General features: G+C 45.0%; 2 protein-coding genes across 2 annotated transcripts in view; both read left to right on the plus strand.

Annotated features, from left to right (window-relative positions):
- Positions 1 to 7152: 7152 nt before the first annotated feature.
- Positions 7153 to 143179, plus strand: TBATA (thymus, brain and testes associated). The gene is made up of 10 exons (XM_029609296.1): positions 7153 to 7282; positions 24522 to 24590; positions 41219 to 41463; positions 45939 to 46109; positions 68318 to 68409; positions 102414 to 102578; positions 119295 to 119376; positions 130282 to 130447; positions 135453 to 135505; positions 142681 to 143179. Exons 2-10 carry the CDS (start codon positions 24532 to 24534, stop codon positions 142755 to 142757), a joined length of 1110 nt encoding a protein of 369 aa, XP_029465156.1. The 5' UTR covers positions 7153 to 7282; positions 24522 to 24531; the 3' UTR covers positions 142758 to 143179.
- Positions 143180 to 166314: 23135 nt separating this feature from the next.
- The window catches only part of LOC115095512 (microsomal triglyceride transfer protein-like), a 135330-nt gene continuing 13286 nt past the window's right edge, over positions 166315 to 288358 (plus strand). Inside the window, 16 exon segments of the mRNA XM_029609297.1 lie at positions 166315 to 166649; positions 176195 to 176382; positions 178315 to 178455; positions 187915 to 188022; positions 193049 to 193165; positions 203426 to 203565; positions 204249 to 204399; positions 238285 to 238436; positions 239732 to 239900; positions 243032 to 243139; positions 247821 to 248033; positions 249989 to 250169; positions 250172 to 250199; positions 253675 to 253772; positions 260177 to 260298; positions 262339 to 262563. Coding sequence (XP_029465157.1) covers positions 166580 to 166649; positions 176195 to 176382; positions 178315 to 178455; positions 187915 to 188022; positions 193049 to 193165; positions 203426 to 203565; positions 204249 to 204399; positions 238285 to 238436; positions 239732 to 239900; positions 243032 to 243139; positions 247821 to 248033; positions 249989 to 250169; positions 250172 to 250199; positions 253675 to 253772; positions 260177 to 260298; positions 262339 to 262563 — 2211 coding nt within the window. The 5' untranslated portion in view covers positions 166315 to 166579.

The following is a 288358-nucleotide window of genomic DNA, read 5'->3' on the forward strand; positions in this document are numbered from 1 at the left end:
TAGCTCCGCTAGCAGTGTACCTAGAGGTAGCATGTAAATGTTGAAAAGAGTAGCTGAGAGTGCAGAACCCCGGGGGACACCTGTATCGATTAGGAAGGTGTCAGATAGGTCTTTTCAAGTCAAACTGGGCAATCACATATCTGTTAGGAAGGAAGATAACCATTTGATAACACTTCAGTTTATTCCAATTTCTTAACTGATGGCATAGCAGGGAATGGTGTATGGCGTTGAAGGCAATATAAAACAATAGCCAATAAACTGAAACCTCAAGGGGGTGGAGACACAGAAGTGACATCACTAAGGATGGTTGTTCAGTCAGAGTAGTTTTATAGTGGCTAATCAGCAACTGAAACATCAAGAGGGGAACTCTAAAGGGAGAGGAGACACAAGTGACATCACTAAGGAGGGATATACATAGAAAAGGAACTTCAAGGAAGAGGAGACACAGTTCAACAGAGGAGGAGTTATGTAGATGAGTTTAAACTCAGAGATTGAATGGGCTTTATTTTTTTAAACTGCTAGGAGCTAAAGTTTGAAGCATATAGATCCATTTCTGTTCACGGTGGACTAATAGAATAGTTTATTTAAGCAGAAATGTAACTAGAACAATCCAATCTACTTTTCTTTTCATTCTCAAAAGATTCTTATTCTAAATCAAGTAAAAACTCAGGAGTGATTGACAGTACTTTATCATTTAAACCACAGGTCAAAAACATTGTTCAGAAATCATACTGGAGATTATGTATTAGAATTAACAGATATTCATACTGTTCTTCAAGCCCTTATAATCACATACAGTGATTACTGTAATTCAGTTTATTTAGGCCTCCCCCACTTTTTTGTCATAAAATCATTACAAATGAATGACAACTCAGCAGCTAGAATACTGACTAGAGCCAACAGATTTGAACACATTACACCAATTTAGTTTCACCGACTCTTGTTGCTCGTAAATCCCTTCGGATCCTTTACCAATGGCATTTGAATAACTGGTACTTCATGATAAATTAAGTTTGGAACGTACCCCATTTCGTCATTATCACAAACTCTCCAAAGCAGAACATCTTGCATTGAAATCCCTCTCCATGGATCGTTCAATCATTATCAAACCTGCAAATAAGGGAGAATTTGTGTTTCAAAGTGAATGTGTTCTGTTTCACTCCAATTTTGGGTGTCTAAGTGTGTCATGTATGCGGGTTTGTGGGAATTGTGATGGGATTCTGTTTGGGGAAAATGCAAGGGTGGATTTTTGTGGCTGGTGTGTGGTAGGGATATGTGCTTGTGTACATGGGCGAGTGGTGGAGGGCAGGGCCGGATTTAAGATTTTGGTGCTTATAGGCAGGACCAGAGGGAGAGAGCAGGGATCCTCCATCCAGGGCTCTGAGAACAAGGCCTAAACCCACAGAGAGTGGAAAGTAGGGAATGTGGATATGTTCCTCATTGTAGAGTCTTGAAACTTGCTTATCCTCCATGGAGTGGATTGAACAAGTGTCCCAAAGTGGCCAGGGTATTCTAGGTGTGGATGTCCTTGTTCCCCACAGTACCTGAGCACCATGAGTACTCTTGATCTCCACTATGTCAGTGCCCTTCCCAGGGTGGAAACTCTGTTGGGGGTATCCAGATATTCTTCTCTGCTCATTCTGAATTCTTCTTAAAAATGGTAAGCCTTACTGTGTTGGGGAAGAGTATAGCGAGAGGAATATACTATCATCCACCTGGCCAAAATGATGAGACAAACAATGAAATGCTAAGAGAAATTAGGGAAATTAACCAAATTGGCAGTGCAGTAATAAAGGGAGATTTCAATTACCCCAATATCGACTGGGTAAATGTAACATCAGGACATGCTAGAGAGATAAAGTTCCTGGATGGAATAAATGACAGTTTTTTATGGAGCAATTGGTTCAGGAACTGCTGATAGAGGGAGCAATTTTAGATTTAATTTTCAGTGGAGACTGGGATGTGGTGGTGGGGCCGCTTGGCAATAGTGATCATAATATGATCAAATTTGAATTACTGTCTCCCTTCCTGTCATGAAATAAATCCATGACTCCAGCACTAAACTTTCAGAAAGGAAACTTTAACAAAATGAGGAAAATAGTTAAAAAACAAAAAACCATCCTGAAAGGTTCAGCTACAAATGGATCTATCCATTTAATGTTTGGGTTCTTGCCAGCTACTTGTGACTTGGATTGGCCACTGTTGGACACAAGATACTGGGCTTGATGGACCCTGGGTCTGACCCAAAATGGCATATCTAATGTTCTTATGTTAAGGCCTTTACTGGAAAACAATTCTTATAAGTTCTCCAGTGCTGGGTAAGGAAGGGTGATAGAAAAATAACTTCTTCCCTCTCAGTGGCAAAACTAAAACTTGGGAAAGAAAACCTCTCTCTCTTCTCCTTAAATGGGCCCTGTAACCTCCTCTTGGTCTGGGCAAAGAAATACACATTCCCTTCTGACCTTCTAGGCAGGGGATACAGCCTGCCAGGAAGGCAGAAGTCAAAACTGCAAAAATCCTTCTGTCTCTCTCAAATCCCACCAGGCCCCATAAAGAAACTGGCAGGGCAGTGTCTCTGACTTCCTTGGCTAGGCAGAGGTCCTAACTTTGGAGAGCACCAAAAGTATCCACCCTCTAACTTAGGCTAGCCCCCACCCGTGCCTCAGAGGATCGCCATTCTAGCAGTCCTCTGGGGAGGTACTGTATCGAATGGTATGCCCCTTTGTAGCTGGGAGCTAGGACCATCTAGTGCAGACCCAAAGGGTCTCTACCTAGGAAACTGGAAAACTTGGAAAATATTGGTCAAAAGAGGACTTTGAGGCTTATTAACTTTTCTAAAGTGGATTCCTTGATTCCTGTAACAACTTTTCATCAATACACGAATGAGTGTTTGTTAATTCCTCTAGAATCTCTCCCAGCTATGTATAGGACATATTATCTATCACCACTTTGGAAGATTTACTCAATGCCTGAGGTTACTGGCCCATCTGGACTTTCTTTTCATAGGCTTAATATTTTAGCATTAGTTAAGTTAGATGCTTCAGTGGTATCATTATGCAACTTTTTTTTTTTTGAACAATTTTTATTGCATTTTTCACATAACAAGAACCAAACATTATGCAACTTTGACTGAATTTTGCTTTAGAGAATGTACGTTCCCTTTTTAAACCGCTCTGAACCTTGGAGGATGTGGTATATAAGAACTTTTAAATAAATAAATAAACTGATGTGTTTTACAGCTCAAAGATAAGGGCTTTTCCAGATATGTCTGAAGAGTCTCAAAAGTGAAGATGGGCTTTTTTTGTTGTAGACCCAAGGTATTGCAGATTGGAGCTTCATTTAATTTGAAATATCCTTGTAAATTTCTTATCAATTACCAAAGTGCAAGGTTTGCTTTTAGTGAAGCATCTCAGCTTTTTTTCCTTTGTGATAAAGTTCCTGTCACTAGCCCTAGTGCTACCTGCATCTTCACTACCTGTGTCATTTGTATGTGTATCTCTTTTTTACCTCTTAATTTTTCTCTTAGATCCCTCCCTTTAGAAAACTGTTAATGCCTTCGTTTTCTATAGGGAGGGATCAACATTTATAACTTTCTTTTTGATATATGTGCCTGTTGCTTCATAGATATGTGTAATTGTAAATGCATTTTTTCCAAGAAAGATTTTTTTCTTGTATGTTTATTAGAAATTTAAGAAATATAAAATAAGTGGTTGAGTGGGAGGAGACAAATGATAGTAGTAAATGGAGTTCACGCTGAGGACAGAGGCATTATTAGTGGTGCGCTGCAGTGATTAGTCCTTGATTTGGTTCTTTTCAACATTTTTGTAAGTGATGTGGCGGAAGACTGATTGGGAAATGTTTGTCTTTTTGCAAATGATACCAAAAGCTGTAACAGGGTAGACATGCAGAAAGGTGTGGAAACCATGAGGCGGGATCTAGTGATGCATGAGGAATGGTCTAAATTCTAGCAGTTAAGATTTACAATTTAAAAATGCAAGATCATGAATTCCCAAGTGTAGAATAGGGGGTGAAATTCTTCAAAGCACAAAACAAAAGTGGGATCTGGGGATGATCATATTTGATGATCTTAAAGTGGTCAACAGCTGGACTAAGGGTTGATAAAAGCCAGAAAGATGCTTGTGTACATAGAGCGAGGAATTGTCAGCAGATTAAAGGAGGTGATATTGCCCCCTATAAAACCCCCTGGTAAGACCTCAATACTGTGTACAGTTCTGGAGACCACATCTTCAAAAGGATATAAACAAGATGGAGTTAGTCCAGGGGGGTGGCTACAGTGATCATTTATTTACTGTTTGATTTACATTCTACTTTTCAGGCTCTTTAAAGTGGATTCGTCAGGTACTCTAGGTATTTCCATGTCCCCAGAGGGCGAAGAGTGTAAACTGAGACAACAGAAGACAGATACATTGAATGTAAATATAGCAAAAGGCTGTTCAAATACATGGCAAACATGAAAGTCACATCAGATGCACAGCAAATAAATACAACAAAAGGCAATTCAAATATATCGTAAACAAAGTCATAGCAGGTACACAATGATTAGAATAAAAGGTTCAACTGCATAGCAGCTGAACTGTCAGATTACATTAGCTGTTTACATAATGTCTGAGTTAAGAAAAAGTAAGCAAAAGATAGCATTCAGTACATTGCAGTTGAGGAAACAGATTTAATCTTTTGGGCAACAAGTACTAAGAAGCATTTACTTGTGCTAGATCTACGTACTAAACAAGTAGCATAGACATGCTACCAGCTCCAATGGTTTTCTGGGATGCTATAGCCTCCTGGTACCAATCCAGTTACCCTGTGGCCTGCAGTGTCTCTAAAACAAAAAAGGTCCTCACTCCCTTACCACCTTCTTATTCATGACATGCCTGGGAGCAAGCTCTGAAACCTTCCATGGGTAATGAGGAAGGTGAATGGGCTTATCTGGTCAGTCATTGATGAAGCTGCAACTCTCCTACTCCTGAATTTCCAGTGTTCGGGTCTCTTTTTCATTTGGTTTAAAAACAAATGCACACCCCTAGGGTTTATGAACAGCTGTGCCAATAGTTTTGAGGCCCCATCAGCTGGTTTTGAGTGCTTATCTCCAAACCCACAATGATGCACGCAGAAAGTCCACATATCTGTTTATGTCCCTATCTTCCTTCCTTTTACTATCAGAGCTCTAAGATTAAACCCCAAACCACCACTACAGCCAGAGCAGTGATCATTCTCTCTCATTGGCTAAGAGGAGTGTTTGCTACTAGGGCTACACTGCTGGGATACTCTGAGAAATCTCGATGATTTAATGCAAGGATTAGCAACCATACCTGGGAACTTTGAGTTGACCAGTCGTTTCATACTTTATGATCTGAACTTCAGATCTTCAGAAGAGGAATCCGTTTTTCTGGTACCCAGCCTGTCAGGTCCAAGAGATCCTTTCACCATCTGTGGTGGCACTCTTGAAAGCTGGCTTCCTAAAGCGTGATGTAGAGGCAACTATTAATCTCTGGCTCCCTGCTTTCTCCTCCTCCCCCCTCCCCCCTCCCCAACAGGCCAATGCAACAGTAGTGCACTCAGCTTAGTACATGTTTTGGACGTGCTAGATTAGCACCCGATGTAACAAGGAGATTAGTGTGTCCGAAATGTGCATGCCCAAACAAACGCATAGCCAATAGTGCTCATCACATGTAAATCCCATGAGATGAGACTATTAGCTATTACTCCCTGATGCAGGAAATCCCCCAGTGCCCAACACACACTTTTTAATGCAGCAAATTTAATTCCAGCCCTGGTGCTGGCGTTTAATCAATCTGTGAATTAAGGGCTCAGGAGAAATTTAAAAAATAGTGTCCTGTGTGGTTCCTACCTTTATTTGAAAAATGCTTACTGCTTGCAGTGTTTTAAGAATAAACGCCTAATGTATCAACTTGCTGAAAAAGAAATTCTGGACGCATCCTATACACACATAATAGACACGCTCCTTGCTATTATTGGGCGTCCACAAATCGACCTGAAGGATAAAATGGATGCTCGTATTGAACCCTGTTACAATTGTGGGCACACAGTTATGGCACCTGGGCACCCCCTCCAGTAGGGATGCATAATTCTTCCCTAGCGCATCCTTTTCAATGCAGCAGCTCATTAAAATATTGCTTTGGGCACCCAGGAAACGTGGCTGTGTGTGCATTAGGAAAATGGGCGCTCAATACTAGTGCCCGTTTTAATGCATGTCTTATTGCATCGGCCCGCAAGTGTGATGGCAGGCTGCAGCGGTGCATGAGAGAGCAATAACCTCTCTTCCACTCTCTAAAACTGGCTTTATTGAGGATAGTTGCAGCCAGAGGAAGCTCTCCTAACTACAGCTACAACTTTATGAAATTCAATTGTGCTGCGCAGGAAGGGACGACATGGAAAAGAGAGCGAAATGGGGGGGGGGCTGGGGGGGGAAGAATGAAAAGAGAATTGGCAAAAGAGAGAAAAAACAAATGAATACTGGGGGAGAGAGGATGAAGGAATACAGGGGAGAGTGACAGGAGACATGGAAAATGCGAATGAGGAATGAGCTAGCGAGAGAGGCAAGGGATGTGGAGGAAGGAATGAGAGGCTGCAAAGAAAGGGGACATGAGAGAACCTGGGAGATAGGATATGAAAGGATAGATGGGAATGAAGGGATAGAGTGGGGGAAGAAAAGTGTAAGCTATCATATGGAAGAGCAGGGCAGCCTAGGTGGGCCAGATTGCTGCTGATGTTAAAGGATAGGGTGAGGCAAGTGTCAGTGACATGTCTACTACACTTCAACTAGCATGACTTAGAAAAGACAGAGACGTTGCAGGCGCTTCCATTTTTTTATGTGGCCAGAAGTCTGCCCATGAATTATGAATTCTGCGTTTACTTTCTGAAGGCTAAAATCCCTCTTAGCCAGCTATGGTTGATTTAAGTGGGTTAAACTCTAGTTTTACCCCTGTAGAGAGCGCTTACCCCGAGCCGGGGAGGTGCACATTTTGTTACTGGGGACCCTGGGGGAGTTTAGCGTGGCTTTGGGTAGAGCCAGAGCTGGGGTTGCTGTCGGAGAGTGGGAAGGACCGAATGTGGGTGTCTCTGCCGGGGGATGCTGGGGCGGCTCCGGCTTCCGTTCCAGTGTTGTGGAGGGCGGCGTTTCCTAGCAACCGACATGCAGCCTCTCCGGACGGCGCGGAGCAAACACAAACCTTCCGAGGCTTTCTGGCGGAGGGGAAAGGCAATCGGTCACATGCTTCTCTGAGCGGAGCGCCACATAGGGGTAAGCTTCGTCGTCTTTCCCTTTTCAGCTGCGATCTAAGGCGCTCTCCTATTTATCGCTCAATTTACTGAGCAGGTCGCTGTAGACTGAGCACACGGCTGATCTCAGCAGGGGATTTCTTTCAGGCACGGGGAGAACTCGGATTTAGTCAATAACTTGCCTGCCATGGGATTTTTGGGCTTTTGCGTCACGGCTGATCGCGAAGCAGGGTGGGGGGTGTCATCAGTACATTAATGTAGGAGGTTACAACATCGGTTGGTATTTATCTATTTTTTTTCACTCCTGTTGTCCGGTGATCTCTGGATTCCCGATTAGTGTTCAGAGCTAGCAGCCCTCCCCCCCCCCCCCCCCTTCAGAGCGGGATCAGCCGCTCAGTGCTCGGAGCCCCAGTAGCCAAGGACAATCGTAAAAGATGTAGAAGGGACAACCTTGAAAGCAAATGCATTGCTGCTGCACTGGAGAGATGTGCGGCTTCACGATCAGCTCCGGCACCGGCAGCCGCCCGTCCCACGCCTCCGCTGGGACCTTCTCCTTTAAAGGAAGGAGCCACTTTGCTTCCTGGTCTGCTGGAGTAACCCAAAGAAATGAAAGTATAATGAAGGGGGCTTAAAACGAGGGTGACACTGCCGCGACAGGGCTAGGTTAGTAAATCCAAAGTGAGATTCAGAAACGGAAGAAATGATTTGTAGTTAGGCAATGACTGAGAGGCAAAGAAACTCCTTACAGCCCCACACGTTGAAAACGTGAATCCAATTGCTGGTTAAAGCAGACACAAGGATTAAGAGCCACTTTGTTTTGATTTTTATTCAGATCTTACGCAGTTGAAGCACCAACTGACATTCCTCGTTTTCATTCTTTAAATGGGCAATTTTCTCAGTGGAAGGGAGTGGGCAGTGGAGTGCCTCAGGGATCTGTATTGGGACCCTTACTGTTCAATATATTTATAAATGATCTGGAAAGAAATAGGACGAGTGAGAATCAAATTTGCAGATGACACAAAATTGTTCAGAGTAGTTAAATCACAAGCAGATTGTGATAAATTGCAGGAAGACCGTGTGAGACTGGAAAATTGGGCATCCAAATGGCAGATGAAATTTAATGTGGATAAGTGCAAGGTGATGCATATAGGGAAAAATAACCCCTGCTATAGTTACACAATGTTAGGTTCCATATTAGGTGCTACAACCCAAGAAAGATCTAGGCATCATTGTGGATAACACATTGAAATCGTCGGTGCAGTGTGCTGCGGCAGTCAAAGCAAACAGAATGTTAGGAATTATTAGAAAAGGAATGGTGAATAAAACGGAAAATGTCATAATGCCTCTGTATCGCTCCATGGTGAGACCACACCTCGAATACTGTGTACAATTCTGGTCGCCGCATCTCAAAAAAGATATAATTGCGATGGAGAAGGGCTACCAAAATGATAAGGGGAATGGAACAACTCCCCTATGAGGAAAGACTAAAGAGGTTAGGACTTTTCAGCTTGGAGAAGAGACGACTGAGGGGGGATATGATAGAGGTGTTTAAAATCATGAGAGGTCTAGAACGGGTAGATGTGAATCGGTTATTTACTCTTTCGGATAGTAGAAAGACTAGGGGGCACTCCATGAAGTTAGCATGGGGCACATTTAAAACTAATCGGAGAAAGTTCTTTTTTACTCAACGCACAATTAAACTCTGGAATTTGTTGCCAGAGAATGTGGTTAGTGCAGTTAGTATAGCTGTGTTTAAAAAAGGATTGGATAAGTTCTTGGAGGAGAAGTCCATTACCTGCTATTATGTTCACTTAGAGAATAGCCACTGCCATTAGCAATGGTTACATGGAATAGACTTAGTTTTTGGGTACTTGCCAGGTTCTTATGGCCTGGATTGGCCACTGTTGGAAACAGGATGCTGGGCTTGATGGACCCTTGGTCTGACCCAGTATGGCATTTTCTTATGTCTTATGTCTTTTAAACATTATTATTTAATTCCTGAGCTTAAATTAGCAGAGACCTTGAAAAGCTGCTTTGCTATAGGCATTTCCACTGCTATTAATCTGTTGTGCTGATCCTCAGAACCACATGCAGACATCATATTAACTACAAACCAAGCACAAGCCATCCAACAAAGACCTCAAAAATTGGAAATGTTATTCAAAACAAAACAAAACAAAAGACAACAGTGTGCGAATTTATAATATAGGCAGCCAGGACTTAACTCGCTCACGTCCGCCCTTTTACAATTCAAATAAAACACAGACAATACATTGGGTTTAACAGGGCCGCAGCTTTAATACAACAAATGGGATGCCCGTCGAATAACTGCCTGCCACCTCCCAGCAAGACGGTCAACACCAGCCGCCCAGCTAGCAGTTCCAAGCCTTGAACAGAGTTCCGACCCCACCACCTCCCAGCAAGGAGCCCGAACTAGACAATTGCACCCAGTCGTCTGCCAATCCAAATTGTAACAGGAATGAAGCTTACAGATAGAACATATGTACTGTGGTGGCTCGGGCCATCCGCCTCGATAATCACCCCCCTGCTGCGACAAAACAACCCCCTTTTACAACAGCAACAGAGAAGGGCGGGTGGGAGGGAAGCAACTGAGTCGGCTGCTGTGACGCCAGGCACTGCAGTGATCTGGCAGCGCGCAGCCAGACAACCCCCTACGCACCCATGACGTCACCGGTAGGGGCCAATGAGGAAAGGACAGCGCAATATGAATTTGCTGAAGCTGACGAATTGCAGGCTTTACAGACCGTGCTTCGCCAGCTCCAGCTCCTTCCTCCCTCCTCCCAACTTACTTACTATTACCCCTAAGGGGCCATGGTTTGACTGCCGGCTGACCTCCCCGCGGTTCCTCCCCTCCCTGCGTGGCACGGACCCCGGAGCTACTGCTCGCCGAGTGGCCTGGTGCCACATTACTTTGGCCGACCGGACATGGGGTCCAGTTGACCTCCCAATATAAGAGCAGTGACTCTTAAACCAGATTTATAACACCCCCAACTTGGTTACAGTGCATTAACTGCATTCTGTTCTGCAGCCTTCCTTGTTACCTCCATACTACTGCCCACCTACTGGATTTTTTTTTCAGAATTTCAATTTATTAAGTGCTGCTAGACTAATTACAGTAGCAGGTATCTTTGTTCATGTATACTGTATTTGATAGAATTACAGTGAATACCAGTTTCACTTTTAGATAAATTGTATTGCTGGTTTACAAAACCAGGTAGGTGGTTTCAGAGTATCTTGCAGAATTTCTGAAAAATATTAAGAACTAGTTTATTAAGATATTAAGAACTAGCTTATTAATTGCACGAAAGAATGTTTTCAGTATTGGGGGAACAGATTATGGAGGCATACCTGTTTTTTTGTTTTTTTCAGATTCTCTACATTAGTAAAGCGCCAGACGTCATGAGTCTATTTATACTGTACTGTTTATATGATTTGTTTGGTGCATTTTGACTTGCATGCTTGTTTTTCTAAATCATTCAGATTTTTAAATTAAACATGAAATACATTAATTGAACTGAATGAATTGATGTAGCTGTACTCAGTCCTGCCCTTTAGCACTTACTGCAGTATCTCTATCATGTCTGTCCCGACCCGAGCATACATGTAAACTTACCACTTAGGTTGTAATATGGACACATAGGGCCTCATTTACCAATATCGCATTGGTAACGCATTAAGGGGCGTGTCCCCAGGTAGAGTGTCCATCAAGCTAGGTTGAGAGAACATTGCCCAAATCTCTTCTTGGAGTGAGTTTCCTCACTCCGAAGGTCATCAAATCTTCACAAGAGACCACTGTTCTGTTCGTACGTCTCACGTTGAATGTGAACGTGGCCCCCAACCCCCTACGCTCATACCTAATCCCCACCTCGAGTTACTAGGTGGGCCTACCATGGGGGCTACAGTACTGTTGAATGCTATAGGCATTTGTAATACTGAGGACAGATAGATGCCAGACAGATGGGTGAACAAGAACTGGTAGACCTTTTTTTTTTCTTGTAAAAATAACTTTACTCTTTCTTGATTGAAAATAATTTTAGACTACTGAGAACCACTCACCAACACTTTTTTGGCCCTACTGCCCCATCTTAATAGCATGTATATCACACACAGACAGAATGCAGCATTATTGGCATGAAGGATACAGGGTGGCATATAGCACACCTTATTGCAGCATTTACTGGCATGCATTTGTTTGTCTGAAACCATGGCGTTTGCCATGCACCAAGACAATTAAGAAGGTGTTGGTAAATGGAGGGAGATGACAACAGCTGCATGTAGAATTAACTATGAGAGTTAGATAGTGCATGATGAGAAATGAGAATTGCTGATGGTGCTTGGGGATTGGAGGTGTGGGAGTTGGGGTGGAGGGATGGTTTAATAATGAGGAGAACTGAGGCAAGAATAAAGAATATAGGAAGCCAATGTAATTAGCTGAGTGTTAAAACTGTGCACTGAAACTCAGCACACAGTTTCTTAACAAACAGGCTAATTTTTTAAAACATCTGATGTAATAAGCTAATAGTGTGCTGATACACTGGAAGTCGTAAAATGCACGCAAAACAGAGAATGTGTACAAAGAAAAGGCTTGGTGCAAACAAAATCAGGATTTCTTCACAAAAAGCATGTTTTGTGAACAAATATGGGCAAAAACATACTTTTTATGCACAAAGCATGTTTTCGGTGCATAAAATACCAACTGCAGGTCCCAACAGGGTGGTTCTATAATGAGGCAGGGTTAGGCAGCCACTTCAGGCGGCAAAATTTGGAAGCAGCAAATTCTGCCCCCCCCCCCAATCTCCTCTAGCAGCCGCCTCACCCTGCCACCAAGACAACAAAGGTCCCGCAGGCTTCCGGATAGTCCTGGGGAAATTCTACGCTACTGTGGAGTGCAGAATTTGCACAGAATTCTCCCAAAAATGGCTCGCAGCGAAGAGGAAGGCCCCAGTGTGCCTTTTATGTCTAAGGTCCTAACGTATATTAAGATTTAAAAAAAAAAAAAAAAAAGAGAAAGAAAGGCAGGAGACCTCAGTATAAGCCTGCAGGTAATGGGTCTTTTCTCTTTTGTCAGAAGAGGCAGGAGCAACGGGACGAGCCCAGCTGATCGGCACTGCCTCTTTAAGACATTCCACGCCCCCTTTCCTTTCGGACGGTTCTTCAGCAATGCCAGTATATGTGCTAACCCCCTCCCCTTCCCATGCTCCTCCTTGGCTGGCTATGATTGGGCTAGTGCGCTGTCAGTCAGCACTGGTGGGGTGGGGGGGCATGCGAGCTGTGCTCGTGGTGAAGATGAAGGCCTTGGCATGCCGTGAGTGGAGCACGTCCTACTTGCGGTGAAGATGAAGGCTCCGGCATATCAAGAGTGGAGCTTGTCCCACCCACAGCAAAGATGAAGGCCCCAGTGAGAGTGAGTGTGTGTAGAGGGTGTGTGTGCATGTGCGTGTGTGAGAGATTGTGAGACTGGGGGTTGAGAGAGCATGTGTGATGGTGCTTGGGGGGTGTGTGAGAGAGAGCATATGTGAGGGTGCTGAGGGGGAGAGAGCATTTATGAGGGTGCTTGGGGGGGAGAGAGAGCATGTGTGAGATTGCTTGAGTGTGGGTGCCAGAGAGAGGGAACCTATGTGAGGAGATTGTGAAGGATTGTGTATGTACATGAGAAATTGGGAGGTGGTGTATGTGAAAAAGGGATTGTATGTATGTGAGTTTGCTTGTTTGTGAGAGAGGGAGCCTGTGTGAAGGGATTCTGTATGTGTGAGAGAGTGTGTGTGAGAGAGAGACATAGGTAGCCTGTGTGAGGGTGTATGCGTGAAAGAGAGAAAGGGAGTCTGTGTGGGTGTGTATGCAAGAGAGAGAGAGGTACCCTGTATGAGGGGATATGTGTGTGTGTGTGCAAGAGAGACCCTGTATGAGGGGATGTGTGTGCAAGAGAGACCCTGTATGAGGGGATGTATGTGCAAGAGAGTGAGGGATCCTGTATGAGGGTGTGTGTATGTGTATTAGAGAAAGGGAGCATGTGTGTGTGTGAGAGAGAAAAAGGGACAAAGAGAGCCTGTGTGAGGGGCAGAATTGAGAGAAGGGTCAAACTCTGGGAGTGGAGATAGTGGAAGGGGTTGAGGCTAGAGGTGGAGGGGAGAGATTCTGGCAGGTGAAAGAGGTGAGGCCTGAGAGGGCAAAGTGGCCAGGGGAGTAGGGAGAGAGAGTGGAAGGGACACTTTTATAGTGAACTTCTAGGGAAATTCAAAATATTTAAAATTCTGCATCTTTAAGTAATCTTTTTTGTGTGTTAATTTAAAATGTAATTACTTAAAAGACTCACATGTATATTGTGTTACTTTGACCAATATAAAGTATGCAGAATTTTGTGGGCCTGGGGAAAGAGGAGGTTCCTGTGGCTAATGAGAATTGAGGTGAGAAGAAACAATGAGAGTGCAAGTGTATATGGAAGAGGGAGAGAAGTGAGGTGACAGTTCAGTTCTCTGTAAACCGGTGCGATATGTATTCTATACAGGAACATCGGTATATAAAAATGAAAAATAAATAAATAAATGAGTGTGTATGCATGTATGGGTGTGTGTGTGGAAAAAGGAGAGGGGGTGGGGACAGAGGTGGGGGCACAATCTCATCCCTCTCCTCAGGCAGCAGATTGCCTTGAGCCACACCTGGGTCCCAGCACCGCAACTCCAGCTTCTGCCCATGGACTGACACCAGTGCTGCAAACATTTCTCCATCTCAGACCAGGAGTAGCTTAGAAAATATGAGTTAAGCCAGCACCCCTCTCTATATTGGGGGATAATAGCTAATGCCTTCATTTGCAAAGGATTTCCGTGTGAGGGCACTATCAGTGTGTGCAGGTGTACACACACATTCTTTTGTGTAGAAAACTAGTTGCGTCGAGAGTTTAGCGCACGAAAAATGTTCACATAAACAGAAGTAAAACCATACAAATTAGTGTGTCTCCTTGCAAATCCCATGTTAATCAAGGCATTAGCTCTGACTCCCCAATGCAGAGAGGTGCATAGGCTTAACTCATGTTTTCTTAGCACTGGAATTGTAACTCCTGAGTCAGAGATGGAGTAAAGTGAACTCTCCATTCTGGGGCTAGTGTTTTTCTCTGGGGATTGGGGTGTGTGTGTGTGTGTGTGTGTGTGTGTGTGAAATTTATGGACAGAAAGCATGTTAAGAAGATTTTTGTGTGCACATTTTGGGTTTGTGCACTTTTTTTAGCCTCCCGATGCAGTTGCATGCCATTAGCTTACTGCATCGGGAGTTAACTCTCTTTTTGTAGTGCATGAGTACAGAAAATGTGCACTAAAGTTCCGTGCAATTTTGTTACTTGCGCTTTATTACGTCAGGCTCAGAGTTTGAAAGTAAAATTATGTAGTCTTTGTGACATCGCATTGCTGTTCCAGCAGTACTTTTCATAAGCGTTTGATATTGAGTCTCACAAGATCATAACTTAAAATAATTTTCTTAATTTCAGCCCCAAAGTTTCCTCCTGGCCTCTAGGAGCTTCCATTTCTATCAGAGCTTAAGGCTGAGATTGAGCACCTTGAGCCTTCATTTACAACTATACAGGGATTTTTTGCTCTGCTTCAGGATCCTTTCCCAACTCACCCAGTCCAGCCATTGCAGCAACAGCCTTGGCCAGGGACTATGCAGACATCTGGTCACTAATTGTCACTGTTGTACTGTGAGCGGATCTCTCTCCCTGCTGTCTCCGCAGCATCCGTAGCCTTGGCTGGCCCAGGGAGCAGAATGCCTGACCTGGGGAATGAAACCCAGGTCCTCTGCATGCCAATGTGTAGCACTGCTGCCTAACCCAAGATTTGTTTGTTTTTGTTTGCTTGTTTTTTTTAACCATTCTAAAAATGATAAAACATTAAACATGAGATGATAACAGAGGGGGGATAAGGGAGGTGTATCATGAAGCTGTTGGTAGGAGCTACCCCAGCAGGCATGCAGAGCATGATGAGTGCGATCAATTTTGCTTTTTCTTAGCATTTAGACAGGTGGATCCAGATCAAGTGTGTGCACCTCTACCAGCAGATGGAGTTGGAGCAAAGCTGACATCACAGTATATACGCTCCTGCAGTGACATCAGCCTGCCAGTATTCTCCATCTCCAGCAGATGGTGGATGTGCATCTCCCTTTTGGGAGTTGCTTAAAGTTTTCAGAAGGAGAGAAAATTAATTCACCCCGCTCTCCTGTGATGATACCATATGGTCCCTCCCTCAGTTGAGAATTCCTGAGGTGATATATATTGAATTTTCCCTCAGATGAGTGCCTTGGTCCGGTAGCTGGCTTTCAGCTGTAAAAGACAGCTGAAAGGCAAGCAGGTGCAAGAAGCTGAGCGCGGCAATGATGGTATATGCCCTCTCACCCCGCAGCCGGAGACCAATTCTGTACTCAGCCAGGATGGGCTGGGCTGAGCTAAGGTAAAGTGAAAAAAAAGAACAGAGGAGGATTTTTTGTAAGGATTCCTTCTTCGCCTGGTCTCCGTGCTCTGTGCGCCGATCCGACGTTTGTTCCCACCTCTGAGGGAGTTTAGGGGACATGGACAGTCTGGTAAATTGAGCAGCCTTTTTGGGCTAGGCCCTGCTCTTAGGTTTATCACTGTGCACTGTGTGGTAGGCTGCAGTGGCGTTTTTGTGCATTTTCCTGTGCATTAGGCTGCCCTTTTCAGGACTGTCGTTTCATGCGAGTGTGTTCGGCTGTGTGTCCAGTTGTGTGCCTAGTTTTTGGACACTTGGGTGCCTGCTTGGACATCCAGTTGGTAGCGGCGTCTATTTGAGGCATGCGCTTACCAATACGCACAATCTGAGCAGCATTAAGGGTACTCAATGTTTGGGCGCTCGTCAAGGCATAGGGTTGTATGCTTAAATTTTGGATGCCTAGTTTTTTGCAGCATGAATACAGCTGGACGCACACTTTTCAGTCACCTGTTAAAGCGTACTGACAGACCGATGGCTCCTATAGCTAAGAAACCTAAGCACATTACCTAGTAGGGCCAATGGCACAATGGATAACACATCTGACTATGGCTCAGAAGATTTTTGGTTCGACTCCTGACTGGCTCACAGATTTTTATTGTAGTAATTTTCTGTGTGGCTTGTCATATTTGGGCATCTCAGCCTGGTGTTCCCTCTAACTTATGTCAGCGATGCTTGGAGGCTCAGTGGGAATTGCCTTTGTATGATTTTACTAAGTCTGGTTCTTCCCAGCCTGATGTGGGCCTGGGTAAAAACGTGTCAGAAGGGGGCGCCTGACTTTGAAACTCCCTTAACTGGTTCGTCAGCAGAGGAAGGTAGTTCAATGGGCATAGGACAGGTGCCTCCTGGTTTTGGCATGGATCCTTCTGTCTTTTCTTAGGTAGAATTTTTTTCAAGGATTGCTGTCCTTTTTTCAGGCACAGTCCTCTGCCCTGACCAATCTTGCCATGTCAGAGTTGCAGGCCTGCATGCCTGGGGCTGCGGTTAAGCATCGAAGTACACCTAGATTGGTGGCCAGTCTTCCCGATAGGGACCCAGATGGCAAGGATGATGAAGCCAATACTTACTCTCTGGAGGATGGGAAATTCCTCTGGGATTGGAACCTTATAGGACTATGTTGCGGTTCTTTCATAGAGATGAGTTACCGGCTCTGATTTCCCAGACATGAAAGATGCTGGGAGTGCCTGGGGCTGAATCCATGTCTGAGCCAAAGAAAGATCCCATTTTGATTTCTTTGTGTAAAGCTTCTTGTTTTTTCCCCTAGTATGGAGCCCATTCAAGAATTAATTGATCTTCAATGGGGCGCCCTGGAAGCTAATTTCAAAGGGGGATGAGTCTTGGAAGGACTGTACCTCCTGGATCCAGCTGCAAGAAAGCAAATATGCTTTGGCCATCCTTAAGCAAGCATTTGAAGCAGTGGAAATGACTTGGCAGGTAACTTCATGTTGTTCCCTGGTGGCTCTCTCCTGTTTACTTCTCTCTCATGAAGTTGATGTTGGTGTGAATTCCAGGGCAGTGATGGAGCCAGCAGCCACCTTTTTGATAGATGCAGGCTGCGATTTGGTCCGCATCTCAGCCAAAGGGGTGGCTTCAGTAAATAACGGCCAGGCATCAGTTATGGCTGAGAAATTGGTCGGCTGATGCAACCTCTAGTTACGAAGTTACCCTATAAAGGCTCATTCTTGTTTGGGAGCAAGTTGGAGAAAATGGCCAATAAGTGGGGCGAGTCCCCAGTTCCTTGCTTACCAGAGTATAAGAAGCAGATGCCATGATCCTTTATCATGAGAGGTCGTGCTAGGGGATTCAAATGTTTTCAACCTTACAGAGGAGTGGCCTTTCAGAGGACTGGACCTTTTGATAGGTCTCAGTCCTTTCATCACAGACAGCCCAGATGGGGTGCGGGCTCGGATAGTGGAACCCCCTGAGACTTCCAATGAAGATGTGCCGACACACCCCCATAAACAGGAGATAGGAGGTCGCCTCTCTCTCTTTTATCAGAGGTGGGTCTAAATCACGTCAGACCAGTGGGTCCTGGAAGTGATACGAGATGAATATGCACTGGGGTTTCGAAGTGTTCCTCGGGACATGTTCATGGTGTCTCCCTGCCACTCCACACTAAAGAGGCAGGCAGTGGAGTGTACATTGTCAAGGCTCCTCAGTCTGAGAGTTGAGGTTCCAGTGCTGTCTCAAGAAAATACGGGCTGATATTCCATTTATTTCATTGTTCCAAGAAGGAGGTATCTTTTCGTCCCATCCTGAATCTCAAAGGGGTCAACTGTTATTTGCAGGTGACTCATTTTTGCATAGAAACCTTGCGCTCAGTGATAATGGCTGTGTAGTTGGGGGAGTTTCTGGATCTGTCTGAGGTGTACCTGCATATTCCCATCCAGCTAGAGCATCAACGTTTTCTGTGGTTCACAGTTTTGGGGCATCATTATCAATTTCGAGCGCTGCCTTTTGGTCTGGTCACCGTACCCAGAACCTTTTCCAAAGTTATGGTGGTAGTGGCGGCAGAGTTGGACGACTGGCTGATTCAGGCCACAACTCTGGAAGAGAGCCTCCTGGTGTCACACAAAGTGATTTGCTTGTTGCAGGAGCTCGTTTGGGTAGTGAACCTGGCCAACAGCAATCCAGCCACTTCAATTGCTAGAGTATCTTGGTGTTCGGTTCGACATGAAGTAGGGTAGGGTGCTCCTGCCGGAGGGTTGTATTCAGAAGTTGATGGAGCAGGTGCATTTATTAATGAACACAATACACCCAACAGTGTGGTTCTATCTACAGGTGCTCAGACTGATGGCGGGGACCTTGGAAGTAGTGCTGTGGGTGAGAGTGCATATGCGTCCTCTTCAGTGCTCCCTGCTGTCTTGTTGGAGCCCACAGTTTCAGGATTATTCGATTTGGCTTCGCCTGCAGATGGAGGTATCTCTCACCTGCAGTGGTGGTTAAAGGCAGATTATCTGAGAAAGAGGGCTTCCCTAAGCTCCCCAGACTGGCTGGTACTCACAACAGATGCGAGCCTCCAGGGTTTGGGGAGGGGGGGGGATGACTGTCAGGAGCTGACAGAGCAAGGGCACTGGAGTCCAGAAGAGTCTCTCTGGAGTATCAATTGGCTGGTCCGGTTGCCAATCTTGCGGTTCGGCGACTGATTGCAGGGCCGAATGGTCCAAATAATGTCAGACAATGCAATGACAGTGGCTTACATCAATCAGCGGGGAGGAACCAAGAGCAGCAAGTATCACAGGAAATAGCCTAGCTTATGGAATGGGCAGAATAGCAGACAAAATTTGGATCCAGGAGAATGGGAATTGTCAAATGAGATCTTTCAGCTGATAGTGGGTCCCTGGAGCCTTCCGTTTCTGGACCTAGTAGTGACTTCTTGCACTGCAAAGGGTCCTCATTTCTTCAGTCACAGGAGAGATCCAAAGTCCTTTGGAATTGATGCTTTTGTGCAGGAGTGACTGGAAGGCGAGATGTATGCCATCTCCTGTGGCCCATGTTGGGCAGAGTGATCTGGAAGATCGAGGGTCACGGGGATGGTGCTTCTGGTGGCACCAGATTGGCCCAGTAGACCATGGTATGCAGATCTACGAAGGCTCCTGGTAGACTTCCCCTTCTGACTTCCGGAGCACAGTGTCTTCCGGAGCATAGGAATCTGCTGTGGCAGGGGCCTGTTCTTCACAAGGATCCGACTCAATTTTCTCTTACGGTATGGTTCTTGAGAGGGCTTTCTTGCTGAAGTGTCAATATTCTACTGCAGTGATTGCCACCTTGCTACAAGCACGAAAGTTCTCCACTTCCTTAGTCTAAGTGTGGGTTTGGCAAGCATTTGAGGTTTGGTGTTAAGATCAAGGGGTTGTTCCTCGTGCAGTTAAGATCCTTCTCATTCTGGAATTATTGCAGGATGGATTGAGTAAAGGGTTATTCCTTAATTCCTTAAGGGCACAGGAGGCGGTTCTTACCTGTTTTAGGGGTTAGGTGAATGGTGGACCCTTGTCGGCTCATTCAGATGTGGCCTGTTTCTTGAAAGGAGTGAAACATCTTTGTCCTCTTTTCGGTTACCAGTGCCCTTGTGGAATCTTAATCTGGTTTTGAATTTTTTGGCGGGCCCCACCTTTTGACTGATGCGTAACCTTTCCTTGCAGTTACTGACCTTGAAAATGGTGTTTGTTGTGGCAGTTTGTTTTGCGCATAGAGTATCCGAGCAGCAGGCCTTGTCTTGCTGGGAGCCGTTCCTTCGAGTGACTCCAAGGCAGCTGCATATTTGTTCCTTCCTTTTGGCCAAAAGTAGTTTTGGATTTTCACTTGAATCAGTCTATTTCCCTGCCATTTCTGGACAGGGAAAGAGATGCAGAGGAATATCATCTGTTGCGGCCCTTGCATGTCAAAAGACATATTGCGAGGTATCTGGAGGTTTCTAAGCCTTTCAGAAATACGGATCGCCTGTTTGTTCTCCATGGTGGAGGTAAACAGGGTGAGCCGGCCTTGTGGGCTACAATAGCACACTGGATTAAGGAGGTATTTATGGCCGTATATGTGGTTGCTGAGCAGCCATTGCTTAGTCAGGTTAGGGCTTATTCCACTAGGGTTCAGGCAGTGTCGTGGGCAGAGGTTAGATTGTTGTCTCCTGTTGGCATTTGCTGAGCTGCGACGTGGTCCTCCTTACACACCTTTTCCAGGCATTATTGGCTGGTTGTGCAAACATGGGAGGACACAGCTTTCACATGTGTGGTTTTGACTGGAGGCAGCCTCCCACCCTGTTCGGAAGTAGCTTCGGTACATCACACTTGTTCTGGATCCAGCTGTCTAAACACTAAGAAATGAGAAATTACTACTTACCTGATATTTTCGTTTTCTTTAGTATAGATAAGTGGATCCAAATTCCTGCCCTTGGCTGCTGGCAGGTTGAGCTATTATCCTCCTCTGTGGCTGTGTGTCCCAGAGGTTACTGGTATTAATCCAGTCCCTAGACTAGTGTTTATACATTCTTTGTCTGAGCTCAGTGTTTTGCTGTTGGCTGAGTGCTAAGTTTTTGCTTGTTTGTCCACAGTTGGCTTTTTTAGAGAATATTGGCGAGCTGATATCACTACAGGAGTATATATGCTGTGATGTCAGCTTTGCTCTGTCTTCATCTGCTGGTAGAGGTGCATAACCCACTTATTCTGGATCTACCTGTCTATACTAAAGAAAAGAATATTATCAGGTAAGTAGTAATTTTTCATTTATGATGATGTCTTATTTATTCATTTAAAATTATTTCTATACTGTCTCCCTAGTCCAAACTAGAACATATTGAGTGTACAACAAGAAAATACAATCAAAACAATCAGTAGAAAATAATAAGTTAATCAATAATACATATACCCTTCATGCCGATCTGAACTGTAATTTAAAATAAATAATAGTACCAACCACCGGTCAAATTAACCAATTGTACATTAATCCTTTTACAAAAATAAACTTCTATGAGCAAGCTGTTGCAAAGAGCCAATGGCCACTGAAAATGCCCTAGCACTACTAGGAGAAAATCTAATCTGTTTCAGTGTGTGCACTTTCAGGAGGTAGCCCTAACAGGAGCAAAGTTCTCTTGTGGGAACCTACCATGCTAATCTCATCATCAACGATGGTGCTTGCTTATTATGCAATGCCCTGAAAATCAGCATCAAGAGCTTAATTTTAGCTCTCTCTACCACCAGAAGTCAGCTTTACAGATGAGGCAAAGAGATGGTACTATCTTTTCTAGTGCTGCTGGTCACCACCCTAGCTACTTCACTTTGTAATATGTGTAAACACTGTGGCAAAGTTTAAAATGTAGACCTACATATAAAGCAGTGCAGTAGTGGAGAATTTGAAAAGAAGTTGGCTGTAGAGGCAAAAACTCACAGTAAAAACTTTTTAAAATATATCCGAAGAAGAAAGCGTGTGAGGGAGTCAGTTGGACCGTTAGATGATCGAGGGGTTAGATGATCGAGGGGTTAAAGGGGCACTTAGAGAAGATAAGGCCATCGTGGAAAGATTAAATGATTTCTTTGCTTCGGTGGATTGGATAAATTCTTGGAGGAGAAGTCCATTACCTGCTATTAAGTTCACCTAGAGAATAGTCACTGCCATTAGCAATGGTAACATGGAATAGACTTAGTTTTTGGGTACTTGCCAGGTTCTTGTGGCCTGGATTGGCCACTGTTGGAAGCAGGATGCTGGGCTTGATGGCCCCTTGGTCTGACCCAGTATGGCATTTTCTTATGTTCTTATGGAGAGAACTTGCTACTGGAGTATGTAATACCAACCTAAATGCACATTGCTCTAAATAAGGCCTCAATTGCCTAATTAGGTGTAGTTTATACTATGCTTTCTGAACAACAGTAGCTACATGCAATTCCAAAGTTAAGTTGGAATGAAACTTGACCCCCTAAATTCCTGAGTTCTGTTATCAGTTTCACACTAACTCCATCCCATTTTATCAAGGAGGTCACAACAGATGTATCCATCTTTCCCCACCCACATGATCTTGGCAGGGGATGTGGGTGGTGCATTAATAACCATTTTGGCATGCCCTGTCATTTCTCAGCAATCAACAACACTGCCAAAGTGGGAAGGCCACTCCTACCCATTGCTATGTCACTAACTCCCTATACTAATCCAGATCTTATTCTTTGGTACTAATTTCCAACTTACATTCATCTGAAGGTCTGTACCATATCTTCCCCTACAGTTTCTCTCTTCTAGGGTATACATATTCAAATCCTTCAGCTTCTCTTCACAAGTCTTCCAATATAGACCCCCCACACCATTTTAGACAGCTGTTCAGAGAAGGGTGGTGAGGTCTGTATCAGAAGACTTATGATGAGAGACTGAAGAATCTGAATATGTATACCCTGGAAGAGAGGAGATGCAGGGGAGATATGATATAGAATTTCAGATACCTGAAAGACTTTAATGATGCATTAAATTCAAACCTTTTCTATTTGAAAACAAGCAGTAGAACTAGGGGTTACAAAATGAAACTAAAGGAAGGGCGACTCAGAACCGACATCAGGAAATATTTCTTAATGAAGAAGGTGGTGGATGCCTGGAATGCCTTTCCAGAAGAGATGGTGAAGATGAAAACAGTAAACAAATTACAAAAGGCATGGGATAAACACTGGATCCCTAAAGGCTAGAAGTGGAAATGAAGAAAAGGATGCATGGGGGTAACCTGCATAGAGCGGCAGCTACTACCCCCAACAGACGGCATAGGGATTACTTTCTTTAAACAATTAGCTTTCATGATTTTCATGCAACTGCAATATTGCTCTCTGCTTCGATGGCAGGGGAAAAAGTCAGGGCCCTGATTTTTACGGTCCAGGCTACTGATACACAGACTTAGGGAAAAAGTGCAGGACTGCTTCTACGGCCAAGTTCAAAAGCATAGCATGTTCAAGCAGCATTGTTTGAATTATCAAGAAGGTTGCTCACCCAGTAAAAATGTTGATGACAGTAATTTTGATATGGGTTTGACAGTGCTTGGATTTGATTGTTAATATTACTACCCTTAATGTAAGGCTTGGGGGTAAGATGCATGAAGCGGCAGTTACTTCCATAAGAAACTTGCTGCACAGACTGGATGGACTATTTGGTCTTTTACAGCCATCAATACTATGTAACTCTGTTAGATGGCAAGTTCAGAGACAAAATGTTTACAAGGTAATAGGAATTACTGTAGTATAGAGAAACACATGATGCAAGTAAACTATAAATAACATATACCATATACCTGTATATATCTGATTCAAGATTTATTTGTAGCAAAAAATTGTTTTTTTTAAATTCTATTAGCATACATATCCCACATATATATACCATAATACATATATCATATTACATATTCACCAAATATCACTCATACCACACACTCATACACAATAACACAATACATTACAATATTGCACAAAAATTTCATATAAAATTATTCATTTAATACTACAACAATTCTATACAGGGAATGTTACAACCCATATATTCCTCCTTCTCTTCTATTCCTGAAAGAACCTTTAAATTCCTCTTCTACTTTTACCAAATTTTCCCAATATTCCCTTATATTCTTCCTCTTTTCCGAAATAGAATATTTTGGAAAAGAGGAAGAAGAAATGTTGTAGTAGTAACTGAATAATTTTATATTTTCATTTTTGTGCAATATTGTAATGTATTGTGTAATTGTGTATGAGTGTGTGGTATGAGTGATATTTGATGAATATGCAATGTGATATATGTATTATGGTATATATATGTGGGATATATGTATGCTAATAGAATTAAAAAAAACAATATTTTGCTACAAATAAATCTTGAATCAGATATATACAGGTATATGGTATATGTTATTTATAGATAATAATACCTGTGGTTGACCCTTATGTATATGTTTGTAAGTAAACTATAATAATTTCACATATAGGAAACATCTTTCATCCAATCAGAATTCTAGTATTACACCTTGACAGCTGGGTAAATTGAGGCACAGGGAGATTCAAAACCTATAGACAAGTGTAGGGATCTGTAGGAAGTCCATTAATTGTTGAGGCATGCTGCTGTTCCACTTTTAAGTGATCCACAAGGCAAAGTGCTTTTCCTAAGGACAGAATGAAAATCTGATTTGTTTCTTTTGATTCTACCCATGAGACTACGGCATTTCTTATTTTGTCATTATTCAGTTGTCATTCTACGTTACAATAAAATTTGACTGTAATAGAAATAATAATAAGGTTTTCTTTATTGCAGACATTTTAAAATGGCTACTAAGGCAGCAGTCAGCAGCAATCAACTTGCACTAAAAGAGCTGAAGCTGGAGTAAGTATAAGAATTAATGTCCTAGTGGGAGCAATATAGTGAGAATAGTCAGTTCTTATTGCATATGAGCAATAAACCACATAGAAATTACCTGAAAGTTTTAACCTTACAGGGTATATATTCAGCTAAGCTATCTTTAGGGACCTTTGTTTTCAGTTTTAATTTTTCCTGGATATTTATTAGTGTTTATTATAATAAATAAATCAGTTGAAAAAAAAAACTAATTTTTTCCACTGATTTTCTCCCATTTTTGTTCATTTATTTTTATATATTACCCACCTTTTGAGTTAATAAACTGATAAATTCCTGGGAAAAAAATAAAATAAAAACTGATAATGAAGATTTCTATCATAGTTATAGTACAAGTTTAAAACATTCAAGACTATGGGCCTCATTTTCTAAAGTATCGCAGGCCTGTGATACTTTAGAAAATTGCGCTAATGGGGGGCGGGGGGGTCGACCCAGGGGGGAAGATAAGGCCATTGTAGAAAGACTAGGTTTAGGTTTTAGGTTTATTTATTTTTATACCGCTATTTCAGTAAAACCATCATAACGGTGTACAATAAATTAAAGTAAGAAAATACAATGCATCATCGAATCATATAATTTCCCGTCGATAGCAGGGCTGAATTAGCCATGCTGTCATGGGAACTGCCAATCAGGGCCCGGGAGGTGGAGCTTAAGTAGCAGAGTGTAGATTTTTCAGTCTCTGCGGCTGCGTGTATGTTCCCGCACAGGAAAGTAACAGATTCTCTTCAGTCTGTTTTTTCCGCGCGCGGGAGCGCATGCGGAGCTTCATTCTCCTCACATATTGTTTTCTTTGTGGAAAATGTCAAAGAAGCCATCCGGCTTCAAGCCATGTCCCTGCGGTAAGATCATGTCCATCACCAATGGACATGATCGATGCTACCGCTGCTTGGGACCGGAACACAATCAGTCCGATTGTGATTTTTGTCGACGAATGTCTCCGAGAGCCCGGCGTCACTGGGCCTATAGGATGCTGGAGCTCAAACTCACCAACAGGCCGTCGACTATTCACTCTTCGCCGGGGCCGGTGGCGCGGACGCCACCTCAAAAAAGAAGATCTTCGTCATGGGACCAACAAATCTCCGGGACCGGAGGTAAGCCCAAGGCGCAGGAAAAGACCCAGGGATCTGGGTCACGCCACGACGAAACACGGGGCCAACGATCTTTTCATCAGATAAGAGAGCACCGTGATTCAAGGGCTCATCCCTGGTCGGAAACCAAGGCCCACTCGAGACATGTCGAATCGAAGCGACACCGCTCGACGGGCCTAAAAAGGCCGGAGCCGTCACTAAGAACTTCGACTCAGGTGCCGAGAACACGGCGCCCATGACATCGGAGCCGGCGCCGAGGAGAGCACACTCGGTGTCAATGAGACCGGAGCCGAAACGACCGGCGCCGTCGAGACCGGAGCCGGGGCCGAAACGATCAGCGCCGTCAGGGCCGGAGCCGGGGCCAAAACGACCGGTGCCGTCGGGGCCAGAGCCGGTGCCGGAAAGACCAGCGCTGTCGGGGCCGGAGCCGGCGCCGGAGACACTTGAACAGATGCCGTCGCCGTCTACATCGGAGCTGGCGCCTCACAAACGAACGCCGCTGCAACACTCTCCAGAACCGGTACCGAGCACATCACACCAGGCCTCTGATATACATCCTGGAATGGCAAAGGTATGGAAACGATTGAGGCATAAACAACAATCCTCAGCTGATAGAAGTCACACGTCGTCAAAACGCTCACGATCTGGGAAGGATTCTCCTACGGATAGTGAAAATTCGCACATACGGAAGAGGTCGAGGCATCATAAAAGTTCATCATCCTCCTCCAGACATGTTCATAGACATAGATGTCACTGGTCCTCAGATTATACGGCAGACAAATCACCGGTGTCATCTTATTTTATTTCAGCAGGAAGGTCAGCACCTTCGGAGAGGCGAACAATTCCAATTTCATCCTCTAATTCATCTCATTCCCTTTCTAAGTCTTCTGACAGGGAATCCTCTCGACGACAATCGAGAGATAGGGACAAAACATTCGGAGGGGATACTGGTCCAAAACCTCCTGCTCAGCAGCCGGTCCAACCACGGGCCGAGCTGCCACCATTGGGCACATCTCATACCCGCCCTGCCATGCCACCACAAACCACAAAGGCATTCTGGGATCTCTCACAGTCCCTGGCGGGATTCTTTGAAACCCTACAATCTTCATTTGTCTTACCACCAGAAGACATATCTAATCCAAGAGAACCGACGGAACAGCCACAGGTGCCACCAGTAAGTCCAACACCGGTTCCAGTGCAGCCACAGCCTTCATCTCCAGCTTGCTCTCAAGTCTCACAAGATGAATCGTTAGCGTCACAATCTTCGCCTTCCTCATCCACAGGCTACCCCTCAGATCTGCCAGAACAACCATCGGAGCCGTATTCTCCCCCGGAGGATTTTTCCTACCCCAAGTTTGTAGAAAAATGGGAGCCATTTTAAAATTGAAAGGGCAAAAATTGCCAGAGCCCAGGGCAGAAACATTAGGACTGTTAAAAATATTCGATACACCGGGGGAGCCTACATCGCTGCCACCACACAGTGTGTTGCATAGTGTGCTTCAAAAATCATGGGAGACACCTTTTACAGTCTCAGTGGTATCTAGGAAGACGGACTTGAAATTTAAGTTGCAAAAACCGTCTGCATATTCCACCCCACAATTACCGCATGACTCCATAGTTGTAGAGTCAGCGTTACAGAGGGCTAAGAAGTCAAAAACACATGCCTCAAACCCTCCTGGCAAGGATAACAAATGCTTGGATGATTTTTGCCAGGAGAATCTACCAAAATGCTATGCTAACATCTCGCATTTGCCATCATCAATTCTACATGGTCCAGTAAGCAACAAAGGGAATGTTTACCTCGACTGGAGATGACATCCCTTCTCCTATTTTAGACATGGAAGAATGTTCCTGTCATTTGCTGAGGACAGTCTATGAAGGGTTTGAAAACTCCTCTCGAGCATCAGCTACAGCAATAGCAGAATGCAGACTGGCTTGGTTAAAGGCCAGTGCTATCCGAGATGACTTACATGAGAAGTTGGCTAATCTTCCCTGTATGGGGGATAACTTGTTCGGTGACCGTTTCCATGATACAGTCAGTAAGTTGAAGGATCAAGCTCTAGCAGTTCAATCTTTAACAATACCAACATCTTCCAAGCGGTACTATCAGACGGCTCATAGACAATCCTTCTCTAGACGCCAGTATAGAAATTACCAACCCTTTAGAATACAGTCTTATCCTACATACCCAAGACAGCAGACTCATCCTACTCCTCAACACCAGCAGAGAAGGGGAAAACCACGATCGCAAAGACAGCAACCGCAGCAACAAACAGCGGCCCCAGTAAAGACCTCACAGTCTTTTTAATGATCAGGCCACCACCACCCTCATCAGCAGCACCCCCTGGAAAAATCACAGCTCGCTTCTCTGCCTGGGAATCCATAACATCGGATCAGTGGGTGTTAGAGATAGTTAAGAATGGATATCAACTTCAGTTTGTCACCAATCCCCGCATTCTACATCTAACACACCGAGGCTCAAAAACGCTACAGCCTCAACTCGCCCAGGAGATCACCCAACTCTACCAGCAGAGGGCGATCCGGTACGTTCCCCGAGCGGACTGGAACAAAGGGTTTTATTCCCCTTATTTCCTAATTCCAAAGAAATCGGGGGGCAACCGACCTATCCTAGACCTCAGGGAATTGAACAAATGGACAGTTCGGGAAAAATTCAAAATGGTTTCGCTGAAGTCCATCCTTCCATTATTACAACCCAGGGACTGGATGCGTTCAGTAGACCTGAAGGTTGCGTATACACATATTCCAATCCACCCATCCTCTTGGCAGTACCTCTGTTTTCAATATCACAATCAACATTACCAATACAAGGTCCTTCCCTTTGGTCTATCGGCAGCGCCGAGGGTTTTCACCAAGTGTATGGTAGTGGTGGTGGCCCACCTCCGACAGCAAGGTCTGACAGTATTTCCATATCTGGACGATTGGTTGCTAGTAGCGTTGGATCCGATTCTCTTAAAGAATCATCTCACGATAGCAATCAGCTGCCTCCACAGCTTGGGATTGCTCATCAACTACCCAAAATCCACGTTACAACCTACCCAAGTTCTACACTTCATAGGAGCTCGCCTGGACACCATTCACACACGAGCATTCCTTCCGGAGAACAGAAAGATAACAATACGGTATCTCCTTCGGTCACTAAAGGATACGTAACACCCAACTGCTAGAAACATTCTGAAGGCCTTGGGACATATGGCGGCAGCAAACTTCACGGTGCCGAACACGAAACTGCACATGAGACTACTGCAATGGGGTCTCAAGCGACAGTGGAAACAGCATGTACAACCATTACAAAAACGGGTAACACTGACATCTCAAATGAAGAAGGATATCGAGTGGTGGCTCCTAGAACACACGTTAACCAAGGGGGCCCTATTCAGTCCTCCGCCACACAATGCAGTCCTCACGACGGATGCATCTCGGAAAGGGTGGGGAGCACACCTGGACCTCTTAGAGACGCAAGGTCTATGGATACCGGCAGAACAGCATCTACAGATAAATCTACTGGAACTAAGGGCGATACGCAATGCCCTGCAAACCTTTCAACAACACCTGCAAGGTTGGCGCATCATGATTTATACCGACAACCAAGTGGCAATGTTTTATATAAACAAGCAAGGCGGGTCCGGTTCATGGTCCCTTTGCAGGGAAGCTCTACAGATCTTTCACCATGCACACAGACACTCAATCCATCTTCAAGCGACCTACCTGCCGGGTCTAGCAAACACCAGAGCAGACAGGTTAAGTCGCATTTTCCACCCGCACGAATGGTCATTCAACCCAGAAGTGACTCAGCAGCTCTTCCATCGCTGGGGCACCCAGCGATAGACCTCTTTGCAATGGAAGTGAACACAAAACTTCCACAATTTTGCTCGATTCGACCGAGCGCATCACGACTCGCCCAAGACGCCTTCCTTATAGCATGGACGGCAAATCTTCTATATGCCTTCCCATCGATTCCACTGATCACCAGGACACTTCAAAAATGCATTTGGGACAACAGCCAGATGATCCTCATTGCCCCAGCCTGGCCCAGACAACCGTGGTACAGTTATCTCTTACATCTGTCGATCGACGACCCAGTCCGTTTTCCAGACTGACCAGATCTTCTCCTTCAGTACGAAGGAATTCTCATTCATCCACTCGATTCCTCCCTCCATCTGACTGCATGGAGATTGAACGGACACTACTGACGGCACAGGGAGTTTCCACAGTGCCGCAATCAATTCTTCTAGAATCAAGAAAACCATCAACTAGACACAGTTATACATTCAAGTGGAAATGCTATTCCGACTGGTGTACAGAAAAGGGTATTTCACCCATCGACTGTTCCCCAACCCTCTTATTGGATTACCTACATACACTCTATCAGGCGGGGTTGGCAACGTCATCCATAAGAGTTCATCTCAGTGCCATTGCAGCATATCACCGCCCATTTGATAATCACTCTATTACTGAACACCCTTTGTTATTCAGGTTTATCAAAGGATTGCTACATCTTCGTCCACCGATAGCTAAGCCACCGGTTCCTTGGAACCCCAATATCCTTCTAGAGCAATTGATGCTACCACCATTTGAACCTATGGAGTCCGCACATCTTAAATATCTCACTTGGAAAGCGGTGCTCTTAGTAACAATAACATCGGCACGTAGAGTGAGTGAATTACAGGCACTCGTACATTATGAGCCATACCTACAATTCCATCACAATAAAGTCATCCTGCGGCCTCACCCAGCCTTCCTTCCAAAGGTGATTTCTGCCTTCCATCTCAATCAGTCGATAGAGTTACCCATCTTTTTCCCAAGACCTCATTCAAACGACAGAGAACGTTTGTTGCACACCTTGGACTGTAAAAGAGCACTGGCTTACTACAAAAGAAGAACTCACTCCACGGACCGGGTATCTCAACTATTCATTTCCTTCAACCCAAATGCCCTGAGATTGCTGGTGGCTAAGAACAATTTCAAGCTGGATAGTACAGTATATCCAGTTTTGTTACAACAGGACGAATTTATCACTTCCCTCGTTTCCACGAGCTCATCAAGTTCGTGCCATGGCCACTTCCATGGCACATCTCAGGAATGTACACCCAGTGGACATCTTCAAGGCGGCCACATGGTCCTCCCTACATACATTCACTTCTCATTACTGCATAGACAAGCAGTCAGCAGCAGATGCGAAACTGGGACAGGCGATTCTTCATACATTGCCTACTTAAGCCAATGACTACCATACTCACCCATCACGCGAAAGGTAATTGATTAGCGTGATAGCGAGCTTAGGACTCCCATGACAGCATGCCTAATTCAGCCCTGCTATCGACGGGAAAAAGCAAGTTTGCTTACCGTAAATGGTGTTTCCGTAGATAGCAGGATGAATTAGCCATGCGGACCCTCCCACCTCCCTGGTAATCGTACTTTCCACACCTACGCTTAAGCTTAAATACAGACTGAGGAGAATCTGTTACTTTCCTGCGCGGGAACATACGCGCAGCCGCAGAGACTGAAAAATCTACACTCTGCTACTTAAGCTCCGCCTCCCGGACCCTGATTGGCAGTTCCTATGACAGCATGGCTAATTCATCCTGCTATCTATGGAAACACCGTTTAAGGTAAGCAAACTTGCTTTTCTTTGCTTCTGTGTTTATTAATGAGGGTGTTGGGGAGATAACAATTCTGGAGATGGTTTTCAAGGGTGATGAGTCAGATGAACTGAACCAAATCACTGTGAACCTGGAAGATGTAGTAGGCCAGATTGATAAATTAAGGAGCAGCAAATCACCTGGACCAGATGGTATGCAACCTAGGGTTCTGAAGGAACACAAAAATGACATTTCAGATCTTTTTTCGTTAAAATTTGTAACTTATCATTAAAATCATCCATTATTCCTGAAGACTGGAGGGTGGCCAATGTAACCCCAATATTTAAAAATGACTCCAAGGGTGATCCGGGAAACTATTGACCAGTGAGCCTGACTTCAGTGCCAGGAAAAATAGTGGAAACTATTCTAAAGATCAAAATCACAAAGCATATAGAAAGACATGGTTTAATGGAACACAGTCAGTATGGATTTACCAAAGGGAAGTCTTGCCTTACAAATCTGCTTCATTTTTTTGAAGGGGTTAATAAACATGTGGATATAGATGAACTAGTAGATGTAGTGCATTTGGATTTTCAGAAGGCATTTGACAAAGTCCCTCATGAGAGGCTTCTAAGAAAAATAAAAAATTATAGGATAAGAGGCGATATCCTTTTGTGGATTACAAGCTGGTTAAAAGACAGGAAACAGAGCGTAGGATTAAATGGTCAATTTTCTCAGTTGATAAAGGTAAACAGTGGAGTGCTTCAGGGATCTGTACTTGGACTGATGCTTTTCAATATATTTAAAAATGATCTGGAAAGGAATACGACAAGTGAGGTTATCAGATTTGCAGATGGTACAAAATTATTTAGAGTAGTTAAATCACAAACGGATTGTGATAAATTGCAGGAGGACCTTGAGAGACTGGAAGATTGGGCATCCAAATGGCAGATGAAATTTAATGTGGACAAGTGAAAATTGATGCATATAGGAAAAATAACCCATGATGGAGCCTAACATTGTGTAACTACATATTAGCAGCTACCATCCAGGAAAAAGATCTAGGCATCATAGTAGATAATACATTGAAATTGTCAGCTCAGTATGCTGCAGCGGTTAACAAAGCAAACCGAATGTTAGGAATTATTAGGAAGGGAATGGTAAATAAAACGGAAAAAGTCCTAATGCCTCGGTATTCCTCCATGATGATACCGCTCCTTGAATACTGTGTACAATTCTGGTCACCGCATCTCAAAAAAGATATAATTGCGATGGAGAAGGTACAGAGAAGGGCAACCAAAATGATAAAGGGGATGGAACAGCTCCCCTATGAGGAAAGGCTAAAGAGGTTAGGACTGTTCATCTTGAAGAGACGGATGAGTAGGGATATGATAGAGGTCTTTAAAATCATGAGAGATCTAGAATGGGTAAATGTGAATTGGTTATTTACTCTTTCAGATAATAGAAGGACTAGGGGGTGCTTCATGAAGTTAGCATGTGGCACATTTAAAACTAATTGGAGAAATGTTTTTTTCACTCAACTCACAATTAAGCTCTGGAATTTGTTGCCAGAGGATGTGGTTAGTGCAGTTAGTGTAGCTGGGTTTAAAAAAGGTTTGGATAAGTTCTTGGAGGAGAGGTCCATTAATGGCTATTAATCAAGTTAACTTACGGGTAGATTTTAAAAGAAGCGCGTGCACGTCCATGTGGGGCGGATTGGCCTATCGGGGGATCGGGCTTCCCCCGGTGGGCCGGTCGCTCTCATCACGTGATTTTTTTTTTTTTACTTCTCGGCCAAAGACAAGAAGAGGGTCTGCTGGCGCTGCGGCCTGAAGAGAAACCTGCGGGGTCGCGGCAAAGCCATCCTGCCACAGCCGGAAGACAGCCATGCGGGGCCGGAAGAGAGGACTGCAAGGCCGCGGCAGAGCCCCCACCAGAGCCCAAGCAGAAGGGGTCATGAGCCGCCACCAGAGCCCAAGCCAGCAGCAGCTGAAGAAAGTGAAGAGAAACCCAAGTGTCACCGCAAGAACCTGGGAGAGTGACATCCGAGAGGAAAAAGGTCACAAGCTGCCACCGGAACCCAAGCCAGTGGAGGTCAAAGAAAAGGAAAGGAGGCCATGGGCCAACGCGAGAGCCCAGGTTGGCGGTGGTGGAAGAAAGGGATAAGGGCCGGCAGCAGTGTTAGTGGAGGCTGGCAACTGTGGCTGGGCCTTTTCTTCTTCCCGCACCTGCCCCCCTGGCCCGGAACTGGAAGTGATGTTCAGTGGGGTGCGCGGGATGAAGAAAGAGCCATGCCACATGAAAAAATAGCGGCGGCCCCGAGCAGCATGGGCCCGAACCAAAATTAGAAGCAGCCAGAAATCGGCACCGGAGACAGCAGAATTAGCCTCCTGTGGCCGATGGGATTCTTCTTTCTTGGCATGCGGGGGCTAGAGGAGGAGGCTGCTGCAGCTACCATTTGTGCTCGGGGGGCAGGAAATGAGAGAGAGAGAGAAAGCCAGCCAGCCTGTCTGTAAGTGAGAGCATGTATGTGTGATTGAGAGTGTGCATGTTTAACTGTGACTAAGAGACTGTGTGTAAGTGAGAGCATGTATGTGTGATTGAGAGTGTGCGTGTGTAACTGTGACTGAGAGCCTGTGTGTAAGTAAGAGCATTTGATTGAGATCATCTATGTAAAGTGTGTGAGAGAGAGCATGTTTGTGATTGAGAGAAACTGGTCAGAGAGTTGATGTGTTTATATAGGAGAGACAATGGAAGTGACTGGTCAGGGAGATGACTGGAGTGTGTGTGAGAGAGAAAGTCATTATGGGAATGAGAAGCCTGTGCATGTGGTGAGAACTAGCATAGGAGTAAGAAACCTGGGTGTGTGTGAGACACAGCATGGGAGTGAGAAGCCTGTATATGTAAGATAGAACATGGGAGTAGGAAACCTGTTGGGCGGATTTTAAAACCCCTGCGCGCCAGCGCTCCTATTTTGCATAGGCCGCTGGCGCGCGCAGAGCCCCGGGATGCGCGTAAGTCCCGGGGCTTCCTGTCGGTGGCAAGTTGGGGGCGTGGCGGGATGATGTGGCGTTTAGGGGGCGGGGTGCGGCGTTTCGGGGGCGGCGACGTGGGCGTGGTTTCGGCCCGTGGCGTGGCCGCGGCCTCCGGAACAGCCCCGGGACTGGACCATGGAGCGGGGCAGCCGGCCGACGCGCGCAAAGTTACGCCTGCTTTCAGCAGGCGTAACTTTGCCGACAAAGGTAAGGGGGGGTTTAGATAGGGCCGGGGGGGTGGGTTAGGGAGGGGAAGGTGGGGGGAGGGCGAAGGAAAGTTCCCTCCGAGGCTGCTCTGAAATCGGAGCGGCCTCGGAGGGAACAGGCAGCGCGCGCTGGGCTCGGCGCGCGCAGGTTGCACAAATGTGCACCCCCTTGCGCGCCAACCCCGGATTTTATAAAATATGCGCGACTACGCACGTATCTTATAAAATCCAGTGTACTTTTGTTTGCGCCTGCTGCGTGAACAAAAGTACGCGCTCGCGCAAGTATTTAAAATCTGCCCCGTGTGTGTGCATGAGAGAGAGAGATTGATCGGGAAGGTGACTGGTGTGTGTGTAAGAGAAAGAATGGTCATGAGATGATTGGTGTGTGAGAGACAGAAACTGGTATGTGAGGGTGATTGGTATGTGTGCATGAGAGAAAAAGAAAATGATTATGGGAATGAGAAATCTGTGCATGTGGCGAGAGCTAGCATAGGAGTAAGAAACCTGGGTGTGTGTGAGACACAGCATAGCAGTGAGAAGCCTGTATATGTAAGATAGAACATGGAAGTGGGAAGCCTGTGTGTGTATGTGTGTGTGTGTGTGTATGAGAGAGAGAGACTGATCGGGAAGGTGACTGGTGTGTATGTAAGAGAAAGACTGGTCGGGAGATGATTGGTGTGTGAAAGACAGAAATTGGTCATGGGGGTGTAACTGGTATATGTGTGTATATGTGTGAGAGAGACAGAGAGATTGGTTGTGTGCCCTAAGGAAGAGGACCATGAGTACAGAGCTTCAGCCACTACTGCTTCTGGTGTGTGCTACTGGCCTGCATGGAAGAGGAGTAGGAGAGCTGCTGGAGGGGGTTAGTAAAAGTGGCTTTTTAAGTTTATTTTTCTTGATTGACTGCCATTTTAATTACTGAATATTATGTGATGTGTCTGCTATTTTGAAATATTTTATTGGTGTTTGGAGAATTTTAAATAATTTTTATGAGTTTTTAATTGTTGGATATTATTCTGTTCATAGTTGTTGTGAAGCATTTATTCTACTTATTAGTATAGTTATACAATTATTTCTGTGTTGGGATCTATAGTTGCTTGGCTAGTTCTGTTTTCCTAATAGGAGGTGTATTGGTGTTTAGGGCCTGATGTAATATTTGTAGTGTTGCCTTTTCATAGGTAGGATTGTTACTGATTGAGTGCATTCCATAATACAAGTATAACTGTGTGCGGATTAGTTTATGTGCATTACTGCAGATCCTGGGAGTATGTTAGGTCGGTTCTGTGTATGTGACCAAGGTGAGGTATTTTACTGTATCGGTCTTATTTTATTTTCTCAAGAGCACATGCATTAGTGATAAACTCCTGTCTTTTCATAAGTAGGGCTATTGAGCCTGGTAATTGGAGTTTGTGTTGCTGTTACTGAGATGACACTAGAACCAGACTATAAGAACATAAGAAATTGCCATGCTGGGTCAGACCAAGGGTCCATCAAGCCCAGCATCCTGTTTCCAACAGAGGCCAAACCAGGCCACAAGAACCTGGCAATTATCCAAACACTAAGAAGATCCCATGCTACTGATGCAATTAATTCACCAACTTAAACGTGCAAGGGAATCCTTGTGTGGTGATAATCTTGTCCGGAGGTAATTGATAAGGATAACCGATTTTGCAGTTATCCTGTCTTTTGCCTCCGTCTATTATTCTTTTATTAAGGTCACAAAATGTTTTTTTGTTTTGTTTAATTTTTCTTAAAATCCCTTCTCCCCTGCTGCTTTTCCGACCCACTGCTAGTCTTACGTCATACTTATCAAGGTCGTCGCCTTTATTGATGTCTCATGGGTACGGAGCAGCTCCGTACCCATGAGACATCAATAAAGGCGACGACCTTGATAAGTATGACGTAAGACTAGCAGTGGGTCGGAAAAGCAGCAGGGGAGAAGGGATTTTAAGAAAAATTAAACAAAACAAAAAAACATTTTGTGACCTTAATAAAAGAATAATAGACGGAGGCAAAAGAGGATAACTGCAAAATCGGTTATCCTTATCAATTACCTCCGGACAAGATTATCACCACACAAGGATTCCCTTGCACGTTTAAGTTGGTGAATTGTTGAAGAGGGAAAGAGGTTGGTTAGCGACTGATGCAATTAATAGCAGTGGCTATTCCCTAAGTAAACTTGATTAATAGCCATTAATGGACTTCTCCTCCAAGAACTTATCCAAACCTTTTTTGAACCCAGCTACACTAACTGCACTAACCACATCCTCTGGCAACAAATTCCAGAGCTTTATTGTGCGTTGAGTGAAAAAGAATTTTCTCCAATTAGTCTTAAATGTGCTACTTGCTAACTTCATGGAATGCACCCTAGTCCTTCTATTATTCGAAAGTGTAAATAACCGAGTCACATCTACTCGTTCAAGACTTCTCATGATCTTAAAGACCTCTATCATATTCCCCCTCAGCTGTCTCTTCTCCAAGCTGAACAGCCCTAACCTCTTCAGCCTTTCCTCATAGGGGAGCTGTACGGGGAATGTCATAATTCTGCTTTTCATCCATAATTGTGGATCAGGGGGGTTCCTGTGGATTCAAACTGTACTTTTACATTTAGTCCTTTGATGTGTGTCACACATGTAAGAACCATCTGTCAGATGTGTTCCGACAGAAAAAAGGTTGAGAAACACTGTGCTAGAGAACAACTAATTCATGACCATCTCAAGGTGACTGGAATTAATAGTTCCCAGGTATGGAGAACCGGGGATTTTTTCTATCCTTATTAGTTTTAATTATTGAATATTATTTGATGTCTACTCTTTTTGAAATATTTTATTGGTGTTATATATAAACTTTTGAAAATTTCCCTGAGTTAAATTACCTGAGGTTCTATTCATCAGCAGTTTTGAAATATTTATTTTTAGTATGATTTTCCTATTGTGATGTTTTATAGTTCTTGATTTTATAGTTTGATGTTTTATGAGGAATGATGGTATTTTCTGTTTTTCCATTGCTGCATTACATACAGTCTAACTTCTTGTGATTTCCAGTTCAGTTTGTCTGTGCATTTCTGTGTATATTTTATGGTCCCTTTATTCTGTATTTGGTGACTCACCAAATTGTATGTGTAATTGGGTACCCATGGGCCAGTATGGAGAAAAATCCCCCGGGCCACTATTTTCCCACAGTCCGCCCCTGGTGTACGGGACCCAGTGCCTGCACATGGATGCATGAATTTTAGAACATGTGCGCGTGGCTATCCCCCTACCTAACCTTCCCTACCCTTCCCCTCTCCTCCCCACCCTCTTTAACATACCTTTTTTGTTTTTTGGTCCTTGTTTCTAAACTTATTTCAGCTTCCCAGCTGAAGTAAGTTGCGCGCATGGGGGATTACAAATCAGGCCGTTAGGAAATAGCCACTGCTATTACTAGCTTCAGTACCATGGGATCTACTTAGTATTTGGGTACTTGCCAGGTACTTGTGACTTGGATTGGCCACTGTTGGAAACAGGATGCTGGGCTTAATGGACCCTTGGTCTGACTCAGTATGGCAATTTCTTATATTCTTATGAAATAGTTTACTGCTAGGGTGGCCACCTACCTCCATGTCAAAGGGAACAAGCTGAGCCAATTCTGGTTTTTAGCTCCTGTCATGCATAAAGATGGAGCCCTATTTTTCTTAGAGAAATCAATTGGGAATCCAGAACATCCCCATGCATGTAATGGGCTGAAACCAGGACTGTCTCAGCCCGTTCCCTTTGAGCTGGAGCTATATGCTCATCCTAGTTCCCACGCTTCTGCTTCTATACCATTGTGTGTGCAACATTCTTTGAGCAGTCATGTGATTGCTAGTGAAGCGAACAGCATGCAAACATTTCCCTTGCAAAGAATGACTCTAAAGCCAGCTTGGCTTTTCAGTGGCAGGGCTTGGTTTCAATTCCCAGGCCTGGTTTCTATTCCCTCAGCCTGCTGGGTCTGAGGATGCTGTGGGAGCAGCCTTCCCATCCCCTGGGGCAGGAGGCATCTCAACCATTGCTCATCGATGACACCTACTGGCTAGACTTAAGCTGCATGCGTATCAGGTTCCTGAGAGGATTGTGGTTTGTGGTCCCTGATCAAAGAATTGACTGAGCCAGGTGGGGGAGGGGGGTTATAAAATAGAGGACAACCTCCAGTAATTGAAAACTCATGATGTCATAGCCTAAGAGAGATTGGTTCTGATTAAGCAGGAAGATTCTGTCAGGACAGGGAAAAGAGTGAATCTGGTACATAATCGGGCAATCTCAAGTAATTGCTGTAATTGAATACAACTGCTTTAGTCTGCTTTCCTTCAGCAAGGTCCATATCTATTCTACTGCCCTTCCTTCCCTTGGCTATGCCTCTACCTCCTGCTCCTCTTTCTTTTTATTGGGATCCTGCTGGGTACTTGTGTTCTGGATTGGCCGCTGTCAGAGATAGGTTGCTGGGCTTGTTGAACCTTTGGCATTTCTTTTATTCTATGTGATTATATCCTGGCCTTCCCCACGCTGCTTCTCCAGTTTAGCCATCTCCATGCCGTCACTGTGCCTCTTCTTCTCTAACAGCTATTGCAATGCCTCTTTCACTTCATCTTTCCCTTATTTGTCCATCTTCTCTGCTCCTCTTCCACCTCCATACCAACAGAATGTATGTATCTTTCTTCCATTTCTTTTTCTTTGTACGTGCAGTTCCCTTCCTAGCCATGATCCAGGAATAAAACTGTGAACACCTGCTTTGTGTAATATAAGAGCTTGAGAAGCTGAGTTTTCTAACTGAACACTTCTTGGAAGCGTGAAGCTTCTGCATTTAACTGAAAGTGGATCTGTGAGGGACATGCTGTCAGTGGAAATGATAGCTAGCCCTAGCCCTGAGTCAGTAAGCTTTCCAGCTTGTAGTCAGACGCTCCTGATACATACTTTTGCTTCAAGCAATGCAAGATTTCTGAGCTATAGCAAAACACCAGGGACATTCACCTGGGGCTCTATTGCCCCTTTCTTTGTCTTTAGCAAAACTCTTTAGAAAATCAAGGCACAACATTTTTTTTTTTAAATTGGGCTTTAATAATTGCCAAAGCAAGAAATGTTAGAGTCTCTCTCTCTCTCTCGTATAAAACCTTTTCTTGGTATTGTGCCTGCAGTGTATTAATCAGAGCATGGAGCAAAAAATAGCATGGGTGTGATAAATATATTGTGCCTTGTGGAAATTACCTATGCGGGAGTAGGGAAAGTAGCCTAACCATGCCCCCTTTTTTTATGGTGGGTACCATTTCTGCTATATTTATAGCATTTGATAAATCTAGGGGAAAGTTTATTATCAGTTTATCGTCAATTTGATAGTACAGATCCTGGGCCTCATTTACTAAGCATTTTTCCCATAGACCCAGAATGGGGGAAAGCTTTAGTAAGCAGGCCCCCAGGTATTCAGTGTCACAGTTTAAGAAGAAAGTAATGATGAGCAAAGACCCTGAGGACTAACTTTTTTAAAGCATGTACATTAACATTTGGACTCTATCTTTTGCAACATGTATCTATGTTGATAGAAAAGTATGTTTTTATTGATTTTTATTGTTGTTCAGAATTGATTGTAATCCTATATTTTGGAAATGTTTTTATGTTGTGCCACACTTAGAATACTTTCTGTCACGTGGGTGACAAATATAATTAATAAATACAATACATTTTTTATTTTAACGAATGCATTTTGGATATATGAATCGTTGCATAGTATTTTTCTTTTCAATTTTTTTAAATTAAAGCTCTAAATAGAATTAACTAACATTCATACACATACCCATTGAAAGATGCATTAAGAAGTAAAGAAAACTTTGTCAATCTTTTCAGAATAAAAGTCCCAGCATTACTACTGACTTTGCAACATTGCTTTGCTTATGTAATTCATTTGGATATTGCATGCATATGAAAATTCTCTCTCACACTCAGACTACCACTGATTTTGAACTTGAAGAAAGTTATTCTCACTTTAATAAACAAGCTTTGCAAGACCAGCCCTTAAATTTTATGTATTTATATTCCACTTTTCAGGCATTTCAAAGCAGATTACATTCAGGTACTGTTGGTATTTCCCTGTTGTCAAAGGGCTCAATTCATCAAACTATCGCATGTGATAGGAAGAGGGGCATGTTTTAGAAAGTTTACTCGTATAGTTGTAAAATAATACAATTGTACTACCATTTCCTGGTACTACAAAAGGTACAACATTTTGGATAGTGATGACATTGTTTGTGTTACTGTATGAAATCTAAATTAGAAAAAGCCTGCGATGTCATCATCCATATGACATTGGATATGTTATTAAAGCTCCTTTTAAAAAACTCAGGGCAGTCTAAATGGTCTCTCTGGCCATAGAACCAGTTCTCCCCTCACACACCTTTCTGTTTGTACTAGAGAGTTCATTTCCAAATATGCAGCTGTGTTTCAAATCAGTTGTTCAGTCCAATCCAGTTCTTGCCTTTTAGTTTACAACACCAGTCAATTGAGGATGGAATGTATGGCCCAGCTTTTGTTAAAAGGGGACATTGTGGATGAGACTTGGATTTTGAGTGAGGAGGAGGTCCATAGAAGCTACTGACCCCGATCACGTAGAGGTATTTGTGAATCGACCTTCTCTCACTCATTCCATTTCTTCATTTTATTTCAGAGATGAGCAAACTTTAAAGGAGCAGATGGAGAATGTGAAGAGCCCAGACTCTGGATCTTACAAAAGCAAAGAAATCCCAATTTTGGCGAGGAAGACTGAAAACATGGCATATAATATGCCTCTGCGCTTCAGTACTGAGGCCTTGCGGCCCCAATCCAAGGGAAGCCCTCGTTTTGGCAACCTCAGCCACCATTCTTTCTTCTCTCGGCACAATCCCCACCCGCATCGAGTGACCCACATGCAAGGTTGGAAAGCTTAGGTCTGAGCCAACATTAAAAAGAAATCCGTCTTGATTTTCTGATCCACTCCTATTATTGCCCCACTGCATCTATGGGCTTACAGTTCCATTTTCTTAAACAGCAGTGCTATAAAGCCATAGATGCAAAACCAGGACTGGCTCAACCTTTCTCATATGACATGGAGTTATTTGGTTATCTTTGTAGTTATGCCATAAGTGACATGCATGAAATCTCAGGTTTAGGATAAGCCCTTTGATTTAACCATGCTTTATTTTATTTTACTACTGTGTATGCCTATGATATACAGTGTGAACAAAACTGAAAAATAAATACTGCAATTCTGGTGACCCAGTACTGAAGTAAGACAGAATGTATAGCATAGATCAGTACTTCTCAACCGGTGCTTGGCGATACACCGGTGTGTCGCCAAGCACCGGCAGGTGTGTTGCGTGCTCCCGGTCTCTCCTTCTGCTCTTCCTTCCCTGCTGCCGTTGCCACCGGGTTAACAGCACGTTCAAGCCCAATGGGAACGGCAGCGTTGTTAGAGGAATCTGTGGCACCCACGGCTGGCCTTTTCTTCTTCCCGCGCCTGCCCCGGAACAGGAAGTGATACACAGTGCAGTGCGCGGGAAGGAGAAGGAGCCGCATGGAAAAGTAGCGGCAGTGGTGGTGGCGGCAGCAGTATCGGCCCCCGTGCAGTAGCGTGGCCCGGAGCAATCGAAGCAGCCAGCAATCGGCAAAGGAGACAGCAGTATAAGCCTCCCGCGGCCGATGGGATTTTTCTTTCTTGGCCTGCAGGGGCTGGAGGAGGCTGCTGCAGCTATCATTTGTGCTGGGAGGGGGGGGGGGGGAGAGAGAGAAGACAGCCAGCCTGTAAGTGAGAGAATGTGTGTGTGTGATTGAGAGCATGTGTGTAATTGAGAGCATGTATTTGATTGAGAGCATGTGTGTAAGTGTGTGAAAGAGATCATGTGTGTGATTGAGAGAAACTGGTCAGAGAGGTGATGTGTGTATATGAGAGACAATAAAAGTGACTGGTCAGGGAGATGACTGAGTGTGTGTGACTGGGGTGTGTGTGTGTGAGAGAGAGAAAAAGCATGGGTATGTGAGAAAGCATGGGTATGTGAGAAAGCATGGGAGTAAGAAGCCTGGTGTTGTGGGGATGTGTGTGAAAGAAAGCATGGAACTGAGAAGCCTGTATATGTGAGAGAGAGAAATTGGGAGTGGGAAGCCTGTGTGTGTGTCCATGCATGATAGAGAGGCTGGTTGGTAAGGTAACGGTGTGTAAGAGGGAGAGCCTGGGGTGTGTGAATGTGAAAGAAAGTGATTAAGGGAATGAGAAGCCTGTGCATATGGAGTGAGTGAGCATGGGAATGAGAGAGAGACTGGTGTGTGTGTGTGTGTGTGTGTAAGAGAGAGAAAGTGATTATGGGAATGAGAAGCCTGTGCATGTGGAGAGAGTGCGCATGGGAGTGAGAAACCTGGGTGTGTGTGAGACACAGTATGGGAGTGAGAAGCCCGTATATGTAAGATAGAACACGGGAGTGGGAAGCCTGTGTGTGTGTATGGCATAAGAGAAACTGTTCAGGAAGATGACTGGTGTGTGTGTCAAAGACTGGTTGGGAGATGATTGGTGTGTGAGAGACAGAAACTGGTCATGGGGGTGTGACTGGTATGGTGTGTGTGTGAGAGACATGGGCCCAAAGGAAGAGGACCATGAGTAAAGAGCTTAGCCACTACTGCTGCTTCTGGTGTGTGCTACGGCCTGCATGGAAGAGGAGTAAGAGAGCTGCTGGAGGGGGTAAGTAAAGATGGCTTTTTAAGTTTATTTTTCTTGATTGACTGCCATTTTAATTATTTAATATTATGTGATGTGTCTGCTTTTTTGAACTATTTTATTGGTGTTTGGAGAATTTTTAATAGTTTAATAGTTTTTATGAGTTTTTAATTGTTGGATGTTTCATGTGCAGAGTATTGGATATGGGTAGCCCTGTATTGATCCTCATTACTAAGGTAGGGAAGTAGACAATGAATAATCTCTCAGGGATTATTGCTCTGTTTACTCCAATTAAAATATTTTAGGATAAGATGAGTTCCTTTAAATAATAAAGTAGTGAAAAAATGTGATAGTGATTGTCAAACACAGATACCAGATGCCAGCTTAACCTAAATCCATACTCTTGCATGGGGAATAGTGCAGTCCATTGAACCTTTCTAGGTTCACCCTTAGAGAAATTTAGGAAGCTCTACAGGAGATTGGGAGCGGGGAGAGCTAAAGTAGGCTCTTCTGCATGGAAGGATGCCCGTGAAGTCTGTGGGTTCTTTGGAGAGTTATCCTTACGTCATACCCTTCTATTCTGGATAGTGCTCCTTCACTGTTTGCCACCCTAGGCATTAGGGTTTGTGACTTGAGGAATTGTATGCCTTCGAGTAGAACCAACTTCACTTTATTTTGGACTACACCAGCATGCCACCTGTAAGTAGAATTCATTTGGCAAATGGCACCTATGATGGGAGAAGAGTGATGAACTTAAGATTTTGAGATGATAGCCTGGCAGTGACCATCTGATGGATTTCACTACTTGTGTTGAACATTGGTGGAATGTATTCTCTAGAAAACAGAATGCTATCAATATGGCCCTACAAGCAGATATCCCCAACATGAATCAAACCAGTGAGGAGAAGCTATACCTCCAACACAGAGGAGCATGGGAGGAGAGGTATGAAATATCTGTTCAACCAGAACAGGCATTCCTGGTAGCCTGTTTTGCAACATTTCGACTTCTAAATAAGGTACATGTCCTTGGGAAAAATAGACTGCATTGTGGAGTCTCAAGTTTGTGGTTATGGTAGAGAATACCATGGTCGACCAACAAATGTCTAATTCTCCATTTTTTGCCCTGTAAAAAACAGAACCCATGTGCCTGTGTTCAAGATTTAAATCAAGCACTGACTACAAATACAAAGAAGTTCAAAAGATTTCTCCCATTTCATCACTCCCAGTCTTTTAAGTTTAAACTGAAATCCTGGCTCTTACACTTAGCTGTTTCCTAGTTCATCATTTCATTGTTTTATACCACTTTTTGATTGTCAGTGTATGCCTGTACAAGATGCCTTGGGTAAGGCATATAATAAAAGTACAATGAATTAATAAATACACGTATGTAATGCTCTCTGTTGCATGGGGTTCTGCAAATGGAGCCAGAGATTTCTCCTCTAAAGAAAAAAAACTATGAAAAATAGAAAAAAATTACTTTTTTTGGTTTGCTTTTTATTCATAATTTATTAGATGATCATAATTTATTAGATGATATCCATCCAAAACAATGCATTGGTGTAGTGACTTGTCCGTTCTTCTTTCTTATCACATCTCAAAATCCATGGAATGGCATGTAACCATTGGATAAAATCACAGAAAGTACTAAGGAAGCCAGAATTTGTACCTATTTCTGATTGTTTTCTGATTCTTTTTTAAAAGATCATTAACGAAGTTGATTCAGTTCTGGACCTGCCATTACAGAAAGATTGTCAGAATGAGTTCTTTTCCAGTGCAATTTTTCTACTGCTCCTCACTTTCCTCTCTTGCTTACCATACCAAGTAGGGCTGTGCAGGTCAAAAAATATTGTTTTGTGTCATTTTGTTTCATTGGGAGGAGTTTTTTATCTGAATTTCGTTTCAATGTTTTGTTTTTTTTCTTTTTTATTCACTATGGGCCTCATTTTCTAAAGTATCGCAGGCCTGCAATACTTTAGGGAATGAGGGACGGGGGGCCGAAACGGGGGGCGGGCCTGCGCTAGCCGGCAGCGATCGAACCGTCGCGATGCGATCGCTGCCGGTTTTGCACCCAATAGCACCACCATAGAAGGTGAAGCTATTGGGCACGAATTCGGACACGAAAAGGGCTTTACCTTTTCGTCGTCCACGGCGTCTTCGCAGAGTCGGCCCTGGTGACGCCCCGACTCCTCCTCTTCTGGGGCCGACTCCCCCCCATTTTGTATCGCATACGATAAGGGACTTTTCGAGTGCGAAACGTCCCTTATCGCATGCGATCCCTCTGGAGAATGAGGCCCCATATTTGCAAATAGAATGAACTATTCAGAAATAGTGTGTATTTGCAAACAGTGTGCACTATTTGCGGAAACAAAAATGAAAAAATAAAATGTGAATTTTGGCAGGATTTGTTTTATGGGTTTCTTTTGAAAATGATACAAACTGAAATAAGGGTGTTTATTGCATGTTTTCATTTTGTTTTCAAATGAATGCACATAACTAATACCAAGCCAGTACCTATAGTATAATGAAATTAAATGTTAGAGGCTATAGATTTTTATAATTGGACTAGTTGATCACAGATAAAATGTTACTTAACTAACTAGTGTCAGCATCGACATGTGGAAGGGATTTAATTGCAAACCCAGAATCTTGATATATTGTTTATTTGCTCATTAATGTTTCCATTTTGTTTTCTTTTTCATTCCAGGATTGAATGGAATCCCTATCTGTATTGTCAATGATGAGTGGTCTGTCTCAAGTGCCCTTTATCCTCATCCAATGATAAGAAGCCAAATTCCCTTTAATGTACTGGGTGTGCCCAGTGCCCAGATGCCAATAGGGGACCCACATGGAAACATGGTCCCGCAGTTCAGAACAGGTTTGTATTATTAGTTATGAAAACTGGATAGGATGATCGCTTCATGAGGCAAAATAAGAAAGACTAGAGAAAGGAAAGGAGATCTACTTCCTCCTAGGTGCAACTAAGGAGCAACTGAGCTTGAGAGTCAAAAGATGATCTTGCTCCTGCCTTTCCAGTTACTATCATCTAATTGCAATAAGGAGACTGTGGTTCAGGAAAAGGAGCCAGATTGGTAGAAAGATTTGAAAGGAATCATGACAACTGGAAGTGAGAGCAGATGGGTGTTCTCTAGCATTAACAAATAATTATTGTACATAGAGAAGGCAGTTTGAAACAAAATTTGTTACATGAAAATTCAAAGCTGCAGCCTGTACGTTTGCGGTTAGTTCCTGATTGGGGTATAAATTTACTATTGTGCAAATCTTGAATTCATTACCTTTTCTGATTTATAGGATGCAAAATTGTAGAAAACAAGGAAGAAGGATAGAGAAGAAACACATTTAGAATTTGAAAAGCAAGTTGATCACTAACCTATTTCTTTATTTTTAGGATTCCATTTTTGCCCTTTCACCTGTTCCAACCACATTTTAGTAGAAAGCTGAACCAGCAAATTGGTGTCCACTACAACATTTTGCAGATCGGTAGATAGTCACATGGATAACTAAAATTCATATGAAAGCAGTGATGCTTCCTGTAACATTTGGTTGGCTATGGGATGGAACCACGACCGGCCGCATTTACCCCCAAATGCCTCCAATGCAGCCAATGCGGTTGAGACACCACCATGATGCTCTTTCCCCTCAGCCTTCCTAGACATGCTATCACATAAAAGGCCCTGCAGCTGGAAACGCTATTGCTGGTGCCCAGTGATAATGTCTCACGGCAGGGTATTTAAACCCCAGCTGCACTACAAGTAATTGCCTCAGGTCCTCCTGCAGCCTTGCATGTTGCTCTTGCTATCTTTGCCTTGTATTTGCTTTGTTGTTGCCTTATCCCTGCCTTGCTTTATCATTGCCTTGCCTTGCCTACTCTTATCATAAGGATCCCAATACAGATCCCTGAGGCACTCCACTGTCCACTGCCTTCCACTGAGAAAATTGTCCATTTAATCCTACTCTCTGTTTCCTGTCTTTTAGCCAGTTTGCAATCCATGAAAGGACATCGCCACCTATCCCATGACTTTTTACTTTTCCTAGAAGCCTCTCATGAGGAACTTTGTCAAACACCTTCTGAAATTCCAAGTATACTATATCTACCGGTTCACCTTTATCTACATGTTTATTAACTTCAAAAAAGTGAAGCAGATTTGTGAGGCAAGACTTGCCCTGGGTAAAGCCATGCTGACTTTGTTCCATTAAACCATGTCTTTCTATATGTTCTGTGATTTTGATGTCTACCCCCATTCGCTCCTGAAATGGCTGCCCTGACAAATTGCAACATAGAAAACCTGGCATGAGGATTTATCCGCCCTGCATTCTCTTCAGCATGGGCAAGCTTCTTCTTTGTAGGAAGAAAGGATGGATGCCTCAGGCCGTGGATCGACTACAGGGGTTTCAATGCATAATTCATAAAAATAAATACCCCATTACCCTTAATAACAGATCTTTTTGATCATCTGAGTGGGGCACAAATGTTTACCAAACTGGACCTCAGGGGACCCTATAACCTCATCTGGATATCGAAGGGGATGAATGGAAAGCAGCATTCAGTACCCAGGATGGATATTATGAATGCCTAATAATGCCATTCGGCCTTTGCAAAGCCTCTGTCATCTTTCAACACATGGTTAATGAAATCTTAGAGACTTCCTCTACTCTCTCGTCATAGTATACCTAGATGACATTCTCATTTTCTCACACTTCCTGACTCAGTACCATGAGCATGTAAAACAAGTACTTAAGAGGCTCTGCGAGAATCATCTGTATGCCAAGCTCGAGAAATGCATCTTCGAGCAGGGGGATCTATCTCTCCTGGTCTATATTATTTGCTTTCAAAAATAAATAAATCAGAATACAGGATATAAAAATAGTCTAAATCAAAATAACAAAAATATTGAAAAAAGTGAAGAAACAAAGCCATATAGATCACTAGCAACTGTTCCTGTTCTACGCCTGAGCGGCGAGCCTTTTTATTGGTACATCTACTCTTGTTTTGAGCAGAATTTCCCTAGAAATTCACTGTAAGTGTCCCTTCCACATACACACACCCTCATACAGGCTCCCTCACTCTCTGGCACACACACATCCCCTCATATAGGCTCCCTCTCTGAAACCCACAGTCAAGCATCCCGCGCACTCCCCCTCTTACCAACCAAGCTGTCTCTCGCACTCCCCCACACCCTCTCTCCTCTCTCTCACACACACATTCTCTCTCACAGCATCCCCCTCCCCTCATATAGGCTCCATCTCTCTGAAACCCACACTCAAGCATCCCCCCATCCACCCTCTCTTACCTCCCATGCTCTCTCTCACACCCTCCCCACCCCCTCTCACCAACCATGCTCTCTGTCACCCCCTCCTCTCTCACACACACATTCTCTCTCACCGGCATCCCCCCATGCTCTCTCTCACACCCTCCTGCTCTTTCTCACCCTCCCCTCCCCGACACACATTCTCTCTCACCGACATGCCTCGGGACCTGCGCTGTTCGCGGTGAAGATGAAGGCCTGGTGCGCCATTCGCGGCGAAGATGAAGGCCAGGGGCGCCGTTCGTGGCACACGGGGGCCTTCCATTTTCGCCTTGAGCAGAAAATAGCAGCGGAGACCCAAGCATGCCGTGAATGGAGCACGTCCCGTGGCACATGCTCCGTTCATGGCGAAGATGAAGGCCCGGGCGTGCCGATCGCGGCACATGGGGGCCTTCCCTTTTCGCCATGAATGGCATGCCGGGCCTTCTTCCTCGCCGTGAACGGAGCATGTGCCACGGGACGCGCTCCGTTCGCGGCATGCCAGGGTCTCCTCTGCTATATTCTGCCTGGCCCGCGATGGCCGCTGTCCTTCGTACCTCTGGCGTGTTTGAGCCTCCAAGGCGGCCAGGGAGCCGCCTGCGCCATCTATCGGTGGGCTGGGGAACATGCGCGAGCACTGATGGACACACTACCAAGCCTGATATATTATGGATGACATCAGAAATATGAGATGTTAATAGATGTACATCCACTCCCTCTCGCCATGCAATAGGCTACAAGCAGTATCATTTCAAACACCTTAGATATCATTCATTTGCTGGTTCTGATCTCATAAATAACTATTAAGGGAAGCTTAGCAACTCTTATTATAGCCATTAACAAAAAAAATTAATTTCAAAGTGTGTATCTCCCGCCACTACAACACATGTAACCCATTCTAAACTCCCAAAATCAACTTAAACACTTATCTTGCACTTTTGAAGAACCTGTGAAAATCCCTGTGAAACGGCCGAAGAAGACTCAAGCTTCCTGACATGAGCCCATGTTTTGGTGGGCCAAACTTCCTACTTCAGGGGCAATATACAGGAGTGGGTGAAAGCATAAAGAAGGTGAACAGTCTATTGAAAAACCAACAAAATTGAAAATGTTAAAAAACAAATACTTATCAAAAAAATGTACATACAATGTATCAAAATTCCATGTCAATCTATAGGCATACCCACCTTCAAACTAGTATTGAACGATGAATAAATGTGAAAGATAACTGTGAAACGCTCAACAAAAACTGGTCGAGCAACTCTCTTAGACATAGGTGTTTTTGAAACCTTGCCGACCAATCCAAACAGGAGGAACTTAATGGGAGAGGCAAGAGAATAGCTCTTAAAAACGAGCGGACGTGAGGGAGAACTGTGGAGCAAAAACAATCCAACATGGTAGAATGAAAGGACCGAGCTACTTGAAAGAAAGCACTATCATGAAAGCGGACGTGATAGACAACCCTATTGGCTAACACTTCTCCCATTCAAATGCCTTGTTAAGCTCGCAAGGGTGAACTGTCTCCAAACAAAAGATCCACCATTGTTCTTTGTGGATCAAAATAGAATCTAAATCACCCCCTCAAGAACCAGCCTGAAGCACCTCCAAAACCTCAAATGTAAAATCAGAAAAAGTGTGCCCCCATTCTAAACAGTGGACCCCCAAATGAGCCTTTAAATGACAAAATTTAATGGCGCTACGGTGTTCAATGATGTGGGTTCATATGGAGCGCATGGTTTTACCTACATAGATTAACCAACAAGTGCACCACATGATGTAAACTGCACAAGAAGAATCGCAAGATGTAACAGATTTAAACGTAAAGTTAGAAAGATGTTCCAAAGATAAATGGTCACCATTAAAAGATTGTGCACATGCAGAGCATTTACCATAAGAATAATGTCCCATCTTACCAGCTGACTGATTGTAAGAGTGCGGATAACACATTGAAATCGTCGGTTCAGTGTGCTGCGGCAGTCAAAAAAGCAAACAGAATGTTGGGAATTATTAGAAAGGGAATGGTGAAAACAACAGAAAATGTCATAATGCCTCTGTATCGCTCCATGGTGAGACCACACCTTGAATACTGTGTACAATTCTGGTCGCCGCATCTCAAAAAAGATATAATTGCGATGGAGAAGGTACAGAGAAGGGCTACCAAAATGATAAGGGGAATGGAACTGCTCCCCTATGAGGAAAGACTAAAGAGGTTAGGACTTTTCAGCTTGGAGAAGAGATGGCTGAGGGGGGATGATCAGTGTTGATTAAAGGAGAAATGAGGTTCAGTTGGTGTCTGGAAAGGCTTTCATAAATAGCCAGGTTTTAAGTCTTTTCCTAAATGTTGGAAGGCAGGGTTCCTGTCTCAGATCTGGTGGGATGGAGTTCCATAGAGTAGGTCCTGCCGTGGAGATGTCTCTGAGAGTAATATGCTGATAGGTTTTGGAAGGAGGAACCTGTAGTGAATCTCTATAGAACTCTCTGATCGGTCTGGCTGAGGTATGTTTTTTAAATGGAATTTGAATTTGAAGGTTAAGCAGAGAGAGATGATGGATAGCTTTGTAGATGGTGGTAATGGACTTATATAAGATTCTAAAATGAACTGGCAGCCAGTGCAAGTCTTTGAGAATAGGAGAGATGTGGTCTCTTCTTCTTGTGTTTGTCAATATTCTGGCCGCCGTGTTCTGAACCATCTGGAGGGGTTTAGTGTGAAAAGATGGGAGACCTAAAAGAATGGAGTTGCAATAATCTAACTTAGAGAAGATTATTGATTGCAAGACTGTTCTGTAGTCATGGGTGTGGAAAAGTGGTTTAATTCTTTTTAAGACGTGAAGTTTATGAAAGCAGTCCTTGGTTGTTTGATTAATGAATGCTTTTAGGGTTAGCCGATTATCAATGATGGCTCCTAGGTCTCTTACTTGTGATGTTTGAAAGCCGGTTGGTGGATTTGCGGAGAGATTATGGTTTTCTGGCGAAATTAGAAGTAGTTCGCTTTTAGAAGAATTTAGGATTAGATTTAGACTGGAGAGGAGGTTGTCAATTTTTAGAAGGCAATTTTCCTAGTGTTTAATAGTTTTTGTGAGGGATTCTTTGATGGGGATGACGATCTGGACGTCATCCGCGTATAGAAAGTATTTGAGGTTCAGTTTGGTTAATAGTTGACATAGTGGGAGGAGGTAAATGTTAAAGAGTGTGGGAGAAAGGGAGGAGCCCTGCAGAACTCCTAGCGTGGAAGGATAGAACTGAGATTCTTTGTTGTGCATTTTGACCTTGTATCCTCTGTTCCCCAAGAAAGATTTGAACCAGGCAAGTGCAGAGCCAGTTATTCCAATATTTGCTAATTGAATAAGGAGGAGGGAGTGATTAACAGTATCAAAGGCTGCTGAGAGGTCGAGAAGTATCAGTAATTAGGCATGACCTTTATCGAGGCCCATAATGAGGTAATCTGTTAGGGATATGAGAAGTGATTCGGTGCTTAAAGCTTTTCGGAAGCCATATTGGGTGGGGAATAATATTTTGTGGTCTTCGAGGTAATCTGATAATCTGCTGTTAACTAGTTTTTCCATTACCTTAGCTATGAAAGGGAGGTTGGAGATTGGGCGAAAGTTGGAAGGATCTTTGGGATTTAAATTAGGTTTTTTTAAGAGTGGTTTGATGGAGGCAGTTTTCAGGTTGTCTGGATAGATTCCTTGGGCTAAAGAACAATTGATAATGTCAGTCAGGGCTTTGGAGATGGTATCTGGTATTAGCAGCAGTAGTTTGGAAGGAATATGGTCAAATGGGTGAGAGGAGGGTTTCATTCTCTTCAAAACTGATTGGGTCTCTGAAGTTGAAATAGGTTCGAAGGCTTGAATAGAAATGCCTTTGCAGGGATGGAGGTATGCGCTAGGAGGCGCTAAGGTATTAGGCTTCAGCTGTGATTGCAGGTTGGATATTTTGTTACTGAAGAAGTTGGCCAATTCCTCTGGTTTTTCGTGCGCTTGGTTGAGTGGAATGTCCAGTGGGTTGACTTGAGTTAAATTCGAAACGTAAGTAAAGAGGGCTTTTGAATCGAAGATGAGGTGATGGATCTTGTGAGCGTAGAAGTCCCTTTTTGTTTTTAATGTAGTGCTCTTGTATAGGTGGAGGGCGAGTTTGTAAGCCGAGAGGGAGGTCGGAGATGGTGCTTTACGCCATTTACTTTCTTTTAGCTGAAGGGAGTGTTTGAGTTTTTGAAGTTCTTCGTTAAACCAGGGTTGTCTATTGGAGGCTTTGTGTTTCGGTTTTTTTGTTGCCAGTGGACAGAGTTTGTTTGCTGCTGATACTGTGATGTTGGACCAGGAGTGGAGAGCTGAGTTAGGCGTAGAGATGTCTATGAGAGAGAGTTCTAGGACAAGGTGTTTGTGTAGTTCATTGGATGAACAAAGTTTTCTGTAGATAAATTGGGGTTGAGGATCATGTTTGTTGCTTGATTGAGCCAGAGAAAAAGTGGTAGAGATTAATGCGTGGTCTGACCAGGGGACTGATTTGCATATGGGTGGTGCTGAATGTGAGATGCCTGAGTTTACAAAAATGAGATCCAAAGTGTGACCTGCTCTGTGGGTGGGATTGTTGATTATCTGCTTGAATCCCATAGCGGTCATGGCGTTTAGGAAAGTTTCGCAGTTTGTAGAGGGAGAGGGTCGTCAACATGTAAGTTGAAATCACCCAGTATAATGGCTGGAGACTCCAGGTTTAGGTGAGTCGCTATTAATTCTAGAATGGGAGAGGCGTCTGAGTCCAAAAGTCCTGGAGGTGCATAAACTAGAATGATTTGTAGGAGGTCAGATTTGAAGAAGCCGGCTTCAATTTTTGTAGGAGAGTAGATTGCCTTCTTTCCACCTTTCTTCGATTGAAAACTCCAACTACAAAGTTTTCACCTCATTTCTTTGGCCTATTTCTACTCACTCGACAGGTTGAGCCAGCCATGTACCAATCAGTGGCATAGCCAGAATTGATTTTTTGCATGGGCACAAGGTTAACATGTGTGGGCTGTAAGCATGCAGGTCTGAGACCTAGTTATATTCTTATTGATAAATAATGCCATATACTGCACCCTACAATGACTTTCTAAGTAGTTTGCAACAGCCATTATGCATCATACATGAAACTTTAAAATATTTTACCTCAATTATTTCAAGCACTTACCAGCAATAAAAATTCCTTATTAATCTGTATTAATTTATTTTATATTGATTGCAATTTATAAATGCACAAATATATCATGTGAAAAGCAAAGAAAACAATCAGATCCAATCAATCATGTAATGAAACAAACATTAATGTATTCTTTCATGAATTCTTTTTGCAGAAACTTAGAAATCTTCATAACTACATTAAATATCATTAATCATCAGAACAGTTCAGAGTGGAGTTAGAACAATTCACATCACAACTAACATGAAAAAAAAATTCAAATTCTGGTATCAACAAAAAATATCCCTCCATTGCTATTGGAGGGATATCCAGCACAAACCCCTGCAAAGACAGAGACATCTAGAACCTTGCCTTGCCATACAGTCACAGCACTGACTCTCAGGATACAAATAATAGCAACCTTATGAAAAAGCAGCAATGCAAATACTACACCAGCCCTAGAACATTAATACATCACCTACTGGAATAACAAAACAAGCTGGACTACTACAGAGAAAATACATGCGAGCAGAATTCAGTCTCACATACACACAAGCAAAAGAGAGACCGACCTTTACTTAATAGAGAAATAAGAGACAACAAATTAGAACAGAGATATGCAGACAAAACCATTATAGAAAGCCTGAGAAACTAGACTGTGAACAGTGGAATACTGAAGAAAGAGCAAAATACAAAAATATAATAAATTCACATTCCGAAACATGGCATATTCAAATTTCCAAAATCTCAAAATAAATTTTTGTTTACCTTTGTTGTCTTATCTTTGTACTTTTCTAATCAGTTGGTCCTGTTATCTTTTTCCCATTTTTCCCTTGTTGCTCATTTCATAATTCCTTTTCAGTTCTCTTTTCTCCTTCTGTCTTCTTCCCCTCTTCCCTTACACACACACACACACACACACTTTCTATCACAGACTCCTTCACACGCAGAAGTTCTCACTTTCTGACCCCGCCCAGGTTCTCATTCTTATGCACACATAGACCCACACCCAGGCTCCCATTCTTATACACATATATGCACACCTAGGCTCCCATTCTCTCCCACATACACACACCCAGGCTCCCATTCTCACCCACACATACACACCCAGGCTCCCATTCTAACCCACACACACACACCCAGGCTCCCATTCTCACCCACATACACACATTCAAGTTCCCATTCTCACCCACACATACACCCAGGCTCCCATTCTCACCCACACATACACACATTCACGTTCCCATTCTCACCCCCACGCATGCAGGGCTTTTTCATTAGGCACAAGCTGCACAAGCTGCACAACCAAAGTTCTACTTCTGCCTCTGCAGGGATGGGATCCCGCGGTGGTCTTGCAGCTCCAGCCTTCCTCTTCATTGTCGCAGGGATGGGAACCCTCAACGGCATTGCAGCTCCAGCACTCCTCTTCGTCATTGCGGGGATGGGATCCCATGGTGGCCTTGCACCTCCGGCCATCTTCTTCGCCGTCACAGGGATGGGATCCCATGACGGCATTGCAGCTCTGGCCCTCCTTTTCACCATCGTGGGCATGGGATCCCATGGCGGCCTTGCAGCTCCGGCCTTCCTCTTTGCCATTGCAGAGATGGGATCCTGTGATGGCATCGCTCCAACAGGCCTCTTCCAGTTGGGTGAGCCTGTGCCCAAATTGGGTGGGCCCCTGCCCACCCAGGCCTACCTGTAGCTATGCCACTGATACCATTTGAAGCTGCCATCTACCCTCAAGATCCACAACGTCTTCCATGTGTTTCTACTTTTATCTTGGTCCTCCCAATCCTTTCCTAAACCGATTGAGGTAACGTTGGAAGAAGACCTGAACACAAGGTACAAGACATCCTTGACTCCAAACACATCCAAAATAAACTCCACTACTTCATTTCCTGGAAGGGTTTTGGCCCAAAGAGACTCTTAGGTACTGACTTCTGATGCCCAAGCTGCTCGTCTTACCCGAGACTTTCATTGCCTCTTCCCATGTAAGTCTGGATCTGGGGAGGGAGCTTAGAAGAGGGGGGTACTGTAATGTTTGGCCAGCTGTAGAATGGCCCCATGACTGGCTGTACTTACCCCCAAATGCCTCCGATGCAGCCAATATGGTTGAGATGCCACCATGCCTCTCTTCCCCTGGATCTCTCTAGGCACAAGTGCGTGGCGCACTACCACTTAAAGTCCCCATGGTGGGAAACGCTACTGCCAGTGTCCAGTGATGACGTTATGCGGCTGGGTATTTAAATCCCAGCCGCGCTACAAGAAATTGCCTTAGCAACAGGTCCTTCTGCAGCCTTGCAATGATTGTTGCTCTTGCTGTCTTTGCCTTGTCGTTGCCTTGTCTTTGCTTTGTTGCTTTGACCTTCCCTTGTTCCTGCTGTGTCCTACCCTGGTCTTATCTGTCCATCTGTGCCTAACTATTAGTTTGACCCTGGCCTTGGAGGTAGTGAGGAACTACAGAATGAAGGCTCTTGCAAGTGAATAAGAAGAGCCTGAACTGTTCAAGGAGCTGCAGCAAGCTTGCCAATGCCCTGCAGCACCCAAAAGTGTTCTTACATTGTAGCCAAGGAGGACAAGAGGGGAGTTACAGTATGTTTTCTCTTTTTTCCCCTTAATATCTTTCCCTATCATTGTTTACTTCTCCTCACTATCAGGCCGATTCAGTAACGTCCGCGGGAGAGCAGGCGAATGCCTGCTCTCCTGGCGCGCACACAGGCCACTTGCCTGTGCGCGCGATTCAGTATTTAAATGAGCCCGGCGGTAGAAACGGGCAAAAGGAGGCGCTAGGGCACTATCGCGACCCTAGCGCCTTCTTTTGGCCCGGAGCGGCGGCTGTCAGCGGGTTTGACAGCCGACGCTCAATTTTGCCGGCATCGGTTCTCGAGCCCACTGACAGCCACAGGCTCGGAAACCGGACGCCGGCAAAATTGAGTGTCCGGTTTTCGACCAGACAGCCACCGGCCGACTTCAAATTTTTTTATTTTTTACTTTTTTTACCCTTCGGGACCTCCGACTTAATATTGCCATGATATTAAGTCGGAGGGTGCACAGAAAAGCCCGGTGCCCGGTGCCCTTTGGGTAGGCGCTAATTTCTGAAAGTAAAATGTGCGGCTTGGCTGCACATTTTACCTACTGAATCGCGCAGGAATACCTAATAGGGCCATCAACATGCATTTGCATGTTGAGGGCGCTATTAGGTTCGGTGGGTTGGACGCGTGTTTTCGGCCCCTTACTGAATAAGGGGTAAGGGAAAACGTTCGTCCAATGGCAGGTTAACAGTGCGCTCCGACGGAGCGCACTGTTAACTGTACTGTATCGGCCCGTATATTTCTTCCTCTTTATGCTGCCCCCTCTATACTCCCTTTTCCTGCTCCTTACCCCTCTTTGGAGATCCCAGGTCCTCCTAATTCCTTTCCTAGCCTCCCTTCCTGACTCTTCTCTCATAATCACTTGTGGGGGATTACACTCCTATCCTCACTTCCTTATTGCTCACAATTCTTATAGGAAAATAAGATATGCGTCCTGTTTCTGACAGCGGCCAGTTTGGGTCACAAGTTCCTGGTAGTTCCCAAAAAGTAGATCTATTCCTTGTTGCTCATCCTCAGGGATAAGCGATGGCTTTCCCAATTCTGTCTGCCTAATAACTGTAGATGGACTTTTCCTCCAGGAGCTTGTCCAAACCTCTTTTAAACCCCACTATGGGGCTAATGCAATAAATCTGCATGGAAAACAGTCACTCAGTGTTGAGTGCCCGCTTTCATAATGCGCGCCCAACCACCTCTCCTGGGTGCGCAATCGAATATTTAAATGAGGGGTCATGCTAAAAAGGAGGTGCTAGAGACAAATGTGTGCTCCTAGTGCATCCATGGCAGTGGGTGCCTCTCAGTGGGTGGCTCTCAGTGGGTTAGGAAAAGAGATGCTCAATTTACAAGCATCCATGTCCCTAACCCGTGGCTGTGCCCAGCACATTATATTGCATCAGCCCCTTTGTTAGTCATCATGACCAAAATCCTCTGGCAACAAATTCTATAGCTAGATTGCGCATTGAGTGAAAGAGATAAGAAATAAATAAATGAGTTCTTTCTATGATATTCTTGAAATCTGCTGGTGGTTAGTTTAATGACATATCCCCTTGTTTTAGTATTATTTGAAAGTATAAACAGAACCGTAGCCAGGCAATGTGGCACCTATGGCCAAGTGAAAAACTGTACCCTCACCCATTACACAACACATGACACCACGAGTTGGGAGACTGTTCAGTGTTTGTACAGCAATGCCCATGGCCGGAGCAAGGGTATTACGCGCCCTAGGAAAACTTTGCAGCCTTGTACCCTCCACCCTATCACCAACTCCTCACTCACAATTAAAAATTATGCATTTATAATAACAGATTTTACACTTTTCTGGTTGGCACTGCTGTGGTGCCAACCAGAAAATCCTGCAAAAAAGCAAGAGATATTTGGAGCCTATATGGTATTAGTCCTATTGTAATGTATCTTGGGCATGGGCATGACTCTCAGTAAACCATGAGAAAACAGACTTATAATGCAATAAACTTTCTATATCAAAATAGCATTAATTGACAGCACGCAACAGCAACAACCCTACCTCTGAAAGTTAACACTGCAAATATTGTACCAGGCCTGAAACAGCAATACACCCCTATTAGGAAAACAGAACAAGCCAAGCTGCTACATATACCTACATAGAAACTACACACTATTAGAATACCTTACTTCAGTCACACATGCAAAACACAGATAGACTTTCAAATATAGAATAGACTATAAAGTATAAATAGAAATGTACAGAAAAAAAAGTGAATTGGAAACTGCAAGAAGACAAATTCTGTATACTCTCCAACAATTGGAAAAACAGAAATATTTCCATCATAAAACAATAAAATTAGTAAAACCATATCTATAAAAAAATAATTCAAAACAACTAATGAATAGAATAACATTCAATAATTAAAAATACATATACAAGTTTCCAAACACCAATAAAATATTTCAAAACAGATACATCAAATAAAACCCAACAATTAAAACTAATAAGCAGACCTATACAGTAAAGTGCGGCCGCGGTTACCCTGTTTCTAACCCGCTTTGTACCCAAAATTTGGCCGCATAAGTCTAACCCGCGATTCACTATCCGTTTTTACCAATCCTTACCGCTTCTTTAAATCAACACGTATCCCTTTCCGCCCGCAGCATGTATATGATATGTAAACGATCGGATTAGCTATTCCCTCCCATACAGTAAAGTGCGGCCCGATTATCGCCTTTTAACCAACTGTTTTGCTGCGTCTTTAACCCGCTAATTTACCACCTACTGTGACCCTGGCGTTAGAGGGATGTGACCGCAATAGGCAGGCTCCGGTCAAATAAGTGAGTGGGTTGGAGCAAGCAAGTAACATGGTGTGGCCTGGTTCTCCTACGCTCGGGCCTGGTTCTCCTACGCTCGGGCATCGGGGATTGCCAGTCCTCTCTCCCCCCCTCCCGAAGCAAGGCACAGGGTGAAAATCGACTCGACATGTTATTAAAGCAACCGCCGGCTGCCCCTGGGAGGCAGGGGAGCCGCGGTGGGTGCCTCGGGAGGAGGGGAGAGAGAGGACTGGGGCTGCTGGAAGCATGCAGTAAGTTTACTTTTGTTACAATTTCTATTTGCTTTAATAATATGTCGAGTCGATTTTCACCCTGCGCCTTGCTTCGGGAGGGGGGGAGAGAGGACTGGCAATCCCCGATGCCCGAGCGTAGGAGAACCATCCACTTCCTGGTACCTGTCATTTCAAATGTCATTTGAAATGACATTTGAAATGACAGGTACCAGCGCACCCAGGATACTGTATATGCGCTGTAAAGCACTCTATTCAGTAAAATGGATTGCGCTTCATGGACGTGCTTTGGATGCGGCTTGCATTTGCGTCTAATTTAAATACTGTATCGAGCAGTATGTGATCCGAACTGTGCGCGCGGCAAACGAGCGGGCGCCCGGCACTGCCGCACTTTTTCTTACGCGCCCTTACTGTATCGGCCTGAAGGAAATTTAAAAATTCCCCGTTATCTATATCTGGGAACTTTTGATTTCCAGATGCCCTGAAATTGCCATGGATTAGCAGAGAGAGAGAGGAAGTGGGGTTGTTGTGCACACACACATGTGCCCTCTCATACACACATGTCTTTTATTTTTTTCTCACACACATACACACACAGACAAACACATACATTCACATATGCACTCTCACACACACATACACACATTCTTTCTCTCACTCTCCCACACTCATGCTCTCTCTCACTTTCTCACATACGTCATGATCCTAGCTGCAAGGCAGCCTCCCCACCAGCAGAGGTCCTCAAACAGCCACCCTTTCTTCTGTGCTATCCACTTCCTTGATACTCACATGATGCAGCAGTTCCAGCCTTATTTAGCCCTGCCTGTCTCTCAACTCAGTGCCTCTTCATTAAGTCACCTTGGCTCCCTGCATTGGCTCACCTTGCTTTACCTTGTTATTCTGTGGCCTTCTTGGCCTTCTGCCTTGTTCTGTGACATTCGATGGCTTTCTGCCATACTTAAGGCCTTTGTGGCCTTCTGCCTTTCCCTATGGCCTTCCTGGCTTTCTTGCCTTATCCTATGGCCTGCTTGGCCTTCTAGCCCTGATCTCTGGCATTTTTGGGCCTTCTAGTATTTCTTTGTCTTGTCATGGCCTTTGAGACTTCTAGTATTTCCTTTCCCTGCCTTGGCCTCTGGGCCTTCTAGTATTTCCTTTCCCTGCCTTGGTCTTTGGGCCTTCGGTATTTCCTTGTCTTTTCTAGTCCTGTCCAGTCCTTGTCTCATTCTGTGTAGTCCTCCCTGTGGCCCCAGTTCCTACTGGGCCTTCTGTGTCTCCCTCTCCAGCCCTTACCTCCTGGTCCAGCCATGTCTCCAGCCCTATCTTCAGGCCAGGCCTTCCCTCCTATTCCAGCCCCTGTCTGTTTCTAATTTCTGGCTGCATTCAGTACCTACTCTACTTCTAGATCCAGCTTCTTTCCAGTTACAGCCTAATTCCTGTTGGCCATCCGAATCCAAGGGTTCAACCTGAGAGGGAGGGGTTGGACAGGCAAAAGATCCTGTCTAGGCTTGCTCTAGAGTCTGACCCTGTTCCTGAGGGAGAAATCCCAGACCCAGTCGTGACAGTACACACATGCTCTTTCTCTCTCTTCCACACATATACACACATGCTTTCTCTCTCCCTCAAACATACACACATGTCTTTCACACACACATGCTCTCTCTCTCACTCACAAACATATATACACATGCTGTCTCTCTTCCACACACATACACACATGCTTTCTCTCTCCCACACACGTGTTCCCTCTCACTTTCACAAATACATACACACATGCTCTCTCCCACAAACATACAAAATGCTCTCTCTTACTGTTTCCCACACACACATATGCTCTCTCTCTCTCACATACATATACACATGCTCATTCTCTTTTTCCCACCAAATACATATACAGTTGCTGTCTTTCTGTCCCACACACATATATACACATTCTCTCCCTCACACTTACAATGAGACGTGATTTAAGGAAGCCTGAACGGTGGTCAAAGATATAGAAACTGGGATTCAATGCCAAGAAGTGCAGAGTAATGCATCGGGTGTGGTAATCCGAAAGAGATGGATGTGATGGGGGGTGAAGGGCTGCTGTGCACAGAGCAAGAGAGGGACCTTGGGGTGATAATGTCTAGTGATCTGAAGATGGCAAAGTATTGTGACATATACTCTTTCTCCCTTTCTCTCCCACACACACATGCTCTCGCTCTCTCTCCCCCACATACCTTTACACATGCTCTCCGTCTCTCTCCCTCACTCACATATACAGTTGCTTTCTTTCTCTCCCCCACACACATATATACATTCTCTCTCTCCTTCTCCCACACACATATACACATATGCTATCTCTCCCACACATGCATGCGCTCTCTCTCCCACATATATACACATATGCTCTCTCTTCCTTTCTCTCCCACACACACACACATAGACACATTCTCTCTCTTCCGCTCCAACACACATAAGAACATAAGAAATTGCCATGCTGGGTCAGACCAAGGGTCCATCAAGCCCAGCATCCTGTTTCCAACAGAGGCCAAACCAGGCCACAAGAACCTGGCAATTACCCAAACACTAAGATCATCCCATGCCACTGATGCAATTAATAGCAGTGGCTATTCCCTAAGTAAACTTGATTAATAGCAGTTAATGGACTTCTTATCCAAACCTTTTTTGAACCCAGCTATACTAACTGCACCAACCATATCCTCTGGCAACAAATTCCAGAGCTTTATTGTGCGTTGAGTGAAAAAGAATTTTCTCCAATTAGTCTTAAATGTGCTACTTGCTAACTTCATGGAATGCCCCCTAGTCCTATTATTCGAAAGTGTAAATAACCGATTCACATCTACTCGTTCAAGACCTCTTATGATCTTAAACAAGATTGCTTCTACTCCTTCAGGTGTGTCCATTCTGTTGCAGATGTTAGCATCAACTGCAAAAAAATACTTTCCTTCTTCCTCCCTCTTGCAATACCACTCAAAGATGAGGAACAGAACAGATCCTGGAGACAATCCACTTAGCACCCTACTCTCTTCAGAGTTGCTTCCATTTACCATACTACTCACTTATCTATCAGTCAACAATTTGAATTCCATTCCACCACCTTGGGATCTACTCCCAAGCTTTTCATTTTGTTCATGAACCTTCTATGTGGGACTATATCAAAATCTTTGCTGAAATCAAGTAAATCACATTACACGCTTGTCCTTGATCTAATTCTGTAGTCTCTCAATTAAAAATAAAATGACCCTTCCTCTGGTAAAACCACGCTGCCTGCAAACCACTGGATGGTGGATTGTTCACTATTCTTTCCTTCAGCAAGTTTCCACTAATTTTCCCACCGCCAGGGTCAGGCTGACAGACCTGTAGTTTCCTGGCTTCTCTCTGCTACCATTTTTGTGAAGTAGGACCATAACCACCTTTCTCCAATTTTGCAGCATTACTCCTGGGCTCCAAGGATCTACTGAGTAGATCCTTGAGTGGACCCGCCAGCACCTCTCTGAGCTCCCACAGTATCTTGGAATGTGTCTCATCAGGCCCCATGGTCTTGTCCACTTTCACTTTTGCTAGTTTCACCCAAACACTTTATTCTATAAATGGGTGAAACACCCATCCATACACTTGCCAACCAGTAACAGACCTCCAATGATTTCTTCAGTGAAAACAGTGGAGGAAGACCATTGCCAGTATCCTTTGGCCAGACATTATAAGTTTCTTAATTAACAATGACTCACTCCTTTCATCTATGGGTTCTGGCATGTACAGTAATAGAAAAATCTTTGATTCTCTCAGTATATCTGTCCCTCTTACTCAATACAAGAAATAATGCTATTCCAAAATCCTTGAATACCTGGTTATGTATATGTAGTATGTACTAAAGTCCTCTTTATTCCACATAGTTTCTGATACAAATCAATCGCTTTCAATCTTATTGAGGTTAAACATGCTCTTATGTGGTTGCTCCACGATACTTGCTGAGATAGTGTATAGGATCTGGAGGTGCTCTATTTGGTCCCAGTCCTCTTGCTCAGTAAATCATCTCCAGTTCCCTATCCTAGCTCTTCCATCTAATCAATCGCCTCAGTGCTTTATAAGTTCTGCTAATCCATCTTTTTGGTGAGCCTGCTTGGAAGACTGCTTTCTCAAGCTGAGATGCAGCCGACATATCTGTCACACTTCCCTCCCTAGCATCACTTCTTAACTGGAAGAAGGCAAAAGCAGAAAAATTCTGTAAATTATAATTTTCTTTAGTCATACCATGTACAGAAAAAACATTCAATAAATAGTTTATACAAAATCATTTGTAGGATATATTTTAAAGGTTATTTTCTACAATGTGTATTGTGCTTTTAAAATAAAATCAGTTTAAAAAAGGATACATTTTTTAGAACATGGCATGACCAGAATAAAAAAGGTACACAGCTTTTATTGGAATAGAAAAAGAAATAAAAATGTTATGAGAAAAAAGCTGGAGCAAAACAAAAAGTTATCGTAAAAATAACCACATTTCCAAATGGATAGCCTGAAGAATCTAGATGATACTTCTGCTACAGAAATGTAAAGTGTAAGAGGTCTCTCAGAAAATGCTGCATATTGTAAAACAGGTAAAATGAACAATTTAAGAACACAAGTGCCATTCTAGGTCACACCAAGGTCCACCGAGCCAAGCATCCTTTCTCCAACAGAGGCCAGTGTGGGTCACAAGTAGCCAGGCAGATCTCCAATAGTTGATCTATTTCTTGTACCTCACTCTTAGGGGATAAGCGCTGGCCTTCCGAAGTCTATCTGGCTAATAACTGTTTATGGACTTTTCCTTCAGGAACTTGTCCAAGCTTTTTTTGAACCCCACTATACTAGATGCTTTGACCACATCTTCTGGCAACAGCTTCCATAGCCTGATTATGCACAGAGTGTAAAAAACAAAAAAACCCCGTCCTATTACTTGTTTTAAAACTGCCAGTTGCTAATCCCCTAAGTCCTGATGTTATCTGAAGGGAGTAAATAACTGTTCCCTGTTTACCCATTTCAGCCCACTCATGATTTTATAAACTTATTATGTCCTCGCTTCTCTAAGCTAAAGATTCCTAATCTATTTAGCCTTTATCCATAAGGGAATTTTTCCATCCCTTTATCATTTTTGTTGCTGCCTCTTTTCTATGTCCTATATGTCTTTTATGATGGGTGACCAGACTGTATGCAATACTCAAGGTACAGTCAACCATGAATTTATACAAAGACTTTATGATCTTTGCAGTTTTGTTTTCCATTCCTTTCCAAATAATTCCTAACATTCTATTTGCCTTTTTGACCACTGCCGCAAACAAAGCTGAAGATTTCAAAGTATTATCCACAAGGACTCCAAGGTCCTTTTCCTGGGTGATGACTCCTACATGGAACCCAATATCATATACTTCTAGTTGGGATCGTTTTTCCCTTTGTGTATTACTTTGCACTTGTCCACATTAAATTTCATCTGCCATTAAGATGCTCAGTCTCAAATCTCACAAGGTGCTTTTGCAGTTGCTCACAATCTGCTACTTTCTTAATGTCTTGAAACAATTTTGTGTCATCTACAAATCTGGTCTCTTCACCCACTGTTCCTTTCTTCATATCATTTATGAATACGCTAAATAGCACAAGTCCCAGTACAGACTCTGGGGCATTCTACTAAGGACCTTTCTCCATTTGGAAAGCTGAGCATTTAGTCCTACCCATTGTTTCCTGTCTTTAATCCAGGAAGTAATTCACAATAGGATGCTGCCTCTTATGCCATGACCTCCCAATTTCCTGAGGAGTTTCTCATAAGGGATTTTGTCAAATGCCTTCTGAAAATCCAAATACATTATATATCCGTCAGCTCTCCTTTATCTGCATGTTTATTTGAACCTTCAAAAAAATCTAGTAAATTGGTAAGGCAACACTACCTTTGCAAAATCCAAGTTGTCACTCCCCCCTTAAACCATGTCTATCCATGTGATCAGTAATTTTGGATTTTAAGAGTGGCTTCTACAACATTGCCTGGCACCAATGTCAGGCTTACCGGTCTATAGTTTCCCAGATCACCCCAGGAGCCCTTTCTAAAAATTGGCATCACATTAGCCACAGGAGCTGAGGCTGTTTTAAATGATAGGGTGCAAATCACCAGAAACAGGCTCTCCCTCATGCTCACATACACATACACACATGTTCTCTCTTTCTTTCCCATTTTGCACATGTGGACCCTTAGGCCAAGGTAGAGTTGACGCAACCTGCAGGGCGGAGCCTTGCAGGTTCCTTCTGTCGGCAGATGGACCTAGAATAGGCAGAGGCCCAACTGGAGTGTTACCTTTACTAGCCTGAATTCCCCTCAGATTGAGCCTTTGTTGTTGGGGCCAGCAGGCTTTAGGTAGAGGCCTCTGCTGATGATGATAGGGTCTGTTGGGACAGCTGGGTCAGAGTAGGCATAGAGAGGCTTTTCTGAAGGCAGACAGAGGTCCATGGCAGACAATGGTCAAGGAGGTCCAGGAATCAGGCAGTATTCAGTACCGAGTATCTGTCCGAAGGGAATAGATGGACAGGTAAGCAGGGCAGGAAGGCATGGAGAAGAACAGGCGCACTGAGTGAAATGAAGACTGAAGCTGAAGATGAAGAACTGAAGCTAACAGGAACTGGAATTGAAGAGAAGTATCGCAGAAATTGGAGAATGAAGACAAGAAACTCAGGAACTGGAACAAGGAATGGAGGAGTAACACGCACTACTGAAACAGATGGAGACTTGTTGCTGAGGCATTGGAGGAGTGTCAGGAAGGGTCTTGTATAAATTTGAGTCTGTGAGGTCATCATTGTGCGCCACAGAGGATTTCCTGTCATGGGCTCTTTAAGAATCTTGACATCAAGCACGTGCGCCTTGGGGAGCTTGACTGGGAGGTGATGGTGTCCTGCCGCGGAGTGCATTGACAGTGTCCTGGTTCAAAAAAGCATGGATCCAGCTGCATGGGTGAGGGAGCTGTGTGGCATTGGGAGTTGGAGGCGTTGGCCCGGACCAGATGGTGAGTTTGGTGGTTCGCGGGAGGGACTTGAGTACTAGGGATGTGAATCGTTTTTTGACGATTTAAAAAAATTGTCAGATAATTTTTAAATCGTCAAAAATCGTTAGAGTGTGCGATACAATACAAATTCCCCCGATTTATCGTCAAAAATCGTTAAATCGGGCATGGGAATTATTTGGGGGGAGGGCGGAAAAACCGGCACACCAAAACAACCCCTAAACCCACCCCAACCCTTTAAAACCAATCTCTTACCCTCCCGAACCCCCCCAAAATGTTAAATTACCTGGTGGTCCAGTGGGGGGGGGGGGGGCCTGGCGCAATCTCCCGCTCTCGGGCCATCGGCGCCATTTTGGCTGCCACTAATATAAATGGTGCCGATGGCCCGATAAAAAAAAAAACCCACCCGACCCTTTAAAACCAATCCCTTACCCTCCCCCACCCTCCCGAACCCCCCCAAAATGTTAAATTACCTGGTGGTCCAGTGTGTGGGGGGGGTCCCGGCGCGATCTCCCGCTCTCGGGCCATCGACGCCATTTTGGCTGCCACTAATATAAATGGCGCTGATGGCCCGATAAAAAAAAAACCCACCCGACCCTTTAAACTGACCCCCTTAGCCTCCCCCACCCTCCCGACCCCCCCCCCAAACCTTTTAAAATTACCTGGTGGTCTGGGGGGGGGGCGCGGGAAGCGATCTCCTGCTCTCGGGCCATCGGCTGCCACTCATAAAGATGGCGCCGATGGCCCTTTGCCCTTACCATGTGACAGGGTATCCGTGCCATTGGCCGGTCCCTGTCACATGGTAGGAGCACTGGATGACCGGCACCATCTTTAAAGATGGCTGCCACCATCATAAAGATGGCGCCGGCCATCCAGTGCTCCTACCATGTGACAGGGGCCGGCCAATGGCACGGATACCCTGTCACATGGTAAGGGCAAAGGGCCATCGGTGCCATTTGTTTTAGCACAGCTGATGGCCTGGGAACGGGAGATCGCTCCCCGCGGCCCCCCTGGACCACCAGGTATGTGTAAAAAGTTTTGGGAGGGGGGGATCGGGAGAGTGGGGGAGGCTAAGGAGGTAATTTTAAAGGGTTGGGGTGGGGTGTTTTTTATCGGCGCGGGCCTCACTAAAATAAATTAGTGATGTGAATTGGAATCGGAACCGATCCCAATTCACATCTCTAACGATCAGATTTCCCCCCCCCCCCCCCAGCCGAACCCGATTGTTAAAACGATCGGGCACACGATTCACATCCCTATTGAGTACTGCCAAACATAACACCCTTACACATTCACACAGGCTGTCTCTCATTCTTACATACAAATACAAAAAATTCTCTCTCTCACTCTCATATACACATACACAAAAGTGTTCTTTCTCTCTTCCACACACAAAAACACATGCTCTCTCTCTCGACTATACACATACACCCATGCTTTCTCTTACTCTCCCACACATATACAAACATGCTCTCTCTGACTCCCCTTCCCCTTTAAAGCAGCAGGCAGCAACAATCTCCTTCTTCAGCCCTGAGGTAAAAATGGAAAAACCCTTGTTACTTCAAGACTGGGTACCAAAACTTCTTCTAAATCAGTAGTCTCTGTCCTCTGATATTCATAGCTAGCTGGATAACTTAGCCGACTGGTCTGGTGAAAGACCTGTCTAAGATAGCCAGCTATATTCAATAGTGTGGATGCACTATTGAATATACTCCAAAGTTAGCCAGATAATTTTATCCGGCTAACTTTGCTATCCAGACTGTGGCTGAATAAGGACCTCCCTATAAATAAAAATAAATGGATGAATTAGGGTTGGGGATCACTTTTTTTTGTCCCCAGATTTGGCAACTATAGTACCGGGGGAATCTTTATGTTCATATAACCAACTTTGGAATGGGTTATACTGAAATGCAGTTTAAAAGCTTTGTCAGTCATGTAATTTTTTGGTTTTTTTTTATGTTGTTGTTTCATCCTTTTTTTGCCTCTTCTTTAGGAAGCTCACTGTCAGAAGCCTGGCGAGAGGAACTGAGGGAACTTGCTTTAAAAGTGTGTGCTGCAACTCCTGTTGAAGCAGAGAAAAAGGAGGTGAGTCTGCTGCAGCTACTGCACCAGAGCTGTGGGCGTGTCAAATATTAGGGATGTGCATTCGTTTTGAACGAATGCGCAATCTGCAACGTATAGGGCCCTATTCGTTGCATTCGTGGGTCCGCGAAACGTATTGCGATCCCCCACAAATGCAACATATCATACATTCCATTCTTTTGGTTTGCGCCGCGGTGTTTGAGAAAGTAGGGGCGGATTGGTCTATCGGGGGATTGGGCTTCCCCCCCCGTGGGCTGGACTAGCGAATCATGTGGCCTCCTCTGCTCCAGGCCATTGAGGGCGCCGGGCCAAAGAAATGAAGAGACCAGGCTGGTGGGGCCGAAGAAATGAAGATGGCCGCTGCCAGCCGCTGACGGATAGCAGGCCTGGCGGGGCCGAAGAAAATAAGATCGGTGCAGCCCGAGACTAGGCCGAAGAAAAGAAGATAGCCGCTGCCAGCGCCACCGGAGAAATGAAGAGCGGTGCAGCCCGAGACTAGGCCGAAGAAAAGAAGATGGCCGCCACCAGCACCGCCGGAGAAATGAAGACCAGCACAGCCCGAGACTAGGCCGAAGAAATGAAGATGGCTGCTGCCAGCCACCGCCGGAGACAAGCTGTTCAGCTGGGGGCCTTTGTGTGTATATGTATTTCAGATCGGAAGGGTGCTTCTGTGTATGTGTATGTGAGAAAGGAATGGTGCATCTGTGTGTGTATGTGTGTAGATGTGAGAAAGGAATGGTGCATCTGTGTGTGTGTATGTGTGTGTATGTGAGAAAGGAATGGTGCTTCTGTGTGTGTGTGTGTGTGTATGTGTGTGTATGTGAGAAAGGAATGGTGCTTCTGTGTGTGAGACAGGGAAGGTGCTTCATGTATGTGAGATAGGGAGGATGCTTCTGTGTGTGCGTATGTGGTGTGTATGTGAGAAAGGAATGGTGGTTCTGTGTGTGAGACAGCGAAGGTGCTTCATGTATGTGAGTCAGGGAGGTTGCTTGTGTGTGTCAATGTGTGTGTGCGAGAGAGAGATGGAGCTTGTTTTTGGCTGGCTTGTGGCTGTGAGAGAGGGCATGTGTGTGATTGAGAGCTTGTGTGTAAGTAAGAGAGAGCGAGAGCATTGTGTGATTGAGACTGGCCAGAGAGGTGACGTGTATATGTGTGAGAAAGATTGATCAGGGAGATGACTGGTGTGTGTGTGTGTGTGTGTGTGTGTGTGTGTGTGTGTGAGAGAGAGAAACTGGTTGGGGAGATGATTGGTGTGCAAGAGACAGAAACTGGCCCTGAGGGTGTGTCTGGTGTGTGTGTGAGAGAGACAAAAGAGACTGGTTGTGGTCCCTAAGGAAGAGGACCATGAGGACAGCTTCAGCAGCTACTGCTGCTGCTTCTGGTGTGGCCTGCAAGGGAAAGGAAGGGGAGAACTGCTGGAAAGGGTAAGTAAAGGTTGCTTTTTAAGTTCATTTTTCTTGATTGACTACCATTTTAATTATTGGGTAGTATGTGATGTGTCTGCTGTTTGAAATATTTTATTGGTGTTTGGTAAAGCTTTCAAAATTTGCATGAGTCTTTAATTATTGGATATTCTATTCATTAGGGGGTAGATTTTAAAAAACGGCGCGTTCGCGTACTTTTGTTCGCGCTCCAGGCGCAAACAAAAGTACGCTGGATTTTAGTAGCTCCGCGCGTATCTGCTAAAATCCAGGATCGGCGCACGCAAGGCTGCCGATTTTGGGCAGCCGGCGCGCGCCGAGCCGCGCAGCCTGCCTCCATTCTCTCCGAGGCCGCTCCGAAATCGGAGCGGCCTCTGAGGGAACTCTCTTTCGCCCTCCCCTCACCTTCCCCTCCCTTCCTCTACCTAACCCCCCCCCCCCGGCCCTATCTAACCCCCCCCCCCCCTACCTTTGTCCGGGGATTTACGCCTCCCGGAGGGAGAAGTAAATCCCCGCGCGCCAGCGGGCCGCTAGCGCGCCGAGACGCGACCCGGGGGCGGTTCCGGAGGGTGCGGCCATGCCCCCGGGCCCGCCCCCGAAATGCTGTGTCACGCCCCCCAAAACGCCGCTTCGATCGGCCCCACCCCCCGACACGCCCCCGACAAAAAACCCTGGGACTTACGCGAGTCCCGGGGCTCTGCGCGCGCCGGCAGGCCTATGGAAAATAGGCGCGCCGGCGCGCAAGGCCCTGCTCGCGTAAATCCGGGCGGATTTACGCGAGCAGGGCTTTTAAAATCCGCCCCTAGCTGTTTTGAAATTATTTTTTTGTATGATTTTATAATTATGATTATGATTATATCTTGATTTTATTGATTTGTTTCACAAGGAATGGTGAAATTTTTGTTTTTCCATTGTTGCACTGTATAGAGTCTGGCTTGATGCACTTTACAGTTCAGTTTTTGTCTGCACATTTCTCTTTATACTTTATGTGGCTTTATTCTGTATTTGGTGAGGGTTTGTGTTCTGCATGCAAAGACTGAGATGAAGCATTCTTTTAGCATGTGGTTTCTCTGTAGGGATCTGTAGTAGCTTGGCCTGTTCTGTTTCCTGATAGGAGGTGTATTGATATTTTAGATTCTGGTGTAATATTTGTGGTATTCTTTTTCACAGGTAGGGTTGTTATTTTTTGAGTGTTGATACGGGAGGACCATGCCGAAATATATCACAATAGGTATGATGCCATATGAATTCCAAGATGCAAAGTTTTCTTGTTGGCATCACAACAGTGCATGAAATTATCACAATAACGTATATATTAATTTTACCTCAGAATATCACTTTTCATGTAAAATATGTGTTAAAAAACTACTTCTTAGACATATGAGGGAAACTGTAAAATACAGTGGTAAATTATTAATTAATTTTTTAAAATCCCAGGAATCGGTATCAGAGTATTCAGTGCATCAATCTCCTGGACTCTTGCCCACAAAGGGCTACAACCCCTCTCATTTATTTGCACTTTTGTAACGTCATTTACTTCATCCCGTTCATTATTTTTAGCTTTATACCATAAGTGAAATCTACTCTAAAGATTACCTTTTTAAAATACCTTTCAATGTGTGTCCTAATAATCTAAAACAACTTATCTCATCTCTACTACTTCATATCTTGAAACAACTTATCTCATTTTTGTTTTTACTGCTGTCGCTGTCTCTGTTGATGTTTCTTATTCTTGCCTGCCCGACATTGACAATGTTTCGGCATGAAACTCATGCCTGCTTCAGGGGACTTAACGTTGTTCCTACAATAAAAAGCACCTTGATCAACTTTCCTCATTAATTTTAAAGAAAATCTTTTTAAACATGCCACTCACTCGAGACTTACGTTATAGCTGATCCCAGCTTAACCCAGCAACTCACACAGGTAAAAGATGGCACCTGAATGCTTTTATTCACCTTTACCGGAAGTCAGGGACTTAAACATTTGGCAAGGATGTCAGACCAGCCAATCAGCATGAACCTATATAAACACGGACCAGTCTACTCCTTTGTTTAGGCCCGCGGGAGAGACCGTATCTAATTTAAAAATCCATCTCTGCTCGTGTTGTAGAAGCCTCAAATTTATATTACCCGCCTCGTTCATCCTGTTCAACCACTTCCAAAACTGTACAAGACAGACTCTCAAACGAGTGACCTTGTTCCATGCAATGTTGGACCAATGGCGCGTCTATCTTATTTATTTATTTATTTATTTATTTATTTATTTTTTTTATATACCGACATTCATCTCAATTGAGATATCACACCGGTTTACATTCAGGTACTGTAGGTATTTCTCTATCCCCAGAGGGCTTACAATCTAAGTTTTTGTACCTGAGGCAATGTAGAGTAAAGTGACTTGCCCAAGGTCACAAGGAGTGATAGCGGGACTTAAACCTTCGTTTGAGCGCGCTCTTGTGTTCGATCAGGCGTGTTTTTAATTGCCTCGTCATCTTCCCTATGTACAAAAGTCCACACGGACACTATATAGCGTAAACTATGTTCTTTGACATGCAGGCCATTTTCACAATCGTTTTATATTTTTTTAATTTACATAAAGGGATGTTACTATTTGAATGTGCTTGTGGACACATAATGCAAGATTCACAAGGAAAATGACCCACTTCCTCTCCAGATCTCTCTGTTCTTTCCTTAAAGAATGAATGCACAACTCGATCTTTAATATTGGTGCCTCTTTTAAATGCCATTAAAGGTTGCTCATTAAACACTGTGTAAACTTGCAGCACATTCCAATGTTTCCTGATGCTTTGAACCACTTCATTAACTCCTGTTGAGAACGGCAAGACACATGTTAGCCTGCTTGATTGCTCTTTCTGCTTCGATGTTAGCAGTAATTCTCTATGGTTCCATCCAGCTCGCTTGCTTGCCTTTCTCACTAGGTTCTCTGGATACCCTCTATCAAAAAATTTCTGACCCATTTCTCTAGCTCTTAATTTATACTCAGCTACAGTAAAGCACAATTTTCTTAAGCGTAAAAATTGGCCAAAAGGAATGCTATTCCTTAAATTTAATGGATGACAACTTTTATAATTCAGTACTGTATTTCTATCAGTTGGTTTTTGATAGGTGGTGAAAAAGAGTAGATTTCACTTATGGTATAAAGCTAAAAATAATGAACGGGATGAAGTAAATGACGTTACAAAAGTGCAAATAAATGAGAGGGGTTGTAGCCCTTTGTGGGCAAGAGTCCAGAAGATTGACGCACTGAATACTCTGATACCGATTCCCGGGATTTAAAAAAATTAATTAATAATTTACCACTGTATTTTACAGTTTCCCCTCATATGTCTAAGAAGTAGTTTTTTGGTATTGTAAATTGAGGGGTATTGCCATTGATTCTTGAAAGTTCATTGTATATTCTTGAGAAATATGTGTTAAATGCATAATTTAAAATTGTGTATGGGGAGGTGGGGGTAGGGCACCAGGCTGTAAGGTTTGCCTAGGGTGCCTAATACCCTTGCACCGGCCCTGTGCATAGCAGCAACGCTCCACCCCACCCAGGCAGAGTTCATCATGTTTCAGGTCCTAGCACGCGTGTTAGACTCCTTGGTCCGTGTTTCAAGACGGGTCAGGTAGACAGTACGCCCCAGTTGACAGTCGCGCCGCATGCTCAGCCTCGAAGACTTGACTTTCCCCTATCAACACCACAGAGACCTGACTTCCTCTGCTCTGCCAGCCTGTGTTGCCCCTATCAACGTTCTGCCACTCTGCCTTGCTGCCATACACCAGATGACTCACTCAACTCCTTGTGGTGTTCTTACCACTATCATGGTTCCTCAGTGTGTTGGTGCTAGTCTTTCTGCTTGCTGTGTTCCCCCTTCATTGTGCTATAGGATGTTAATGCCACTTGTCTTGCCACTTTGCCTGTCATGCTGCCTTCAAGGGTTCATGCAACTGTTATCGGTGCTCTCTTTTGAAGCTGTGGTGTGTTTTTGACACTCTCTCGCTGCTGCTTTGCACCTCTGTTAAAGCACTCTTGCCACTCCTGGTACCCCTTTGCCCCTTTAAAGTGCCTTAGGCTATTCATGCCACTTTGGGGCCACTTTTCCACAGTCTAAGTACCTTGGAGCTCTTTTCTCATTCTGATGATTGCTCACCAGAAGTTTCATCAGAATTTTTAAGAAAACCCCAATTCTGCAGCCAAAAATAGGCTGCAAATACTTCCCCCATTGACTTTAATGGAAAATGAATCAAACAAATCAGGATTTTTTCCCAGAAAACAAATGTTTTCTGGGAAAAAATGTGGGTCCTGGCAAAACGAATAAGAATGGAAACAAATTTTTCCCATCTGCACATCCCTAAAATATCAGTCAAATACATATTCAGGAAGGGCCATAAAAGGAAGGCACAGGAGGCACACGTGGTGTTCATCTGAACTTGTGAAGCGGGAAGGGGTGGAGTCAGAGGCAGCACTTGGTGACACGCACACACACCATTCTGATTCCCCAAGTTCTTCCTCCTGTTTTCAATATGAGAGACATTTTCAAACAGGCCGATACAGTAAAGTGCACTCAGCTAAGCGCACTGTTTTACCTTTGGTTGGATGCCCGTATTGGATACGCGTCCACTACCCCTTATACAATAAAGAGTTTAGTGCATGCAAACTCCTCTGAAATTAATAGTGCTCATCACATGCACATGCATGTTGATGAAGCTATTAGTTATTTGCCCAGGATACAGAAAACAAAATGTGCATCCAGTCCACACATTTTACGCTCAGAAATTTCTGAGCAGCCCAAAAAAGTATACGGAAAAGCAGAAAATACGTTTTTGTTTATCCCCGACTTAATATTGTGGCGATATCGTGGTCAGATTAGGAAAACAGATGCTTGTAAAATTGAGTGTCCGTTTTCGAAACCCGCTGACAGCCACCTCTCCTGGGCTTCCGCTGCTAAGGAGGTGCTAGGGGCGCGCTATTGTCCCTAGCGCCTCCTTCTTAGCACGACCCCTCATTTCAATGGAGTATCGCGCACCCAGGAGAGTTGGCTGAGTGTGCGTTAGGAAAGCGGGCGCTGAACACTGAGCACCTGTTTTCCCGCACACTTTATTGTATCAGCCCGAAAATGATTTCCACAAGTTAAAAAAAAAATGTTTTACCTGCTTACATCGGCTGTGAGAAAATTTCCATTTTCCTTTTTACTAGGGCATGTACCTTCCACACTTACATACTTTGGTGTGCAAAATTGCCACGGATGTTTTATGAGGGTCCTTTTTTTTTTTTTTTTTAATGGAAAATAACACGAAGGCACATTTTAATCAGAGGTGGTCCCAAAACTGAAACTTGAAATGTACGAATGCAGTCAGAGGGCAACCAGCACTAGCCCAGCCTCCGACTGCAGACATGGAGCGATATGGGACAGCCCTCATTAGGGCTGCCAACTCAGGAAAACATTTCTTTTATTGACAATCTGTCAGATAGTTACCAACAGGCTTTTTTTTACAGACCCACATTTTTCCTAATGTGAAAATGTTCCATCTACCAAAGCGCAGTATTATACGATAAAGTCGCTCTGCTCTCAGCCAATTTATGTTTTCATTTCTGTTTTACACCCATGTTTTCTACTGTGAGCAGAATGTAGCATACAAGACCAAAGGGACACCATGGCCTATATTTTTACAGATCTGAAATTAGTTTTACCATCATAATTTTTGCTAGGTTTTTTATTTTATTGAGAGGTTGGGATTCAAAACACAGACAAAAGCCGAGATTGGAAAATATCCCCCTGCTGACCGCATACATTTTGTTCAGGTAACTAATTATGTGCACAGAATTTATCAGGACTAAAAGTAGTACTGGGGGCATTCCAGGGGGGAGGCTAAACTTTAGCCAATGAGTGCACATATTGAGTGTCCTCCGGCAACAGTCTGGTTTGAAAAATGACTGCCTTAACTTTATCTGGATAAAGTTGTATGCTTTACCCTTGTATATTCAGTGGCAGACTTATCCAGATCAGTCTTGCTGAATATCCATGAAATGTTACCCCTATAATTTTATCTTAATGAATTTGCCACTTGCCAACTTTCTGAATATTGACCTCTGACTGTAAATTTATGGCTGCTTGGCAACACTGATTTCTAATATGGTGAAGTAGTCCTGTCAGAATTTTTGTGGGAAGAATGGAGGAATGCTACGTAAACACTGTTTGAGAGCTATAAATGTGAGACATTTTTGCACAGAAATTTTTCTGATGAAGATTACAGTTAGGGAACTAAAACATTGGATTTTGTAGGGTTATGTTGCTGCAAATAAATGTATTCTTTTCTTTGTGATGTGCCTGGCTTGGCCCTCATTATCTTTTTTATCTTTGTTTTTGTTTTTTTTTTAATTCAAATGACTTATACTTGATTTCTGTAAGTGACATCACATACCCAGCATGAACCAATCAGATCCTATTCTCTATGACATGAAATCATCACCATGCCTTCCTCTTACTAATTTGCTATGGCTGAATTCTGGCAATGATTTGGTTCATCCTACCTCTGCTGGTAGGGTAGTCCAGGAAGCCACTTCTCAAGTAGAATTTCCTCACATTTTCTCTCAGCTTCCTATCATAGCCGTTTATCCTTAAGCTTCGTTTTTCTATTGAAAACACTTCCCATGTGTACTTTATTGAAATTTGCTGGGCAATTGTATATTTCTCTGATATCCTGCTTTCTCCTCTACCTTTTAGAAAGTATATTTTGAGTTCTCTGAAGACAAGCAGTTCACCTGACTCATATTTATGGCCATGTAACTGTGCTCAGTGCCAAATGGATAGACTCTTCCAGGGCCTTCTGGAAAGGCATGAAAGCCTTTCACTGCAGCTGCAGCACAAAGACTCAGTTGTTTTTTGCCCATCAAAATCATTGGATGCATTTTCACCACTGCAGCCCTGCAAAATTGTTGGAGGATGTTTTCTATTTTTTCTTTTGATGTCAGCCATCACAAACCTAGTTTTTCCCTCAATAGGTTTTTGGCACTTTCTTAGTTTTTTCTTTTCTTTTTCATGTTACCACTGAGATGGCCCATGCTTTTTCCTTCATGCAACTGTTGCCAGCAGGTCACCAAGTCAAATCTTTCTCTTCTCTTTGACCTGTCTGCATTCAGAGGGAAGTTTCACGTGGTTTATTATAAGTGTCTGAGACAGTGACTTAAGCTGTGACATCTGTCCAATGATGTCATCCTAAGTGGTTCGTGCCTGAAAACTCAAGCTTCTTGCCTTGCTTGTTGGTGAACAAATATCATGAAGTAGGAGATGATGTCCTATTGTGCCTTGGTAGCTGGTTAAAAGATAAGAAACAGAGAGGAGTAAATAGTAGGGATGTGAATCATTTTTTGATGATTTAAAACAATCGTCAGATATATTTTAAATCGACAAAAATCGTTAGAGCCGCGATACAATAACAATTCCCCCGATTTATCATCAAAAAATCGTAAATCGGGGGAGGGGGGAAGGCGGGAAAACCGGCACACCAAAACAACCCTAAAACCCACCCCGACCCTTTAAAACAAATCCCCCACCCTCCCAAACCCCCCCCCAAATGTTTTAACTTACCTGGGGTCCAGTGGGGGGGTCCCGGCGCGATCTCCCGCGATCTCCCGCTCTCGGGCCACGGCTGCGTTAATAGAAATGGCACCGGAGGCCCTTACCATCTGACAGGGCAAAGGTAGCGCCGGCGCCATTTTGGTTCCTGTCACCCGACGTCACGAGTGCAGGAGATCGCTCCCGGACCCCCGCTGGACCCACAGGGACTTTTGTCCAGCTTGGGGGGGCCTCCTGACCCCCACAAGACTTGCCAAAAGTCCAGCGGGGGTCCGGGAGTGACCTCCTGCACTCGCGCCGTATTGCCAATATTCAAAATGGCAAAAGGGCAAAGGTAGCGCCGGCGCCATTTTGAATATTGGCAATACGGCGCAAACGGTGTGCCAGGCCTTCATCTTCATCGCGAACGGAGCACAGCATATGGGGGCCTTCCCTTTTTGCTGCGAATGGCATGCTGGACCTTCATCTTCGCAAAATTCTGCGCTAATTCTGTGTTCCGCAGTAGCGCAGAATTCCCCCAGGAGTAAGGTCTGTTTTCTGGGTGTTCTGCTTTGGTCTCTTATCCAGCGTGTTCTGTAGCAGCAAGATTTAGCAGCAATGAAGACACCTCAGACAGTATTCATGGTGAAGCGTCTTCCCGGCTTCTGGGAAGCCTCTCCTTTTATTGTACATAATTCCATAGCATAGCATAGGATACATACGTCACAAGTTTTGCTGCTACAGCGTTTTCTACCATAAATTTCTGTGCCTTCTTTCCGAGTAGGTGCGGGTGGGCAGAGTATTTCAAGCAAGGAGGGGGGAGGTCACCAGCTGGTTGTGAGGCAATTGTGCTGAACTATCTAAGTGTGAAAACCACTTAAGAGCAAGTAGGCCAAGAGCTGTTTCGGGGGCAGCTAAAAGCTTGCACTAGATATATGTATTTTTGGTGCAGGAAACCTGCCTACGTTCAGCCAGATTTCCTGTTAGCTAGTAGCAGTGGAGGTTGTTTACTGCGGTTGGAATATGACATTTCTGCTGCACTAAGCGTAGGCCCAAGAAAAGGACAGTTAGAAGTGGTGATAGATTTAACCCCTGACATGCTCTATCAGCTATCAGGAGCAAAGCTCATAATCCCAACCTGTGGGAGTAAGCACAGCAGCATGCCCGCGTCCCCATGTGAGCAAAGGAACGGGGCCATGCCAGACAGGGTTAGGCAACATTCTATACAAAACTGACGGTTGTGGGTGACTGACCCTAGTCCCATAATGATTATCCACGGCTGTGGTCTGATTTGAATTTGATATGTTTAGATGATTTAAAGTGAACAATACTTTGTTCAGCCAGTCCTGTTTAGGGGGAAGTCCAATGGCATTTCCTGCTGTTTGTTTGTGTTTATCCAGAGCTGTTTGGAGGGTGTGATTGGCTCTTTCCACAATTGCTTGCCCTGTGGAATTGTAGGGTATGCCAAATATGTGTTTAATGTTCCATTGTTGGCAAAATTCAGCAAAGGAATGGCTGCTGTAAGCAGGGCCATTATCAGTTTTCAGAACAGAGGGTAATCCCATTATAGAGAATGTTTTAATACAGTGATTAATGACATGTTTAGTAGCTTCCCCCTTCTGGGGAGTAGCCCAGAGTAAATGCGAGTATATATAGGGATAGCAGATTCTCGTCTAATGAAGGGGTTACATGTGCTCCAGGAAGAGAAGAAGCAACATTACAAACATACTGGCTATCAGAAATAATGTTTAAATCAGCATTCATAAAACATTGCAAAGCTAGAATGACTGCAGCTAGTTCTGCTCTTTGTGCTGACTGATGCAGCAAGATTAATAAAATTTAATGATGTCGTAGTCAATCTTACAGCAAGGTGTATCAATTTTTCATTCATCAAGGCTTAATTGTGATATGTGTTTCTTATGGCTTCGGGTACCTAATATAGGAAAAAAGCTGAAATTCAAATTAATTAATGAGAAGATTTCATCATGGCTATAGCTCTACTATTACTAATCTTATATAATGTTTTCCCACTTTATTATTAAAAACAATGAAGAAACAACTTAAGTGTCATATCAAGATGTATCAGAAATAAAATTAGATCAAAGATCAAAAATCAAAAAGGTGTGTGAGAAATGTTTGAAAAATGTTAAAATAAGCTGCAAAGTGTTCATCTTCACATCTCTCATGGCAGGAAGGCTGTCAATCTGGAAAATATTAAAATCTGGCACACAGCAAAAAATTATTAAGGTAATGATTAAAGTGAAATTTTTACTTTTTTAACCTTGGAGAATCAATTCTACTATACCATTTAATAAAATCAATTTGGATTTGCAAGAAAAGGCTTGGGAGGGATTGCTTTAGATGTAGCAACCTCTATCAGTAAAAAATAAAGGTTCAGAATTCTGAATAAAATTTAGAAAAAGAAAATAAAACTGAAGTTTCCTTAAGACAGGAGGGTCATAGACCTGAAAGATAAAAACTAGTGTACGAAGAATTATTAAAATAATAATATAGTACAACTGGTAGAATAGCACAGTGCCTCCTAGTGGATGCACTATCATCACTGTATAGATGTCAACCTGGAATAAATTCAATCAATAATATTCTGAGCTGAAATGTAATGTGCAATACTAAATAATTAGAATAATTAGAACTTAAACATCAAACAGTTAATTATCAAATGAGTAGAACTTAAATATGCTCCGTTTAAACAAAAGTAACTCTTTTTTTATTTTTTTTTATTTTTTCTGTTCGCCGCATAGCACTGACAAAAATACTTCCTACAAGCAGTGCTGTGCCTTTTACCACAACCCTTACTTCCTCTTTTTTTTTTTTTTCTTCTGTTCGCTCAGCACTGAACTGACAGAAGCATTTCCCTAGAACAGTGCTTTGCCTGTTACCACACGCTAAAGCAACTCTTGCTTCCCTAAGAGACAGTTTAACTCTGTGGTTAAAATGTCCTTTCATATTCTAAATTTTAACACTAGTAAATGTCTTTGTCAGTAACCTCAGTTCAGTATTAAAGAAGTTTGAAAGTATTAAAAAGGTTTAGTTTTGCACCTAGCACTCCTACCCCGCCGCAAGGACCTCCTAAAAGATCGGAGGGAATGTTTGGGAGTCCAGCTGTCCCAGTCACTCCGCAGACTCTGCCGACCCAGAGAGCCGGTGATAAATTGTACGCTGACTCGGAGAGCCCAGAGCAGGGCTCCAGGGGTATAGGAGCAGAGGATCAGCCGGAGATGAGAGCAGAAGCGGGTGAAGGAGACTCCCTGGAGGTAGGAGTGGTAATACCAGATATGAGCGAGATGATGAATGTGTCTGGAAAAATAACTTTAGCGGAGGTGTGGAAGTTGTTGTTAGGAATGGATAAAACTATCAAATCTATTTCTACAATGTTAAAAGAACAGACAAATAAAGTACAAATTATTGAAAATAAGACAAGTCATATGGAACAAGAAATTGTGAAGATTAAAGAGATTCAAATTAATCTGATTAAGTCTGAAAGTATACAATCAAACAAAATGGAGGTACTAGAGAATATAATCAGAAGACCAAACTTGAGATTCATGAATTTCCCTAAATCCCGAATTATACCACCTAAAGAAATGTTGAAGAACTATTTCTTAAAGATTTTGAAGTTTCAAGAGACTGATATACCATCAGTTTCAAGAGTATTTTATCTACCAGCCTCTAAAGATCAGGAGGGAAAAGATAATAATGGGCTACAAGCAACAAGGGAAACTTCGTCCTTGAATTTAACGGAGTTGTTGGAAAAATCCACTGAAACCCCTATTACATCTAGAGCAACTTTAGTAGTGACGTTTCTACATATTTCAGATAGAGATTCTGTATTGAGACTTTTTTTTCATAATTTGGATCAATTATTTCATGGTCAGCAAGTCCGAGTTTTTACGGACATTGTGAGAATAACCCAGGAGAAGAGAAAAAAAATTTCTTTCTATGAGAAATGAAGTGGTTAATAGAGGGGCAAAGTTTAATTTACGTTTTCCCTGTAAATGCATACTTCTTTTTCAGAATAGTAAATATATTTTCACAGATCCATCACATCTACGCGAATATCTGGATACCCACTCTTAAGTTTTGTCTCCAGGAGAGGTTAAGTGATAAAAGTAATATAGAAACGGGGGTATTATGTCATGACTTATGATATTGTTTATTTCTTGATATCTGCTTCTTAAACATCTTGGATCTCCCCCTGTTGCCTATGATATTTGAAAGGGTAAAGGTATATTTAATTTCTTTTGTGTGTAGAAACACCAATAGTTAAGTCATAATATTGTTTGTTTGTTTTTTTTTCTTCTTTTCTCCTTTCTGTATTTTCTGGAGACATTGAATAAATGTAATCATTTGTTGAAAATTCAATAAAAATAAAATTAAAAAAAAAAAATAAAAAGGTTTAGTTTTGAAGCTTGAGGGAAAAGAGGTTTGGATCAGCAGGAGATCTGATCTGTCTCATGTCCCATTTGAAAGCTGCAGCACACAGTTAAAGAAATGTATCAGAAATATAACAAATTCAGAAATTAGGGAGAGAAACTGCAATACTAAAAAAATATGCAAATTCTGTGCACTGGCAATGCAAACAATAGCTATAAAAATAAGGCTCAGAGTAACGAGGTCATTTTAAATGTGGTCCAATTTTAACTTTGTCAAAGGGGATCATTTCACATGAAATTTACAGTGTCCTGTCCCAATTTCAGCACAGTTGCAACATAAGGTCCTACATGCATTGAATCTTTTCTGATGTGTGAGGGGCCGCTGCCATTTCCTGTGGGGAAATGTGCTCTAAATATGCATGCTTCCTGTAACGGAATATCAAAGACCATAATAAACATTCCTTCCAGGTTTTGTTTTTTTTTGTTCAATCACTTGGTGCATTCTGGTTTGCAATAGAGCATTGTATAGTCTCATTAGATCATTTGTCTCACGTTGGCACTGTTTTTGTTTATAACGCCACTGTGATATCAGGAATGTGGCTGCCTGGCCCAAGGTCATATATGCTAATTTCTTGGAAGACCTTGGGGCATAGTTACTGCTTATGGCACTCCGGGCGGTGTTCAGTTCAATTGCTGTCAGGGATCCCTCTAGCAACCCTCGGGTGTAAGAGGAATGGAACTCTGTCTCCTTGATGCTTGTGCGGAGTTCCCTTAAAATAGTATAAGGTAGTGCTAACCACTGATACTGAATCTCACCCTGAGCATTAGGCACCTCCGTGAAGGGAAATGCTTGAATCCCTCCCAATAATTCCTCCCCTGTGAGATTTCCATTCAGCTGTTCTAGTTGAAACTCCATGCTGACCGCAGCACATAAATCATTACAGGGAGCAGCGGTTTGAGATGGTAATTTACCTAGACAAATCGGTGATGCAGAATCAACGACTGTCTCAGGCAATGGTTGCTGGGGGTACAGGGAGCTGGTGGTTGGTGGGGGAAGGACTTGCTGGTAAGGTGGAGGGAGACTACCTTCTTTGATTTCAGTGTCTTTAGTTTCCTGAGGTTTTTCCTTTGTAAGGTTTCCTTTTTGTTGTTCCCGGTGAAAACCGATTCGAACTGCACCACATGGGCCAGGTTGTGGCTCACTTGTGCTTAAGGGCTGTTTTTCTGAATAAGATTGGGAAGTCTGACTGGGCTGTGTCATGGGCTCTGACATGGGAAGCTGAGGATACAGCGAAGTTGCTGTCTCTGAGGTAGTTTGCGGATATGGCGGAGGAGTGTATGGAGCAGGTGTACCGATGACCGGCCTGTCTGATTTTTTACTGTCTGTTTCTAGGGACTCATGAATTGGAGATGGTGCCTTGAGATTTTTGGTCCCTATGTGTTCTAGAGCCTCTGTGCACTTTTGCAAGAGCAACAATTGCCTTATGGGGGCTCGTGGAGATGTATGAAGGCTATTGCCTATCTTAATCCAATCTTTAACATCTAGAGTTCCAGGTTCCGGATACCAGGGACAACGGGAATCTATTTCTCCTATCAATTTTTCTACGTCTCCTAATTTAACTTGTACTATTTCTCCCTTAGTGACGAAATAATGATTCTTTACTATTTTTTTTCAGTTCTTTTGCATGAAGCATCTGCTGAACTGAAAGTTCCCCTCCCATACTCACGAGTGTGGGGAGCAGACTCACTGAGAAAAAAAAAACTTAAAAAATACTTACGATTGCTGGAGTGAGTCTACTGATACGGTGCGCTCCTAGACTTTTCATCCAGCTGGATGAGCAGGGAGTTGTCACGTCTCGGATCACATCTTGGATCACGTCGTGGGTCACCAGATGTAGCAGCAAGATTTAGCAGCAATGAAGACACCTCAGACAGTATTCATGGTGAAGCATTTTCCCGGCTTCTGGGAAGCCTCTCCTTTTATTGTACATAATTCCATAGCATAGCATACATACTTCACATGTTTTGCTGCTACAGCGTTTTCTACCATAAATGTCTGTGCCTTCTTTCCGAGTAGGTGCAGGTGGGCAGAGTATTTCAAGCAAGGAGGGGGGAGGTCACCAGCTGGTCGTGAGGCAGTTGTGCTGAACTATCTAAGTGTGAAAACCACATAAGAGCAAGTAGGCCAAGAGCTGTTTCGGGGGCAGCTAAAAGCTTGCACTAGATATGTGTATTTCTGGTGCAGGAAACCTGCCTACATTCAGCCAGATTTCCTGTTAGCTAGTAGCAATGGGGGTTGTTTACTGCAGTTGGAATATGACATTTCTGCTGCACTAAGCGTAGGCCCAAGAAAAGGACAGTTAGACGTGGTGATAGATTTAACCTCTGACATGCTCTATCAGCTATCAGGAGCAAAGCTCATAATCCCAACAGTGTTCCTGTGCTCCGTTCCTGCTCCAGCTCCCTGTTCCAGATTCTGCCCATTCCACCTCCTGGTCTTCTCCCTTTGGACCTCCTGGTCTTCTCCCTTTGGACGGATCTTTTGGCTCTTGACCTTGGACTGGCTTTGGATCTTCCTCTGGCTCTTGACCTTGGATTGGCTTCGGATCTCCCTCTGGCTCCTGACCTCGGACTGGCTTCAGATCTCCCTCTGGCGCTTGACATCGGACTGGCATTCGGACCTTCTTCTGGCTTTCTGACCTTGAACCAGCGATTCTCATCTCCTACTGCCCTCTGTCATCCCAGGGGTCCACCTAAGTCCAGCCGGTCCCGGAACACAAAGGCTCAACCCGCGAGGAATGGGATTGGTATTGGTGAAGCTCCAGACGGCTCCTGCCTTCATCATCCTCGCCTCCTGTCGTTGGGAACCTGTGGCAGGCCTGCCTCCCAGGTAGCGTCCAATCCCAACACAGGCCAAGGGTCCACATTCCACCAAGGTCATAACAAATACATTGAAATCTTCAGATCAGTGTGCAACAAATAAAATGTTAGCAGGGGTGGATTGTGGGAAAGTAGTGGCCCGGGGGATTTTTCACCATACTGGCCCATGGGTACCCAATTACACATACAATATAAATTACATATATATTCACCAGTGGTGGATTGCAGGAAAATATAGGCCTGGGGGATTTTTTCAAAACCAGCCCGTGGGGTAACTGATGCACTCATGTACTTTCCCTGCAGCACATGTGTCAATAGGTCCCAAAAGCACGCCATGTTAATTGTGGAACCTGATGGAATTGAGCTAAAATATCTCCGAAATAAACATCTTGTGAGGAAAAATATTACTTACAACATGTATATTATACTTGTATGGAGTGCTGAAAAACCCTGCAAAAAAGTAAAAAAGATCATTGGAATTGGTATTAGGTCTATTGTAATGTGTGTTGGATATGGGCTTTGCCCTCAGAAAGTCAAAAGTAAACTCGATTACAATTTCAATATAATAAATCTTCATATCAAAACTGCAATAACTGCCAGCACTCAAACACTAACACCCCTACTTATGAAAAGGCAACACTGTGATCATTACACCAGACCCTAAAAAGCCAATACACCCACTGTTAGGAAAACAGAAAAAGCCAAGCTGCTACAGATCCCTACACAGAACCTCCACACTAGCAGAATACATCAACTCAGTCACAGATGCAAAATACAAACAGACCCTCACAAAAATGCAGAATAAAGTAACCATAAAGTATTATTATAAGCATTCAGACAAAAATTGAACTGTTAACCGCAACAGGCTAGACTATTATGCAGTGCAACAACGGAAAAACAGAAATATTACAGTACCTGAAAAAACATGAAAATCAGTAAATATAAATGATCAATAGAAGTAAAACCATACTAATAAAAAGAATATTTCAAAACAGCTGACAAATAGAACAACATCTAATAATTGAAAACTCATAAATTTTCCAGACCAATAAAATATTTCAAACACTATGCAATACTTAAAACTTAAAAAGGATAACAAATCCCTGGTTGTTCATATCTGGAATCTTTTGATTTCCAGATGCCCTGAGATTGTTGTGGATTAGCAGGAGAGAGGTGAGGGGCTGTTCCTCCCAATCTCTCTCATATAAACACACACACTCAATCATAGAACATGCTCTCACACACAGCAACACACACTCACATATAATCTCACAGACACACACACACAATCTCACAGATACACACACACACAGACATGCTGTCTCAGACATACAGTCATATATGCTCTCACACACACACATGCACATGCTCTTACAGACAGATATGCTTTCACCCACACATGCCCTCACAGAGACATACATACATACACACACACACACACAAATATAATCTCACAGATACACACATTCAATCTCACAGATACACACACATACATGCACATGCTCTCACAGAGACATACATATACACACACATACACACACACAAATATGTTCTCACTCATTCACTTCCTCCCCCCCCCCCAGCAGAAGTACAGCAGCAGCCTCCTCTTTCAGACGCCATGGCAGAGGACCTCTTCATTTTTCTTGAAGCCATGGGGGCTGATGCTGCTCTGTTTTCTGCAGGGGGGGGGGGGTGAGGGAGGTGACGCTGTTGATTTTCCTCTGGCCCTTGATGCCTCTTCCTGTGACAGACCGGGGAATGCACTTGCATGGAGGTGGAGGCAGAGGCGGGAGAGCTGTTACTGCTGCTTCTTGGACGCTGTGCGAACTTGGAGCCAATGCTGCCTCTTCCTGCAATGGCCAGCGCTTTTCTTTTTCCTGCATGGCCTCTTCTTCTTCCCGCCTACGCGGACCCACCACTTCCTCTTCCGGGCCGTGCGGTCAGGAAGAAGGAGGAGTCATACAATCGCCGCCCCCAGACTGGTGGCGCACTGGCCCTGCATGCCGATCTCTCTTCATGCCACGGCAGGATGGGCTTTGCCATGGCTCACAGGTCCTCTTCAGGCACAGCAGAACGAGCTGTGACGCAGCCCACAAGCCTCACTTCAAGCACGGCTTCATCTGCTGTGCCGCGACTTTGTAGATATATTTTTGGGCCGCAGCAGCCCTCATTTTTTTTGGTGGGAATCCTTCTTTTAAAAAAAAAAAACACGTGATGGGAGTGACCGGCCCACCGGGGGAAGCCCGATCCCCCGATAGGCCAATCCACCCCTGAATGTTAGAAATGATTTGGCATGGAATGGAAAATAAAACAGTATTCATTTGTACTTTGTTGAAGCCTGCAGGCTCTTCAAGGTTTCAATGACGTAGCATTTTTATTTGCAAGATAAAAATGTATTAAAATTAAGAACATCGTTAAATAAAGATTTGACTATGGACTATAATGGACTGATCAGTACAACCTTAGAGTTGTGGTTTCTCTAGAGTAGGGGTCTCCAAACTATGGCCGGATTGCCGGATGCAGCTCTAGGCTAAATTTCATCCAGATCCCAGCAACAATGGCAGATGGAGCTTGATCTGGCCCGCAGCAGAGATGACAGAAGTAGCTTGATCTGGCCTGCAGTGGCGGTGGCAGGTGTGCATTCCACCGCTACTGCCAGCTCAGATATTTGAAGTCAAAAGTGCAAGTGGCAGCACCTCTGAGAACTGTGGGTGGACCATGTCGGTGCACTGATTGGCTGCTTTATGCATTGCTGATGTTGGTGCTGCTCGTACAGGAAGAGGCGCTTGGTTCAAAGACAGGGAGAGAATCTGCAGCACAGCCATAGAGTTTTCAGCTGTTGTGGAGGAAGATGCAGGCCATGGGGTTCTGCGAGGCTGCCAGGGAAAGCCAGGTAAAGATGTTAGCTCCTGAAGCTCCCATCTCTTTGGAGCTGTGGGAGAGGAGACATAGATATTGTCCCCTAAGGATGCAGGTTTTGGAGTTACAGAGTACAGAAATCCTCATTATTATAAACCAGACACCAAGTCAGAATTTCTGTCCCCAGATTAGGGTCTTCAGAAGGGGATGTTTTGCACATACCACAAATTTGGCATGTTGCAAAAAAGAGTAATGAGAGGAGGGGAAAAAAAGAAGTGGTGGGGAAAGGGATGAGAAGGGGGAAGGAAGTAGAGAGGAAGCACAGGGGAGAGAGTGCACCACCACATACACAAACGCTCCATCCCACCATCCATCCACCCTCCCCCACCTTCCCTAGGTGGGCAGATATTGGGGAGGCAGAGGGCAAAGTTGCTGGAGGTATGGTAGGGTTAGCAGCTTTGGAGAAATCTACAAATATTATTACCTGACATTTCACTCTGCCACATCCCTACACCCCTGGTAACCTCAGTCCTGCCTTTTCCCTTCCCCAGCATTAACCCCCTCAGACTCTTCTCAGCAAACAACTGTGAGGAGCTCCCTTCCTCCTCCCTTCCCCCCCTTTCCTCGGCTCAGCAAACTGAGGAGGGACCTTTCCAGGTCTGGTGCCAGCATTTTTGCTGTCCTGAGTGAAAAATTGCTGTGCTGCCTCCCCCCCCCATTCTGTTTTTTTTTAACACAAAATTTTTGTTGCTTTCCCCAGTAACCAACACACAATGCATCTAACGAACTGGACTATCCTCAAAAGCTCATGCTTTAATAAATTTGTTAGTCTATAAGTTGCTACTCCTGTCTTTTCAACACACAATAGAAATTGTCAGTCTCAAGCTCTGTCCCAGTTCCCCTTCTGCCACCAAAAAAAGCTAGTACCCTCCGGCAATCAAAACTATGAAATTAACACTCTACTCCGAACCTAATTTACCCAATCCATAGGTCTAAAATTTCTAAATTCTGCAGGAATGATCCCCAAGTGCTCCTTCCCCACCTACCAGTACATAAAACTGATGCCGGCTGGGCCCTGTAGCCAGCCCTAGTTTGTTGTAAAGAAAAACATGCAATGCTGTGGTGCCAACCAGAAAACCCTGCAAAAAAAGACACTTGCAACCCATAAAGTACTATTGTAACACGTCTTAGGTATGGTTTGGCCCTTGGACAGCCAACAATATAGTAAACTTCCCATACCAAAACAGTACTAACTGCAAGCACTCAAACAGGAACAACCCAAAAGGCAAATATTACAACAGGCCCTAAAATACCTCCTATTAGAAACACAGCACAAACCAGTCTGCTCTAAATTCCTGCATAGAAACTATACATGCTAGTAGAATACCTTACCTTGCTTACACATGCAGAACAACGATATACCTTAACTAAAAACAGAATAAAGAGACCATAAAGTATAAATAGAAATGTGTAAATAGAAATTGAACTGGAAACTCCAACAAATTAGATTCTGTATATTATGAAGCAATGGAAAAACAGAAACATGACCAATCGTCATAAATCAAACAATAAAATCAAGAAATATAAATTAATCATAATAAGCCATACTAATACAAAGAATATTACCAGAAAGATGACAAATAGAATAACATGTAATAATTAAGAACTCATATATAAAGTTTTAAAAATTTCTAAACGGCAGTAAAATATTTCAAAATAGCAGACACATCAAACACCTAATAATTAAAGCAAGAAGGGAAAAATAACTCGTTTCTCATACCTGAAAACTTTTGATTTCTAGTCATCTTGAGCTTTTTATGGATTAGTGGCAGCATTCATGGCAGACCAGATATCACAGGTGAAATGCACACTCCCCTGTGCCTTAGCTAGCAGCGCTTGGATGCGACTGTGACACTGGTTGTACAGGATGGGGACGACCTTTCAGCTAAATGTGGTTCTGGAGGGGACTTTGTAATTTGGAGCTAAGACCTTCAGCAAATGCTTGAAACCCACATTCTCCACTATCTGCAAGGGCTGGTCATCATGGGCAATCATTTCCCCAATTCTCCTGGTTACAAATTTTGAGGCTGCCTGCCTCCTACCCCGGGATAGCATTACCGAACACCAGTCCATTTCCTCCATGGTGGGTTGCCGCTTCGGCCACATGGCAGGGGGCTGCTGGCCTGCCATCTGACTGCTAAAATGAGCTGAGGTCATGGGGTGACTCTGCTCCTTTTCAACCACTTTACGCTGCCTGGAAAAAGGGGTCCCATGACTGGTACTGCCACCATCCCCAGATGGCAGTACTGTTGAGTGTTGCTTCTGCATATGATGCATCATGTCAAAATTAGTTAGATGTCCCATTTGCTTGCCTCTCCTAATAGCCCTGGCACAGTAATTACACTGAGCAAAACGCGGGTCCTCCGTCACTTTAAAGTGACTCCAGATCGCAGATTTCTTTCGTGATCCCTTCTCTATAGCCTTCAGGGTGGATGCTATCACTGGAGCTGAAGTAGTGGGTGCACCCTGAGAAGCAATGCCAGGGGCATCAGTCACACTCTGTGCCTGCGGTGACTGCTCTTCCTCCTCATCATCAGTTTCATCTGTCCCTTGCAGCACTGAAGTGGAGGCTAAGACAGAACTAACTAATCCTCCTAAACCTTTTTCAGCTATTACGTCTTCCATTTCTGATGATGAGAATCTCACACAAGATGATTCTTCATCGGAATCAGAAGCAAACAGTGCCTGTGCTACATTTTCAACACTGAGTCGAGTCTGCTCTCACACTGCTGCTTTTGGGTATCGCCATTTTGTCTTGCATGACTCAGCCTCCCCTTCTCTCACCTCCAAAACTACAGGGTCAGAAACAGGTGGTGGCGATGCATCATCTTTAAATTTCATTTTTTTCTGGTGGAACTGCCTGCCTCTCCAGAGATTTTAGATTGGAACAGGTCCCTTTTTAACTTTAATGGGGGACTGGCACTGCCTTTTGAAGTGCCTCCTCTGCCAGTGCCTCCTCTGCCAGTCCCAATCACTCGACCATGTCTAGCTTTTTCTGACATCATGAATTTAATGTCAGTGCCTACTAGGGATTTCAGTTAAAAGAATTATTTCCAAAAGAGGCCTACTGGGGATTTGGCTTCAGAGAGCACCGCTGTCCCAATATATGTGAGTCTGCAAAACTGCCCATAGGTCCACGAGGTAGTGTCTGGATGTACACTACAACTGGGACTGCTGTATGTGCACACAGCAAACTTGTAACTACAAAAGAGGCTTACTAGGGATTTGGCTTCAGAGAGCACCGCTGTCCCAATATACCTGAGTCTGCAAAACTGCCCACAGGCCCACGAGGCAGTGCCTGGATGTACACTCCAACCGCGACTGCTGTATGTTCACACACCAAACTTGTAACTACAAAAATGTTTGTAAATGTTTGTAAAGAATTTGTAAAGTGAGTCTGCAAATCTGCCCACAAGCCCCCTGATGCCCAGTGCACTGCCTTCTTGGCTTAAAAGAGCACTGCTGTCACAATATATGTGAGTCTGCAAAACTGCCCAAGGCTCAATGATGCCCAGCACTGATGCCCCAATATATGTGAAACTGATGCCCCAATATATGAAAAAAGACAAAGCACGACCGGAGCCTTGGAAAGAAGATTTATTAGTTAAATATGCACGGCCATACTCTGGCCAAAGTTTCACCTTTTATGGCTGCATCAGGGGCTCTGAATTGTGATAAATTATAGATTGTATATCCGGGCACCATATGTATTTTGGACGATGTGTTTACTTGTTTGATTACTTGTGGTGTAAGTTGGTGGCTAATCCTTCAAAAATCACTTGGAAGGAACAGCATTATTTCTTCAATCAAAAATATAATTTTTGATTGGAGATGTCCAGTGCAGTGCCTTCTTGGCTTAAAAGAGCACTGCTGTCCCAATATATGTGAGCCTGAAAAACTGCCCAAAGGCCCCCTGATGCCCAGTGTACTGCCTTCTTGGCTTAAAAGAGTAATGCTGTCCCAATATATGTGAGTCTGCAAAACTGCCCACAGGCCAACTGATGCCCAGTGCACTGCCTTCTTGGCTTAAAAGAGCACTGCTGTCCCAATATATGTGAGTCTGCAAAACTGCCCACAGGCCCACTGATACCCAGTGCACTGCCTTCTTGGCTTAAAAGAGCACTGCTCTACCAATATTGTTACGGTCCTGGGCCGTGCCCCGGGATCTCCACTTACTTTTAGGCCTGCCCTGGCCGCTGAAATGACGACAAGGCCCGTCCTGGCCTCGGCCACAGCGCTCCCTCCTCGAGGGAGACGCCGGTGGTCTGCCGCGTCTTTCCCCGCCCCCTAGGCGCGCACACGCGCAGGGACTCAGAATTTAGAGGCCAGTGCGGGAAACCAGAGGACTGCCTCCAGATGTCAGACGCTGCAGGGATATTTAAACCCTGCAGCTAGGCTCTTACTTTGCCTTGCTGTTGTGTCCGTCGGTGCCCAACGCCCTCTCTCCACCCTCCTTACCTCTGTTGACTCCCTCTCCGACCACGGGAAGATTGGCTGCCGCGGCGTTCTTCTGCCACAAGTCCTCGGGCGTTCCCGGACTGGCTCGACGCTTCTATCCGCCATGTTCCTGAAGGCCTAGATCCAGCAAGATGTCATTCATCATATTTTGGAAAATGGCGGGTGCATTGCAGAACCCAAACGGCATTACAAGATTCTCGAAGTGGCCGTCTTGCATATTGAAGGCTGTCTTCCATTCACCGCTGCTCCGAATGCAAATAAGGTTATAGGCCTCCTTCAGGTCAAGCTTTGAAAATATATTGGCCCATTGCAGCCTGTCAAACAGCTCTGAGATTAATGGCAGGGGGTAATGGTCTTTGATCGTAATTTCATTTAGACCTCGGTAATCGATACATGGACGTAGGGTACCGTCCTTCTTCCCCACAAAGAAAAAGCCTGCGCCGGTCGGTGACTTTGATGGTCAGATAAAGCCCTTCTGGAGATTTTCTTCAATGTATTCGACACCTATCACAGCACAAAATGTACTATTTAAGAGGATTATCTGATTGTACTACTCAAGGTGTTGTTTACATCATCCGATGTCCCTGTCCAAAATTATACGTAGGGAAGACCTTTCGCATGGTAAAGACCAGGATTATTGAGCATCGCTCGAATATAAAACACTCTCGGGAAAACGCCCCCCCTAGTGGAACATTGGACCCAACTTACACATTCCATCACTGATTTATTTTTCTTCGTTTTGGAAGTAGTGGATTGTTCATCCTGGGGAGGGGATTACTCTGAATTTTTAGCACGCAAGGAACAGAGGTGGATTCACACTCTGGATACTGTTTTTCCTAAAGGGTTGAACAAGGAATTGGAATGGCATTTGTTTACCTAGTAACAGTAGCCTTCCACTCTGGTTCCTGATTTGTGGTTTTTGATTGGTGGAACAGTTTGGCGCCTTTTTCAATAACTTTAAAGCTCCAGCACTCCAATTCACTATGCATTCCCTGACAAAACTATGACTAAGATGAACATGGGTATGTTTATATTTCTAAATCCTTATTGTTTTGGTTGTCGGTCTGTTTTGCCTTTTGTACTTAGTCCTTCTTATATGTTTATTAACAGATGGTTTGTGAAATGCCTTGTCCCTCCCGACGCAGCCACAGCGAAACACAGGTTCGTGTCGGGGGACCCGATGTGACTATAAACAGTGGAGTTGCTGCTTTGAATATAAAGATATAATAAATACGAATTGGAAGCTATTTGGACTAAGACATTTTTTCTGCACTCGTTGGGATATATGAAAGGTAACAGTGGGGCCAGTCATGGCCTCCAGGAGCCTATAAACCTATTGCACAGCAAAGATGAAAGTTGGGTCAATTGGGGGCTCCCAGAACCTTATTAAGAACATAAGAAGTTGCCATATTGGGTTAGCCCAAGGGTCCATCAAGCCCAGCATCCTATTTCCAACAGTGGCCAATCCAGATTACAAATATCTGGCAAATACCCAAACACCAAGTAAATCCCATGCTACTAATGCCAATAATAGCAGTGACTATTCCCTAAGTCAACTTGATTAATAACAGTTAATGGACGTCTCCTCCAAGAACTTATCCAAACCTTTTTTAAACCCAGCTACTCTAACTGCACTAACCACATCCTCTGTCAACAAATTCCAGAGATTAATTGTGCATTGAGAGAATATTAATTTTCTCCGGTTTGTTTTAAATGCACCTCTTTCTAATCCCCACCTCTTTAGCCTTTCCTCATAGGGGAACCATTCCATCCCCTTTATCATTTTGGTCACCCTTCTCTGTACCTTCTCTACTGCAACTATATCTTTTTTGAAATGCAGCGACCAAAATTGTACACAGTACTCAAGGTGCGGTCTAACCATGGAGCGATACAGACGCATTATGACAATTTCTGTTTTGTTTACCATTTCCTTATAATAATTCCTAACATTCTGTTTGCTTTTTTGACTACTGCAGTATCCACTATGATGCCTAGGTGTTTTTCCTGGATGGTAGCTTCTAATATGGAATCTAACATCGTGTAACTACATCATGGGTTATTTTTCCTTACATGCATCACCTTGTACTTGTCCACATTAAATTTCATCTGCCATTTGGATGCCCAATCTTCCAGACTCACAAGGTCCTCCTGCAATTTATCACAATCCACTTGTGATTTAACTACTCTGAATAATTTTGTATCATCTGCAGATTTGATTACCTCACTTATTGTATTCCTTTCCAGATCATTTATAGATATATTGAAAAGGACCGGTCCAAGTACAGATCCCTGAGGCACTCCATTGTTTACCCTTTTCCACTGAGAAAATTTACCATTTAAATCTACTCTCTGTTTCCTGTCTTTTAACCAATTTGTAATCCACGAAAGGACTTCGCCTCCTACCCTTGAATTTTTAGTTTTCTTAGAAGCCTCTCATGAGGAACTTTGTCAAACGCCTTCTGAAAATCAAATACACTACATCTACTGGTTCACCTTTATTCACGTGTTTATTAACCCCTTCAAAAAAATGAAGCAAATTTGTGAGGCAAGATTTCCCTTGACTGTGCTTTCCCCATCCCACCCTCATTTCTATCCCTATTTCTATTTTTTTAGAAAATCCCCCTTGGATACGAGAAACTGCATTGACCACTGATGTCTAGGCCCTGCCAAAAAAGACTCTCAACCTCTTCAGTCAGCAGATAGGCCATGGAATAAAAAGAAATCTTATGTCCCCTGCTCAAGCAGCATTGGAGACTCTGAGTGCTCAAGCATGAAGCCAAAGAGAGCTGGTGCTGAATTTCGACTGGAGACTTCAAAGTTTCAATGCATCCCTTTGATGCACACTCCAAGAGCAAGGAGGTGGAGGAAATTCCAAAATCACCCACCCAAAATGGCCATATCTGGAAGTGAGATCTGCCTCCTAGGCTCAGACAAGTCTTGAGAGATCCAGTCTAGTCTTTGACATTAGCTTCCAGAGAACCATGTATGATGTCCACTTCCCTACAAAGCTGAACCATTAGCACTCTAAAAGACAGAGTTGGAGAGGATTGCTGGTCTACCTGCTTGAGACTTGCAAGGCTGAAACATGGAGTTCAGTCCACACATTCCCTTACTGGCTAGAAACGGTCTTCATAATCTCTTTGAGGAATAGAGCCCAACTCCATCACTCCTTGGGCCCATTTTATAATTTTGAGTTGTCTTCTCTGCATCAAAAATATTTCCTGGCCATTAGAAATGTTGTTTTTGTAGTCACCTTCCCCTATGCCCCAAACACATGCATGTTTTCTTTATTTTCGAATCCAACCCTTAGCTAGGGAGTGTCATGTGTAACGAAGGTGAACTGCTTGTCTTCAGATAAAGTTGTTTATCTGTAATAGATGTTTTCTAAAGATAGCAGTTAACAGTCATTCAAACTTTCCCTCCTTCTCCTTCTTCCCTCAGTCAAAATTATTATATGGAACTGAGGGGAGCCATGGGAATATGTCACTACTGAGCTACCACTGATAAACAGTGAAGGGCTTTTATGCCTTTTCAGAAAGCTCTAGAATCATCTGGTGCTGATCATGATCATATGACCCATGTATGTGACTGATAAGTCACTATCTTCAGAGACAGTAACTTTGCATTCCATAAGCCCTGCTGCATACACCCCCTTTAATGCCCAAATTTTAAAAGGCCCACGTGCGTAAAAATCAGGGATTATGTGTGTGGCCGGGCCTTATGCGCGCTGCACACATTTTAGAATGGGCTTGGCCATGTACATACCCCTCGATATGTGCACAAGAGCTGGGCCTGCTGAAAGGGGTGGGGTATGCCAGGGGGTGGGGCAGGAAGTGGGCTGGGACAGCGCCATTAGACACTGTCCCAGGGAAGCATGCACCAGCAGTCAGTGTGTGGAATTTACTTCTGCTCCGGAGGAGCAGTAAGTACAAAAATTTAAAAAAATGGAGATAGGTAGGATTAGTTTAGGGGTTGGGGAGGAGAGGGAAAGAGGGAGGAAGGATAGGGTTAGGGGTAAGGAAGTTTCTTCACAGTCCGCTCCTTTATTGGAGCAGACTGGGAGGGAACTGGGGAAGGAGGGAACTGGGGAAGCCCTTCTTGCGTTGCCGCATGTATTATTCTAAAATTTCCTCCCCCACACGCGGAGCAGGCCACTACCCGTACATGTGCATGCGGACTTGAAAATCGGTAAACGTATTATATAACATGCACATGGACGCGCGTACATCTTTTAAAATCGACCCCTAAATGCCTTTACAATCTTATCATAACCTTCCTAATCTCTATTCCTGCTTTAAATATTCCCAACCTTTTCAGTCTCTCCAAAAATGTTGCACACTCTCTACCCCTTAGTTTTGTTGGTCTTTGAGTTTCCTTAATCTCATCTTTAATATTATTATTATTATTACTGTCTGCCATGACTGCTCCCAAGGGCTCAATAGGTGTGCTGGGGAACTGTTTGAAGAATTTAATGTAGAATAAATGAAAATGAGTACAAAATATACAGTATACAAAGTGGGTAATTCTCATGCTGTGGAGATTTTTTTAAAACTTTACGGTCGGTGGCCTGTGTAGTATTGTTTTCAGCGTAAATTCTGCCCTGAACCAGAGCATTGGCCATTTTTATTTATTGGCTGCTTGCGAATTATGAGTCATTCTAAGGTGTGATATTTTCCATCATTTTTTCTTTGGCTTTTCTCTCCTGTTTATCTTTTAATTTTGCATTGCTGTAGCAATTTGCTGCAAAGAAATATCAATTTAGAATGGAGTTGTATTGTGTTATGAATCTGCTGTCTGGTGGGAGGAGCAAGCAGATGGGAGTTGGCAATCTGTTATGGAACAACTCCTGGAGAGGGAGGAGTTAGCAATCTGTTGGGAACTAACTCCTACGGAAGAAGGCGTTAGCAATCTATTATGATCCCATGAGGAGTTAGCAATCTTATTACGTTTTCTAGGGAGTTAGCAATCTTGTTATGAACTAGCTCCTGAGGAAGGAGGAGGTAGCAAGCCGATATGCTCAGCTTCTGTAGAGGGAGTAGTAAACAATCTGTTAGGGTTAAGACTGCGGAGTAGCAATCTATTATGAATCTGTTGCTGAAGACTCCTGATGGAGAGAGTAGCAATCTGTTACCAGCGGAGTGCTTGGAGAGGGCACTCAACTGTAGAGGAATGTAGGTAGGTGGGTCCTTGGGCCGATGGCAGATGACTGCGCCCCCAGGAGGATATCCTGAGAGGGACCACCGGCTAGGCTTGAGTACGGAGACAGACACAGATAATTCTTTTATTAGACAGGTTAGTAGAACCACCAGAGGTGGCAGTAGTGAGCAGATATGCCCGGCAGGGCTGAAGTCCCTCAGGTACTGGAACCGCGATCCCAGGGTTGAGCTGTAGAGAAAATATAGATAGTGAGTAGACAGGGTATGCTGTGTTCATAGCCAGAACTGGATGACAAACTCACATAAGGTCTTAAGAAGCTCAGTAGCTGGAAAGAGTTAGGCCCTCGAGGAGTGAGTACCTGGTTCCATGGAAAGCTCTGAGAGAGCGGTGGTAACTCACAAATGTCTGTATCTGCGATAGCTTCCAGGCAGTAGAGAATCTTTAGAGTGTTCAGGAACATGGGCCCTTGAGGAGCGAGTACCGGTTCCTATCAGCAATCTGAAATGAAGAAGAGAGAGCAAGGCCCCCGAGGAGTGGATACCCCTGGTAAGTCTGAGGAGGCAGAGTAGCTTGGACGAATCCCCTTGCTAAATTGATGTGTTAGCAATTACTGAGACCTTTTATATTGGAAGCGGATGACGTCATCTCAGGGGGATGCCTCCGAGGTTCGCGCCCTTGCTGGTACATTAATCGGAGCGAGCGCGCGCGCGCGCCCTACATCATCAGGAATATGGCGGATCCACAGCGTCATGCCGGTCCGGGGATGCCGGAGGGAGACAGCAAGAAGAGGCCGTGGCAGCTCCATCAGACCCGGAGGGAGTCGCCACAGTGGTAAAGAGGGCGGAGTGAGGGCATCGAGCAGCGACGGACGTAACACATTAACAGAGCAATGTTGGAGTCCAGAACTACAGTAATGGAGAATACCACACTTCAGGGCTGAGGTACATTGATTGAGCTGTGTGTTGTTCAGGACTTGAATTGTAGGGGGAGTCAAGTAATTTATTATTGTAGTCTCCTCTTCTGCTATTCTTTCCTTCTCTTTCTTTAAAGAAATAATAATATTCAGTCATATTTAGGGACCTTTGTTTTCTGCTATTGCTTTTTATTTTTCTCAGAAATTTACCAGCATTTATTACAAGAACAAACACAGGAGAAATCAATGGAAAAAAACAAAAGCCATTTTTCCTGGTAGATATTTTTTGTTCTTGTTATAATAAACATTGTTAAATTCTAGGGAAAAGTAAAATAAAAACTGAAAACGAAGGTCCCTAGTCATACTCTACATTCCCCCAAATACTTCATAGTATCAGATCTGTTAATCAGGTAGCATCATCTGACACATTTATGAGGAATGCGTCTATAACCAATGCAAAGGCATATGATTCAGTTACAGTATCTGATATCAAGTCTGGATAGGATAGGCAGGATATGGCAGCTATTGAGTTCTGACCCCTTGCCACTAGAGGCCAGTAAAGCATCCTAGCTTTCTTAGGATGTCCAGTTGATGCTATGAAGATCAGGGAATTTACTCTAGTCCTAGGACCTGATTCTCTAAACGTTTTCCCTACATAGACACAATATGGGCGAAGAGCCCTTGAGTCAGGCTTCTAGTTTTATAACTCCTTTTACAAAGTATTTTGGGGTTATGAGTTCTGTTATACTTAGGAACTGTTTGCTGTAGTCCTTTCTCTCACTGTGAGGTATATAATTAAGCTAGATAAGCAGCACTTTTACATATCCCTTTTCTTGTGTTTTTATTATTAGTAGGGCCAGATTCTAATAAACTAAATTAAAAGAAAACATCAAAGTAGTTGAATATGTGTAGATGATACTCTTATTAGATTAACAAATGTTTAAAGATAAAAGCTAACAAATATCCTATTGTCTAAAACAAGGATGGCCAACTCCGGTCCTCGAGCACCACAAACAGGCCAGGTTTTCAGAATATCCACCCTGAATATGCATGAGATATTTTTGCATGCATCAGGCTTGTTTGTGGCTCTCAAAGACTATCCTTGGTCTGTAATATTATGAAATGATTAGACTATAAATAATTGTATCTATATATAAACACAAAACCATCAATATTAATTCAAAGAAAACAGTAACGAAAGCATTTTGTGTGTGCTGCCCTTGCATAATAGAAAAGGACCCTGGTGTTAGAAGTCCCTGCATCAGCGGCATAGATTCTGCCCAAGCAGGCCCTTCAGTGCAAGGGGATCCCAAGTAAGAAGGGGACCCAATTGCAGATGCTCCTGTTTTTTCAGAGATGGACCTTCCCACTCTGGTGGTCTTTTCCAAAATTGTTGCTTGAGGGCTCATAAGTAAGCTTTTGCCAATGCCCTGCATGAGATAACCTAGGATACCCTGAGGGTTTGGAGACCCCCTGGTGTTATTATCCAAAGTGTATCTGGGTATGTTCTGGATTCAGAGAGAAAGAGCAGGGGCTGCTGGGAAGAGCTGCTGTAATAGAGGAGTATGCCAAGGAAATCAGAGAGCATGAAGTGGGTGAATCGCCCGCCATCCAGCTTCCTAGCTGGGCATCCTAGGGAGACTCCTGCAGAAGAAAGAAGAGAGAGCCTTCACTTAAAGGTCTCTCCCTAAGGGATTGATTCACACTTCGTACTCCACGCCAGGTATCTGATGCTGTAACCATAAATTCTCCTGTTAGTTGGACTTTAATATGCACCCATGCTTAATAAGTTCTGTCGTAAATCCGAGTTTGATTGTTATTTGCTATTTGTTTTTTGTAATAATTTTAAGTCGTTCTCAGCTTTATCTATAAGTTCTTACGAAGTTAGCCCTGTTATTTGTAACCTCTTGTTCGATGTAATTTCCAACTTTGGTTCTATGTAAACCGACGTGATATGTACCAGTACATGAACATCGGTATATAAAAGCCGGCAAATAAATAAATACATAAATAAATCTCCCTCTGAGAGGATCAACTCCCAGATGTGTGAGTAAATGACTATTTCCTGTAAATAATTTGCTGTCTGTAAATAATTTGCTGTCAGTTAATCTCTCTTTTCTTCTTCCTCCTCCGCTCCCAGTTGTGTACTTCCCTGTTTTATTGTAACTGCAATTCCGTTAACCACGCACTTATTATAGTTGCTCGAGTTCTCTGTATATTACACACCCTGTTAAATGTAAACCGGTTTGATGTGATACCTGTCATGAAAGCCGGTATAGAAAAATAGTAAATATTAATAATAATAATTTCCCACCTAAGGTAGAGAGGGGAACATAAGAACATAAGAAAATGCCATACTGGGTCAGACCAAGGGTCCATCAAGCCCAGCATCCTGTTTCCAACAGTGGCCAATCCAGGCCATAAGAACCTGGCAAGTACCCAAAAACTAAGTCTATTCCATGTAACCATTGCTAATGGCAGTGGCTATTCTCTAAGTGAACTTAATAGCAGGTAATGGACTTCTCCTCCAAGAACTTATCCAATCCTTTTTTAAACACAGCTATACTAACTGCATGAACCACATTCTCTGGCAACAAATTCCAGAGTTTAATTGTGCGTTGAGTAAAAAAGAACTTTCTCCGATTAGTTTTAAATGTGCCCCATGCTAACTTCATGGAGTGTCCCCTAGTCCTTCTACTATCCGAAAGAGTAAATAACTGATTCACATCTACCCGTTCTAGACCTCTCATGATTTTAAACACCTCTATCATATCCCCCCTCAGTCGTCTCTTCTCCAAGCTGAAAAGTCCTAACCTCTTTAGTCTTTCCTCATAGGGGAGTTGTTCCATTCCCCTTATCATTTTGGTAGCCCTTCTCTGTACCTTCTCCATCGCAATTATATCTTTTTTGAGATGCGGCGACCAGAATTGTACACAGTATTCAAGATGCGGTCTCACCATGGAGCGATACAGAGGCATTATGACATTTTCCGTTTTAATTCATCATTCCTTTTCTAATAATTCCCAACATTCTGTTTGCTTTTTTGACTGCCGCAGCACACTGAACCGACGATTTCAATGTGTTATCCACTATGACACCTAGATCTCTTTCTTGGGTTGTAGCACCTAATATGGAACCCAACATTGTGTAATTATAGCATGGGTTATTTTTCCCTATATGCATCACCTTGCACTTATCCACATTAAATTCCATCTGCCATTTGGATGCCCAATTTTCCAGTCTCACAAGGTCTTCCTGCAATTTATCACAATCTGCTTGTGATTTAACTACTCTGCACAATTTTGTGTCATCTGCAAATTTGATTATCTCACTCGTCGTATTTCTTTCCAGATCATTTATAAATATATTGAACAGTAAGGGTCCCAATACAGATCCCTGAGGCACTCCACTGTCCACTCCCTTCCACTGAGAAAATTGCCCATTTAATCCTACTCTCTGTTTCCTGTCTTTTAGCCAGTTTGCAATCCACGAAAGGACATCGCCACCTATCCCATGACTTTTTACTTTTCCTAGAAGCCTCTCATGAGGAACTTTGTCAAACGCCTTCTGAAAATCCAAGTATACTATATCTACCGGTTCACCTTTATCCATATGTTTATTAACTCCTTCAAAAAAGTGAAGCAGATTTGTGAGGCAAGACTTGCCCTGGGTAAAGCCATGCTGACTTTGTTCCATTAAACCATGTCTTTCTATATGTTCTGTGATTTTGATGTTTAGAACACTTTCCACTATTTTTCCTGGCACTGAAGTCAGGCTAACCGGTCTGTAGTTTCCCGGATCGCCCCTGGAGCCCTTTTTAAATATTGGGGTTACATTTGCTATCCTCCAGTCTTCAGGGAGCAACAGTTTAACCCCAAGCAGGGGGTGCAAAGAGGATTTTTGTATGTTAAACAGGCAGTGTCAGCTGATGGGGCAAGCACTGGAAATTCTCTGTTTTTATGGGAGAACTGAGAGGCTCCAGTCTCAGTCTATGCTAAGGCCTTTCCTATTGAACTTACAAACCACTAGTTATGCTGCTCTATATAGATTTCAGGCACAGTGTTTACTGATGTTTTCTGTGGCATACAGCCTATACGTATATTTTCCTTGTAAATAATGTAAGCTCGATTGGGAACCAGATCTGAAGTTATTCTGTTGTCTGACAAAGGAGTTTATAGGTTGCCACAAAGACTGGTTGTTTTTCACAGTAACTGAATACCCCCCTGTAGACCACTACATCATCTACTTGACCACTTGATTAAAGAAGTCATGATCACATCCGTTTTCCTACATCATTCCTACAGGCAGAGGAACCCCGCAGGACCACTCAGTATTCAGCAGAGACTGGTCGCATCATCCCACCGGCCTCCCGCGCAATGATGCGTCATGCTTCCCGCCAATCATACAGAAACAACGCCAAGAACAAAGGCAAAAACACTGACCTCCTCTTCCAGGACCAGGAGCTCGTGGTAGGCAACAAGAGCAAGATACGTTTTTAGAGGGTAATATTACAATGATGCACGGAGGGGTACCTTTTGCTTGCAGACTTTATCTCCAGATTTTCTAAACCAATTTATACATATAGGTTTGCTTTGAAAATTTGCACCTAAGTGCTTGAGTAAGTGCACCAACTGCATACCAGAGGGTGGAACTTGTACTGGTGAACTTATGCACACAGTTTTTAAAATCAAAAAGCATTTTGTGTAAGTCCAAACTCTGCCCCAACTCTGCTCCTCCAAAATGCCTCTTGTCAGTTCATCTAAGCAGGTTACCTATGAACTAGGGATGTGCAATCGTTTAGGACGAATTTGGAAATTTCAATGAAATTTCCTAATTCGTCCTGGTTTGGGGAACCTGAAAATCAAACCATATTTTCCCGAAATTTTGGGAAAATTTCATTTTCGGGTTAGTGCGCGCTAACTCCCATTAGTGCGAGCTAACGTTAAAATGTTAGCGCGCACTAACCCGAAATTCGGGTCCCCCAAATTTCAAAGACCCGAACCATGGGAAATACGAAATTTCCTGCGGCGGGCCGAAAACGAAGCCCGAACCAAAAGGTTCAGGCTTTGCACATCTCTACTATGAAGCTTTATGCAGACTAAGCGCTGGGCTATTTTAGTACAGCCATGCATGCGTACAAATCCTCATTTTCTGTGTGTAAATAAATGGCTTTTATGCTGTGATGTTGACTGAAAGCATCAACCCTGCAGGCTTCACAGAGTCTCTTGTTCTCTGTACATGAGAATGCACACACACACACATCCTCACCTTTATCTTATTTTTTATTTATTTATATTCCACTTTTTCGGCACTTCAAAGCGGATTACATTCAGGTACTGTAGGTATTTCTTCAAACTTCTTTTCCCTCTCCTCTCCTCTTCTCTCTCTTTTATGTATCTTGGCTTTTCCCTTGTCCAATCCCTTGTCCTCATAAGACCCTCTTGTTCTCTCCTTCCTCATTTTTCTACCTCCATTTTTTTCTATCTCCATCGCTTGTCCTCCTTCCCCATCCCTCCCATTTCTCTCCCTAACCCTTAACCCTACATCCCTCTCCCTGTTAAGCTTAGTGAGAGAAAGGGAAGCCGCCATCTAGAAGTGAAATCGATTGGCTCCTTTTCTTGTTCAGTTCAGTAAAGTCTGTGGCTAAGCACAGAGAAAGTGAAACAGCAATTGCACAGAAAGAACCAAGAAGATGGCTTTTCTGCTGCCAGATAACACTATTCCTTGACTTAGGTAGCCAATAGCAGCAGGTTGGACATGTGGAATTTGTGCCCCTTCCCCTCTGCTTCACCACACTGTTTGAAGCTATAGTTTGACTATGGTTCGTCTGTTAAGGGCAGGGGCATCTCCACCTTTCTCTGTGTATACCCAGATAAGTTCAGACTCCTGGGTTTTGCCTCCCTTCCAGCAGATGGAGACTGAGAAAGTTTTACTGCCACTGCCACATAACCTGATGTGCCACCTGCAGTCCCTCAGTATTTCTGTCTCCAGCACATGGTAGATGTGCAAAATCTGCAGTCTGGAAATTAGTTAAAAAAAAAAAAAGAAAGAGATAGAATCAGAGATTGTTAGGATCCGTGGATTAGTGGGCCCTTGGGCCGAGGTGAGAGTTGATACTGCCCAAGGGGAGGAGCCCTACTGGGCCTTACCGTCGGGAGGCGAGGTCTGTAGCAGCAGATGACACAGCCCAGAGAGAGTACGGAGAGAAATAGGCTGGGATGTGGGTGCAAGTGCCAGAGTCGGAATTCACTGTGGTGGAGCGCAGAGCAGGCCCCGAGGAGCAGGGAGTGCGAGGCAGAGTTCTGGAGGAGTGCCGAGGGGCGACCCTGAGGGGCGGAGCCACGTGGTGAGTCAGCACAGGAGAAATGATGTAGGCTTACCCAAGGAGCAGGGAAGCCTGATGGAGTCTCTGGCAATGCACATAGGCACTACCCTGAGGAGTGGGGAAGTGTGAGCACAGTCCTTGAAATGAATCAGGGTGCTGCCCCGAGGAGCGGGGAAGCACGGCACAGTCACTGAAGTACACAAGGCATTGCTCCGAGGAGCGGGGAAGCATGGCACAGTCACTGAAGAACACAAAGTGCTGCCCCGAGGAGCAGGGAAGCATGGCACAGTCACTGAAGTACACAAGGCGTTGCCCCGAGGAGCAGGGGAGCGTGGCACAGTCACTGAAGTACACAAGGCGTTGCCCTGAGGAGCAGGGGAGCGTGGCACAGTCACTGAAGAACACAAGGCGTTGCCCCGAGGAGCAGGGGAGCGTGGCACAGTCACTGAAGAACAGAAGGCGCTGCCCCGAGTAGCGGGGAAGCGTGGCACAGTCACTGAAGTAGAAAAGCAATGGCCTGCAGAGTGTGGTACACCAACCCTGAGTCTCCCAAGTAGCAGTGTGTTCCAGGAGCAACCCCGAGGAGCACGGTAGCCAGAGATAGGAGCGAGCACCCGAGGAGCGGGTACCTGAGAGAGTGTCTCACACCAGAAAGGACAGGATACGGGAACCACGGGTCCGAGTAGACTGCAGCAGGAATCAGCAATGAGGGAACTCGTTGCTAAGTCTATTAGAGCCAGGCCCGGGGGTGCTTAAGAGTCCAGGGCTAGTGATGTCATCAGGAGGAGGCGCCCCTGAGGTTCTCGCCCTAGCGTCCTTAAAGGTGGGCCGAGTAGCACGCGCACGCGTGCCTAGGAAGGCCCATAGGAGACATGGAGGTCGGTGGCGTCCCTGCCTCCATGAGGAGTTCTGGGACAGGGTGACATGTGTCGGGAGTGGCTTGCCACAGCCACGAGTTCACCCAAAGAGGAGAGGGTAACAGCACATAATGTGAGTAATAGCAATCGCAGCCATCTGCAACCGATGGTCATAACAGTACCTTCTCTCTCAAGGCCCCCCCCCCCCGGGGGTTTGGGTTTTCTAGGATGTGTGGCATGGAATTGCCTGATTAGATCCTTGTCAAGGATATTGGCTGCAGGCTCCCAACTGTTCTCTTCAGGCCCAAAGCTCTCCCAAGAGAGGAGGTACTCCCACTTCTTTCCACGCTTCCTGACGTCCAAGACACCTTGGACTTGGAAAGTGATGTCCACTTCCGATGACAGAGGTTGGGGCTCTGGTGGTTTCTTAGAGAAGTCGGACAGTACCAAAGGTTTTAGTAGTGATATATGGAAGACATTGTGGATTTTGAGAGATGAGGGCAGTCGAAGGCTGTAGGTAACTGGGCCTAGGCGGCAAAGTACAGGAAAGGACCCAATGTATCTGGGAGCGAAGCGGTCTGAAGGCAGTTTAAGTTGAATAAATGGGTGCTGAGCCACACCTTGTCTCCCAGTTTAAATTGAGGAGCTTCTCGATAATGAGCATCGTAGAATTTCTTAGATCTTTGGGCGGCTTGCTGAATAAGTTGTTTAGTGTTGTCCCAAAGTCGATGCAACTCCTGGGCGGTAGCTTGCGCTGCTGGGGACAGCACTGACAACGAAAGCGGGAGAGGAGACAGCGGCTGGTGTCCATAAACCACCTGGAAGGGTGAAGACCCAGTGGATGTGGATTGTTGGGAATTTAAGGCAAACTCCACGTATGGCAGAAGGTGGCCCAATCGTTCTGTCGTGAATTCACGTAGGCTCAGAGAAACTGTTTTAAAGTCCTGTTTGTTCTCTCTGTCTGACCATTGGCTTGGGGATGGTAAGCCGAAGTGAAATCCAATGAAATGTTGAACTTTTTGCAGAGGGATTTCCAAAACCGGGTGGTGAATTGTACTCCACGATCTGAGAGGATATGTTTAGGAAGGCTGTGGAGTCTGAACACATGACAGATGAATAGGTTAGCTAGATCTGGTGCCGAAGGAAGACCAGGTAGCACTACGAAGTGGGCCATTTTTGAAAATCAAACCACAGTGACCCAAATAGTTTTGTTGCCACCCGAAGGGAAAGATCCATGATAAAAACTGTGGCTATATGCCTCCATGGTTCACTTGGCACGGGAAGTGGTTGCAGGAGGCCCCAAGGACAACCTACTGGGGGCTTATGACGAGCACATGTGGGGCAGGACTCAACGTAGGCCTGCGTGTCTTTCTTCATGGTGGGCCACCAGTAAAACCGCTGGAGAGTGGAGAGAGTTCTAGACTTTCCCGGGCAACCTGCAGTCAAGGAGTCGTGAGCCCACCGAAGTATCTTCTGTCGTAGCTGTTGGGGAACCACCGTTTTCCCAGGTGGTACCGGAAACATAGTTGAAAAATGACCTTAGCAGAATCAGTAATGTGCTGTGGAACATCGGGAATATCCTCTGTGACGAAGGACCTGGAGAGGGCGTCGGCACGACAATTTTTATTGGCTGGACGGTAGTGTAGCAGGAAATTAAGTTGAGTAAAAAAAACAGCCCAATGGGCCTGACGATGGTTTAGACGTTGAGCGCGGTGTAAATACTCAAGGTTTTTGTGGTCGGTATATACTGTAATCTGATGTTGAGCTCCCTTGAGCCAGGGACACCATTCCTCGAAAGCCAGTTTAATTGCCAACAACTCCTTATCCCCGATTGCATAATTGTGTTCCGCTGGAGAAAAGTGTTTGGAAAATAATGAGCACGGGTGTAAGGTATGTGTGGTCGAGTACTGGCTGAATACTGCTCCCACGCCGACATCAGAGGCGTCGACTTCGACGATGAAGGGATGTCGGGGGTGACATGTCGGGGGTGCCACATGGTTCCTGGAGGAAGGCAGTCTTGGCTTCGGGTGGCCATTGAGAAGGATTGGCCCCTTTGCGAGTCATGGCCATGAGTGAAGCAGTCAGAGTAGAATAATGGTGAATAAATGACCTGTAGTAATTGATGAAGCCAAGAAATCTCCACAGGGCCTTGAGGATACTTTTTGATTTTTGGGGATCCATCCAAAACCCTTGGCTGGAAATCACTTAGCCAAGGAAAGGAATGGTCTCTTGCTCAAAAGAACACTTCTCAAGTTTGGCATACAACTGGTTGTCCTGTAAACACTGGAGAACACGGCAGACATCCTGGCGGTGGCTCTGAAGGTCTTGAGAGAAAACTAAGATGTCTTTCAGGTACACCACAACACATTGGTAGAGCATATCTCTGAAGACTTCGTTCATCATATTCTGAAAAACTGCTGGAGTGTTACAAAGGCTGACCGGCATCACAAGGTATTCAAAGTGGCCATCACGTGTGTTATACGCGGTTTTCCATTCGTCACTCTGGCGGATCCGGACCAAAGTGTAAGCTCCTCTGAGGTCCAATTTGGTGAAGATTTTAGCTCTCTGAAGCCTATCGAAAAGCTCTGAAATCAAGGGCAAAGGATAGCAGTTCTTTAGGGTGATCTCATTTAGGCCACGGTAGTCGATGCAGGGCCGGAGTGAACTGTCTTTTTTCCCCACAAAGAAAAAGTCCACTCCAGCAGGAGATTTGGAGGGCTGGATGAAGCCTTTGGCCAAGTTCTCACAAATATATTCCGACATGGCCTGTGTTTCGGTCAAGGACAATGGGTAGATCCTACCCCAAGGAGGTTCCGTGTTAGGCAGGAAATTGATTGCACAATCAAAGGAACGATGTGGGGATAGGGTGTCCACGGCCTTTTTGGAGAATATGTCCACATATGAGGAATACTGTGGAGGGAGGCCCAGAAGATAGACTGAAATGGTCAGGCAAGGCATGGGTGAGATGGATTCCAGACATTTGTCGTAGCAGGAGGAGCCCCAGTGAGAGAGTTGTAATATGGCCCAGTCAAACAGTGGGGTGTGTTGCTGTAACCACGGCAGTCCAAGACCACGGGATGTATTGCTTTGTCCAGAATGAAGAATGAAATGGTCTCTACTAGAGATGTGAATCGGAACCGGAATTGGTTCCGATTCCGGGTTCGGGGACTATCGGGGAATTTTTTTTGTGCGGTCCAATCGTTTTTTTTATCGGCTGCGCCCGAGCCGATAAACAAAAAACCCACCCCGACCCTTTAAAACACATCCTTTAACTTCCCCCACCCTCCTGACCCCCCCCCCCCCCCCAACTTTTTAAAAGTACCTGGTGTACCAGTGGGTGTCCCGGGAGCGATCTCCCGCTCTCGGGCCGTCGGCTGCCACAAATCAAAATGGTGCCGATGGCCCTTTGCCTTTACCATGTGACAGGGTATCCATGCCATTGGCCGGCCCCTGTCACATGGTAGGAGCACTGGATGGCCCGTGCCAATTTTAAAGATAGACTGCTGGAGGATAAGCCGAAAGGGGGGGAAAGGATCTTTTCCTGCACATTGTCGCTTTAGGGTGAATATGCGTTTTCAGCAGAATAGGGCTTTGGGGAGAACCCAGAGGCAAGGCACTGGAAAACAGCAGTCCTGGAACCAGCCCTTTTGAGGTCGAAAGCTGGTTTTGGCCTGGGTGCTGGTGGAGCCAAGTCCGCCCAATGAAGTGAGGCCAGTCCACTCCTTGGTGCCAGCTAAAGGGGGGGGTCAGTTGACTGTTTTTTATAAGGAGTGGGCCAAGATCATGATGAACCAGCAGGTCTTAAGTATGATAAGAGAAGATTATGTTTTAGAATTTGCTCATCCACAAAAGGGCTTATTCATGGTCTCCTCTTGTATTTTCATGGCAAAAAGGCGGGTGGTACAGGAAACCATCAATCACTTACAGATGCTGGAAGCCATTGTTCCAGGCCCATGGAGGTATGAAGGACGGGAAGGTATTCCATGTATTTCATGGTCCCAAAAAAGGAGGGGACCTTCCACCCAATTTTGGACTTGAAAAAGGTGAACGTGGCTCTCAACGTTCCTCGTTTTCAGGTGGAGACCCTGTGCTCGGTCATTGCAGTGGTGCGCAAAGGAGAGGTCTGGATCATCAGAGGTTCCTGAGGTTCATGATCCTTGGGAAACATTTTCAATTTTGTGCTCTTCTGTTCGGGTTGGTGACTGCTCCGAGAACCTTCACCAAGGTGGTGGCAGCTGTCAGGAAGGAGGGCATTCTAGTTCACCCATATCTGGATGATTGGCTTATTTGAGCAAAGACAGAGGTCCTTTGCAGACAGGAAGTGGTGTTGGTGCTACAGCAATTGAGATCCCTGTATTAGGTAGTAAATCTGACAAAGAGTCACCTTACCCCTACTCAAGTGTTGGAGTTCCTGGGAGCACATTTCGATACAAGGATCGGAAAAGTGTTTCTCACCAGGGAATGTGTTTGCAAATTGCAGAGGCACATTCTCAGTTTATTGGAGAGATTTATTTTATTTATTTATTTAAAAGTATTTATATACCGCTTTTAAAAATAAAATTTTGTCAAAACAGTTTACAGAAGAATATAAAATCAACGAAATAAAATAGAAAAATACATAAAATGGTATATAGCTCAGTAGCTAACTTTAACAGAAAACCTTTTAGAACATAAAAATGTATGCCTTGAAGAAAAAGGGGGAGGGGAAAGGAGAAGAGAAGAGGCGCGTCAGAAAAAGGAGAAGAAGAATTCTCTGGAGAAAGCAGAGTTGGAATGAGTCAAATGAACAATATCATGAGGATGCAGAGGGGGTGGATATGAATTGAGTAGTGATGGTTGGATGAGTAGGTGGAATGGTCAATGCAAGTTGGAAAAGATATGTTTTGAGAGATTTTTTGAAGTGAAGTGGATTTGATATTAAAGGGTAGATTTGGTAGGGAGTTCCAGAGTGAGGGTCCTGCTACAGAGAAGGTTCTCTTTCTGGTAATTTCTAGTCTTGCTTGTCGGGGTGATGGAATGTCCAGTAAGTTTTGTGTTAGTGATCTTAAATGTCGCATGGGTTTGTAAATACGGAGTAGGGAGCAAAGCCAAGTGGAGGAAGAATTAATTATTAGACCATGAATGATAGTAAGTACTTTGTATTTTATTCTGAATTTTATGGGTAACCAGTGAAGGGATTGTAAGGTGGGGGTAATGTGGTTTCAGAGTGAGATACCGGAGAGAATACGGGCTGCACTATTTTGAACTAACTGTAAAGGATATAATGAGGAATAGGTCCCCAGGGTCTGGGATTACCTACAGGTTCTCAGTTCAATGGCTTCCAGTTTGGAGCTGGCTGCTTGGGTGTTTGCTCACATGAAGCCTCTGCAGAGGGCATTGGTTTCCTGGTGGAATCCGTTGTCAGAGCATGGAGATAGCCAGATCCAGTCTCTCATGGTGATTTGGTTGGGACCAGTTAGGTCGCGGAATAGACTTGGGATAGTTGTTTCCACCAATGCCAGTCTTTCCAGATGGGGAGCTGTATGCCAGACTCAGTCGGCACAGGGCCAGTGGTTGGCACAAGAGGTGTTGTTGTCCATCAGTCGGTTAGAGCTGAGGGCGATGAGGTTCACAGTTCGATGACAGTGGCTTACATCAGCCGACAGGGGGGTACCAAGAGTCAGATGGTGGCTCAGGAAGCCCAGGAATTAATTCACTGGGCAGAGCAGCATCTGGCATTATTGGTGGCATCTCACATAGCTGGGATAGACAATGTGCAGGCAGAGTTTTTCAATCAACAACAGCTGGATCCTGGGGAATGGGAGTTGTCAGAGGAAGCAATGCATCTTATTCACTGCAGATGGGGCATGCCTCACAAGGACTTGATGGCAACTCAGCAAAATATCAAGGCACCATATTTCTTCAGCCATAGAAAGGAACGCAGAGCAGAAGGGGTTGATGCCTTGGTGCTTCCTTGGCCATGGGATATTCTCCTGTATGTGTTTCCACCATGGCCGCTGGTGGACAAAATATTGTAGCGAGTAGAGATTCATCCAGGAGAGGTGATTCTAGTGGGTGCCAGAGTGGCCTCGGCAACCATGGTTTGCATATCTGGTCAATCTAGCAGTGGATGGCCCTTTGCAGCTCAGCCATCACCAAAGCTTCTTCACCAAGGTCCCATATTTTCAGATCAGATGGATTGCTTCTGTCTCATGGCTTGGCTTTTGAGAGGAAGTATTTAAGGTGGAAAGGTATTCCAAGGATGTCATTTCCACTCTGCTGCAAGCTAGGAAGACTTCCACATCCTTATCATATGTGAGGTTTTGGAGAGTTTTTGAGTCTTGGTGCACAGAGCAGAGGGTTGAATCGACTCGAATGTCCATGGCACACATTTTGACCTTTTTGCAGAGAGGATTGGTGAAGAGTTTGACCTTTTAACTCCCTTAGAGTTCAGGTGGTGGCACTGGGATGACTTTAAGGCAAGGTGCACACTGTTGTGCTGCGTTTTCTCTGGGGGGGTGGGTGAGAGGGAAAGACAGACACTAGAATTAACTCTCTATGGCTTGCTTATTAACTCAGACACAACACACACACAAACTCTAAAGTATATATCCCACTATTTCACCTTTCTCCAAACTATTTTAAATCCTAAGATTTCCCAAAGCTATACTTACCAATCCTCTTGAACCACCATTAAGTTGATCTTCACTCGAGGGATTGAGAGTTTTGAGATTTGTGCGCCCAATGGTGCGCGCTTCCGGTCCTCTTCTACTGCAAATGGTGCGGGGCCTCTGGAAGCTGGGGCTGTGGAGTTCAAAGCCTGGATCGCTTGTTGTGACCTCTGGAGTCCTGTCCCGGGGGATGCTGGGAACAGTATGCATATGAGCCTTCCAGTCCTCTTCTACTTCATTGTGGGGGGTTCCTTCCTTCCATCCCGAAGTTGATGTCGTCATTCCACTTGAGTCAGTCAGTAGAGCTTCTGGCATTCCCAAGCTTGGATGCGCAGCGCCTCATGCGAGAAAGTTGAGACTCTTGGATGTAAATTGGGCATTGTTGTGGTATCATAAGGTCACTAATATTTTCCGATTGTTGGATCTTTTTTTGTGCTATGGAGTGATGCACAAAAGGGACAGAAGGCTTCAAAATCCACCATAGTATGGTGGTTGAAGGAAGCAATAGATTCAGTGTATATCTGTCAAGGTTGTACGATCCCTGTTGGTTTAAGGACTCACTCTGCTTCATCTCAGGTGGTGTCTTGGTCTTAATGTCAACAGGTATCACCACAAGAGATTTGTAGGGTAGCTACTTGGAGGTCATTGCACACTTTCACCAGGCATTATTGTTTGGATGTCCAGGCTCCGGAGGCCATGGGCTTTGGTGAAAGTGTAATTTGAGTGGGACTCTCAAATTCCCACCCTGTTTAAGGAAGTTTGGGTACATCCCAGGAGTCTGGACTGACCTGGGTGCTCACAGGGAAAGGAACACTGGTTTTCCTATCTCTTTGACTTGTGTGCAGAATGGAAAGCAGCTTTTTAAGAAGGCATCAAACATGCTACTGTATTTTCTCTGAAAATATAATTCCTACCTGGGCTGGACCTGGAGTGCGTCTGTCATTCTGTATCTGAGTTTTTGGAAGCTGGGGCAGCCTTGCTGAGGGCAGCTTGTGCTGCTGGCAGAGGGTATGGCTGGAAGTAGGCCATGCCTTCCTAGGACGATGCCAGCAGCTGCAGCAGGCTGAATGTGGACCTTGGATTTGGGAGCAGCGGTGTTGAGCTGTACATCCTGCCTAAGTTTGCCCAGTCTGAGCAGCATGGGCACCGTCACTGCTAGCGAATTTAAGGAGTAGTTGCAACTCCATTTCCTTTTCCACTGCATGCATTTTACTTGCTGAGATACTCTCTTGGGTACCTGCTCCTCAGTTGATAATTTACAAGGTTCCCTGGTAATCTATGCTAAGCCTGAGAACCTCTAAATTATTGCTGATGGAGGATACAATTAATTGGTAAATTACGTTAATTCATTTTCCTGTTTTCAGTGCAATGCAGTCTTTTGACCAGATGAGCTAAGCATGTTTACTATAGTTAAGAAAAACCTTTTAATATATCTGGCCTTTACGTGACACAGACCCTAAATCAGGCCCTTATCACTAGCAATTCTAAGGGATGTTCTTTAACCTCTACTGTAGAGCTTTAATGATGATGTGCATTATGGTAATTGGTTTATTAGGGGGATTTATCTATTTCTTTAAGGGAATTAATGAGGGAGAACCTCTAGGGTGAGTTTACCCTGGTTCAATACAACTGAATATTCATTGGCTGGAAGTTGGAGTGAATCCAGGGTATGGGAATCTCTCTCTCCTTCACTGCATTCCGACAGGCCATGTCCAACAAAGCCATATCTCCAGGTTTGCAAAACTTGATTCCTGGGCAGTGTCACCAACAGAGTCAATGCTTCCACTAAGCTAACTAAGTGGTCGCCTAAAGCCCAACACATCTTGAGGTGGCATAATCATGCCAGCCACTGGTGAAACCTATCGTGATTGTGGCGGAAAAAAGAGAGGGCCGGGACCACCAGAGGAGTCCACACCTCTAGTAGCCGAAGAAGGAGAGATTCAGGGCCACTAGTGGTGGAAGCAGGAAGAGGCCTGGTTATAGGAAGGGCGAAAGAGGGAAATAAATGCTGGAAAGCGAGAGTGGTACTGGGTGGGTATGGAGGGAGAGAAATAAGAGTATACTGGAGGGTTGGCATAACGAGTGTAATGTTTGCTGGTCGTGGGGTCAGCCTGCTACAGGAAGCACTCACCCCCACAATGCCATACGTTTTCCTGCATGGCATGGATGCTACCAACAAATGCCATCCTCGCCCGGCATGCTGTTATTCGGCTCCTCCTGGCACACTCCCTAGGTGCCGATAGCTAAACGCCCCATGGCGGGTTGTCGACCACAGTAACTCCTGATGACCGCAGCAGGACCAGCCTACTTAAACCCACTTCACAGAGCCATGGAGCAACAGGTACCCCTGCCTCCGGTGTTGTCCATGGCCTTTCTTCTCCTTGCCTTGCTCATTGTCTGCCTTGTTGTCCTGCATTGTCCTGCCCTGTGGTCTTGCCTTGTTTGTCCTGCCTCTCTGTGATCCCTCAAATCCTCCCTCTCCCAGTCCCATCTGTCTCAGCCTGCTTTCTGGTATTGTCCTCTGCCTTGGACTTGGACCATTCTCTTGTCTGCCACCTGCCGTGGACCTTTGCTACAGACGCTGACCCGGTGGACCTGGCCCTTCAGGCTATCCCGGGCCTTGCTCAGCACATCCAACAGCAGCAGGGGATCCTGGATCAGGGTGCTTGAGAGACTTGTTGTGAGAATGGATTCCATGCAATCCCCACTTCTAGTACTGGCTCCTCTCCCACTGGCCTCTTCTCCACCAGACATGGCTTATCTCTCAATGTCCATTCCACACCTGCCATCACCTCCCCATTACCTTAGGGACCTTAAGAAATGCTGTGGTTTTCTGAACTAGTGCGAAATGCACTATGAGCTCCAGCCCACCTTGTAATGTACATACTCTTGTTGCTGGGAGGTATGGCCTTTGACTAGGCGACCCACTGTGGGAGCATGAAGATCCGATTCTCCAGGACCTATAGGAATTCCTTTACCAGTTCTGCCTTGTCTTTGATGAACCAGGCCATGCCTCTTCCACAATGGCTGAACTCCTTCATATCTGTCATGGCATCTGCACAATAGGAGAGTATGCCATATAGTTCCATACCCTAGTTTCAGAGGGGTCAGGACAGCCAGATAGCCATCTTCTGGCAGGGGCAGTCTGACCAGATCAAGAATGAGCTGGCTTGCCATGATGTTCCACCACCTTGGAGGGCATGATCGCTCTAGCCATCCAAGTGGACCATAGGTTTCAAGAGCAGGTCCTGGAGTTCAAGGTCTCTCAATGACCTATCCACTTGATCCCTCTATTTTAACACTCTATTGTGCCCACTGACAACCCAGATCTGATTCCCTCTGCTGAAGAGCTCATGCAGTTGGATCATTCAAGACTCTCTAAGGAAGAAAACAGAGGTGGCAATAGCTCGAATTGTGTCTATACTGCTCTGGTCAGGGGCATTTTGCCAGTCGATGCCCCAAGAAGTCGGGAAACTCCGGTAACTAGGGATAATCAGGGAGGCAACCCTCTCCACAAATGCTGGTGCTCCTCTATCTGTTCACAGGGAAGTCCTTAAGCCACACAGAGGCTTTTCAGTACTCTGGCAAAGATGAGAATTTTATGGAAGTCACTGATTCACTAGCACGGTTAACAACAACCTTCTTAGAGAATGTTTTCACCACTTCCTCTGTCTCCAGCGAACCTCTCCCAGGTTGGCTGACTGAGGTGACCTTGCCTGTCATTCTGTAAATGTGGCTTCTCCATGAAGAAACACTCACTTTCTATCTGCTACCTAGGGTGGACAACCCCATCATTCTGGGACTACTTTGACTCCAGCTCACCATTGACTGGGGCACACTACAGTTGGCAAAGTGGTGTTCTATGTGTACTGAGACACCCCTGGTTATAGCCATGCCAGGCCTACCATTGAAGTATGCTGCATTCGCAGACATTTTAAGTAAGCAACATGTGGAGACATTGACCCCACACAGGTCTTATGACTGCCCTATAGACTTTCTGCTGGGGAAAATGCCACCTTGAGGCAGGGTCTACCCCCTGTTTGAACCTGAGATGGCTGCCATGTCACACTATATTAAAGAGAACCTGGACCAGAACTTCATCTGACCATCCTCATCTCTGGCAGGTGCAGGCTTCTTTATGGGTAAAAAAGATGGATTCCTCAGGCCCTATATAGACTACTAGGGTTTAAATGCCATCATGAAAAAGAACCAATATCATTTGCTACTGATCTCAGACCTGTTTGACTACCCCCCCAAGACTTGCCAAAAGTCCCTGGTGGTCCAGCGGTGGTCCTGGAGCGATCTCCTGCACTCGGGCCATTGGCTGCCAGTATTCAAAATGGTGCCGATAGCCTTTGCCCTTTCTATGTCACAGGGGCTACCGGTGCCATTAGTCGGCCCCTGTCACATGGTAGGAGCACAAGATGGCGCAATGCCTCAACCTACAACAGGCCAGGTGGTCTCTGTTCTTTAACCATTTTAATTTTGAGCTACTCCACTGACCCATGCACAAGAACAAACAGGTCGAAGCTCTCTCTTACTCTTTTCAGATGGAGGATATTCTGGACCCTCCTCTCCACATGTTAGACCCTCCTAGAATAATTACCATGATGATGATCCCAGTACCTCTTGAGGAGACTGTAGTGTCCAAAAGTCTCAGAGAAAAGGTACTCAAATGAGCTTATGACTCGGGCTTGGCTGGATACCTGGGACTCACCAGAACCCTTGAATTCATCACCCATTGCTATTGGTGGCCCCAGGCGAAGACTGATTTGAAATGGTATGATTTATCCTAGACAACTACGAGGCAAGATAGCGATGGACTGTTAAGGCTTTAGCGAGAGCTCTTCCCCATTGACACTAATGCTACTTACCAAGAGGAAGTGCCGACCTAGGGGTGATATACCAGCCACCTCCCTGACTTCTTTGGGCCAACAAAAGATCATGGGTTTTCTCACCTCAGCATCGGATTTGACTCCAGGAACATCTTTGGCGGCTGTGGCTAAGGAGCGAATGGCCCTCCTGCTGGACCTTGAAACCACTCTTAGTCCTGGAGCCCCATAAACTCCCTCCCCTCCGAAACTGAACAAATCAAGCAGGGAAGTGCCACCGCCAAACTGACTGCTGTGGCTGGAGCGTCCCCTCTTTCTGAAGTCATGGGACCTAGGGCAGGAAATATTGCAGAGGCTTCATTGCTGGGAAATCAGCAGGCCACAATTGTGATTGGTGAAAATGGTGGCTCTTTCTTCTTGTCCTTTACTCCCCATGCCGGTGGGTATCATGCTGAACCCAATATGTTTTTGGGTGAAGATCTGATTGGAAAATCTTTGAATTTTGGGAGTTTGTAGAGGCCTGCAAAAACTAGCCATTATCACTTTGGACTCTGTTTGTTGCGATCCCCCCTGTTGCTGCGCTACAGGAGGTATCTTACCTTCCTTCCGGAGGCCGCTGCGATGCCAGGGCCTCGCCTGTGTTCCATCCGGGACTTGCTCCAGGGCCTGAGAGGCCTAGCTGTTCCTGTGGCTTGCTTGGCTGTTTGGACTTCCTGGTTTCCAGCCACGCCCGTTTCCCTAGGGGCTGGCCCGCAGCTCTCCATCTTACTTATAGGACCAGCGAGGGGCGGTCCAGACTAACTCCTCCCAGGGAGTTGCCTACAACCTCCAGTATATAAGGACTTTCTTGTCACTTGCAACTGGCCTTCGGATCGGGCTCTACAGTTGCCTGTAACCTTCTCCTCGATCCAGGTCATCCGTGGTCTTGCCTGTGTTGATGGTGCCTTGTCCTGTTTTGATGTCTGTTCCAGTCCAGGCCTGCAGATTGAGTGCTACAGTTGCCTGTACCTCTTCCTCGATCCAGATCTTCCGTGGTCTGCCTTGTATTGATGGCTCCTTGTCCTGTCTCTGTCCGGATGTTTGCTTCCTGATGTTACTGACGTCTGCCTTGATGTGTTCCTGATGTCCTGATCCAGTTCCGCTTGTTCTGCCCTACGTCCTGTCTGGCTCCTGAGCCTTCTGGCCTGTTGGGCCCTGGAGTGGCCAACAGGTGGGATTCTTCCCTGCGCTCTGGAGCTTCCCTGCCTGCCAGCCGAAGGGGCTTCGGATGTCAGTATCCCAGCATCGGAGTTCCTGCTCGCCTGGATCTTCCCTGCGCTCTCCTGTTCTCAACGTGGTCCGCGACCAGCCTTCCTGGGCTGTGTAGGGCGCGTATGGGACGGGGTGGTCCGCGACTCAGTCCCGTGGGTGGGCTGAGTAGGGCGCCCTCAGGGACAGTGCCCGTGTCTCCTTCCAGCCCTCCTCTTCGATGTCTGCACTAGCCTTTGTCTGCGATGTCTGCACCTGCCTTGTCTGCGATGTCTTCAGTGTAAAGGACTCTGTCTTGCTTCAGCCTGTCTTAGATGTCTGCTTCAGCCCCCGTCTGACGTCTTCTTTGTAAGGACTCTGTCTGCCCTCGCCTCTGTCCGGCCTGCTGCCCATTGCCGTTCCCTGCGGCAGGTCCGAAAGGGCCGGGAACAGTCGGAGGACCGTTCATCAGTCAACTTCCCAGTGTTGGCTACCATGGGCGTGCAGGTCCGGCTGAGGGTCGGACTCCCTGCTTCTGTACCCGCCTGGCTCACCATGCCTGCCCAGCTCACCTACCACGGTGTGGCTTGGGGCTCCTCCTTGAGTCCTGCCGTGGCCCAAGGGCTCACCACCAGCTCGAGACGACCGCGCCCGCGTGCGCTCGTAACAGATTCTTCATCGGAATCAGAAGATGATGTGAATGCGGAGAGCAGAGAACAATGCACACATCGTTCACACACATCGTTCAGCTAGGGGAAACTCCGCCTACTTGGGATCGCGACGCTTCCCAGACAGCTTGGCTAATTCAGCCCTGCTATCGAAGGGAAACCACATGTTCCTGACTGGTGTAGCAAAAGTATAGGAAAGGAATTTATCAGGTAAGTCTTAATTTCTCCTTATTTTATATGCCTCAAAAGAGGGGCTTTATAGTTAGTCAGTTAATTGCAGTTTTATCTGAGTGTTAGTGCAGTGTTACTTTCCTGCATCCCAAATAAAAGTTTTAGTAACAATGGTACATTACTATAGTATGCACTGAATGGACATTGAGCATCCCTATAGGTTTGCTGTGTGGAGAGTGACTGTGCATGCATCCTGTTGTGTGCATGGGTGCAGGTAAATGTCAGTATACCAGGGGATATCCATATGTGTATCTAAGGATGAATGGATATGGGTGCCAGTACATATGACCTCCCAACCTCCCATTTATTTGTGCACTGCACATGAAGTGGAGCCAATATCCTATTGACTGGGTCACCTTGACATACTCTCTCTTGTCTTCTCTCCCTGCCAACAGATTTTGGAGCTCCTGTGCCAGATTCTGCAAACAGACTCCCTGTCAGCAGTACAGAGATGGCTGCTCTTGGCTGGACAAAGGGGTAAATAAAGATGACCTGTGACAGAGAACAGGACTGGGGGAGGGCGGGGGAGGGGAATGGGTAAAATGTCCTTTGTTAGAGCTTATGAGTGATTTTGAGAAAAAATGTGGCAGCAGTCTTGATGGGGCAATTTTGAAAGCCTGAGTACCTGCAAATAATGTGACACTTTTACTGCATGCACTTTGTAGCTAATTTTCAAAGGGAAAGTCCCCAGCCAGTGTAAAGTATGACCAGAAACGAGCTGTACACGCTGTACGTGGTGGAGAGGGGAGGGGATGTAAAGTAACATTCGTGCCTTTGAAAATCCCCAAGTATATATGCTGTTTTCCTCCTCCGAGCTAAACGTGCCCCCAGTACGTCCCTTTTAACCTGGCTAAAAGTAGGAGCACTGTGCAAGCCCCTCTGAGCTTTATTTCTTCCTTTCTATTTATATAGCACCCATCCAGTACAGGATCTGAGCAGGCTTCCTTTTCAGCTGGGCAGAGGAGGGCAATTTGCAGATAGGTCAATATAGCTAATTTAAATGGCTTTGAAAATTGCCCTGCTAAATATGTTCCTGTTTTCGTCCCACAAGTGGTCCAGAGTTTTCGTTGAGGTATTGATCCTAGAAAATAAAACACATAATTCTTTGCAGGCCACAAGACCTTTCATTGGAACTACCTGAAAATCATCCAGACATGCCCATGACTGCATGAGTGGTCTGAAGAGCTCTCATGTACAAAATCTTTTTCTGGATCATTTTCAAATTGGTCCAGTTCATCAGTCTTTTCTAGCACTCCTTATTGGTCACAAGTAACTAGAATGACTCGATGAAACCTGAGACAGACTGAACCATAAAGCCCTAAGGATAGATGATCTGTGCATTACCGCTTATAGTAATGCAAATTAATTGTTAGTTTTAAAACCAGATGTACAAAACAAATGAGGTTCATAACATGGCAGAGTTTACCATGGCCACATTACTGACAGCGTGGCCATGGCAGCACTGCTGCATTTGGCAGTTTGGCTTTCCCCGTGCTAACCAACCTAAAGTCAAAAGCAGTGCTGTGGTGTGTGGATCAGTGTATCTGTAGTACAGAAAGCCTGCAGGAGGGAAACAGGCTGCCTTCTGCCATTGTGGATCCAGAATGCATTTAATAGTTGTAAGTGAGGTCTTGAGTTGTGTCAGATGATCTGAAGTGCTTTTCATGTCAGGGGGAGAAGGTGGATCTCGGGGTGCCATTGGTGTTAATTGGGTGGGAGGGGGGAAAGACTGGAGGATAGAGAGATTAGGCTTAGAAGGCTTGCTTAATATATTGGGGATTGGGGAAAGGGGAAGCCAGAATGTTATGATCCTGCCCGCGGACCCCATCCCGCGAGCAGGCTCTACACTTACCCAACATGCCGGCCGACGTTCCAGGGTTCCTTCTTGTGGCATAGGCCACTCCTGGACCGTGCTGCCTCCGCAGCACGGAGCTGCCACCTGAGGTCTCCCCTCCTATGCGGCCCTGTAGCCGTCGCCACTGCTGCTGACTCCACTCTCAAGCAGCAGGGAGCTGCCGCCGATGTCTCTTTCATCCTTGTGGCAGGGGGTGCCGCTTCTGACGCTGCCTAGCGGCAGGGAAGCCGACATCCTCGTTCTCTTCACGGCCCTGCCATGGCCGTCGACTTTCTCCATCCTCCTGGCCTTCTCTAGGCGCGAGCGCACACCTCTTCTTCATATTTAAAGGGCCGGCAGTGGGAAAAGCCCGTGGCCCTAACAGACGATGTCATCCATCCTTGCCTGAATCAGCCTTTTAAAAGGGCTCTGCTTCATTCCTTCAGGGCCTTTGGATCTGGTATGCACAGTGGTCTGTGGTCTTCTTCCCGGGCCAGGTCCTCCGTGGTCTTCGAGTGCCTTGATGGATCTTCGTTCCATGTTCTTCGTGTTCCTGAACTTCTTCACCTTGATGTTCCTGGTTGCGTCCCTCTTCAGAGCTCCCTCATTGCCAGTTTCATATTCCTGATGTTTCCAGATGTCCAGTGCTCATGATGTCCTGATGTTCCATGTCCAGAGGTGCCATGTTCCATGCTCCTGATGTCCGATGTTCCTCTCCTGATTCCGTCTGTCTCATCTTCAGCTCTTCATCCAGTCCACAGGTCCCTCGTCTGTTCACCTTTCCTGGCGTGCCACCGTCGTGGTCCATGACCAGCCCATGGTGGGCTGTGTAGGGCATCTCATGGTACAAGGCTTAACTTCTCGTCTGCAGCACAAGCCTCTGGAAGACTCCTGCTTTTAATGCCAGCTTCTTAAACCTGAGTCTTGAATCCTGAGCCTTGAATCCCATCCTGGTCTTCGGAGTTCCTTGTGCCTGCTTCCGTCCATGCTTAAGACTCTGCCAGAACCTGCTCCACTTCAGCATGGTCCGCAACCAGCCACCGGCGGCTGTGTAGGGCATGCCCCGGTGCAGGCCTCTCCTGAATCTTCATCATGTCCTGGCTTCAAAGTTCCACTGCTTCGTCTGGAGTCTGCTTTGCCTTTGGCGTGGTCTGCGACCAGCCATGTGCGGCTATGTAGGGTGCGCCATGATGCAACACTCACCCAGTACTTTCTCCTGAATCCTGAACCCTTGCCTTAAACCTCCAAGCAACCCAAATCTTTGTCTATGTCTTCTGAGTAACCTGAATCTTTGTTTGAGTCCCTCGAGTCTACGTCTGGATCTGCGTCTGAGTCTTCTGAATATCCTGAGTCTTCTTGAGTCGTCTTGTTCCTGCCCTCAGCCTCCGTCTGGCCTCACACACTCGTTGTTCCCAAGCAATGCGTCTGGAAAGGCTATCGAGTTGCTGGAGGGCTACACCCGAGACCAGCATTCCTTTGCTGGGTCTCACTGGTGAATGTAGGTCCAGTGGAGGGCTGAGCCTGCCTTGCTACTGTTCCAGTTGTTCCTTGCCTTGTCTTCAGTCCAGCCTTGTTCCTGCCCTGCCCATGCTGGTACTCTCTCACCTCCCATGGTGTGCATCATGGGGCTCCTCCCTGAGCCATTCCATAGTCCAAGGGCTCACAATCCCCCTTGAGAAGTGACCACGCCTCTGCGACTCGCAACAGGATCCAACGGCCATGAGCTCGATGAGCTGTGCCTGTGATGGGCTCAAGTTACTGGACACTTTTTGATAGCCTTGTTTTTGCCCAGAATGTTTTGCTTCGAGTTCCTGGACACTTCTGAACCTGTTCTTTGCCCAGAATCTTTGCTCCCAGTTTCCTGGACATTTGATACTTTGGTTCTAGCTGAATTTTTTTTCTTTTGTTGCTTGTTCCTCCTCTTCAGTTGTCTGGATCCCACGACCTGCAGGAGACGCCTACATCCAGATCTTCTCCGTCCAGTCTGGTCCTGGAACCCTCTCGACCTGCAGGAGGCACCTGCCATTGTTCCAGGGACCATCTCCATTCTTTCCACTGCGATGTTGGCTCATCTTCCTGGGTTCCATATGACCTGCAGGAGTTGCCTGCTCCCAGGTTTCCACATCCAGTACCAACTCCACCTTCATCGCCAAATATCATCGAGCTTTAGGGAGTATGTTCCATTAAAGCATATTCCACAGCTACTCTAAGTCCTTGGGTTTGAACGACCTGCAGGAGGCACTTGCACCCTAGACCTGGCTCCGTCTTGCCATTTCCAATTCAGTCCCTGCTTGCTCTGTCCTGGTGCTTGCCCTGGGACCATCTACAGTCAAGACCTTGTCTCTGGTTGTGCAAGTGGTGATTCCACCCCTGGATTCAACTCCAATTCTTCTGAGACGTCACCTTGCTGTGCTTCACCTCCATGACTTCAACATGGCAAGTCGCCTTGCAAAAGCTTGGAATCAATAACCCTGAGCTTCCTTTCATTAACCTATCTCAGTCTTGTATTAGTTATCATCAAAAGGGGTAACATGCCTTCACGATCGGCTTTTCATCTTCGGCGCAATGTTCATTGGATTTCCTTGTTACACCGGGTCCTCCTTGTACCAGTGCCTACCCAAGAGCTAGTGGTACTTGCAAGTTCATCTACTCACTCTCCTGGTGTACCATCCTCGCATCTAAAGAATAAAGCTTGATGCCTAATCTGTCTTCACCATTGCTACCACCATGAAGATGGTGCTTGTGTGCTTTCCACTTCTGTTCTGACTAATTAGAACCAAGAACCGGACTTTACTCCAAGATGTTACCATTCATCTGTACCTCCCGTTTAACTTGGGTCATGCCCTTCTCCTAAGTTCCTTGTGTCTGTGTCTTGTCTTCAGTATGTTCCAAACACTTCATTGCTTCAGCTCCTTCCAAGCATCTTGAAGATCTCTTTGGACCCTCAGGTTCCCCAGCAGGCATAAGAGGTATGTCTTCTTCTTCAGTCGTTGAAAGGAGGCTGAAGAGGGGGCTTTGAGGAGGGGGTGCTGTTACGATCCTGCCCGTGGACCCCATCCCATGAGCAGGCTCTCCACTTACCCGACATGCCGGCTGACGTTGCAAGGTTCCTTCTTGCGGCATAGGCCGCTCCCGGACCGTGCTGCCTCCGTGGCACGGAGCTGCCACCCGAGGTCTCCCCTCCTATGTGGCCCTGTAGCCACTGCCGCTGCTGCTAATTCCACTCTCAAGTGGCAGGGAGCCGCCACTGCTTGTCTCCTTCATCCTTGTGTCAGGGGGTGCCGCTGCTGACACTACTTAGTGGCAGGGAAGCTGCCATCCTCATTCTCTTCGCAGCCCTGCCATGGCTGCCGACTTTCTCCATCCTCCTTGCTTTCTCTAGGCGCGAGCGCATGCCTCCTTTTCATATTTAAAGGGCCAGTGGCAGGAAAAGCATTTGGCCCCAAAAGATGATGTCATCCATCCTTGCCTGGATCAGCCCTTTAAAAGGGCTCTGCTTCATTCCTTCTGGGCCTTTGGATCTGGTATGCACAGTGGTCTGTGGTCTTCTTCTCAGTCCAGGTCCTCCGTGGTCTTCCAGTGCCTTGATGGATCTTCGTTCCATGTTCTTCGTGTTCCTGAACGTCTTCACCTTGATGTTACTGGTCTCGTCCCTCTTCAGAGCTCCCTTGTTGCCAGTTTCATGTTCCTGATGTTTCCAGATGTCCAGTGCTCATGATGTCCTGTTCCGTGTCCAGAGGTACCATGTTCCATGTTCCTGATGTCCGATGTTCCTCTCCTGACTCCGTCTGTCTCATCTTCAGCTCTTCATCCAGTCCCCATGTCCCTCATCTGTTCACCTTTCCTGGCGTGCCACCGTCGTTGTCCATGACCAGCCCATGGGGGGCTGTGTAAGGCGTCTTGTGGTACAAGGCCTATCTTCTCATCTGCAGCACAAGCCTCCGGAAGACTCCTCTTTTTAATGCCAGCTTCTGAATCCTGAGTCTTGAATCCTATCCTGGTCTTCGGAGTTCCTTGTGCTTGCGTCCGTCCATGCCTAAGACTCTTCCAGAACCTGCTCCGCTTCAGCGTGGTCCGCGACCAGCCACCGGCGGCTGTGTAGGGAATGTGCAGGCCTCTCCTGAATCTTCGTCATGTCCTAGCTTCAAAGTTCCACCTCTTCGTCTGGACTCTGCTTCACCTTCGGCGTGGTCCGCGACCAGCCATGGGTGGCTGTGTAGGGTGCGCTGTGATGTAGCACTTACCCAATACTTTTTCCTGAATTCTGAACCCTTGCCTGAGACCTCCAAGCAACCTGAATCTTTGTCTGAGTCTTCTGAGTAACTTGAACCCTTGTCTTAGTCCTCCGAGTCTATGTCTGAGTCTACGTATGAGTCTTTTGAATATCCTGAGTCTTTGAGTCTTCTTGTTCCTGTCCTCAGCCTCCGTCTGGCCTCACGCACTCATTCCCAAGCGGCAGGTCCGGAAGGGCTATTGAGTGGCTGGAGGGCTACACCCGAGACCAGCATTCCTTTGCTGGGTCTCACTGGTGTGTGTAGGTCCAATGGAGGGCTGAGCCTGCCTTGCTCCTGTTCCAGCTGTTCCTTGCCTTGTCTTCAGTCCAGCCTTGTTCCTGCCCTGCCCTTGCTGGTATTCTCTCACCTCCCACGGTATGTGTCTTGGGGCTCCTCGCTGAGCCATCTTGTGGTCCAAGGGCTCACAATACCCTTTGAGAAGCGACCACGCCTCTGCGACTCGCAACACAGAAAAGCCCATTTGGTTGTGAGGGGGAGGAGGGAATTAAGGGGTTCAGGCCTGAAAGGCATATTTAATTCTGTAGAGGGGGCAGGGGTGGGAGAACAGGCTCTAAGCCTGTTCTTGTAGTGGTGGACTTGGGTGGTTCATGCCCAGATGGCCTGTTTAATATTTTGGGGTGGGATGGGAGAAAGATCCATTGGTGTTCAGAGAGTGCGTGGTGAGAAGATGGATAAAGCTCAGATGGCCTGCTTAATGTTTCGGGATGAAAAGTTGTAGTGGGCCATTGGTGCTTAGAGGTGGAGGAGGTTTGGACCTTAAATAGCTAATTAATGTTTCAGAATGTGGTGTAGTTAACATTATTCATTACTCGGCAACATTATTATTATTATTACTCGGCATAACATTATTCGGCAAACTCTTGCCGAATTACACTGGCTGCCAATCGAACAAAGAGTGCAATTTAAAACACTTTGCACAATCCACAAGATAATTAATGAAGAAAATACTGATTGGTTAAACACTGCATTAAGACTGCATGTTCCCCAAAGAAATCTCAGATCAGCAAATAAAGCCTTACTAACCACCATACCCTCCGTAAAGACAGCTAAACTGACACAAGTAAGGGAGAGAGCACTGTCATTAGCCGGCCCTATATTATGGAACTCAATGCCACCCGAAATAAGACTAACGAAGGAGCAAAAACTCTTCAAAAAAAGCTTAAAAACATGGCTTTTCAAAAAGGCCTTTCAAAGTGAGAATGGGAAATAGGTAATACTAAGAAACAAGAAAAGGACTTATACGCACAAGCAAAAGTCACCTGAGAACATATGTGTGTTTTTTTTTTTATTTTATCACACTTAAGTATTAATTTAAAGAATTACAGTATACCGCATCTACGGTTAGCCCATAAAGGGAATTTTAATACACTTTACATATAGCTTATAATATTGAATCATGTATCCGAACAACTGCGGCACCCTCTGGTTAAAATTAAATCCATTCTGAACTTATTTATGTGCCTATTTGTAAACCGTTGTGATGGTATATCACTAAACGACGGTATATAAAAGTTTTTAAATAAATAAATAATGAATTATAGCATTATATGGACTTCATTGTCTCATACTATTCCGCATTAATACCTAATCAGATCATTTGCATTTTTTTTGTAAGTTGTTTACATGCACATTATCATTACTATCAGGGAAGCAGATCCTGGGGTCCCAGGTGATTTGACTGGAGCAAGTACCTACCCAAAAAGATTGGGGGACTGGTAGTCCCTCTCCAGAGGTTAAAGAGAAGTGAGAGAGGGGGGCTTTTCAGTATTGTCTGTCACTGTGTTTGATGTTTCCACCATCATCTCATTGGCCGCTGCAACTCCTGGCCCAATGGTGCTCAGTAATAGGAAGTGATGTAGGGAATGGGCTACTGTGGCAGCCTAGGACCTTGCAGAGCAGAGCCTGGTGCACTCACCCTGATTCAGCCCCCTCTTTCGTAGTAATTCCTACATACATGCAAATAGTGAGTGTAATAACGCTACCGCCATTTAGTATAGAGACCCTTACGTTTGCACATATTTGTAACTTGTGAAATTTGTTAAAATTCACCATATGCAGAATATTTGCTTTATGAACCAAGTCTATTTATGCAGACCTATGTTTAGAAAATCTTTTGAAAACAGTGACCCAGATTTTTTCATTAGTGCTATCCAGCATCCTCTGGGGCAGTCACTCGGCTGAGTGTTATGGACTGCCAAACTCCTTTTGATCAGGGCATATCTTCAGATATTTCCCACTCTGCAAATATTTAAAGGAGGACTCTCTCCCCCACCCTGCCCAAAAAACCCTTCCCCCATCATGGATCTTTAGAGAGGATCCTAAATCATTAATGTGTCTAGCAGCATCTCTGCTCTGGGACAAACAATATTGTTTCCTTTCATAAAATTCTACACAGTGACTGCTAAATTAGGATTCTACAGGCAGAGAACTAACAAAGGAGAACCTGAGGAAAAAAGAGTTTGGAATGGCAGGTGGATCCTATACATTACTTCAGAAATGAGAAAAATGACTTGACTGTGCAACAGGGAACATTTAAAACCTTGCACTTTGCAGGTTGCCGTATTCCTATATGCATCCCTTCATTCAGGCACTTAACAATACCCCTCTGAATTAGAGATGGGTTTAGTTGTTATGGGTCGGGTCGGGTTTCAGTTTGGGCGCTTCGTGGGAAAACGAGTTTTCCCACGGATCGTTTTCAGGTAAAAACTAAGCTGAAACCCGAACCCGGAAAAACGAATAAAAAAAAAAAATCCAAATTGGAAAAAAAACCCCACCCCAACCCTTCAAATTTACTGTATTACAATCCCCCCACCATCCCGATTCCTCCCCAAGACTTACTAAAAGCCCTGGTGGTCCAGCGGGGTCCCGCGAGCGATCTCTCCCTCCGGGCCATCGGGCTGTTGGGCCCGCTACAAATCAAAATGGCGCCGATGGCCCTTTGCCCTTACGATGTCACAGGGGCTACCGGTGCCATTGGTCGTCCCCTGTCACATGGTAGGAGCAATGGATGTCCGGCGCCATCTTGTGCTCCTACCATGTGACAGGGGCCGACCAATGGCACCAGTAGCCCCTGTGACATAGTAAGGGCAAAAGCTATCAGCACCATTTTGAATACTGGCAGCCGACAGGTCCCTGGTGGTCCAGCGGGGGTCCTGGAATGATCTCCTGCACTTGCGCCGTTGGCTGCCAGTATTCAAAATGGCGCCGATAGCCTTTGCCCTTACTATGTCACAGGGGCTACCGGTGCCATTGGTCGGCCCCTGTGACATCGTAAGGGCAAAGGGCCATTGGCGCCATTTTGATTCGTAGCAGGCCCGACGTCCCGGAGAGAGAGATCGCTCGTGGGACCCCACTGGACCACCAGGGCTTTTAGTAAGTCTTGGGGAGGAATCAGGATGGTGGGGGGATTGTAATACAGTAAATTTGAAGGGTTGGGTGGTTTTTGGTTTTTTTTAATACAAAATATTCTTTGGCCTTACACACATGTTTTATAAGAGAAACAAGTAGGCAAAGCATGCAGAGGTTTGACTTTGAGAATGATTTCCAACATAAATTTAAAGAAAGGGCGGGTGTGGGGAGGTTTGTGATGGAGGTATGTTTGGGGGGAAAGAAGGGTGTGGGTGTATGAGGGGGGTTATATGGGGCCTGGGTGGGGATGTGTGTGGGGGCAGTGATATGTGAATGGGGTCATGGGTTGTGAAGGTGTGTATGTGGTAGATTTAGGGCTGTGTGTAGTGTTGGTGTGTGTTGGTGGGTGAAATTGATGTGTTAGGGGTATGTGTTTTAGGGTGGCTGGGATCGTGTGAGTGGGAAGGCTTGTGTGTGTGTGTATGGAGGTTATCAGATGTGTTTTTTAGGGGTATGGTTGTATGTTTGTAGGTAGCAGATGTGGGTTTTTAAGGAGTGTCTGTGCAGGGGTGTTTATGGATAGGGATTTTGTGTAAGTTGGATGTGTGTGGAGGAGTTGTATGTTGGGGCAAGTGATGTATGAGGGTGTGTGGAGCGGGAAGTGAGTTGAGAAGCTGCATCATTTATTTGTCTCGGTGGATGTGGATGAGATGAGAGCAGATATGTGTGTGTGTTGGGATGTAGGAATGTGTGGGATGGTGTGTGTGATTGTATAAGGTGGTGGGTACATGTGAGGGTGTGTTTGGGGGAGGTATGTGAAAGGTGTGGTGCATGTGTTTGGTGAGTAGGTGTGAGGGGCTGTGTGTGGGGTGTGGGTAGAGGCATGTGGAAAGGGTTTATGTCTGTGAGGAATGTGTTGAGGGGAGATGAGTGAGTATGGGGGGGGGGGGTCTAAAGCGAAATATATAGTTTGCTTTTATATCATTGTATTGTTTTATGTTTTTTGGTTTTTTTTATTGTAACCCATGTTGAGCAGTAGCTGGAAAGTTGGGAGATAAATTAGATTAAGAAACATAGAAACACAATGGCAGAAAAAGACCATATGGCCCATACAGTCTGCCGTTCTGTCCAATTAATTTTGCTTTAGAATTCACAATGAAAAGGAGGTGGCTGTGCCCTAGTTAGGAAAATTGTCACTCAGAAAATTGAATGTCTGTTTTCCTTACCAGTGCACAGCCACTTTTCCTGGGCGCTTGATGCCAGGGATGCATTAGAGATGTTCAATTTATCCATTGCACGCCCCTTGTAGTGCACCAGCTCATTTGAGTATTACATCGAGTGCCCAAAAGAGGGAATGTGCGCACGTTTTTTGCGCACATGGTATAGCATTTGTGCTTAGAAGAATTTCACCTCCAATATTATGCTTTTTCCTTGGGTTTTTGCAACCTAAATGCATTACTCTGCACTTTTTAGCATTAAGTCTTAGCTGCTAGACCTTAGACTATTCCTCGACCTTCACTAGATCCTTCCTCATGATTTTGGAATCATCGGCAAAAATACAAACCTTTCCCGAGAATCCTTCTGTTGTGTTGCTCACAAAATTTTGAAAAGAACCGGTCCAAGGTCCAATCCCTGAGGCACACCACTAATAATGCCCTCCTCCTCCTCTGAGTAAACTCCATTAACCACTACCCTATGTCACCTCCCACTCAGCCAGTTTCTAACCCTGTCAGTCACTCTAGGAACCATTCCAAGGGCGCATAATTTATTTATAAGTCTTCTGTGCAGAGCCTTGTCAAAGGCCTTACTGAAATCCAAATAGCTTAACCTAGTTAAAGGATCCGATTGTTTCATTATTCATGAATGATTTACAATTATGATTGTATTATTTGCCTTTGTTCACAGAGAAGGATTATGTCATGGGGATGATCCAGACTGCAGTTGCCAACATGCAGTTTGAGTCTCACCTACCAAACAATTATATAGAAGAAAGACTTTTCTCTCAGATGTCCCAGAATGCACAAGGCCTGTCTTACAGAGATCAGTCTCTTGGGAAGAACAATCTAAACAGGTAGCTTGCCTTGTCTTCCACTTGTCTTCTAATGTTTTATGATCTTTAATAGAATCTGATCATCTTGAGTTGCATAACTGGTGCCACAAATATGTTCTCCCAATCAGAGAGGTCATCACTAGTACCCACTCTCCTTAATTAAGTCATCCTGGTATTTATTGGCTTCATGGAATTTGGCAAAATTTCCATAACTGACAAATTCTACATTAGTCTTAGTAACTAAACCCAAGCAAGGATGCACATGTGTGTGTGTTTGCTGGCAAGTGTACATGATTGCGGCGATTTTATAACATTTGCACACGTGTTATGCATCTGCGCACAAATGGCAACTCGAGCGTGTAAGTGGGGGGGAATTTTAGTAGATATGAATGCCGATCCAATTACCTGTTCCTCCAGTTCATTCCCAGTTTACCTCATAAAGTTGAGGACTTCCTAAACCCCCTAGCTAACTTGCCTCCCTTTTACCCTATTAGCCCCAACCCTTAAAACCCCGCTGACTAGCCTAGGTTTTTTTGTTACATGATTTACACGCCATCCATAGCAGAAGTAAAGTTACGCAGTAGGGGACCATGGCGCACACTTGTGTGTGTAAATACTTATGTGCTGACTTCATTTTACAGATTCTGCCTACCCATGACCCACCTAGACGCTGTCAATGCCCTGCCTATTTTTGGATATATGTGATTAGTGTATATAGCGGGAGATACGTTTTGTGATTCTGCCCTCTTGGGCAGCCTCTTTCCTTCTCTATGCTGCCCCGCAGCCTGGAGGCCGCAGTCCCCGGTCTTCCTTGCAGCTGGAGCTGCTCCTCAGTTTGCCCTCTACGGCTTGAGAGCTGCTGACAACGCTGGGCCTGTTCCTCGGCCGCTGGCCGCTGGCCATGGTCCTGCACAACTTCCTGCTTCCCGTTCCTAGGGCATGGGCGGCGTCTCTTCACAAGATTTAAAGGGCCAACAGCCGGATATGCCCTGGGCCCCACCTGATGACTGTTTCCTGTCTCAGCCCTATAAAAGGGCTTCTCCAAAACTTCTGCCTTGCCTTGCATTGGAGTTACTTGTCCCTGGAAGTCTCGTCTTCCAGCGCTCCGTCAGGTCTTCGTTGGAGCTCCATGTCTCGTCTTGCTTCCTGAGTCTTCATTGCTTCCTGTGGTTTCCTGATATTTCATGTCTTCATGTTCCAAGGTTCCTAGTCCAGGCTTCCTGATGTTTCACTTCCTGATGTTCCGAGGTTTCGCTCCTCCTTCGCCTGTTTCGAGTCCTCCAGATCCTCTAGCTCTTGTGGTTCTCCAGATGACACCTTGCCTCGTCATTGGAGTCTCGTCTCAGCTGGATCCTCTTCCTGTGTTTCCGAGTCCTCTTGACCCTCCAGCTCCTGTGGTTCTCCGGATGACACCTTGCTTCGTCATTGGAGTCTCGTCCCAGCTGGAATCCCTTCTTGTGCTTTCGAGTCCTCTTGACCCTCCAGCTCCTGTGGTTCTCCAGATGACACCTGGCCTTGTCATTGGAGTTTCGTCTCAGCTGGATTCCCTTCCTGCACTTGATCTGCTCTCTGCGTGGTCCATGACCAGCTTCTTGTTCTGTGCTGCTCTTCCAAGGGGAGGAGCTAGCAGTTTATAGTACTCTGTAGGCGGAGCTAATGGTCTGTAGTGGGTTGGCTCCCACAGAGTGGCAGTCTGTATGATACCGCTCGTAGTGTAAGAAATAACCACTTAGTAGAATTGGTGAATCCCTGGGCCGATGGCAAATGACAGCGCCCCCAGGAGGAGATCCTGAGAAGGACCACTGGCTAGGCTGGAATATGAGACAAACACAGATAGTTATTTATTAGACTGGAAGTGGAACCACCAGAGGTGGCAGTAGTGAGTTGATATGCCCGGCAGGGCTGAAGTCCCTCTGATACTGGAACTGCGATCCCTGGAAGCGGAGCTGTAGAGACACTGAAGATATAGTGAGTAGGCAGGCAAGCAGAGTACAATTATCAAACCTGATGGTAGCACTCACACAATGGTCTCAGGATTCCAAGGTGCTGGAAGGTATAGGCCCTCGAGGAGTGAGTACCTGGTTCTAGGGAAGGCTCTGAGGGGATGGTGAAGACTCCCAGATGTAGCAAGTATGTGGCAGAAGTATCAGTAGGCAGTCCAGGACAATGCCCTCGAAGAGCGAGTACCGGTTCCGTAAGTAACCTGCAAAATAAGAAAGAGAGCGAGGGCCCCGAGGAGTGGGTACCTCTGGTAAGTCTGGATGCAGAGTAGCTTAGGTCGGAAACCGTCCGTAGGTAAACCTTTGCTAACTCACTGTGTTACCAAATGGCGAGTCCTCTTATCTCAGTTGCGGGTGATGTCATCTTCGGGGGATGCCCCTGAAGTTCGCGCCATCGCCGGTACTTTTGTCGAGGCTGCGCCGCACGTGCGCCCTTAGATTCACAGGAGCCATGGTGGTTCGCAGCAGCTAGTCCTCCTGAGGGCGAAGAGGGAGGCGCTAATGAGGTAAGGAGCGTAGGAGGAGGGCATCGGGAACTGACGGACGCAACACCTCTTCAGGTTGTGTAGGGCGCGCAGTGGGACAGGGTGGTCTGCGACTGGCCCATTGGGTCCGCCAGTGTCGGTGGGCTGTGTAGGGCGCCCTGAGAGACAGTGCCAATGTCTGAACCTTCCCAGCTTCTTGTCTCGTCCAAGACTCTTCCAAGTTCCTCGTCTCATCTAGAGTCTTCCAAGTTCCTGGTGCACATCCAGAGTCTTCTCATCTCATCTCGAGTTTTCTGTGTCACAAGGCCTCCGTCTGCCCTCATCCTAAGTCCGGCCCGCTGCTTCTTGCTGATACCTAGCGGCAGGTCCAAAAGGGCTGGGAACGGTCGGAGGACTGTTCACTAACCAACATAATGTTGTTGGCTTCCAGAAGCATGCAGGTCCAGCAGAGGGTCAGACTTTGTCTTCGCCCATGCTGGGACACGCCTCGCCAACCCTTAGTGCTGTCTTGGATTTGTCTGGGGCCGTGCCGAGGCCCAAGGGCACACATTCCCCTCAAGATGGGATCACTCCTAGCGGTCCCATAACATAACAATATGTGCATATCCTTGCGGGTTTTTAAATCTTCGCGGCATGCGCCGGGCCAAGTCACACGCATATCTCCCGGTTTTGGCACGATTAGGAGTTTTAAAATCTACCAGTAAACAGGCTTGCAGACGAGACATGAAGGAAGCTGGAGAAGGGTTGCTAACTTACCCCAGGTCAACCCAACAGGCTAATACACTCCAGGATGTGTCCCATTGCGTACAGAAATTGGCATTTCTAATTTTCTTAGAGAAACCAATGGGAAAATCTGAAATTCATGTGTGCATTGGGACAAAACCAAAACTGTTCAGGTGGCAACCCTAACAGGCAGGCTGATACAGTACAGTGCGCTCCGACAGAGCACACTGTTAACCTGCCTTTGGACGCGTGTTTTCCCTTACCACTTATTCAGTAAGGGGAGGAAAACGCGCATCCAACCCGCAGCACCTAATAGCGCCCTCAACATGCAAATGCATGTTAACGGCCCTATTAGGTATATCCGAGCGATACGGTAAGTAAAATGTGCGGCCAAGCCGCACATTTTACTTTAAGAAATTAGCGCCTACCCAAAGGTAGGCACTAGTTTCTGTCGGCACCGGGAAAGTGCACAGAAAAGCAGTAAAAACTGCTTTTCTGTGCACCCTCCAACTTAATATCATGGCGATATTAAGTCGGAGGTCCCAAAGAGTAAAAAAGTTAAAAAAAAAAAAGAAAAAAAAATTTTAAATGGGCCGGCGGCTGTCGGGCCGAAAACCAGATGCTCAATTTTGCCAGCGTCCGGTTTCCGAACCCGTGGCTGTCAGCGGGCTCGAGAACCGACGCCGGCAAAATTGAGCGTCGGCTGTCAAACCCGCTGACAGCCGCCGCTCCGGGTCAAAAGGAGGCACTAGGGACGCGCTAGTGTCCTTAGCGCCTCCTTTTGAGGCATTCGTCCGCTCTCCCGCGGACTTTACTGAATCGGCCCGTATGTAAGGCCAGTGCAGTTGTCACAGATATACTGTATGCTGGTTTTCCAATCAAAATATGCTACTGGCAATTTGTTGGTTGACTTTATGTTAGTAAGTGGATTAACCTGGCAACCACATTATTTTATTCAAGTCTGTTCTGGTAAATCATGCAATAAAATATGACTGACTGGCCAATGTAACCCCAATATTTAAAAAGGGCTCCAGGGGCAATCGGGGAAACTATAGACCAGTGAGCCTGACTTCAGTGACGGGAAAAATATTGGAAACTATTCTGAAGATCAAAATCACAGAGCACCACCTAATTTAAATACTGTATCGCGCGCACAGGCGAGTGGCCTGTGCGCGTACCGGGAGAGCGGGCGTTCGTCCGCTCTCCCGCTGACTTTACTGAATCGGCCCGAGGGAGAGGGAGTGAGGAAGAAAAGAGGGATAAAATAGTTGAGAGAAGGGAGACTCCACTTTCCCTGGCTTTTAGTAAATCCTATAACCATTAGACCACACCTTTTTAAATCTCCTGTACTCTGTCCTTTAGTCTCCTGGTATAGAGCCCTCACTTTCCTTGTTTGGTTATATCTTTAGAATGAACTGGCTAGATGTTTCTTGACACTTATTAGAGTAATTACATAGTATCCTCTTGGTGTCTTCTTGGTAATTACATAGTATCCTCTTGGTGTCTTCTTTCAGGATTTCTAGACTGGCAGAATGCATCAAATCTATTGATATGCTCTTAAATACCTGCAGTCTTCAGTGATACAAATCCACACTCACTGTAGACTTCATTCAATACAAAGTGTTCATTCTAATTCTGGTGATCTCTGAAAATCGGAGATGCTGTACTTTTACCACAGTTATACATAAAAAGCGTATAAAGCAAAGTCCGCTAAAATTGCAGTGTGGATAAGTGTGATATTTTGACCATGTGCTTGAGCCTCTGCTGTATGCAACTTTTGAAATAAAACCCCTCATTGTCTCAATTTTCTATTTACAGCAAGTTGCAACAAAGACAGAAACAAGAACCCATACCAGAAGATGAGAAACCAGGTAAAAAGCCTTCTAAAAAGAATAAAATGGTATCAATTTGCCTTCTGCCAGCTATCAAAGAGGCAGAGCTATCACATATTCTTTTTAGCATATTCAGCTGATAATTGAAACATAGAAACATTAATTATGATAGCAGATAAAAGCAGAAAGTCCATCTGGTATGCACAATTTCTTTTCCTGTTACAATTCTGTAGACCCCATATACTCTAGAATTAGTGGTTGACAGATTTGGAAAGCTCTCCCTCTTAATCATTCTTTGGAGACTAGCAGTTCACTGTAGTCACATATGTGGAAGATGTCATTGCTACTTGGCTTGACAGAAGCATTTCCAGAGCTTTCTGGGAAATTGCGCATGAATGGCAGTTTCTGTGTTCCCATGCTTTCGCAGTGCGTCTGAGTCTGTTTTTTTTCCCACTGAGAGCAATGGATGTATTTTTGCCTGCCGCTGTGTTTTTTTTTTTGTTTTTATTTTACTACGTTGGCTCACCAAAGCAAGTTTCTTGAAATTTTCAAAATTTCTGGTTTTATTTTCAGTGTACCTTAGTGTTGATCCCTTCCCTTCTCTTGAAATATTTAAGTTATTTGGTACTGGAAAGTTTCCTTTCTTTTTCATTCTTCCTGTTAGTAAGCCTGTTGAGACAATGGCTCCTATCAGGCCTCTGGTCACGGTTTCCCTATTTTCAGGTCATCCTCAGGAATGAAAGTTTTGCTCTTTTGATTTTGTGTTATCAATTTTGGCAAAGGAGAGGATTAGTGGGTTCAAGCTGGTGCCATAATCAATCATCATAAGACCTGCTACAAGTGTCTGGATGAGGGTCATGATGTGTCCCACTGTAGCATCTACACATTGATATCACTGAAAGCTGTCAGGATCTGAAAGATGAAACTCCTCGTTCACCTTGTCTATGAAGAAAAAGTCTGGGTCCATCAAACTGGTGCCAAAAGGCACCACGGAAGCACAAGGATCATTGTGTTGCACTGACTGCTGGAGGCAAGGAGTTGCCGAAGGAAGCATCAACTTTTTCAGTCCTGAAGCCTGAGGATAGGCCCAAGCATTGAGGCAGATCAGCAGGGCACTGGTTTTAGTCCCACAGCTGTAGCCAGGTAACTGAACACAATGAGAGCAGCTGGCATACACTGCTCTGGAGAGTCGGTGGGCAGGGTAGAATTTGGTATGCTCTGCGTTATCACCATGCACCCACAGACAGATATCAGAACAAGAGATCCATCCCTAAAAAATGTAGCCCCACTACAGTCCTTTTCACTTTCTTTTCCAACAAGTTTGAAACTGGATTTTAAACTGTAAAATAAATTGACTTTAATCATGTTGCAACAAAGTTTACATTGGTTTGAAAATAATTTTGCAAGAAGCTTTTACCTTTACCTTACTGATGAAACGTTTGCTGAAGATGGTAGTGAACGAAAGTTGTTACTTTCTGGAAATATTTTGGTGACCTCTATGAAATGGTTAGGTGTTTTCAGTCAGACAAGATCACAAAACCCCAGTTTTCTTCTACTTGGCCCAAGTATTGACCTTCTCAGGAGAGACCAAAGATTCATTAGGTATGGAGATGAATTTCCTTCTCATCCCTTGATGGACCTCCTAGTAGCACAGAGACATATTGGCAGTGCAGTGGGGAGAAGCTTCCACTGCCCATAATGTAGATAAGTGGAGGACTTTGCTTTCCAGTGCCTTTGATCTGGCACCTTTCACATGCACTAAATTCCCTAGACAAAACTGCAAGGAGGTTAAATGAGGACTGTACAGTAGTGAAATCCCTCACCTGTCTATACAAAATAAAGAAGATGTATCATTTTGTCTTACATCCTTTTAATAAAATAGAAAAATTATTCAGTGTAGAGAAATACGTTTTGAAATAGCACTTTGGTGTGAATGGAACAAAATTTGGCAAGATTGAAATGACTTCCCGGAGATGCTAAAATAAATTTTAAGGTGTTAGAAAACTCTTTTGGCCTCAGTATATTCCTGCGAGCTCAGCTGGAACCAGGGCTGAGATCTGGTGATATACCCAGGAGTGTTTTTCACTTACTTTATATCCCTTCCCAAATCACTTAGCCCAAGCATTGTCAGTAACAGTCCTCAACTGGGGACAATGCATCAAGGATCCTTCCAGAATCCTGCAAGGCCATTAGGTGCCACCATTGCCCAATGGCTTGGACTCCATTGCCCCAGGGGCTGTAAGTATTGCTTATACAGCATCCTCAACTCCATCTGGCCCAAGAATTAAACCCAGGTGTTTCACATGGCAGTGCTCAGCACTTCTATGAGCTACCAGATCAGCTTGTTCAAGAGCTCTCCTAGAAAGAATACAAAGTTCTTCATGTGTAATAGTCCTTAGTTTATATGAAAAATAACTTAAAATTGAAAAAGTTATTTTCATTTGCGAAAGGTATATAGTGCTATACGTTGCCAACTGTACAATAAATTCCTCGTTGCAAGTGTATCTGAGTTGGCTAGACTGAAGTGTTGCTTTAATTTTAAAACTGCAATTACAACATTTTGCCAAAGTCACAAAATTGGTGAAATTTCTTTAAGATGATGTGAATGTGCAGAGCAGAGAACAATGCGCACATCGTTCACACAAAAGCAGCAAGTCATTGATTAATCATCAGAGGTTAAACAATTTTCCTCCATTCAGATGAGCTGGAGGTTCAGAGAATTCTTCAATTCTGAAAAATCAACAGAGCAAAGGGTCCAAAGTGCAGTTTGTTACTGATTGAAATAATCTTCCCAGCAATCTACATTAGATGCACACAGTACCAGCTTCCAGATCACAGTTTATAAGCTGGTCGCATGGTCACCAAGGGAGCCAACAGATTTGATCAACCCACCCCAGAACTGGAGAAAATCATACAGTCATGGGGCAGGTGGAATTTGAATTTTATTTCACCTTTTTAGAACATTGATTCAGCACAGACAGCACTGCTGAGTGACATTTTGCATGAAAATATCATAATGTATTTTGCTCGATGATGTCCCCCTTGAGTGGTATCAGCGAAAGTTAATAGCTATGAAACTGGAAATTGTTTCAACTAACCTGGAATGTTATAATTTATGTATACTGTTAAACATTTAAAGCAAAAACTCTTTTATGAATAATCTATAGTTATGTGCACTTACATTTTTTTTTTTCATTTGGTCTTGTTTTTAGGTTTGTTTGTTTCTTTTCACTTATTTGAAACAAAATAAACCAAAATGTGATTTTATTGTCTACCGTTTTGATCTACTATTAGAAAGGTGATCAAACAAACAAACTAAACTAAAAAAAAAACCAAAAACATGAAAAAACACAAAACTAAAGAAAAGAAAAACTAGAGAAAAGCAAGGGGCCAGGGTCTGAAGAAAAACAGGCCTGGTGCCACAAAAATTGAACAATAAAATGCCTCCCTCAAGCAGTGGCGTAGCCAGAATTGATTTTTTGGGTGGGCACAAGGTTAACATGGGTGGGCTGTAGGCATGCAGGTCTACTAGTTGTTTTTTTACTGATAAATAATGCCAAATTATGCAGCATAGCATTCACATCTACGCCTAAGTATGAGGTTTACTTAATGATACAAACATAATTCACGGTGATTTGTGGTACTTTAGCCTTCTTATTATTACGATTTTATACACGGCTCCTACCTGTCCATAAATTTTGAGAGAGCGGTTGTGTTGCTTATATTTAAATTGCTAACATCTCAAAATACAGATATATATTTTTACCTTTGTTGTCTGATCTTTGTATTTTTCTAATCAGTTGGTCCTGGTCTCTTTTTCCCATTTTTTCCCTTATAGATCATTTCCTAATTCCTTTTCAGTGTCTTTCTTCTATTACTGTCTTCTTCCCTTCCACTCACACACACACACACACACACACACACACACACACACACACACACACACATACACGCTTTCTCTCACAGACTCCCTCTCACACACTCAAGCTGTCACTCTCATATGCTCTCCCCCCCCCCCCCCCACCCCACAAGCTCACATTCAAGTTCTCACTTTCTCACCCCTCCCCAGGCTTATATTCTTATGCACACACAGACGCACATCCAGGCACCCATTCTCACCCACACACATAAACCCAGATTCCCATTCTCACCCACAAACCCATGCTCCCAGTCTCACCCACACATATTCAAGCTCCCATTCTCATCCATACATATACACATTTAAGGTACTATTCTCACCCACACATACACACATTCAAGCACCCATTCTTATCCACATATTCAAGCTTCCATTCTCACCCACCCACACAAACCCAGGCTCTCATTCTCACCCATATATACACACATTCAAGCTTCCATTCTCACCCACCCACACAAACCCAGGCTCTCATTCTCACCCATATATACACACATTCAAGCTCCCATTCTCACCCACCCACAAACCCAGGCTCCCATTCTCAACCACACATACACACATTCGAGCTCCCATTCACCCACATATTCAAGCTTCCATTCTCACCCACATACACACCCAGGCTCCAGTTTTCACCCACACACACTCCCATTCTCATCCACACATACACATTCAAGCACGTGCACAGCTTCCGCTTTCTCCCCCAAAGCAGGAAGATCAGCTGCCTCTCCTGCTGCCACTGGACTCCTGCTATCTTCGGGCGTCCGAACTTCCTGTCGTGGGGGGGGAGCGGAAGCGCAGCGCACAACGTCCGCTTCCTCCCCCCCCCCCCCCCCCCCAAGCAGGAAGATCGGCGGGCCATAGGGCCCGACGCCCGAAGATAGCAGGAGGCCGGTGGCAGCAGGAGAGGCAGCTGATCTTCCTGCTTTGGGGGAGAAAGCGGAAGCTGTGCGCGGCGCTTCCGCTCCCCCAAACAGGAAGTTCGGCGGGCCTGATGCCCGAAGATAGCAGGAGAACGGGTGGCAGCAGGAGAGGCAGCTGATCTTCCTGCATTGGGGGGAGGAAGCGGAAGCTGCACGCGGCGCTTCCGCTCCCCCCCCCTCCCAACAGGAAGACCGGTTGGCCATACGGCCGCAGCAGCGCTTCCCCATGTGTGCCGTGATGGCGCGCGAGGCGTGGGTTCTCTTGTTCGCTGTCGCGGGGATGGGATCCCGTGACAGCCTTGCAGTTCCGGTGCCAGTTGGGTGGGCCTGGGTCTAAGTTGGGTGGGCACCTGCCCACCCAGGCCCACCCGTGGCTACGCCACTGCCCTCAAGTCTGCCTACAAGCTCCCCACAGACTCATCGTACCCCATCCATTGATCTAAAAAAATCCAAATGGGGAAGGAGCAATTCCCAGATGCTTCTTTCTCACTGGATTTTTATTGAAAATGGCACCAGGCAGCCCCGAGGCTGGCTGCATGTTGTGATATGGCAAAATGACACCGACATTAGGGTAAGCACATCTCTATTTTTTATATTCCTTCTCAAAATACTTTAGTCCAGGTGTGGCAGTGACATTTTTTGTTATGGGCCCTACCTACAGCCACTTGGTGTCACCCTCAACAGGATTGTGAATTCTGCCTCTAAGCATCCCCAGCCTTGAGTGAGGAATCAAACCCAGTCCCTCCGCAACCCTGAGTTGGAATAAGATTCTGGGTAGAGGTTTCTTGAAGCTGAGTAAAACCCATGTATCTGGGGGCTGCGGAGGGGGAGTGTGAACTGATCTTTGAGGGCAGGAAAGGAGACTGGGAAAAGCAACACAGTAACACAGAAATGATAGCAGACAAGGACCAAAATAGCCTATCCAGTCTGCCCACCAAGCTTCTTATGGTAGTATCTGCCTCGCTGTGCAAGTTACCCCATGTTTCTCTTAGGGGTAGCAAATGCTGTTCCATGCAGTTATCCCCAAGCCTTATGATAACCCATAAAATTATAGGTGGACTCTGCTTCCTGTTTGCTGTGAATATTTTCTGCAGTCTGAAAACAGCCCAAATTGTGCATGAATGTCTCCTTTTATGAAAGCAAGTAGTTTGGCAGAACCTAATTGTTATCTGTTACTTGGCTCCTGGAAGCCAAACTGCTGGGGTGAATTGACCTGAATTTAATATTATTACTCAATTGCAGTTAAATAACAAGAGACACTGTGAGATAAAGTGACTTGCCCATGGCCACAAAGAGAATCAGTGGCCAAATTCTTTTTCTTCATAGGTCATACTTTCTCCCAAAGAGTTGGGAATTTAGTGCCTAGGGAGAATGCTGGAAACAAAATAAAAGCAAGTAATGAAAGTAATTGCAGAGATCAGAACTATTATTATGCTACTTATTTCGCTGGTGTTAGAAGATATACTCAGCACTGTATAGATCCCAATAGGAGAGAGTCCCTGCTCCATGGAGCTTACAGTCTTATCATGACTCACAAATGAGAGAAATAGGAGGCTTCAGAAGCTTTGTTTAATAGAAAATTGGTTAAAATCAGCGAGGCCACGATCAGGGAGAACTCAATGCACGGTTTTATTTAGGACACTTCCCTCATTTGCTGTTAGTCCTAAATATATGTTCCTGCTGAGGATGGACATATTGAACTACAGTCTCTTAAATCTGTATGGCAATAAGTAGAGTCTTGCACTGGAGTCTTAGGTATGGATTCACCATTCTATCGCAGAATGGTGAATCCGGCGAAAACAGGGGGCGGGGAGGCGAAGGGGGGCAGGCCTGCGAAAGCCGGCAGCCTTCACACCATCGCGGTGTTTTCGCTGCCGGCTTTCTCACCCAGTAGCGCCACCGTGAAAGTGGTGCTATTGGGCACGCTACTGGCGATGATAACGTTGCATACCTTATAGCCGCCAGCGAAGACACCGCCGAGTCCGCCTCCTCGCCGCCCCGACTCCTCCCCTCGCCACCTCGACTCCGCCGCCGCATGCTATCGCATGCGATAAGCGTTAGAAAATGACCCCCTTAGTTTGCAAGCATGGTATAGCTATTCACAAATATGCATGCTGATACTAAATGATATGATTAGAAAGGGCAAGGGGATAGTCAACCAAGCTGTTAAGAAAGGAACCCAAAAAGGAAGCCTTAGAATTATTTTGGAAACCAAGAATAAGGTTTTCATAATTTTTTAAAGAAAGATTGTATTTTAAATTGCATATTGTTTGGTAAAATGGAAACAGATTTAATCTATATTGAATGTGGTGCAAACCGCTATAAATGGTGCAGTCCTACTACCCCCATAAATTCCCATAATGCTTTGTGTTTTTCAGAGCTCATTGGTACAGCAGAGGTCCTCCAGATTCATCCCATGGAGGACGAAATGGACAAACCGGGCTCTGCTCACTAACGACTTGGCAACCCGTCTCATACTGAGAAAACATTTCCAGATTTATATTACAGTTCTTCTGGCTCTGCCATGATCCCTGTTTCATTTCTAATGGTCTATTGCTGGAGGAAAGTCTCTATGTACAGTACTGCAAAGTATAATATGTATAGCAGTGGTATCCCTTTCTCATCATCTCTTTATCTCCATGTCATCTGTCTGCCTTTCCTTTTTTTCTCCTGTATTTCCTGTTTTTTCTTCTGTCTCTCTCTCATCCTCTCCATACCTGCACCAGTATTGAATTTCATAAATTTAGTTTGGAAAAAAAACATTCTTGTTCATTCATTAACCATTTGCCTGTTATCAGTGATGTGTCCTTTATACTTCAAGTAATATTCTTCAGCTCCCTTAAGTTGCGATTAATAGGTAATGTTTAACCAGTTCAATAGTTTCCATTGTCAGTGAAAATACATTTTATATTAGGGATGTGAATCGTTTTAGGACGATTAAAATTATCGTCCGATAATTTTAATATCGTCTTAAACCGTTATGGAACACAATACAATACAGATTCTAACGATTTATCGTTATAAATCGTTAGAATCGTGAGCCGGCACACTAAAACCCCCTAAAACCCACCCCTGACCCTTTAAATTAAATCCCCCACCCTCCCGAACCCCCCCCCCAATAACTTAAATAACCTGCGGGTCCAGCGGCGGTCCGGAACGGCAGCGGTCCGGAACGGGCTCCTGCTCCTGAATCTTGTCGTCTTCAGCCGGCGCCATTTTCCAAAATGGCGCCGAAAAATGGCGGCGGCCATAGACGAAAAAGATTGGACGGCAGGAGGTCCTTCCGGACCCCCGCTGGACTTTTGGCAAGTCTCGTGGGGGTCAGGAGGCCCCCCACAAGCTGGCCAAAAGTTCCTGGAGGTCCAGCGGGGGTCAGGGAGCGATTTCCCGCCGCGAATCGTTTTCGTATGGAAAATGGCGCTGGCAGGAGATCGACTGCAGGAGGTCGTTCAGCGAGGGTTCCGGCGCCTCGCTGAACGACCTCCTGCAGTCGATCTCCTGCCGGCGCCATTTTCCGTACGAAAACGATTCGCGGCGGGAAATCGCTCCCTGACCCCCGCTGGACCTCCAGGAACTTTTGGCCAGCTTGTGGGGGGCCTCCTGACCCCCACGAGACTTGCCAAAAGTCCAGCGGGGGTCCGGAAGGACCTCCTGCCGTCCAATCTTTTTCGTCTATGGCCGCCGCCATTTTTCGGCGCCATTTTGGAAAATGGCGCCGGCTGAAGACGACAAGATTCAGGAGCAGGAGCCCGTTCCGGACCGCTGCCGTTCCGGACCGCCGCTGGACCCGCAGGTTATTTAAGTTATTTGGGGGGGGGTTCGGGAGGGTGGGGGATTTAATTTAAAGGGTCGGGGGTGGGTTTTAGGGGGTTTTAATGTGCCGGTTTTTCGATTTTTAACGATTTTTCACGATATTTTACCCCCCCAAACGGCAACAATACGATTCCCTCCCCCTCCCAGCCGAAATCGATCGTTAAGACGATCGAGGACACGATTCACATCCCTATTTTATATTCTTGAAATCCAGGATTCTTTTTTTAAAAGAATGAAAACAAATTAAACAAATTCAAAATTAAGGAAATTCAGAGGTCCATATTTAAAGGTGTCTTTTGAATATGTTGGGCACTTATCTGGCTAAATTTTAGCTGGACAATCTCATTATTTGGCTAAAATTTAGCAGGATAAAATAAGGGCATTCTGGAGTAATTTCTGGAAGGTTACAGTAGGTTAGCAGGATACATTTTCTGACTAACTCTGATATGACAGGATACATTTTCCGACTAACTCTGACAACTCAGAGCTGTCCTACATTTAGCTGGATAGCATAGGGGTGTTTCTAGGAGGAGTTAGGTTATCTGTATAACATATCTGGCTAACTCTGCTTGTGCTGTAGAACTGTCCTAAAGTTAGCTGGATAAACTTATCTGGCTATCTTTAAGATAGCTGCCTTTCAATAGTGTGGCTGCTCTATTGAATATCCCTTCAGAGTTAGCCAGGTAAGTCTATCTGGCTAACTTTGCAATCTGGCCAGTGACTGAATATGGAACTCTGTGTCCATTAATGCCTCCAGAATTCTTAAATGGATCCTTTGACCTTGCATAATTGTCTTACATGTGATTGTGTATAATCCTACAGGTCAAATACTCCTCTATGCTCATCATCTTTTCTTCTACCACTGATGTCTCACCCAATCTCATCCAACCATAGCTTTTGCTGGGTTTATCTTCTCCATTCTGACCATCAAAACTCATTGACAGTGTCTTCCAGCAAGGATGACTAGGTCTATATTCCACATTTAAGAACAGAATTTCCTTTATCATCAAAAGGGCCAGGTTTGGTCTCCTACAGTGAAGGCTAGGTTTCTTTTTTTCTCCGAGGACAAGCAAGATGGTAGTCCTTATACATGGTTGACATCATCAGATGGAGCTCGATATGGAAAAATTATGCACACTGATCATCAGTTTTTTTTTCTGTGGAGCTGTAGCATCGCTGTTGGATTGAGCTCTAAAACATTTGGATTTTTGCCTCGTGGAAAACTCCTATTGCCTTTTTTTGCTTCTCTCTTCTAAAGTCTGTCGCTGGGTCCCTCTCAGTGCCTCTCCGTAGTGTCCCCAGTCAGGGTTTTCGGCGTTCAGGTAAGTTTTCTTTCACAGTCAGTTCCCCCTGTGGTGGAAGGGCTTTTCATCGATGCCCACCACCATCATTCCATCTTTGTCCCATTTATTTCACCCCATCATGGCCACATCTGGCTTCCACCAATGCTCCCAGTGCCCGAGGACCATGTCAATTACTGATCCTAATGAGGTTTGCATACTTTGCCTGGGGGCATCACATGACATCCAGGGTTGCCTTCTGTGCATGCAGATGACCCCGAATGAGCATTGGCTTTGACTCAGCAAGATGGACCATCTCTACTGGTTGAGGAAGTCCGAGGAATCGGCATTGGCGGACTTCAGAGTCGCACCAATGGACACCATGCCATCGACATCGGCAGGACCATTGGTTCCGACAAGGTCGCTGAGGGATAGTGGCACCAGAGGCCGACCATTGTCGATCTCGTCCAGGCCGAGGACATTGGGTTCATTGTCCTTGACCAAGGTACCATGGAAAGATTGGGTCAAGCATTGCAGGAAGACAGAGAAGCATCTGCACTGGTCACCATCGATGCATGGTGCCAGGAATGGGGAAGCATCGGCTTTTGCCACAATGCCCCTGAAGTGACTCCGTGGCAAAGAGCACCAAACCTCCATTGATGCTTGGGGTCTGCGACAGTCTCCACCGGTTCTGTTGCCAGTCGCCGATCCTCCTCATGGGTCTGAGGAAAATCTGGCCACTCCTCCTTCCTCCCAGTCAGTATTAGCATTGGCAACATTTGAGGCAGAGCTGGAGCATCGACCAGCTAGCGGTGGAAGGGGCGCTGCAGGGCTTCAGTCCCACAGCACTGATGGCACTGGAGCCAGTGCCATCAGTGCTGTGGGACCGAAGTTGGGGAGTCATTGCTAGTTATTGCTAGTTGGGGAGTGTCTCATCAGAGCCTTCCCCTGATGAGACACTCCCCAACTAGCAATTACTCTTACACCCCCCCTATCACCTTCCCTCCCCGCCTCGAGCCTATAACCTCTGCCTGCCACCGCCCCATCTCTAGCCTTTGTCATCTCCCCTGTATGATGCCTCCTCTACCACTTATCTAAAGGAACCGTTAAGATTGAATCACTTAGTTAAATTAGCCGCTAAATTAGCTTTCCTAGCGTGTAGCAGATGGACTCAAACAAGTGGGTATAGTGTGCTCGTGCTAGCAGTTGGAGACGGATCTGACGTCAGCACGGGTACATATACCCCCACAGGAAGTGTAGCAATTCAGTAATTTCCGTCTCCAAAGCAGTTTGGAGCTACCTCATGCTCGCTGAGCGTGTTTCCAAATTCTACACAACTAAATTCATAGAAGAAACCTACCTGAAGACGAGCCCCACACTCCTGCGGTGATACCAGTCAGTCCCTCCCCCAGTTGAGTTTCCCGAGGTGATTTCCATGGTCCCTCGGAGGTAAGGGCCTCGGTCCGGTGGCCGGCTCGCGGCAGGGACCTAGCCTCCGAGTGAGAAGGGCTCGGGCGCGGCATAGAGGCAGCCTCGGTCCTGGCGTGGACTTGGCCCCCGAGCGAGATGAGTTCGGGCGCGGCCCAGAGGCAGCGGGTGCCCTTCCTTGAGCGCGGCGGTGACGGTATTCACCCTCTCCTCCCGCAGCCGGAGACTGCCCGGGTCGCAACCGGGAAGTGCCGAAGACAAGGTAAGGCATACATCTTTACTTGTTGGTCTCCGAGGAAGCGAGGATTCGCAGAGTCTGCCTATGTGGCAATCCGCCACGGAGGTCGCCATTTTCCTGCCAGGTTTGTCACCGCGCGTTAGGCGCACGCTGTTAGGCGCACGCTGTTAAGCGCACATTGTTAAGCGCACATTGTTAGGCATACATTGTTCGGCGTACATTGTTAGGCGCATGTTGGTAGGCACGCGTTCATAGGCGCCCGCTGATATGCCAGGCACACATGGAGTGTCAGAGAGCCCATGCGTCAGCGGCACCGGCCCCTCCAGCATCAGGCATGAGCCTCTGCTTGGCATGCAACCTCAGAGCCACACAGAGCGAGGAAGCAGACTCCCTATGTGCCCAATGTGAAGAGGCCCTGGGAGTTCCGGGTCAGGACCAGTCGCAGCCCAGTGTACTTGCCAGTTCCTTAGGGAACACCCCGGACCTAGCAGGCAGCAATGAGCAGCCGGGGATCCCGAGGGACCTGGTACCCCTCAGACCAGATCCTGCTTCGCTCTCCTGGGTGGAATTATTCAAGGGGATTCATGCCTTTGTCACAATGCAGGCTGCTCCCCGAGCAGATCCCTACGTACCGGATGACCCGGCCCCTGGACCCTCAAGGCCTAGGCACGGCCACGTGCCACCCGGAACCCCCACTTATGGGGATTCAGATTGCCCTGAGGAAGACGACAAGTCCCCTGAGGAGGGAGAACTGCCCTGGGGGTTGAACCGTATCGGACCATGAGGCGCTTCTTTTTGAAAGGGGATCTCCCAGGCCTGATCTCTCAATGACTGTCAGAGCTGGCTATTCCGGGCCACGATGCCCCAAAGGAACCTAGAATGAACCCCCTGTTAGAGGGCCTGCGCCAAACGTCTCACCATTTTCCCCTCCTGCAAGTAGCTCCCACGGCAGACTTCCTCAGCAGAGAAAGCCTAAACCCGGGGGAATGGCAGCTGTCGCCCACAGCTTTCCAGATGATTGTGGATCAGTGGAGGACGCTGGGCATGGACCTACTAGCGGACAGGTCCAACGCTCAAGTACCCAGATATTTCAGCCGCAGGCAGGATCCTCTATCCCAGGGGATCGATGCCCTGGTACAGCCATGGCCTCAGGGGATCCTGCTATATGCTTTTCCTCCATGGCCCCTGCTGGGCGCCATTATACACAAGATTCAGCGGCACAGAGGACTAGTTCTTCTAGTGGACCCGGACTGGCCAAGAAGACCCTGGTACGCAGACATGAGAAGACTGCTGGCAGGGAACCCTCTACCTCTGCCTCCCTACAGGGACCTGCTGCGGCAAGGTCCCATCCTCCACGAGGATCCAGCTCAATTCTCTCTTATGGTCTGGCCATTGAGAGGGCTATATTGAAGAAAAGAGGATACTCGGAGCCGGTAATAGACACACTCCTCCGAGCACGCAAGTTCTCCACATCACTGACATATATCAAGATCTGGAGAGTTTTTGAAGCCTGGTGCGACTGTCGCAGCACCAATTCACATGCCGCTAAGATTCCTATCATTTTGGACTTCCTACAAAATGGACTTCAGAGGGGTCTGTCCCTCAGCTCCATCAAGGTTCAGGTAGCAGCGCTGTCTTGCTACGGTCCAGGAGTGACGGCAACACCATTGCCAAACACCCAGACGTCTCACGTTTCCTGAAAGGAGTCAAACACATTCGTCCGCCACTGAAGTGGCCAGTGCCCCTGTGGAACTTCAACCTAGTGTTGGAATTTCTGCCGGGATCTGCCTTCAGACCCCTTCGAGGCCTGTCTCTCTGTTTGTTGACCTTGAAGATGGTGTTCTTGCTGGCTGTATGTTCAGCACGCCGCATCTCAGAGCTACAAGCACTGTCCTGCCGTGATCCGTTTCTCAGAATCACTCCAGAGGCTATCCATCTTCGCACGGTCCCTTCCTTCTTACCCAAAGTAGTCTCACAATTTCACCTCAACCAAACCATATCCTTGCCAACCACGGAAGGTTTGAAGAAGTCAGAAGAAGGTCGAATACTGCGTCATCTCGACATCAGCAGAATACTGGCCAGATACTTGGAAATGTCAGAAGCAGTACGAAAGACGGACCATCTGTTCGTCCTTCACAGCGGGAAGAAGCAAGGAGAAGCGGCCTCACGGCCAACCATCGCCCGCTGGATCAAAGAAGTTATCAAGGCGACCTACGTAGAAGCGGGAAAACCACCACCTCTACAGGTCACGGCTCATTCTACCAGAGCGCAATCGGCCTCTTGGGCAGAAACTAGGATGCTGTCGCCTGCGGAGATATGTAAAGCGGCGACGTGGTCCTCCCTCCATACCTTCTTCAGATTCTACCATCTGGACGTTCAGGCCAGGGAGGACACAGCATTTGCGAGGGCAATCCTAAACGGACCTCGGGCAGCCTCCCGCCCAGTCCGGGAGTAGCTTTTGTACATCCCACTTGTTTTGAGTCCATCTGCTACACGCTAGGAAATGTTGAGATTACTTACCTGATAATCTCCTTTTCCTTAGTGTATGCAGATGGACTCAGCATCCTGCCCGGCTGCCGGTATACATTGGGATTCGCCGACTCACGGTAAGCCATGTTTTCTTATATAGGGCATCCACCCTGCCGGGTGTCGACGCCTTCCAGTTGAGAACACTGGCGGTCTCCAGCTACCATCAATTGGTCAGGGTAATCCTGTTCATTTAAACGATCGGTCAGTCACACATATATCCATAAAAGCTTTTGCAAGGAAGATTACTGAATTGCTACACTTCCTGTGGGGGTATATGTACCCGTGCTGACGTCAGATCCATCTCCAACTACTAGCACGAACACACTATACCCACTTGTTTTGAGTCCATCTGCATACACTAAGGAAAAGGAGATTATCAGGTAAGTAATCTCAACATTTCATGCTAATCAATTGGGTTTTTTTTGCTATTTCGCATTACTTTTAGAAGCGTTATGTTAAACTAATTCTTTTTCTTTCAGTTGTCCTGAATTGTACTCCCTGTTCCTTGTAACTTTCTTTCTTCTAATTATGGTTTCCCCTGGTTTTGCTGTAAACCGGTATGATAAGACTTTATCTTGAGCATCTGTATATTAAAAGAATTTAAATATAAAATAAAATCAGTGGATTTTGTCCATTGTCCAACAGGGGTACCAATTAAACCTATTGGGTGTCCTGCCAAATTGCCCTCTGAGCCCATTTTGGGGGTTGGTAGCGCATCAGGAGGTACTACATTCCATCACCTCAATTGGATTTCATTGGAGCCCTGCTAGACACGGCTCATGCCAAGGCCTTTCTGCCATGTCAGAGGTCTGTCGCTTTAGTGACCATTGCAGCAGAGGTGCAACAGAGCCAGCAGGTATCTGCTTGGCACATGTTTAGGCTGTTGGTTCACATGGCCGCAACAGTCCATGTCATTCCCTTGGCATGATTACACATGCGCAGAGCCTAAGGACACATCTCTCTGGGACCCCTTGTCCTAGTGGCGGGTTCTCTCAAATCTGGAATGGGGGATTTCCTTTTGGGGTCTCCCTACTCAAATTGTGTTTACCTTGGATGAACCTACCCTGGGGTGGGGAGTTCATGTAGATGGCTTGGCACCCAGGGAGTTTGGTCCACTCAGGAGCATTCTTGTCAAATCAACTTCCTGGAGCTTCAGGCAATCAGGTATGTGCTATGGGCTTTCAGAGATCGGCTGTCTAACAAAATTGTCCTGATCCAGACTGAAAACCAAGTAGCCATGTGGAATATCAACAAGCAGGGAGGCACGGGATCATACTTCCTGTGTCAGAAAGCAGTCCAGACCTGGTCCTGGGCCTTGTCCCATGGGATGATGCTCAGGGCCATGTATCTGGCCAGAATGGAGAACATGATGGATAGGCTGAGTTGAGCCTTCAGACCACATGAGTGGTCCCTGGATCAGGAGGGTAGCAAATTGGATTTTCCGCCTCTGGGGGAGCCCAGACATAGATCTATTTGTGTCCCCCTGCAACTGTAAAATGCCTCAGTTCTGCTCCCTGTCTAGGTCAGATGGCAAACGATCCTCGGACACCCTTGCCCAACATTGGGGCAAGAGTCTTCTGTATGCATATCCTCTGTTTCCCTTAGTGGCAAACACTCTCTTGAAGCTTCATGAGGACAGATGGACAATGATCCTCACAGCCCCTCATTAGCCAAGAAAGGTCTGGTTTCCACCACTGCGGAAGTTGTCTATCCGGAATCCGATCAGTCTGAGGACTTCCCCAGATATCATCACACAAGATCAGGGCAGGTTGTAGCAACCCATTCTCCAGGCTCTGTCTCTCACAGCCTGGATGTTGAGGTTAGTCCTGCAGCTACTTGATCTTTCTGAAGATGTGTCTCAGGTCCTGGTGGCTTCCAGAAAGCTTTCCACTAGAAAGTCCTACGGACTGAAGTGGAGGAGATTTTCCATGTGGTGTGAGCAGAAGGACCTAGATCCATTCTCCTGTCCCAAACAAAAACTGCTTGACTACCTTCTGCACCTTTTGGAGGCTGGCTTAAAACTAACTCCGTCAGAGTTCATTTTAGTACAATTGGTGCATACCACCACATTGTAGATGGTACACCCATCTCTGTATAGCCTATAGTTGTATGCTTTATGTGGGGCCTGCTTCAATTGAAGCCTTCCTTAAGACCTCCAACTGTGTCTTGGTACCTCAACATGGTGTTGGCTTAGCTGATGAAAGCTCTTTTTGAGCCACTACGTACCTGTGACCTGAAGTACCTGACTTGGAAGGTCATTTTTTGGTGGCGGTCACTTCAGTGTGCAGGGTCAGCGAGCTCCAAGCCTTAGTGACTTATCCACCTTATACTAAATTTTATCATGACAGGGTGGTGTTGCGTACACACTCAAAGTTCCTGCCTAAGGTGGTGATGGGTTTCCATCTTAACCAGTTAGTCATCCTGCCAGTTTTCTTTCCCAGGCCCCATTCACACCAAAGCTAATGAGCACTGCACAGTTTGGCTGCAAACAAGCATTAGCCTTCTACCTGGAGTGGACAGAAGCCTATAGAAAGTCCACCCAACTTTTTATCTTTTTTTGATAGGAATAGGTTGGGTGTTGCCATTGGCTAGCAGATTGCATCTCCTTCTTTTATGCCCAGGTGGGACTGCATCTTGGGGATCATGTCAAGGCACATTTTGTAAGAGTCATGGTAGCATCCATGGCCCACTTACAAGCAGTTCCTGTGGAAGAGATCTGCAAGGCTGCGACATGGAATTCTCTTCACACATTCATATCACATTACTGTCTGGATAGGAATGGCTGACATGACAGTAGGTTCAGCCAGTCTGTCCTCTGGAACCTGTTTGAGGTATAGAACTCAACACTCCCTTCCTAGGGCCTGTTGTTTAGGTTCAGGCTCTCTTCCCTTCTGTTAACTACAGCACTGGTGTTGTTGTGCCCATTGGCACCTGGTTAGGTGTATGTTGGTCCCCTTTTGTTTGGGAGCAGCCTGTAGCTGTTTTCTCTGAGGACTACCATCCAGCTTGACCTTGGAGAAAGCAGAGTTGCTTACCTGTAACAGGTGTTCTCTGAGGACAGCAAGATGTTAGTCCTCATGAAACCTGCCTGCCACCCCGTGGAGTTGGATTTCTCCTATTTTTTTATTGTTTTATTTTATCATAATTCTATGTTATGAGATTGAAGAAGGACCCTGCATGGATGCATGGTATATGACATGTTGGGCATGCTCAATGTGCCTAGTCAAAGTTTCTAGGAACTTTGACATAAGTTTTCCATATCGGGCTCCATCTGATGATGTCAACCATGTGTAAGGACTAACATCCTGCTGTCCTCGGAGAACACCTGTTACAGGTAAGCAATTCTGCTTTACTATCCCACAATGACCTTGAGTTTCCTAAATCATCCTACTTTCTAACCAAGTCCTCTACTAGCACCCATTAGAAAGTGCTGGAAGTGGGAGAGAAGGGAGGGTTATTATATTGGATGAAAAAGAAAAAGAGGAATATTCTTTTGTTCTTATGCTCTTTGGATTGGGCAAGGAAGGAGGGTGGAATGGAGTTGGGTGAAGATGATGGACAAGTAGGTGTTTTACTCAGAATCAAGGGCATGCTCAGCTCATTCATCTGGAAAAGGGAAGAGTTATGATCTGCATATAGGGAACTAGGGTTATCAGCTGGTTCTTATCACTCAGAGAGGCTGAGTTAGTTCTGGTTTTACCTTATTACCTCTATGGACTTGTAATATTGCTTTTCTTAGAAAGACTGGAACTGTAAATCAATAGATGCAGAAAAATAAACCAGAAGTAGTTCAGTCTGTCCATATGATATGGGATCAGTAAATTACTTGAAACAAATATTATACCTCCTGTCCTCATGTACAAGAACTGTGCATATAAATTACAGCAGCAGCATTCCAAATATAAGCTATAGCGATATTTTAGCTAGACCACTTTTCTGCATAGTTAGCTTTTTGATACTTTTAATACTACATTATAATAGACAGTGTATTTGCTGCCATCCCCAGCACTAATATTTTGTTACAGTAGTGAAGGATATTAATATTTTTATTTCAGTAACATCTTGCTTTCTGAGGTATTTCCCTCCAAGGCTAGAATGAATAAGTTAGGGTAAGGTATATGCATCAGGGACCACCTGAGACATCTCTGAATATGACGTGGTTGAGCAGACTGAATTTAGAAAATACAAAGGATCAGATCAAACAAGCGAGCACGAAGGCTCACTTAATTGCATACGTGATTCTTGTTCTAATATTCCTTTTCCTTACTTTCACTGTTGAACAAGGTCCGGGTAATAAAAATACTGCATAATATTAAAAGCAATATCCTGTTGAGTCTTCTTTGCTTTCTTATGTAAGATTTATGGATGCCATGTGACATTAAACGTAATTATAGTGAGGCTGAGGCTGCAGCTGCATATGGTGCAAGAGACTCAGGTTCAAGCCTCTTGTCGATCAGGGCTGAAGTATATTGGCGAGCTGCTGGATTTGGACTCAGGGAAGATAGTAACTGAAGCCAATTCTGTTGGTAGAAGAATAGCATTGAAGATTTCAATTGTAGATGAGACTTCCCCAGCTCTTCCATCCCTGTCAAGAGTGAATCATCTAGGTCAATCATCTAGGGATGAGGAAAGAGAAAAGGATTAAAGGGGAAAATCCCCTCTTTTTCCCAACATTTCTCCCCCCCCCAAACCCCCCCCCCAAAACCATTGAGGAGTGGGCTTAATAGCCTAGTCATAGCATCAAGTTTTTATGAAAGATTTGATTTCCATCTGTATTAGCACATGAAAGATTTTGGTATCACAGTGCTGACCTTTCAGCAAATAGAGTGCTAAATGAACACACTAAATAAATAGTACTGAAATGATTTTTTGGTGGCTTGTCCGCATTATTTATAGAGTTTCTTAATACTATGCCTTGTGAAGTGCTAGAGGGGAGGGTAGTTGTCAAAAGCATTTCTGTGCCTAAAATAATGCTTTACCCATGGAAATGGCTTGTAAAACTGCCCGCCCGATATGTGGCTTTACTGATGCACTTACGTCCTGTGTCTGTGTGAGGGTAAGGGGTTTGGTCTTTACATGCACACTTTTGGATTTTCTAACTTGTGCGTGTAAATTTCCTGTGCACAAATTAGCAGATGTGATTGTATGCAGGTAGTTTTGTTGGATAATGTATGTTTGCTTTGAAAATTGGTGTCACGTAGTTGTGTAGTTGTGGATTTTCTTACGTGTGCTGTTACAAAATGACCCTCTCAGACCAGAGGAAATAAAACCATTTTCATTTTCTGTTTAAAAGCTCTCCTTAACCTCCTGGAGGAGAAAGTTCCACATCAAAGGGCCCAACCATTGAAAATGCTTTTTGATGGATTACCTGGAACCGGTAGTCTTTAAACCAGGGGACAGGCAGCAGTGACTTCTCCACCAAATGCAGGGAATGAGCAGGACAGCAAATTTGGTGATCTTTCAGAGATACTGGTCCATCACCTTGAAGTGCTTTGCAAACTAACATCAGCACTTTAAAAATTAGATTCCATAGGCTATTGGTAGCTAGTGAAAATCCTTCAAATTTGGAGTTACTGTATGTGCTCACCATACCAAAACCTAAAATTAATCTTGCTGCAGTGCTTTGAATCAGTTGTAAAACCAGTAAATATAGAGAGGCCAATGTATAGAACATCACAGAAATCTACTGTACTTAGTACAGAGGCTGGCAGTAGGGTTCTAAAATCAGTCTCAGGGAAGATATATTGGAGACACTTCACTTATCACATTTTATAAAATGTCAACTTTAATACCAAACTAATTTGTGATTGCAGAGTAAATGACAAATCAAAAATAAAACCAAGGTCATGGACCTTCATTGAGAATGGATACCATTCAATTCAGATGGAACAGGATTACAACCTGCCCACAAAACCTCTTATTTCTTAAGGTTAAAAGCTAATCTATTTTCATTCATCCAACTCTCTATCACGGTAATACATTCCCCTAAGTGTGAGTTTGCAGCATTTAGTTGGATATATATATAGTTTGAAAAAAGGAGAGATGGTACAAAGTTAAATTTTCCAGCAGAAAAAGCAAATGAAAAAATGCATCCAACAATAAGCAAGTGTCATTCCAAGTTTGCTGAATTGCTGTTTAAATCCTCATTTACTCAGGATGTGTGTTTTGTCCCTCCCAATAAAGCACTAAATACACAAGGCTGGTGCAAGTTTATTAGGCGCCCTAGGTAAACCTTCTGCCTTGCGCCCACCCCTACGCCCCCCCCCCAGTCCTGGCCCCGACTCCTACCTCATTCGCGCCCGCCGAGTGTGTGCTTCTGTGTGCTGTGAGCAGGATGGGCACTGCTCGTGGCCCACCGATTCTCTGCTCCTCTTTGCTGCAAACAGGATAGGCTCCGCTCGCGGCCCCACATGGCTGCTCTTTGGCGCCTCCCAATGGTTGGCACCTGAGATGACCACCTAATAGGATGCGCCAGCCCTGTATATGTGAAACATGTACGTGTCAAGGGCCAGACTTACGTGAATTCTTTTACTTCAAATTTTCAATGTTCACAATGATCTGCATGACAGAATAAATTCAACTGTTTCATTGGACTTATTGTTGGATGCATTTTTTCAAGTTTGCTTTTTCTGCTGGCAAATTTAAGTTTGTACCATCTCTCCTTTTTTTGAACTTTATATTTTCTTTTTGAGAGTTTGGTCTTCCACTTTGCTGATTTGGTAAATATAGTTGGCTATCATCCGCATACATTTTCCATCTGATCCCATACAGATGTATAAGTTTCCCCAGTAGTACAAGTAGACATTGAATAGTATTGCTGATAATGCTGAACTTTGAGGTATTCCTCTCTTGATCCCTGATTTAGTAAAATGGATCCTAGTTTACACAATGGAGCAGATTTTAAAAGGTACGTGCGCGGTGTACATTTGTGCGTGCTACCTGGCTCTAATTGGCGCACACAAATGTACGCCCGATTTTATAACATACGTGTGCAGTCGCGCGCATGTTATAAATTAGGGGTCAGCGCGTGCAAGGGAGTGCACACTAGTGCACCTTGCGCGCGCCGAGCCCTCGGGGAGACCAGCTGGCTTTCACCGTTCCCTCCGAGGCCGCTCTGAAATCGTATTGGCCTCGGAGGGAACTTTCCTTCCCCCCCCCCCCAGCCCGAAAAAAAACCAGCCTCGTACCTTTATTTCACAAGTTACGCCAACTGCTGGTGCGCGATCCCCCGGCACAGCAGCCATGTGGAGGCCTCTGGCCCTGCCCCCGCCCTGCTCTCTTTTTCAAGCCCTGTGACTTGCACGCGTCCTGGGGCTTTACGTGTGCCGCCGGGTCCTTTGAAAATAGGCCCAGTGCGCATAACCCCCCTACACAGGTAAATCCTCCTGGATTTACCTGTGTAGGGCTTTGAAAATCTGCCCCAATGTGTGCTGATGATATTCAGATCTCCTGCTCATTTGGTGTAAATTGTTCTGATATGATAAGTAAACTGAATAATTGTTTGTGAGAGGTTAAGCACTGGCTTTCCTATAGTAGACTAAAGCTGAATCAAAACAAAACTGAATTCTTATGGTTTAAGCAACCTTCTAATACCAGGGAATGCCCCAGGTTTTTTTGGGGGGACTTATGACATCCAGCCAAGCCCAGAAGTTATAATCCTAGGAGATTTATTCGCTGCTAATCTCACAATGCAGAAACATATTGGTGCAGTTATTAAGGCTTGTTTCTTTAATTTATGGAATATTAAATATCTATGACCATAATCTAGGAGAACCTGATTTACATTTGTTAGTTCGAACACTAATATTTAAATGCATTGACTACTGTAATTCCCTTCTGATAGGCCTTCCTAAACTTTAGCTGCATAGAATACAGCTTGTTTAGAACTCGGCAACTTGTTTGATCATCGAAACATAAATCTATGAGCATATACAGCCACTACTTACAACTCTCCATTGGTTTTCAGCCACCCAAAAAATTTAGTTTAAACAGGACTGGCTTTTGGGGTGTGCGACTTGTGCGACCACACAGGGTGCCATGTATGAAGGGGCAACACTATGCTGACCCCCTTTCTGCATATCCTTCCACATTATTTAGACAGGAAAAAAAGAGGTGTTTGGAGGGTAATGGTGAAGGGCAAAGGGGAGTGGGGGGAAGGATGCTGGGTAAGAGAGAGAGAGAAAGGAGGATGCTGTGCTGGAGCCACTGCCACTACTGAAGGAGGGTGCACTGTGCCAGTGCTGCCACCTACGAAGCAGGAGGAGAGAGATGCCAATTTAAGTTTTCACACAGGGCACCAGTTAGCCTCAAGCCAGCCCTGAGTCTAAATTACTGTGCTTACCTCATCAAATCTTTTATAACCGTGCTCCCTTTTATTTGTCTAACATTGTCCGTTTATATCAGCCAGCTTGGACTTTGTGATCCCCCACAGCAGTTCCTTCTTCAGGCTACTGATGTCATCAGATTGGTTATAACCAAACAAATGGCCTTTTCGTGTGAAAAGTAGTGGGCGTGTGAGCCCTTAGTGCTGCGGCACAGTTGACTCAGCCTTGAGGCCGAACCCTCCACCTACGCCAGCAGCTGGCGAATGTGCCCTGAAGTGGGACAGTATGGAGCTTCATCTTTACCAGCTGCCTCCCCTTCAGTTTGAGTCTTTGGGTTCTGGCAGCTGGCAGGACTTAGGCGGGTGTCTAGGGTGGTGATAATAACTAGAACCCAGAGACTCACCAGGATCAGAGCAGGCAACAGGCTAACAGAGTCAGAGACATGCCAAGGTCAGGGCAGGCTACGAGCAAGAGGAGTCAGGGCCAGCCAAGGGGTTAGATCCAGCCAGCAGGCAAACATGGTCAGGTATAGGCAAAGGTCAAGGTCCAAGCAGCAGACAAACATGGTCAGGTCCAGGTAAAGATCAGATCCAGAGAGGCAAGCCAAGGGTGGACAAAGACACTGGATAACATGAATAAGGGAGATAAGACAAGGCTGGACAAGGCTAGGCTGGAAGACAGGAACCAGGAACGCAGGAAGTAATAACACATACTGCAAGCAGAAGACTCATGGCTGAGGCAAAGAATGGCTGAGGGGCTAGGCTTCAATGGTCCAGGAAGCTGACATCATCTGGAGGCACCTCTCAGGGGTTCCTGCTATTGCGTGCAAATATTAATGCCTGTGCCTATGGAAAGGCCGGTCACGGCGATCATGATGTTGTGTAATGCTGGATCCAGTGGCATCCCTGCTACACTGAGGCCAGGCCATGATGAGGACCTACAGGCGAAACAAGGCAGCATGGGAGACTGGCTCCAGCAGCTTCAAACCACACTGTGACTGACTGGCGGTGGGGGTGAGTGCCACGGCTTGTGGGGCCTACACATAGGCTCTGAATCTTAACACTTCATGTGTGGCCTCTACTTCCTGGAATTTGATACCACAAACTCTCAGATTAAATTTCAGATTATTGTACCTTAATGTGCAAGTCTTGGCTGCCTACTAAAAGCCTTTGAATAATTAAGCTTTGATAGAACTTATGTTAGGAACATAAAAACATAAGATTTATTGTGTTAGATCAGACCAAAGGCCTACGAAGCCCAGTATTTTGTTTCTAGCAATGGCCAATTCAGGTCACAAGTACTTGGCATGATTCCTACGGTCAACAGATTCCATCCTGCTTATCCCAAGGTCAAGCAGTGGATTTCCCCTAGTCTACCTTAGTAATAGTTTATGGACTTTTCTTACAGAAACTTGTTTAAACATTTTTTATACTCAGTTACACTTACAGCTTTTACCACATTCTCTGGCAACAAATTCCAGAGCTTAATTATGCATTGAATAAAACCTATTTCTTCTATTTGTTTTAAATGTACTATTTAGTAATTTCATTGCATGTCCCCAAGTCTTTGTACTTTCTGAAAGAGTAAACAACCAATTTGTGTTTATCCATTCTCTTCCAATCATTATTTTAACCCTTTATCTAGAGTTGCCAAAGTGTTTGATTAAAATATTGGAGCTAGTACAGAATGCTGCCATCTGGATAAACTTTGGCCTGCTATGGGGGACTAGTCTGACCTCTTATAGGAATGAACTACACTAGTTACCAATGAATGAGAGAATCCTTTTGACAATGGAACACAAATTGCTTTATTTGACTGACTATTGTCTTGAAGATAATGTATATATGCCAACTTGCAACTTGTGCTGTTTAGGTCAAAATTAGCTTACTACTACCCCATTTGCCAACTGCTTTCGATTACAAAAAACTGCCCATTGCGCATTTTCCCTAGTCGCTCCAGCATTATGGAATATTTTGTCTTTATCTATGCATAAGCAGGATATTTATCTAAGGTTCAGGAAGAAAATAAAGGTTTTTTATTCTCTAAGGTATATGCGGGTTTCCCAGTTTTTTAAGTGGTGGATGCAGTGATAATGCTATATATATTTATGAGTTTTTAATGTCTTGGTTTTAATGAAGATTTTATATGTGATGTTATTTTACTGTTTTATTATATTGTTTTATGTTAATGCAATTATGTACATAAAGGTGTAAATTGCATTGAACATGGAGATATGGCGGAATATAAAAATGGAATAAAATAAATCATTGTTAATGTTCGCCCATATACACTACCTTGTAGCCTATCAGGAGAGGCAGTTAAATTTGAAAATAAAATAATGATTGGATTATTTATATTCTACATTTTGACTCTTCACAGTGGATTACATTCAAGTACTGTAGGTATTTCACTGTCCCCAGAGGGCTTATAATCTCTGTTTGTAGCTGAGGCAATGGAGGGTGAAGTGATTTATGAATGGTTACAAGGAAAGGCAGTGGGAGTTGAATACTGGTTTCCTTGGTTTGTAGTCTGCTGCTCTAACCAGTCCTCCACTCAGCTGTTTTGAAATATTTCTTTTATTAGTATGGTTTTACTATTATGTTTGATATTTGAATTTCTTGATTTTATTCTTTGATGTTTTATGAGGAAAGGTGATATTTCTCTTTTTCCATTGTTGCATTGAATACAGAGTCTGGCTTCTTGTGGTTAACAATTTAGTTTTTGTCTCCACTTTTCTACTTATACTTTATGATCTCTTTATTCTGTATTTGGTGAGGGTCTGTCTGTGTTCTGCATGTGTGACTGAGTTGAGTGTTATGACTGGGGTAGTGGACCCTTGGGCTGGCCGTGCGGAGAGGTGATGGAACGTGAAGTGTACTCCGCAGAGATGGAATGGCCAGGAGGTGGCACGGAGCCGGGATGCCGAGCAGGAGCTTCGCCCTGGAAGCCCGAGGTCCCCCTGGGAGGAGCCCGTGAGGACTTGGACCGCTGGGACTTAGGAGAGGTCTCCTGGGACGACGGGTCAGCAGCGTGAAGACGGTCCAAGTAGAGGGCAGATGGCAGACAAGGAACACCAACAGACGAGCCGGAGTCAGGAGCCAGGAAGACAGTCCGGGGCAAGGCAAGGCTGGAACTGGAATAGAGGACTGGAGCAGGAGCGGAGGCTGGCTCAGGAACGGAAGCTGGAACTGGAATGGAAGCTGGATCTGGAACGGAAGCTGGATCAAGGCTGGAGCTGGAACGGAAGCAGGATCAAGGCTGAAGCAGGAACGGAACAGCAACTAGCTACTCACACAGCAAGTGAACCTCGTTGCAAGGCAGTTCCCTGGTGCAGGGTCTGGGTATATATACCCTGCTGGCTTCTGACGTCACTCTGGAGGCTGGCCGAGGTTTCCCGTGCCTGCAGCTTTAAAAGCTGCTTCTTCATGCATGCGCGTACGCAGTGGGCAGGGCCAGGTCTGGGACACGATGGCGTCTCCCTCGTGGAGATGCTGTGGCTGTGAAAAGCCTGTGCCAGCCCGTACTCATGGCGGGGGGACTGGCCAAACATCGGAACTGGAGGAGCGGGATCGCAACAGTGAGGTATTCTGCTAGCAAGTAATTTCTGTGTAGAGAACTATAGCGGCTTGGCTTGTTCTGTTTTCTAATAGGAGGCATATTGGTGTTTGAGGACCTAGTGTAATCTTTGTGGTGTTGCCTTTTCATACGAAGATTTGTTACTGTTTGAGTGAAGAGAAAATGCAGAGAAGGGCAACCAAAATGATAAAGGGAATGGAAAGGCTCTCCAATGAGGAAAGGCTAAAGAGGTTAGGGCTGTTCAGCTTGGAAAAAAGATGGGTGAGAGCAGATATGATAGAAATGTATAAAATAATGAGTGGGGTGGTATTTACTTTTGCAAATCATACTAGAACAATGGGACATTACATGAAACTAACCACCAGTAGATGTAAAACAAACTGTAGCGAGTATTTTTTCATTCGGTGCACAAGCAAGCTGTGAAACTGTTTCCAGAGGATGTGGTCAAGGCGACTAGCACACCAGGGTTTAAAAAAGGTTTGGTTAAGAACCTGGAGGAAAAGTGTATAACATACTGGGGTAGATTTTATAAATCTACGCCCGCGAGTACTTTTGTTCGCGCACCAGGCGCGAACAAAAGTACGCGGGATTTTATAAGATAAGCGCCTTGCCCTCCCTTCCCCTACTTTACCCACCCCCGGCCCTATCTAAACCCCCCTACCTGTGTTTTAAAAGTTATGCCTGCCAGAAGCAGGCGTGACTCACGCACGCCAGCGGGCTGCTGGCGCGCAATTCCCCGACCTGGGCCCTGTTTCGGAGGCCTCGGCCACGCCCCTGAAATGCCCCCGGGCCGGCACCACGCCCCCGACATGCCCCCTTTACACCCCGAATGTCGCATCGGCCCCGACACGCCCCCCCTAGCGAAGTCCCGGGACTTACGCCAATTATTAGCAAGGTAGACTAAAGAAGGTTATTGCTATTCCTGGGAGTGAATAATAGGAAAAAGATCTACTTTTTGGTTCTGTTGGGTACTTGTGACCTGGACTAGCCACTAGATGCTGGGTTTGATGGACCTTGTTCTGACCCCACATGGCACTTCTTAAAATCTTATTTAAAACTGACAGAAATACAACACTTAAGCCGACAGAACTACTTACCTAAGAGTGCAAAAGCAAGGCTTTTGTGCAGAACTTGGAGAAAGGAAAACGAGATTTAAGAAAAGAACTCTTATTCGTAAATGTGGTTAAAATATTTGTGAGAATATAGTAAGTGAGGAAAATATAGAGCTTATTTGATATTTCTTGAACTGTTGCTATATCTAAAAAGAAAGAGAATAGGAAGCAAGGATTTTGAAACTGTTCAGAATAAGATAGGCACTGCATGAATAACATGTACGGATCTGCAATCATTTTTCCCGAATTAGGCAATTTCAACAAAATTGCCTAATTCAGAATGGTTCGGGAGAACTGAAAAACGATTGAATTTTTTCTAAAATTTCAGAAAAAAAATCATTTTTGGGTTAGTGCGCACTAACGGGAAAAACGAAATTCCCGCAGGGGGGGTGGGGGGTGGACCTGAAACGAAGCCGACACAATATAGCAACCCGCAGCACATCTATAATAACATGCGGTGGCATTTACCATTAAAGTGATAACCAGAAAAGAAAAAGATTTACAGAAATGTTAAAACCATGTTGAGTATTGACAATATTACTGAATGTCACTTTTAAAACTTGTGCGACATTAATGAAACTTACCAAACTTCTTGAAACATCTTTTTTTGCCAGCTGAGCATCCATTTTAATAATCTGGTATTAGAATTAAAATTCAAAAAGGTCCCGTTGAAAGTGGTTTGTTTATTCCATCCATTCATCACATATAATTTTATTATTTGAATTAAAGTTTTATCCCTGCTCCCCCTCCCTGAAGAACCGCAGACCAAGTGGCATAAACCATAACTGTTAATAGACTTAGTAGGAGAGTGGGCAGCTATGGATGTGGAATCTCCTGTGGGCAAAATTGGAGATCTCTGTGGCACACCTTCTAGTTTGTATGTCTCCCACAGTCGTGGACCCCAAACCCACTGGCGGTCAAAGAAAATAATAACCTCACCAGGAAGGAGCCCATTCTCCCACTCCTCCAAGTGTGCCAGCCAGGGGCGGATTGGCCTATCGGGGGATCGGGCATCCCCCGGTGGGCCGGTCGCTCCAGTCACGTGGTCTGCCGTGCGCGGCCGTGAAGGAGCCGCACTTGGCAGACCACGTGATGTGCCCTGGGCCGGCCTGGGCAGCGAATCCCCGGGCCGGTCTTTCTCGGGAATCCGCCGCTGGTGCCAGCCCTGTGGCATTCAAAATATGTGCGGCCAGTAGGTCCTCATTAGTGATCTCATGCATTGTGAGATCAGCAGAGAGAAAATGCTAGCCCTACATGTTTTGAACATCATAGGGCAGGTACATGAGGAGCAGTTGCAGAATGGGTTTTCCCTTCTGCTCCCAATGGGGAGCCTATCTGTGTTTTGTATTTTTGAGTGAATGGTAGCTTGTCTGGATATGAGTATGTGTGTGTGGGGTAGCTTGCCTGGGTGTGAGAATGGCAGTCTGTGTGTGTGTGTGTGTGTGTTTGTGTGTTTGTGAAGGGGAGCCTGTGTGTGTGTGTGTGTGAACAGGTGCCTACCTTGCATATGTGTGTATGAGAAAGCATGTGGGAGTGAGAACCTTTGTGTGCATGTGTGAGGGAGTGTATGGGTATGTGGGAGTGGGGGCCTATGTGTGAGGGAGAACATGTGAGAGTGGGAGCCTGTTTGTGTGTGTGTGTGTGTGTGAGAATGGCAGCCTGCATGTGAGAGCATATGCAAGTGAGAGCCTGTACATGTACATATGTATGGGAGTGGGAGTCTGCATGTGAGAGAGAGCATGTGAGAGCCTGTGTATCTGTGGGAATCTGCATGTGAGAGACAGCATGTGAGAATGAGAGCCTGTGTGTGTGTGTGTGTGTTTGTGGGCATGGGAGGATGCATGTAAGAGTATGTGAAAGTGAGAGCCTATGTGTATGCATGGGAGTGGGAGCCTGCATGTGAAAGAAAGCATGTAAGAGTGAGAACCTGCATGTGTGTGTGTGGGATTGGAAGCCTGCATGTGAGAAAGAGTATGTGAGAGTGAGAGCCTGACTGTGTGTGTGTGTGCAGGGGGGAATGGAAGCCTGCATGTAAGAGCAAGAGCCTGTGTGTGTGGGTTTTGTGAGAATGGGAGCCTGCGGGTAAGAGCATGTAAAAGTGAGAACCTGCATGTGAGAGAGAATATATGAGAGTGGGATGCTGTATTTGGGAGTGGGAGCCTGTGTGTGTATGTGAGAGATAGCATGCAAAAGTGGGATTCTGTGTAAGAGAAAACTTGTGTGTGAGAGAACAAAGATGAGCGAGAACCTGTGTGTGTATAAGAAGGAAAGAAGACAAGAGGAGAGAAAAGAAACAAAGAATAAGAAATACTGAAAATAGGAATAAGGAAATGGCAGACAAAGGGAAAAAAAGAAATGGACCAACTGATTAGAAAAATAAGATTAGACAACAAAGGTAAAAAAACAAAAATATTTTGCCTTTCAGTAATTGGAATAAGACATCTTTGGGAATGTGCATGTCTTATATATTTGAATTTTGCATTTTCATCAGCATTCCACAGAGCCTGGTTTCTCTGGCTTTTCATTTTGGTTTTGTCAGTATGTTTCTATCTCTAATTTGTAGTCCCTTATTCTCTATTATGTAAGGGTCTGTCTGGGTTACACATGCGTGACAGAGGTGCAGTATTTTGACTAGTATGTAGTTTGTAGGGCTTTGTTGCAGTCTGGCTTGTGTATTAGTGTTCAAGGGCTGGTTTAATATTTGCCCTTTGGCCGTTGCTGTTTGAGTTCTGAGAGTTATTGCTTTTATAGTATGGTATGGCAAATTCTAGGTGTCTTTTTTTTTTTTTTTTTGTAGGGGTTTCAGTTACTTCATAAATTATTTGGCAGTGGAGAGAGTTTGTTTTGCCTTTACCGAGGTGACCCCAGAATTTGAATATATATTTTTTGCATGTCCTAGTTCTGTTTTACACTCATTGCAAATCTTAAGTTCTTATGATTATTGTTGTTTTATTGTAGTTATGATATTCTTTGCATTGGAATGAGGAGACATATAGGAATACATTGATATTTGTTTTATGTGATTGGATCTGATGTTTCTGTTAAATGTCCTTTGTTTGCTTTGATTGACTGATGGATTAATAAATTATGTTTTTAAAAGAATTGCAGTAGGGAATGTTGATTTGTTTGATGTGATTTTTTACATTTCTGGGTTGTGGATTTTTTTGGCTTTGTTTACTTTTTACATTATTTTGTGTATTTATAATCTGCAATAAATATAAAATAAATTAATACAAATGAATAAGGCATTTTTAATGTTGGTAAATGCTTGAAATCATAGAATTAAATATTTTAAAATGTCACTCATGATGCATGACGGCGGTTGCAGATTACTTAGGTCCATTATAGGGTGGATCTGCTAGGGCATTATTTATCTATGAGCACAACTAATAGGGCCTAGATGTATGTCTGTTGCCCACCTATGTTAACCTTCCCCCCCCCCCCTCCCCAAAAAAAAATCAGTTCTGGCTACGTCACTGCCCACAGCAAGTCGGGTTTCAGGATATTCACAACGAATACACAGGAATAAATTTGCCTACTTTGTGGTCTCTGCAACTTTATCTCTTGCACATTCATTGTGGCTGTCTGGAAAACCCGACTGGCAGGACAGATTTTGGGACGCGTTGCCTGGCTTGCTTTGCTCTCTTTCTGGGAGACCTGTGCCTTTAAGTAATCCAATCGGGGGCTTGAGAGGGAGGAGGGAGCAGGGCTCTGGCTTTCACTTTTGTCGCTCTGCTTTGCGGGGAGCGGGGGTGGCAGCGATGCTCACGCAAACTCTTCCCGTGGTGGCTGAGACCTGCGGGAGGGTTGCCAGCGCTGCTCCCCCCCCTGCAGTTACGGCATGTTTACTTGGCTTCTCCTTATCTGCGGGACTCAGGGGGCGGGGGAGGAGGGCGAGCTGACTCAGATCTTCGCTGTGCCCGTTGTCTTCTCTTTCCAGCTCTTTGCGCTTTGGCTGTCACATCTTGCTCAGCACCATGAATGCACGGACGGGGGCAGGACACTGGGCGCTGCTGCTGCTGCTGCTTGTGATCTCTTCAGCTGGAGGTAAGGGGAGCTTTAAAGGGGCCGGGGTTTCTTTTCCAGCAGTCTCCTCTCTTCCTATCCGGTTTCAGTGTGCTGAGCCGCGGCTCCTCTAGGCATCCCAGGACTGGACTGGAGCCGGTGACAGCCCAGTGAAAGGGGGAGAGAACCAGAGAACACGCCATCATTGCTCTCAAATGTACTAACATCTGGATGAAGAGGGAGAGTGGCCCCCTACTGATAGTTAGCAGGGCACAGGTACAGGACTGAGAGGTTCAACTGTTTTCCAGAAAGTTTGGCCGAGTTGGTTTTTTTCCTGTAACTTTCTTATTGCAAAGGAGCAAGGCCCTTTCAAGCAGTGAAATCACTCTGCTGACAAAGACTTGAAGGGAAACTAAGAGGCCAGTATACTAAAGTGCACAGAAGAGCATGCACTTTATGCTGATAAGCCCAGTGCATGTAGTTTTTCTATTCATTTTATTGCAAAATCTTTTAACTACGTCTCACTGAGGTGCTGTAATACTTTTTGTGAAATCCCTTTTGTGAGGCATTATTTAGCATGCATTGTTTCATATGCATTCATAGCTATTAGGGCGTTAGCATTCATAGCTGTTTTGCATAATTTTCCATTGCAGTAACTCCACATTGAAACTGAGATGAAACTCACAAAAACTATTTGCATTAAAATAGTTATTTTCAGGACAACAAATCAACTTTATATACTAAGGGGCCAATGCAATAAAGTGTGCTCAGCCCAGCGCGCAGGTTTACGCACGGTTAGACGCGCTAGACTAGCACTGGATGCAATAAGGAGATTAGTGCGTTCACCTGTGCCCAAACAACTGCGTGGCAGATACAGCTCATGACATGTAAATTCCCTGTAGATGAGGCTATTAGCTTTTATCCCGCCACATGCAGAAAAATGCTGGGCGCCCCATGTGCACTTTTTAACGCAGTAAATTTAACTCCAGCCCCGGAGCTGGTGTTAAATCAATCCGCAAGTCAAGGGCTAAGGAGAAATTAAAAAAATAGTTTCCTGTGTGGTTCCCCTACCTTTATTCTTAAACACCTACTGCTTGCAGTGTTTAAGAATAAAGGTATATTGTAAGGACTTGCCGAAAAAAAAAAAATCTAGATGGGTGTATATTTCGCGTCCAGAAATTGACCTGAAGTGGTATAAAACGGACGCACGTATTGAGCGCCTGTTGCAATTGGGGGCGCACAGCCATGTCTCCTGGGCGCCCGATGCATTTGAGCACTAGGGATGCATAATCCTTCACTAGCGCATCCTTTTTTTATGCATCAGCTCTTTAAAATGTAGCATTGGGCGGGCACCTGTTTTAACACACATCTTATTGCATTGTCCTGTAAGTGAGCCAACAGGACGCATTCCTGCATTGAGTCTGTGCTATTAGTGATTTTAGCCCGCGTCGTTGTCTTTTGCTGCACCTTAGTGCTTTGGCCTCTGTGGTTCCTAAAGCCAACCTTCTGCCACACATGAACTCAGGTAAACATTGGAATTAAAGACAATTTACCATCTTTTCAGTTAGTTTCCTTCCAAGTCCTCAGACGCGTGGGACCCCGGAACAGGTTTGGGTAAAGGAGGGTAAATGAGCAAAGAGTAAAATAAAATTTCCTTTGAGGGTGACAGGAAATTTGAGTGCAGTCCGATGCCTTTTATAAATATATTTTAAGCAGGTTGATTGGGAAGCTGGGGGACTGTGGGCTCTTGTGAGCCGTACTGCAGGTGGAAGGACTGAGGTGCAGTTGAAGTGTAACAGAACGATCGGGGAAAGACTGATACACAGTCCTGGTGCTTCCTGAACTTCTGCTTGCTAATTAGTGATTCCTATGGTTTTGTAAAAGCGAAAGAATCTGGTTTGGAGAGGTTGCCTCTTGTTCAATTCTGAGGTGGAAATACAGTAACAATAGCATATTTCGCCATTGCATCTGTGGACTTGATTTCCTGCCTCTCTTAGAGAAATTTCCCACAACAGGTACAGAGATGCAGTAAGGCTAATTCAGGCTTGGTTGAGCCCGGCTCTTATGACACAGACCTTGGTGCGATAACCCTAGTCCTGCCTCCTGGCAAAGTATTTTACTTTGTCCACTCAAACGTTTATTTACTTTTATTTCATTTACATTTAAGTCCCACTTGTCCAAATTGGCTCCAAGTGGGTTACAAAACAATGAAGATGGAATTACGGCAGACAATATCTGCGAAGTCTGTAGCAAGGATCAGGAAAGAGCTGGCAGAGGGACACAAAGCTGAAGCAGACAAATTCAGATATGCAGAGTTGGAAATAACTGTGGGGAGAGGGCTAATGTTTGCCTTCCAGGTAGCTCAGCTTGCAGGGATGGGCAGAGTCCGGAGGCTAGCTACAGAAATGTGAAAGGGAGGTGAACCTAGGTAGAGTGACCTGGCTGCTAATGAGTACAGATTAGAAAGCATTTCAAGGAGTTAGGCAGAGGTCTTGGAGTGGCAGCTGACTACGTGACATTCTCCAAAGTTTTGCCTACATACAAAAGCAGGGATGTGATGCAGTGTGTGTGCAGTACAAACTGAGCTGGCAAGGTTCGGCTGACAATGTGCTCATCTTAGACCAAGGATGGGCAAACTGCTGGAACCGGTCCATCTTCCCCTTTCTTCTGGCCTGGCTACCCTGAACCTATTGTATCTGACCTGATGCCGTCCAATGTCACACGTGTCATTTCGGGCCATTGTAGATGACATTGGGCTGCTGCTCCAGTTCGGCACGGATGGCTCTAGCTAGTGCTGCTGCTTTAGGGCCAGAAGAGAAACATGTTTTGCTGTTGCTCTAGTAACCATGGTGAGTGTCAGGCCACGGTCCTATGGTGGCGGTGAGCTGCCAGACCTGATCAGCAGTTTGGAGGCAGCAGTCAGCTGCAAGAGCTGCCGTTGATCAGCTGTTTGGTGTGGGAGAGGCTGGAGCGAGCGCACGATGCTGGGACTGTGCTGTGAGTCCTTCAAGGAGGCTGTCCAAGGGGCGGCAGGGCAATCTGCTGCCTGAGGTGAAGGATGAAATGGTGCCCCTCCCCCCCCCCAAGCCCGGTGCAGGTGAAATCACCGAGGGCCAGGGCAGGGGGAAGGCAATGGAGGGTGAAGTCACAAGGAATGGCAATAGGATTTGAACCCTGGCTTCCCTTGTTTGCAGCCCTTGCTCTAACCACTCAGTTTTTGGGCCTGTTATTTTTTTGTTCTCAGTCTTCGGCATCCACACTAGGGGGAACTGGAGAAATGTTGAATGTTGAATGGGGTGGGGTGGCCTTTGACCGGCCCATCCCCCCTGGGTCTAGAAATAGAACTCCATTCCCTATTGCCTGCCTCCCACCCCTCTCCAGGATCTGCCCCATGGGGGTGTGGGAGGCTGGTGAATGGTGGCAGTCTGTGTGTGTGACACCCTCTCTCTTAGGGCTGGTACAAGGGTATTAGATGTCCTAGACAAACCTTGCAGTCTTTTTAAGGTTTGTCTAGGGCAAACCCTTCCCTCCCCTCCCCATATAATAAAAACTTATGCATTCTTTTCCATTATAAAATTTATTAACTTCCCCAACCTTAAAAAGGCAGATTGAATATGGAAAATAAACATTCAAAGTACAATCTTCTGAAACAAAATATATATTACATAGGCATTCACTACAAAAAAACCCACACTTTCAATAATAATAGTTTAATAGACTTACTAAACTACTTTTCTCATAGTAATCAAGGCGGTTCACTGGATCCCATATGGTATTAGGCCTATGGTAAAGTGCACTGGGTCTGGACTTGGCCCACAGAAAGCCAGGAATAAACTGAACTACAATTCCACTTTAGTAAGCCTTCCATATCATAACTGCCAGCACTCAACCTATGAAAAAGCCATACTGCAAATATTACATCAGGCCCTAAACACCAACACACCTTCTATTAGAAAAACAGATTAAAGCCAGATTGTTGTAAACCCCGATACAGAAGCTAGCAGAATATCTAAAGCCTCAGTCACACAAGCAGAACACAGATAGATTCTCATCAAATACAGAATAAAGAGATCATAAAATAAAAATTGAAGAGTGCAGACAAAAACAAAACTGGAAATCGAAAAAAAGCGAAACTCTGTAAGCGATTGCAAACACAATCAAGAATTATAAAACATTAAACATTCCGATAAAAAGAATTTCAAATCTGCTGATAAATTCTGCCAATTAAAACGTATAAAAATGTTTAAAATATTACCAAAAATACTAATAAAAGATTTCAAAACAGCAGATACATCACATCCAATAATTAAAACTAACAAGGATAAAAAAAATCTCCCACTCTCCATACCTGGGAACTTTAGATTTCCAGCCTGAGATTGTTGTAGACTGGAGGAGGGTGCACAAACTTTAACCTCTCTCTCTCTCACACACATGTACTGTCATACATGCAACACGTGTGCAGGCACTCTCCCTTATAGACACACACATACACATACACACAGACAAAAACCCTTCTCATATATACACACACACATTCACTCCCACCACCCTCTCATACAGACACTCCCATGCTCCCTGTCATACAGAGACACACACCCTCTCATAAAGACATCCACCCATACCCCCACCCTCTCATATGCTTACACACACCCTCTCATACATTCACTCCCACCCTGCCTCTCATATAGACACACACCCTTTCATAAAGACATCCACCCACACCCACCCTCCCTCTCATATACACACCCACCCTTTCATACACAAACACACCCATCCTCTCATATGGTTACACACCCCCTCTCATACACACTCCCAAAGTCTCTCTCACACACAGACACTCAATCTCACAGGGCAAGTCTCTTTCACACACACATTTTGGACCTTTTCTCTGGCTGCACAGTAAGGCCTCTCCTGTCGCTGGCTGTGGGGAAAACTCTGGCGGCACCTTTCCTGCCGCCGGCTACTGGGAAAACACTGGCGCGGCACAGTAGGCCCTTTCCTGCCGCCAGCTACAGGGAAAACACTGGTGGCACCGTAAGCCTTTTCCTGCCGCTGGCTGAGGGGAAAATGCTGGCGCCACAGTGATTGTCCTTTTGCTGGCAGGGAGTGGGAATCCCGCTAGCACACCACAATTCCGTGCCACCGCAGGACCTTTCTTTTGCTGGCGGGGAGTGGGAACCCTGCCAGCATGTCGCTGCTCCACGCAGCCAGCACTGCAGGTTTTCCTGCTGCCAGAGATTACCTGAATGAGGCGGCCAGTGGCATACCTAAAGTATTTGACACCCGGGGTGGATATTTTGGCACCCGGGGTGGATACTTTCTTTGGCACCCCTCCAAATTAACTTCTCTGCCCCCCCCCGGGCCACTTCTCCACCCCTCCTCCCCTCCAGTGATCTCTGATTCCCCTTTCCTTCACACAGGCTTCCTCTCTCTTTTGCACATATTTTCACACACCCCTTCACACAGGCTCCCTCACTCTCATACACACACACACACATACACAGATATGCTCACACACACACAAACACACTCTCTCTCTCACTTCCTGCCCTGCTCCCCATCAGAAGTACAGCAGCAGCTTCCTCCTTCAGTCCCTGCGACAGACGGGGATCTCTTCATTTTTCTTGAGACCGCGCGGGGGCTGCTGTGGCTCTGCTTTCTGCACTTGTGGTGGTGGTGGGGTGGGCCGGGCCAGCGCTGTTGCTGCTCCACGTGCAAAGGCTAACGCTGTCTCTTCGTGTGACCCTGGACACGCGCTGATCTTCCTTCTGCTTCGGGCCGTGACTGCATGACCTTTCCTTTCCTGTGCGCACCGACCCACCACTTCCTCTTCCGGGCTGCATGGGTGGAAAGAAGAAAAGGCTATGCAGTTGCCGGTTCTGGATCTGTAGTGCTCTAGGTAGCTGCCCAGTGCTTACACCGGGCCGTGAGCAATGGAAACAGGGCTAGAGGCCTCCCTCTTCTTCTGCCACGAGCAGGATGGGCTCCGCTTTTGGCCGCCGACTTCCCGGCTGGCACCCCAGTCCTGGCTGTCACCCGGGGTGGACCGTACCCCCGCACCCCCCTTAGTACCCCACTGCAGGCGGCTGTGGCAGGAAGGTTTCAGAGGGCACTCTTGCTGCCTGAAGCGGCCACCTCACCCTGCCTCATTATAGCACTTTTCTTGACTTTGCAACCTTCTATAAAAAATAAATGTTAATGTCTGCATGTGTGCGCAAGTTGACGGGGGAAGCATATACACAGCCACTTCCAGAGTTGGTAGCCTGGCATTATAAGCCAGCACCACTAAGGCTGCATGAAAGCTGGCACATCCCAACCCCTCGGTCTAGGAGCTTTTAAGGGGGACCCCCACCCTCAGCACAGACAAGATACAGTAATGTGCCCTCAGGTAATAATAAAGGTTTCCCACTCCTGTCTTAGATGGTAAGATTTTTGGCTGCCTAACTTGGGTGCTCTGCCATGTGCTGACAAAGCACTTCTTTAAGGAAATAATAACTTTTAAATAAAAGATTAGTTTCTGTCTGATAGGGGGCTTAACCTCTGCCAAGGGAACTATCATTTCTTCTCTGGTGGTGCTGCGGCAGCATCCTGAGCCTGTTGCATAGGTTAGCCGTATAACTCCGGTTCTCTGGGGGCAGCCATGCTTTGCACTCCATTGCATGCACGGGGATTTCATTTCCTGTTTGAGTTTCTGTAGAAAATCAGGACTGCATCTCCGTGCATGTGATGGGGGAAAACTAGAGCTGGCTTACCCTCTTCCTTTATCATGGAGCTTTTGGTGCACTCTGCTATGAGAGAGTTTGCTTGGAGTCTTACAAGGTTAGAGAAGAGCTTGATGCTTTATAATGGGAGAAAATCCAGATTTAAAATGAAAAAAAAAGCGCCAAAACAAAAAATTGTATTTACAAGTGGTGATTTTCTTTTGTGTCAAGCACAAAATCCTTCCTTTGGATAAGTTGTAATGCTCAGTGGTCTGCTATGTCTGCATCCAATGTGGAAGGGGGGGGGGGGGGTTATTTTGGTAATTAATTTGCCCCTAAATAGCATTATTGGCATGACTCAGAAGTATTATTTATTTATTTATTTGTTTGTATACTGTCAATCTGTATGATCAGCTTTGGCGGTTTACAGTTCATTGAATAACATAAAATGACAGCATACACAATTCTAAATTACAATAAAAATATAACCTAATATACATAGCTTTAACTAAACAAATAACATCAGCTTAAAATGCGCAATCACTGCTGTTTTTGGATATGCGATGTTAAACAGCCATGTTTTCAGAGCTTTTTAAAAGATCTTGCTGATGGATTCTGATCTTAACTCACTCGGCAAGGTGTTCCAAAGTTTAGGGCTGGCTATTGAGATTGCTCTGTCCCTGACCTCACTTAAATGTGCACCATGAATAGTAGGGACCTGTAAGAGACCTTTGTTTGCGGATCTAAGAGTTCTGTTGGGAATATAGAGATGCAAAGAGGCATTTAACCAAGTGACATTATTATTGTATAATGAGTTATGAATGATTGATAATATTTTATATTGTGCTCTGTATTTGATGGGTAACCAATGCAGAGATTGTAGTGTTGGAGAGATATGTTCAGATTTGCTAGTACCCATTAGTAGTCTTGCAGTGGCATTTTGTAATATCTGTAATGAGTGAATTGTTGATTGAGGTAAGCCTAGTAGTAGTGAATTACAGTAGTCAAATTCGCTGAAGATTAGTGTTTGTAGTACGGTCCTGTAATCATCTTGGTGCAGCAGCGGTTTTAACCTTTTCAAGATATTTAATTTATGGTATCCGTTTTTTAGTTTTGAGTTTATATGTTTTTTCAAGGATAGCTCACTGTCGATGATTATGCCTAAATATCGTCCGTATTCTGCAAGCTTTATTTTTGCTTGTTCGTTTAGTTGGACAACTGTTGTAGGGGATACATTTGCTATCTTTCTATTCATCAGAATAATTTCAGTTTTATCACAGTTCAATACTAATTTCATTTCCTGAAGTGTTTGTCTGATTGCTTTAAAGTAGATTTCTAATATTTTTAATGAGTGCTCTAGGGATCTATCGATCGGGATTAGGAACTGAAGATCGTCTGCGTAAATATAACATTTGATACTCATGCTACAGAGAAGATGGCAAAGTGGGTGCATATAGATGTTAAATAGCATCGCTGATAGTGCTGACCCCTGCGGCAGTCCAGTTTCTAATGGGAATAAGTCGGGTGTGTATCCCTCCCATCTCACTTTAAATGGTCGTTCAAAAAATGAGGAAAGCCACTGCAATACTTTACCCTTTATACCAATTTCTTTTAGTCTTGTAATCATGATTTTATGATCTATAGTGTCGAATGCGGCCAATAGATCCAGTAGGGCTAGGAGGTATGCACAACCCGAGTCAAAACCCCTAAGAACTATATCTTGCAATGAGGGTAACAGCGTTTCGGTGCTGCAGTTTTTTTCTGAATCCATGTTGTGATGAAAATAAGTTATTGGAATCTAAATGGTCTGATAATTGTCGTAATACAATGGGGCAGATTACGTGCGTAACCCCTGAAAAGCTGCCCCTGCTGCGCTGAGCCTATCTTGCATAGGCTCAACGGCGTGCGCAAGCCCCGGGACGAGTGTATGTCCCGGGGCTTCGAAAAAGGGGCGTTCAGGGGGCGGGGCCATGGGCGGGGCGCCGGCCTGGGGGCATTCCAGGGGTGGGGCCAAGGCCTCCAGAACAGCCACCGAGCTGGGGGATGGCGTACTGGCAACCCGCCGGCGTGTGCAAGTTATGCCTGCCCAGAGGCAGGCGTAACTTTCACAATAAAGGTCAGGAGGGGGTTTTAGATAGGGCTGGGGGGCGGGTTAGATAGGGGCAGAGAGGGGAAGGTGCGGGGGGCGGAGGGAATGGAGGAAGGATGTGCGGCTCGGCGCGCGCAAGTTGCACAATTGTGCACCCCCTTGCGTGCGCTTCTCTGGATTTTATAACATGCGCACGGCAGCGCGCGCATGTTATAAAATCGGGCGTAGATTTGTTTGTGCCGGGTTGCGTGAACAAATTACGCCTGCACGCAGATTTAAAGATCTGCCCCAATGTTTTCTATTATTTTTGCTAGTGCTGGTAAATTTGAAACTGGTCTATTTTTATTTAAATCTTTTATGTCTTTTTTGTTGGGTTTCAAAAGTATACATCAGCTGCCAGAAGCTTTTATGAGCTGCATGGAGGTTCACCTGATATGGATTACTACTTTACTCATAGGAGAGTTGAATGACTTCCTTGAATGATACAGTGAGTAAGTGTCGGTGATGGGCTCCGAGTCCTGACATATTTCACAGCTCTCTGCTCCATTCAAAAAGCTGCCCTGGTCAGTCACGTGTTTTGCCAAATTATAATAGGAACAAGGGTAGGCAGAAGCTTCTTATTTTCAGAATATTCTGGCGAATTTACTGTTGAATTCGCATTATAATAATATTTAGAAAACTTATTTTAAAAAAGCCCCAAACAAATTTGGTTCATTTTTTTTTGTGAATAGCTCAAGCATTATACTGGAAACTATGCGACCTTTATAAACTTGGGCTTCTTTGTCTTCCCTTTCCAGGGCATGCGGACTCGCCTTCCTTCTCTCCGGGGATTCTCTATCGGTACCTCTACATGTTGGATGTTCAAGCAAAGCACCTCTCCCAGCCATCCATGCCGGAGAGCAGACTGAGGGCTGATGCCACCGTCCAGACGCATCTCCTGTGGAGGGACGGCAGCCGTCCCGGGGAGCAGCTGGTGCACGTGCAGGTGCGTACCCCGGGGGGGGGGGGGGGGGGGGGGGGGGTGCTGGGCAAAGTCAGCAGAGCAGGCGGAAGTGGGGGAGGGTCGCAGGCACAGTTTATAGACTTGGTGCCAAATTTAAGGACTGGACAAAAAGCCTGCACATAATTCCCAGTTGCTCGCTTATCGGGTGACACTGGGGCTTGCATTTTGGTGAGTGACTTGATGGTGCGTGGTGCCAGAGCTGTAGTGTAAGCATGCCATGGGGTTGGGCAGGCAGGTGCCTCTATTTCTGCCACCTCCCAAGTGCTCCTAATCCAGAGGAGATGGGAGCAGCAGCGCACTGGGGGAGTGCATCTGCCTGCCCCTTCCCTCCACCACCCTGCTCCATCATGGCCTTCCTGCGTGGCAGTGGCAGCTCGGTAACCTGCTGTCTATTAGTGCAGGGAGCAAAGGAGAGGAGAGCAAGAGAGAGAGAGCAAGAAGGGAAGCAGGGAGAGGGGAAATGAAAGCAAACAGCCAGGCTAAGGTCCGATGGCCTGCCCCCTATTTATGGAGGAGAAGCTGGGACTTGGCACAGAGGAGGGAGGAAGAGGAGCACAAACAGACCTGAGGGAGGGAGGGCAGAAGGAAGGAAAGGAGAATGATGGTGAAGAGGAAGGCCTTCATTCTGGGTTTTCTTTGAGATGTTAATGCCAGAAATTGCCTTTTTTTGCTTTGTTGCCCCTTGTATGTATGTAGGCAGGTGCCACCAGCAAGGTGGGTGGCTTCCTGTACTGTTTATTTGTACAATGGGGATCTGTAGTGCTGTCCAATGCACCAGACACCACTGGTGTGAGAAAGTCTGCTGCGTATACTTCTTTGGACCCTGACATTTCTTGCCTTCATTAGGGCTGCAAGTCTGGAAGCTTTGACCTTCTCCCAAAGGAAGCTTGCAGTGGGAGGATTGATTCCTTTGCTGCTGCTGGAAATGGGAAATATTGATAATCACCTTTGAGATTAATATTCAAAGGGCTTGTCCGGATAGCCTTTCCTAGTTACTCAGGCAAAACCCAAGACTCAAATTTCTCACCCCAGCGAGCGGTCAAAAGTTAACCAGATCAAAAAGAGGTGGAACAGGGGGAGAGAGGGTGTAGCTTAATTTTATCGGCTAGTGCGGATATTCACACTTCCTGGCTGAAGTTAACCGGGTGAGTCTGGTCAGAGAAGTCGCTGCCCTAAAGGTGCCCGGGCAGCTGTATCCAGATATATTCAGTGGAATTTAGTCGGGTAAGTCTTTCTGCTTACCGGTCTCTGTGGAGATCAACCTCTTCATTTCTTTTCCCCCTCGTTTGGAAACTGTGCCGCAGCCCAGGCATCAGAGGTGAGCTTCAAGACTGTTCCCACCTGAGGGGGCTGCATGCATGTGCCTGGCCTGTCAAGAACTGTAAAGCATAGTAGAATTTAGATTGGGGGAAAAAGAGGCTGTAAATGTCCTGGTATCACCTTTAAGGGTCAGAAAAAAGTCCTGCTTTGGATTTCAGGCTATGCAAGCTGCGGACTTTCCTTTGAGTAGGAATCTGGAAGAGCGTCGCATTCATTGCACGTGCTGTAGATGTTGCCTCAAGCCGTCCCAAACATTGATCCCGGTTGCAGCAGAAATATGATCACAGTCTCCTGCAACCCGGGAAGGGAAGCAGTGCATGCAGTTGTGCACTTATTTCACTTTATACTTCTTTTGTATTTACATGGCCATGGTAATTAATATCATGGTGATTCTATTTTCTTGAAAGAGTTCATCTGGTAACATGTCATGGCTGTTTTGAAATTTGGAAGTTAATCTAGGAGGGGCACCAAGAAACTCCTTTTTCCAAACTGTATTCCCATGATATGTCTTTGTCAGCAGACTTTTTTGAAAAGAGAGCATAAGGTCTTTCCATCACCTACTTGCTGTTTCCAATCAATTATTCATGGTTTCAGATGCTGGACCTTAAAATTCACCAGGCTCCAGATGGGAAGAATGAAACTTCCTCCAGCCATTTATCCACAGAGGATCTAGTGGGCAAAGAGACCACCGCCAATCTCACGCTACCTGTTCTCTTTCACTGGAATTCCGGGAAGGTACCATCTTTTTTTTTTTTTTGCATAAATCTTTCAGTGTAAAACTCATTCTTGCACTGCACAGGCATTGCTGTGATTCTTAAGCTGTATAAATATTGTATGTGTAAATGGTCACGATCCTTTTGCAAACTAGCCCCTGGCTTTATTAGGCTCTTGTGCATAATATTTTGAATATGGAATTAAATAGAGGGAACACATAATAACCTGCGGCCTGAATTTTTTTTCCCTGTGGCCCCAGGTAGAATATAGAGCATAAAGGTAGAGTAGATCAGAAAGTAACTGTATGTGGTGGCATCAGTCCTTGAGTAGAAGGAAGACTGGCAACCATTGAGTTTGTGTTTAAGATTTGCAAAGAGGGGATGTTATCGCCTTTCGCAAGGAATCCTGTTCTTCTGCTTTGGAATGTGAGAAAGATCTGAAATGATAAAACCAGTGACCTTTTAAGTGTTAGCAGTGGTAGACCCTGCATTAGCACAGAACTTTTTACATTGTCAATGTAATATGTTAATACACTCAGCATTACTTTAGTGCTTTTCTGATTTAGTACATCTTTAGGTCAATATTCAAAGCCATTTATCCATCTAAAAAAGCTAGTTTTGAATATTTTTCTTGCTGATCCCACTATAAGTTAGCTGAATAAGTTATTATCTGGCTAAGATTTAGCTGAATAAGCAAGAGGCATGTTGAGGGCATTCTGGGGTAGGGTTGAGTTCGATCCGGCTAACTCATACTTGGAGTTAGCAGGATAAATTATTAGACTAACTCTAGACGTGCCTGAGAGCAGGTCTAAAGTTATTTGGGAACCTGATACACGGCCCCCCTACACCCTCCCAGCCTAGCTCCAGAGACTTGGTGCTGCCAAGCCAAGTCCTCCATTTCCCCGCTAAAACCCCTTCTCTCTATTTTTTAGAAAAAACATACAGGTCGGGACCAGTGCCACTCTTGGCTCCTCCTCCCACCCCACCCCCTCCACTCTCAGGTCTGGTTGAGTTTTTTTTAATGTTTCAATCTCTAGAGCCCCCCCCCCCTTCTCTTTCTTCCCCCTCCAAGGGCTTCCAGCATAGTGCTTGTAGGAGCTACGCTGGAAGCGTATACTTTCATCATAGCTGCTTAGCAACGGCAGAAGCGCTGGGCCAGGATCTTGGTAGGCCACTACCGCGATCCAAGCTGAAGATTCAGCTGACATTAAGGTACAGGGAGATTGAGCGTCAGGGTGTAGGGGAAGACAGGGATCCTGGAGTTTGAAACATTTAACAAATTGAACTGGACCTGGGAGCGGATGGTGGTAGGAGGGGCCGAAACAGGCATCCATATATATTTTCTAAAATAGAGGAAAAAGGGTTTTGGGGGGGGGGGGGGGAATTGCAGACTAGATGAGCCTTTGGAGCTAGGCTGGAAGGGAGCAGGAGGGCTGTGCTTTGGCCAGTAGGCCCACAATTCCCCCCTCACACCACACATACTTAACCAGCTCTATGCTTCTGAATACAGCCGGTTAAGTCTAAAGTTAATTGGCTTATCATAAGTGAATAACTTTAAATCTAACTGGTAGTATTCAAAAGAATATCCGTTATGTTTAATGCTATCTGGTTATGGTTAGCCGGATAACTTTAATTGAGGATATTCGGTGGGATGTTTATTCTACTGTATGTCCAGTAGACGTTATCTGGCTAACTTTAGCTGGATAACTTGTCCTCTTACCGGCTTACTGAATATTACCTCCCTCTCCCCCCTTAAGTCTGCAAAGCACAGGGGATCTCTGAGGAAGTGGTAGGGATTGTAGAGATGAGCAGACTATAGACAGGCTATGTGGTCTTTTTCAGCCGTTATGTTTCTATGTAAATCATCAATGGACAATTCATGTACTTTGAGTTAGTACTTACACTTTTTTTACACAAAGTTTATTCTACTCCTGAACTTGCTAATACAGTATTCAGTTTTGGATTACTTAGAATGGTTTTGCTTCTCATTCTTTTTATTCTGTGGAATTACTTCAGGATTAAATGTAGAATAATGTTGATTTATGTTCAGATTTATTTCTCAAATTAACTACAAAACTCCATTCATAGACATTGTAATCCAGCATTAGTTACTCTTGGAATACTCAGTCTAGGAGCTAAACTACCTCCCTGAGGGGGACTGGTTTATGCTAGGATTATTGTGGAATTCAGTGTCTCATCTCCTTCCAGAGTGAATCCAGGCAGCAGTGAACCTAGAGCGAATGTACATTCACTACTGGATTAGAAGTGTGTGTGAAAACAGCAGTAGTGCGCTGTCTGGTTGGTGCTTTATACTCTCCAGTTAATCTGGGTGGTGACCTGTGCCTGCACGCTCACCTTGACGTAGAACAGACTGAGTGACTTGCACAGGAAGGTACCTGCAGGTCCTTGTTCTTAGTCTGTAGCTATTTCAGGCAAGAACAACAACAACAAAAAAAACAAAACCCAGAGAGATCTGATGTTGCACAAGATGGTTTTATTTCTTTATTTCTTTTCTATGCTTCATTGATTTCATAACCACTTGACATGCTGTTTCAAGGACCTGAGTCCTCAGACTTAAAAAAAAAAGAGAGAGAGAGAGAGACTGGCATTTCCACTGACAGAAAGTTGGCAGGAGATGGTTTTAAAAAGAGAAAATGTTTTAGGTGATCAAATAACAAAAATGGGTAAAAGTGGTCATTTTGTCTGGGTTTTTTTCCATGATCGAAAATTTGTTGTGCTCTTCTCTGGGCTAAGAGACCATTCTGGTGTGGAGTGACGGAACAGTTACTCAGGTAATCACCAGGTGGCAACTGCATACAATTTATTAAAAAAATATATTAGCTAGCACTTTATTTTTTTCTAAAGTAAATACATCTAGAGACTGGGAATTTGGTTATCAGGATGGTTTACTAAGGAACACAGATGAAATATAAGTACAACTATTTACTTGGGATTTTTTAAAAATGCTTTTCTCAAAAATAGGTCTGACAAATAGCAATACCCTATTTCAGTTTTTCCAGCTAAGTTGGTATTTTTGAAATTCTCTTTCCAGCTTCCTTGCAGGTCCTTTAAGAGTATCCATTGAATGAATCTAATTATTTTAACAGAGAACTCGGTCTCTGAATTCAAGGCTGTTTATTGTCCAGTCCAATTAAAGACACCCTGAGGTTGTTGCTGGGAGCATCCTGTTGCGCTCGGGGGTGGACCCTTGTCCTGGAGCAGTGGAGAACGGCTCCCTGGTAGGGACCAGGAAGCAACTGTCCCCAGGGGGTGGAGCACTGGAGGAGACAGAGGCTAGGAAGAGCTTCACCACTGGAAGCCCGAGATCCCCCTGGGAGGAGCCCGTAGGGACCCGAGCTGCTTGGACTTAGGTGGGCCTTGCAGGGTCTCCTGGAAGAATGGAAGTCCAGCGTGCCCACCGACAGAGGGGGAGTGCGGTCAGGTTCGAGACTGGCGTTTAGATGGAAGAAGGAGGACCAGAATAACGTAGGTGACGACAAGGCTAGGAACAGAGCCAGAATCTAGAGACGTGGTCGAACAGGCAGAGGTCAGAGTCCAGGGGTCAGTCAAAGAAGTAGTCACCAAAGCAGGAGTCAGGTTCCAGAGGTCAGACGAGGTCACAGGCAGGCCAAGGTCAGAAGACAGGCAGCAGGCAGATGAGTCTAGAAACAAGCTGAGGTCAGAAGGCAGGCAGCAGACAGGCAGTTCAAAGAGCAAGCCGAGGTCAGTACCAGTGAGACAGTCCGGAGGTACTACCTGGGGAGACGGACAGACGAACAGGAACAGAAGGACGCTGGTGTACTAGGAAGCAGGAACAGAACTGAAACAGAAGGAATCTGGAACGAGACTTGGAACAAGGTTCAGACGCAGTGACAATCTAGCAAGATACTAACCCGATTGCCAAGGCAAGGAAGTACTAGCAGGGACTTCTTTATATCCAGGAATCAATCAGGGCGCACCGCGGAGCTAGGACCCACCTTGGCCCTACAAGAGGCCGGGTGGTCCGTGCACGTGCACATAGGGGCATGGCCAACATAGCTGAGGACGCTGAGTTACAGCGTGAGGTCTGATGCACAGTGGAAGGCCCGGCGAACGCCGCTGCGGGACGCCGAGGCCTGGAAGCGCTTGCAGCTGCCGCTAGGGAGGCTGACCCGAGACCTGCTGTGGAACCATGGAGGTGAGCAGGCCCGTGCGCGGGCCGGGCGCAGACGAGGTGCGTAACACATCCATTTTGTGCCAGCTTTAAGAGGGTAGTGATGTCCGCATCTTTTTCAGTGAGACTGGACCTGTTGTTCACTCTACTTCTGCAGCACAATATAGATGTGCCAAGAAGCAGGAACACTTTGTCAAGCTAAGCAGGATCAGTATCTGCATCTAAATCACATTAGAGCAATCACCCCTGACTAGACAGGAAGCCATTTTAAGTTTTGCATATGAGAGTTTTCTGTTTAACTAACTGAACTGATGTGTGAAGCAAATGTACCAACCTGATGCTTTGCTAATGAGGATGATGCTATGGTATTTCAAACCGAAAGAGAAAATACTATAGCTATGTAATGGATCATAGTTCATATTAATAAAAGTAATGGCATAGAAGTGTATGGAGTTTTAACAAATACATTCTAGATAATACCTTTTTAGTGGAAGAACTCATTAGCAATAGCTACAAGAGTTGAACTCCCTTTGTAAGGCCAGTGCAGTTGTCACAGATATACTGTATGCTGGTTTTCCAATCAAAATATGCTACTGGCAATTTGTTGGTTGACTTTATGTTAGTAAGTGGATTAACCTGGCAACCACATTATTTTATAGAGATGTGAATTGGAACCGGAAATGGTTCGGATTCCGGTTCGGATTCACATCGTGTTTTTTTTTTCGTCCGGCCCGATCGTGGTTTTGTTTATCGGCTACGCCTGAGCCGATAAACAAAAAACCCACCCGACCCTTTAAAACTAATCCCTTAGCTTTCCCCACCCTCCCGACCCCCCCCCAAAAAACATTTTACAGGTACCTGGTGGTCCAGTGGGGGTCACGGGAGTGATCTCCCGCTCTCGGGCCATCGGCTGCCACTAATAAAAATGGCGCCGATGGCCTTTGCCCTTACCATGTGACAGGGTATCCGTGCCATTGGCCGGCCCCTGTCACATGGAGGGAGCACTGGCTGGCCAGCGCCATCTGGAGACCTGTTGCTGAGATGAGGAGCTGTCGTGAGGCCTGAGCTTAAATAAACCAGGAGGCTGAAGTCATCAGGAGGCGCCACTCTTGAGTCTTCCCATCACAGCGTGCATATTATGTGTGCACATGTTCGCACACGTGCCTATGGGAGGGACTGGGTTGCCGGCATGGGTGGCATGTGTAACTGGATCAGGCGGTGTCCTGCCGTGTCGAGAACAGGCAGCCTTGGGGTGAGAACTGTAGCTCGCGGGGCTACTCATGGGTCACAAATCCTAACAGTAAGGAAATACTTCTTTACCGAGAGGATAAGACATACCTGGCTAATAGCAGAGGTGGTGGGAATGACAGTAATGATAGAATAGAAGCATGTTTGGGACAGATAGAAAGAGAACGATGGTTTGAACAAGGGAGGGAGAAAACTGGAGATAGAGTAGGCTCTGCACTGACACAGTAGGTAAGGACAATAGGGCAGACTTGTTGATCAACAGGTTCTTGCCTGCTGATGACTATTTATTTATTTATTTTTATTTATTTATTTAAATTCTTTTAATATACCGATGCTCAAGACAAGTATTATCGTACCGGTTTACAATGGAACTAGGGGAAAAACCACATTAACAACTATGCAGAAGACAAAGTTACAATAAACAGGGAGTATAAACTTGGGTGTTAGGAGAGAGGAAGACGAAGATCAAACGAATACAACTGGAGAGTAATATAGTTGAACAGCGAACAGTAAATTAAGTAGCAGTATATATATAGATAAACATAGAGTTGCTTGATTCTGTGGGTAATTTATCATAAGTAGTTACTAGGATAACATTTCCTGCGGGGTAAAGAAGCATAACATTTCCTGTGGGTAAAGGAGCAGGGGAGGAACTGGGTGGGTGAGGGGAGGGCAGGGACCGGAGCGAGGCGAGGCGAGGTGGTAGGGAAAACTGGTAGGAAGGAGGGGGGGGAGGGTGAGAGAGTCAGTACTGGTTGATTTGAGGCTCGTTCAGCTGAATGCTTGCGTGAACAGCCATGTTTTCAGTTTCTTTCTGAACGAAAGATGGCATTGTTCCTGGCGTAGATCCGGGGGTAGTGAATTCCAATGGAGCGGGCCTGCTGTCGAGAGTGCTCATTTATGAATGGAGTTGTGAACCGAGGATTTGATTGGGGGAGCCTGGAGAGAGCCTTTGTATGCGGATCTAATCGGCCTTGCGGAAACATGTAATTCGAGAGGAATGGAGAGTTGGAGTGTGGATTGCTGGTAGACAGATTTGTGGATGATGGTAAGAGTTTTGAAGAGTATTCTGTAATGGATGGGAAGCCAGTGTAGGATTTTTAGGATTGGTGTGATGTGGTCCTTACGACGTGTGTTTGTAAGGATCCTGGCTGCTGCGTTTTGCAGCATCTGTAGAGGTTTAGTAGATGAGACGGGGAGACCGAGTAGTAGAGCGTTGCAGTAGTCAATCTTTGAAAACAGAATGGCTTGAAGAACTGAACGGAAATCATGGAAGTGTAAGAGCGGTCATAGCTGCTTTATGACCTGTAGCTTAAAGAAGCATTCTTTAGTTGTGGAGTTAATGAACTTTTTGAAGTTCAATCTAGAGTCAAGGGTGGCCCCAAGGTCTCTAACCTGGCTTGCTAGAGGAATAATTGCGTTGTTGGTGAAGGGGTTATCGCTAGGGAGATGACCAGGAGTTCTGTTTTGGACATATTAAGGACCAGATTGAGGCTCGAGAGAAGGAGGTTGATTGCGTGTAGGCAACTGTCCCAAAAGTTTAGAGTAGTGGAGAAGGAGTCCGAGATGGGGATTATGATCTGCACGTCGTCTGTGTATATAAAGTGGGTGAGGTTGAGGCTATTAAGTAATTGGCATAAAGGGAGTAGTATTATTATTATTATTATTATTTAGAATTTTTATATACCGAAGTTCTTGTTGGGAAACAAATCAATCCGGTTTACATGGAACATCAAAATGCCTAAGGCCTAGAATCAGTGCCCATGGCTTTACAAGAAACAGATTAAACAGAATGATTCCATAGAACAGTAATATGGTAACTCTCTCTGGGTTTTGAGACAAACCCGAGGCTTTAAATAAAATGATTAAAACAAATTAATTAAAAATAATAAATCCCTAATAGATACAAATTAATTAACAAACAAATACAAATTAAAATTAATTAATTAAAAACAAATAAATACAAAATAAATATAGTTGTACATAAATTATACAGAGAAGGCAATTTGTTTAACGTTGGCATTTGGATGACGAAATCCGGGGGCAGCATGTGACCGGGCAGTAAAATAGTTATTAAACAGGGTAGATAGATATTAAACAGGGTAGGGGAGAGTCATGAACCCTGTGGTACTCCTTGTTTAGAAGGTATGGGATGCGATTTTATGTCATTTATTTTAACTTTGTAGTGCCAGTTGTTCAGAAAGGATTTGAAATAGAGCAGTGCAGAGCCAGAGATGCCTATTTCCATTAGACGGTTAATGAGGATGGTATGGTTTACAGTGTCGAACGCCGCGGAGATGTCGAGAAGGGCTAGAAGGTAGGATTGTCCCTTGTCAAGGCCCATCAGGATGTTGTCCATTAATGAAAGGAGGAGGGATTCTGTGTTTAGGCGTTTCCTGAAACCGAATTGGGAAGGGTAGAGAATGTTGTGAGAGTCAAGGTAGTCTGTGAGTCGGATGTTGACCAGCTTTTCCATTAGCTTGGCTATAAAAGGTAAGTTTGCAATGGGGCGGAAATTTACAGGGTTAGCTGGGTCTAGGTTGGGTTTTTTTAGTAAGGACTTCAGAGAAGCAATTTTTAAAGCGTCAGGAACAGATCCTTGCTTGAGGGAGCAATTTATGATGTTGGCCAGAGGTTTAGCAATGGTGTTAGGAATGGTGAGAAGGAATTTGGTCGGAATTTGGTCCAAAGGATGTGATGAAGGCTTCATATTCTTGATTATCGATTCGATTTCCAGGGCTGATGTGGGTTCAAGAGATTCTAGCATCTGTTTGTGGATAGTTGGTGAGAGATTCTGGCTGGGTGGAGGCGGAGAATTTGTTGAAATGTTGGATGTTGCCAGAGGGGCAAGTAGATTTTTGATTTTGTTGTCAAAGAAGATTGCCAGCTCAGTAGATTTGTTTTGGGCTGCTTCTTCTGGGAAGGTAGGAGGAACAGGGGTTGTAAGTGCTGCAACATATGAGAAAAGAATTTTTGGGTCGTATAGGAAGCCGTGTATTTTTTTGGCGTAGAAATCTCGTTTAGTGCGGAGAATGGAGGTCCTATAATAGTTCATTGTGGTTTTATAGGAAGACCGTGAGGTAGGGGAGGGATCCTTCTGCCAGCGTTGTTCTTTGTGTTGTAGGTCTTGTTTAAGTTTTCTTAATTCGGTTGAGAACCAGGGTTTTTTGTTCGTGCAGGCTGGGTTGATAACTTTTGAAGACATGGGGCAGACTAGTCTGTTGCTATATTATCTTCCTATGACCAAAACTATCTGTTTATATAAAATGACATTTTCAGCACTGTTCAATGGGCAGGCACTTTCTGAGCTAGGTGTGCCAGCTTTTAACAGTCAAATTTCCAACACTTGGAGATGCTGTTTAATATGTTCTTTGATGGGGTTTACGTACATGCAACTTTTATTGCCGCTGTTCTCCATTAGAGAAGCAGAGGCTATAATAGCAGATAAGGACCTGTCTACTCTGCCCAGTTTACTTTCTGCTACAGTGCCACAAGCCCCCAACTGATTTCGATTTTCCCCTCACTTCTTTGCAGTTTTTGATCCTCTGTACTCGTCCTGTGTTTTCTTGAACTGTCACTGTTTTTGCCTCTTCCTCCTCCCCTGGAAGACTCTTGCACGCATCCACCACCCTTTCTGTGAAGAAATATTTTCTGCTGTTACTCCTGAGTCTAACCTTTGGAGCCTCACATCATGACCACCAGTTCTCAAACTTCTTTACTCTAAAAAAAAAAAAAAAAAAAAGGCTTACTTTTACCAGCCTAGTGGCCAAACTACTGTTTTGTAAACATTTTTAGGTCTCTGATTAAACTGTGGATTGAAATCTATGTAAAGTGGCACAAAATAAAAGTATCAAACACATAACTGAATGTATAGAGTTGAGGATCGGATGCTATCCTGCAACTGGAGGACTAAAATCAAGACATTTCTGAACATTTTTCCATACGGTACCCCATAAATCTGTACAGCCTGGAAAAATGCACGACAGTTGGCAACTCTATTCTGAGCCTTTCTATGGGCGGCATCGCTAATCTGCCTTCAGAAGTGTGTTCTATGGTCTCTAACACATCCCTTTTTTCCAGATTGAAGGCCTATATGGCACGGTAGAGGGCAGCAGAGGAGCCTTGGATCTGAAACGTGGTCTTGTTAGTCTCTTTCAACTACAGCTGTTTGCTGGAACTCTTAATGAGGTAATTTATGCTTTATGGCTTGATCTGTAGAACGGCTTGCACGCCTGAATGTACCATCACACTGGGGCTATAAGAATAATGAATGGAGTGCTGGCTGAAGCTTGCCAGTGCTGGAAATTGAAATTATCTTTACACCTTTAGAGCAAAGTATATGGTCTAGTAGTGTCATGTTGGCAATGGCAGTGCAACACTCCTATCAAAATACCACTGCATAGTGCACAAGTGTTTCTGCCCATTCATTCCTGGACTGCTCTGACAAGGTTACTACCCAGGACACCAGTTAGTGGGGAAAGACAACTGTCCACCACTGCAAGTGGCACCGAATGCAGCAGCTGTTCCTCCTTTCAGATAGTGTAAGATTGGTATAGAGAGTGGCAGGGGCTTTCTTTTTCCTAATGGTGTTCATTGATTTCCTGAAAGTGTCTCACATTTATCACCAGCCAGACTCCATGCACAGAGGCAGCTGAACAAGCACATCACAGGTGACTGTATTCTCCTCGAGAGGCGAGTCACCTATCTATGTTGTCGTTCTGCTAACCTGTCAGTTGGTGCCCAATATGGGGGTAATTTTCAAAAGAATTTACACACATAAATATAACTACTATCGTGGCAATTTTCAAAAGCCATTTACCCCTGTAAAGTGCACTTAGGGTAAATCCTGTTGACAATTCAATGGCATATATTGTAGAATTTTCAAAAGTGCATTTATATGTGTAAAACCCAATTTTAGGTGTGTAAATGCTGTTGAAAATCAGATCCTATGCGTAAAATGCAGAGTGACATTTTTTCAAGGGCTTCTTTCTACTGTAAGCACCTAAGAAGAGAAACCATTTGAGGGCAGATTCCTGTCTGTGCATTTCTTGGTAGATTCTCACAGGGCCTAGAAATGGTTAAGGTCTAGCTGTTTGAACAGGCTTTTAAGTGAGCTAATATTCAGGTCTATCCAGTACCGAGCGGTAGGAAGAGCTGCGTTAGTGCCTACGGCACCCGCGGTTGCCGCACGCACAGTGCAGCTCACCTACCGCTCGATCCTGAACACTAATTTTATTTAAATGTAAACCGCATCCGAAAAGCCTTAGGCCCGCGCAACCCATTTTACTGGATAGAGCGCCTATACAGTATCCTGGGTGCGCGGGCCTAAGGCTTCACGCCACGCTGGTATCTGTCATTTCAAATGTCATTTGAAATGACAGATACCAGGAAGTGAAAAAACCAAAAGCAAAAAGTAAGTCGCTTCGCCGCTTCACTCTTCCCTCCTCCTGGAGCAGGGCGCGAAAAGCAGCCTTGCTCCGGGAGGAGGGAAGCGGCGAAGCGACTTACTTCTTGCTTTGGTTTTTTTGCTTCGCCGCTGTCAGTGTCTTCCCTCTCGAAGCCAAAAAAAAAAAAGCGAAAAAAACGTTGCAGCCCCCCTCTGATGTCCGGACTGGGGCTGCCACGGAGCTGCAACGGCGAAGCACAACAGCGAAGCAAAAAAAAAACCAAAAGCAATTTTGGTTTTTTTTTCAAAAGCGACAATTTTGTTTTTTTTCCAAAAGCGACTTACTTTTGGGATCTGTCAAGATCCCAAAAGTAAGTCGCTTTTGGACGCCGGCATAACTTACTATTCTGAAGCCATCAGCAGGAACACATTGCGATCGTAGCTCCTCCCGACGAAGACAAAGATGGCCGCCTGCACGGGGGGAAGTGTACAATTGGCCGCTCAAGACGTGGCGTCACATCCCGTGACACCAAACGTCGTGACGTCACGTCTTAAGCGGCCAATTGTATGCTTTCCCCGTGCAGGCGGCCATCTTTGTCTTCGTCAGGAGGAGCTACGATTGCAATGTGTTCCTGCTGATGGCTTCAGAATAGTAAGTTATGCCGGCGTCCAAAAGCGACTTACTTTTGGGATCTTGACAGATCCCAAAAGTAAGTCGCTTTTGGAAAAAAACCAAAATTGTCGCGGGCCTAAGAGTTGCTTCGCCGTAAGTTGCTTTGCCGCGGGCCTAAGCAAGTTGCTTCGCCGTAAGTTGCTTCGCCGCTGTCAGCCCGGAACCGACCCACTTTTGCAGCCGTCCGGCCAAGAAGGTATCGTCGTTTTTGGAAAAAAAAAAACCAAAATTGCTTTTGGTTTTTTTTTCGCTTCGCCACTAGTGTCTATTCTCCCCTCCTCCCGGAGCAAGGCTGAAAAAGCAGCTCCGGGAGGAGGGAAGAACTGAAGCGGCGAAGCAACTTACTTGCACGGGGGAAAGCGGTCTCCGTGGCAGCCCCAGTCCGGAAAGCGGTCTCCGTGGCAGCCCCAGTCCGGACATCGGAGGGGGGCTGCAACGTTTTTTTCGCTTTTTTTTTTTTGGCTTCGGGAGCAGGGGAGAGGACTGGGGCTGCCACGGAGACCGGCACCCATGATCGCGGCCGGGGCAGGTGAGCGGGGGCTGGGGGAAAGCTTGCCACCTACCCTTACCCCTGCCTCTACCGCAGGGGTCAGGGTAGGCGGTAAGTTTGCAGGTTAAACGCGCGACAAAACGGCAGGGAAAACTAGCGATAGTCGGGGCGCGGGTTATGGGATGCTAGGGAATAGCTAATTCGCTCGTTTGCATGCAATATACATGCTGCGTGCGGAAGGGGTTGCCCGGGGAATTTAGGACGCGGTAGGAGTAGGTTAAAGGGGATTTGGGATCGCAGGAAGGACTAACGCGGCCGGAAGGTGAGTAAAAAGCGGCTTAGGAGCAGGGTAAACGCGGCCGCACTTTACAGGATAGACCTGATTATAATTTTCTATGAGGAATTTGAAAAGTTTTCTGTACTTAATGGGTCTAGTTTATCATAGTTTTAGAGAATTTATACCTTTTTCCTAGAATTTCTGGTATGTTTGATTTATATTGTTGTTATGAGGTCAATATTCACAGCTCGATACAGTAAAGTGGGGCCGCGGTTACCCTGCTCCTAACCCGCTTTCTACTCACTTTTCGGCCGCGTTAGTCCAACCCGCGATACACTATCCCCTTTAACCCATTCTTACCGCCTCTTTAAATCCCCGGGTAACCCCTTCCGCACGCGGCATGTATATCAGATGTAAACGATCAAATTAGCTATTCCCTCCCATACAGTAACGCGCACCCCGACTATCGCTATTTTACCCTGCCGTTTTGCTGCGCGTTTAACCTGCTAAATTACCGCCTACCCTTACCCCTGCGTTAGAGGCAGAGGTAATGGTAGACGGCAAACTTTCCCCCAAAAGAAACCGAAAATCCCCTCCTCCCGAAGCGGCTCAACATGTGGCAACTTACCTTTTGTTGCTTTTCAGCCCCTTCCCTTCTCTGCTGCCCTCCGGAGGGGGCAGCCGGCGGCGAAAGCGTCTCGCAGCGGTCCCCCCCCCCCCCCCCCCCCGCGCGCAGGTCCCGGTTCTCCTGGCTCGGCAACAGCTAGGACTCCATCAGCCTGTTGATTTGGGCGCTCCAGCCTAACCTCTGCACAGCTCCCAGACTTTGCCAAAAGATGGCACCCAACTTGCCTCCCCTCCCCTTACAGCGTCCATAAAATTTATCTAGCACGAGTCTGGAAACCCATCTTACTAGTCCTTCCCCCCTACACAGCACCTAGAAATCTGCCCAGTGCGCTCCGGCCAATGAAAGCACCCCCGTCTATGTGCATTTGGAGGGTATGTGTAGGGGAGGAAATGAACTGTGGGTCTGAAGTACGTTTGGATGATGGAGATTGAATCGCAGGTGATGGTAGTGTTCGGCGTACTTTGGATAATGGGGACAGTGAGAATTGTTAGATTGGGGTACACTGGGCAGATTTCTAGGTGCTGTGTAGGGGGGAAGGGCCCCCCTACACAGCACTGTATAGGCTGTATTAAGCGCCTATACAGTGCTATACAGTGCGCCTATACAGCGCCTATACACTGTATAGGCGCTGTATTAAGCGCCTATACAGTAAAATGGGTTGCGCGGGCCTAACGCTTCGCCTAATGCTTCGCAGACGTGGCTTGCATTTGCAAGCAATTTAAATAGAGTATCGAGCGGTATGTGATCAGAACAGTGCGTGGGGCAAACGAGGGTGCGCCCGGCACTGCCGCATTCTTTGTAACGCGGCCTTACTGTATCGATCTGTCAGGCAGGCAGGAAGCAGATAAGTTAGCCGGCTAAACTTACCCAGCTAACTTCTACAGCATATTCAACAGTGTAGGTGTGCCGCTGAATATACAAACCTATTGGGAAGTTAGCTGGATAAGTTTAGTAGGATAACTTTAGGACTGCTTATCTGGCTAATGCCAATTATTGGTGTTATCTGAACTTCGCCCCCAAAATGCCTACAGGTTATTCATCTAATTGCATAGGTGGATAACCTAGAGGTGTTTAGCAAATGGGTCTTTTAAAATCTTGCCGTTTGTCTGGTTAAGTCCCAAATATAGCTGGACAAATGAACTGAATATTGATCTTTGTGTTTATTATGATTGTTTAGATTGTATTTTATTCAATTTATTTGATGAGATATTATCTGATGAGATATTATGTCTGTGTTTTATGGAATTTTTGTTGTTACTCACCTTGAGTTGGTATTGAAAAGGTAGGGTTATAAATAAATTTCGATTTATGAGCTCATTCTGTATTTCATGAATGTCTTCAATCCATGTACTGGCTAGGCCCCGGCCTGCTTATGCATAGAGTTCTCAGATGGCTTCAGGTCATCAGAGGCAGGCTGAACCAGTTCTGGCTTTATTCCTATTGCATTCAATGTGGTTAATACCAAGAATGGCTCAGCCTTCCCCTCAATACCTGGAGCCAACTGTGATTCTACTTGTGAGATCTTATGACCCAATAATCATCAGTGAAAGAAAGGAGCCTTTTGCATAAGGATCTGTTGCCTCTAGAGCCCCCAGGATATGTTTCACTTTGTTCTTTTGTGTTTTCAGAACTCCTGGAAACATAATCACACAGCATTGCCACTCATGAGTGGAACACATTCAGAAGCCATGAAGTATGGGCAGCCACGTAAGCTCTAATGAATTACCTGTCTATATTGCTGTTTTTGTTTTGTTTCATAGGATGATGTCTCAGGAAAGTGCCAAGTCTCCTACAATGTTTCCAAGGATTCGATCATAAAAACGAAAGATCTGCATAGCTGCACCAGCTCAAGCCTGGGATTCACTTCTGCTAACAAAGCAAGTTTGATTCCTTCCTCAATGTTCACGTTTGTTTGGCTGGCCTGTTATAGGGAAGGGCCCCTGCTTTCCCGCAATGCCATGGCAAATGCCACAAAATCTGTCTTCTGCTGTAGAATTTATCATTGCCTGTGAAACTGTGGCAAAACAGCAGTTCTCCTGTTGCTTCCCATCACTGGCTCTGACCAGTCACCTTCTGTGTCACATCTCTGGCTGCCTGTGACAACTCGCACTGCAGTCTCACACCACCTTACCTTCTGCTCATACTGATCCATTGAACGCTATTGCTTTCCACCTTCACTTAGTTACAGCACTTTCAATTTTTCCCACCCACTCTTTTCTTTTCTTTCCCGGGCTGCTGCCACATACAAATTTCAGGACAGGCCAAATGCACATTTTAACTCTGGTTGGAGGCAGGTGTGTCCTTTGAAAATGGAAAAAGAAAAACCTTATCCAGGGATACCATAGCCAGATAAGTCCGTACGTATCTGGCTAAGTAGTGGCAGCTAACTGTGGCCAGATAGCTGGATAACTATGGCCTTATCTGGCCAAGAGTAAAGTTTCCAGCATTAAGGCCAGCACACCTCTCTGCATCAGGGAGTACTGCTCAATGCCCTCATTTGCATAGATTTTCAATGCGAGGGCGTTAAGCAGTACTCATAGTTTGGAATGCACATTTTGTGAGTTTAAAACTTCTTGCTATATCGGCTATAAGGTTTATGTTCACAAAATGTTGGTTTAAATGAGGGTAAAGCTATGCCTTCGGCTGAACGCATCTTTCTGAATCGGCCTGTCCATTCGATGGACTCCCTTTCCTGCCAGTGTTCCTTGGTCTTTGGCAGCTTGAGGATCTGGGCTCCCCCACTATTGATGGATTGCACATTAATGGACTGTGTATGCCATATGCTGCCTGACCCTGCTTGCACACAGTGCCAGCACGGAATCGACAAACATTTATATATTGCAGGATGTTACTCAGGTTTTGTTTGTCTGTAAAATGTTAGAGACTGCAGTACCAACAGTGGCCACAAGGTGCCAGTGTTTCCAGGACAGTCAAAGTAAGGAGTATTATAATAATTAGAAAATTGAATGGGGCCTGTCTTGCATAATTACCTGCAACATTTGACATTTCATTCCTGGATAAAAATGCAACCTTTTTAGTGCACTTTGTTCAAATCCTGTAGCATCCTCTGTTTTTTTCAATTCTGGCTCCCCATAGGTAGTTCTGCCAGTGCAGCCCATCTCTGACCAGCTTCTTGTTATACTACTCAGCTGACCCCTGTAATTCCAGTCCTGAGCAGAGAATTAACGGCTAGGGCTCATGGTCTGTAACTGCCTGGCTGTTTAGTATTGTTGACATTCCTGCAGCAATATATGATGACCATTCAGACGTTATAACCCAGCTCTTCAGAGGCATCTGATTGGTGTCCCCTTTCTATTTTTTTACAACACTCTCCTCATGGACTGAAAGCCAGGAAGATTCTTCCTGGCACTTTTGAGCGCAGGGAGGTGACAGGTGAAGTACAGCATCTGCGTCATTACATCCTTTTTTTTTTTTCTCCTCCTCCTTTGTGCAAGGTCGAGATTTGAGGCCGCAAGCCAGAAATTGATTTTTTTTTTTTTTTGGAAGGGGGAAGGGTTTTTGGCTGCAGTTCATTTTTGATTATCTTGCTTTCCCATGTGCAAGTGATCCTTTCTCTCCTTTCTCCTGAGGAGCAAGGCTTAAAGAAGTCTCTGTCAGCCACCTGCCTGCTTGTTCTGTCATTGGTAGAACCAGTGCGATGCATCTCGCACCTGCCTGAGCGGCCACCATAAAACCACAAAGAAGGAGGTGAGGGCAGTGACAGCAGATTGGAAGCATAATTTCCAGCCAAATGCGGGGACAGAATGTTTAACCCTGTGATTAGGAAAATCCTGGCGTCTTGCTAAGCATATCACCCACCATACACTCTCTGGATACTTGCAAGCAATGAGCTAATAAAAGACCCAAAATCAGCTCAGCCTGTGTCATGGCAAGAATGAAAAACTTTATGGGGAAACATAAAATATATTAGCATCCAATGCTTTCAGACTTTGTTTGGGGCTTTACGTGTAATGCTTTGTAAGGACTGCACAGTGGCTGTAGAACATTGTTGCATTGCCTGTGTTGGCTCTGGAAACCAGCAATGTATTTCTTTTATAAGACTCTTTGTAATACAGTTTGAGGAGGGGGGCGGTGCGCTATTATATGCACCAGTTCTCTTGGGAATCTCCTGAGGCGTGCTGCGTCTAGAAAACAGAGTAAACCAACAGTTTGTCAGGGGGGTTTGAGTGAAAAGGAAAGGATTAATCAATATAAAGGAATCAAAACGTGTACTTCCTTTAGTCAATCCAACAGGAAGGCACCCAACATGACATCATGCTTCGTGGTGAACTGCTTCAGGGGCTCCCAATGTAGATTCTTTACCAGGAATCATTCAGGAGCTTTTTGAACTGTCATGTTTCAATATGTGTGATAAGCATTTCTAAAAATTACAAACATTTTTTTTCATTCGGACATCTACTATTTTAGGACCGATGATTATAAGTGACCCTGGGCTGGTATAAATACCGAAGGGTGATATGAGGATCCTTTTTTTACAAATATGATATTAAAGATTTCCATGCACATGTTTTCTCTTATTAAAGGCACTGTTTAGCCAGATAAGTTGGGATTTAGCTGGATAAGTGTGTGCAAATGATATTCCCATGTATCTGCACTTCACATTTTAAAAGAATATGCAAGTAGATTTTACTTGTGTTAATTAGATGCTTTTATACACGCAAGTCAGGGGATTTTATAACAAGCCTGCTCAATGCAATAACCAGTCTTACCAATTAGTCTACCAGTTAACCCAGTCAGTCTACAGCTTGTGAAGACCCTCTTGGCTCTTCAGCCTGAAGATCCCCATTTTAACCCAGACCCCCCCCCCCTCCCCCAGTCCTTTTTTTACTTTTAAGATGTTTGCAATCATTTACAGCAGATACTGAGCAGCAGTACATAGGTGCAAGTGCAAGACATACATGCATCACTTTGGCAGGTTGTAAAATAGCAACTTACTCGCATAAATGCTGGCCCCTCCCCAGAATGCCCTTAAGAACATAAGATCATGCCATACTGGGTCAGACCATTTACCCATTCTAGTCCTTTCATGATTTTAAAGACCTCCATCATATCCCCCCTCAGCCATCTCTTCTCCAAGCTGAACAGACCTAACCTATTTAGCCTTTCCTCATAAAGGAGCTGTTCCATCCCCTTTATCATCTTTGTTGCCCTTCTCTCTGTCTTCTCCTGTGCAACTATATCTTTCTTGAGATGTGGCAACCAGAATTATACACAGTACTCATGGTGTGGTCTCACCATGGAACAATACAGAGGCATTATGACATTTTCTGTTTTATTCACCATTCCCTTCCTAATAATTCCTAACATTCTGTTTGCTTTTTTGACTGCTGCAGCACACTGAGCCGACGATTTCAAAGTATTATCCACTATGATGCCTAGATTTTTTTTCCTGGAGGTAGCTCCTAATATGGAACTGTTGGTGTTTGTGGTAGTTGTGGGTGGATACTTGGGCCGGTGGCAGATGACCACGCCCCTGGGGGAAGATCCTGAGAGGGACCACCGGTCAGGCTCAGAGTATGGAGACAGACACACACTAGTTCTTTTATTAGACAGTATATGGAACCACCAGAGGTGGCAGTAATGAGCTGGAATGCCTGGCTGGGCTGTAGTCCCTCAGATACTGGAACAGTGATCCTGGATAACTGAGCTGTAGAGAAACTGAATATAGTGAGTAGGCAGGGTATGCAGAGTTCAGGAACACAACCTTGATGGTAACTCTCACATAAATAGTCTCTTAGAAGCAGTCCAGGAGCTGGAAAGAAGTAGGTCCTCGAGGAGCGAGTACCTGGTTCCAGGGAACGCTCTGAGAGACAGATGGTATCTCACTGGTGTTGTAGGCAGCGATGACTTCCTGGCAGAAGTGGTATTCAGTAGCAAGTCCGAGTAAGTGGGCCCTCGAGGTGCGAGTACCGATTCCAGACTGCGATCTGAAAAGCAAAGAGAAGCGAGGCCCCCGAGGAGCGGGTACCCCTGGTAAGTCCGAGGAGGCAGAGTAGCCAGGAGCATAAGAAAACCATTCCATTCCAACTCCAACTCCTTGCTAACTCGATTAGTTAGCGATTCCAGACACCTTAAATATCCGGTGGAGATGATGTCACCTTAGGTGGACGCCCCTGAGGTTCATGCCACTGCTGGTACTTGAGTCGGGGCTGCGCCGCACGCACACCCTTAGGCTGCTGGGAAACATGGTGGAGTGCGGCGTCTAGCCGGTCTGGGGATGCCAGAGGATAACAGCACGAAGATGCCACGGCAGCCAAACTTCCAACAGGCAAAGAGGGAGTCACCAAAGAGGTAAGGTGGGCGTAGTAGAGACTTCGTGCAGCGACGGTCGCAATAGGAACCTAACATCGTGTAACTACAGTGTGGATTACGTTTTCATAAGAACATAAGAAGTTGCCATACTGGGTCAGACCAAGGGTCCATCAAGCCCAGCATCCTATTTCCAACAGTGGCCAAACCAGGCTACAAGAGCCTGGCAAATACCCAAACACAGTGCATTTGTCCAGTCTTCCAGTCTCGCAAGATCCTCCTGCAATTTGCCACACTCCACTTGTGATCTGGGGGCGGTCCCGGGGGCGGGATCTAGACCTCTGGCACAGCGGCTGTGCCAGGGGATGGTGCGCCCGGCGTGCGCAAGATATGCCGGACAGAGGCAGTCGTAAAAATTAAACAAGGTGGGGGGGGGACTTAGGTAGGGTTGGGGGGTGGCTTAGATAGGGAAAGGGAGCAGCCTTGGAGGGAACGGGGAAAGCCATCGGGCCTCCCCTAGGGCTCGGCGCACGCAAGGTGCACAAATGTGCATCCCCTTGTGTGCGCTGACCCCGGATTTTATAACATGTGGGTGGCAGCACGCGCGTGTTATAAAATCAGGTGTACATTTGTGTGCACCGGATAGCGCGCACAAATGTACCCCGCGCGCGCTTCTCTTAAAATCTACCCCAGAGAGAGCGGTGGTCTGGGGGTGAGAAGGGGGTTTATGCGCCAACTTTTAAGTTTCAAAAAGTACACACACAAATTCCCCGGATAGATTTCCCATGCAAACAGCAGGCGCAAGCCTGTTCAGGGACTTTTATTTTTTTTTTTCTGATTCAGATTTTAAAAGAAACATTTTCCCTTTTGAAAATTCCATAAAGTCTGTAGTTAAAGAGCACCCGTAGTCTCTGCTCTTCCCCAAGCAGTCTACAAATTGAATCCTGTGTACAAGGCCAGTGCAAGGGTGTTAGGCACCCCAGGCGAACCTTCTGCCTTGTGCTCGCCGCCTCCCCGAGTTCCGAACTCATTCGCTGAGACACTGTTTATGGCCTGCCGAGTGTTTGCTTTTCTCGGACACGAGCAGGATGGGCATTGCTTACAGCTAGCCAATTCTGTGCTTCTCTGGGCCGTGAGCAGGATGGGTGCTGCTTGCTGCCCGCCGAGTCTCTACTCCTCTCGGCTACGAGTGGGATAGGCTCTGCTTACGGCCTTACATGGCTGCTCTTTGTCTCCCCCTAATGGTTGGCGCCCTGGGCAACTGCCTAGTTCACCTAATATAGTGGTTCCCAACCCTGTCCTGGGGTCCCCCCAGCCAGTCGGGTTTTCAGGATATCCACAATGAATATGCAAGAGAGAGAATTTGCATGCACTGCCTCCATAACATGCAAATTTTCTCTCATGCATATTCACTGAGGATATCCTGAAAATCCGACTGACTGGGGGGTCCCCAGGACAGAGTTGGGAACCACTGGCCTAATGGGATGCACTGGCCCTGCCTGTATATCAGAAACTGTTAAGGCTAATGTGCTTTCAATGCTGCATTAGCCGTAATGTGCATTAAATTCAATATATGTGCATGGTTTCCAAGTGTACCTCTGAAATGCCTCTTGTCTCTGCACCTTGTGAATGTGTGTGCCTGCTCTTTAAATATATGAAATTTCCAGGTATTAGGTTTAGGTTTATTTTACTGAATCACTTTATTATAAGTAGCCAAAGTCCTGTGCAATGAAATTCAACCGATTCACCTAAGTAATTCCTTGATTTAAGTTTCATAAATCCAGACTAAGTCTTCCTTGCTTGTAAATAAGCATGGAAGTTCTTGGTAGGCATATTGTATCTCTTATACGACTTACTAAACCTCCCCAGATTTTATCAGATTGGCCCCAGTTCTGATTGCTGATTTCTATCATGTGCCTGTGCATCTTAACGTACACTGTTATGCTGTTCCTGTACTAGCCCCATATTGCTTTGCCAATGCCTTTTCTTTGATGTGTAGGGACTTCCAACTCTCAAGTAGCTCAGTCAGTGCATCTTCCTCCCGACTTGCACTGCTCTGTATTTCAGTGTTAGTTATTATTAGGAAAGGAATGGAAAATAAAATGGAAGCTGTCATAATGTCTATGTATCAATCCATGGTGCAACTCCACCTTTAGTGTTGTGTGCAGTTCTGGCCCCTCTTCCCATCTCAAAAAAGACACAGCAGAACATAAAAAGGTGCAGAGAAGAGTGATCAAATTGAAGGGGATGGAACAGCTCTCCTATGGGAAAAGGCTGAACAGATTAAGCAGCCTGGGAAGAGACAGCTGAAAATACGTATGATAGAGGTCTATAAAATTATGAGTAGGGTGGAATGGGTAATAGGGAACAATTATTTACCTTTTCATCTAGTATTAGGACTAACGGTCACTCCATGAAGCTAATAGGTTGCACATTTTAAAACAAATCAGAAAAAATATTTTTCTCTTGGTGCACAATTAAACTATGGTAGTTTTTTTTTACTGGAGGATGTGCTGAAAGAAGTTAGCATATCTGGCCTTCAAAAGGTCTAGACAAGTTCCTGGAGGAAAGGTCCATAAACTATTATTAGACATGTAGGCTTGGGAAAGCCACTGCTGAATATCCCCGGGATATTAAGGATTAGATATATTTTTTGGGATCCTGCAAGGTACTTGCGACCTGGATTGGCCACTGGCAAAGATGGCATGGATTGATGGACCCTTGGTCTGACCCAGTATGGCATTTCTTATGTACTTAGTCAATTTCTCTTGAGTAGAAACTGCCTAATGTACAAAATTGCATCATGTCACTCATGTAATTAGCACAGAACTATGTAAATACAAGAGAAACCTACATCTAATTGTTTTGTTTTCCCTTTGAAGTTTGTGGTGGTTTGTAATGTGGACGGATACTCCCCCAGGTTGAGAGACCAAACCCTTGCTTCACTGGTAGTGTAAAAAGAGTACAAAAGGGAATAACCACCAACACAATAGCACAGTCAAGCTGGAATTAAATCATAGCATATAAATAGATTTGGGTAATGCATCAGGTTCTATCGAAGAAGAGGGCCATATTCAAATGCCATTTAACATAGAAACATAGAAATGACGGCAGAAGAAGACCAAACGGCCCATCCAGTTTGCACAGCAAGCTTTCACACTTATTTGTTTTCTCATACTTATCTGTTACTCTTGGCCCTTATTAGTAACTTTTTGGTTCTATTTTCCTTCCACCTCCGCCATTGATGTAGAGAGCAGTGATGGAGCTGCATCCAAGTGAAGTATCTAGCTTAATTGGTTAAGGGTAGTAACTGCCGCAATGCGCAAGCTACTCCCACGCTTATTTGTTTATCCAGCCTGTGCAATTCACTCCTTGTTGGTTGTCTGAGTATAATTCCACTTTACTTCATTCCCCCCTGCTGTTGAAGCAGTGAGCTTTGCTGGATATGCAGTAAAAGTGAAGATTCAGGCATTTTTTTGTTTGGGGTAGTAACTGCCATAACAAGCAAGCTATTCCCCTCTTTTTTGTGAATGCAAATCCTATTTTCCACATTTCCTCTTGCCGTTGAAGCATAGAACAATGTTGAAGTCATATTAACCGTGTGTATGTTTATTGAATAACGGTATTATCTCCAGGTAGTAGCCATCATTCCCGCAATCTACCCCCATGCCTCTTCTCTTCATTCACATCGTCTGGACTTTATGGATCCACAGTGTTTATCCCACGCCCCTTTGAAATCCTTCACAGTTTTAGTCTTCACCACTTCCTCCGAAAGGGCTTTGCAGGCATCCACCACCCTCTCTGTGAAGAAATACTTCCTGACATTGGTTCTGAGTCTTCCTCCTTTGAGTTTTAAATTGTGACCCCTGGTTCTGCTGATTTTTTTTGCAACGGAAAAGGTTTGTCGTTGACTTTGGATCATTAAAACCTTTCAAGTATCTGAAGGTCTGTATCATATCCCCCCTGCTCCTCCTTTCCTCCAGGGTATACATATTTAGATTCTTCAATCTCTCCTCAAAAGGCATTCGATGAAGACCATTCACCCTTTTGGTCGCCCTTCTCTGGACCGCCTCCATCCTGTCTCTGTCCCTTCGGAGATACGGTCTCCAGAACTGAGCACAGTACTCCAGGTGAGGCCTCACCAAGAATCTGTACAAGGGGATAATCACTTCGCTTTTCTTACTCGATATTCCTCTCTCTATGCAGCCCAGCATTCTTCTGGCTTTAGCTATCGCCTTGTCGCATTGTTTTGCTGACTTCAGATTGTTAGACACTATCACCCCAAGGTCTCTCTCCTGCTCCGTGCACATCAGCCCTTCACCACCCATCGAATACATTTCTTTTTGATTTCCACACCCCATATGCATGACTCTGCACTTCTTGGCATTGAATCTCAGCTGCCATATCTTCGACCAGTCTTCTAGCTTCCTTAAATCCCGTCTCATTCTCTCCATTCCTTCCAACTTGTCCACTCTGTTGCAAATCTTAGTATCATCCGCAAATAGACAAACCTTACCTTATATCCCATCCGCTAGGTCCCTCATGAAGATATTGAACAGGATCCGTCTATATGGCTTAAATCCAGATATATTCAGCTCCAATCCGGCGTTCTGGAGGCAAGCAGGAGGCGTTCCAGGGAGGAGTGGGGTTTGCTGGCTAAATTTACCGGCTGATATTCAGAATTAGGCAGTTAATTTATTCAGCTAACTCTAGTCGGGACATAGGGCTGCCCTAAAGTTAGCTATTTATACATAACCGACTAACATTGAGATAGCCAGGTATATTCATTCGTGCAGCTTCCGCTGAATATACCCTTCAGGTTAACCAGCTAACTAGTACAGCTGCACAGTGGCTGAATCTGAATTATGGATCCCGAAGTGTCTATGGGATAGCGGAAACCATCAGGCTCTGCTAAAACATTGCTTATGAATATCAGTCATTAACCCTTGGAGAATCCAGGTTCAGCTTTAGATTTTTGTTTTGCAGAATGTGTTAAGATAGGCATCAAATGAGATCCCCCAGTTGTGCTCAGACACTAGCAGAATACAGAAAATATCCCTACCCAAGTTACCTGGGTAACTTTAAGGCAGTCTTTTATCCGACCAACCTTACCCAGCTAAGTTTATCCTGCTAAGCACTTAATATCGGCACTACCTGTCTACATTTTAGCCATGGCCCAGAGACACACCCTGCGTCTATCTGGGGGACTCGTCACCCAGACAAAATTTAGCCAGGCAGCAGGAGAAACTGTTTAATTCTTGGCTTTTTTCCAGGAAAAATTACCTGGTCAAAGCCTTTTAATGTGAACCTCACAATAACTAAAATATTGTTTCACAGGGAAAACCAGAAATGATTCCTAAACTACTTTTCCTGGCCATATACTAGCAAATCAAAAATATAAAAAGTAAAAAAAAAGACATCCTCTAGGTAAGCCAGCAAAAAGGTACTTAAATCTTGTAATAAAAGTTGATGGTATTTCCATTTATTTTTGTTTTATATGAGCAAATCTGCTGAATTTCACATCAGAATCATAATGTTGCCACGAAAGCTGCAAAAGAGCTGCCTAGCTGCACAGAAGTGTAGGATATTGTGGTGCGATATGATTTGTGATGCGATAGGTACTAGAACAATAAATTAATAATAACACAATTTGAATCAGTGAGCTAAATGAAATGTAATTCATATTGGGTGACTATACTACAGTCCCCACTCTTCACTCAGCTACATTACCTGCTGGATGTAAAGTAAGTTTTCTGTTAAATTACAGTAATTTAACAGAAAACTTACTCAAGGATCCTTCAGCGTAGGATGCTTGAGAAAATGGGAATGAGAAGAGCCACTGAGTAACACGTTCCTTTCATTTTCAGGTCTTCGGCGTTCAGTGGCAGCCCTCTAGTATAAGCCATTACTATTTGAAAAACAACCTCATTCAGTCCGTGGTCTCTGAAGAAAGTCACGTGGTTTCTCTAAACCTGAAATCTACACTTGGTACCAGAATCACTTCCAGGTTTGTCCTGCAGTATCTTCATGGCCAAGGTTCAATCCCCGGAGCTTGCACCAGTCACATGGCTGGGTCAAAGTTAGGTTGGCACCATTTTGGAAAATGGCACTGACTGGGCCAGGTGTGAGGGTGCAAATCGGTCCTTACGCAGGAGCCCCTTCTTCAATATAAGGTTCCGGGGGGGGGGGGGGGGGGTGGCAGGAGGGGGTGGGTATGGGAAGGGGAGCTGGGCTTTGGAACCCTATACTTTTTTTTTTAGCTCTTGGGAGGGGGGTGTCAGGGGACCAGAACACTATTCTTTATTAATGGTCATTTGGGGGAGGGGTGTCGGGGGACTGATACATTATTTTTTATTATTTCATTTTTTGGGGGGGAGGGGGTGGAAAGAGCTAGGGGACTTGGACACTATTCTTTATTAATGGTCTTTGGGGGGGAAGGGGTGGGGGTGTCAGGTCTGTCGCCACGCAGCTACATTGACACTTATTTTTCACTTTTGGAGAGTCGTGTCCGCCTCGAGTGGTGGCTTTGGGTTGAAACAGGAGTCAGCACTAACCCTGACTCAACCTTCCCATTTGGCCGTGTGACTATTTTTTTTTCCCCCACGGCTCTTTAAATGTGTTTCCTATTAACCTGACATGACCCCCTGGGCTTTCAAACAAGTAAGTAAAAATGCTGCTTTTCCTCTACAGACAGCAAATTGAGCTGGTATCTTCAACTGCAGGCCCAAGTGAGATACCTGGTCAAAGCCTCCAAGATGTACTAGCTCAGTTACCTGGAAAATATCGGGTAATGGATTTTACCAGTCAGCCCTTGAAGAGGACCTGCGAGAACTGCCCGTCAGTAAGTAATGCAGCCCTATAAACGTCATCAAGCTTCTAACGCTGAAATGGGTTTTTCTAATTGTCTATGAGACACGAGTGATATTTTCTATGCAAGAGTAGCGCCTGCTCTTCTCTGGCCCTTGATACAGAAATCTCCATGTAGGACCGGAGTGCCGCCTCCTGCCTGAATTTGTTGTTCCTGCTAAGTATGAACTTTGCTGGTGTTATGTTTCGCCGACCGTGGTAGCCACACTGCAGCCAGCTGCACTCACCCCAAATGCCGTGCTCCTCTATGCACACATGCATTTCTGCCTTTAGTAGGCCCCGCAGCAGATGATTTCCTCAGACCGGGGGATGTAAACGCCGGCTTCTCAGCTGATCAGCATCTTCGCAACAGGTCTTCTGCTCATGCAAGCATTGTTAGCTGCTCAGCGCATTCCTGCTTTATTCTTGCTCCGTTCCTGATTCCTGCCTTGTTCTTGGTGTCCATTTTGTGAGTTCCTGTCCTGCCCCTGCCTTGTTCATCCTTGTCTGTCTTCTGATGCCTCGGTTCCTAGTTCTGACTCCTTGCTACATTGACCTTGAATTGGACCTCCACTCTGCTTCACTCTCAGCATGGCTTGACCTTGGATTGGACCTCGAATCTGCTTTGCTTTCAGCTTGCCTCGATGTCAGCTTGGCCTCTGACTTGGTCTACTTCTTCCATCCTCATATCCGGCTTGTAAATCCTGCCGGCTGCCAGAACCTGTGGGCTCAACCCAAGAGAGAGGTGGCTGCTCAGGCTGCGTCAGCTTAACAGCGGTCCAAGGGTTCACTAACTACTCAGCATAACAGCTGGTTTAGACAGATTCAGGTTGCTATTGCTTTCTCTTCTCACACTTTTCCCTCTTATTTTGTTTTCAATGGAGCTTTTCTCACAACTTCTCTTTCTCTCCCCCTCCAGCTCTCTATTTTGTGCATTATTTTTCTGCTTCACCTATCCCAGTTTCCCTCCTTTTTTTCTCTCTCTCCCTGGAGATTCTGTGTGCATGAACCCCTGCCTGTCGTTGATTCAGCGCATGCCAGGAAATTACAGATTGACATATCAGGAAAATGATAGATTTGGATACAGTCACTTTGCCTGGGTTGTACATTTGCCCCGCCTCCCATCTGAAGCGTGACTATCTGAAAGCTAGATGGGTCAGTATATACTCCTGATGGTATTTGGCCAACCAGGGCTGATAGTATAGCCTGCAGAGCAGAGCGGAGAGCTGTGACCGGCTTCCTCAGCATTACCCAGCTCCAGCAATGACAATTAAATGGAAACTAATTGCTTTTTCCTAGCACCCAGACAGATGGATTCAGGACCAGTGGGTTATGCACCTCTACCAGCAGATGGAGTCAGAGCAAACTCATGTCACAGTATATATACTCCTGCAGTGACATCCGCCTGCCAGTATTCTCCATCTCTAGCAGATGGTGGACATGCATTTCCCTACTGGGGATTGCTTCAAATTTTAGAGGAGAATTAATAAGAGCTTTGATTTGCCCTGCTCTTGTGCGGCGATACCTAATGGTCCCTCCCCTAGTTGAGAATTCCTGAGGTGATTTCCGTGGTCTGGAAGCTGGTTTCCTCAACTGGCATAGACTTAGCTAATTAAAACAGCTGAAAGGCAATGGATGACCATCTCTGTACTCAGCAAGGAAAAGCTGAGCTCAGGTAAGGGTAAAAAAAAAAAGAGGAAAAAGACAGAGACAGAGTAGAGGAGTTATTGTAGGCCTTCCTCCAGTCTCCATGCTCGGTGCGCTGTTCCTCGTTCATTACCGCTACCATGAGAGGTTAAGGGACTTGGGCAGCTTGGTGGATTGAACAGCCAGGGTGGGCTAGGACCTGCTGTTAGGCTGTCTTTTCTTTGCACCGCATGGTAGGCTGTGGCAACATTTTTGTGAGCTTTTTTCTGCGCATTAAGTTGCCCTCTGCAGGACCATCAGTGCGTGCAAGTGCGTCTGGCTGTGTGTCCGAGTTGTGCACCCAGTTTTTTTTGGACGTGCTGCTTGTGCGCACAATCTGGGATGTATTTATTGTGCACCCATGTTTAGTGCGGTGACAGTTTGCTTAGTTTTGCAATGCATTGCCTTGGGACACCTACAGTTTATGCGCATAAATTTTGTGTGCCGAATTTTTCAATGTGAATTTGGCTGGATGCACATCTTCAGTCACCTGTTAAGTGTACTGACAGAATAATGGCACATGTGGCTAAGAAACCTGAGCGCCTTTCCCTGTGAGCTGCTTATCATATTCAGGCATCTCAGCTTAGAGTGCCCTCTAACTTGTGCCAGCACTGCTTAGAGGGTCAGGGAGAATTAACTTCCTCTGATTTTGCTAACCCAGGTTCTTCCCAGTCTGATGATAGTCTGGGTAAGTGCATGTCAGGAGGGACGCCTGACCCTGGAACTCCCTTAACTGGTTTGTCAGCAGGGGATGATAGCTCAATAGGCTCAGCACAGGTGACTTCTGGTTTTGGCATGGATCCTTCTGCCTTTTCTTGGGTAGAATTTTTTCAAGGATTACAATTCTTTCTTCAGGCACAGTTCTTCAGCCCCATCCAATCCTATCAGGTCAGATTCCTAGGTGGTGGCTTCTCCCTCCTCTGGTACTACTGGTAAGTGCCGAAGTACACCTAGATTGGCAGCAGGATGTCCTGATAGGAATCTGGATGGCACTGATGATGAGGCCGATCCTGACTCTCTGGAGGAATTTCTCTGGGACTGGAACAGTTTAGGACTATTTTGCGGTTCTTTCATAGAGATGAACTACCAGCTTTGATTTCCCAGACTGTGAAGATGCTGGGAGTACCTGGGACAGATTCCATGTCTGAACCAAAGAAAAATCCCATTTTGGTTTCTTTGTATAAAGCCTTTTGCTTTTTCCCTGTTATGGAGACCATTCAAGAATTGATTGATCTTGAATGGGATGCCCTGGAGGCAAATTTCAAATAGAGTTGGACTTTGGGAGGCCTGTACCCCTAGATTCAGTGGTGAGAGAGCACCTGCGTTTTCTGAAAGTGGATGCACTTGCCTATGCCATCTCTAAGCAGATGACTATACTTGTGGAGAGAGGAGTGTCCTTGAAGGATGTGCATGATAAGAGGATTGAGGCCATCCTTAAGCAAACATTTGAAGCAGTAGCAATAACCTTGCAGATAGCTTTTTGTTGTTCCTGGTGGCTCGTTTTTGTTTGCTTCTCTCTCAGGAGGTTGATGACTCTGGAGTGAATTCCAGGGCAGTTATGGAGCCAGCTGACTCCTTTTTAGCAGATGTGGGCTGCAATTTGGTCCATACCTCAGCCAGAGGGGTGGCTTCCGTAATAGCGGCTAGGTGTCGGTTATGACTGACAAATTGGTTGGCCGATGTGACCTCCAAGGCTAATCTTATGAAATTGCCCTTTAAAGGTGTGCTCTTGTTTGGGAGTGAGTTGGAGAAACTTGCCAGTAAATCGAGCGAATCCCCAGTTCCTCGGTTGCCAGAGGATGATAAGCAGTTGCTGCACCCCTTTGGTATGAGGGGTCATCCAAGGGGTTCCAAACATTTTCATCCCTACAGAGGAGCGACCTTTCAGCGGACTCTGCCTTTTGGTAGGTCTCAGTCATTTCATCCCAGACAGCCCAGGCAGGGCACGGGCTCAGGTAATGGAACCACCCAAGCCTCCCAATAAAGGTTTGTTGACCCACCCCCAGGAACGTAAGATAGGGGGGAGTTTCTCTCTCCTTTATCAGAGGTAGGTCGAAATCACATTGGATCAGTGGGTCCTGAGGTGATACGAGAGGGATATGCGCTGGAGTTGGCAGTGTTCCTCTGGATGCGTTCATGGTGTCTCTCTGCAGAAGAAGCAAGCAGTGGAGTGTATATTGTCAAGGCTCCTCAGTCTGAGGGCTGTGGTCCCAGTACCCGCATCTCAAGAAAATATGGGTCGATATTCCATTTATTTCATTGTGCTCAAGAAGGGAAGGCTCCATTCGTCCCATTCTGGATCTCAAATGGGTCAGCCATCATTTCTGGGTGACTCATTTCCACATGGAAACATTACGCTCAATGATAATGGAAGTGTAGTCGGGGAAATGTCTGACCTCCCTGGATCTGTCTGAGGCATACTTCCATATTCCCATCTGATTGGAACTCCAGGGTTTTCTGCGTTTTGTGGTGTTGAGGTGCTAATATCAGTTTCAGGCACTGCCTTTTGGTCTGGCAACTGCTTCCAGAACTTTTTCCAAGGTTATAGTGGTGGTGGTGGCAGATTTGAGGAAGGATGGGATCCTGGTACACCCATATTTGGACAACTGGCTCATCCAGGCCAAGTCTCTGGAAGAGAGCCTCCTGGTTACCCAGAAGGTGATCTCTCTGTTGCAGGAGCTCGGTTGGGTGGTGAACCTAGCCAAGAGCAGTCTTTAGTCATCTCAGTCCTTGGAGTATCTGGGTGTTCGGTAGGGCAAAGTTTTTTTGCCAGAGGCTCATATTCAGAAGTTGACGGTGCAGGTGTATCTCTTGATAAACACTATACATCCAACAGTGTGGTCTTATCTGCAGGTAGTCGATCTGGTGATGGCAACCCTGGAGTTGGTGCCAAGGGTGAGAGTGCAAATGCATCCTCTTCAGTGCTCCCTGTTGTCTCGTTGGAGCCTGCAGTCTCAGGACTATTCAATTTGGCTCTACCTGCCAATGAAAATCTGCTCTCACCTCCAGTGGTGGTTGCAAGTGGATCATCTAAGAAAGAGAGTTTCCCTGAAATTGCCAGACTGGTTAGTACTCACAAAGGGGTAGATTTTCAGAGCCCTGCTCGCCTAAATCCGCCCAAAACCGGGCGGATTTAGGCGAGCAGGGCCCTGCGCGCCGGGAAGCCTATTTTACATAGGCCTCCCGGCGCGCGCAGAGCCCCGGGACTCGCGTAAGTCCCGGGGTTCTCGGAGGGGGGCGTGTCGGGGGCGTGTCGGGGGGCGGGCCCGGTCGTCGCGGCGTTCCGGGGGCGTGTCGGCAGCGTTTTGGGGGCGGGTACGGGGCGTGGCTACGGCCCGGGGGCGTGGCCGCGCCCTCCGTACCCGCCCCCAGGTCGCGGCCCGGCGCGCAGCAGGCCCGCTGGCGTGCGGGGATGTACGTCTCCCTCCGGGAGGCGTAAATCCCCCGACAAAGGTAAGGGGGGGGGTGTAGACAGGGCCGGGCGGGTGGGTTAGGTAGGGGAAGGGAGGGGAAGGTGAGGGGAGGGCAAAGGAAAGTTCCCTCCAAGGCCGCTCCGATTTCGGAGCGGCCTTGGAGGGAACGGGGGGAGGCAGCGCGGCTCGGCGCGCGCAGGCTATACAAAATCGATAGCCTTGCGCGCGCCGATCCAGGATTTTAGTGGATACGCGCGGCTCCGCGCATATCTACTAAAATCCAGCGTACTTTTGCTTGAGTCTGATGCGCAAGCAAAAGTAGGCTGATCGCGCTTCTTTTAAAATCTACCCCAAAGGATGTAAGCCTCTAGGGTTGGGGGCTTGCTGTCAGGAACTAATAGGACAAGGGCGCTGGAGTATGGAAGAGTCTCTCTGGAATATCAATCAGCTGGAATCCCGGGTGATCCGGTTGGCATGCTTGCAGTTCAGCTGCAGGGTCGAACAGTCTGGGTAATGTCGGACAATGCAATGATGGTGGCTTACATCAGTTGGTAGGGAGGAACCAAGATTCAGCAAGTGTCACAGGAGATAGACCAACTTATGGAATAGGTGGAAGTGCATCTTCAGGAGATCTCGGCCTCACACATTGCAGAAAAAGACAATGTAAGAGCAGACTTTCTCAGCGGGAAGAGTCTGGACCCAGGAGAATGCGTAATGTCGGACAAGGCATTTCAGCTGAGAGTGGATCGCTGGGGCTTTCTATTTCTAGACCTGCTGGTGATTTCTCGCAGTGCAAAGGTTTCTCGATTCTTCAGTCGCAGGAGACATCCAAAGTCCTTGTGTATTGATTCTCTCGTGCTGGACTGCCCAGAGGACAAGCTGCTGTATGCCTTTCTCCCGTGGTCCATGTTGGGCAGAATAGTTTGGAGGGTTGAGAGTCACAGGGGGATAGTGCTTTTGGTGACACCAGATTGGCCCAGGAGATCAAGGTATGCAGATCTGCGAATGCTCCTGGTAGACTCCCCCCTCCAGTTTCTGGTGCACAGAAGTCTGTTGCAGCAGGGACCTATTCTTCATGAAGATCTGACTTGATTTTGTCTCAAGGTATGTCCCTTGAGAAGGCTCGCTTGCTGAACCATGGATATTCTACTGTGGTGATTGCCACCCATGAAGTTCTCCACTTCCTTAGCCTATGTGTGAGTTTGGCGAGAATTTGAGGCTTGGTGTGAAGATTGAGGAGTGCTTCCTCATTCAGTTAAGATCCTGCTCATATTGGAATTTTTGCAGGATGGGTTGAATAAAGAGTTGACCCTTAATATCTTGAAAGTACAAGTAGTGATTCTTGACTGTTTCAGGGGTCAGGTGAATGGTGAATCCTTATCGGCTCATCCAGATGTGGCCCGTTTCTTGAGAGGAGTGAAACATCTTCGTCCTCCCCTGCGATTACTGCTACCCTTTTGGAGTCTTAATCTGGTGTTGGATTTCTTGGTGGGCACTACATTTTGACTGTTGCATAGCCTTTTTGCGGTTACTGACCTTAAAAATGGTGTTTCTGGTGGCAACATATTCAGCGCGTCAAATTTCCATGCTGCAGGTTTTGTCTTGTTGGGAGCCATTCGTTCGGGTGACTCTAGGGGCAACACAGCTGCATACTGTTCCTTCTTTTTTGTAAAAAGTGGTCTCAGATTTTCACTTGAATCAGTCCATTTCCCTGCCGTCTCTGGATAGAAGAAGAGATGTAGAGGAATATTGCATATTGCGTCCCTTGGATGTCAAAAGATATGTCATGAGGTATCTGGAGTTTTCTAAACTTTTCCGGAAGACGGATTGTCTGTTTGTCCTTCATGGTAGATTTAAACAGGGTGAGCCGGCTTCATAATCTATGATAGCTCACTGGATTAAGGAGCGGTGTATGTGGTTGCTGATGAGCCATTGCTTACTAAGGTTAGGGCTCATTCCACTAGGGCTCAGGCAGTGTCATGGGCAGAGGTTAGATTGCTGTCTCCTGTCAACATTTGCCGAGCTGCAATGCAGTCTTCCTTACACACATTTTTCAGGTATTATCGTCGGGATGTGCAGGTCCAGGAGGATGCAGCCTTTGCACTTGCGGTTTTGACTGGACTGTGAGCAGCCTCCCACCCTATTTGGGCGTAGAGAGAGAGAGAGAGTGCTAGTTGGGGAGAGAGAGAGAAAGGCGCATGGGAAAGGCACTCAAGTAATTTTACCTGGATATTCAGAACATACCTGGGTAACTTCAGGACAGACAGAGATTTCCCTGGCCAGAGTTAACAGGAAAAGTTGGTCCGAGTAGCATCGGATATCTGTGCTCCCTTGATACATTTAACCATGCCCCCGGGGACACCTCCACCTCTTTTCATCTGGACAAATTCTGTCTGAGAAACTGATTACCTGGACAAAATTTAGCCAGGGATCAGGGTGGGGGTGAGGTATGGAATTTTCACCTCACAGTTTTTGTCCTTGTATCTTAAAAAGTTATCAGGATAAAGTGTTTGAATATGGATCTCTACGCATACTGTACTAAATTATAATATATGCACTGTGAAAGAACAGACTTGCCTTCCACATGGATTGATTGGTGACATCGCCTGACATTCCTGACATGAATCCTATCTACAGAACTATGCAAGGAAGAGACTCCGGGGAAAGCAGTGAGGCCTCTGGACAAATGAAGGCATATTAATTCCTAGATGTGAAGATGTAACCCAGTTCTGAATAAGTCTGGATGCTCCCGCCCCATCACGGTTTGGAGGCCCTCCTCGTCCACACGTCATGCTCTCAGGTGTGACTGCTTCCCACTCTGTGCACTTCCATTGCCAGTGAAGCCTGCGTGTCTAGCAATTATTAACACTGTCAATAACGAGCCCAGTTTTATATCAGCCCTCGCAGGGCCGAAAGTCCTACTTTTCTTTGAGGTATTAAGCAACAAGTCCCCTTTAAAAATTAGCAGGACCGTGTATGCCTCGGCATGGCAGAGGTGCGCACATTTACGCCTGTTAGAGAGCAAATATAAAATGCCCGCACGGACCTTTGCATGCGCTTTTGAAAATCGAAAGTACATGCACTAAGGATTTCCCAGTCCCCCGGGAATGCCTCTGTAGTATGAGAAGCATGCGCATAATCGCTTCCACGCATACTTTTACACATACAATCCACATGAAAATGCTTTTGATAAAGCTCCAATGATAATCAAGTCCCATTAACACTAATAATAATATCCCCAATTTATAGATTGCTGTCAATATCCAAAGCACTCTGCAAGCAAAAAGGTAAACTATATGCTTACAGGGCCCTCCCTACATATAAGGAATTAAAGCTAAGAGAGTTTTGAAGATATTTAATTACATTGTATTTCTGTTTTATTGTGCATTGCCTTGTATTCCTGTAGGAAAGATGTGTTTTTAGAAAGAAGTAAACAAAAGAAAGAAAAAGAAATGTTCAAGGTCATTCAGTGAATGCTGGAGGGGGTATCTGAATCTGGGCTCCCAGAGTTCACAGCAGTGATGGGGGTGGGGGCATGCAGGATTATCATTTCTCTTTTATTTATTTATCTATTTATTTAAAGTCTTTTATATACCGAAGAATAGCAGTCTGCCTTCTCTCCGGTTTACAGTATAACAACTTGATACAGGTAAATAACTTGATACAGATAACGAACATAAAACGAACATAAAATACAAGCATTTTGAATGTAATGCTTATATTGGATTAATAGCACTTGGCAATCCAAGTCCTCCATTTATTCACAGAACAGGTACAGCATACACAATAGCAACACCCACATCTCTACCCTCTTTGTCAATGCCCTTCAAGCCTGTTCTGTTACCCCTGAGAATGAGAAATTGCTACTTACTTGATCATTTCCTTTTCCTTAATCCAGACAGATGGATTCAGGACCAGTGGGTTATGCACCTCTACCAGCAGATGGTGATGGAGCATATTGACATCACAGTATAAATACTCCTGCAGTGACATCAGCCTGCCAGTATTCTCTTCAAAAGCCAACTGTGGACAGACTAGCAAAAACTTGATTAATAACAGATAACCATTTCAGTACTAAACCAATAAGACACACCAAACTCAGGCAAAGAATGTATGCACACTAATTTAGGGACTGGATTAACACTTACCAGGAACATCTGAAACATGTAACCACACAGGAGGACCATAACACAATATTTCGGCAGCCAAGGGTGGGAAGCTGAATCCATCTGTCTGGATTAAGAAATTATCAGGTAAGTAGTAATTTCTCATTTCCTAGCACCCAGACAGATGGATTCAGGATCAGTGGGATGTACACTCACGCTACTTCCATACTAAATGTGGACCTTTTAATGCAGTTGTTCTCAACCTTTTTCCTATCGTGACACATCTGACAGACCACACTAACATGTGTGACACACTGCTCATTAGAAATAAAAAAATAAAGGTCCAATATTATTTTTATTGTTAAGAATGACACAAGGGAAAGACAAGTACTCTGTCTGAACAGAAATTGCATAATTAGTAAACATCCATACCAGAACACCAATTTCCAGCACTCAAACAGTAACCACCTTACCTAAGAAAAGGCAACAATGAAAATATTACACCAGATCTTAAGACACCAATACACCTCCTATTAGGAAACGGACCAAGCCAGGCTGCTATAGAGCCTACACAGAAACTACATGCCAGCAGAAAACCTCACCTCAGTCACATGTGCCAGACCCTCACCTAGCAAAGAATAAAGAGACCATAAAGCATAACTAGAAACATGCAGACAAAAACTGAACTGGAAATAGCAACAAGCCAGAGAGACTGTATGCAGTGTTAGAAAGGGAAAAGAGAACCTTCAGTCCTCAAAACAAATCAAGAAATATAAAATCAATAGCAGTAAAACCAACCATACTAACAAAAATAACAGATTTCAAAATAGCTGATGAATGGAATATCCAATAATTAAAAACTCATATAAAAATTTTCTAGATACCAGTAAAATATTTCAAAATAGCAGACACAAAGACCCAATAATGAAAAATAAGGATAAAAAAATGCTTTGCTCTGCATACCTGGGAATATTTGATATCCAGGTACCCTGAGATTGTTTTGAATTCACAGGAGGAGGGATAGTTTGCTTGCAACTTTCTCCTCTGTCACACACAAGCTCGCTCTCTCACACAGACTCTCAATCACACACATATACACAAGCTTTTTCTCTCTCACATATATAGGCTCTTACTCACACATTTACACACATGCTGTCTCTTTCTCTCACGCACATAGACTCTCATTCACACACACTTACACATATTCTCTCTCTTTCTCTCACTTTCACACATGCTCTCTGTTTCTTTCACTTACACACAGATTCTCAATCACATACTCACGTGCTCTCTCACCTACACCGGTTCTCAATCACACACAGACACACATGCTCTCTCTCTTACTTATATACACAGGATCTTAAACATACATAGACATGATCTCTCTCACTTACACATACAGATTCTCAATCAAACACTTACATTCAAGCTATCTTTCTCACACATAAAGGATCTTAATCACACACAGGTTCTCAATCACACACACATGCTCTCTTTCACACAAAGAGGTTTTCAGTCACATACTACATAGATGCTGTCACACACATACACAGGATCTCAAACTCATAAGCTTGCTCACTCACTCACTCTCTCTCCCCCCACTGAACTAGCGCTCTCTCTCTCCCCACCAAACTAGCGGCAGCAGCAGCCTTCTCCACGTCCAATCTTAGCAGCAGCAGCAGCCTCCTCCACTTCCAGCTCTCGCAGCCTCAAGAAAGGAATCCCATTGCCCTTGGGGGCTGATGTTGCTCCTTTTTTGCTTCACGCCATGCTGCTCTTCTTCAGGCCATGCCTCTCTTCTTTGGGCCGATGCTGCACAGACACCTGCATGGTCTCTTCTTCCTGTGCTTGGCCACTGTATACCACTTCCTCTTCTGGGCTGTGGGAAGTGGGAAAAGGAGACCATGTTGGTGCCGCTGACTCCAGCTCTCCTGCTGCACTCTGCCCAGGCTATCAGCATTTTAAGTCTGGGCGGAGAATGAGTTCCTGTTTTGCTGGAGCAAGGGGAGCAGCTGGGTCAGCGGGGGACCGGGAAGTGTGGCGACACACCTGCGTGTGCTTGGCGTCAAATTGGTGTGTCGCGACACACCAGTGGAGAACCGCTGTTTTAATGCATTTTATTTCCATGAAAGTAAAGGACTAAGATGAGTGCTGTAGCTGGAAGAAGGCATGGTTCAGGCAGTTGATATATGTAGGATTCCCTAAATTGTTTGTCAGTATCCCTCAGTCCTCCCCTGCAGTGCCTCCCATTTGTGTCCATGCACCTTAAGTACGATCTGCCAGACCCCTGGCGCAGAAGGAATTAAGGATTTGCTCCAGTCTTGACTGCTCTCTCTCTCTCTTCCCCTCACCTTTGCTATCACATCCGCTAGGTGCTTTACTTACATGCGACAACTTCTACTCTCCCTGCGCTGGCCATCTAGTCCCTCCTCACTTTGAAACGGCACTTCAGTCTTCCTGACCTGCAGCTGGGCTATGAAGGAAGGAAGTCGTAGGTCAGACACAAGTTTCTGATCATTTTGGACAAGTAGCAATAAAACAGATGAAAGAAAGCTGCCCCCCCCTCCCATAACATGTACACACGTTTTTGTGTAAGTTCTAGGAGTATTCTTCTCCTCCCCCATTACTCACTTATGCACTTTTGAGCAGAGACTACAGAGTCGGCCCAAACTGCGTGACAGCTGTGGGACGGGATAAAGTAGTCAGGCAGCTGTGGCTGGCATGAGAACCTGGTTTCCAGGTGCAGAAGGCTGCAGTGTTGTACCAGATTAGCAAGCTCCCTGCTGATCCTCCCTGACCATCCTGTACCCTCCCCCGCCCCCCACCAATATCTTCTGTTTTAGGGTGGTGGGGAAGCTATGTTGCCTCTCTGCCCCCAAACCAATGCAGCCTACTTACAACCACAGGCAGTTGCTGGCACCACAGCAGAAATAAACCGAGCTCAACTGATTTTTCTTTCGAGACCTTCGATGGGAAAGGGCGAAATGGATGGCCTTGTGTGTACTGAATTCTTGACAAGGCTCCAAAAGTTTCTGAGTTCATTTTGGAATGTTTGGAAGAATGACTTCTTGAATTGGATACAAAGGTTGATATTCCTAGGCTTTGTCTGGATAACCTTTGATGCTAAAAGAAACAAAAGGAGCAGTGCAAATAAAGAATAAATAAATAAAATATAGTAATTAAATGTTTTATATATATATATATATTTATATTTAACTTAATAATTACTTAAACAAAGTAAAGTCCAAAAACCTATCATACTGAACAGAATCATTTATTTGTTACAAAAATCATATATTATACTCATTTAAACATAAAATCACCAAATCACTTTGTAATAAAATAAGATATATTTAACAGAAAACCACCGTCCTTAGATAAATCAATGGTCCAGTGCAAGACTGAATTGCCTTGGTATTATTTATATCTGAATTGCCTTGGTATTATTGATATCTGTGCTGACAGCGTTGCCTCTGTATAATTACAAAACCCTTCATTGACATCAGTTCCTTTAGTTCTTCAGTGCCCTAAAGCCACAGTTGTAAACAACTCCTCTGACAATTTTTCATTTCCCAGATTGAGATGCTGAAGGAAGGAAAGCTGCCGACAGATTGTCATATTAATTAAGCATTATACTCCAGAATATGCTTTGAAGACTAAGCGTTAAGTGAAACCCTAACCGCTGCATATGGCAGAATAAATGCTCCGTTTAAACTCCTCCTGATGAAACCCTTTCATACATGAGTGTTCATGTTCTGTCACTTTGAAGTGTATTACTACCAGAACACTTGATTGTATATGGGTACGGCCTACCATTGGTTTTCTGTATCTTATCTATATCTGTCTATCTATCTATAGATAGAGTAACTAATAGAATTTAGGCAATGTAATTCTAAGTATAAAGTGCTCACTAAGTACACAAAAAAAAACTCCCGATGAGGGAAGAAAAGCACTGATGAATTGAGGAGATTAAAAAATAACTTTATTAATCTTCCACACAATGAAATACAATTAATGAGCATGAATAAAAAAACAATTCTGGATCACATTGAGTTTTATACCAATGAAAAAACCGTTCCTAGCTAAAATGACTAAGTCACTTAATCATTGAGGTGTGAGATATAAATGTATCAATGACGTTTTACATTACAAAAGTTAAACAATGAATCTGGCACAGTGAAATGGCTTTGTATACTGTTACATCAAACGGTTAGTAAGTAACAAACAGCCCGATACTGTAAAACCGCGGGAGAGCGGACGAACGCCCGCTGTCCCGGCGCACGCACCGGCCCTTCGCCAGTGCGAGCTATCCAGTATGCAAATTAGGCGACGCGGTGCAAACGAGGGAAAGGAGGCGCTAGGGACACTAGCGCGTCCCTAGCGCCTCCTTTTGGCCTGGAGCGGCGGCTGTCAGCGGGTTTGACAGCCGACACTCAATTTTGCCGGCGTCGGTTCTCGAGTCCGCTGACAGCCACGGGCTCGGAAACCGGACGCCGGCAAAATTGAGCGTCCGGTTTTCGGCCCGACAGCCGCGGGCCGAATTCAAATTTTTTTTTTTTACTTTTTTTTACTTTTGGGGACCTCCGACTTAATATCGCTATGATATTAAGTCGGAGGGTGCACAGAAAAGCAGTTTTTACTGCTTTTCTGTGCACTTTCCTGGCGCTGGAAGAAATTAGCGCCGACCTTTGGGTCGGCGCTAATTTCTTAGAGTAAAATGTGCGGCTTGGCTGCACATTTTACTTACTGGATCCCGCGCGCATACCTAATAGGGCCATCAACATGCATTTGCATGTTGAGGGCGCTATTAGGTGCCGCGGGTGGGCCGCGTGTTTTCCTCCCCTTACTGAATAAGGGGTAAGTGAAAACACGCGTCCAGAGCAGGCTGACAGTGCGCTCCAACGGAGCACACTTTACTGTATTGACCTGAAAGTAATCTAGCTCATGAACAATGTACAATAACAAAAAGTTCCTCTACCTAGACTTGAACAATCCATGATAGGGTTATCTACATATTCATATGTCAGTTATGCAAATCTACGTACATGCGTTTTACTCATAACACCTGCAAAACTTGCAGTAAAAAGAAACTTATGAGAAATTCTAAATCTAAGTATCCCTTTCACGGGTGATCAAATTTCCCAGTTGTTGTAAAGACCCCAACAAGGTCCTGTTTCGCCTAGACTGGCTTCCTTGGAGCGAAAGTGATCACGCAGCATGGATGCCGTTTATGCAAAGTTAGATATGCAACATGAGGCAAGAAATGCTAACATGATGCTGCCTATAAAGGATAGTTATTCAGAGGTAAAGTTCACACCAGCTGAACAGGGAAATCCTGAAAGTCAGGGACAAGTGCCCAATAGGTTACAAGTCTGCACAAGACCACTGGTCAAGCTGCCCTTTTTAGTGGAGAAGGGTAGAGTGTTTGTGAAGATATCAACGCCAATCAGACAAAATGGTGGCACTCTGTCTTAAATACCGATTTGAGAAATACTCCAATGTATAGAATTATCTGCAGGAGACTATAGGTTTTTCCGGTATGATCTTCCTCCCACAGCTTCTCTTGCAGAAACCAAAATGAGGTCCCTTTAGGGGCTTCTTAAAACTTAACACCTGCTCCAGGCAGGCATTAATTTTTGAGGATAAAAATGTGTTGGGCACACATTTTTTTTTTTTGCATCGGGAGGTAATAGCGAATAGCCTCATCAACATGAATTTACATGTGATGAGTGCTATTAACTTCACAGGGGGGTTGGATGCGTGTTTTGGATGTGTTAATCCCCTTTTAGCATAAGGGGTTGTGGACGCACATCCAAAACGCGCGTCCAACCACGGGTAACCAATGCGCAGTGTATTGCATCGGCCCGAAGGATTGTTAAAAGTTTTAAGAGAGATCCGTAATGGCAGCAAAGCTACTCCAAAGCACGGATCTGCGTCGGACAGAGGCAGCACCAACTTAACTGATAGAATGAGAAAACCAATGAGAGGATTACAAAGCATTATGAGAGACTGATGAGTATTTTAATTGCAAACATAAAAAAAAGTTAAAAAAAAGTGACTGTTGTAATGGTCTGTGATTATATGGCGTTGCAAGCCCGGCCAAACTGGACTATAATACCAGAAAGAGGCTCAGATTCCCCAAGGCCAGAGGAGGTGCAGAAAAAATCACTTTATTTTGAGATGGGGCCACAGCAGGCATCCAATAGTAACTTTTTCTGCACTTTATCTGGCCTTGGGGAATCTGAGTTCTGTCTGGTATTTCAACCCAATTTGCCAGGGCTTGCAACTCCGTCCTAAGAGTCTTATAAAGTATTCATTTAATCATAAATTCCCTCGTTCAGTGAGCTTGAGCCTTACTCCTTGGATGGCAAGTCTGCTCTGACGGGGTTTGGAAGCCGCTGGAATACCTATTTACTTTTTCTGTTTCGTTCTCAGCCTAATCAGTATTTACCTCTGATTTGGACCTATTTCTAACCGTTCCGGCATCTCTTCACACTTTCCTATTATTGCCTTAAGTTTGGATCTGTTGTTAGACTGTTTATATAACTTACCTTATGTTTGAGCATTTTTGACTCCCATTAAGGTTGTTCCTGTCCCTCCCGATGCAGCATCGTGAAACACGATCCCATGTTCGGGGGGACTAATTTCTATCACATCTGTTTAGACTATTATTATTTGAAGATATTCACATGGGTTTGTTTATGGATGTTCTCAGATTAAAAGGATATGTGAATTTGTAGATGAGCCATTCTCACTTTATTTAATTTTTCACACATTTTTTGTTTGTATGCAACCACCTTGATTGTTATCATAGCACACTATTGTATTTTTTTTTTTTTATATTCCTCTTTTGTGTGTTATCTGTACATCGATCCACTTTCGGTTTGAAAAATATAGAACAAAATCTAGTGAGAGAGATGTCAGATTTGTTTCATCTCTAGAAATTGTGATTCCCTTGACCCTCTGATTAAAGAGCTGCTCACTAACTGGCAACATGGGGGAGCTGGTGGCAAATCAGATTGCTGCCTGGAGAGCAGAAGCACAATGGGGCTAATGCAATATTTGTGCACAGAAAATGAGCACTTAGTGTTGAGCGCCCGTTTTTCTAATGTGTACCTAGCCAACTGTCGTGGGCGCACGATCCAATATTTAAATTAGGGGCCATGCAAAAAAACGAGGTGCTACGGAAATCTGTTCATCCCTAGCACCTCCTCGGTATCTTGCGTACAGGAGAAGTAGGTGTCAAGCGGGTTGGGAAAACGGACGCTCAATCTATGAGCGTCTGTTTTCTCCCTCTACCGGCATAGACACGCCCAAAATACACGGCCTGGACCGTGTATCTTGTGTGTGTATATTGGGCATCCAGAATTTTTTTTTTTCAAAAACTTTTTTTTTTTACTAAATCTTCTTTATTTGGTTTCCTACTTAATATTGCTACGATACTGTTAGGAGGAACCTCAGAGAGCAAGATTTTTCTTTTTTTTTTTTTAATGTGCCCTTGAGCGTGGCATACCTTTATACCAGCCCCGGGCTGGCATAAAATTTGTCACGTTGTAATGGGCACATTGGCCACGTAGGAAAAATTTTTTGGTTTGTGGGGATTAGCTAATAGCCTCATCTACATCAATTTACATGTAACGAGTGCTATTAGCTATGCAGTGATTTGGACGTGCGTTTTAGATACGCTAATCCCCGTATTGGATCGTGGGTTATGGAGGCGCGTCCAACACGGGCATCCGATTATGTGTTAAACCATGTGCTAGCTGCTGTGCACAGTATTGCATCGGCCTCAATACGTCCTAACGTGTTACAGTTTGGCCCTCTTTCATCTTTTTGCCTGTCTAGCTTTTCTCCTCTCTTTCACCATTCCCCAACCTGATTGATCAGGAATGAATTGGATTCCCTCACCGTCTGAGGGCGAAAGAAGAAGTCTCCTTCAAGTCTGAAGCCCCTCAGCACCGCTCTTGTGTTAGCAGTGCTGCTGATCCTCTCCTTGCTTCCCCGAGGCATCACTTCTGTGACTCACCTGAGCCCTGCCTTGTTCCAGTTTTTTTTTATCCAGGGGCATGCACTTCTGCTAAATAGCCTTATATATCAATGTCATCAAAGTTTAGATTAGTTTATTTTATCTAATACTCGATAAATCACAGTTCTTACAGAAGTAAATCAATGTGATGTACAATAAAGTAAAATTGAAATGGTATAGTAAAGAAAACATAGTAAGTTCAACCAAGTTTCTGTTGAACCTATTCTTTTCGGTTGTTGGGAGATGGGTGAGGTGGAGCTCCAGCTGAGAGACTTGCAGGCATTCTGATCTCACTCTTCTTTTACAGAAGGCATGAGAGTCTGCTGTTCTCTTTGAGATTAACATTCAAAAGATTTTTGCTTGTAAAACTGGCTTTTATCCACATAAATTTTCTGTTTTAAAAATATCCCCCTTCTGTCTGCCAAAAATGTTGCCCAATAAAAATGGGCGGGATGGAGGCATGGCAGGAGCAGGCTAACGTAGTTAGCCAGAGAGCACCATATTGAGCGCTGTCCATCTAAATTGGTCCACACAAATAGCAGGCCTAAAGGTATTCAAGTTACTGTATCCAGATAATTTTACATGGATAAAGTGAAACATTTATTCAGCAGATAAAGGGAATGGAACAACTCCCCTATGAGGAAAGACTAAAGAGGTTAGGACTTTTCAGCTTGGAGAAGAGACGACTGAGGGGGGATATGATAGAGGTGTTTAAAATCATGAGAGGTCTAGAACGGGTAGATGTGAATCGGTTATTTACTCTTTCGGATAGTAGAAAGACTAGGGGGCACTCCATGAAGTTAGCATGGGGCACATTTAAAACTAATCGGACAAAGTTCTTTTTTACTCAACGCACAATTAAACTCTGGAATTTGTTGCCAGAGAATGTGGTTCGTGCAGTTAGTGCAGCTGTGTTTAAAAAAGGATTGGATAAGTTCTTGGAGGAGAAGTCCATTACCTGCTGTTAAGTTCACTTAGAGAATAGCCACTGCCATTAGCAATGGTTACATGGAATAGACTTAGTTTTTGGGTACTTGCCAGGTTCTTATGGCCTGGATTGGCCACTGTTGGAAACAGGATGCTGGGCTTGATGGACCCTTGGTCTGACCCAGTATGGCATTTTCTTATGTTCTTATCTTATCTGGATGAAGTTACCCACTCAGCAGGTTTCTGAATATGGACTTCTTTACAACGAACATTTTTGGGGAAACAGCAGTGGGCTGGAGATGGTGGCACAGATTTTTGAGTCGCCTATTTGCAGAAAAATGAAAACTTGAGTTAGCAGGAACAGCTTATCTACAGTGCTGTACCACAAAATAATAATGCACACAAGCTACAATGAAGCCAAAAAGAATAGCAATCAGAGGTGATTTTCTTTAAATTCCATCATAGCTTTATTATAAAGCTCCAGTATGGAACGATGTGACTGTTTTAACTAATGAAGAAAGAAGCCACGTCTGTTTGGGTTTCTGCTCTATGGCCAAGTCTCTTGATAAAAATGCTAATGATCTTCACAGTGTCTTGATTTCAAAATGCAAATTTTAATTAGTATGGGTGGATTAGGCCAGGTCTGGCAGGTTGGAAGTTCTGTAATAACTAAACATAGAAACATAGAAATGATGGCAGAAGAGGACCAATGGTCCATCCGGTCTGTCCAGCAAGCTTCCCATGGTAGTATCTGCCATGCAGTTACCTCCATGTATCAGCCAGTGCTGCTTGATGTGCTATGCTTATGGACTTGGCCATAGAAGCAGTCCTGTGGTTATTTTTTCCTTAATGTCTGTGCATCAGTACTCCAGACTGTAAAAAAGTCATGTCCCATGTTGGTTGGCCCTGAATCCAAATTTCTCTTTCCCTCCACCCCCCTCCCCACCTCCTCCTTTGAAGCAGAGAACGATGTTGCAATTGCATCAAAAGCATCAAGGCTTATTTGTTAAGGGTAGTAAGCCATGTCTTCTGTTAAGAGTAGTAACTGCTCTTCTATTCAGATTACTCCAATGCTCATCAGTTTCCCAAACTGTAAAAGTCGGGGCCCTTTTTGGTTTCTATCTAAATCCAATTCCCCTTTTCCCTTGCCGTTGAAGCAGAGAGCAAATGTTGGAGTTGAATCAAAAGTATCCAGTCTTATTGGTTAAGGGTAGCAACTGCCACACCAGCAGGTTACCCCCATGCACACTTTCTTCATTTCCTTCAGGACTTGGACGTAGAAGCAGTCCTGTGCTTTTTCCCTTATGTCTGTATATCAGTATCCCAGACCATGGAAGTCGGGGCCCTTGGTTGTCTTCTGAATCCAATTCCTCTTTTCCCTCACTGTCTAAGTGGGGAGAAATGTTGCAGCTGCATTAAAGACATCAAAGCATTGCGGTTAAGGGTAGTAATCTCCATGCCTTCTACTAAGGGTAGTAACCGCTGTACCAGCAAGTTACCCCCCTGCACGCTTATCTCATTTGCATCCTCTAGCCTTTAGAGATCCACAGTGTTTATCCCATGCCCCTTTGAATTCTTTTTCCTCTTCACCACCTCCTCTGGAAGGGCATTACAGACCTCCGCCACCTTCTTCGTGAAGAAATATTTCCCAACGTTAGTTCTGAGTTGTCCCTTCAGGAGTTTAATTTCATGACTCCTAATTCTATTGTTTTCTTTCCAACAGAAAAGGTTTGAAGTCCATACATCATTGAAACCTTTTAGGTATCTGAAGGTCTGTATCATATTTCCCCTGCACCTCCTCACTTCCAGGATATACATATTCAGATCCTTCAGCCTCTCCTCATAGGTCTTCTGATACAGACCCCACAGCATTTTTGTTGCCCTTCTCTGGACCGTCTCCATCTGTCTCTATCTTTTTTGAGGTATGGGCTCCAGAACTGAAAATACTCCAGATGAGGCCTCACCAAGGACCTGTAAAAGGACATCATCACCTCCTTTTTCTTACTGGTTATTCATGTCTGTATGCAGCCCATCATTCTTCTGGCTTTAGCTATCACCTTGTCACATTGCTTTGCCAACTTAGTTTCTGGGGATCTGATCACCCCAAGATCCCTTTCTTGATCTGTGCACATCAGACTTTCACTGCCCATCACATACAGCTTTTTTGGATTAATGCATCCCAGATGCATGACTCTGCACTTCTTGGCATTGAATCCCAGCTGCCAGTTCTTCAACCACTCTTCAAGCTTTCTTAAATCAGTTTTCATTCTCTCTACTCCTTCAGGCGTGTCCACTCTATTGCAGATCTTAGTATCATCCACAAATATACATACCTTACCTTCTGTCCCTTCCACAATGTCGCTCACAAAGATATTGAATAGAATCGGTCCCAACACTGATCCCTGTGGCACTCCACTTAACATGGCTCTTTCTTCAGAGAAGCCTTAAAGGAGATGCAGGATATGCAGGGGACTTACAAGGCTATATGTTGCTGGCTATTTGGATTATTACAGAGTCCTATGGTTAGGGAAAAGTGGGTGCTGGAAGGAAGTAAATAGGGATTTTGTAAGCTTTTCTAGCCAAGATGGTGGAGTGTAAGGAAGGAAGACAAGAAGACTGTCATGGATAATGAGAAATCTTGCAGCTGGTCACACAGTATGGCTCACAACTGGGATAGCAGTGGAGACGGAATAACTGGGTAGACTGGATAGACCAGGTGACCTTTTCTGGCCATCATTCACTATCTTACTTTTTTGGTCTAGTTATGCTTTTGTTTATTACTCCACCTATATGAAAACAAAGCAGAAAAGCATTCTATGATGTCATCAGCTGTATATATTTTGTTTATGAGATTTGATAAAATATTGAGAAATATACTATTTGTTCATGAGAAAATAACATGGGAGCATGATGGAAGAAAGAGGACCAAGTATCTGTTTGATATCTTGAAGTTTTCTCTCGCACTGTATTCATGTGTCACGCTGTCTTCCCATTTTTTGCTCTTTAGCTGCACTTGCATTGTAATGGCAGAGGAGGTGTAGCTTACCCACTTTTATGCACATAAATGGATGTACTAAAATAGTTCAGGGCTGAGTTTATGTTAAAGTACATGTGAACCCAGCAGAGGCATTCCAAGGGGGCAGAAATGGAGTGGAATATGCACTTCCATGGATGCTATTTGATTTTTAAAAGCACGTGCATGTGTTACATCCTCCAAAGAGGAGGTGTAAGAATACGTGAGTGAACGCATGCACATACTAGGCCTGTTATCCTGAGTATTTTTAATGCAAACTCATTTGTGTAAGTGTGTTTGAAAATGCTTAGTAAAGTCTACATATACACCTGCCTTAAAACCTCTTTGACTTAATAAAGTTATACTTCTATTTATCCCTGGGGAAAGTCTGTGCAAAAAAATGTGCATGAGATTTTGAAATTCTGCATACTATATTTATCTAAATGGTACAATATCATCTCTCTGTAAATAGCAATTAAAATTTAATACATACAAAATTCTTACTCAAACATGCTAAACTTTCAAGTTTTTGGTGCAGACTTCCCCCAGGAGTATAGTAATAAGTAGGGATTCTGGTTATCAGTGATTTTACTTTAGCAGGTCACGGAGCTCGAGAGAAGCTCCGAGCTGCAGGTGGTGTTGACTTCTTGCAGCTGACAATAATTAAAGCAATGCAATGGAGTCCATGGTGTTGCTACAAATAAGAGCAGTTAAAAGAAGTTGGTGCTGCCTGCATCTCCTCTTGGGTTCTGCCAATGGCCAAAAGAAAATCCCTGAAAACTAGAAGGGGTCATTCCATATCAAGGCGACCTGGGGTCCATGCTCAATCTCCTCCAAATTGAACAAAATTTTGCATGAATGTTCTCTAGGGTCTCAAACAAAACCGTATTAACATTTTCACCTGGATCTCCATTGGTGGAGAACTAGAGGCAGTAGAGATATGTACACCCAAATAATGGTGAACGTTTGCATAAAAAGATTACATCATGTCTTTATGTAACCATATCTTTGCTTCCAATTGGCTGCAAAGCCACCTAGTGAAAATCCTAGAGGTACGTCATGGGCCATGACAACTGATCCAGTTGTGGCCTGAATCTAAGTATACATCAGGAGCAACGAGGAGTCAAAGTAGGTCTTAAATTTCTTTAGTAAAAGTTTTCATGTACTTTGCTGGCCCATAAAAAGGGTGGCAAGCTCATGTTAGGTTCCAGACTTTGCATAGGAACTTAGCACCAGAGGTTGTAATAATCCACAAAATTTCAGGCCCCTAACAAGGGTTGTTTGGCTGCAGTACCCAGATAAAGTGGCTGTTTTGTGTTGCACAGTGCACAGTACTCTGAGTAACCTTCAGTCAGCTGTCTCTAGCTCTTAAACAATAGAGATCCAGCTGAAAAATTTTGCATAGTTTTGTTTGAGGCCCTAGCAAGCATCCACAGGAAACTGTATTCAATTTGAAGGAGGTTGAACGTGAATGATTTTCTAAATTGGTCAATTTGACATGGAATGTCCCAGAAGCATTAAGGCAGCAAACCACTCTCTGCCATATACTTTCTCAGTGCACTCACTTCCCCCTACCACATGTCATCTTCCACTCACCCGCAATGCTCTCTCTGCCCTTCAATACTCCCTCTCTCCCTCAGCTCATCCCCCCCCACACTCCACTTTCTCTCAACACTCTTCCCCCTCCCTCAGCGTGTCCCACAAAACACATTCCTGCTCCCGTAGCTCATTCCCCCCACAATACCTTCCTCTCCCTCAGATTGTTCCCCCTCAACATTTTTACCACCCCTTCCCAGATTGTTCTTCCCAATACTTTCTTCTCCTCCCGTCCCACCCCTCCTACATTCTTTCCTCCTCCTTAGCTCATAACCCCTCTATCATTTGCTCTTTCTCCCAACCCACTGTCTCTCTCCTCCCCAGCTGCTCCCTATCCCTAATGTTGTCCCCCTCCCAGCCAGTCTCAACCACTGTCAGCTTCCACCAATTTCCACAAGCTGATTTCCTTCCCTTCCCCACTTTCCTTTCTCCCGACCCATACTGCAGGCACCACTCCTAGAACAGCCGTTTTCTATCCACACCGTGTAGCTTTCTGAGAAAGTGAGCAGCGTGTTTTCCAAACTCTTGTGCTGTTCTCAAAACCTTTCGAGAACTGGCATGAGTTTGGGCACCACATGACTCCTTCTCTGAGAGCCTCGTAGTGCAAAAGAGTACAAGAGTTCTAGGATGGCAGCAGGATAATTTAAGGTGGTGGTGGTGGTGGGAAAGATGGAAGCAAGAAAATGGTGTGTGGAAGACCCCAGCTGCTCCTTTTGCATTGCCTTCTCGCCCTTTAGCAAGAAGCTGTAAATTCTGCGCAGGAGGGGAATTCTGCACAAATTCTACATTGAATAGCTTTCCCCTGGGAGTATCTGGTACATGAACTTGAAGTGCTGTACATTTGGTATTCTCCGAGGACAATCAGGATGATAGCCCTCACACATGGGTGACACTGTCAGCTGGAGTCCTGATGTGGAAAACTTATGTCAAAGTTTCTAGAAGTTTGAATAGGCATGCTGAGCATTTACAGAATGCCTATACCACGCACCTATGTGGGATCCCTCTTCAGTCTCTTCTTTTCCCTGGAGCTGTAAGCCTCGTTATTTATTTATTTATGTATTTTGTATACCGATATTCGAGGTAACAATATACCGGTTCACAACATAATATAAATACATTCAAATTAATACAATACATCAATAATAGTAAAATACAAATTAATGACATAAAGTTAATCAAAAACTACTTTAAAATCATAAAAGTAAATGAAATTATACTAAAAATCATATAACCAATCGGCAATAGATTAAGATAAAGTAAAGTGATTAAGCTCAGTTTGGCTGTTTTTTTGCCTTGTGGAAAGCTTTTCCTCTTCGCGTTTTTTCATGGTTTTTCCTTCAATCCATTGCTGGGTCCCTCTCGGTGCCTTCCCGTAATGATCCCAGTCAAGGTTTTGGTGTTTCGGGTACATTTTCTTTCGTGGTTGATTACCGCTGTGGTGTCGGTGCTTCGGTGCCTGCAGGCCATCAATGCCCGCCATCATTGCTTTCAACCTATGGTCCTTTTGTTTCATCTTGTCATGGCCACATCCAGTTTTTGCCAATGCTCTCAGTGCAGAGGACCATAACTATCACTGATCTTCATAAGCTGTGCATCCTCTGCCTGGAGGCATCGCATGACATCCGGGGTTGCTGCTTGTATGCCCAGATGACCCCCGAAGGGACATTGGCTTTGACTTAAAAAGATGGATCTGCTGTTTGGGTCAAGGATGTCCTAGCCATTGGCATTGGTGGTTTTAGCATCAAAGGACTTTGGAGCCACACCGATGGACACCACATCATCGACATTGGCAGGACCATCGGTTCCATCGATATTGCCAGTGGATGGGGTGCCGGAGACGGACTATTGTCAATCTTTTCCAGGCCAAGGACGCCCAGTTTGCTGTTTTCGACCTTGACACTGGGGAAAGACCGGGCTGAGCATTGAGGGAAGCCTAAGAAGCATTGGCACTGGACCCTGTCAAAGCATGGTGCTGGGTGCTGGGTACAGAGATGCACCAGCTTTTGCCATAATGTCCCAGAAGTGGCCCAGTGGTAAGGAGTGCCCATTCTCTGTCAATGCCCGGGGTCCACTACAGTCTTCACTGGTCCTGGTGCCAGTCACCGAGCCCCCATATGGGTCTGAGGAAGATCTGGCCACCCCTTCTTCCTCCCAGTTGGTATTGGCATCAGCAACGTTCAAGGAGGAGCTGGAACACTGAGTCCAGCTGGTGGTGGAGCAGGCGCTGCAGGGCTTTGATCCTGTGGCACTGACGACACCAGAGCCAGTGTCGCCCATCCTCTTACTGCTTCTGTAAAGCTCAATGTACCCATTGGCGTCATTTTCTGAGGCGGCATCAGTGCCTGGCGGGGCACCAAGGCCTCCCTCTACTGATATGGTGGTCATTGCAGGTTCCTCTGAGGAGGAAGCTCCACTGAGGCCAGCAGAAATGCCAAGGCCTGAAGCCCCCCCATCCAGTTCTACCAGTGCCTAGACCTCTGGACGTAGGCCTAGCATCTAGGGCCCCATCACCTATAGCATACAGTGAGGCTGAGGGTCCCTGTGACCCCTGGTGGGATGATCTGATGGAGTCCTCATCTAAGGACTCTGATGGTCTCCCATCAGACCCTTCTCCTCCAGACCAGCAAAGGAAGTCTCTGCCTGAGGACTTACATTCGCAGGTTTATGAGGGTGATGGCGGAGGCCATCCCTTTTCAGCTTTTGACAGAGTAAGATGCCAGGCACAAAATGCTTGAGATCCTCCTGTTTGTGGAGCCTCTTAAGGAAATCATGGTGGTCTTGGTGCACAATATCCTTAAGGAGTAACTGCTGAGGATATGGGAATACCCCCTCACAGTGCCTCCTGTTAGCAAGAAGGTGGATGGGGTCCACCTTATCCAGAAGGCTGCTGGATTCATTAAGCATCAGCTGCCTCACCAGTCAGTGCTGGCTGAATCCGCTTTCAAGAGGGCCAAGATCTCTTGGACCCATTCTTAGGCACCCCTTGGGAATAACCACAGAGCGATGGACGCTCTTGGGAGGAAGGTGTTCCAAGGTGCCATGCTTATTGTCGCATCACTGCCTACCAGCTCTAAATGAACCAGTATTCACAGACATCTGAAAGCAGCTGCAGAAGGTGGCTGAGCAGCTGCCTCAACAGCAGTGAGACAACCTCATGCACAAGGGTCTGGAGTGTGGAAAACATAAGATCTTGGTGACCTACATTGTTTTCAAGATGGCATCAAAAGTCTCTGCAGTGAGAATCTGTGCTCGCAGAATGGCATGGCTGTAGGCCTCAGATCTCTGAAAAGGGATACAAGAATGACTTGCTGATGTGCCATGCACTGAAGAGAATCTGGAGATAGAGTGAGGGATGCTGTGGCCTAGCTTCCAGACCCCCATGAAACCCTCCCAACAACTCTCTGCTAGTACTCCAGACTTGTCCTCCTCATCCAGGAGGCCATTGAGACTGGGGCCCAGGAAGTCATTCTTTCACCAGAGGACATACTATCCTCCACCTCCTGGATCCCATCAGCACCATCAGAGCTTCCGTAGCTGTCCAGGCCTCAGAGAGCACCCAAACCCCAGCCAGCTCCTCAATCAATTCCGGGGATGGGGTTTTTGACTGGATCACAGGGAGCATAAGCCAGTTGCCTGTACCCAGGATGATGAACCCTCCGGTTGGGGGCAGGTTGCAGTTCTTCGTGAACCAGTGGCCCAGTGTAATCTCAGACCCCAGTGAGTTCCAATTAAATCTATTAGGTTCCAATTAAATCTATTAGGTGTCCCACCAAATTGCCCTCTTTTGCCCACAATGGGGGCTGGTAGCACATCAGGAGGTTCTACAAGAAGAGCTCTCCTCCTCCTTAACGGCCAGAGCAGTCAAGCCCATTCCACCAGGGCAAAGAGGGTGGGGATTCTACTCCAGGTATTTTTTGATTTCAAAGAAAACAGGAGGACTCCATCCCATCCCACACCTAAAGGCCTTAAACAGGGTTCTAAGAAAAGAAAAGTTCAAGATAATTTCCCTGAGCACCTTGATCCCCTTTAGCAAAAGGGGGACTGGCTATACTCCCTTGACCTAAAGGACGCAGACACCCATATCTAGATCTTCCCCGATCTCAGGAAGTATCTCCGATTTGTGGAAGGAAATCAGCACTTCCAGTACCGGGTGTTGCTGTTCAGGCTTGCTTCTGCCCCATGAGTCTTCACAAAATGCCTGGCTCTGGTGGTTGTGCCCCTTTGCAGAGTGCATGTTTTCCCGTATCAAGATGATTGGCTGGTCAAGATCATATCTTAGGCGGGGGACATCAGATCCATGCGCTTGACTGTTCTGGTGTTTGAGTCACTAGGGTTTGTTCTCAACTACCCAAAGTCCCATCTCAGGCTGTCACCACAATTGGCTTCATAGAAGCCCTGCTAGACACAGTCCAGTCCAAGGCCTTTCTGCCCAGCCAGAGGGCTGTTGCCATAGTGACCATGGGGGCAGAAATTCAACAGAACCATCAGCTATCAGCTTGGTACATGTTAAAGCTGATGGGCCATATGGCCGCAACTGTCCATGTTACTCCCCTGGCACATTTACACATGCAAGGAGCCCAATGGATCCTGAGGTCACAGTGGTGTCAGGCCACTCAGAGCCTCCAGGATTGCATCTGAGTCACCCCATCTTACAGTACAGGTCAGATCGAAAACTAGCCTTGGATGCCCTTGCCCGTCAATGGGGCAAGGGTCTTCTGTATGCATATCATCCAGTTCCCTTAGAGGCAAAGACTCTCTTGAAGCTTCCCAAGGACAAAGGGACTATGATCATCTTAGGCCCTGATTGGCCGACAGGTTTAGTTTCCACTCCTGCAGGAGTTCTCCATCCTGAAACTGATCAGTCTGGGGTCTTCCCCAGATCTCATCACGCAACATCAAGGCAGGCTGGGGCATCCCAACCTCCAGGCCCTGTTGCTCACAGCCTGGATGTTGAGAGGTTGATTCTGCATCCGCTTGATCTTTTAGAGGATGTGTCTCAGGTCCTGGTGGCTTCTAGAAAGACCTTTGAACTGAAGTGGGGGAGGTTTTCCATGTGGTGTGAGCAGGAGGCCCTAGATCCATTCTTCTGCCCCACACAAAAACTGCTTGATTACCTTCTAAACCTGTTGGAGGCTGGCTTGAAAACCAACTCTGTTAGAGATCATCTGATTGCAACTGGCGCATATCACCATGGTGTAGGTGATGCGCCCTTTGCTGTACAGTCTATAGTTGTACATTTCATGCAGAGCCTGCTTCAATTGAAACCTCCCACTGTGTCTTGGGACCTCAGCGTGGTGTTAACTCAGCTGCTGATAGCTTCTTTTGAGCCACTGTACCTGTGACCTGAGGTACCTGACCTGGAAGGTCATACTTCTGGTGTCGTTCACTTCAGCGCACAGTGTCAGCGACTTCCAGGCCCTAGTGACTTATCCACCTTATACTAAATTTTATCATGTCAGGATGATCTTCTGTATACACCCTAAGTTCATGCCTAAGGTGGTGATGGATTTCCATCTTAACCAGTCAATCGTCCTGCCAATATTCTTTCCCACACCAAGGCGAATAAGCACTGCACATTTTGAACTGTAAGGGAGCCATAGCCTTCTATCTGGAGCAGAAAGAAGCCCACAGACAACCCACCCAAATTTGTATTTCTTTTGCTAAGAATGGGTTGTGTGTAGCCATTGCCAAACAGACACTCCCCATTTGGCTAGCAGATTGCATCTCCTCCTGTTATGTCCAGGTGAGACTGGATCTTGGGAGTCATTTGCGAGCAGTTCCTGTGGAGGAGGTCTGCAAGGCTGAGACATGGAGTTCCCTCCATACTTTCACATCCCATTACTGTTTGGATAGGAATAGCTGATGTGACAGTAGGTTTGGCTGGTCTGACCTTTTGGAACCTGTTTGAGGTATAGAGCCCAACTCTCCCAAACTAGGGCCTGTTTGGGTTCATGCTGTCTCCTCCTCTGTTACCAACAGCACCAGTGTTGTTGTGCCCGTTGGCACCTGGTTCGGTGTCTCTTGGTCCCCTTTTGTGTTGGGATTCACCCATGTCTGAGGACTACCATCCTGCTTGTCCTTAGAGAAAGCAGAGTTGTTTACCTGTAACAAGTGTTCTCCGAGGACAGCAAGATGTTATTCCTCATGAAACCCACCCGCCACCCTATGGAGTTGGGCTTCTCCTTTTTTTATTTTATTTGTAATTCTATGTTACGAGACTGAAGAGGGACCCAGTGGGGACGTGTGGTATAGGGCATGCTGGGCATGCTCAGTGTGCCTAGTCAAAGTTCTAGAAAATTTGACATGTTTTCCGCATCAGGGCTCCATCTGATGATGTCACCCATGAGTGAGGACTAACATCCTGCTGTCCTCAGAGAACACCTGTTGGAGGAGTCGCAAATACACAGTAGTCTTGGAGAGGATGTATGCTGCACAATTAGAAAATGCAGCAAGGGGGCGGTCTGCTGACAGTCACTTGTCACATTTATGCTAGGATGCAGGGTAAAATGAGTTCACTCTTAAGGTTTTTAGGCACAGGATTGCCTGCAAAAGACATATTTCATCTCCTTTCTTTTTGTTTTCAATATGATCTGTATTTATAACTGCCTCGTTGTCAGGTGTTTGACCTCAATAAATAATTCTGAAGGTCATCAGCTCCGAATTGAAGAAAAAAAGAAACCCAGTTTATAATTGAAGGTTAGACATTGAATTTCTTGTCAGTTTACTTCAAGGCTGGCTTAATATTAACTCTCAGAATTCTTCTACTCTTGATTCTTGCAGAATAAACTCAAGATGTAGCCCATTTTAGACAGGGAAATAAGGGGAAGGAATGAATTCTATGAGCATTGAGTCAGAAATAGAATGAGAACGTTCTTAAAATTAAATACAGAAGTTCTAGTGTACCAAATGCAAAAATATAGCAGAAAGCTAACCATGCACAGAAAACAAATCTATTAATTAAATACATTTGATTTAATGACTGGAAATACATTTGATTTAATGACTGGAAAAGGAACAGTGTGCAAATCCAAGGCTCTCGTGCTAAACTTTCAAAAGGGAAACTTTGAGAAAATGAGAAAAATTGTTAGAAAAAAACTGAAAGGAGCAGCTACAAAAGTAAAAAATGTCCAAGAGGCATGGTCATTGTTAAAAAATACCATTCTAGAAGCACAGTCCAGATGTATTCCACACGTTAAGAAAGGTGGAAAGAAGGCAAAACAATTACCGGTATGGTTAAAAGGGGAGGTGAAAGAAGCTATTTTAGCCAAAAGATCTTCATTCAAAAATTGGAAGAAGGATCCAACAGAAGAAAATAGGATAAAGCATAAACATTGGCAAGTTAAATGTAAGACATTGATAAGACAGGCTAAGAGAGAATTTGAAAAGAAGTTGGCTGTAGAGGCAAAACTCACAGTAAAAACTTTTTAAAATATATCCGAAGCAGAAAGCCTGTGAGGGAGTCAGTTGGACCGTTAGATGATCGAGGGGTTAAAGGGGCACTTAGAGAAGATAAGGCAATCACGGAAAGATTAAATGATTTCTTTGCTTCGGTGTTTACTGAAGAGGATGTTGGGGAGGTACCCGTAATGGAGAAGGTTTTCATGGGTAATGATTCAGATGGACTGAATCAAATCACGGTGAACCTAGAAGATGTGGTAGGCCTGATTGACAAACTGAAGAGTAGTAAATCACCTGGACCAGATGGTATACACCCCAGAGTTCTGAAGGAACTAAAAAATGAAATTTCAGACCTATTAGTACAAATTTGTAACTTATCATTAAAATCATCCATTGTACCTGAAGACTGGAGGATAGCAAATGTAACCCCAATATTTAAAAAGGGCTCCAGGGCGATCCGGGAAACTACAGACTGGTTAGCCTGACTTCAGTGCCAGGAAAAATAGTGGAACATAAGAACATAAGAAAATGCCATACTGGGTCAGACCAAGGGTCCATCAAGCCCAGCATCCTGTTTCCAACAGTGGCCAATCCAGGCCAGAGGAACCTGGCAAGTACCCAAAAACTAAGTGTTGTAAACATCAAAATCACAGAACATATAGAAAGACATGGTTTAATGGAACAAAGTCAGCATGGCTTTACCCAGGGCAAGTCTTGCCTAACAAATCTGCTTCACTTTTTTGAAGGAGTTAATAAACATGTGGATAAAGGTGAACCGGTAGATATAGTATACTTGGATTTTCAGAAGGCGTTTGACAAAGTTCCTCATGAGAGGCTTCTAGGAAAAGTAAAAAGTCATGGGATAGGTGGCGATGTCCTTTCGTGGATTGCAAACTGGCTAAAAGACAGGAAACACAGAGTAGGATTAAATGGGCAATTTTCTCAGTGGAAGAGAGTGGACAGTGGAGTGCCTCAGGGATCTGTATTGGGACCCTTACTTTTCAATCTAACTAGATAAACGACGCTTGACCGACGTGCCGCAAATGCGCAGTAGAGAGCAGCTCTACTGCGCATGTGCGGGTGAGCACGTCGGTCTTAGGCAGCGTCAAAAAAAACAAAACATGGCGGTGGCGGTGGCGGCGGCGGTACCGGCAGCGGGCGGCGGCGGCGGTACCAGCAGCGGGCGGCTGCAGCGGTGGTAGCGGGCGGCGGCGGCGGTGGCGGCAGCGGCCAGTAGCGAGGGAGGGAGGCGAGAGAGAGAGGGAGGGACGGACGGACTGAGAGGGAGGGAGGGAGTGGGAGGGACGGAGAGAGAGAGTGGGAGGGAGTGACTGAGTGAGAGGGAGGGACTGAGTGGGAGGGAGGGAGGGACTGAGTGGGAGGGAGGGACTGAGTGAGGGGGAGGGAGGAGTGGGTGAGTGTGTGGGAGAGAGGTAGGGGGTGGGGAAGAGTGAGGGGAGAGTGAGAATGAGGGAGAGGTGAGAGTCAGGGATGTGATTAAGTGGAAGGGGGAGAGGGAGAATGAGGGAGAGAGACAGGGCCGCAGCGGCAGCGGCGAAGACGGGCGGCAGCAGTGAGGGAGGAGAGAGAGAGGGAGGGACTGACTGAGAGAGAGGGAGGGACTGAGTGAGAGGGGAGGAGAGGGAGGGAGTGGGACTGAGTGAGAGGGAGGGAGGGAGTGGGACTAAGTGAGAGGGGGGGAGGGAGGGAGTGGGACTGAGTGAGGGGGGAGGGAGGGAGGGGGACTGAGGGAGGGAGTGGGACTGAGAGAGAGGGAGGGAGGGAGTGGGACTGAGGGAGAGGAGGTAGGGAGTGGGACTGAGTGAGAGTGAGTGGGACTGAGTGTGAGTGAGAGGGAGGGAGAGAGGGGGAGGGAGTGAGTGAGACTGAGTGGGAGGGAGGGACTGAGTGAGAGGAGAGGGAGGGTGGGGAGGAGTGGGTGAGTGTGAGGGAGGGAGGTAGGGGGTGGTGAAGAGTGAGGGGAGAGAGAATGAGGGGGAGGTGAGAGACAGAGGGATGTAGCCCGTTTTAATGGGCTTAATGGCTTGTATATTTATAAATGATCTGGAAAGAAATACGACGAGTGAGATAATCAAATTTGCAGATGACACAAAATTGTTCAGAGTAGTTAAATCACAAGCAGATTGTGATAAATTGCAGGAAGACCTTGTGAGACTGGAAAATTGGGCATCCAAATGGCAGATGAAATTTAATGTGGATAAGTGCAAGGTGATGCATATAGGGAAAAATAACCCATACTATAATTACACAATGTTGGGTTCCATATTAGGTACTACAACCCAAGAAAGAGATCTAGGTGTCATAGTGGATAACACATTGAAATCGTCGGTACAGTGTGCTGCGGCAGTCAAAAAAGCAAACAGAATGTTGGGAATTATTAGAAAGGGAATGGTGAATAAAACGGAAAATGTCATAATGCCTCTGTATCGCTCCATGGTGAGACCGCACCTTGAATACTGTGTACAATTCTGGTCGCCGCATCTTAAAAAAGATATAATTGCGATGGAGAAGGTACAGAGAAGGGCTACCAAAATGATAAGGGGAATGGAACAACTCCCCTATGAGGAAAGACTAAAGAGGTTAGGACTTTTCAGCTTGGAGAAGAGACGACTGAGGGGGGATATGATAGAGGTGTTTAAAATCATGAGAGGTCTAGAACGGGTAGATGTGAATCGGTTATTTACTCTTTCGGATAGTAGAAAGACTAGGGGGCACTCCATGAAGTTAGCATGGGGCATATTTAAAACTAATCGGAGAAAGTTCTTTTTTACTGGAATTTGTTGCCAGAGAATGTGGTTCGTGCAGTTAGTATAGCTGTGTTTAAAAAAGGATTGGATAAGTTCTTGGAGGAGAAGTCCATTACCTGCTATTAAGTTCACTTAGAAAATAGCCACTGCCATTAGCAATGGTTACATGGAATAGACTTAGTTTTTGGGTACTTGCCAGGTTTTTATGGCCTGGATTGGCCACTGTTGGAAACAGGATGCTGGGCTTGATGGACCCTTGGTCTGACCCAGTATGGCATTTTCTTATGTTCTTATGTTCTTACTCAACGCACAATTAGACTCTGGAATTTGTTGCCGGAGGATGTGGTTAGTGCAGTTAATATAGCTGTGTTTAAAAAAGGATTGGATAAGTTCTTGGAGGAGAAGTCCATTACCTGCTATTAAGTTCACTTAGAGAATAGCCACTGCCATTAGCAATAGTTACATGGAATAGACTTAGTTTTTGGGAACTTGCCAGGTTCTTATGGCCTGGATTGGCCACTGTTGGAAACAGGATGCTGGGCTTGATGGACCCTTGGTCTGACCCAGTATGGCATTTTCTTATGTTCTTATGTTCTTACCAAATCAAAACATATTTGATAGTGCAGTAAGATCCAAGCAAGCTAACTGAAGAACAGGAGCCACAGTTATATATATGTGTGTATATGTGTATATATAATTTACCTCTGTTTCTCCAACAAGCTGCTTGCCAGAAGCTGGTTTATGGTTATCACGTTCTTCTTCCAGTCTGTCCCTTCCCGTGTGTTTGTCTGATTTTCAGGCTATAAGTTTAGAAGAAGGTAAATGAATAAATCAGCTGCATAGACTGTTCAATGTCCATGAGAATTACATTCTCTAGTATTTCAGAAAGTTAAGAGGGCAAATGGTAAATTTTCTCTCTCACTTTCTCTCTCAATGTTGATGGATGTTAGCTGGAAACCTTGATAGCAGGAGGCCAACCAGTCGGAAAAGACATTGCCAAAGCTTCATCCACTAGGCGCTTTCACGTGTTTGTACAGGCTCTGCGGCATGCTAAGAAGAGGGATGTTCTCCAGCTTTTGAAGAAAGCCTCAGAGAAATCTCTGTAAGTAGGCACTAGGCTGCTCTATCTGTTTGGTTGTACTGTTACCTAGATGGCAGGGCTATAGGCATCCATGTAGCTCTGTTCTGTGCTCTTAAAGCACATGTGTTAGCCATAACATTATTTTGTTATGGGCATTTTGCTAATTATTGTGATGTAAGCAGAACCCCAGTTTATTTTAGACTCCTTTCAGCAAGTTTGGTTTCTCTTCTGATACATAGGTCTTAGATGAGGCTAACCTCACAGTCTCTAGAGGCATTATTGTTAATAAAATGTGTTATGTATGCAGCACTGTACAGAATCATTCTCATGGCTACAAACTCTCTTCTTCAAAGAGTTAAAAACCTAACAGAGTCATTTATCAAATTGCGTTAGGGCCCTAACGCCCATGATAATGCCGTAACATGCGCGATAAATACCGCATCTCAAAATGCATATACAAATTTAAAATTTGTATTCAAGTGGGAGGAGTTTGGGAGGAGTAAGTGGAAATGAGGGTTGGCTAAGGTGGCATGTGATACAGTAATGCACAGCAACACAGGTTTTAATGCCGGAAATAACTGCACCTTTTTTCTGTGTGTTATGCCTGCGTTAGCTGTGCATTACTGGCCGAAATAGTTTTTATCGCAAATGCTGGTTCGAGGAGAGAGAGAGAAAGAGAGCCTCTGTGGAGGCTCACTTATAAGTTAACTTTTTATACCACTGTAGGGGGCATTATGAACCTGGGGTGAGGTTTGTGGGTGGGGTAGGTTTTGGGGGGCAGTTTTACATGTACAGTCATAGGTACAAACAGCACAGTTGCCATCATTGAAGAGTTACTGTCACTTTGAGTGGTGAAAGGTAAAAGAAGAGTAGATTTGTACAATATTCTCTCTGCCTAGCTTGATGCACTCTCTACCTAGCTGCAGTAGCAGAAAAATTAGTCTAATCACGCCCCCTTTTTTATCACGGGCGCTATTTGCGCAATATTTCTAGCATTTTGATGAATCTAGATCTAAGTTTGAGTACAGTAATATTAAGTGACCGCTTCAAGGCATGGTAGATAGAGGAGTCAGAAAACCAGATGTAGCTAGACCTTCCTGCTTTGACTCATGTTCTCATTTGCATATCTTATGAGTTGGAAATTAATTCCAGCATGGTGGCCAGGCAGCACTGGGGCAGGTTCAGGTTGGGTTGGAAGTCCAAGCTTTGGAAGAATCTAGTTAAAAAAGAGAAGAAACGCGGCCAACAGAAAAGAAACAGCATAACATTGTGAGCCTTGCTGCTGGAAGAGTCCAACTGATGTGCTTTCCTTTCAGCCCCTTTGTGATTGATGCCGCTGTGGCTGCACAGTCTGCAGCCTCCTTAGCAGCCCTGTCTGAGTTCCTGGACTTTAAGGAGAAAAAGCAAGCGCAGTTCCTGGAGAAGTTTCTCTATGCAGCAGCTTTTGTGCCGCACCCTTCCAAAGACCTCTTACGCATCATCCTGGTGAGTACCTGAGGAAACTGTTGTCTCATTTTCCTTTTTTTTTAAATCCAGCTCCCTTGCTATGAATGTCCCAGGAGTCTAATGTATTTAAGAGGGTTACAGCTTAAATGCCTGTGTTAAGAAATGCTGATGAGCTAACCCCACTAATCCAGTATTAGCACTATGAAAGTGATCATTTTAAAAATAATCCAATCGTGTTCATTTTTAATAAGATTGACTAAAATATGCTCACATCAGGTAATAATCCAATTCCTCATTACTGTGGTAGTTAGAAAGTTGAGCTAAATTTCTCATCTGGGTCATAAGCTAAATTTTAACTATACCTTTAGAGGCACAATTTGCTGGTATACCCACGGGAGAAAACAATTTGCTGCGCTTCCCATTCAACAGATATTGGCTCCTCCTGTGGCCTCCTGCACACCTTCTGGTAAATTTACAGCACTCCCACACCCTGGCTGCATTGCACCACTCTGATGTGGGAAGGAGCTGGGCCACTCTACTCCAGCCACTTCCTCGACTGTGAGAGGGAGGGTTGAGAGCCTTCACTTGGGGAGGAGGGGAACCTGCCACCTTGTATGAGGTAAGCCTTGCCACCTTTGAGGAGTTGGGAGAGTGGCAGAGAAGTTCCATTTAGGAAGCCCCTTCATCCTCCCCATGGCAGGTGCTTTGCAGCCTGAGCTAGCTGGCCACTTTTCTCTGAGCTGCTAGAGATCCCATAGAGTGCAGCTGCATTGAAGATGGCTGCGTTCCCATTTTTTTTTTTTTAATACAACTGCATTCTGCATTATTTTCTGAAAGTGGATTTTAATGCCTTTTAGCATGAAGAACCCACAGGCAGTAACTTTCAAAGCCATTGACCTGGATAAATTGGCTTGGCTGACAATTACGTGTAACCTGCTCTTCTCCGTCCAGCTAAGAGTGCATACGGGATTCCAGCGTTTAAAAAAGGCATTCCTGAGGGTTTGTTCAGGGCAGAGGGAGAAAAGAGCACACGTGCGTTCGATTTCCCAATGTGTGCATGTTGTTTTATACCGCTTGGCCACCTGCATAAAATGCAGGTGCAAGGCACGTGGATGCCAGGTGATTTCAGCGTGCATGCTTGACGCTAGCTAATTTTCAAAAGAGGCACCACCTGGGGGATTTTTCTTTGAAAATTAGCTACAAAGTGCCCCTCTGCTTTGCGACAATGTGGGCTAGTGAATATTGCCCCTGGGAGATTAATATTTGTAATTGTTGTTAAAATCTGCAAGCAACTTGCATGCACAGCTTTTAGCTTAACATTTTCATGGCATACTCTTGCATGTAAGAAGTTTGCTTTGAAAATGCCCAGGGAAGTTACTTGGAAGGTGCGCAAAGTGACCCACATGCAGTTAGTTACCTGCTTGCTCTATTGAGAGTATATAACAGTGCATACTTTTTTTTAAATTTTATTTTTATTGAAATCAATCAATCAATCAATCAATTCAGAACCAATTCAGACAAACGTACCTTTTTAAAAATATGGGAATGCTTCATTACTTGGTGCTAGAAGGGTCATTGCATATGACTGGTCTTGTTTTTACAGTCATATACCCCAAGATTGCGTAAAGTGTCTCTTTATACATTATTAAAATATAAAATTCTGTGCCTAATTCCCAACTTCACCTGACGTCCTCCACCCCCACCCAAGAACACCTAGCCTCTGTTTACGTAAAAGTATGCATGAAATTGGGTTAAATGCATTCTTTTTATGTGCACTGAGTCCCGGGCTATTGCATAGTGAGCCATTTGTGTGCATAATTCAGAGATTTAGCTCGTAAATGGGTTAGAGAATCAGGCACACAATGTCTAAAGAAGGAAACAGTTATTAGAATAAAAATCCACCGTGAGCCACTTCTGTCTTCCTTTCAAAGTCTAGTGTAAGTCAGCTTTTGAGCCTATAATCTTTTGTTTTGTTGCTCAGGCTGGAGGGCTGTTAGTAGCATTGCCATTTGCTGTGAATAATTTTCATAGACTTTTAAAGGTAGAGAGAGACCTGGTCAGTATGGATTTATCACATATCCTTAGGTCTTTTGGATTGTAGAAAAATGTTTTGCAAATTGCACAATAAATCAATTGATATGGCATGCAGAAGGTCCCTGGGGGTCTCCAATTCTGCTAGGGCAGAATTTGCTTTCTGCTGTAGAATCTCTCCTTGGTGATGTCTTTGCTTAAAGCATACATTTTACGAGTGTTGTCTTGAAGATTTTCTTTATAACACTATGCTCCTGTCACCCGTGGAAGGGGGGTCTCACCAGAGTGGAAGCAAGTTGGCAGGGCAGAATGGATAAAACATGCCCTACCATTGCTCGTGCTGTGCTTGTGGTGAGGATTTGGGGTTCTTGTGCTGTCAATCTGGCAACTTTTATAAGCCCAAAATTTATTAGAAAAATGTCATTACCAAAAAAAATACTAGACTACTCCTTTTGGAGGACTGAGCAGTGGACTGAGCAGAGAAGTGGACTGAGCAGAGAAGGCGATTCTGTATTCTTTTGATTATTTATATGATGCATGCTTTATATCTTATTCCAGAGATCTTGAGATTTCTTGTTTTGTAAATTAGCAAAATTAAAATTAATTTTCAAAAAGGTAATAGAGGTCCTGCCATTGCACACTAGTAAGTTACACTTAACTGTCAGACCCTGGGTATATGGGTGTCTTTCCGGAGGGTACTTGCTGCAGTGATGGGATCTAGAAAAGCGACGAGTAGGGAGGTTTCAAAATGGGGAGAAATCCCTCAGCTATTTACAAACAAATGCTCTGGGTATTGCTGCGCTAGCAGAAGCCAGGAAGCCAAAGTGAGCAGGAAGAAAGTGACAGGCCAAAAAAAATACAAAATAAGCATTTTTGCAATCAAAAATACAACGGACAACAAAAGCAGATTCCAGGTAAGCCAACAACAAGGTACTTAAATCTTGAAAAAAAAATTCTCTTTTTAAAATTACTGGTCTGGCTATAATTTATTGGAGAATATTATCTAGAGACACACATACATTTTTTTTTTAAGTGATGTAGTTTCTTGAGTGAGAAAAGGAAGTTACAGGTAGAGGAGGGTACTAGAGAAATGAGAACTTAATCCCCTCTTTGTGTTTCTCTCCCATTTCTTCTCCCAGGATAAGCTAACTGGGCAGGTAACAGACCCCGCGATAATGGAGAGTGGGATCATTGTAATTGGCGCCCTTGTTCGCAGGATGTGCCAAATGAAGCTCTGTAGCTTGAAGGTTGGTTTCCTGGCAGTTTCACTTTTCAGGGTGCTCGGTAAATGTTCATATTAATGGTTTTGTATGGTATTCTCCCCCCAGAAGGTGATGGACGCAGGTCTGCTGTTGGGTAATTGTGCTATTGGGTAATTGTGCTATTGGGTAAGTAATATTGGTGGTAAATGAGCATGTTAGGAGAATCCCACATGGAGAAGTAAGATAATGCATAGAAAACTGCTTAAAATGAAGATTTTGAAATGTAAAAATTAGGAGTCCAATAGTCAGTGATGTGGCAAGTGGGAAATTAACTGCTTAAAGTTAACTGGCCAATGTTTTTGGTTGGGATGTTCAGCAGAATTTAACAAGGCAAGCCTCCCTCTTAATATACTCAGCTAAAGTTACCTAGATAAAGTTATCCAAGAAACTTGGCCACTCATCAGGGTTTTGAATATTTACAAAAAAAAAAAAAAAAAAAGCTAGTGTGCGAGGTGGGTGCCAAGCCCCCTCATTCCCTACTTTAAAACAAACTGTTGGACATATTCTCACCTCCTGAGCACTCAAACGTTGCCCACTGGGCTGAATACTAAGGGGCCGATGCAATAAAAAGCACGGAAAGCGGGCGCTGAAAAGTCAGCGCCCGCTTTCCTAACGCGCACATGGCGCCCGCAAGGGGGACACCATCCAATACCCAAATTAGGGGGTCGCGCTAGCAAGGAGGCGCTAGGGTGGCTTGCGCGACCTTAGTGCCTCCTTGCTAACATGACCCCGCTGCAGCTGCCGGTTATGAAGACCGATGCCAGTAAACTCGGTGATGGTTTTCATAACCGGCCGTCTGCCAGTAATGAAAATGGCCGACAATAAGCTCGGTGTCTGTTTTCATTACTGGCAGATGGCCGGTTATGAAAACCGGCGCCAAGTTTACCGGCGTCGGTCTTCATAACTCAGCTGTCTGCCGAGGTTTTTTTTTTTTTTACTTAAGAAAAGTAGTACAGAAAAGCAGGTTTTCTGCTTTTCTGTACTACTTTTACCTGCGCTCAGCTATTAACACTTGCTTCAGGCAGGCGTTAATATCTGAGAGCAAAATGTGCTTCTGAGATGCACATTTTTGTTTTTTGCATCCGGAGTGAATGAGTAATAGCCTCATTCACATGCATTTGCATGTGATGAGCGCTATTGCATTCACTCCGCATCTGACGCGGGTTAAATAGACGCTAACCCCCCTATTGCATTAGGGGGTGGATTAGCGTCTATTTAACCCACATCAGAGTGCAGGTTATACAGTGCGCTCGGCTGATTAGTTTTAATCTATTCATGTCTCGCTGCGTGAAAAGACCAATGACAGCTGTCCGTGAAGGGGCCAGTCCCCTTTTAGAATTGTCTAATGCTAACTGGCCAACGTTTCCCAGAGTACATTAGCCAGTTAAAGTTCTGATCAGGGATTGATCTTTTCACCCAGATTGAGGTGAATAAATTAATACTAATGTGCCGAGAGTTGTCTTCTCTATCACATTTAACAGTAAATTTTCAAAGGGGTTTTGAACGTAAAAATAACATATGTCAAGAGTATACGTGTATTTTTCCATTTCGCGTGTACATTTTACTCGTAGCAATAAAGAGTGGGCTGGGGCATTCTGGAGCAGGATTCAGAAGTAAGCACAGTTGTTGCTATTTAGTACGAGAGAGATGCATATACAGTACATTGTTAAACCTATTTGTATACTTTTACACCTGCAATTGGCTGGCGCAAGTGAAATCAGACTTGTCCGTTGGCTGTAGTTTTTGAGTGAAAAGTCTGGGTGAACTGGTAGTGCTAGAGGGTTTTAAAAAAACTGGGGAAGGACTGGGTGAACTGATGGAGGTTTCAGTGAACAGGTGATTCCAAGTTATACATTCAAGTATTTTCTGATCTGTGTGCACTCACACTTAATAAAACACCTGCCTCCGCGTATAAAGTAGGGTTATTACATGGACATGTTGGGTTTTTTTTATGCACCTAAAGTATATGCACGTAATTTTATAGAATAGATTGAGAAAGTTTGCTTTCTTGCATTGGAAATATTTGTGCATACTGAACTGTACACGTGTAGCTTTGGGACACAACTATGTGGTATTTTATAAACTGTGTAGCTCCTACCACACAGTTTATAAGACATTAGCATAGGTCTCTGTGAGTCCACTTATGCGAGTAAATGCTGTACCATTGTTAGGTTTAAAATTTAGGCTCTTAGGGCTCAGTATTCAGTGGCATTTAGCCGGGTACCTTGTGAGTTATCCAGCTGAATGCCAGTTTTTGAATATTTTCCCCACTTACCTAGCTAAGGTTTAGCCTGATAACTCATTATCTAGCTAAAATTAATCTGGGTGACCTAGGGGCATTCTGGGGTCAGAGATATAAGCTAGCCAGATAAATTATATGGTTAATTCCCATATTCAGAGTTAGCAAGATAACGAAACTGGCTAACTGTGGTCATGCCGTAGAGTAGTCCTAAAGTGAGCCGGATAAACTTATCTGGCTAACTTTAAGATAGTCAGGTGTATGCAGCATTGCGTTGAATATTAGGGATGTGAATCGGGCTTCGGACGATTGAAAATATCGTACGATATTTTCAAAATCATCAGAAATCGGGGGCTCCCCCAAAACGATAGGAAAACCCCATGATATTTTTCGTGGGGGTTCTCTTATCGTTTGGGGGGAGGGCGGGAAAAACGGCACACAAAAATAACCCCTAAACCCACCCCGACCCTTTAAAACTAATCCCTTAGCTTCCCCCACCCTCCCGACCCCCCCAAAAACCTTTTACAGGTACCTGGTGGTCCAGTGGGGGTCCCGGGAGCGATCTCCCGCTCCCGGGTCGTCGGCTGCCACTAATCAAAATGGTGCCGATGGCCTTTGCCCTTACCATGTGACAGGGTATCCGTGCCATTGGCCGGCCCCTGTCAAATGGTAGGAGCACTGGATGGCCCGCACAATTTTTAAAGATGGCGCCGGCCATCCAGTGCTCCCTCCATGTGACAGGGGCCGGCCAATGGCACGGATACCCTGTTACATGGTAAGGGCAAAGGCCATCGGCGCCATTTTTATTAGTGGCAGCTGACGGCCCAAGAGCGGGAGATCGCTCCCGGGACCCCCACTGGACCACTTGGTACCTGTAAAATGTTTTTTTGGGGGCGTCGGGAGGGTGGGGGAAGCTAAGGGATTAGTTTTAAAGGGTCGGGGTGGGATTTTTGTTTATCGGCTCGGTGCAGCCGATAAAACCGTGATCGGGCCGGACGAAAATAAAAACATGATGTGAATCGGAACCGGAATCCGAACTGATTCCGGTTCCGATTCACATCTCTATTGACTATCCACTCAGTTAGCCAGATCAGTTTATCTGTCTAATTTTACAAGCCAGTCAGTGTCTGAATATTACCCTCTTAGTATTCAGTCCAAAGGACCAGTTTTGGGACTTGTAGGAATGGAAGTTGGTGCTGGGGATTTGCTTGTAATCTTTTTTTTAAGGTAGAGGATTGAGGAATTGGCATCCACTTGGCACGCTAGTTTTTTTATCTGGCTAACTGCAGGAAAGCAGTTTCTTTTTTTTTTTTTTTTTTTTTAAATCAAAGCTAGCCAGATAACTTTACCCAGTAGGCTCTGAATATCAGTGCAAAGCTGGATACATTTTAACCACACCGCTGTGATGCCTCCTGCACTGCCCCTTTTTATCTGGATACATAAAGACTCACCCAGCTAAAGTTTAGCTAGTGGAATGGAAGAAAATTTGTAAAGGAAAATGTTAGCTGGGCAAATACTTTGAATATCTACCTCTAGGAACACAAAATCACTTAGCAGCCTAGGAAGCTGATGAATGTTCAAAATGATTTTTCTCGATGTAGGAATGTGCCTGCACAGCTATTTGTACCATCCCTAGAAAGTCAATAACATTGGAAGAACATTAACAATGTTTCTAGCCTGCGGAGGTCCAGTTGGGCATTAATTGTGGATTTGTTTTAACAAAAAAACCAAAAAAACAAACAACTAGAAAATAAAAGAAACCTCTGAGGCCTGGCAGCTTCACCCTAATGCTCCACACGTTCTCTGTTTGGCGAGTGCATGTTGCCATATTGAATGGGAGAAAGCCATCTTATTCTCCTGAGGCCTTCATGGCTTCCCCATATGGAAGGCAGCAGCCCGCTTCATGAAAATATTTCTGACCTGGGCTGAGAAAGAGGAGGGTCTGTAGGTCAGGGAGGTTAGCACACCGGTCTCCAGGTTCTTTTCTAGCATCATCACAAACTTTGCCCTACGCAGCATTTATTGGCCCTTGGTACTTAGAAGGCAAGAGCAGGGGAAGAGCAATGCTGCTGTGACAGAAAGCTCCGACGTGCATTAGAAGCCAGGGTGCATTTGAAAGAACAAGAAGAGAATGGCATTTACAAGTCAACATGGTTTTTTTTCTATCAAGTGCCGTGATGCTTCCCTCTGATTTTGCAGCCTGGTGTCCCCCCAGCGCGGCGATTGGCAATTACATCAGACTTGCTGTAATGTGAATGGCTGTGATTTGACAGGACCCAGGGTATCAAAGTCACTGAGTATCAGGAGGGCCACATTTACTATAGATTGAATTAACTTTCTTATAAAGACCCCAGATCCATTGCCTGTCACAGCCGCACGTCAGGCTGTGTACAAACGTTGACACCATGCCTTGCTGTCATTGCGCAGGAAGTGGAATATGCAAAGGCAACCGTGGTAGAGGGCCTGAAACAGACTGTCGATGCATCGGAGAAAAAGATTTACCTGCTCTCCTTGAAGAATGCGCGGCTCCCCGAAACCATCCCTCTTCTGCTGGAGCATGCAGAAAAAGGCTCTGGGGTGGTATCAGGCACAGCTCTGTCTGTACTGCAGAGCTTTCCAGCCAAGCATATTACCAGCAAGGTACGGTGCCGCTATCTCCCCTCAGTCTTCTTTCCCCCTCCCCTACATTCATTTCATGCCCGGCTCTCTGTACCCTAGGCAAGGTGCCATCCCGATTTCCTCCATTGCATCTCTTTTTAGTTCTTCTTCTTGTGTGGTCGCTGCTCCGTGTCTTTGGATTCTTGAGCTCCTCTTACGATTTGACTGTTTTGCTGTCCTGTTCTGATCTGACACTTAATCTTCCCTTCGGTACTTATAAGAGAAGCTTGAATATATTCAGTGGAGTCGCCACAGTTTCGAGGTCATTTTCAAGGGGAAAGCGATAAGATTCAGGGTGGGTGAGCAGATGGAGCAGACTCAAAAAAAAGGGTATCCAACAAGTGGATAGTTTTTATACATTTTGGTCTAGCAACAGTAGGTTTGTGGATCTACTGGGGACCTCGAACAGTGAAAATGGTCTAGTATTAATGCAATGTGTATATGTCTGTAACTATTGTCTTTATCTATGGGCCTGATTCGCTAAGGCTTTTCTCCTATTCTATGGCTATGGCGGAAAAAAGCTTAGTAAATCCTTAGAGAGTGATCTGGAGGGCCAGGGTCAACATTTTTTTGTCTGGATAGTGGTTTTTCGGCTTGGCTGGCAGTACTGGACCTTTCTATGTTGCTGATGGAGATGGTTGAGTGTTCTGGGGTGGATTTTATTTTACATAATTGTTGTTTGAGTTTTGGTGGAAGTGCATAAAGTATATTTGTGTGTGTGTGTGTGTATATATATATTAAGCCTATCCAGCTATCTATAGAGAAATATGGATATTGTCACACAGGGCTCTAATTTAAAAAAAAAAAAAAACAGCAGGTGCAAACAAATCACAGAATAAAATGTAGTAATGTTAGCATTGCCTTTCAATATGGTGCATTTTCTTACCCTATCCAGTGCTTGTTTACTATTGATTCTGTGTCTGTGTTAGCTCAATGGTTCTCAACCAGGAACATGTGGAAGCCAATCAGGGGTAGACAGCCAGATCACATGTGTTGCAGAGAAGAGAGAAGGCCAAACTGCAGGAGGCAATTGCCTCCCACAGCCGCAGGAAGAGACCACCTCATTTCTGTCAGTGATCCATTGCCAGCACCAATCTGCACTCCCTCCTGGATCATCTTTGGCATCTCCCAGTCTTGTGGCAGCTTGGGCACAGGCAAAGCTACTACCTCTAGCATGAGAGGAGCAGGAGAGGCAGTCAGTTATGGACCTAAAGCAGAGGCAGCAGGCAACCACAGGGGATAGTGAAAGGATGGTGCTGCCTGTCTGCAGCTGCCACCTCCTTTGCTTCCTGTCTTCCTGCTGCATGGGCTTCCTGATTAGAAATGACGCATGTACAAGGGTTGAAGAAAGAGGAGGCAGCCATAAAGAAGTGGTGCCTACTGCCTCTGCTGAGTCTCAGTATAGGCAGGTTTGGACTTTAATACAGGGTACTCTGACCATGTTTAAATCATGATCTGAATGATCCATTCAGTGTCTGAACAGATCTTAATAGACACATCTCGGGCATCTCAATCCAGAATCTCAAGAAACTCAATCAAACCAAAAGAGAACTTGCCATGTAAATGCCTTTGCCCAATAACCCCACATCCCTATGCATATTAGAATAGCAGGAAGAGAGACGATGATGATGAAAAATGTATTTCACAGCTTCACAGATCATTCCACTTTCAGGTATTGGGCCATCAAAGATGGTAATCATGGGAGATACTTTTGATCCAGTTATTGGCGAGGAAAGTCAAATGAATCCAGAAAGGAATTACAAGTGTTCATGTGGAGCCAGATACATTTTCAGAAGTGAAGTGGAGTCAGGAGGGAGGTATTTTGATCCAATCCAAATGAGCTCACACATTCTTAGCAGGCATTTTGTGTTAATTCTATGAGTTAAGACATACCGTCATACCACGGTAATGATTTCAGTCTATTCCAACTGTATAAGGTGAAAAAGGCTCTGAGGAGGATTTTCCACCAGACCCAGAGAAAGTATGAAAACACCTCCCGCCTGTCAGCTGCGGAAATCCTATTAGTCAAAGACCCTTTGCCCATGGATGTCATCAACATTCTGCTAGCCCTCGACGAAATGAATGCCGAAATCGCAAAGCTTTTGCTTTCCAAATCCAAATTATTCAACGTTCCCAACACCCGGCAAGGTAAAATAAGAGGAAGCTTTATCTGTCGTGTTTTTAGAAACCTTTTCCTGTCTCCTTTCTTTCATCCTTACCCTTTGACTCCTCCCATGATCCATCCCTCTGGTTTTTCTGCTGTTCATGTAACTGGTCTGAGATCTTTACTATGGCAATCTGAAATGAAGACCCATTTACGGGATCTCCCTTAAATAAAGTATATGAAACTTGTGCTCTTTTTTTCCATTTGCTTTGGAGGAGATTTTAAATAACTCATGTTGTTTACAGTGTATGTGGGCCCTGGTACTTTGCAGCCAGTTTTCAACGGGAAAACCACCCATGTTTCTCTTTTGTAAATATGTGCACTGCAAGCGACTCTGTGCTCTGCGCCTGCTATTTGTGCAGGTTTCTTCCTCTCCTGACCTCCACACACCCTTGGGAATTCCTTTTTTTCAACCCGGCTAAACGAATGTGTGCTGCAAAAGCCCATAAAAACTTTTAGCCGGGCACAGGAAGACAGTGTTCGACCAGGCAAGTTTACCCAGGTGAATCATTTTTGAAAATGTATCCGCTGTGAAGCTGGATGTTGAGGAAGGAAAGTTATCCAGATCACGCTACCTGGATAATATTCAGTGGAATCTAAGTAGATGCACGTTGATGCTGAATATACCCCGTTAAAGTTATCTGGATAACTTTAGGACAGCTCTCCGGCACAACCAAGCTTAATCAGATAAATGTATCCAGATAGCACACAACATGTGCACTAATAGGTTAACGGTAATCCCCTCCCCTTGAATGCTCCACCACTGCCTCTCTTTTTTTTATCCAACTAGATTTTCTGCGTATAATGAATTACCTGCACAGAATTTAAATGGAGATGGGGGTAGGGGAATTTTTGAAACCAAAGATTTTTCCAGGAAACTCCTGAAGTTACCTGGGTGAATCTTTTGAATATGGACCTCTGTATGCTGTTATAACGAATAATCCTTTATGAAATCTATACATGCAAAATGTATTTCCAAAGGTCATTTTGCGGGATCTTTGTTAGACACACCTACATAAAGTATCAGCTTATTGCAGCCCGTTATTGTTTGGATCCAAACATTATAGTAGAGCAGCTAATAGGCAGAATAGGTCCATGAACTGCTGTGCTTATGGGTTACCAGCTACTAATACCTGATTATACCATATGAAGAAAATAAATAGGATAGGATATGTCAAGGAAAAGAAAGTCAAGGAAAGGAGAAGAAGATTCTAGGAATAGGGAGAGATATTGTCAGTAGGCCAAGAGATGAAAAAATATTAAGCAAAACTAAATACAGAATAAGTGTGTAAGAAAACCATCATGGATATGAATGAATAAAAGAGGAAATAAAGACAAGACATGAAGGTCGTAGGAGAGATGGAGCATGAGGATGCAGATGTTCAAACGACAACTTGGCAAAGTTTATTCTAAAAACAGTTATATGGGTAGCAGTGAGAGAGGAGCTGATGCTGCTTATCAAGGCACTGAACAGAATTATATAGGCATGGGTTAATGCAGTGTTTCTCATCTCTCTGCTGGAGGCACACCTATCCATTTGAGTTCTCAGACTGCATAATGAATATGTATGGAATGGTTTGCATAAACCCTGTCTCTAATGTATGCAAATCTATCTCATGCATGTTCATTATAGATCTCCTGAAAACCCAACTGGTTAGATGTGCTGCCAGTAGCCCTACCCAGGGAAAGGCAGCAGTTCTCCACCAGTGCAATATCATATTGAGAAAATACAGCAAATAAGACTGATACAAATCCCTACATGCTACGTCTTAGTCTCACACATACACATACAGACATACAGACAGACCTACCTTCAGCTAATATAGAATAAAATACCACAAATTACAAATGCAGAAACAAAAACTGGAATGGAATCCCCAAGACCTTCTTCTGCATGCAGTGCAAAACTGGAGAAGAAGAACAGAAATCTATTTCCTCCTACATGAAGCAAAGTTCAAAAAGAGAATTCATGCATATTCTCAAAACTGTCATAGTATGGCCCTTATACCCAGTCACCCCCCTCCATGCCTCCATCACCCCTCACTTCTCCCAACTACTCAGTTATCCCTGTCCAATATTTCTCACACCCCCCCACATCTGCTTCCTCTTCCCTGGCCTCCTCTCTCCCTTGCTCAACTCTCCCTGCCCTTCCCTTTCCCTTTCCCTACCCTGCATACCTCTGACCACCTCTTTCCCACTCCTTCCTGCTCAGCATCCCCTGACCTCCCTTCTCCCTCAACCCAGCAGCCCCCCACACCTCCATCTCTGCCTCCACTTCCATCTCTCCTCCCTGCCCAGCAGCTTCCAGTCCTTCTTTCCCCCACCCCTTCCTACCCAGCAGACTCCTGACTCCCCCATCTCCCAAGACCTTCCTGACCAGCACATTTCCCACTCTTCCTGGCTCCCAGCCAGCATAAAAGCCCTCAGTCCAAACCCGAGTCTCCCTCCCACTTTACCAGCAGCAGATGAAGGCAAGAAGCATTGAGGAGAGGAAGAAGATGAGGCAGCAGCAGCGGAAGTCGGCAGTGGATCTATAGAGCACGCACCTCTCTTCCTCATGCTCCTGCTTTCATGTGCAGGTTCCATGGGGTGAAGAGAGCATCAGCAGCCTCACTGCCAGGTCAGGCAGAGGAAGATAAAGTTGGTGTCCTGCCGGGCCCGTATGAACAGGAGTTGGTGATATCTCACTCTGATCTGGGTGAAAGGGAAGGGAATAACTTCCCACTGGGCCAGGAAGAGGAGAAGGAAGCAAGAGCAGCTTCCTCTCATACCCAATAAAGGAGAAATCAGACAACCCCTGTCCAGACCGATGAGGAAAGAGCAGCCTTCTGCTGGGTCTGTGTCACACCTTCCATGACCTCGCAAGACACTAGTGTGTCCCGAAACACCTGTGAGAACCACTGGTCTCTTAGAAGGTACAGTTTGGTCAGTCAGTGCATTAGAAAATGGAGAGCATTCCTCTTCCAAATGCACACTGAAAGCCATTTATTGAGAAGGGGGGGGGGGAGCAGAACTCTAGAGAAGACGTACTCGCTCCCGGCCCTTGAGGACCTAAATGGAGGCAGTGTGTATGCAAATCCATCTCATGCATTTTTATTAGGGATATCCTGAAAACCTGACCTATTTGTAGCCATTGAGGGCTGAGAGTGAATACCTTTTCTGTAGAGACTCCCTAATTAGTGCCTGAAACTGGATGTGAGGCAGAGATGTGACTCCTCATTTCCTCAGGCTCCTGAATGGTTCGGGGCCTTCATCCTCTTTCTTTCTAGTAGGGCAATAGGAAGGACAGTTTTATTTCTGTTTGACTTTCCTAACATCTTTCATTAAGCTTCACCTTCTCAAGCTCCTTTCTTAATATTTTAGCCAGTTAACGCCAAGATTTATATTTAAATCACTTATCTGAAACAGCATTTTAAGGTTTGGAGCTCTGGTTTTTTGTTTTTTTTTGTTTTGTTTCAGGAAAGTTATCCAGGAAGTTTTGAAAGACCCATGGATAAACAATTACAGCCTTTTCTCCAGGACTGGCAGCTCCTCTGCTTTTTCAGGACTCCTGGCAGGTAATAAAACAATAAATCGTGTTTTTTTTGGTGTAAAAGCTGTGCTGAAATGTTCATGAAAAAAGGAAATGCTTCCTTGTAAGAATTGAATCGAAGTAATTTGTAGGGCAGCATGCAGTAAAGTTCAGAATTGGAACAGTAAGCTGTAGGACTGCATCACTCCATTTGAGGGGATGTGCTGGATTTCAGGAATTTGACCTTTTGAATAGACTTGAATTATCGAGAGATCCATTTTCACTGACTGCACTGCAAATGGCTAACTTTGGAGGGATATTCAGTGGTGCAGCCAAACAATTGAATATAGATGGCTGTCTTAAAGATAGCTGGCTCACCTAACTCTCCCAGAAATGCCCCTTGTATGCCCCTACGTTTTCTGGCTAAATTTTCACCTGATAAGCAGAGGAAATATCCAAAAATCGGCATTTAGCCATATAACTTCAGTTATCCAGCTCAATGCCCCTGAATATGGACCTCCAAGATCCTAGGTTGAGTAATGGCCAGGGCTTTCCTTCCTTTGGGGGCTGTGAATACCTCATTTACAGCATCCCCAGCCCCCAGGAAAATTACACCCAGGCCCAGCACAGGGCAATGACCAACACTGCCACTGAGCCACTGGACCTGCCCATAGAGAAAGTTTTTTAACATTTGTAGTTATTATTGTAATATACAATGTTCCCCCAAACTAATCCTGATTTGGAAGGTGAAAGCATTTTAAGGTATTCTAGCTGCCTTCTTTCCTACATCATATAGCTCAGTAAAATTCCGTGGCATCATGTCCTTCCATCGGTTTCTGTGGCAATGCACTCATTGTAAAATTCCATTGTTCTATCTGAGTACAATAGCGAGGGGTAAATGTTTCAATAGGGTGGGCGAATGGAAATCTTTGCACCTACTTGTCAGCGTGTGCTAATCCAGCAGATGTTCAAACACAATGTTTTGGCGATTGAACATTGTTTGGTTATGTGGCTAAAAGTCTGTGCATGCACTTACATGGTATTAACTTATGGCATAAAGCAAGTATGTACAATGTTGAACATTATGCTCCATTCATGTTTTACAACCAGGCTTATGAATCTCCCTCCTTAAATGCCTCTCTTCTGTGCAGCTAGAGGTATATGCAATGTGAAAGTAACACATTTACTCTTGATTTTTTTTAAATCTAGCTGCTCTGAAGCCAAGGTTTCAGAAAAGCAGCTAAATGATAACTTATCTGGCTAAAGTTAACAGGATACGTTGTCAGGAATATTCTGTGGAATAAACATCCTGCTGAATATGCATAAATAGAGTTATCTGGGTATACCTGCGCAGATAACTTTCAAACTTATCCAGCTAGGCTTGAATATAGTTGATTAGGTTTAACATTATATAAAATGATACCATCCTCTGCCTTGGACACGTTCTCCTCCCCTGTCTGTCTTGTAAGGCATTGCAAACCTCGGCTGTGGCTCCCCCTATGTTCTGTGCTTGCTCTGCAGAATGTCCCTGGCTGAAATCCCAAGCTCATGGTGACTTCATGCATTTCATATTCATGCTGACCTCCTTCCAGTCTCTTATTGCACTCACCAAACAAGACTTCTACATCCATCTGCTTGCTTCTGATTCTCACCTTCTCTTCCTTGCACTCAACTCCCTCCTCATGCTGCAGGTTTTGCCCACACTGGCTGACTTCTTCCATAACAGTTTTCATAAGATCAATCTTGATTTCTCCACCAAGGTGCCTCCTCCACCTTCCCCTTCCCTATTTCAATCCTGTCCCCTTCCCTTGGCACCTAGCACCCTTAATTCCTTTTCGAGGAGGAACTGTGCAAATTTGTTTTCCTCCAAACTGACTGCATGTTTTTCCGATCTCATTTCCACCCAGCCCTCCTCAGCTGTATCCCCTCTGCCATCATCCCCTCCATCTGTCACATTGTCAGTCTGCCACTTTTCACTGCAACTGTTCCTGCTGCGTCATACATCCTTGATCACACCATTCCTTGGAAAACCCTCAATTAACCTTGCCTGTCCTGCCAACTATCATCCCAGCCCCCTCCTCCCTTTTGCATTCAAACTACCCAAACATACTGTTCATCTCCGCTGTCTTCACTATCTTTCATCTTGGGCCATTCTTGATTCACACCAGTCTGGATTTTTGCCCTCTTTATTTAACAGAAACAGCCCTTGCCAAAGTCTGCAGCAGCCTGTTCCTGGACAAATCCAAGGGCCTTTACTCCATTCCCATCCTCCTTGACATATCTGCCACTGTTGATCTATCTACTCTTTGGTAAACATCCTCACTTGAATTCGTGATTCTATTCTGTCTTGGTTCTCATCTTATCTCTCCCATTGCACTTTTAGTATAAGCTCTGTTAGATGTTCCTCCAACACTATCCCATTATCAATGGGTGTACCTCAGGGCTCTGTCATGAGACTTTCTCATTTCTCTTTATACTTATTCCTTGGTGTACTGATCTCCTCTCAGGGCTTTCAGTACCATCTTTTTGGTGATGATTACTAAATATACTTTTCTATACCAGACCTTTCACAATAGTTTAAACTGCTAGCTGAAAGCATTTAGAGATTTTTTTTATAACCTTCCCCATGCTTTGCAAGAGTGAATTGTCTTCATTTACATTTGGTCAGACAGCGGCTTAGAGGAGCTCATGGTTGTCTGAACACAATCACAACCTGAGAGATTAGAAGGGTCAGAGTATGCAACCATGGAATTGTCTTCATCTGACTAACTGAAGGCCTAACAAGTCAGTCAAGTTTTTGGACCTTATTAACAAATTTTAAAAAAAGTAACAATGAATCAGCTGGAAGGGTGTCCAAAATTTTGCTGATGCCATATTCACTGTTTTATTCACTGTTTTATTATTTCAAAAATCAACAAATCGTTTTGCATTAAATATTGCAGAAAGATGTGTTTAACTGTAGAGGTTGTGTTAGCTTCTGTTCACTTACATGCTAATTTTAAGATGAGTGCACATAGGCCCTTGCACATATCTGGTGTGAGCAGAGATACACTGATATTTTAAATCATGCCCGCATAGGCATTTATGTGGGCATTTTTGCAAAAGAAACATTTTTAAAATCGACCCCCTTAGAGATTCATTGAAATATACAGATTGACCATAATCAGAGGTAAAATGGAAAGAAAACCAGGAAAAGGATTGACAAGACAGACAAGGAAAGATTGCAAACCTTATGAGGAAAAATCCCTCAGCCTACAAAGGTTGAAAAACAGTTTTTAGGCATTCTTTAGGCATATGTATAAGTTGTGTCCGTCTGTCTGTGACCTTGTCTGCATAAAAACATCTAGAAGGGTTTCATTAAAATTTCATACGTGGCAGGTGTACATCAGTGTGACTCACAAATGAGAGATTGCAAATTGCTGTATACCGGTAGCTGTAGTGTACTTGGATTTTCAGAAGGCGTTTGACAAAGTTCCTCATGGGGGGCTTCTAGGAAAAGTAAAAAGTCATGGGAAAGGTGGCGATGTCCTTTCGTGGATTACAAACTGGCTAAAAGAGAGGAAACAGAGAGTAGGATTAAATGGGCAATTTTCTCAGTGGAAGGGAGTGGACAGTGGAGTGCCTCAGGGATCTGTATTGGGACACGTACTTTTCAATATATTTATAAATGATCTGGAAAGAAATATGAGTGAGGTAATCAAATTTGCAGATGATACAAAATTGTTCAGAGTAGTTAAATTACAAGCAGATTGTGATAAATTGCAGGAAGACCTTCTGAGACTGGAGAATTGGGCATCGAAATGGCAGATGAAATTTAATATGGATAAGTGCAAGGTGATGCATATAGGGAAAAATAACCCATGCTGTAAGTTACACAATGTTAGGTTCCATATTAGGAGCTAGCATCCAGGAAATAGATTGGAGTATCTCAACTGCAAAATCGGCTAGAAGTAGACAGATTGTGGGTGCTCTTCAAGGGGCTCTGTTCAGACAGTTGGTGATTGAAACTACAAGGGGGAAGGGTTTTATTGGACCTGCTACTTACAAACAGCCTCTCCCACTGCTCCACTATCCGCCCTTCTTCCTCTCATAGTTCCTCTTCTCCTTTCCCAGACCCTCACAGCAGCATTCTTTCCTAGCCAGTATCTCCTAACCAATCATCCTATCTCCCAGCAGTTCTCTTTGTCCCTCTTTCCCTGTCTCAGTACTGCTGTCGCAGCCCTACCTCATCTCCACTGCATCTCAGGGCAGACCAAATGCAGGAAGCCTGTCTGTCCTACCCTGCTACTGTTGCTCTCTGGTCTCGCTACAGCCTGTTGGTCAGACCTTGCACATCCAGACAATAGGCTGCAGAGGGAGGTGGTGGCAGTCGCAGGGAGACAGCAGTCCTTACTGCCTTCCCCCATAGCCCTCCAGCACAGATTTCTCAACTCCCTATTCACAGGAGTGCAGAAAACAATAGTGGGGGGGTGCCCAAGCACCCAATGGAGATAATGCATGAAAATCTATCTCATGTGTATTCATTGTGGATATCCTGAAAACCTGACCTCTTTGTGGCTCTTGAGGACTGCATTTGGTCACTCCTGCAACATATTCTACAGAATCTCCTTCCTGGAGTCCTTTTTTGGCTTCTGACTCTGGTGACTATGAATAATATATTTTAGCAATCAGGATATTGCTAGAGTCAAGCCTTTGAAACTGGAATCCCCTTACCCTTTCTGAACTTCCTAAATTGTATGTGTTACCAGTCTGCTCAAGAAAGAAAGGACTCACAGTTCAGAGTCTAATGCCTGTGAACTGTTGTGGGTCTGCAAATGCACAGGCTGATGCAGAGAGGTGCATTCAGCACAATGCACAGTTTTACCAATGGTCAAACACACATTTTGTGAGCGGAAACCCTACCACCGATGCTGTAAGGAGTTTTAAGCTCACAAAATGTGCATTCAAAAATGTGAGGTCAGCTTATCACACTCGCATGGAAATCCCATGCGAATGAGAGCATTATGTATGTATTCCCTCCCAATGCAGAGAGCACTGGCTGAGCTCACAATTTTTATTGTTAAGGCTGGAAACTTTATGCCTGGGTCAGAGGTGGAGTACAGTTTCCAACGTGACTGTGAGGGCACGCAAACTTTATCTGGCTAAGTGGCAGTAGAGCGGGAAGACTTCTTTTTTTTTAAATTTGATGTGCGGCTGTGCAAGCACAAAGAAAAGGCTGTTCCCTCCACACATGGACCTCCATTCCTCCTTCTGCCAGACCTCCATTGCAACTTGCAACCAGTGGTCAGTAGTTGAATGCAGACCCAAAAATGTCATTTTGTGTCGTTTGGGGATAGAGTGAGCACTATTTCCAAAACAGTGCATACTAAAATGATTGAAGAAGAACCCCCAGATTTCATGGGGTTTTTTTTCTATTGTTACATTTTGAAAAAAAAAAAAAAAGGCTCAGACAATGTTCTTGGCACTGTCTGTCATTTCAAACGGATGTATGTCCCAGTGGTCAGCACAGTGCCAGTGAGAGTTCAGTGACTCACAAGGCCCTGTGCTGACTGCTGCTACCTCTGCTTTCATGCTTTACTATGCAATAATTATAATTGATTAGACATGTTCTTATGTTCTGAAATGTTTTTATCTTTTCTGTGGTGTAAAAATCGTAGTGCTCTAAAGTTGTAATTCATTTTAAGCACTATAGGAAAGACTGGAAAGAAATTGAAACAAATTAATAATTCTAGCAAATGCGTGAAATTGCAGGTGTGATCACCTACAAAATCACTATGGGGCCAATTTATTCTAAGAAAGCTGAGTGCCTCACCTTTGTGCTTCAGTTGTAGGTGTCTAAAGTCAGATGAATTTTCAGCTGAACTTAAACACCTACATTTTGGGCTGAAAATTCTCTGAACTTTAGGGGCCTAAGTTTTAGACTAGTTCACTCACATTCAGGCACCTAAATTAGGTGACTAGCTCTGAAACTCCCGGCTAACATTCCTTCCCAGGCTTGCCCTGCCCACTTTTAGGGACCTACATTTAGGTGCCTGTTAGGGGCAGATTATCATTTAGGAAGAAGTAGGCTTAGGTACCTAAATCTTTTGAATATCAGCTGCCTATCTCCCCACTCATTTGCCCTCAGGCTTTCTCTCCATCCTTCACCCCCTTCTCTGTGTTAGGTTCCCCTGGCTACAGGTGGGAGGCGATCCTGAATCCCATAAGTGCAAGCCTTACATGGTGAGATCCCCTGGCTAATCTCGCATTCAACCCACAAACTAATGCACATGCAGCACTTGCCTTCATGATTAGCATTGTGAAGGAAATGCACACAGGTCTCTTTGGTGGGGCTGACAGCCAATATAAAGGGCTGGAGTATTCGTTGTTGCCCCGAATCATTCTTTGCTGTATGTATGGTGTGAAACTGCTGGGCATGCATCCAATTTGAACCCGTCTCTGTCTTTTCAGCCGCAGAGGACATGCAGTCTACGTACAGCTTGGAGCTGCTCTTCACCAAGGCAGGGCTGTTGAGGCAAAGTGTTTCAGATTTCGCTTTGCTCAGTCATGGTCACAGACTTCAAGCTTCGCAGGTTGGTTACAGAGTTTGAGTTTCTCAGTGTGTGACATAATTGATGGGCAAACCATGAAAGCAAGTATGAGAGTCTTAATGGCGTTCCCTGTTCACATCCCTTCTGCCATTGGATACTGCAGCCTAGCTACAGTACGGTAGGAATTAATTGTCTTCTAGCTTCATTTTTTTCCTACCCAAGTACTGCAGGAAAGAAGCCAGAATTCTAATGCCTGTTTGCCTCCCCTATTTTTGCACCTTTTCATTTCAAACTTTGTATTCTGTAGTGGCACTTGGGGAGCTGTGTTGCTGCTGCTTTGTGCATCTCCTGGTTCACGACTCACTGGAGAAAACATCTGGAATCAGAGCCAGAACAAGGCTGCAAAGTGGCCTCTTCTCCGTATTGCATCCCATTGATATAAGCTGCAGGAATATACTGTGAGCGATATTTAGGACTGCTAGGAAAACAGAAGAATATATAATAAATGAATCGTTTCAATATTTAGAAGTGAAAGAAGATTAGAAATGTTTCAAGCTGTAGGGTAAGGCAGTAACTGGGGTCTGCTTCAAATAAGCAATTGTTCTTCAAAATGAGGGATAACCAGCAGCCCCCGGGTCCTTGGAAAACTGCCCGCCTTTCCCTCTTCTCAGACCAGTGCTAACTACGGCTGTCCAGAGGGAACGTCTCTGCAACAACCATCAAGGCCACTGGTACAGCAGGGGAGAGTGCACGCACATAGTGTTCAATAAGTAAAAGCTAATTAATAGAGGCAGTAAGAGACCCGCGGGAATATTAAAGATGCGTAACAGGTTTTGAAGAACAGAAAGCTGGAGTCTTTAAACTACTTGAGACTGATATTTAATAAACTGTGAGCTCTTAAGTTTAATTACCTGTTCGGCACATATTTTCAGCCAAAGTTAGAAGCCCAAGCTTTCAGCTGAAAATTCACCTACATTTCGGGCTCTAAAATGTAAGTTTTTAAGTTTAGGAATGCTATTCGATTTTGGCTTCTAAGTTAGGTCCCTAGCCCTGAACATCAGTGCTAAACATCTAAAATTTTTCTTCCCTGCCCTAACTTCCTCCCCGTAGCTAACCAGAGGTTTAATATTCAAAGCCTTTGGGCAAATAATCTTTTCAGTTACACACATAAAAGCCATGATTTTTAAATTTTAGTGCACCGACTACATAAATTGTGTGCGCCCAACTTTTAGCGCTCACAATTATCCAGGCAAAAAAAAAAAAAATAGATATCAGTGGAAGCGTTCCAGGGTGAGCACTCACTATGGCCAAAGTTACTCGCACCAGTTTGGTTGGAAAAATACCAGTCCTAACTGTACCTGGATGGGAGTGTACTAAGCTGGAGGCCTGGGTACCCAAGTTCTGCTGAATAGCCCGGAAAAGTTTCCCCAGATATATTTCCTGCTTGCCGGATATTGACTTCCCACTGTTTTAGGATCCTCAGTTTAGGAATCTAATCAAATTAGGAGCCTAAATTTAGGGACTCTGCCCTAGTACATTTTCAGAAGGGTCAGTTTAGGGGCCTGACTTCCCAAGTTGGGCCCCTGAACCTTTTGAAAACTGACCTCTCTTCTCTCTGTTTGGGAATAGGATGATATATCATTTCCATCCTTTTCCCTGGCCTATGCCCCATTCATCCCTGTGATTTCCGTATTGATTCCAAATGGTGGGCAACGCCAAAATGTCAGGGACAAAGATGGACAGGAAGTCAAAGTAAGATGAGCAAACTAAAACTGAACAGCTCCCGGCACATGGGCAATACTGAGACCTTATCATGGAAAAAGTAATACTACGTGGTACTCCTTCAAATGAAATAGCTCACTTATTTGTAATATGAAATTGGCTCCTGTAATAGGTAAGGTAAACAATTCCTCCCATGTCTTAATTTATTTTGTTGGGTAGGAGAAAATAGGAAAAGGAGCCTGGACTTGATGAATGTGAGCAGCTGCTTTGACTCTAAGTGCAGAGTTGTGTTTGTCTGTCTTGACCGTGGTGCATTGCACTGAAAGCCTCCCTTTGCCTCTCTCGTTTTTTCTTTTTGAGGTTTCTGTTGAAGCACAAGGCCTGGAATCCCTGATGGAGGGCACAGACGAAGGGGATGAAAACCAGGAGGCCATGGCTGGGATGTCTGCCATTCTGTTTGATGTTCAGTTGCGCCCAGTTGTTTTTTTCCAAGGGTACACAGATTTATTGACTAAGTTATTTGCGAGCAGTGGAGAACCTACCAGCGTTGTCAAGGGAAACATTCTACTGATTGACCATCTGCAGGTAAAAGCGATAAGATGGGTTCATGGAGCTTTTAATCTTTTGCATCATTTGCTTGTTCATCCAGCTCACAAAGCACATGTAACCCTTGATCCTCGTTTTTAGATGCTCAGTAATAATACCCGTCTTCAGTTGTCCTGTGATTAACAGCCGGAACTGAGGTGGTCTTCTGGGGTGGAAGTGTGAGGTGTTCTGCTTTAGAGCCACCGCAGGCCAGGATTCAGCTCGTCCTCGACGTTTGTTTATTTCACATTTTCTCAACTGGAGAGCTCGAAGCATGTTACAGCAGGTCAATATTTGTGTTCTTAACATCTCAGGGAAGCAAAGAAGCAGCAGTCATGGCAGGGATACAGCCTATGGATACCAAAATAAATAAGTCAGAGAGAATACACGAGAGAAATACCCTGGGGTAAGGCAACTGTGAGGCCAAGCAGTAAAGAAAGGGTAGGGTTACAGTGCCAGTATAATGGGATGGACTGCTTATGTATGTCCAGCAGGCTCTTAAACGTCTGTAGGTCGAGCTGCAGGGTGCTTACGCTTACAACTGCTGAGTGCTCCTACTTTTTAGCAGAAAAACTGTACAAGATTGTCTTGATTATAGAAGTTTTATGTTTGTGTCTATTAAAAAAAACCCCCAAACAACCTTTTCCTATAATTGTCAGTTGCAGAGGAGGAAGGAACATTTGGAGAGGGGCAGGGAAAGGAAACGGCAGGAGACTCTGTGGGACCTGGAGCAGTTTCAGATCGGACGGAGGCCAGGAGCAGCTTTGTGTTAGAAGGAGGTTGGGAGTAGTTTCAACCCAACCAGGGCCAGGAGTAGCGTCTGCCAAACTGTGGCCAGAAGCAACTTCAGCAAAATCAGAGCAGTAGCCCATGCAAGGCACAGTGAATCAGTGGGCAGTGAAGTATGGGAGGAAAGGGAGGTTGGAGGGAGAGAAAGGAGACAGAAGATTGGGGGAAAGAGGATAAGAGCGTGAGTGGGGATGAGAGGAGTGAGAAAGACAATAACAAGTGGGGAAGGTATTATTCTTTAGATTTCTAATTAGCGCTTTTCAGAGACAGGATTGTTTTATATAGGGGCCAGAAAGTTAATGTACTTCCTACAGAAGGCAGGTCTATGTTCAGTCTGCCCTGCTAGGATCTTGTGCTGCCACTCTCCATCATTCTCGCTGCAGGGCAGGTAGATAGTGCGGGCAGCAGCAGAGCCAGGTCTCTGGTACATGCCTGGAGGAGGTAAACTGCTGGAATGGGCACCCCTTTACCCAAGCTGTCTGGGAATGTAATACCAAGCAAGTCCGGTCACTCCATCTTGCACCGTCGCTGCCTGCGGCTCCTCCGGTTCCGATTCACATCTCTAGTCATAATGCCTCTGTATTGCTCCATTGTGAGACCGCACCTTGAATACCGTGTGAAGTTCTGGTCACCACATCTCAAAAAGGATTTAGCTTTACTGGAGAAAGTGCAGAGAAGGGCAACCAAAATGATAAGGGGCATGGTACGGCTGCCCTATGAGGAAAGGCTAAAGAAGTTAGGGTTGTCAGTTTGGAGAAGAGATGACTGAGGGAGATATGATAGAAGTCTACAAAATCATGAAAGGACTTGAACAAGTTAATGTAAATTGGTTATTTACTCTCTCAGATAATAGAAGGACCAAGAAGTTAGCAAGTAGCTCATTTAAAACAAATCAAAGAAAATTCTTTTTCACTCAGTGCTTAGTTAAGCTCAAATTCATTGCCAGATGATGTGGTACAACAGTTTGTGTAACTGGGTTTAAAAAAGATTTGGATAAGTTCCTGGAGGATAAATCCATAAACTGCTATGACAGTAATTAATAAGCAATAGTAGCTTGTGATCTATCTAATGTTTAGGTACTTGCCAGGTACTTGTGACTTGGATTGGCCACTGTTGGAAACAGGATACTGGGCTTGATGGACCCTTGGTCTGACCCAGTATGGCATATCTTATATTCTTATATATTCTATCTCCATGGCATTTGCACATCCTGCCTCACTTTGACCAAGCACGTGCCAATAGTGGGGCAGAGAGCAGTAGGAGGTGCCACCATGGATTTGTTGTATTTTTTTTTTTTTACCTCATTAGTGCCAATGGGACAGCCATGGCAGGACTGACTGAAGCTTCTGGCTGGTCTGCTCTAGGTCACTGCTTCTGACAGTGGTTGTATTACTAATAAGGGAGAGGGAAGAGTAGTCTTGGAGGTCTTAGAGAGGATTGGGGCACCCTAAGCTGACATGATGAAGTGGGATAGGGGCCTGAGAGAGTGAGGCCACTTGGCCTTCACCTTCCCCTTTCCCCCCCCATTTGCACAGGACCGCTGAAAGGGTATTAGATACCCTAGGTGAAACGTCAGGCATGCGCCCTCCACACCCCCCCAACCCCTAACCCTCGGAGCATTCCTCTTCCTCTTTCCATCTCTGTGCCCCCTGCCCCCTCGCCAGCCCCAGGAGAATTCCTCTTCCTCTCTCTCCCTCAGCTCCAGTTGGTATATTCATCGCTCTTTTAACTGTTTTCTTACAATTTCCCTGGACTCCTGGAAATAAACATGCTTGGGGCAGTGCACCAGTTTACCTCCTGAAGATTGCTTTGGGCTTTGTCATTTGTGACAGCCGAGCCAGTATAGGCCAGCCAGGTGCCATTTGAGCTTATTTATGACATTGTCCTATTTGCAGATTCTACCAGAGATTGTCGGGAAGCAGCATAAAGAATTTTAAAAAACAGCTTTTTAAAATGCTGTCCAGCGGGAAGTACTGCTGTTTGAGTGTGGCTTTGAATTATTTTAGAGGGTGTGAAACTCCAATAGATCTGTGGTGAGCATGTCGTGCACACAGAGGGCTAAATTCCCAGCCAGGCTCCTAACTGCAAAGGTCGGCATGAGCTTTTCAGCCTGCGCAGAGCAAGGCCGTTTTCATACACAAGGTACTCGCATACATCGAGTTTGCAAATTTGACTGTTATGCAAGCAAAAGTACATGTGTACATTTAGGTGAAATAAGAACATTAGTGCCATGCTGGGTGAAACCAAGCTCCATCGAGTCTCTGACAGTGGCAAGTCCATGTTACAAGTACCCGGCAGATCCCCAATAGTGGATCTCGTTCCTTGTATCTCACACCCAGGGATAAGCGCTGGCTTCCCCAAGTCTCCCTGGCTAATAACTGTTTATGGACTTTTCCTTCAGGAGCTCAATCAGTCCTCTTTTGAACCCCACTGTGTTAATTGCCTTGACTACATCCTCTAGCAACAGATTCCACAGCTTTATAGTGCACTGAGTGAAAACATTCTTCCTATGATTTGTTTTAAATATACCAGTTGTGAATTTCATGGAATGTCCCCTAGTCCTAGTTTTATTTGAAAGGGCTAATAACCTTCCTTATTTACTGTTCCATCAAACTCATAATTTCTATAAATCTCAATCAAATCCCCTCCAAGCTGAAGAGTTTTAATATGTTTAGTCTTTCTCCAAAAGGAGGCTTCTCCATTCCCTTTATCATTGCTCCTTCGGTCTTCCCTGTACCTTTTCCATGTCCGCTATTTCTTTTTTGAGGTGGGGCAAACAGAACTAGATACAGTATTCAAGATACAGTCATGCCGTGGATCTATAATATTTTCAGTATTCTCTCTTCCTTTCCAAATAATTCTTAACATTCTATTTGCCTTTTTGACCATTGCCACACACTGAGCCAAAGATTTCAAGGTATTGTCCACAAGGACTCCGAGGTCCTTTTCCTCGATGCTAACTCCTAACACAGAAACTAGAATTGTGTACTTGTAGTTGGGATTATTTTTCCCTGCATGCATTACTTTGCACTTGTAAACATTAAATTGCAACTCCCATTTAGATACCCAGTCACTTAATCTCACAAGGCCCTTCTGCAGTTGCTCACAATCTGCTGCTGCTGTTCTAATGACTTGAAACAATTTTATGTCATCTGCAGATTTGATCAGCTCACCTCACCTCATTCATTTATGACTGCTGAATAGCACAGGTCCTAGTCCAGACCCCTGGGGCACACTACTAATGACCTTTCTTCATTTGGAAAACTGGCCATTTAGTCCTACCCTCTGTTTCTTGTCTCTTATCCAGTTTTCAATACACAATAGGACACTGCTTCCAATTCAATTTCCTGAGGAGTCTCTCATGGGGGTCTTTGTCAAATGCCTTCTAAAAATCCAGATACACTAGATCAACCAGCTCTCCATTATTTGCATGTTTAGTTGGCTGTAGAGGCAAAAACTCACAGTAAAAACTTTTTAAAGTATATCCGAAGCAGAAAGCCTGTGAGGGAGTCAGTTGGACTGTTAGATGATCGAGGGGTTAAAGGGGCACTTAGAGAAGATAAGGCCATCGCGGAAAAATTAAATGATTTCTTTGCTTCGGTGTTTACTGAAGAGGATGTTGGGGAGGTACCCGTAATGGAGAGGGTTTTCATGGGTAATGATTCAGAGGGACTGAATCAAATCACGGTGAACCTAGAAGATGTGGTAGGCCTGATTGACAAACTGAAGAGTAGTAAATCACCTGGACCGGATGGTATACACCCCAGAGTTCTGAAGGAACTAAAAAAATGAAATTTCAGACCTATTAGTAAAAATTTGTAACCTATCATTAAAATCATCCATTGTACCTGAAGACTGGAGGATAGCAAATGTAACCCCAATATTTAAAAAGGGCTCCAGAGGCGATCCGGGAAACTACAGATCAGTTAGCTTGACTTCAGTGCCAGGAAAAATAGTGGAAAGTGTTCTAAACATCAGAATCACAGAACATATAGAAATACATGGTTTAATGGAACAAAGTCAGCATGGCTTTACCCAGGGCAAGTCTTGCCTCGCAAATCTGCTTCACTTTTTTGAAGGAGTTAATAAACATGTGGATAAAGGTGAACCGGTAGATGTAGTATACTTGGATTTTCAGAAGGCATTTGACAAAGTTCCTCATGAGAGGCTTCTAGGAAAAGTAAAAAGTCATGGGATAGGTGGCGATGTCCTTTCGTGGATTGCAAACTGGCTAAAAGACAGGAAACAGAGAGTAGGATTAAATGGACAATTTTCTCAGTGGAAGGGACTGGACAGTGGAGTGCCTCAGGGATCTGTATTGGGACCCTTACTTTTCAATATATTTATAAATGATCTGGAAAGAAATATGACGAGTGAGATAATCAAATTGCAGATGACACAAAATTGTTCAGAGTAGTTAAATCACAAGCAGATTGTGATAAATTGCAGGAAGATCTTGTGAGACTGGAAAATTGGGCATCCAAATGGCAGATGAAATTTAATGTGGATAAGTGCAAGTTGATGCATATAGGGAAAAATAACCCATGCTATAATTACACAATGTTGGGTTCCATATTAGGTGCTACAACCGAAGAAAGAGATCTAGGTGTCATAGTGGATAACACATTGAAATCGTCAGTTCAGTGTGCTGCGGCAGTCAAAAAAGCAAACAGAACGTTGGGAATTATTAGAAAGGGAATGGTAAATAAAATGGAAAATGTCATAATGCCTCTGTATCGCTCCATGGTGAGACCGCACCTTGAATACTGTGTACAATTCTGGTCGCCGCATCTCAAAAAAGATATAATTGCGATGGAGAAGGTACAGAGAAGTAGGGATGTGAATCGTGTCCTCGATCGTCTTAACGATCGATTTCGGCTGGGAGGGGGAGGGAATCGTATTGTTGCCGTTTGGGGGGGTAAAATATCGTGAAAAATCGTGAAAAATCGAAAAATCGAAAAATCGAAAAATCGCAAAACCGGCACATTAAAACCCACTAAAACCCACCCCCGACCCTTTAAATTAAATCCCCCACCCTCCCGAACCCCCCCCAAATAACTTAAATAACCTGCGGGTCCAGCGGCGGTCCGGAACGGCAGCGGTCCGGAACGGGCTCCTGCTCCTCAATCTTGTTGTCTTCAGCCGGCGCCATTTTCCAAAATGGCGGCGAAAAATGGCGGCGGCCATAGACGAACACGATTGGACGGCAGGAGGTCCTTCCGGACCCCCGCTGGACTTTTGGCAAGTCTCGTGGGGGTCAGGAGGCCCCCCACAAGCTGGTCAAAAGTTCCTGGAGGTCCAGCGGGGGTCAGGGAGCGATTTCCCCGCCGCGAATCGTTTTCGTACGGAAAATGGCGCCGGCCATACGCGTATGGCTGGCGCCATTTTCCGTACGGAAAATGGCGCCGGCAGGAGATCGACTGCAGGAGGTCGTTCAGCGAGGGTTCCGGCGCCTCGCTGAACGACCTCCTGCAGTCGATCTCCTGCCGGCGCCATTTTCCGTACGAAAACGATTCGCGGCGGGAAATCGCTCCCTGACCCCCGCTGGACCTCCAGGAACTTTTGACCAGCTTGTGGGGGGCCTCCTGACCCCCACGAGACTTGCCAAAAGTCCAGCGGGGGTCCGGAAGGACCTCCTGCCGTCCAATCGTGTTCGTCTATGGCCGCCGCCATTTTGGAAAATGGCGCCGGCTGAAGACAACAAGATTGAGGAGCAGGAGCCCGTTCCGGACCGCTGCCGTTCCGGACCGCTGCTGGACCCGCAGGTTATTTAACTCATTTGGGGGGGGTTCGGGAGGGTGGGGGATTTAATTTAAAGGGTCGGGGGTGGGTTTTAGGGGGTTTTAGTGTGCCGGCTCACGATTCTAACGATTTATAACGATAAATCGTTAGAATCTCTATTGTATTGTGTTCCATAACGGTTTAAGACGATATTAAAATTATCGGACGATAATTTTAATCGTCCTAAAACGATTCACATCCCTACAGAGAAGGGCTATCAAAATGATAAGGGGAATGGAACAGCTCCGCTATGAGGAAAGACTAAAGAGGTTAGGACTTTTCAGCTTGGAGAAGAGATGGCTGAGGGGGGATATGATAGAGATGTTTAAAATCATGAGAGGTCTAGAACGGGTAGATGTGAATTGGTTATTTACTCTTTCGGATAATAGAAAGACTAGGGGGCACTCCATGAAGTTAGCATGGGGCACATTCAAAACTAATCGGAGAAAGTTCTTTTTTACTCAACGCACAATTAAACTCTGGAATTTGTTGCCAGAGGATGTGGTTAGTGCAGTTAGTATAGCTGTGTTTAAAAAAGGATTGGATAAGTTCTTGGAGGAGAAGTCCATTACCTGTTATTAAGTTGACTTAGAAAATAGCCACTGCTATTACTAGCAACGGTAACATGGAATAGACTTAGTTTTTGGGTACTTGCCAGGTTCTTATGGCCTGGATTGGCCACTGTTGGAAGCAGGATGCTGGCCTTGATGGACCCTTGGTCTGACCCAGTATGGCATGTTCTTATGTTCTTATTTACTGCTTAAAAAAATGTAGCAAATTGGCAAGGCAAGACTTCCCTTTGCAAAAACAATGGTGGACCCTCCCATTAAATGATGTCTGTCTATGTGGTCAGTAACTTTTTGTTTTTAAAACTAACTGCTGTTTTTAAGAATTGCAGCTAGCCACGTTAGTAGCATACATTCTATGTACTTATCTTCTTGAAAATGTAGGATATGTGTGTGCATCTAATGCATGTTCCTGGCTTGCCTCTTTTTGTTCATATTGGGCCAGATTTTCAAAAAGTTACGCGCGCCGGACCTATGTTCAAAAGGCCCGGCACCGCACATAAAGATCTGGGATGCGTGTAAGTCAGAGGCTTCCGGCACAGTGGCCATTTGCCGCTGTGCCGGGGATCACGCGCAACTTACTTCGGCCCCAGGGCCGAAGTAAGTTTTGAAATAAAAGAACAAAGAAGAAAAAGGTAGGGGGGAAAGGGCGGTGGAAGTAAGGGAAGGGAAAGTGGGGTGGGGGGTAGGGAATGGGGGAAGGCAGCGTGGCTCGGCACGGGCTCGGCGCGCACAAGGTGCACCCACCACCAATTTTATAACATGCGCGCGCCTGTTATATTTAATTATGGCATCTCATTAATTTCTTGAATAACAGTTTCCCAGAATTCAGAAATCGTTGTGCAATGCCGTAAACTGAGATAAGAATCTTCCTCTGTATTCTATTTGGTTAATGCCCTACTGCAGGGGTGTGCAAACTACACCTGCAGGCCAGAACCGGCCCGTTCCCACCATTTTTGCAGCCTGCCTACCTGCACTTTGAGCTCCCTTATCTTCAGCTTTTCGACAGTGTTCTCTATCTGCCTGCCCAACATCGACATTAATGATCTGATGATGTGTGCATTGGCCAGATCAAGAATGGCTCTGGTATAGGGTGAGAGAATCTCCCAGGGACCACTGGCGGAGCCCATCCTGTCAAAGAGTGGGAGAGAATACCGGGCCCACTAGCGGAGTCCAACCAACCAGTGGCTGAAGTGTGGGAGAGGCCTCCAGGGCTGACCGCAGAACCCATCCCATTAATGGAGCCCATTCTGCCAGCACCCGAGGAATGGAAGAGGCTCCCATAAGTGAGAGAGAAGGAAGGTATATACATGTGTATGTGTGTAAGTGAGATAGAGAGAGGAAGAGAGTGCGTGGGCATGAGAGAGAGATACGTCTGACATAGACATACTCTTGCTTCCCCAGCCCAGCCTCTGAGATCCAGCAAACAAAAAAACCCAAAACTTTGCCCACCCCTGCTTAGAGCTAGCAATGCCTGCTTTAAATGTTCTGCCTGGTAAAAACACATCCAGGCTAGGATTTAAATTGATATTTCTCTCAGGGAGAGATTCACCATAAGATGCTCGGTCCCTTTAAATCTACCCTTCAGCCTCTCTTCAGATACGACTTCATTAGCCTCCATTATCCAGCTGCTTGTTAAATGTAAAGCAATTTCAAAGCAATTTAGCAATTGGGCTAATTTCCTTTTTGCTAATATAAGCAAGTCTAGTAATTTAACCAATGATTCAGACTGAGAAACGTGGTGTTTGCTGCAAGTAGTGCACCTAAAAAATGGCAGACTTGCAGATACACAAAAAACAAAAGTCACTAGTAGAAAGAATTGTTCTTTCAGTTGCTGAAAGGAATAAATTATGAGGTCCATATTATGTTTGTGTGTATTTATTTATTTGGATATATTACCTGTCTTTTTGAATAAGAAAGTCACTCAAGGTGGGGGGGGGGGGGGGGGGGGGGGGGGGGGTGGAGGGGGGGGGGGGGGGGGGGGGGAGGAGAACATATTATAGTGGTAATGTGTGTAGAAGCTTAAATTTAATCTGAAGGAAAACATGGACAGTAAGGACTAAACTTAAAAAAAAAAAAAGCACAACATTTCCTGCAACATCTCAGTAAAGTGTGCAACATTTTACCCAGCATCTCAATAACATACACAGCACCCCAGCAAAACAATAGGCTGTAGCAACACATTCAGGCACTAACATATGGTGCCAGGTGGTTTATAGAAGTCAGGTTCATTCTAATGCATAGGGAGCAGGTTTCGGACTGCTTTCCATGGTGGAGATAGCAATGGAGTTGGCATTGAAAGCTTGCTCTCTCCAGCTAAACTCGGAACTTTGGGATTCAAAAATCCCTACACTCTGAACATTTTTGACTTATCTGGGTACATTTTTAGTTGGATAAAACTTACCCGGATAAATTGGAGGCATGCTGGGGGTGGTTCTGGTGTATAACTAACTTTCCTGGATCGTACTGATATTCAATATTATCCAGATGAGTCTACTCATGCCACGGAGGAGCCTTAAAGTTATGGGGATAAATTGGCTGTATTTTGTGACTTAGGCGTACCAGTAAATATCCAGTTCAGGTTATCTGGATAGGTTTATCCGGATAACTTACTTGGAAAACTCATGACTCGTTATTGACCTCTGCAGTTTTATCTGCTAGGAGAAATGAGCCAATCAAATTCAGTCCCTACTCTTTTCATCTTTGGTAGACATGCCAGTACATTCTCGGCTGGAGCTCAGCATTAGTTATGTTGTTATGTTGTTTTGTTATGTTGAACAATAATGCAAAGCTTTCCTTATTTTACATGTTTGCCATGCACTTTGTACTGAATTAATGAGTGTTTTCTTTTGTTTGATGTCCGAAAGAAGAGCTTGTGTGTAGGAAAAGGGACATCACCATTTGATTTTTAGTGTTCTAGAATTAAATTCTGATGTTCCTTTTAACTTATCTCTAGCAAATTTGAGTAGACTTGCTGTATTATGCTTTTTAAAGTCTGAGGATGCTAAACTCATTTCCTCTTTTTCTGCATGATATCTTCTTCATTGCAAATCTTGCATGTCTTCCATTCCAAATGAAGAGATTTTAATGCTTTATTGAATCTAGTAAGCTCACTATTCTTCAAAACCATGGGTGCCTTCTGCAATACATACTTCTACTTAGGCAATATAACCATCTTGATAAGCTGCATTTTCCCCATGATGAACAAAGGCAATTGTTTCCAGCTAGTGATTTAGAGATTGTTTAAGTACAGTATATATTTGATTTATCTAAATTGGAGATATCTTTTGGAAGAAAAGTTCCTAAATATTTAAGGTGATCTGTTGCCCATTGTAAAGGAACAGTACATGCTGTCAGCTTACTACGCAAATTAAGCATTTGCAAAGCCACAGCTCTGTCTATTTACTTTAGTATATGTGCTGCCGAAGCGAGCACAGTCTGTTTACTTTAAATCCTGCAGATCTACTATATTCATCAATTATTTCCATTGTTCATTTTAGAGAATTAGTTTAATCTCTTAAAAATAATAATATATCAGTCTGTGAAGAGTGTTGATTTCATTTTTCATGGTTCCCATGAAAGCATCCTCATTGCAGGATGCTCTTGAATTTGTTTTACCAATGAGTTCTAGGTTTATTGAGGACAATTTTCATAGCAATGAATACTGGTAAAAAGCATTTCACCTGTGTAAATCAACAGGATGAAAATAGCCTTCCCATCAGTGGAACAAGATGCTTTTAGCTGCGTCAAGAGGAGGCTTACCAGACGCATGTTTATGTCGGGGAAGAAAAAGCTCATGCGTAGGTTGCATTTTCAAATATTCATGTACACTTTTCATTTTTTCATTTAATTTAATTTATTGATAGTTTAACACAAAAAAAAGGCCTATGCGATTTATAATACAAATAACATTCATAATAAAAATATAAATATAGAAATATAAATGTAAGACACATAGGGGTAGATTTTTAAAAAATGCGCGATCGCGTAGTTTTGTTGGCGCACCAGTCGCAAACAAAAGTACGCTGGATTTTAGTAGATACGCGTGTAGCCGCACGTATCTTCTAAAATCCAGGATCGGCGCGTGCAAGGCTGCCGATTTTGGGCAGCCGGCGCGCGCCGAGCCGCGCAGCCTGCCTCCGTTCCCTCCGAGGCCGCTTCGAAATCGGAGCGGCCTCGGAGGGAACTCTCTTTCACCCTCCCTTCCTCTACCTAACCCACCCCCCTGGCCCTATCTAACCCCCCCCCTACCTTTATCCATGGATTTAAGCCTCCCGGAGGGAGAAGTAAATCCACGCGCGCCAGCGGGCCGCTGGCGCGCCGAGACGCAACCCGGGGGCAGTTCCGGAGGGCGTGGCCACGCCCCCAGACCGCCCTGGGCCGAAACACTGCGTCCCGCCCCCAAAACGCCGCGTCGATCGGCCCCGCCCCCGACAAAAAACCCTGGGACTTACGCGAGTCCCGGGGCTCTGCGCGCACCGGCAGGTCTATGGAAAATAGGCGCACCAGCGCGCAAGGCCCTGCTCGCGTAAATCCGCCCGGATTTACGCGAGAAGGGCTTTTAAAATCCGCCCCAGAATAAAGACCTAATAAATCCATAAATTATAATAAAATCTCAAACTGCCAAATCATAATAAAAGAAGTCAGACATGCATTTCTTAATAAAATGCTTGCTTCAGTAAAAAGCTTTTTAAAAGAAGTCTAAATTTCTTAAGGCAGTCTGCCATGTGAAGTTCCATCGATTAAGGAATTCCAAAAGTTGGGTGCCGCAATCGAAAAGGCAGAGTCCCTTGTTATCAAAAGACGGGCATGACAAACAGATGGTATGTCAAATAGTCCTTGTTATGAAGATCTCATCTTACGTGAAGGTTTATATATTTTTAGCAAAAGATTAGCCCATAGACATGAATCTGAACTTAATAACTTAAAAATAGTCATACCAATTTTATAAAAATTTGTTGCTGAATTGGTAACCATTTCAGTTTATCAAGTACAGGAGTAATGTGATAGTAACGCTTAGCTCCGGTAATATGTCTAGCTGCCGAATTAAGTAGCAATTGTAGTGGATATAAAGAATTAGATGGAAGATCTAAGTAAAGACTGTTGCAATAATCAATGTGAGGAAAGATAATTACACAAACAGTAGTGAGGAAATCCTGGTTATATAGAAGACGTCGAAGACCAGCAAATACACAGAATTTAAAAAATCCAGTTTTAATTATGGACTTGATTTGTGGTTGAAAAGAAAGGGAAGGGTCAATCCAAACACCTAAGCTTTTTATCAGAAAATTAATTGGAAAACTCAAGTTATCTATTGAAACAGAATCATGCTGACAGATGGAGTGAAGTCTGTGGATTTGATGTGTTAAAGAAAGTTTGTTTTGATGTAGCCACTGTTTGACAGAAGAAATGCAAATGTGAAGATGTTCAAGAGTTTTATCCCAAGTGGGATGTACCCGGATGAAAAATTGAATGTTGTCAGCATATATTTTATATCCATCAGTAACGTTAGCAAGGAGTTTGGCAGTTGGAGCTAAGTAAATAGTGAATAAAACTGCTGACAAAGCAGAGCCTTGTGGAACGTTAGATTTCAAATGCTGCCCGGTAGAGAAATGATTATTGAATTTGACTTAATGTGTCTGATTACTAAAATAAGCTGAAAACCAATTTAAAACATTTCCTGATATTCTGGCAAAAGTCTACTGGTGGCAAGTTTCAAAGGAAAAGCACACGCATTATTTGGCTGTAGGAACTGGTGCAAAGTGAGCACGGTCTTTGTCCTAATGTGAATATAGAAACATGATGGCAGAAAAAGGCCATCTGCTGGGGCAGATTGTAGGAAAAAAGCCCAGGGGATTTTTTTCAAAACAGGCCCACCACAGGTTACATGTCTGACACCCTTGTGTGCTCTCTGTGCTTCAACTGCTCCATAAAGCATGCCAAGCCGACCCGTGAGATGTCCATCATGTGACCTGGAGCCAAAATATCTGTAATGTAAATTTCACATTTTTTTTCCTAAATAACTAAGAAGAGTACACCCTAGACCAGATATGAGCAAACTGAACTGCAGACCCCCTTCCATTCATTCAACTGGTTGGCCCCCTGTCCCTCAGCCCCATACAAATTTGGTTACGATAGTAAATGTCAGCAGAAAGACCCAAATAGTCCATCCAGTCTGCCCAGCAAGCTTTGATTTGTTGGGTTTTTTAAATATATGTTAGGGAAGTAACTACCGCTCAGTGTGGGCTACCTCTTTTCTTCATATTTTCATCCCTTTAGCTACTAGGGATCCCTCACACTTTTGAACTTCATTACCATTCTTGCCTTCACTACTGCTTTGGGGAATGCATTCCATGCATCCACCACCCTTTCCATAGAGAAATATTTCCCAACATTTTCCTGAGTGTATCACCTTGGATACACTCCAGCTGCCATGCGGGAGGCGTTATTCACACCGTGTCATACCTGTGCTGTTTTACCCTGCTGTATGTTGTTTGAATCCAGCTGCCCCGCCATGTTTCAGGACATTGCTTTCTCTTTTCAGGTTGGCTGTGGTGCTCTCTGCTAGAACCTGCTCCTGCCGATGCTGGCTCCCCCTCCCCCTTGATGACATCACTAGAGACATCCCTTTAATTGCCTGCCTCAATGCCATAGGCGCCGCGTGTCTCAGTCATACATACAAAGAAACACAACTAAGGAGCCTGCTCCTCTGTGCGCTCCTTCATGTGCACATTACGCTTTCATGTTTAGTGCCATTTGCCAGATTCTGGAAATCTTAAACCATTCCATGTCTTACCTTTGTTGTAGCTGCATATTTTGTTGTGGAAAAACCGAGCCATGTTTTTTCTGACTTCACCTTTGCCACACCTCTAGACATGCCTTTGGCAGCAGGCTACTACCAAGAGGTTATGGTGAAGGACTCTGTTTCTCTGCAGATCCTCTTACTGAGTTTTCTGCTGAGTGGCATGGTAGTTGTTATATACAGTAAGTATAAAAAATGTCTTCTTTTAAAACTTCTTATATTAGAGTTAGGTCATGGAAGCAAAGGGCTAACTTTTAATTTTAGTTGATGGACCCTCGCCCTCTTATATTGTCCTCCTGGCTTGCTTTGTAAAGATCTTTCAGTTTTTGCAGATTTTTTTTTACAATTGTTACAAGCCTGTTCTGATAATGTTCTTTTAATTGGTGTTCTAAATATTTACCATGAATGCTCTCCCAAGGACATTTATGTAGAATATCTTTCCCTGTTATCTTCATTGCAGTTCTACCAAATTATCACAGTTCTAACACATAAAGCAGGGCACTTATTGGATTATTTGTTATTATGAGAAACACTTGTAGAACATCATATCATAACTGATCTACAGGTTACAGATATCCCTTGGTCTGATCACTCATTGATCAGCTTCAAGCTTCACTGTCTTTCTTCTGCCACTACTGACAATGTTCCTGTCAATTCTATACAACATCATGATATAATTGAACTAGATAAACTTAGTGTTAAATGGCACATGATAAAAGCAGATATTATTAGCACTTCTTCTTCATCATTAGCTTCTTCCTTAATAGAAAAATTGAGCTTGGTTACTGATATAGTAGCTCCATTAACAACTAGAACCCTCAGATTCATCTAGTACTTCACACACTTGATATATAGTCTCCTCTTCTGCCCTGGGTTGGAGAACGTCGGGGACCTTCCGAGTAGGCCGAGTGAGGATCAACGGCTTCAGGCGTGACATGTGGAAGGAGTTATGGATACGCAATGTGGCCGGCAAATGAAGCTGGTAAGTCACAGGACCAAGCTGTCGCAGCACCGGAAAGGGCCCAATATAACATGGGGCCAAGGGCATGGAAGGAACTCTCAACCGGATGTGCCTGGTGATAAGCCATACTTTTTCTCCTGGATGAAACTGTGGCGCTGGCCACCGATGTTTGTCAGCAAATGTCTTGGCGGTGTGAGCCGCTTTACGGAGCATGTGTTGAGTATGAATCCAGAGCCGCCGCAACTGTACAGCAGTAAGTTAGGCTGCGGGTGATGGCACCGGCATGGGCAAAGGCAATGGCGACCTGCGTTGTCGGTCGAAAACAATCTGGAACGGGGAGGCCCCTGTAGAGGTACAGGCATGTAAGGAGTGTCTCCCAATCGTCCTGACGGGAGTGGACATACATCTGAAGAAATTGCTTTAAAGTACAATTTGTACATTCTGCCTGACCGTTAGCTTGTGGATGAAACACCATGGTATAGTCCAGAGAAATGTGAAACTTCTTACAGAGATTGAGCCAATAACGGACCATGAACTGAGGTCCACGATCAGATGCAATGTGTTGTGGAAGACCATGGAGGCGGAAGATATGGAGCATGAATAGTTGGGCCAAGTGAGGAGCGGACGGGAAGGAGGGTAGTGGGATAAAGTGGGCCATTTTTGAAAATCGATCCACTACAACCCAAATTACTGTGTTGCCCTCTGAAGGTGGAAGATCCACAATAAAGTCTGTGGAAATGTGTGTCCAAGGCTTCCTGGGGGTAGGTAACAGCTGTAAAAGTCCCCAAGTTTTTCCAGTGGGAATTTTCTGTTGCGCACAGGTTGGGCAAGAATCTACATATGCTTGAATGTCCTTGTGCATCTCCAGCCACCAATAATATTGCTGAAGGAGCGTTTGCATCCAAGCTCATCCCGGATGACCAGCTAACTGCGAATCGTGCCCCCAGGCTAGTACTTTGTTACGCAGTCTCTTAGGCATCATAGTTTTATCAGGTGGAACAGTAAACGTCGCCGAGAGGGTAATGCAAGCCAGGTCTATAATATGTTGAATAAGCTCATAGATGTCTTCTGCAGAAAAGGATCAGGATAAGGCATCTGCCTTAATATTCTTGATCGCCGGTCGATATCGCAATTCAAAGTTTAAACATGTTAAAAAGATTGCCCACCGCGCTTGATGTGGGTTCAAATGTTGTGCTTGTTGGAGATACACCAGGTTCTTATTGTCAGTGTAAACTGTTTTACAATGTTGAGCTCCCTCCAGCCACTGCCGCCATTCTTCAAATGCTAGTTTAATGGCAAGGAGTTCTTTATCGCCGATGGAATAATTACGTTCGGCAGATGAAAATTTCTTAGAGAAATAGGAGCAAAGTCATTCTGGCTTAAGACAGCTCCAACCCCTTCAGCTGAGGCATCCACTTCTACCACAAATGGATGTCTGGGGTCAGTGTGTCAAAGACAGGGTTTTTTGAGAAAAGAGTTCTTGAGTGCAAGGAACGCTTCTTCAGCCTCTACAGGCCAGGACTTAATGCTAGCTCCTTTGCGAGTAAGAGCCATGAGAGGCGTAGCCAACTTGGAGAAATTCTGAATAAAACTACGATAGTAGTTAGCGAAACCAAGGAAACACTGGAGTGCCCGTAACCCGTTAGGTTGGCGCCATTCTTGAATACATTTCAATTTAGAAGGATCCATCTGAAAGCCTTGTTTGGAGATGATATACCCCAGAAATGGTAGTGACTCTTGTTCGAAAATGCATTTTTTGATTTTAGCACAGAGATGATTTTCTCTTAGCCGTTGTAGAGCCAACTTAACGTGTTCACGATGAGACTGTAGATCGGAAGAGAAAATCAAAATGTCGTCTAAATAGACGACAATGCAGACATAAAGCAGATCTCGAAATATCTCATTGATGAGATCCTGAAATACTGCTGGAGCGTTAGTTAATCCAAATAGCATGACAAGATATTCGTAATGTCCATCTCTGGTGTAAAAAGCCGTCTTCCACTCATCCCCCTCTCGTATCCTGATGAGATTATATGCTCCTCGAAGGTCCAATTTAGAGACCACCTTGGCCCCCTGTAAATGGTCAAATAGATCAGCTATGAGTAGCAATGGATACCGATCTTTGATAGTAATGGCATTTAGCCCATGGAAGTCATCATCTTTCTTTCTAACAAAGAAGAAGCCAGCTCCGGCTGAGGATTTAGAACGCTTAATAAATCCCTTCTGTAAATTTTTTTGAATATATTCCATCATAGCACGGGTCTCCAAGGCGGATAATGGATAGACCCTACCGCCAGGCGGGGTAGCTCCGGGAATCAAATTTATACTGCAATCAAATTCTCGATGTGGAGGCAAAGTGTCAGCGGCTTTTTTTGGAAAAAACGTCCGCAAACTGACTGTATTGTGGTGGTAATCCTTCAAGCAACCCCCTTGGTTCCTGGAACCAGGGGGTTGCTGATGGGGGGCCAAGAGTAACAGATAAGCATGAGGAAAAACAAAAATAAAGTGGAAAGCTTGCTGGGCAGACTGGATGGGCCATTTGGTCGTCTTCTGCTGTCATTTCTATGTTTCTATAAGATGGGAGGTGCAAATGAAACTACATGAAGTGTTAGTTCTTTTAATGCAGGTCTTATGGCATGCTGGACCCCATTGGAAAAGGGTTAAAGATGTTTAGTCAAACTGTGGATTATGCTGTTGCAACCACGGAATGCCAAGTACTATTGGATGAATAGCTTTCTGGATGACATAAAAAGAAATATTTTCAGTGTGATTCGGTGCAATGTGGCACTCCATCGGAACCGTGTGATGAGTTATCCTCTCTGGCAGAGAGGAATGGAATGTGAATGGAAGATACAATTAACGGCTTCAGACGTAGAGGAATAGGAATGTGTAGTTGTTCTACAACATCTTGTAAAATGAAATTTCCTCTGGCTCCAGAATCTACTAAAGCCAGAATGGAGAACTGATGGTCTCCCAGACACAGGTGACTTACAATGTTAGTGGGGGAGCTGGAGATGTGATGCCTAGGGTTATTCCCCTGATGGAGCCTAGGCTTGGGAGTTTCCTGGATGGGTTGGACAGCGGGCAATGAGATGGCCTGATCCTCCACAATATAGGCAGAGACCTGCCTTACGGCGTCTTTGCCGTTCTTCAGGAGAGAGAGGGCCACGGCCTAATTGCATTGGTTCTTTGACTGTCCCTTCTGTGGTAGATGCGGATCTAGAGATGGAAGCCAAAGAGCGAAAAGGAGCGGTCACCGCCAAGTGCCTTCTTATGCTCGATCCCTCGCGAGCGAGCTCCTGGAGACAATGGTCAATCCTGGTTACTAAGTCAATAATAGAGTCCAAAGAGTGAGGTAACTCCCAGGCTGCCATTTCATCCTTAATTCTGGGAGACAGACCCTCCAAAAATATGGTCTGTAGACAGCTCTCCTCCCAATGGAGTTCAGAAGCAAGAGTTCTAAATTCAATTATCAGCCAGTAGCCGACTTCCTTGTCGAAGTTATAAAAGCTTAGAACCTGCGACTACTTGTTTCCCTGGATCATCGAATACAGTTTGAAACAGTTCCAAGAATTTAGGAAGGTTTTGCAGGATTGGGTCAGACCTTCACCAGAAGGGAGAGGCCTAGGCCAGGGCCTTATCCTCTAACAGAGACAGGATATAAGTAGTTTTTGTAAGATCATCTGGAAAGAGGGAGGCTTGCAGATGGAAGTGCATGCTGTACTGGTCCAGGAAGCCCTGACACAAGCGAGGGTCACCAGAGTAACGTGGAGGAATAGGTAGTGGAATCGTGCAGCGGTTATTTCCCAGCATCATGGACGATAATGGTACTGGTGGAAGCGCTGCCTGAGCCGCCGCTATAGAGTTGAGACGGGCATTGGGTCACTCCAAAGAAGACGCTATGGATTCTAATATCCGCTGCTGCTCCATGACTTTCTGGGCCAGTTCTTGAATGGCCTGGCACGCTGAAGCCTTTGCTGGGTCCATGGCCTTGGTATTCTGTTATGAATCGGAAGGTGGACCCCTGTTCCGAGGTAGAGTGAATGCTACTGAAGAGAGTCAACCTTCTAAGGTAACTACCATCAGAGGGCGAGGCCAGGTGAATCAACAGCAGAATGAAGACTTCGCCCTGGAAGCTCGTGATCCACCCAGGAGGAGCCTGTAGAGATCCGGCCGCTGGGACTTAGGAGACTCACTGAAGACTGAATATAGTCTGGATGCAGGCGCCTCCTGCAGGTCATGGATTCCAGACAGCTGGCACCTCCAGCAGGTCATAGTCAGTCCAGGAGTAAAGCTGAAGAATGGTCCGCAGCCGGTCCGATGGTCAATTCCAGAAGGGGCTGAAAGCCAGTCCAAGAGCAAGTCAGGAGAATGGTCCGAAGCCAGTCCAGGAGTAAGCCAGGAGAAGTGTCGGAAGCCGTTCCAGGGTCAAGGCAAGAGAAGTATGGAAGTCGGTCCAAGGATCAGAAGCCAAGAGTCTGTCCAACGAGGGAGAAGAACAGGAGCGGGACGAAGACCAGGAAGGAAACCAGGGAGCCAGAACCAGGAATGAAGACACTGGAACCACCAAGTCAGAAGCCTCAATACCAAGGCAAGGTCTGAGGAGCAGACCTTGCCTTAAATACCCGAGGCAAGGGAGGAGTCCCGGGAAGGAGTCACAACAACTTCCTGTCGTGGCCCCTTTAAATCTTATCTTCAGCCACGCGCGCGGCTCTAAGTCAGCCAGGAGGGGGAGGAGTCATCCTGGCCATGCAGGGCCCTGTGGCCGGCCTCGGCAGCAGCCATGGCTGCGAGGAGAGCGCCGAAAGAGGCTGCCTGCTCCTGCAGGAGCCTCAGAGCCAACCTGATGCCGTGGGTGAGTACTTGGTCCTGGCCGCGGACTGCCACGGCCAACTGCTGCGGCCGACGGCCATAACAATTGGCTATTTTTTCTTCCATTTGAATTTTGCATCCTTGACTGCTTTCCAAGCTTCCTTTAGCTTTTCTACATATTGTCGCCTGTCTGCCTTGTTCTGTGATCTCATGGAGGTGCATATTCAGGAAGCTGGCAATTGGACAAGTTATCCGGCTAAAGATAGCTGGATAATTTGTCCTGGATATTCAGTGGGATAAACATCCTAGCTGCTGAACAGTTAATGTCAATATCTTTTGCTCCCAAAGTGACTGAGAGCTGAGCTAAAAGCATCTGGGATTACATCCTACTACCCTGTTTCCCCGAAAATAAGACAGTGTCTTATATTAATTTTTGCTACCAAAGATGCACTAGGCCTTATTTTCAGGGGATGTCTTATTTTTCCATGAAGAAGAATTCACATACCGTTATATTGTTGAACAAAAAAATGAACTCGCTCCTCGAGGGCCTGCTCTCCCTGCCTCGGTGCCTGTATTCAACTACTTCTGCCTTCTGGGATCATTTTTAATTTGCTTCCTTTTCTCCATTGGGAAAAACTGAAAGGTGGAGGCTGCTGCTGACTCAAACCTAGAAAATGACCAATGATGTTACTGAATCCTGAGAGAATGGGGCATTGAGCACATTGTCCATTTCCATCCATTCTTCTCTATGTGTTGCACTGGAGATGGACCCTTGGCCTGCTGCTGGATTGGTACGGCCCTCTGGTCGGACCCAGAGAGTGCCTGCCACCAGGAGGCGGAGCACACAAGGAGACAGAGGCTAGCTGGAGCTTCACCAATAACAATCCGGGATTTCCGCAGGTTGAGCCCTTGGGTACCCGGACCACCTGGGCTTAGGTGGGCCTCAGAAGGTCTCCCAGAGAGGTAGCAGAGAGGTGTACCCACCACGAGCAAAGGTGCGTGGCTGGTGAGGAACGGATGGATTAGACCTGAACAAGGATCACCGGAGACCTCAGGAAGGCAACAGGAAATGAAAGTCCTCCGGGCGAGACAGGCAGAGCCTGATGGTCTAGTCTGAGAGAGGCCGCGGGCAGCATCCGAGCAGGCTGGTCTGGTGGTCACAGGAGGAGCGAACAGAGTGTCCGAGTGAAGCACAAGGGCCAAAGCCAGGGTATCTGTCAAAGGGTGGTCAGCCAAAGCAAGGGTCAGTTCCTAGATCAGTCCGAGCGTAGTCAAGGTAAGTGGAGGTTAGTTCCAGGCAGCAGTCAATGTGGTCAGGCAAGCAAATGTCAGTTCCAGGTAGTGGTCAAATGTGGTCAGTAGGCAGGCAGTGGTCAGTTCCAGGCAGCGGTCAATCATGGCCAGGCAAGCAGAGATCAGGTCCAGGCAGCGGTCAATGTGGTCAGTCAAGCAGAGGTCGGTACCATGAATCAGTCCGAGAAGGTACGACAGGTGGAGGATCTTGGAGCAGGAATCAGGACAGACACTGGGACACAGAGAGGACCACGGGAACACAGGAACACAGGAGCACTGGAACAAGAGAGGAATACAGGAGCACTGGAACAGAGACTGGATCAAGGAAGCAGAAAACACAGGAACGTAGGAGAGCAACTAGCTACACCGAGGTGTCGACCCGATTGCCAAGGCAAGGTTCTGATGACAGAGCCTCTCCTTAAATAGGAAGCCTCATGTGGCAGCGTCCAGGATGAGGTTTCCGCTCTGGGCCCTAGGGGCGTGGCCGAGGACGCTGAAGACGCGGAGCCCCTACGGGAGCTCCGCTGAGAGGCCTGCGGCGTGGAGGAAGCTGGAGAGGCCCGAGGAGAGCGTCAGGGACATCGGGAGCTGGCAGTTGTGGCAAGGGAAGAGGAGCCAGAGCTAGTGGAGGGAAGCGCGAGGTGAGCAGGCCCGGTCACGGCATCAACGAGGCCGGGACGCGCAACACTACGGATACCTTTAGATCCAGGACTTTATTTGCCATACTATGAGCTTTAGTGAACATAACTTTCCAGATGTTGCCCTTTTTTCCATTTTTATACAAGTATTTAATGTTTTACTTGCCATTCGAAAATTGCCTCCTACATAAAAAGTAAAAAGGAACTTGAGAAACCTTATCGCATACCTCTAAGAAGAGAAAAAGTGTCCAATAATGTGGCATTTGCAAATATTATGGTTTTTGGATCTAAGTAGAGTTTAATTCTATAAACAATTTAATCCTCATCTCCCATTTCCTCCAAAGTATAGAATAGCTGTGTATATATATATATTTTTTTTCTATATTCTCTCGTTCTGTCTCTCTCTATATATAATTATATTCTGTTATTTTATATTGTTATAATATGTGATAAGAACATAAGAAATTGCCATGCTGGGTCAGACCAAGGGTCCATCAAGCCCAGCATCCTGTTTCCAACAGAGGCCAAACCAGGCCACAAGAACCTGGCAATTACCCAAACACTAAGAAGATCCCATGCTACTGATACAATTAATAGCATTGGCTGTTCCCTAAGTAAACTTGATTAATAGCCGTTAATGGACTTCTCCTCCAAGAACTTGTCCAAACCTTTTTTGAACCCAGCTACACTAACTACACTAACCACTGTTGGAAACAGGATGCTGGGCTTCATGGACCCTTGGTCTGACCCAGTATGGCATGTTCTTATGTTCTTATATTAGGAACAACCATGAAACCCTGACAAAAGCATAAAGAGTTATCTGGCTATCTCAAGACCAATCAAGTGTGGTAGGATTTGCAAATCCCATCATTTGTCCAGCTGAGTCTGAACATAGCTGGACAAATGGCGCTGAATAAGGACCTCCCATTTATTTTTCTGGTTTTTCTTTGAGTTTAGCTAATAACCTTCCTGTTTCCAAAACAGTAAAATTTATGTTTGAAAAGGGTAATAGATGATCGGGCTCATTATTGTCATGAAGTATTTTATTATGTTACCAGCAGAAAAGGTAGTTTGACATTCTTGAAGTAATGATCCTTACCAATGCTGTGCAAATATTTACCATGGAGCTCCTACTCTTAATGAAACCTGGATCAACACAGGAAGAAGTTGGTTTAATCTATTTACAAAGGGCTTCACATTTAAAATTATCAAAGAATGAGGTAATGAATGATAGCTTGATAGCTCCAGATCTTAGTTTAGCTGGTTAATAAAGTTAGCCGGATAAACTAATCTGGCTAACTTTTCAAGGATATTCAGCAGCGCACCTGCACCGCTGAAAATACCTGGCTATGTCAAAGTTAGACAGATAAGTTTATCCGGCTAACTTTAGGATTGTTCTTCAGTAGGCCTAAAGTTTTCCAGCTGTGCTAGCTATATAACAGTGACAAATCAGTGTTTATCGGTTAACTTAGGTTGCTAGCCAGCTCTGCCCTGGTGTACGCCCACTCCATCCCTCAGCTAGCTGGGTAACTTTTTAACTGGATAAATAGTTATCCATCTATCTCGGGGCCAGTCAGAGTGGCAGAATTTATAAGTCCTACCATTTTGTCCGGCTACATCTGAATATGGACCTCCCATTTATTTTCTACGACTTTGGCGAATAATCTTCCTCTCTGTTTCCACAGCAGTAAAATTTATGTTTGAAAAAGGTAATAGATAATTGGGCTTAATGAAGTATTTTATTCAGTTCATACATTCACCTCTTCTTCTTTAGAGATGGCAGAGGGAACACTTGTAAAGCTGCGGCTGACTTTTTAAAAGATTCCTCTCTAACAGCAGAGCTGCAGAATGGTGTCTTTCTCTTTTTTGCTTATGTAACCCTTTTTTGGGGAGTTTGCTGTTTCCACCAGGGCCATAAAAGTATTTTTTTCTTTGGGGCTGCTCTCGTCATCCTTTCCCTTCTCTCTACAACTCCCAGGGAGTGAGCTCTTTCTTTGGGCGGGAAGGGGGGGGGGGTAAGAAATCCTTTGTGGCCCAGGTGATGGATTGTCTCTCCTGACGTGTGTGTGTCTCATAGCCGCAGTATTCTCCTCTGGGACAAACAGACTGGACTCAGACTGGATGTTCAAATAAAGTTTATTGATTGTTTCCGAAAAATAAATCACTGTCTCTCAAACTTTCCACAAATTAAACTGTACATCCAAACTATTTACGTTGTCTCCGTACTGGGGGGGGGGGGGGGGCTTGTGTCCTCTCTAGTTTGCCACTGTTTCCTCATCTGTGTTCAATAGCCCAGTACGTCGGGGAATCCTAGAAAGAGCTCCACGCCACAAAAAGACGCAGCCTGTGTCCTGACCCTCTTTGGGGTGGAGATCCAGTTGGGAGTCTCCAGAACTTGATGTTTCAATCCCTCCTCTCCTTCCACTCTTTGTGGCTTCTATAGGAAAGATGTCTGATGTTTCCAGTCTTGTCTAAGGTTCTCTATCTCCTTCCTCCAAGTTGTGAAGAGAGATGGGGAAAAAAATCTCCACACTAACAAAAAAAGAAAAAAAAATCCCAAATGTTCTAAGTCCAAAAATATCCCACCTTGGGTAGTGCTGTCACTTGTTTTTCATCCTCTAGGGAGTAGAAGGATTGGCTCACATGTCTCCGGCCCTTGCCTTCAGGATTGTGTGTGTAGGGGGGAGTTACCCTTCTTCAAAACACATGTTGTTCCCCAAAACAAGAAAAAAGTTTCCAAAACCTAATCAAAATCTCAAAAACTCACTCTCTCTCTCTCAAAAAGGAGGCAGACTCTATCAGGCAGGGAGTGTACTGATGAGGAATCTCCTCTGAACACAAGAAAAAATACCAAATTGGGTTAGTGGGTCCAACTCAGAAGGGTGAAAGGAAAAACAGCTCCTTACTCTTCAAAAGTCAACTAAAAAAAAAAAAAAAGCATATTCTCTCTACCTTTAGCTCCACTTTATGCCTTTGAGATAGCCAATCACAGTCAGCTCTTTGGAGAGACTGAAAAGGGAATGGAAAATCCCACTATGCTATTACTAGTTCTGATGGTAAGGGAACTAGGACCATCTGGTGGCTAACCAAAGGGTCATCCACACTTACATATGATGATATTGTCCATCTGATAACAGCTTGGGTGGTCTCCTATAGCTGTAATGGATCAATCATATGAATAGCATTAAACATCATGAATTAATCCCACTGAGAAATGAGATATTCTTTAAATTTAATGTCAATGTAAAGATAGGAGAAATCTCTAATATCCATAACATAAGCTTGGAACCATTAAATCAACCCACTCTATATCTCTGCATTTTCAGTTCTCAGGAATATTATTTTAGAAAGTCAAAATGTAATCTGTTTTTGATTATGCTGAATGAACTGTAGAAATATGGGTAAAATCTCTCTCATCTGGAAGAGGTCAAGTCACTAATGGATAAAAGTTCTTTAGCGTACATGTTAAAAATGTGATGAGCAGACCTGTAAAAGGATAAGATGGCTAGCCTTTGCCCTCACTATGTCACAGGGGCTGGTGACATAGTGAGGGCAAAGGTAGCGCCGGCGCCATTTTGAATACTGGCAATACGGCCCGAGTGCAGGAGGTCGCTCCCGGACTCCCGCTGGACTTTTGGCAAGTCTTATGGGGGTCAGGAAGCCCCCCAAGCTGGCCAAACGTCCCTAGGGGTCCAGTGGGGGTCCGGGAGCGATCTCCTGCACTCGTGCCGTCGGGTGCTAGGAACCAAAATGGCGCCGATAGCCTTGCCCTTACTATGTCACAGGGGCTACCGACGCCATTGGTCAGCCCCTGTCACATGGCAGGAGCACAAGATGGCGCCGATGGCCATGTGACAGGGGCTGACCAATGGCACCGGTAGCCCCTGTGACATAGCAGGTCAAAGGCTATCGGCGCCATTTTGAACTGGTACCGAGGGTGTGAGAGTGCAGGGGATGGTTCCCGGATCCCCCGCTGGACCACCAGGGAGTTTTGGTAAGTCTTGGGGGAGATCAGGAGGATGGGGGGGTTGTTTAAATTGGTGGCCGAATAATTCGGCGAAAATTCGTTGTATCCATGGGGAATCGCGATACATTTCGCTTCCCCACGAATACAACGAATATTGGCACATCCGTTGCGGATTGCCAATACGTA

Source organism: Rhinatrema bivittatum, chromosome 7, assembly GCF_901001135.1.
Source record: "Rhinatrema bivittatum chromosome 7, aRhiBiv1.1, whole genome shotgun sequence".
Taxonomy (NCBI): Eukaryota; Metazoa; Chordata; class Amphibia; order Gymnophiona; family Rhinatrematidae; genus Rhinatrema; species Rhinatrema bivittatum.

Excerpts from the sequence above, each read along its gene's own strand:
- TBATA (XM_029609296.1), top strand. The coding sequence starts at position 24,532 with ATGGCTACTAAGGCAGCAGTCAGCAGCAATCAACTTGCACTAAAAGAG. Across the intron at positions 41,464-45,938 it reads TCGAGTGACCCACATGCAAG|GATTGAATGGAATCCCTATC; the intron begins GTTGGAAAGCTT and ends TTTTCATTCCAG. Across the intron at positions 68,410-102,413 it reads TTGAAGCAGAGAAAAAGGAG|GCAGAGGAACCCCGCAGGAC; the intron begins GTGAGTCTGCTG and ends TCATTCCTACAG.